Source organism: Aotus nancymaae, unplaced genomic scaffold, assembly GCF_030222135.1.
Source record: "Aotus nancymaae isolate 86718 unplaced genomic scaffold, 86718_ANA_hifiasm-v0.15.2.pri h1tg000004l, whole genome shotgun sequence".
Taxonomy (NCBI): domain Eukaryota; kingdom Metazoa; phylum Chordata; class Mammalia; order Primates; family Aotidae; genus Aotus; species Aotus nancymaae.
The window spans coordinates 63,591,021-63,879,378 of NW_026988415.1; the positions used below are offsets into that span (position 1 = coordinate 63,591,021).

Genomic DNA, 288,358 nt, shown 5'->3' on the forward strand with positions numbered 1-288,358 from the left:
TTTGTATAGTTTTGAGGATTCCTTTTGGAGTTAATTTCCAATTTTATTCCACTGTGGTCTGAGAGGATATTTGATATAATTTCAGTTTTCTAGCAGAGCATGGTGGCTTACACCTGCAATCTAAGCACTTTGGGAGGTCGAGGCAGGTGGATCACTTGAGTTAACAAATTTGAGACCAGCCTGGCCAATGTGGTGAATCCCCATCTCTACTATTAGATGGGTGTGGTGGTATGCACCTGTAATCCCAGCTACACAGGAGGTTGAGCAGGAAAATTGCTTGAACCCAGGAGGTGGAGGTTGTGGTGAGCTGAGATTGCACCACTGCACTCCAGCCTGGGCAACACAGAGAGACTTTGTCTCAATAAAAAGAAATAAAACACAATAAAATAAATAATTTAGATTTTCTTAAATGTACTGTCTTTTTCAGTGGCTTACAATATATGGTCTATCTTGGAGAAAGTTTCATGTGCTGTTGAAAAGAGTGTATACTTTTCAGTTGTTGGGTAGAATGTTTTGTAAATATTTGTTAAGTTAATTGGTTTAGGGTATTGTTTAAGTTTGTTGTTTCATTGTTCACTTTCTGTCTTGACCTGTCTAGCACTTTCAGTGGAAAAGTCCTCCACTATTTTTGTGTTGCTGTTTATCTCATTTCTTTTGTCTACTAGTAATTCTTATACAAATTTGGGAGCTCCCATGTTAGGTGCATAGATATTCAGGATTGTGATATTTTCCAGTTGTATGGATCCTTTTAACATTATATGGTGACCCTCATTGTATTTGTTGTTGCTTTAAACTCTGTTTTTTCTAATATAAGAATAGTTACTCCTTTATGATTTTTTTTCATTTGCATGGAATGTCATTTTCCACCCCTTTACCTTAAGTTCATGTGAGTCCTTATGTGTCAGGTAAGTCTCTTAAAGATAACAGATACTTGGTTGGTGAATTTTTATTCATTCTGCCATTCTGTATCTTTTAAGTGGAGCATTTAGGTAATTTATATTCAACATTAGTGTTGAGATATAAGATACTGCTTAATTCATCATGCTAGTTGTTGCCTGAATGTCTTTTTTTTTTTTTCACCGTGTTATTTTTTTATATATCTTGTGAGATTTATGCTTTAAGGGGGTTCTATTTTGGTGGAGTTTGAGGTTTTGCTTCAAGATTTAGGACTCCTTTTAGCATTTCTTGTAGTCCTGGCCAATTTTCTCAGCATTTGTTTGTCTGAAAAAGACTTCATCTCACCTTCATTTATAAAGCTTAGTTTTGCTGGATACAAAACTCAAGGCTGATTATTATTTTAAGGAGGTTAAAGATAGGACCCCAATCTTTTCTGGCTTACAGTTTCTGCTGAGAAAATCTGCTCCTAATCTGATAGGTTTTCCTTCGTAAGTTACCTAATGCTATTGCATCACAGCTCTTAAGATTCTTTCCTTCATCTTAACTTTAGATAGCCTGATGACTATGTGCATAGGTGATGATCTTTTGCAATGAATTTCCCAAGTGTTCTTTGCGCTTCTTGCATTTGGATGTCTAGATTTCTAGCAACACTAAAGAAGTTTTCCTCAATTATTTCCTCAAATATGTCTTCCTAACTTTTAGATTTATCTTCCTCAGGAACACCGATTATTCTTATGTTTGATCATTTAACATAATATCAAATATTTTGGAGCCTTTGCTAATTTTTTTAATCTTTTTTGTGTTGTGTTTTTTTTTTTTTTTTTTTTTTTTTTTGGTTTGGGTTAATTCAAGAGCCTCATCCTTGAGCTCTGAAGTTCTTTTTATCTACTTGTTTGATTCTATTGTTGACATTTTCCAATGTATTTTGCATTTTTCTGAGTGTGTCTTTTATTTCCAGAGATTGTGATTGTTTTTTCTTTATGATATCTATTTCTCTGGAGACTTTTTCATCTATATCCTGTGTAATTTTAAAAATTTCTTTAAATTGGTTTTCATCCTTCTCTGGTGCCTCCTTGAGTAGCTTGATAATCTTCTGAATTCTTTATCTGGCAATTTAGAGATTTCTTCTTGATTTGAATCCATTGCAGGAAAGCTAATGTGATTTTGGGGGGGATTTTGCAGAAACTTGCTTGGTCATATTACCAGAATTACTTTTCTGGTTCCTTCTCATTTGGGTAGCCTGTTTTGGTGGAAATATTTGGAACTCAAGGGCTGCTGGTCAGATTAGTTTGTCCCATGAGGTGATCCCTGGACGTAATACTTCCCCCATTCCTTAATGGATAGGGCTTCCTGAGAGCCAGACTGCAGTGATTGTTTTGCTCTTCTGGGTCTAGCCACCTAGCTGGGCTACCAGTCTCCAGACTCTTGTTGGGGAATGTTTGCTAAGAGACCTGTGATGTGATCTATCTTCAGGTCTCCTAGTCATGGATACCAGCACCTGTTCCAGTGAAGGTGGCAGTAGAGTGAAGTCAACTCTGTAGGAGTACTTGGTTGTAGTTTTGTTTAGTGTGCTGGTTTTCTCAAATGCTGGTTATGCTAGCAGTGAAGTTGTCATGTGTAACACTCTGTTTGCCCAGGGTGTTGCAGGTGGTGGAATTAGTTGTTGTCTTATCCTTCTTTGGAGCAGGTGTGATCTTTTATGAGTTGCTGTAATGGCTTGAGTTGGTTGCCCTTTAGCCAGGAGGTGGTGCTTTCAAGGGAGTACCAGCTACAGGAGTGGAGAGGGATATGATCATGTCCTATGTCGACCTGGATAAATACTTGGGTTTCAGGTGATGAGCAGGACTATAGAGCTCCAAAGAGAGCATATCTTTTGTCTTTGGGGGTTTTTTCTGTCTTGCAACATTTGCAGTGGCAAGCCACTTCTTTAAAAGGGTCTATTAAGTTTTTTGGTTTCCTTGTTACACTCCTAAAGTTGTTCTTAGAGCAAAAGTTCACAAAATGAGTCTCCAGATGCTGTTCTGTCCATCTAAGCAGCAGCTGAATGTTAGCTCTGTCTCCTATCCACCATTGTTTTCTCCTCTCTTCAATTACTTGTATCAGTGTGTTATATAGTTTTCAGCATAGAGATATTTTACTCCTTGGTTAAATTTATTCCTAGAGATTTTTATGTAGCTATATATATATATATATATATATATATTTTTTTTTTTTTTCATTGAGATGGATTCTTAGTCTGCCATCCGGGATGGAGTGCAGTGGCATGATCTTGGCTCACTACAAACTTTACCTCCTGGGTTCAAGCAATTCTCCTGTCTCAGCCTCCTGAGTAGCTGGGATTAAAGGTGTGCACAATCACACCTGGCTAATTTTTGTATTTTTAGTGGAGACTGGGTTTCACCATTTTGACCAAGCTGGTATCAAATTTCTTACCTCAAGTGAGGTCAGTGAAAATGCTGGGATTACAGGTGTGAGCCACCATGCTTGGCCAAGATACATATTTTCTATACCTAATTAGTTGAGAGTTTTTCTCAAGAAAAGATGTTGAATTTTTTTCAAATGCTTTTTCCCCTCTTAGGATCTGTATTTGTTGCATGTATTTATTAATTTGTTTATTCTTATTATTATACTTTAAATTCTGGGGTACATATGAAGAACATGCAGGTTTGTTACATAGTTATATACATGCCATGGTGGTTTGTTGCATCCATCTCCCCATCATCTACATTAGGTCTTTCTCCTAATGCTATCCATCCTTTAGCCCTCCACATCCTGACCTCCCTGTGTCCATGTGTTCTCATTGTTCAACTCCTACTTATGAATGAGAACATGTAGTGTTTGGTTTTCCGTTCTTGTGTTAGTTTGCTGAAAATGATGTTTTCCAGCTTCATCCATGTCCCTGCAAAGGACATAAACTCATCCTTTTTTATAGCTGCACAGTATTCCACGTTGTATATGTGCCACATTTTCTTTATCCAGTCTATCATTGATGGGCATTTGGGTTGGTTCCAATTATTTGCTATTGCAAACAGTGCCACAATAAACATATGTGTGCCTATGTCTTTATAATAGAATGATATATACCCAGTAATGGGATTGCTAGGTCAAATAAGATTTCTATTTCTAGATCCTTGAGGAATCGCCACACTGTCCTCCACAATGGTTGAACTAATTTACACTCCCACCAACTGTGTAAGAGTGTTCCCATTTCTCCACATCCTCTCCAGCATCTATTGTCTCCTAATATTTTAATGATTGCCATTTTAACTGGCATGAGATGGTATCTCATTGTGGTTTTAATTTGCATTTCTTTAATGATCAGTGATGATGAGCTTTTTTTCATGTTTGTTGGCTACATAAATGTCTTCTTTTGAGAAGTGTCTGTTCATATCCTTCACCCACTTTTTGAAGAGGTTTTTTTTTTTCTTGTAAATAGGAGTTCTTTGTAGATTCTGGATATTAGCCCTTTGTCAGATGGGTAGATTGCAAAAATTTTTTCCCATTCTGTTGGTGGCTAGTTCATGCTTTTGCTAGTTTCTTCTGCTGTGCAGAAGCTCTTAAGTTTAATTATATCCCATTTGTCTATTTTGGCTTTTGTTGTCATTACTTTTGGTGTGTTAGTCATGAAGTCTTTGCCATTTCTTCTAGATTTACTGGTTTATTTGCATAGAGGTGTTTGTAGTAATTTCTGATGTTTTGTATTTCTGTGGAATCAGTGGTGATATCCTCTTTTTCTGTTGTTTGGAATAGTTTCAGAAGGAATGGTATCAGCTCCTCTCTGTATCTCTGATAAAATTAGGCTGCGAACCCGTCTGTTCCTGTACTTGTTTTGGTTGGTAGGCTATTAATTGCTGCCTCAATTTCAGGCCTTGTTATTGGTCTATTCAGGGATTCGACTTCTTCCTGGTTTAGTCTTGGGAGGGTGTAAGTGTCCAGGAATTTATCCATTTCTTCTAGATTTTCTGGTTTATTTGTATAGAGGTGTTTATAGCATTCTCTCATGGTGGTTTGTATTTCTGTAGGATTGATGGTGATATCCCCTTTGCCATTATTTATTGCATCTATTTGATTCTTTTCTCTTTTCTATTTTATTAATCTGGCTAGTGGTCTATCTATTTTGTTAATCTTTTCAAAAAAAAAAAAAAACAGCTCCTGGATTCATTGATTTTTTTGAAGAGTTTTTCCTTTCTCTATCTCCTTCAATTCTGCTCTGGTTTTAGTTATGTCTTGTCTCCTGCCAGCTTTTGAATTTGTTTGGTCTTGCTTCTCTAGTTCCCTTAATTGTGATGTTAGGATGCCAGTTTCAGGTATTTCCCCCTTTCTCTTATGGGCATTTAGTACTTTAAATTTCCCCCTACACACTGCTTTAAATGTGTCCAAGAGACTCTGGTACATTGTGTCTTCATTCTCATTGATTTCAAAGAACATCTTTATTTCTGCCTTTATTTCATTATTTATTCAGTAGTCATTTAGGAGCAGGTTGCTTAGTTTTCATGTAGTTGTGCAGTTTTGAGTGAGTTTCTTAATCCTGAGTTCTAATTTGATTGCTCTGTATTCTGAGAGACTGTTTGTTATGATTTCCATTATTTTGTATTTGCTGAGGAGTGTTTGACTTCCAATTATGTGGTATATTTTAGAATAATTGTGACGTGGTGCTGAAAAGAATGTATATTCTGTTTATTTGGGGTGGAGAGCTCTGTCGATGTCTATTAGGTCCACTTGGTCTAGATCTGAGTTCAAGTCCTGAGTATCATTGTTAATTTTCTGCCTCGTTGATCTGTCTAATATTGGAAGTGGGGTGTTAAAGTCTCCCACTATTATTGTGTGGGAGTCTAAGTCTCTTTGTAGGTCTCTAAGAACTTGCTTTATGAATCTGTGTGCTCCTGTATTGTGTGCATATATGTTTAGGAGAGTTAGCTCTTCTTATTGCATTGATCCCTTTACCATTTATATAATGCACGTCTTTGTCTCTTTTGATGTTTATTGGTTTAAAGTCTGTTTTATCAGAGACTAGGATTGCAACCCATGCATTTTTTTTTTTTCTTTTTTGCTTTCCATTAGCTTGGTAAATATTCCTCCATCCCTTTATTTTGAGCCTATGTGTGTCTTTTCATGTGATACAGGTCTCCTGAATACAGCACCCTGATGGGTCTTGACTCTTTTTTACGCTCTTGTTGCCCAGGCTGGAGTGCAATGGTGCAATCTCAGCTCACCACAACCTTTGCCTCCCGAGTTCAAGTGATTCTCCTGCCTCAGCCTCCTGAGTAGCTGGAATTGCAGACATGCAGCACCATGCCTTGCTAATTTTGTATTTTTAGTATAGATGGGGTTTCTCTACATTGATCAGGCTGGTTTCAAACTCCCGACCTCAGATGATCTGCCCATCTTGGCCTCCCAAAGTTCTGGGACTACACATGTGAGCCACTGCACCCAACCTGGCTCCTGACTCTTTATCCAATTTGTGGGTCCGTGTCTTTTAATTGGGGCATTTAGCTAATTTACATTTAAGGCTAATATTGTTATGTGTGAATTTGATCCTGCCATGATGATGTTAGCTGGTTATTTTGCTCATTAGTTGATACAATTTCTTCACAGCATCCATTGTCTTTACAATTTGGTATGTTTCTGCTGTGGCTGGTACAGGTTGTTCCTTTCCAAAAGCTTTCTTTCAGGAGCTCCTGTAAGGCAGGCCTGGTGGTGACAAAATTTCTCAGCATTTGCTTGTCCATAAAGGATTTTATTTCTCCTTCATTTATAAAACTTAGTTTGACTGGATATGAAATTCTGGGTTAAAAATTTATTTAAGAAGGTTGAATACTGGCCCCCACTCTCTTCTGGCTTCTACAGAGAGATCCACTGTTATTCTGATGGGCCCCTCCCCAACTGAGCCCGATTGTCCCAAGTGGAGCTCACACTGATGTGCTGGCTGCAAGAATTTCAAGCCATTCAACTTAGTTCACTGGTCTTAGTGGGGGTGGGACCCATTGAGCCAGATCACTTGGCTCCCTGGCTTTGGCCCACTTTCCAGGGGAGTGAACAGTTCTGTCTCACAGGCATTCCAGGTGCCACTGGGGTATGACAAAAAAAAAAAAACAAAACCCTGCTGCGGCTAGCTCACTGTCTTCCCAAAGGCTACCCAGTTTTGTGCTGGAAACCTAGGGCTGTGATGTTGTAGGCATTGGAGGGAATCTCGTGGTCTGTGGGTCGTGAAGACTGTGGGAAAAGCACAGTATCTGGGCTGGAGTGATGGGGACAGTCCCTAATGGCTTTCCTTGGCTAGAGAGGGAGTTCCCCAGCTTCTTGCACTTCCTGAGTGCGGCAACACCGCACCCTGCTTTGGCTCACCCTTTTTAGGCTGCACCCACTGCCCAATCAGTCTCAATGAGATGACCCAGGCACCTCAGTTGGAAATGCAGAAATCACCTGCCTTCTGCATCGATCTCGCTGGGAGCTGCACGCTGGAGCTGTTCCTATTTGGCCATCTTGCCAGCAATTTCAAATGCTTTTTTTTTTTTTTTGCATGTATTGAGATGATCATATACTTTTTATACTTTATTCCGTTACAGTGATATAATATATATATTGATTTGTATATGTTGACCCCACCTTGCATCCCTAGGATAAAATCTTACTTGATCATGATGAATGATCTTTGTAATATGTTATTAATTCAGTTTGCTCATTTTTGAGAATTTCTGTATCTACATTCACCAGTGATATTGGCCTACAGTTTTCCTTTTTGTCCTGTTTTGATATTACAACAATGCTGACTTCATAGAATGAGTTTGGAAGTATTTCCTCCTCTTTAATTTTTTTTGGAAGAGCTTGAGAAGAATTGGTGTTAGTTCTTTAAATTTTTGGTAGAAATCAACAATGAAGCAATCGGCCCTGTGTTTTTCCTTAATGGAAGACTTTTCATTACTGACTCAATCTTCTTACGTATTATTGGTCTGTTTAGGTTTTCTATTTTTCATAAATCAACATTGGTAGTGTATGTGCCCAAGAAATTACTCATTTATTCTAGGTTATCCAACTTGTTGGCATGTAATTATGCATAATAGTCTCTTATGATCCTTTGTATTTCTGTGATATCAGCTCTAATCTCTCTTTGTTCATATTTTATCTATTTGCACCTCCTCTCTTTTTTCTTAGTCTAGTTAAAGTTTCGTTGATTTTGTCTATCTTTTCAAAAAAACCAACTCTTCATTTTATTGATCTTTCATACTGTTTTTACAGATTCTATTTTATTTATATCTGCTGCAATCTTTATTAATTTTTCTACTAATTTTAAGTTGAATTTGTTCTTGTTTTTCTTATTCCCTGTGATGCAAAATTCGGTTGTTTATTTGAGATTCTTCTTCTTCTTTAATATAGGTGTTTTCTGCTATTAACATCCCTCTGAGAATTGCTTTTGTTATATCTCATAGGTTTTAGTACATTGTGTTTCCATTTTCATGGATTACTGACCTTAAGGGGTAATGCAGGTAATATCTGAAAAATAATTTTTATTTCCTTTTAACTTCTTTATTGACCCATTGGTTATTAAGGAGCATGTTGTTTAATATACATGTATATATGTATTTTCTGCAGTTCCTTCTGTTATTGAATCTAGTTTTATACTATTTTGATCAAAAACTATATTTGAAACCAGGCACTGTAGCTCATCCCTGTAATGCCAGCACTTTGGGAAGCTGAGGTGAGATGACTGCTTTAGCTCAGGAGGTCAAGATCAGCCTGGGACAACATAGTGAGATCTTGTCTTCACAAAAAAAAAAAAAAAAAATTAAAAATTAAAAAGTTAGGTAGGCATGGTGGTATACACCTCTAGTCCCTGCAGAGGTGGGAGGATCACTTGAGCCTAGGAAGTGGAGTGCACTGTAAGACATAATCACAACACTGCACTCCAGCCTTGGCAACAGAGTGAGACCCTGTCTCAAAAAAATAAAATAAATGCATGATATGGTTTCAATTTTCTCAAATTTGTTAAGATTTGTTTTGCAGACTAAAATACATTTTTTTCCCAGAGTTTTCCATGTGCAGTTGAGAAGAATGTGTTTTCTACAGCTGTTGGATGCAATATTCTATAAATGTCTGTTAGGTACATTTGTTCTAGAGTGCAGTTTAAATTTGATGTTTCTTTGTTGATTTTCTGTCTGGATGATCTGTCCACTATTGAAAGTGAAGAGTTGCAGTCCCATAATATTATTATAATGCAGTCTATCTCTCCCTTCAGATCAATAAATATTTGCACATGTATGTAGGTGATTCAATGTTGAGTGCATATATATTTACAATAGTTATATCGTCTTGCTAAACTGATTATTTTATCATTATATAATACTTTTTTTGTCTCTTTTTACAGTTGCAGTAGATCATAAGTGATGCAGGTTAAACATTGAGTTCTGCCAGGCACGGTGGCTCACGCCTGTAATCCCAGCACTTTGGGAGGCCGAGGAGGGTGGATCACGAGGTCAAGAGATCGAGACCATACTGGCCAACATGGTGAAACCCCGTCTCTACTAAAAATACAAAAAATAGCCAGACATGGTGGCACGTGCCTGTGGTCCCAGCTATTCGGGAGGCTGAGGTGGAAGAATTGCTTGAATCCAGGAGGCGGAAGTTGCAGTGAGCCGAGATTGCGCCACTGCACTCCAGCCTGGTGATAGAGCAAGACTCCGTCTGAAAAAAAAAAAAAAAAAATTGAGTTCTTTTTTCAGGGGCTAATTGTTTCCCGCTGGCATCAAGGCAGGTCCAACGGACCAGTCTGGAGTCAGGTACCATGGGGTGTGCCCAGTACTGGGGTCTAAGGCAAAGTTTCTCTCTTTTCCTCAAGAGGATATTATGTATCTCCACTCTGTGTTGCAAGAGGTTGTGGGAGGGTAATGTAGGTAATTTAACACTGTTATTGCTACCCTCTCCAATGTGTCTTTTTTATTATGCTATAACCAGGTACTGTGATCTTTCATCTGGTTCTCTTAGATTTTGTGAAAATATTTTCATGTGTGGACAGTTGTTAAAATTGTTGTTTCTGCTGGAAGATGATTGCTGCGGAGTCCTATCACACCATCTTGCTCCAGTTTCTCTGTCTTACCACAATCAATTTTACATTTCATCTCTTCCCCCAAAAAACCCACATCCATTGGCAATCACTCCCATTTTTCCCCAAGTCTTTCAGTTATAGGCAACCAATAATCTACTTTTTATCTTAATAATTACTCTAATCTGAACATGTAATGTGTGGTGTCTTGTGATGAATTCTTTTACTTAGTATCATGTTTTCAAAGGTTATTCATCTTTGTACCATGTATCAGTACTTCTTCCCTTTAAATTCTGGAACAATATTTTATTGTGTGAATATGCTATATTTTGTTTATTCATCAGTCAATGGATATTTAAGTTGCTTCCACTTTTTTGCTATTATAAAAATTCATGTACAATTTTTGTGAGGGACATATGTTTTCAATTCTCTTGAGTATATATCCAGAAGTGGAATTGTTGAGTAATTCTGTTTAGATAACTGAGGAACTGCCAAACAGTTTTCCAAAGAAGCATGTAAAGTTTCCAGATTACATTCATATTAGCAGCATATGAAGGTTCTGATTTTGCCACATCCCCAACAACACTCGTTATCTATTTGATAACAGCAATTATACTGGATATGATATATGGTGTGAAGTAGAGCTCCAAATTCACACTTTTTCATGTGGATATCCAGTTGTTTTAGCACCATTTGTTGAAAAGACTGTACCTTATTCCTTCCCCCATTAAATTCTTTCGACATTCATCATGCTACTCAGAATAAAAAAGAAAAAAATTCTTTTGACACTCTTGTCAAAAGTCAATTTACTGGAAATGTGAGGGTGTACTTCTACACCCTCAATTCTTTTCTATTGATCTATGTCTATCCTTATGTCAGTACTTCACTGTCTTAAATACTAAAACTTTATAGTAAGTTTTGATATCAAAAAGTGAGTCCCCCAACTTTGTTCTTTTTCAAGTCTATTTTGACTATTCTGGTACTTTTTATTTCCAAAATAGTTTTATGATCAGTTTGCCAGTTTCTGGGGGAAAAAAATTCACGTGGGATTTTTCCAAGCATTTTATCATTAATACATCTGTAAATTAATGCAATGCCTATAAAAGTATTGCAGTATTAACAATAGTGAGCCTTCTGATACATAAACATAGGCTCTCTTTCCATTTGTTTAGGTCTTCTTTAATTGCTTTTAACAATGTTTTTGTGGTTTTTAGTATAGAAGCCTTGAATGGCCTTGGTTAAAGTTATTCTCAACTCTTTGATTCTGTTTGGTCCTACTGTGAATTGCTTTCTTAATTTTAGTTTCAGATTGTTCATTGAAAGCATATAAAAATACAACTGATTTTTGTACGTTGATTTTTCTTATCCTGCAGATTTACATAACTTGTTTATTCGTTATAATAGATTTTAATAGTATCATTTAGGATGTTCTACATAAAAAATCATGGCATCTATAATAGAGCTTTTATTTTCCCTTTCTAAATAGGATGTCTTTTATTTCATTTTCTTGCCTAATTGCCCTAGCTAGAACCTGTATAAATCGTTGAGCAGAAGTGATGATAAAAGATATCATTTTTGGTCTTAATCCCTAAGATCAGTTCAGAATAAGCTCAGTCTTTACCCCATGAAGTATTGTTAGCTGTGAGGTATTTTATAGATACCTTTTGTCAAGTTGAAGCAGTTTCATTTTATTCCTAGTTGATTCAGTGTTTTTTGTTTGTTTGTTTTGCATGTTTGTGTGTGTGTGTGTGTGATCATGAAGGAGTATTGAGTTTTGTCAGATGCTTTCTCTGCAACTATTAAGATGGTCGCTATACTGGCGGGACTTGATGGTGTAATATCTCACAGAAGATTCTCTGCTCCCAGACATGGGTCCCTCAGCTTCTTGCCTTGGAAGCACAACAGCAGGCATCATGGGAAGGTGAAGAGCTCCCCTAAAGATGACCCCTCCAAGCCGGTCCAATTCATAGCCTTCCTGTAATACAAGGCTGGCATGACCCATATCGTGCAGGAAGTCGACAGGCCAGGATACAAGGTAAGGTGAAAAAGAAGGAAGTAGCAGAGAGTGTGACCATTGTGGAGAAACCACCCATGGTAATTGTAGGCATTGTGGGCTATGTGGAAACCCCTTGAGGCCTCCAGACCTTCAAGATCATCTTCAATGAGCACATCAGCGATGAGTGCAAGAGGGGTTTCTATAAGAACTGGCATGAATCTAAGAGGAAGGCCTTTACCAAGTACTGCAAGAAATGGCAGGATAAGAGTAGCAAGAAGCAGCTGGAGAAGGACTTCAGCAGCATGAAGAAGTACTGCCAAGTCATCAGTGTCATTGCCCACAGCCAGATGCACCTGCTTCCTCTGGGCCAGAAGAATGCCCACCTGATGGAGATCCAGGTGAATGGAGGAACCATGGCTCAGAAGCTGGACTGGGTCTGTGAGAGGCTGGAGGAGCAGGTACCTGTGAACCAAGTGTTTGAACAGGATGAGATGATTGATGTCATCGGAGTGAACAAAGGCAAAGGCTACAAAGAGTTCACCAGTCATTGGCACACCAAGAAGCTGCCCTGCAAGACCCACCAAGGTCTGCACAAGGTGGCCTGTATTGGGGAATGGCATCCTGCCCATATGGCCTTCTCTGTGGCATGTGCTGGGCAGAAAGGCTACCATCACTACACTGAGATCAACAAGAAGATCTATAAGATTGGCCAAAGCTACCTTATCAAGGATGGCAAACTAATCAAAAACAATGCCTCCACTGACTATGATCTGTCTGACAAGAGAAACAATTTTCTGGGTGGATTTGTCCACTATGGTAAAGTAACCAATGACTTTGTGATGCTGAAAGGCTGTGGGGTGGGAACCAAGAAGCGAGTACTTAACCTCCGCAAGTCCTTGCTGATGCAGACCAAACAGCGGGCTTTGGAGAAGATTGACCTTAAGTTCATTGATACCACCTCCAAGTTTGGCCATGGCCATTTCTAGACCATGGAAGAAAAGAAAGCATTCATGGGACCACCCAAGAAAGACCAAATTGCAAAGGAAGAAGGAGTTTAATGCCAGGAAAAAATTTTACAGTTGGTGGGGCCTCAATAAAAGTTATTTTCCATTGGACAATAACATACTGCCAAGATCATACTGGATGGGCAAAAACTGGAAGCATTCCCTTTGAAATCTGGCACTAGACAAGGATGACCTGGCTCACCACTCCTATTCAACATAGTATTGGAAGTTCTGGCCAGGGCATTCAGGCAAGAAAAAGAAATAAAGGGTATTCAGTCATGAAAAGAGGAAGTCAAACTGTCTCTATTTGCAGAAGGCATGATTGTATATTTAGAAGACCCCATCGTCTCAGCTCCAAATCTCCTGAAACTGACCAGCAACTTCAGCAAAGTCTCAGGATACAAAATCAATGTGCAAAAATCACAAGCATTCCTATACACCAATAACAGACAATGGAGAGCCAAATCAAGAGTGAACTCCCATTCACAATTGCTACAAAGAGAATAAAATACCTAGGAATACAACTAACAAGGTATGTGAAGGACCTCTTCAAGGAGAACCACAAACCACTGCTCAACGAAATAAGAGAGGACACAAACAGATGGAGAAACATTCCATGTTCATGGTTAGGAAGAATCAATATCATGAAAATGGCCATACTGCCCAAAGTAATTTATGGATTCAGTGCTAACCCCATCAAGCTACCAATGACTTTCTTCACAGAATTGGAAAAAAAAAACACCTTAAACTTCATATGGAACCAAAAAAGAGCCCACATAGCCAAGACAATCCTAAGCAAAAAAACAAAACAAAACAAAACAAAGAGGGAGGAATCATGCTACCTAACTTCAAACTATACTGCAAGGGTACAGTAATCAAAAAAGCATGGTGTTGCCAAAACAGAGATATAGACTAATGGAACAGAACAGAGGCCTCAGAAATAATGCCACACAACTACAACCATCTGATCTTTAACAAACCTGACAGAAATAAGCAATGGGGAAAGGATTCCCTATTTAATAAATGGTGTTGGGAAAACTGGCTAGTCATATGCAGAAAGCTGAAACTGGATTCCTTACACCTTATACAAAAATTAACTCTAGATGGATTAAAGATTTAAACATGAGGCCTAACACCATAAAAACTCTAGAAAAAAACCTAGGCAATACCATTCAGGACATAGGCATGGGCAAGGACTTCATGATTAAAACACCAAAAGCAATGACAACAAATCCCAAAATAGACAAATGGGATATAATTAAACTTAAGAGCTTTTGCACAGCAAAAGAATTTATAAATAGAGTGAACCAGCAACCAACTGAATGGGAAAAAATTTTTGCAATCTACCCATCTGACAAAGGGCTAATATCCAGAATCTATGGAGAACTTAAACAAATTTACAAGAAAAAAAAAATCAAAAAGTGGGCAAAGGATATGAAGAGACATTTTTCAAAAGAAGACATTTATGCAGCCAACAAACATATTTGAAAAAGCTCATCATCACTGGTCATTAGAGAAATGCAAATCAAAACCACATTGAGATACCATCTCATGCCAGTTAGAATGGCAATCATTAAAAAATCAGTAGACAACAGATACTGGAGAGGATGTGGAGAAATAGGAATGCTTGTACACTATTGGTGGGAGTGTAAATTAATTCAAACATTATGGAAGACAGTGTGGTGATTCCTTAAGGACCTAGAAATGGAAATACCATTTGACCCAGCAATCCCATTACTGGGTATGTACCCAAAAGATTATAAATCATTCTATTATAAAGATACATGGGGGTTGGGGTTGGGATTAAAAAAATAGAAAGAAAAAAATTTAATTAAAAAAAGATAGAAAAGAAGTTTTTTAATTAAAAAAAAAGACACATACCCACATATGTTTATTGCACCACTATTCACAATAGCAAAGACTTGGAACCAACCCAAATGCCCATCAATGATAGACTGGATAAAGAAAATGTGGCACATATACATCATGGAATATTGTGCAGCCATAAAAAAGAATGAGTTCATGTCCTTTGCAGGGATATGGATGAAACTGGAAACCATCATTCTCAGCAAACTGACACAAGAACAGAAAACCAATGTTCTCACTCATAAGTGGGTGTTGAACAATGAGAATACATGAACACAGGGAGGGGAACATCACATACCAGGGCCTGGGGGTGCGAGGCTAGGGGAGGAAGAGCAGGGTGTGGAGGGATTGGAGAGGGATAACATTAGGAGAAATACCTAATGTAGATGACGATGATGGATGCAGCAAACCACCACCATGGCTCATGTATACCTATGTAACAACCCTGCATGATCTACACATGTACCCCAGAACTTAAAGTATAATAAATAAAAGATAAAAATAAAAATGATGGTCAAAGGGCCAAGATGGCCATATAGGAACAGCTCCAGTCTGCAGCTCCCAGTGAGACCAACACAGAAGGTGGATGATTTCTGCATTTCTAAGTGAGGTACCCAGTTCATCTCATTGGGACTGGTTAGGCAGTGGGTCCAACTCACGGAGGGCAGGCAGAAACAGGATGGGACATCACTTTACCTGGGAAGTGCAAGGAGCCGGGGAACTCCCTCCCCCAACCTGAGGGAAGCCATCAGGATCTGTGCTACCTAGCTGGATTACTATGCTTTTCCCACAGTTTTTGCAATCTGCAATCAGGAGATTCCCTCATGGGCCTATACCATCAGGTCCCTGGTATTCAAGCAAAAAACTGGGCAGCTATTTGGATAGACACTGAGCTAGCTGCCAGAGTTTTTTGTTTTTTTTTTTTTTTTTGTTGTTGTTGTTGTTGTTGTTTTGTACACCAGTGGTGCCTGGAGCCCCAGTGACACAGAACTGGTGACTCCCCTGGAAATGAGGCTGAAGCCAGGGAGCCAAGTGGTCTTACTCAGTGGGTCCTACTCCCACAGAGCCCAGCACAATAAGAACCACTGGCTTGAAATTCTCACTGCCAGCACAACAGTCCAAAGTTGACCTGAGATGATCGAGCTTGGTGGGGGAAGACATGTCCATCATGACTGAGGCTTTAGTAGGTGGTTTTGCCCTGACAGTGCTAAAGAGTCTGGGAGGTCTGGGCTGGGTGCAGAAAGTGGCTGTGGCCAGACTGCTTCTCTAGATTCCTCCCCACTGGACAGGGCATCTTTGAAAGAAAGGTAACAGCCCCAGTCAGGGGCTTACAAACAAAACCTCTGTCTCCCTGGGACAGAGTACCTGTGAGAAGGGGTGGCTGTGGGTGCAGCTTCAGCAGATTTAATTGTTCCTGCCTGCTGACTCTGAAGAGAGCAGCTGATCCTGACAAGATTCTTCCAGCACAGTGCACCTACTCTGCTAAAGGACATATTGCCTCCTCAAGTGGGGCTCTGACCCCTGAGCCTTCTGATTGGGTGAAACTTCCCAATAGGGGTTGACAGACACCTCGTGCAGGAGACCTCTGGCTGGCATCAAGCCAGTACCCCTCTGGAACAAAGCTTCCAGAGGAAGGAGCAAGCAGCAATCTTTGCTGCTCTGTAGCCTCCACTGGTATTACCCAGGTGAACAGAGTCTGCAGTGGACCATCAGCAAACAGCTGCAGACCTGCAGAAGAGAGGACTGACTGTGAGAAGAGAAACTAACAAACAGAAAGCAACAACATCAACATAAAGGACACCCCCCGCCAATAAAAACCCCATCTAAAGGTCATCAGCCTTAAAGATCAAAGGTAGATACATCCACAAAAATGAAGAAAAACCAGCACAAAAATGATGAAAATTCCAAAAACCGGAATGGCTCTTCTCCAGATTATCATACTCCTCTCCATCAAGAGGACAAAGTGGATGGAGAATGAGATTGATGAATTGACAGAGGTAGGCTTCAGAAGATGAGTAATAACAAACTCCTCTGAGCTAAAGAAACATGTTCTAACTCAATGCAAGGCAGCTAAGAACCTTGATAAAAGGTTACAGGAACTGCTGACTACAATAACCACTTTAGAGAGGAACACAAATGACCTGATAGAGCTGAAAAACACAGCATGAGAACTTCATGAAGCATACACAAGAATCAATAGCTGAATTGATCAAGTGGAAGAAAAAATATCAGAGATTGAAGATCAACTTACTGAAATATGGTGTGAAGACAAGATTAAAGAAAAAGGAGCCAGGCGTGGTGGCTCACGCCTGTAATCCCAGCACTTTGGGAGGCCAAGGTGGGTGGATCACGAGGTCAGGAGTTCGAGACCAGCCTAACCAACATGGTGAAATCCTGTCTTAAAAAAAAAAAAAAAGAAAGAAAGAAAGAAAGAAAGAAAGAAAGAAAGAAAGAAAAAGGAATAATAAGAAACAAACAAAGCCTCCAAGAAATAGGGAACTATGTGAAAAGACCAAACCTACGATTGATTGGGATCCCTGAAAGTGACAGGGAGAATGAAACCAAGTTGGAACACACACTTCAGGATATTATCCAGGAGAACTTTGCCAACCTAGCAAGACAAGCCAGCATTCAAATTCAAAAAATACAGAGAACATCACTAAGATACTCCTCAAGAAGAGCAACCCCGACATATAATTGTCAGATTCTCCAATATTAAAATGAAGGAAAAAATGTTAAGAGCAGTCAGAAAGAAAGGTCAGGTTTACCTACAAAGGGAAGCCCATCAGACTAAAAGCGGATCTCTCTGCAGAAAACCTACAGGCTATAAGGGAGTGGGGGCCAATATTCAACATTCTCAAAGAGAAGAATTTTCAACCCAGAATTCCATATCCAGCCAAATTAAGCTTCGTAAATGAAGGAGAAATAAATTCCTTTACAGACAAGCAAATGCTGAGGGATTTTATCATCACCAGGTATGCCTTACCAAGAGCTCCTGAAGGAAGCACTAAATATGGAAAGGAAAAACCAGTACCAGCCACAGCAGAAACATACAGACACTATGAAGAAACCACATCAACTAATGTGCAAAATAACCAGCTAGCATCATGATGACAGCATCAAATTTACACATAACAATATTAACCTTAAATGTAAATGGCTAAATGCCCGAATTAAAAGACACAGACTGGCAAATTGCATAAAGAGTCAAGACCCATCAGTGTGCTGTATTCAGGAGACCCATATCACATGAAAAGACACACATAAGCTCAAAATAAATGGATGGAGGAAGATTTACCAAGCAGATGGATAGCAAAAAAAAGCATGGGTTGCAATCCTAGTCTCTGATACAACAGACTTCAAACCAAAAAAGATCAAGAAAGACAAAGAAGGGCATTATAATGGTAAAAGAATCAATGCAACAAGAAGAGTTAACTATCCTAAATATATATGCACACAATACAGGAGCACCCAGATTCATAAAGCAAGTTCTTATAGGCCTACAAATAGACTTAGACACTAACACAATAACAATGGGAGACTTTAACACCCCACTGTCATTATTAGACAGATAAACAAGACAAAATTAATAGGGATATTAAGGACTTGAACTCAGCTCTAGACCAAGTGGACCTAACAGACATCTACAGAACTCTCAACCCCAAATCAACAAAAAATACATTCTTCTCAGTGCCACATAGCATTTATTCTAAAACTGACCACATAATTAAATGTGTAACACTCCTCAGCACATGCAAAAGAACAGAAATCATAACAAACATTCTCTCAGACCACAGTGCAATCAAATTAGACTCAGGATTAAGAAACTTACTCAAAACCACACAACTATACAGAGATTGAACATCCTACTCCTGAGTGATTACTGGGTAAATAACAAAATTAACACAGAAATAAGGAAGTTCTTGGAAACCAATGAGAACAAAGAGACCACGTACCAGTATCTCTGGGACACAGCTAAAGCAGTGTTAAAAGGGAAATTTATAGCACTGAATGTCCACAATGGAAAGCTAGAAAGATCTAAAATTGACACCCTAACAGCACAATTAAAAGAACTAGAGAAGCAAGAGCAAACAAATTCAAAAACTAGCAGAAGACAAGAAATAACTATGATGAGATTAGAAATAACCAAGATTAGAGCAGAACTGAAGGAGATAGAGACAAAGAAACCTTCCAGTCAGGTGCAGTGGCTCACGCCTATAATCCCAGCACTTTGGGAGGCCAAGGCAGGTGGATCACGAGGTCAAGAGCTCGAGACCATCCTGGTCAACAAGGTGAAACCCCGTCTCTACTAAAAAATACAAAAATTAGCTAGGCATGGTGGTGCACGCCTGTAGTCCCAGCTACTCGGGAGGCTGAGGCAGGAGAATTGCTTGAACCCAGGAGGCAGAGGTTGCAGTGAGCCGAGATCGTGTCATTGCACTCCAGCCTGGGTAACAACAGTGAAACTCCGTCTCAAAAAAAAAAAAGAAGAAGAAGAAGAAGAAAAAAAGCCCTTCAAATAATCAATGAATCCAGGAGGTGGTTTTTTGAAAAGATTAACAAAATAGATGGACCACTAGCTAGACAAATAAGAAAGAAAAGAGAGAAGAATCAAATAAACACAATAATCAGGCAAGAGAAAGAAATAAAGGGTATTTAAACAGGAAGAGAGGAAGTCAAATTGTCTTTGCTGGCGGATGAGATGACTCCATACTTAGAAAAGCCCATTGTCTCAGCCCACAAACTCCTTAAGCTGATTAGCTACTTCAGCACTACAGTCTCAGGATATAAAATAAATGTGCAAAAATCACAAGCATTTCTATAAACCAACAACAGACAAGCAGAGAGCCAAATCATAAGTGAACTCCCATTCACAATTGCTACAAAGAGAATAAAATACCTAGGAATACAATTTACAAGGGATGTGAAGGACCTTTTCAAGGAGAACTATAAACCACTGCTCAAGGAAATAAGAGAGGACGCTAACAAATGGAAAAACATTCCATACTCGTGGATAGGAAGAATCAATATCGTGAAAATGACCATTCTGCCCAAAGCAATTTACAGGTTCAATGCTATCCCCATCAAGTTACCATTGACTTTCTTCACAGAAGTAGAAACAAGTGCTTTAAATTTCATATGGAACCAAAACAGAGCCCATAATGCGAAGACAATCCTAAGCAAAAAGAACAAAGCTGGAGGCATCATTCTAACTGACTTCAAACTATACTACAAATCTACAGTAACCAAAACAGCATGGTACGGGTACCAAAACAGATATATAGACCAATGTAACAGAACAGAGGCCTCAGAAATGACAGCACACAACTACAACCACCTGATCTTTGACAAACCTGTTAAAAACAAGCAATGGGGAAAGGACTCCTTATTCAGTAAGTAGTGCTGAGAAAACTGGCTAGCCAAATGCAGAAAACTGAATCTGGACCCCTTTCTTACATCTTATGCAAACATTAACTCAAGATGGATCAATACTTAAATGTAAAACTCAAAACCATAAAAACTCTAGAAGAAAACCTAGGCAATATCATTCAGAACATAGGCATGGGCAAAGACTTCATGACTAAAACACCAAAAGCAATTGCAACAAAAGCCTAAATTGACAAATGTGATCTAACCAAACTAAAGAGCTTCTGCACATCAAAAGAAACTCTCATCAGAGTGAACAGACAACCTACAGAAAGGGAGAAAATTTTTGCAAGCTACCCATCTGACAATGGACTAAAATGCAGAATCTACAAGGAACATAAACAAATTTATGAGAAAAAAACAACCCATCAAAAAGTGGGTGAAGGATATGAACAGACACTTCTCAAAAGAAGACATTTAGGTAGCTGACAAACATATGAAAAAAAGCTCATCATCACTGGCCATTAGAGAAATGCAAATCAAAACCACAATAAGATACCATCTCATACCAGTTAGAATGATGATTATTAAAAAGTCAGGAAACAACGGATGCTGGTGAGGCTGTGGAGAAACAGGAAGGCTTTTATGTTGTTGGTGGGAGTGTAAATTAGTTCAATCATTGCGGAAGACAGTGTGGCGATTCCTCAAGGACCTAGAAATAGAAATTCCATTTGACCCAGCAATCCCGTTACTGGGTATATACTCAAAGGACTATAAATTATTCTACTATAAAGACACATGCACACGTATGTTTATTGCAGCACTATTTACAATAGGAAAAACCTGGAACCAACCCAAATGCCCATCAATAATAGACTGAATAATGTAAATGTGGCACATATTCACTATGGAATACTATGCAGCCATTAAAAAGAGTGAGTTTATATCCTTTCCAGGGATATGGATGAAGCTGGAAGCTATCATTTGCAGCTAACATAGGAACAAAAAACCAAACACTGCATCTTCTCACTCATAAGTGGGAGTTAAACAGTGAGAACACATGGACATAGGGAGGGGAACATCACACACTGGGGCCTGTCAGGGGGTGGAGGGCAAGGGGAGAGAGAGCATTAGGACAAATACTTAATGCATACAGGTCTTAAAACCTAGATAATGGGTTGATAGGTGCAGCAAACCACCATGGCACCTGTATACCTATGTAACAATCCTGCATGTTCTGCACATGTATCCCAGAACTTAAAGTAAAATTAGGAAAAAAAAAAAATGGTCATGTGGGTTTTGTCTTGTATTCTATCAATATTGTGTATTACACTGTTTTCCACATGTTGTACTTACCTTGCATTCCTTAGATAAATCCCATTGATAATAGTTTATAATCCTTTCTATATGTTTGAATGTAGACTACTGGTATTTTGTCAGACTTTTGCATCTATATTTATAAGAGATACAATCTACAGGGTTTTTCTTTTTTTATATATTTTTTTTCTGCTTTCAATATCAGGGTAATACTGGCATTATAAAATGAGTTGGAAAATGTCCCCTCCTCTTTCATGTTCTTGAAGAATTTGTAAAGAATGGCCATTAATTCTTATTTATTTATTTGTTTGTTTATTTCAAGACAGAATCTCACTTTGTCACTCAGGCTGGAGTGCAGTGGTGTGATAATGGCTCACTGTAGCCTTGATCTCTTGGGCTCCAGGGCTCCTCCTACCTCAGCCTCCCTAGTAGCTGGGACTACAGGCATGCACCACCACACCTAGTTTATATATATATATATAGTGTGTGTGTGTTTGTGTGAAGATGAGGTTTAACTATGTTGCCCAGGCTGGTCTCGAACTCCTGGGATAAAGCAATATGCCCGTGTTGGCCTCTCAAAGTGCTGGGATTACAGGCGAGAGCCACTATGCCCAGCCTATTAATTCTCCATTAAATGTTTGCTATAATTCACCAGTGAAGCCATATACGTCTAAACTTTATTTGTTGAAAGTTTTTTTTAATTATTAGCTCAATTTTTTTATTATAAATTTATTTAGAATTTCTATGTTTTTCTTGAGTCCATTTTGATAGATTATGTATTTCCAGAAATTTGTCCATTTAATTTATCTAATTGGTTGGCATATAGTTCTTCTCAATATTATGTTATAACTCTTTCTCGTTTCTGTGAGTTTAGTAGTATCATCTCTTTTATTCCTGATTTCAGTAATTTGGGCCTTCTATCCTTTTTTTTCCTTGGTCAGCCTTTATTGTCTTCATCTCAAAGTAATTTTCTAATTTCTCTTTTGATTTCTTTTTGACTCATTATTTAGGAATGTGCTATTTAATTTTCATACATTTGTGAGTTTATTTGTTTTCTGTTGTTTTTAATTTCTTTCCATTATAGACAGAAAACATATTTTGGATTATTATTTTTTCTTTTTTTTGAGACAGAGTCTCGCACTGCCACCAGGTGGAGTGCAGTGGCGCGATCTCAGCTCACTGCAGCCTCCGCCTCCGGGGTTCTCGCAATTCTCCTGCCTCAGCTTTCCGACTAGCTGGGACTACAGGTGCGCATCACCACGCCCAGCTAAGTTTTGTATATTTAGTAGAGATGGGATTTCACCATGTTGGTCAGGATGGTCTCACTAAGTGCAGTGGCATGATCATAGCTCACTCTAGCATCAAACTTCTGAGCGTGAGTGATTCTTCAGCCTCAAAAGTAGCTAGAATTTAAGGCATGCACCACCACAAACAAGTTGTATTATTTCTTTTGCATTTATTTATTTATTTATTTATTTATTTATTTATTTATTTATTTATTTATTTATTTAAATACTATTGCTTCTGGTCGCGGTGGCTAACGTCTGTAATCCTAGCACTTTGGGAGGCCGAGGTGAGTGGACCACCTGAGGTCAAGAGTTCAAGACAAGGCCGGGCGCGGTGGCTCACACCTGTAGTCTCAGCACTTTGGGAGGCCGAGGTGGACAGATCACCTGAGGTCAGGAGTTCAAGACCAGTCTGGCCGAGATGGTGAAACCCCGTCTTTAAAAAATAAATAAATAAGAGTTCAAGACCAGCCTGGCCATCATGGTGAAACCCCATCTTAAAAAAAAAAAAAAAAAAAGTAAATACTGTTTTGTTTTACTAGAGATGAAATCTTGCTATGTTGTCCATTGCCCAGGCTGGTCTTGACCTCCTGGACTCAAGTGATTCTCCCACTTCAGCCTCCTTGACTTAATAATTTTTTGTATTACTTTTATTGTTTAAAAATTATTAAGGTTTGTATTATGGCCCAGCATATGGTATATCCTGGAGAATGTTCCATATGCACTTGAGAAGAATGTATACTCTGTTCTCATTGGGTGGAGTGTCTCTTGATGTCTATTAGGTTTAGTTGGCTTACAGTATGTTCAGGTATTCTATTTCCTTGTTGATGTTTTGCCTAATTGTTCCATTTATTATTGAAAATAAAGTATTAAAGCCCTCAAATATTACTGCTCATTTGTCTGTTTATATCTTCCTTTCCGACATTTTTGGTTTATGTATTTTGGTACTGTGCTGTTAGGTACATGTACGTTTATAATCATTATATTGTCCTGGTGTATTGATCCTTCTATCATAATAAAATGTCCTTCTTTATTTTTAATAACTTATTTTAAATTTTATTTTTCCTGATACCAGTATAGCCACTCCAGCTTTTGTCTGCTTGTTGTTTGCATGGTATTCGTTTTTCCATCATTTTAATTTTAACCTATTTGTATCTTTGAATGAAGTGTTTCTTTAGGGTCAGGCATGGTGGCTTACACCTGTAATCCTGGCAATTTGGGAGGCCAAGATGGGAGGATCCCTTGAGACCAGGAGTTTGAGACTTGCCTGGTCAACATAGCAAGACCCCATCTCTATTAAAAAATAAAGTGTCTTTTCTGTAGGTTGCATATAGTTGAATTATATTTTTCTTAACTCAGACTGACAATCTACTTTTGATTGGATTGTGTAATTAATTCATTTTTTTTTCTAGAAACAGAGTTTCACTCTGTTGCCTAGGTTGGAATGGACTGTGGCACACTATGATAGTGCATTGTAACCTCAAATTCCTGGGCTCAAGCTATTCTCCCAGTGTAGCCTCCCTAAGTGTTGGGATTACAGACATGAACCACCACACCCAGCATAATTCATTGATGCTGAATGATATTATTAATATATTTGAATTTATATCTGCCATGTCACTTTTTGTTTTCTATATGTGTGATGCTTTTTGTTTCTCTGTTCCTTTTTACCACCTTCTTTTGCATTAAGTGAATCTTTTCTAATGCAGCATTTTAATTTCTTTAATGATTTTTTTTTCTTTTTTTTTTTTGAGACGGAGTTTCGCTCTTGTTACCCAGGCTGGAGTGCAATGGCGTGATCTCGGCTCACCGCAATCTCCGCCTCCTGGGTTCAAGCAATTCTCCTGCCTCAGCCTCCTGAGTAGCTGGGGCTACAGGCGTGCGCCACCACGCCCAGCTAATTTTTTTGTATTTTTTTTTTAGTAGAGACGGGGTTTCACCATGTTGACCAGTATGGTCTCGATCTCTTGACCTCGTGATCCGCCCGCCTCGGCCTCCCAAAGTGCTGGGATTACAGGCTTGAGCCACCGCGCCCGGCCTTTCCTTTAATGATTTTTTACAATATATTTTTTAGTTATCTCCTTAGCTATTGCTCTAGGACTTACCATATACATCAGAATCAACTTCCAATTTGTAATAATGTAATTCTGGTGGGAGACAAAAATGTTATTTCTGTATCGCTTTACTCCACTTCCTTTTTGCTTTGTTATTATTATACAGGTTACATCTATACATGTTACAAACCAAACAATATATTGTTATACTCATTTATATGTGTGTGTGTGTGTACTTTTTTTTTTTTTTTTTTGGAAATGGAGTTTCGCTCTTGTTACCCAGGCTAGAGTGCAATGGTGCGATCTCGGCTCACCGCAACCTCCGCCTCCTGGGTTCAGGCGATTCTCCTGCCTCAGCCTCCTGAGTAGCTGGGATTACAGGCATGCGCCACCATGCCCAGCTAATTTTTTGTATTTTTAGTAGAGACGGGGTTTCACCATGTTGACCAGGATGGTCTCGATCTCTATGTGTGCGTACTTTTTAAAGAAGCTAAGAAAATCTAGTATATGTCTACAGTGTTTGTTATATTATTCATCTTTTTTTTTTTTTAGACAGACTCTTGCTCTGTTGCCCAGGCTGGAGTACAGTGGTGCAATCATGGCTCACTTCAACCTCTGCCTTCTGGGTTCAAGCAATTCTCCTGCATCAGCCTCCCGAGTAGCTGGGACTATAGGCACATGCCACCATGCCTGGCTAATTTTTTTTTTTTTTTAATTTTTAGTAGAGATGGGGTTTCACCATGTTGGCCAGGCTGTTCTCAAACTCTTGACCTTAAATGATCCACCCACCTTGGCCTCCCAAAGTGCTGGGATTACAGGTGTGAGCCACCACACCCACCCTTGTTATATTAATCTTATTCATCATTTCTGGTTATCTGCATCTGTTCCTGTGGATTTAAGGTGCCATCTGGAATTACTTTCATATCCTAATATGGCTTTGTTCCAATCCATCTTCTTTTTGCTGTCGTTGGCAGGTATATTTCTATATTTTATAGGGTGAACCACACATTACATACACATTGTTTCATAAAATTGTTTTCTAAATAATTTAAGAAAGGAGAAGAAATATGAATTTATATTGTCTTTTATAATAACATAACTATCTTTACCATTGCTCTTTGTTTATTGTGTGGATTTGAATTACTATCTGGATTTAGTTGCTTTCAGCTTAAATAACCCTCTTTGATATTTCTTGTAATGTAGGTCTGCTAGAAACAAATGTTCTCACTTTATCTGGAAAAGTTTATTTTACCTTCAATTTTAGAGTTAGCTTTGCTGAATATATGATTTCTGTTTAATGAATTATTTCATTGGGTACATTTAATATGTTAATCCCACTGCCTTCTGGCCTCCATTGTTTCTGGTAAGAAGTCAGCTTTTAATCTTCCTTTGTAAATTCGTAAGTTATGAGTCATTTTTCTCTTGATGCTTTTGAGATTTTTTCTTTGTCTTCTAGCATTTTTATTATGTCAGCTTGTGGATCTCTGCATTTATCTTACTTGCAGTTCATTGAGATTTCTGTATCTGTTGATTAATGTTTTTCAACAAATTGGGAAGTTTTAGTCATTATTCCTTTATTTTTAATTTTTTTTTTATTGTATTTTAGGTTCTGGGGTACATGTGCAGATCATGCAGGATTGTTGCATAGGTACATACATGGCAATGTGGTTTGCTGCCTCCATCCCCCTGTCACCTATATCTGGCATTTCTCCCCTATTCCTTTATTTTTTTTCGCCTTCCTTCTCATTCTTTCCTTCTAATATTCCCCTTAAACATATATTGGTGTATATAATGTTGTCTCATAATTTTCTGAGGCCCTCTTTCATTTTAATCGGTTGTCAAGTTTGTTAATTCTTTATTCTCCCAGTTCAAATGGACTCTTGTTCCCTCTAGTGAGTTTTTCATTTCAATTGTTGTTCTTTTGAACCCCAGAATCTATTTTGTTTTTAAAAATTCTTTTTATTTATATTCTATTTGATTTGATATTGACATCATACCTTCTTTCATTTCTTTAATAATAGTTTTCTTTAGTTCTTCAAGTATATTTATCATGGTTACTTTGAAGACTTTGTCTACTAAATTTGACATCTGGTAATTGTTACAGGCAGTTTCTGTTGCCCACTCTTTTGGTACTGTACATTTATACTTTCCTATTTATTTGCATGCCTCATAATTTTTGTTAGAAACTAGACATTTCAGATAATATATTGTACCAATGCTGGGTACTTGTTCTTCCCACTCCATGTCTTATTTTTTTGTGTCTGCTTGTTTACTTCATTGTGTGAAACTCCTGGCAGGGCGTGGTGGCTTACGCCTGTAATCCAAGCACTCTGAAGGCCAAGGTGGGTGGATCACCTGAGGTCGGGAGTTCAAGACCAGCCTTACCAACATGGTGAAACACCGCCTTAAAAAAAAAAAGGAAACTTCTTGTAAGGTTTGTTCTTGCCAAGCTTAAAACGGAAGAAACTGAGGCCAGCACAAGAAGATCCAATGTGAAGGGTTTTATTCAGGCTCCTGGACGAGGTTCTGCAGCCCAACAGGAGGGGCCGGAGAAGTCGCACGGACTCCTCTCAGGCACGGGGTTTTATAGGGAGTGGAGGAGCTCGATTGGTTGTGGGAGAGCAAGACTGTCACTGGGTAGAATTACAAGCCTTCAGCTAGGACTTGGCTTGCCGTTGGTTAGAATTACTTGGCTGCCATTGGCTAGAAAGGCTCGGCTGCTATTGGCCAGAAAGACTTGGCTGCTATTGGTTAGAAAGTCTTGACTGCTATTGGCTAGAAAGAGGCTAGGGTTGCAGCACCTTGTTTGCATACTGGGCTTTTTAAGGGAAGGTCAGGCTGTGCGAGCATGGGAGAAGGGAACATGCCTGAGCATATCTGAGCTTGCCCGAGCTCGTCCGGGCTTTGGATAAAAGGGGGAGGTCTGCGTCCATGCTCCCAGCGAGGCTACTGGCCTTACACTTCTGATTTTGTTCCTCAGGGGTACAGGCTTGAGTAGGCACAGAATCACCCTGGGATAACACTGATTTTGGCCAGACTCTCTTTAACTGCCTCTTTCCCTGAGCACATCCAGCTCTTATATCCTGCTAATTACCTGCTGATTGCTCTTTTGTTTTCGACAACACCTTATGTCATAAATTGCTTCACAGACAGATCCAATCAAATTTGGGAACTTAGTAAGAATATTTTCTTTTTCTTTTTCTTTTTTTTTATGAGACAGAGTTTCGCTCTTGTTACCCAGGCTGGAGTGCAATGGCACGATCTTGGCTCACCACAACCTCTGCCTCCTGGGTTCAAGCAATTCTCCTGCCTCAGCCTCCTGAGTAGCTGGGATTACAGGCATGCGCCACCATGCCCAGCTAATTTTTTCTATTTTTAGTAGAGACGGGGTTTCACCCTGTTGACCAGGATGGTCTCGATCTCTTGACCTTGTGATCCACCCGCCTTGGCCTCCCAAAGTGCGGGGATTACAGGCGTGAGCCACTGCGCCCGGCAAGAATATTTTCTTAGGGTAGTGTTTAAGACTTGCTCTGACTCTTGGTGGGCTCTTTTTTTTGCAGCCTTTTCCCTCTGTTTTCTCTCCAGCAAATGGGCTGGCCTACTGTTTAGCCTATAATTTAAATAAATTTACCAATTTTCCACCAATTTTCTTTTACCATAACCTTCTTTGTTCTTGAGAGCACTCTTAGGTTTGAATTTTTCCACACTCAGTTGTAAATAAAGTCAGTTATTTTAGGGAGAAATTCAGAGCTCTTTCTTCTAAGGCTTACCTTTCCCTTACGGCAGAATCTCTAAGCCACAATTCTGGTGCTGGAGACTGGAACAATGAAGCAATTCTCTCTGCTATTTCTGCTTGAGAACATGAGTGCTTGGTGGAGAAAGGGGACAATAGCTCTAGGTCTCTTTAGCTTGCCTCTCTTAGAATGCATTTACTGCTCCTCAATCCAGGGCCAGGGTGATAGATGTCCCAATATACACCATGCCCAAGATCTACCTTTGTTCTATGGTTAGGGGCTGGGTAAAAGGGCCACCACCTCTTGGCCACACTAAACCAGAGCTTAGCCTCAGCAACAGGTAATTGGAGGAATCATGAGAAATGGTGATGTGCTGCTCCTCTTAGGAAGATAGCCCTCTAACTGAAATCTAGGAGGAAAGAGTCTTGTATTTTTGGATATTTCAGTCTAGAGTAGAGCTCCCCACTTCACTGGGCTGGGAGGCAGGGTTGGAAGAGTGGGTTTTGGTTCATTTACTACAAACTTTCACTGTTCTTAGAATTTTAGTAGCTTTTCTTGAATAAATGATTTTTCATTTGTTTTATGTCATTAGAAACATTTCTAGGGACATTAGATGGTTGTTTGTATTTTACAATTTTCACTAGTTTCACAGTGAGCTGGTTCACAAAGTTCTTCATGCTATCATGACAGAAGTGGCATGTATTCATTTACATATAATATTATTGATGTGGTGGAATTATATCTATTTTAATTTGGTTTTGATACCTCATGTATTTTTTGTTCTATTCCTCCTTTCCTGCTTTCTTTTGTACTAAGTAAATAGTTCCTAGTAAAATTTTTGATGTTTTTTTCACTATTTTTTTAAATTTTCTTAGTGGTTGCTCTATGGTTTACCATATACTTCTTAGCTTATCAGAGTATACTTCATTTTTTAAAAAAATTAATTTCTTTATAGAGACAAGGTCTTGCTCTTTTTCCCAAAGTTGGAGTGCAGTGGTGCAATCACAGCTCACTGCAACCTCAAACTCCTGGGCTCAAGTGATCTTCCCACCTTAGCCTCCTGAGTAGCTAGGCCTATAGGCATGTGCCACCACACATGACTACTTTTTAAAAATTTTTGTTTGCAGAGACAGGTTTCTCACTATGTTGCTTAGGCTGCTCACACTCTTAGCCTCAAGCAATCCTCCCACCTTGGCCTCCCAAAGCACTGGGACTACAGGTATGAGCCACCATGCCCAGCTATATACTTCATGTTTATATTAATTTATCTCTTTTGAGGTATACAAATGCTACTCTTTCATAGCTCTATTCCCGCTTGTCTCTTTTTTCCCATTATTATTTATATTACATTCATGCAATATGTTAAAATATGTTAATATATCATGATGTATATAATGAATTAAACACAAGAATACATTATTTTAATTATTACTCTATATAATGTTTTAAAGAAGCTGAAAGAATAAAAGGAAGCAACTATTTACTTACAGTTTGTTGTGTCAATCTTATTGATTTAATACTTCTGTTCTTCCATCTCAGTATTTCCTACCATTTTTCTTTTCTTCTGCCTTCCTAGGGAGAATCATTAAGTTTTTCACATTTTTTTTTTTTTGAGACGGAGTTTAGCTCTTATTGCCCAGGCTGGAGTGCAATGGTGCGATTTTGGCTCACCGCAACCTCTGCCTCCTGGGTTTAAGCGATTCTCCTGCTTCAGCCTCCTGAGTAGCTGGGATTACAGGCATACGCCACCACACCCAGCTAATTTTGTATTTTTAGTACAGACGGGGTTTCTCCATGTTGGTCAGGCTGGTCTCAAACTCCCAACCTCAGGTGATCTGCCCACCTCGGCCTCCCAAAGTGCTGGGATTATAGGAGTGGGTTTGGTTTTGTTTTGTTTGTTTTTTGAGACGGAGTTTCGCTCTTGTTACCCAGGCTGGAGTGCAATGGCACGATCTTGGCTCACTGCAACCTCCGCCTCCTGGGTTCAAGCAATTCTCCTGCCTCAGCCTCCCGAGTAGCTGGGACTGCAGGGTTTTTTTTTCTTTTCTTTCTTTCTTTTTTTTTTTTTTAAAGATGGGGTTTCACCATGATGGCCAGGCTGGTCTTGAACTCCTGACCTCAGGTGATCCACCCACCTCGGCCTCCCAAAGTGCTAGGATTACAGGCGTGAGCCACCGCGCCTGGCCTAGAATGTGATTTTTTTAAAAATTTGAGACAGAGTCTCACTTAGTCGCCTAGGCTGGAGTATAGTGGCATGACCTTGGCTCACTGCAATCTCTACCTCCTGGGTTTAGGCAATTCTTGATTTTCATACCTCAGCCTCCTGAGTAGCTGTGATTACAGGAGTCCACTACCATGTCTGGCTAATTTTTGTATTTTTAGTAGAGATGAGTTTTTGCTATGTTGACCAGGCTGGTCGTGAACCCTGGCCTCAAGTGATTTGCTCGCCTTGGCTTCCCAATGTGCTGGGATTACAGGCATAAGCCACTGCACCAGGCCTAAAATCTGATTTTTAAAGAACAGAGTAAAATAAAGAATGTGTTGGTGTACTGAATTGTGTCATCCCAAAAGATGTTCATGTCCTAATCCCAGTTCTTGTAAACATGATCTTACTTAGAAATAGGGTCTTTGTGGATGTAATTAAGTTAGGGTTCTAGAGATGAGATCATCCTGGATTTATGGTGGGCCTGAAATCCAGTGACTGGTGTCCTTATAAGAAAAAGGAGGCCAGACATGGTGGCTCACGCCTGTAATCTCAGCACTTTGGGAGGCCGAGGTGGGAGGATCATGAGGTCAGGAGTTTGAGACCAGCCTGGCCAACATGGAGAAACCCTGTCTCTATTAAAAATACAAAAAATTAGCCAGGCATGGTGGCACACTCCTGTAACCCCAGCTACTTGGGAGGTTGAGGCAGGAGAATCACTTGAACCCAGGAGGCGGAACTTGCAGTGAGCTGAGATCACACGACTGCATTCCAGCCTGGGTGACAGAGCAAGACTCTGTTTTGAGGGAAAAAAAAAGAAAAAGGAGAGGAAGATTTGACATGTCATAAGAAAGGCCACATGAAGGTGGAGGCAGACATTAGAATTATGCTCTCACAAACCAAGGAATGCCAGGAGCCACCAGAAGCTGGAAAAAACAAAGAAGGATTCTCCCTTAGATCATGGCCTTGGCAAACACCTTGATTTTGAACTTCTGGCCTCCAGAACTGTGAGAGAACAAATTTCTGTTGTTTTAAGTTACCCAGTTTGTAATAACTTGTTATGGCAGTCCTAGGAATCTAGTATACCTACCAAGTAATCTAGGATACCTACCAATAAACATTCCAGATTTATTTTCTATGTAAATCAATTTTTGCTTCAATTTATAAAAATTTTCCTCCCTGTCCAATTAAGACTTTGGCCACAGGGTTAAGAGTGGTGATTCTAATTGTTACAGAATACTTCAAAGCATTAGTCTTCATTTATTAATATTGATCTTGAACAACAAATAGACACATTTCATGGGAACATACACATTTCAGTAACTTTTCTATTCCCTGTCTAGGCATTACAATCAAGAAAGCAGCAGGGAAGTTGTGCCAGTTCATCAATTTGTTGCTTATTATCTCCAAATTCACCATTGTTGACTGCTCTGTGAAAATGGATCTGAGCCATTTAAGTACTTTTCCTTTTGTCAGCTGGCACTGAAGCTTTTCCAGAAGAGGGCATTGGAAAGACGGTACAGAAAGAGAAGGTTTTGCTCCCTGCTTCTGGCCAGCTTACTGGGTCGGGTGTTCCTGCAGCTTGTGCAGCTCTCTCCAGCAGCTGGCTTCTGTGTTGCAGTTTCAGTAGCATCAGGCAGCTTCCCCTGGCACCTTCCCTCTTGTGGTTTTTGTGGTAAAGTTCCTCTGCTGAAACATTTCCCCATGAACATCCTTCTCAGGCATCCTAGCAGGCCAATTCCAGAGGGTGGGTTTCCAGCAAGTCCTAGAATGCAGAGTTCCAGTAATTTCAAGAAGTTGGAGTTTCAGCAAGTTTTGCCTCTAAGGCACTACAGCATCTTTCTTGCCATAGAGTGAGTCTCCACTTGTTATGTTCTCTCCAAGAAGGTCTGTATCTCAGCTAAGGGCAGAGAGTAAGGGGGTAGTGGCTATCATATATACTATTATATACCTGCTATATCTATAGCATTTTAAAAAAATTTTTAAACAGAGTTTATTGTATTTATTTATTTATTTATTTATTTTTGAGACGGAGTTTCACTCTTGTTACCCAGGCTGGAGTGCAATGGCGCGATCTTGGCCCACCACCATCTCCGCCTCCTGGGTTCAGGCAATTCTCCTGCCTCAGCCTCCTGAGTAGCTGGGATTACAGGCATGCACCACCATGCCCAGCTAATTTTTTGTATTTTTAGTAGAGACGGGGTTTCACCATGTTGACCAGGACGGTCTCGATCTCTTGACCTCGTGATCCACCCGCCTCGGCCTCCCAAAGTGCTGGGATTACAGGTGTGAGCCACCGCGCCCAGCCCTAAATGACAGCGTCTTAATTGGTTTTTAAGAGAAACTAGTTTGCTGGAAGTTGATTTATAACTTGAGAAAGTCAAACAACTATGCTCATTATGTTGCCACTATCTGACAAAGGCTGAGATAGCTCTCACAGAACGTAATAATTCATAATTAAAGTACAAGTACTTCCCGTAGTTTCCGTATATTAAGAAATGGTTTACAAAGATGCAGTTGATACCTTAACACCCATCAGTCTCTTCAATATAATACAGATTTTTTTTTTTTGAGACGGAGTTTTGCTGTTGTTACCCAGACTGGAGTGCAATGGCACGATCTTGGCTCACCACAACCTCTGCCTCCTGGGTTCAAGCAATTCTCCTGCCTCAGCCTCCCGAGTAGCTGGGACTACAGGCGTGCACCACCATGCCCAGCTAATTTTTGTATTTTTAGTAGAGACAGGGTTTCACCTTGTTGACCAGGATGGTCTCGATCTCTTGACCTTGTGATCCACCCGCCTCGGCCTCCCAAAGTGCTGGGATTATAGGCGTGAGCCACTGCGCCCAGCGACATATATATATATTTACATATTCTTTTACACCTCGAGGATATCACTATTCCAGTTGTTCCCATATGAATACAGGTGTGGTCTCTATTGGATATAAATGCGTCTTTTATTCAATTTTAGGTCCAGGACTTGGTTTGCTGTCCCAACTGCACATATATGTCCCTTTGTTTTTGTTTGAGTTATCAGTTGTGTGTGTTTTCCTTTTTGCATAAGAAATAAGTCCGTTTAGTCCAGAGGCTCTTGCTTTATCTGGATGACGGTGGGTACACGGGGCGTCCGCCTCAGTTGCCGCCGAAGGACGTATTCGCTGTACTGGGATGAGTCCACGCCACCTCCACAGGAGCCCACAATTTCAAATCCTCTTTGCTGCAACGTCTCGAGGACCTGGACTGAGTTGAGGTGACAGTAGCCATTTAGTGGAAACCTGATGACATGCGTCGAGTCGTGATTCCAGCCTGCATTGACAGAGTTACACATCACGTCGCCGATCTCTGGAAATACTTCTTCTATCAAGGATTTGTCACCGCTTAGCGTGATCCTTTCTCCAAGGTCTGAGGCCACACGCACAACGAGACATTCACAGGGCCTTGAAAAGCGACCAGTTTCTCTGTCCTGCTTCCATCTTTCCATCTCCAACAACATGGGCTGAAGCTGAAAATATTTTGCCTCTTCATATAACAAAGTGTAGTCCTTGAAATCATCAGGAATGAGGAGTTTGGATGTTCGTAGAAAATTCAAGATATATCTGAACATCTGTCCATCTCTGTCAATGAAATAGTGCTGTTTGAGACTGTCTAAAACAATGGGCTCCATATCATCAAAAAGTCTTCCGATTCTGGATTCAGGGTATTTGGTGAGAGTGGCCAGGCTGCTGGAGATGCAGGGGATCTAGTGATGAGAGGTCTTGACATATTGGGCCGACTGTCCCTCTGGCGGAGAATTGCGCGGGCCCAGGCGGGAGAGAGGGAGGGCCAGCGGGAGGGCGGGACGGTCTCGAGTCTCTAAGTAATGCCGGAGGAGCAGTGCCCCTTCCCCCGCCCCCTCATTGCCCCCCGGAGCCGGGGGATCCCGGCGGCGGCTGCGCCGGGCTGGCCACGGGTGCTGCCACGGGAAGGCCGTGTCTGGGGCCGCCCGGAGCGGAGCAGGCAGGTTCTCTATAGTATTTAGAGTTCTCTTTACTCCTTGCTAGCTAAGCCCTCATTATTCAATCTCCTGTTATCATTAATAATTATTTATCCTAAACTTCCCTTATTCAAATAATCATGTGCTTTTTTACTCCTGATTGAACTCAGACTGATACAGAGGTGATCATAGAATAACTGCCACATAAATTTTGAAAGAGTACACAAATACATTTTCACATGACTTTTATTATAATTCCTTGAAGTAGACATGGCAAGTACTATTTATTATTTACATTTTACAGGTGAGGAATGAGGTAAACAATCGAACTTAACGCCTAGGGTCATGGTAAAGATTAAATGAGGTAAGCATGTAAAAGTGCTGGGTACACAATAATGACTTGTTAAGTGTTAACTGTTATATATAGGTCAAACGCCCCTAATCTAAAAATTCAAAATTCAAAATGCTACACAATCCAAAATTTTTGAGTGCCAACATGATGCCACAAATGGAAAATTCCACGTCTGACCTCAAGTGGAGCGCCACAGTCAAAATGCAGTCGAGACTTTGTTTCATGCAGTTATTGAAAATACTATATAAAATTATCTTCAGTCTATTTGTATAAGGTATAAATGAAACGAATGAAATTCACATTTAGACTTGGTTCCTATAGCTGAAATATCTCATTATTTATACACAAATATTCCAAAATCCGAAAAAGTCCAAAATCCAAAACATTTCTGGTCCCAAGCACTTTGGATAAGGAATACTCAATCTGTACATTATACTTTATAAAAATTATTCAGTCTGGTATTTTGCTCAACTACTTGCAATGAGTTGCCTCCTAGGTCTCATGTATCTTTTCTTTTCTTTTTTTTTTTTTTTTAATATGGAACGCTTCACGAATTTGTGGGTCATCCTTGCGCAGGGGCCATGCTAATCTCTGTATCGTTCCGATTTTAGATATGTGCTGCCGAGGCGAGCACTCTCATGTATCTTTTCATAGCATTTTATCAATTATTCGTATTTGTTTTGTCAAGTTCCAAAGCAGTAACAACCAAAGATAAGCCTATCACTTCACAATTTCCTCCTGTGGTTACTGCTTTCCGAGGGGAAAAAAAAAAAAAATCACAAGAGATAGCTAATCAACCTAGGCTAAATTTATGTCAGCTTAGAAATTCAAGGCCCACTGTGGTCAATGGCAGAGCTCTGAGTGAGGAAACCCAATTTTCAAGAATATAGTCCTAAATTTAGATGAGCCTTCAAATTTAAATATTACAATTTAAATAATACATGCAACTTAAACAGCATTTCTAGTCTCACCAGGTGTAGGTGAGGGAGTGGGGTGGGGGCAGAATGTTAAGGGAAAGTAGGGAAGAAAAGGACCCAGTTTACTAATCTGTGCCAATTATCATACCAACCCTTTGATCACTGAAGACTGAAGGTCGGTACAGTACCAAGGGTTGAGGTTATATATTAAACAGTGTAGTCCCAAACCTGTAGAAAACTATTAATACCTTGCATAGAGATATGCGATAATAAAGATTATTGAAAACTCTTGCCTAAAGTACTTTAGTAGTATTTGAAAACACAGTAGAAAATTACCCTGTAGGAATGGGATAGCTACGGCACGTGTTAAACTTTCAGAAGGAGGAACATGCTTCACAGCTAATTGCAGATTTCTCACGCAGTATTTGTCAGAATCCGGGGGCATTTTAAGTAATTTTCTAACAATATAAGCCCCGCACTTTGGACTGGTAAGTACAGCATTTTCATTTGGTAAATAACAATAATAATAATAATTTGAAACAGAAACAAGTCACGACCAAATAGGGACTCCTATCCTCCCTCAGGCATAAAACCCTATAGCCAGCTAGCCGGCTTTCCGTGGGGTAGAGGATAAACAAACAAACAAAACCGTTTTAGTGCCCAGAGGAAAAAGAGGAAAGCAGCTGGGTCAAAACACCCTCTCTCAAGTTCTTCAAGATCAACTCGGGGGACCGGTCCTCCACCGGAAAGGGCCGTATTGCCTTCACAGGAAGGGCAAGTCACTCCAGAGCTCGCAGACGCGAATGCCACCACAGAGTTCCAAGGCGGCTGCCAGAGCGTCGGCCGTCGGTTAGCACCTCCCCCTCCTTCCCAGAGCTGTAGCTAAGCAACCACCGGGTTCTGGGAGAGTCTAAGCTCGGCTGCTGCCTTAGTGCCTCTAGTGGCGAGCTGTGAGCGCTGCCGAACCCTATCACCACTTTAACCCTCCCCTCTCTCCACCCCCTTTTCCCCCGCCCACTTCTTCGCCACTTCAGCTCCTCCCTCTGCTTCTCTCTCCGTCTATTTCTCTCTCTCCGCCCCCCCAACCCCCCGCGTCTCTCTCTCTCTCTTTCTCTCTCTCTCCTCTCTCTCTCTCTGTCTCTCTCACACTCACTCACTCACTCACTCACTCTCTCTCTCTCTCTCTCTCTCTCTTCCCCCACCCCCCCACACTCCTCTCCTTCCTCCTCCGCCTCCTCAGCTCTTGGGCTAGAATATCTATGGGTCGAAACGTGATGCGATGAATTCGAGAGAGAGCGAAACTAGGACGAGGAGTGCGGCGGAAGCGGCGGGACTCCCGGGCATGGGGGCTTCACCACAATAGAGGCAGCGCCCCCACCCGCCCCCGCCAGCCCCTCCAGAGCGAAGCCCCCAAACCCCCTCGGGAAAAGGATGGCGGCGGCACCTACCCAGATCGAAGCCGGTGGGTAGCTGTGTCCGGGGGGTGGGGGGGCGGCTAAGGGAATGGGGGCTTAGCTTGAAGGCTGTCAGTTTCTTTTGAAAAAGCTTCTATTTCTCTTCTTTACCTCCCTCTCAACCTCTTTTCCCCCCGTCTTCCCCAGAGCTGTATTACCTGATCGCTAGGTTCTTGCAGTCTGGACCCTGCAACAAATCCGCTCAGGTAAGGGGAAGAAAGAGACCTGGGAGTCGTGGTGAATGGTCCCAGTAGGGAAATTGAGGCAGCGGGGCTAGCAGTTCCGCTGAGGGTGACGGAAAGGCCGGCCTTGACTATTCAAACAGCGGCTGGGCTTTAAGTGTGGTGGGAGGAATGGGTTGATGGACCGAGCTGCTTCTCATATCTGTGTTTCCCTTTTGCTCAGGTGCTAGTGCAGGAGCTCGAGGAGCATCAGGTACGGAGCCCCTTTGGGAAGGGTGGGGAGGGTTGAGGTAAGACTGGAGGAAGAGGAGGGCAAGTCAGGGGCGGAAGACGGGCTGGGATAGAGGCTTCGATCTGGGTACTCGTAGCTGTTGTCACCGGGGTGAATTGGCTTCTTTACTCAAAAGGGGCAGACAACGCTGGGGTCTTAACTCATCCCCGCTTTATGCTTGTGGGAGGCGGTTTTTCAGGATTTCCTTCTCTGCGGCCCCCCTTCCCCCCATACACTCGTGTAGCTCTGAGCCAATAGCTATCAGGCCGAGAGAAATAAAGACGCTAAAGGGTCGAGGACTGGGACACAGGTTGGGTCCAGTTGATGGGGAGCGGAGGCTTTTCCTTCATCATTTGCCACCCCTTCCCCCTTTCTTTTCGTCCGGCCCCCAGCTGATTCCGCGCCGCTTAGATTGGGAGGGGAAAGAACACCGAAGAAGCTTTGAGGATCTGGTGAGTAAAGTTTTCATTTCAACTTAACCTAACTCTTTCTCCACTCCCTCCCCACCTTGTACCCCCAACCCGCCCCCCCCACCTCTTAGCCGACAAGGTTCTAGAGCTCGGTGCGGAGCCAGAGAACGACTGCCCCTTCCCCCATCCCTGCTAGTCGGAAAAAGGGTACCTTGCCCTCCCCTTGGCCTTGCTTGTTTGCACCCGAAAACTTTGAAGAATATGAGTTGATTATCAGAGGTGCCGTGTTGTGGATTATGAATATGGTACAAACATTGGGGAAGGCCTATTGTAGGAGGAAAAGGGAGAGAAACCAAGGGGTTATCTTGGGGCACGTACTAAGGTCTGACGCTGGCCAATGACAGCGTTGGTAACAGCCTGAAGTTCCGGATTAGTGGAAGAAAACTGGTTTCTGGTTGGTCCTGGCCTGAAATACGGGAACTAAGGCCAGGCTTGGTGTTTTTTTAGGGGGGGGGGGCGAGGAGGGAGGCGTGGGAGGAAGGGGCTCAGGAGGGGAATTGACGGACCCGGGATTGGGAAAAACGACATAATTAAGAATAATAAGGAGCATCAGGCCAGTTTCAAATTTTGCCGGTTAGGTAATGGTCTACTGAGTAAAAGCATAATCGTTATGTATCTCCGATGTTATACGCTCATTCAATCATCTGTTAAGTCGCATTTGCATAGATCCGTTTTCATTAGATACAAACTGAGTTATGACTTTTTTGAGGATTGGTGAAACACGATTTTGGGGTTACAAGGAGACAACAATGGGCATATTTAAAAATGGAATATACTTTAGTAAAGGACCAAAGGCATTGGATTGTCTGTGTTGTTTCTCCTGCAAATATAATTCATAGTATAAATGTACCTTCTGTTTAGCGTTGACACACAAAAACAGGTGATCCTTATTTTGTGAGGGGTTCCCTTGTGTTAGCTGCTGCCGCAGTGCATTGGAGGGTAATGAAAGGAGAAAGGAATGATGTTATTAAAATCTAAATTCAGCTATCTTTCCTTCAAATAAGATCCAAGTGGAGGAAAATCGGACAAAGTTAAAGAAAGTTGGAGGTGTATGTTGGACTCTAAATATAAATGATATAAAATTTGCTTGCAATAAGACTATTTAAATTGCTTTAATGTTCATTTTGTTATTTTTGTTTGTATTATATTACAGCAGTGAGGCCACATTATTATTACCAAGTCTACTGACTGTATTGTTTTCTTATATTTTGCAAGTCACAGAAAATGGTATAATTGTGATAAGGGTAAACTCGACCATCTGTACTGTTAATAGTAACAATTTCTCAGATGGAGAAAATTATTTTTGAAAAACTTCATGTATTGCCAGGTTAATTTGTAGTCAGTCTTTTTGTTGAATTTAAGTCTTTCCCTCCCCCTAAAAGAGTTAAAAACAACAGTGCCTATTAATATGCTTTAACACTTAATAACTGATACGGGTTTTTATATATAGTTTTAATACTGAGGTGTATTGAAAATGTTTTCCTTTACATTTGCCCCTTTCACAGCCTATATGTGTTTTTTTAAGCAAGTAGCAAAGTAGATTAAAAGGAAAAAGCTTTTATGAAATTAACTTTACAGTGATAAAAAGGAAATGAAAATAAAAGTAATTAAAAAAAGTCACCGCACCAAAAAAAAAACCCAACAACCCAGTTTACCAGACTTTTCCTCATATTGTAAAGGCATATTTTTACATAATTGTGATCAGTGTCCATTTTATGCTTCATTTATTTTAACATTTAAAAATGTACTTGTGTATTTGAATAGTCATCATTATTTTAATGGTAAGAAAAGATTCAGTTGTATTTAAGGTGCTGTGTTATTTGAACGAGACTTCCAGTTGAGCATTTGAGTTGCTTCCAGATTTTTACTAATATCTTTGCATAATTAGGTGATCTTTTTCTGCTTTTTACTTTCTCCCCTATCCTTTCTGCCCCCAGTTACTTTCCTGGACTTTATTCCCTAAATTGGAGTTATCAGGTCAAAGGGTCTCATGAGTCTTATAGCTCATGTCATATATCGTTTGCCCCCCAGAAGATTGTACTGATTTATAATGTCATCATCTAGGCATTTAGAGTGAGTTTTTTATGATTTTAAATCATTTGGTTTCTTTAATAGTTAATAGATGTCAATAGCTCCTGGTTGACTTAAGTACCCCCTTTTTTTTTGCATTACTAGTGAGGCTTTTTTTTTTTTTTTTTTTTGAGACGGAGTTTCGCTCTTGTTACCCAGGTTGGAGTGCAATGACGCGATCTCGGCTCACCGCAACCTCCTCCTCCTGGGTTCGGGCAATTCTCCTGCCTCAGCCTCCTGAGTAGCTGGGATTACAGGCACGCGCCACCGTGCCCAGCTTTTTTTGTATTTTTAGTAGAGACGGGGTTTCACCATGTTGATCAGGATGGTCTCGATCTCTTGACCTCGTGATCCACCTGCCTCAGCCTCCCAAAGTGCTGAGATTACAGGCGTGAGCCACCGCTCCTGGCCGAGGCTTTTTTTTTTTGAGACAGAGTCTCACTCTGTCGCCAAGTGCCAGGCTGAAGTGCAGTGGCACAATCTTGGCTCACTGCAATCTCTGCCTCCTGGGTTCAAGCAGTTCTCCTGCCTCAGCCTCCCGAGTAGCTGGGATTACAGGCGTGCGCCACCACGCCCAGCTAATTTTTGCATTTTTTAGTAGAGACAGGGTTTCACCATGTTGGTCAGGCTGGTCTCGATCTCTTGACCTTGTGATCTACCCACCTCGGCCTCCCAAAGTGCTGGGATTACAGGCGTGAGCCACCGTGCCCGGCCATTAGTGAGGCTTAACCTTTAAGGAATTAAAAAAAAAAAACTGTTAATCCTTACATATACTCAATTTTAACCTATCTTTTAAATTTACTTTTCTGTTTTTATATTTTATTTTTTTTCTTATGTACACAGTTTCTTCTGTTGTTTGAACATTATCTACAGATACTATGGTTTTCTTTTAAATGTCTGTTCTCAGTACCTATGGGCTTCTTTGTAAGAGAAGATGGGGCTGGGTTGAGTGAGAATTTGAACAGAAGTGCAGTGGCTGAGAACTGAATGTGCAGTGTTGGTTTGATTGCTAGATTTGTCAGTAATATTGTTGATTAAAACTATTTCACATATGACCTGATTTTGAGTGGTGGCTTCATTGTAGAAGAGATGGTATCCTTTTTTTTTTTTTTTTTTTTTTTTTGAGACGGAGTCTTGCTCTGTCACGAGGCTGGAGTATGGTGGCAGGATCTTGGCTCACTGCAACTGCTGCCTCGCAGGTTCAAGCGGTTCTCCTGTCTCAGCCTTCTGAGTAGTTGGGACTACAGGTGCACGCCACCACACCCAGCTAATTTTTGTATTTTCGAGACGGAGTTTCTCTCCTGTTACCAGGCTGGAGTGCAATGGCGCGATCTCGGCTCACCGCAACCTCCGCCTCCTGGGTTCAGGCAATTCTCCTGCCTCAGCCTCCCGAGTAGCTGGGATTACAGGCACGCGCCACTATGCTCAGCTAATTTTTTGTATTTTTTAGTAGAGACGGGGTTTCACCCTGTTGACCAGGATGGTCTCGATCTCTTGACCTCGTGATCCACCCACCTCAGCCTCCCAAAGTGCTGGGATTACAGGCTTGAGCCATCGCGCCCGGCCTAATTTTTGTATTTCTTAGTAGAGATGAGATTTCATCCTGTTGGCCATGATGGTCTCGATCTCTTGACCTTGTGATTCACCTGCTTTGGCCTCCCAAAGTGCTGGGATTACTGCCATGAGCTACTGCGCCCAGCCTGGGGTAGATATTTTTTAAAGTGCCATTAGAATGATGGATTGATAAAGTGTAGTCCTTGATTTAGCTGCATGTTTTGGATTGAAATTTAGGTCAAAGTATTAATAAATAGTATCATCTTGATTTACCTGGAATATTACATTTTATAGCAGTACTACAAACTTAAGGTGTATTGGGGTATACAAAGGAAGTTAACTAGGATATCAACATAGTACATTGGGGGTGCATGGCTATGTATACTGCATATTTGAAACAAAAATCCTGCCTTTTATTCATATGTATACTTTCATTTGAACAATTGTCACTAATGCTTAATTTATTCAGAATAATATTAAGGTAATGATAAATTGGATTTCTTCAACATTTCATTACTACTGTTAGTAGTAGTAATGAAATCCTTACCTTCTGTTTTCTGAAACAATCATCTGATTCAGTGTTTACACCAAATTACATATTCTAGAAATCCTTGCCTTCTGTTTTCTGAAATGGTCATCTGATCTAGTGTTTAGTGTTTTACTTGTAATTTCGAACACAAGGGAAACTGTTTTTTCCTAAAGCTACTGGCAGTTAAGTATTGACGAATCTGGTTCTGAAATGTCATTAAAAAAAAAAAAAAGAATCTGTACATGAAGCTTCTTGCTCAGTTTATGTTGAATTGTAAGGTTTTTGAATATGGAATTTAAAATATAGCACTCAATTTTCCAGGATTTTAAGTAATGATAGAGGAAACATTTTGAAGTTGTGAGTGTTTCTGAAGTTTGATCTGGGCACTTTATTTTCTTCTTCCTAGTTGGATGTTACCACATAATAGAATTAGATTTGCTTTTTGCAATTCATCTTAAGGTAGATAATTTAAGTAATACAGACATCCTTTCATTTGTGGTGACCCTATTGAATTGTTGGCTAATTTATTGCTTCCTCCTTGGAGCTTTATTGGAGACAACAGAGTCTATGTTGTGTGTGTTTAAATGTTGTTAATTTATAAGTTTTATGTATTGAAATGGTGATTTGGAAACTTTTTAAAAAGCCACATTTTAAGATTTTTAAATCATTTTAAGGAGACTCCTATCGTAAGACTGAACCAGGGCCTGGTGTGGTGTCTCATTGCCTGTAATCCCAGCACTTTGGGAGGCTGAGGCAGGCAGATCACTTGAAGTCAGGAGTTCAAGACCAGCCTGGCCAATATGGTGAAACCCCGTTTCTACTAAAAATACAAACATTAGCTGGGTGTGGTAGCTGATACCTGTAATTCCATCTACTCAGGAGGCTGAGGCATGAGAATCGCTTAAGTCCTGGAAACAGAGGTTGCAGTCAGCTGGAATTGCACCGCTGCACTCCAGCCTGAGTGACTGAGACTATGTCTCAAAAAAGACTGAACCGAAGATATAAATATGTTTAGGTGTGGTATATACGGGTTTTACATTTATTTCGCATTTCTTTCCTTCTTTCTTTCTTTTTTTTTTGTAGAGACGGGGTTTCACCATGTTGGCTAGGATAGTCTTGATCTCTTGACCTTGTGATCTGCCTGCCTCAGCCTCCCAAAGTGCTGGGATTACAGGCGTGAGCCACCGTGCCTGGCCCACATTTTCATCTATAAAACCGAAAGCACCAGTTAGTGTTTACATTTGGAATGGCGTAGATTGTATTACCCTCATTTTATATGCAAAATACTAGAAGGAATTTTATGCTTTTTATGAAAAACATTTATAAAGATTATGTTTGTTACTGTCCTTAAAAAAAATACATACATCCATGATTATATGTTGTTAGAAGAACTTGAATCTGCATATAACACATTCAAGTGTTTTCACATTATCTCATTTGATCCTCACCAACTACTCTAAAACACTGTATTTAAATTCCAGACATACCTGTATTCTTTTCTTAACCAGCTGTTCTCCAACTACTAATAATAGCTTAAATTGTCAATTGAAACAGCAGAATGATCTTTGAGTGTTGGTAGCATAGTTATTGCATCTCTAAGTGTGGAAGCAGTTTAAGCCTGTATGATTTATTAACTGCTATGTGGACACAGCCATAGTTAGGAAGAACAGGATGCATCATGGGATATCAAAAAGCATGCTCTGCACACCTCCAGTGCAGTGTATTGTGCGTATAATGCTAACTGATAGGTATTATGACAGAGGTAAATATCTGGAAATCAGTATTCCTGACTACTACTGACTACTGACTTGCTTGAGACAATGAATATGTTGGCTTTAGCTATTTGTCTAGATTGATCCTTGGCACTATTTTTTCCCCACATGTAGGCTCTAAGGAACGTACTTTCAAGGATTTAAAGTCCTTATGGAGATTTATCATTAATCTTAGGAAAACTGGTATCTCAGTACAAATGAGATATTGTGAAAGTGAAGAGAGCTGGTGTTAGGGACTAATAATTTGGATTTAGTGAATTTGCCTTAAAATTTTGTCCTGAGCATCTTTGTCACATTTGAATATTAGTTTTAGTTCCTGTGTTTTGGTTTTTGTTTTACTACTGATGTTGATTACTCATTGATTAATAAACACTTTCCTTTTGGTAGGCGGCAAAATAGTATTCTAAAAAGGCAGTTTACAGTGGCTGACGCCTGTAATCGCAGCACTTTGGGAAACCGAGACCGGCGGATCACGAGGTCAAGAGATCGAGACCATCATGGCCAACATGGTGAAACCCCGTCTCTACTAAAAAAAAAAAAAAAATACAAAAATTAGCTGGGCGTGGTGGCGTGCGCCTGTAGTCCCAGCTACTTGGGAGGCTGAGGCAGGAGAATTGCTTGAATCCAGGAGGCGGAGGTTGCGGTGAGCCGAGATCGCGCCATTGCACTCCAGCCTGGCGCCTGGTGACCAAGTGAGACTCTGTCTCAAACAAAAACAAAACAAAACAAAAAAGAGAGTTTAGTGTTTGTCTCTCATAATTTAGAGATGCCCTTGCTTGACATTATTTGCATGAGATTTTGTTGTTAGTAGAAAAGACCCTAATATTTAGTATGGAACATAGCCTTTACTTGAGTGACGCGAGCCAAATTATTTAAGCCCTCAGAGGTCGAGTTTCTTTAATTATAAAATGAAAATTTTCCATTTGTTGTGGTGAACAAGTCAGTTAAATGTGAAAGAATGAATTTTGTTAATTGTAAAATGCTGTGCAACTGAATTGTTCACTGCATTTTAAAATTAGGACAGAGAGACTGAACAGCCAGTATGAAAATCTGGAGAACTATGACCCCGGAAGTTATATTTTCTTTTCTTTTTTTTTTTTTTTTTTTTTTTTTGAGGAAGAGTTTCGCTCTTGTTACCCAGGCTGGAGTGCAATGGCGCAATCTCGGCTCACTGCAACCTCCGCCTCCTGGGTTCAGGCAATTCTCCTGCCTCAGCCTCCTGAGTAGCTGGGATTACAGGCACGCGCCACCGTGCCCAGCTTTTTTTGTATTTTTAGTAGAGATGGGGTTTCACCATGTTGACCAGGATCGTCTCGATCTCTTGACCTCGTGATCCACCCGCCTCAGCCTCCCAAAGTGCTGGGATTACAGGCGTGAGCCACCGCACCCGGCTGTATTTTCTTAATCAGCGAAATATCACCTCCTAATTTTTTTTAAATTTATTTTAATTTTTTTGCGATGAAATCTCGCTCTGTCGCCTAGGCTGGAGTACAGTGGCATAATCTTGGCTCACTGCAGCCTCTGCCTCCTAGGTTCAAGCAATTCTCCTGCCTCAGCCTCCTGAGTAGCTGGGATTACAGGCACGTGCCACCACACCTGGCTAATTTTTGTATTTTCAGTAGAGACCAAGTTTCACCATGTTTGCCAAGGCTGGTCTTGAACTCCTGACCTCCAGTGATCCGCTCCCCTCGACTTCCTAAAGCACTGGGATTGAAGGTGTGAGGCACGTGCCTGGCCCTTAATATTTTTTATAACGTAAGGGGCATATAAAAGAGTACTATGAAAAAAGAATATTTAAAATGTCAGTGTCAGAATTGAACCCAGAATGAGTGAGCTGTGTCTGTTAATTAACACAAAATTTAATGTATGTCAAAAGATATTTAGTGTGATTTGCATTTTTTATGATGCCAGTATTAATATTGGTGTAGTATTCACTTTTTTTAAACAAATGGGAGGTTTATCGTGAGTCTTTCAGATATCTTATTGCAAGGATTCTCAACGCTTGTGATTGACCATATCCTGAATTTATTTTCTCTATATTATCGAGATTTATATATTTAGTTTTTTGAGACAGAGTTTCACTCTGTGGCCCGGCTGCAGTGCAGTGGCCCTCACTGCAAACTCCACCTCCTGGGCTCAAGCCATTATCCTACCCTAGCCTCCAGAGTAACTGGGATTACAGGTGTGCACCACCACACCCATGTAATTTTTTGTATTTTTAATAGGCATGGGGTTTCACCATGTTGGCCAGTCTGGTCTTGAACTCCTTACCTCAAGTTATCAACCTGCCTTGGCCTTCCAAAGTGCTGGGATTACAGGCATGAGCCACCATGCCTGGCCTGTTTTTTGTATTTTAAGTTACCCTGTTTAAGATGTTTTCTCATGCCCTTTAGTATCTGCCGTTGTGCCTTATAGTTAGCTTGTTCTCAATTATTTGTTCAGTTTTCTTAACTTTTGTTAGAAGCATGATATATATATTTTTGGTTTATTTTATCTGCTAGCTGGTACTGAGTTCTTTTGCTGGACATTTTCTCTACAGAGCACCTTCTAGAATGTGGGTGGGTCCCCTGTCCTTGTCTTAATTTCATCTGCCCTCAGGTTATAGTGCTTTTTGTGCTTTCTTTAGGCAGTATAACCCAAGGAATACTTGACCCTAGGAGGGTCACTTCTGGTTGTCTCTTTCTTGAGGAAATTGTAAAACTAGTAAAAAGAAAAAGAAATGCTATGCATAATGATTAGCATTTTCAAAGGAGAGTGATAGAAAGTTTTAACGTTTTGTAGGTGCAAGTTGAGAAAGGCCTGCCTGCTGTCTTTTTTTATTCCCTGCCCGGTTTTTCACTTCTCTTTCAAATACAGCAACCATTAAAACACAGCATTTGATTCAGGTTATTGTTGATTCAGGTTATTGTAGACATCAATAAGAAAAAACCCAGTTAATTTTTTATGTTTTCTTTTATGTTCAAAGAGAAAAACCAGTTAATATTTTATGTTTTCTTCCAGTCTTTTTTTTTTTTTTTTTGAGGCAGAGTCTCGCTTTCTCACTCAGGCTGGAGTGCGGTGGCTCGATCTTGGCTCACTACAACCTCTGTCTCCTGGGTTCAAGTAATTCTCCTGCCTCAGCCCCCTGAGTAGCTGGGACTACAGGCACCCGCCACCACACCCAGCTAATTTTTGTATTTTTAGTAGAGACAGGGTTTCACCATGTTGACCATGCTGGTCTAGAACTCTTGACCTTGTGATCTGCCCACCTTGGCCTCCCAAAGTGCTGGGATTACAGGCTTGAGCCACTGCCCAGTCTTTCTTTTTTTTTTTTTTTTTTGGTACAAGTATTTGTATTTTTTCGTTTGTTTGTTTGTTTTATTTTTTGAGACAGGGTCTCTGTCACCCAGGCTGGAATGTAGTGGCTCCATCATGACTCACTGCAGCCTCCACCTCCTGGGCTCAATTGATCCTCCCACCTCAGCCTCTGAGTAGCTGGGACTGCAGGCATGCACCATCATGCCTCCCTATTAATTTTATTTTTTGTAGAGACCAGGGTCTCACTTTTTAGCCCAGACTGATCTTGATCTCTTGGGCTGAGTCGATCCTCCTGGGATTACAGACCTCAGCCACTGTACCCTGGGGGTGTTTCATTTTAAAAAAAAACCCAAAACCCTTTTTTTTTTTTAAAAAAAAGGTGGGGTTTCACCATGATGGCCAGGCTGGTCTTGAACTCCTGACCTCAGGTGATCCACTCACCTGGGCCTCCCAAAGTGCTAGGATTACAGGTGTGAGCCACCCCGCCCAGCAAAAAAAAAAAACAAAACCCTTCTTAATGAGGAGATATTATGCGCTAGTCACCATGCAAAGTGTTTTATTGTGTTGGGATGCCTTTCTCTTTACTTGGAATGCCCTCCTTTCCCTTTCAGTCTTGTGAACTTTTGATATATTTTTCAAGGGTAAAAATGGACAGGAACTCTTAAACCTCTAGGCAAAATTAGGTGTACCGTACTTCTTTGCTTCCTTCTGTACTGACCTCTGGGCACTTGCAGCTTTAATTCGTTTCTATTTACTATTTTGTTTGCTCCTCTGAGACTATGAGTTACCTTAGGGCAGCAATGTAATCTTTCCCTTGCTTCCCTATACTTTAAATGGCTGAATGGATGCAAGAGTGAATGATTGTCTTTGTCATAAATTAATCTTCGGAGATAGGTATCCTTACTCTTTTACAGATGAGGAAGTTCAGGCTCAAAGAGGCTAAGTAACTTTGCCTAAGATCACATAAGTAGTAACTGGGGATGCTGCAAAGATTCAAATCAATCTCTCTACTGGATCATACTACCAAAAAAGAGTAACAGTTAGTACATTTTAGAGCCTGAATAATCCCGGCTCTCATACTTCAAAGTACCCTGCTTATCTCTGTAGTACACTTACATTGATATAAGGCTTTGCTGTATTTTTCAAAATCCATTTTGTTTTCTGGCCCTAAAGAGCAAAAGATTACATGACTAACTTTTGTATCTGCCTATTCCATCCTCTGCTCAAAAAAAAAAAAAAAAAACCAGGCAAAATATTACATTTTACTTTTTGAGCATGTAATCCCAGTTTGCTTCTTCATTTAACTTCTGTAGCCATGGTCTTGCAAAACAAGTAGAGTATTCTCTGTGTATTTGTTTTTTAGTTACTTGTCTGATGCTATTATTTTTAAAAGCCAGGGTAAACAAATGTTTTTGGAGTCTGAAAATTAGTATTTTGAATGTAGCTCCTGGTGCAGTCCTGGCCTCTTGAGATTTGCTGTCTTTTACATTTCATTCTGTGCCCAGCTGGATTTCTTTTAACTAATTACGATGAATAGTATCATCTCAGTGAGTTCTCTGGTCTTCTCCATTGTCATAATGATTCTGAAATGTGAAAATTCAGTTATGAAATTTGCTCTTTAGGTCAGCCAATCTAACTGTCAAGAAGGTTTATGATTTAGGGTTAATTTAATGTTTTTTTTTTTTTTTTGAGACGGAGTTTCGCTCTTGTTACCCAGGCTGGAGTGCAATGGCGTGATCTCGGCTCACCGCAACCTCCGCCTTCTGGGTTCAGGCAATTCTCCTGCCTCAGCCTCCTGAGTAACTGGGATTACAGGCACACGCCACCATGCCCAGCTAATTTTTTGTATTTTTAGTAGAGACGGGGTTTCACCATGTTGACCAGGATGGTCTGGATCTCTTGACCTCGTGATCCACCCACCTGAGCCTCCGCCTCCAAAAGTGCTGGGATTACAGGCGTGAGCCACCACGCCCGGCCTAATTTAATGTCTTTCAGTTTATTCAGATTTACAGTTTTCATTGCTTTGTAGCTTTGTGTTAATGATCTCTATCCTTAAAATGTTTCAACTGCCTTAAGAGGACAGTAGTAGAAAGAGCAGTGGGCAGAGAAATCCAGATTCCTGTCTGTTTCATTTTAGCACTTCTGAATCTGTTTTCCCTTCTTTAAGATGTGAGGTTGGGTTGATTATACATAGGAATCTTTCCATTTCAGACACTCTATAATTTAACTTTTAGAGCTGTTTTATAGAATAATACAGAAGTTTGAATTATGCCCTTTAAAAAAAAACCTTTTTGGTAGAGATGGAGGTCTCACAATGTTGCCTAGGCTGGTCTCAAACTCCTGGCCTTAAGCAATCCTCCCACCTCTGTCTCCCAAGTGCTGAGATAATAGGCGTGAGCCACCACACCTGACCTCGTATTACACTCTTTTTTTCTGGTATTACATACTTAAACTTTGTTTATAAATAATGCTTTTCTTCTGCATATCTCAGAGTACTAGAGTTGGCCATTACATTCCAGAGAGATAAATGTAGTTAAAAGACTGAAATTAGAATGTTTGAACTTTAAACAAAAAGAGTGGTTTATAATATTAAGACATGAATTTTGTAGACTATTATATAACAATATAGATTTATTTTAAAATGTAAAAAAAAATATTCAGGGTAGGTAAGAGTTCTTATGTCTGAAAAGATCACCTTTAAAAAGTTCCAGCTTCAATCAAAAGCAAATAGATTCAAGTAAGCAGTTAACTACCCTTATAAGACCTGAAGTTTGATTTAGAAGAAACTTTTTTTTATTTTTGAGACGGCGTTTTGCTCTAGTTGCCTAGGCTGGAGTTCAGTGGCGTGATCTCTGCTCACTGCAACCTCCGCCCCCCAGGTTTAAGTGATTCTCCTGCTTCTCAGCCTCCCAAGTAGCTGGGATTACAGGCATGCACCACCAGGCCCAGAAAATTTTGTATTTTTAATAGAGATAGAGTTTCGGCCAGGCGTGGTGGCTCACACCTGTAACCCAAGCACTTTGGAGACCAAGGCGGGCGGATCACCTGAGGTCAGGAGCTCAAGACCGGCCCGACCAACATGGTGAAACCCCGTCTTTAAAATAAAAAAAATTAAAAAAAAGTAGAGGTGGGGTTTCTCCATGTTGGTCAGGCTGGTATTGAACTCCCGACCTCAAAGTGCTGGGATTACGGGTGTGAGTCACCATGCTCTGCCAGAAACTTTATTTTAAGAACTACACCGATACAATTTGGAAGCTTGATAATGTTGTTTGAAGGAGAAGCTAACATGTTGCAACTCAAGATCGTTATTGTCATTATTTTGACAGACTCTGTTTCTCTGGTACTGTGTTGTAATCAAATTTGTATTGATTTTATGAAAAAAGAACTTTTTCAATGTGACTGCTTAGAAATCGAGCAATTTTCTATTGTATAGAGTGAAAATCAAACTCGTTTATTGTACAAGTCTTTAAAAGGGGGATGTTACGAGTAAATTGTATTTTCTGAATATATAGACTTCATTTATAACCCTAAATGATTCTGTATTTTTGAATTATTACTGAGTAATTGATAAAACTTTTAATATAATTAGCTGATAAGCAGACATCATTGTTTATATAAAATGAAATAGCCGGGGAGCTTAAGATGTCAGTTTAAGATGTAACTCCAACAAATTTTCTTTCTATAGGAGGGTAACTCTAAAAATTCTAATTATAGAACTCCCATTTTCTGGATTGTATATGCTAAATATGTTGTATTTCTAGGGTAGTTATTAAAGTTTTTATGTAACAACTGAATAAATCTTGAGTTGATCCAGAGGATGAAGAAAAGAATTACCAGTAAAGATGTAAACTGCCGGCCGGGCGGTGCGGCTCGCTCCCGTAATCCCAGCACTTTGGGAGGCCCAGGTGGGAGGGTCATGAGGTCAAGAGATCGAGACCATCCTGGCCAACATGGTGAAACCCCGTCTCTGCTAAAAATACAAAAATTAGCTGGGCATGGTGGCGCGCACCTGTAGTCCCAGCTACTCGGGAGGCTGAGGCAGGACAATTGCTTGAACCCGGGAGGCGGAGGTTGCAGTAAGCCGAGATCGTGCCACTGCACTCCAGCCTGGCGCCTGGCGACAGAGTAAGACTCTGTCTCAAAAAAAAAAAAAAGAAAAAAAAAGATGTAAACTGCTACTCTGTGTGAATCCCGTCTTACAGCATTTACTTGATAAAAAAATAATGGCTGATAACAGAAGCCCAGTTTATCCAAGACAGTTTTGGGAAAAAAGGCATAAGCTGTACCTTAAGACTTTTTTTTTTTTTTAATTTTATTATTTATTTATTTATTTATTTATTTATTTGAGACAGAGTCTCGCTCTTTCGCCAGGTGCCAGGCTGGAGTGCAGTGGCGCGGTCTCGGCTTACTGCAACCACTGCCTCCTGGCTTCAAGCAATTCTTCGCCTCAGCCTCCCAAGTAGCTGGGACTACAGCCATGCGCCACCACTGCCAGCTAATTTTTGTATTTTAGTAGAGAGGGGGTTTCACTATGTTGGCCAGGATGGTCTTCATTTCTTGACCTTGTGATCCGCCCGCCTCGGCCTCCCAAAGTGCTGGGATTACAGGCGTGAGCCACCGCGCCCGATCTCTTAACAGTTTTTTTTCTAGATACATATATATATATATTTTTTTGAGATGGAGTCTCATTCTGTTGCCCAGGCCGGAGTGCAGTGGCACGATTTCGGCTCACCACAACCTCCGCCTCTTGTGTTCAAGCAATTCTCTGCCTCAGTCTTCCGAGCAGCTGGGATTGCAGGCGCCCGCCACCACGCCCGGCTGATTTTTCTATTTTTAGTAGAGACGGGGTTTCACCATCTTGGCCAGGCTGGTCTTGAACTCCTGACCTCATGATCCACCCGCCTCTGCCTCCCAAAGGGCTGGGATTACAGGCATGAGCCACCTTGCCCGGCCTCCTAGATACATATTTTTAAGGCTACTAATTATATTTGCATGTAGTCATATTTAGGAAATGCCTAGATGTGAGGAATATGAATTAGGATATCACTGTATAGATGATAGGAAATGATTTATTCTTATTTTAATTTTTTTTTTTTTTTTGTAGAGATGAGAGTCCTGCTGTGTTTACCAGGCTAGTCTTGAACTCCTAGCCTTAAGCAATCCTCCTTCCTCGGCCTTCCAAAGTGCTGAGATTACAGGCGTGAGCCACTGTGCCCAGCCACAAAGTATTTTTTTAGATTGAATCATCAGTTGCTTTGACTTTAATATTACCTCCATATTTTACTGAAACATAGCTCTGTATAGTTATTTGCTTGGAAGAATAAAGATGTGAGAAATAATGTAAAGAATTTACTTAATCCTCTGTCCTGATCAGTAAACTAAACCCTGGAGATGCAAATCTGAAATAATCTGATTACCATTCTTCTGAGCATCATGACAGTTGTGCAGACTTCTGTTATTTTATTTCAGTTAGATTCAAATTGTTTTTTGAAGGAACATACCAAAGATATATAGCAGGATATAATTTAAAACAAAAATTAGTTATAGGTGCTTCACTCATATTCCCAGAATTCTGAATATATGTTGGACTGTGGTTCTTTGACCTGTGTTTCCTAGGAAAACAAAAAGGCACCTTGATATGAGAATTTGAGATTTTTCCTCCAGGAATTCTTACAATAACATTGATTATAGTTAGACTTTACTTTGGTTTTTATTCACTTATTCAACAAATATTTATTTATTCCTGCTTTATGCCCAGCACTTTCTCGGGTGATAAGAATACAGCAGTGAAGAAAGCACAGAATATATATTCTCTCATGGTGATCACTGGAGATGATTTACAGAATTATTCTTTTGTGTTTTATTGTTGTTCTTTTTTTTTTTTTTTTGAGATAGGGTCACCCAGGAGCTGGAGTGCAGTGACAGGAACATAGCTCACTGCAGCCTTGACCTGTTGGGCTCGAGCAGTCCTCCCACTGCAGCCTCCTGAGTAGCTGGGTCTACAGACGTACCACAATGCCCGGCTCATTTTCTATTTTTTGTTCTTTTTTTTTTTTTTTTTTTTTTTTGAGACGGAGTCTCGCTCTTGTTACCCAGTCTGGAGTGCAATGGCGCGATCTCGGCTCACCGCAACCTCCGCCTCCTGGGTTCAAGCAATTCTCTTGCCTCAGCCTCCTGAGTAGCTGGGATTACAGGCATGCGCCACCATGCCCAACTAATTTTTTGTATTTTTAGTAGAGACGGGGTTTCACCATGTTGACCAGGATAGTCTCGATCTCTTGACCTCGTGATCCACCCTCCTCGGCCTCCCAAAGTGCTGGGATTACAGGCGTGAGCCACCGCGCCCGGCCCTCTTTTTTTTTTTTTCTTACTTGTTTTTATTCAGAGCCGTATTTTTTAAATTTTTGTAGGGATGAGATCTCACTATGTTGCCCAGGCTAATCTCGAACTGCAGGGCTCAAGTGATCCTCCTACCTTTGCCTTCCAAAGTGCTGGGATTATAGGCATGAGTCACCTTGCTGAGCCTGTTGTTGTTCTTGATTGACCTGGTGATAATAGTATTGATGTGTGTCCTATTTAATGGCGCATATATATATATATATTTGTGGCACTTATAAAACTTGACATTGTAGCCAGAAGAAGATTTTCAGACCTATTTCCAGATGAGGATGTAGATGTTCACTTCATCTAAAGATTTTTAATATTCTGGTTTTCTGTTTATTGTTTTAATAATTGGGTATTTATGAACCACCTCAGAGATGTGTACATTAGCTTAGATTAAAAATGCAACATAATTTTTGTTTTATGATTTCATTCTTATCTATATATGGTATCTAATGTACAGAATTTTACTTGTTTTTTTAAAAACAAGTTTTGTTTCAAGGAATTTTGGCTACATAGCTGACTTATTTAAAGCATAGTATTTATAAAATCGTTAATTTTATACCCTTTTGTAAACAAGTTAACTTTTATAGGAAAGAAACAGTTTTGCTTTACTGGTTGTGGGTTTAGTGCAAGTAATACCTTTCACTCTTTCACTCGTGTTCTTTTTGCTTTTTTTTAATTGCATTTTAGGTTTTGGGGTACATGTGAAAAACATGCAAGATTGTTGCATAGGTGCATATGTGGCAGTGTGATTTGCTGCCTTACTCCCCTTCACCTATATGTGGCATTTCTCCCCATGCTATCTCTCCCCAACTCCCCACCCCCCACTGTCCCCCACCTAGGTCTTCCGATTTTGAATCAGTTCATCATCACTACTGAATGAATCAAGTAATAGAGAGTTTACTCATCACCTGTATGCTTTTTTGATTTTGGCATGTTTAGTTTAACAGCTAAGCAAATGACTTGATCAAGACATTTAAATATACATTAGCGTTCTATGCCACGTAAATGTTGTCATATCATTTAAATGTGCTTATTTTCTGACTGTCTCTTAAATTTGGTCAAGTATTAAATATTTAACATTTTCTTTTTCTGATTACACACACACACACACACACACACACACACACACACACACACACACACACATTTATTTTTTGAGTCGAGGTCTCTGTCGCCCAGGCTGGAGTATGGTGGTGCAGTCTTGGCTCACTGCAACCTCTGCTTCTTGGGCTCAAGTGACCTCTTACCTCAGTCTCCTGAATAGCTGGGACTACAGGCGCAGCCACCACATCCAGCTACTTTTTGTGCTTTTTGTAGAGACGGGGTTTCGTTGTGTTATCCAGGCTAGTCTCAAACTCCTGGGCTCAAGCCATCTGCCTGCCTCGGCCTCTAAAAGTGCTGGGATTATCTACTTGAGCTATTGCACCTGGTCCTGATTCCATATTTTATATATTTTTATTTTTATTTTATTTCTTTTTTTGACTCAGTGTCTCGCCCTGTGGCCCAGACAAGAGTGCAGTGGCACAATCTTGGCTCACTACAACCTCCATCTCCCGGGTTCAAGTGATCCTCCTGCCTCAGCCTCCCAAGTAACTGGTATTACAGGAGCGCAGCACCACACCTGGCTAATTTTTTATTTTTAGTAGAGACAGCTTTTCACCATGGTGGCCAGCCTGGTCTTGAACTCCTGACCTCAATTGATCCACCTGTCTTGGCCTCCCAAAATGCTGGGATTACAGGTGTGAGCCACCGCGCCTGGCCCTGATTCCATATTTTAAAACTCTATAATGGAACAGTTTAGTAGTGAAATAGATTGATATTTTTAAACCAAATAAATGTGTTTTTTCCTGTGTTTTATTTATACTTTTTTAGGTGGCAGCCAATGCACACATTCCTCCAGACTACCTCCTTAAAATTTGTGAGAGGATTGGTCCTTTACTAGATAAAGAGATCCCTCAGAGTGTTCCTGGGGTACAGACATTATTAGGTGTCGGTCGGCAGTCTCTGCTACGGGATGCCAAAGGTGAGATTTTCAGAATTTAGAACTGTGATACCAGAGGAAGGAGTGGAGAGTAGCTTATTTTTAGGTTGAGTAAATGTTCCCATGCTTTTCTAAATACTCGTCTTCTGGTTTCTCTTATCTTGCCAATGTTTTTGTTGTTTTAGTGTACACGTAAATTTTTAGAGACCTAAAAAGGAGACTTTTTGTGTAAAAGTGAATATATAGAGGTAACGGATATAAAATACCTTTGTAATCATGGAATAGAGATCTCAAAGATTGCTGCTTTGATTAGTACAGTATAAATACTTAAAATACTCCTTCATTATAATGTTCTTACTCTTTATTAGTTTTGATATCATCCTAATGATATTGTGCATTTTGTAACACATAAATGAAAATTATATGTACAGTTTTTTTCTTTCTTTTTTGTTTTTTTTTCTTTTTAGTTGTGTGGTTTTATATATGTACAGTTTTTATATTTGACATATTTAAACAAAAATAACCCATCAGTAATTGTTAAATAAGTTTTTCTACTGTACTGATTTTCAGTGTTTTACAGATTTTTCCCAAGTTTTACATGGAACCTCAATATGTCAAACATATAAAGTGGTATTTGATAAACATAAAAATGTAAAATTAGGCATTAAAGATGTAAAATTAGGCATTAAAGATGCTTCTCAGAGTAATAAATAGTTAATATCTAGCAGCCCATTTATTTCTATGTTTTGTTTTATTAGCATACTATTTTTAAATATCCTAATTCGGCCAGGTGTGGTGGCTCACTCCTGTAGTCTCAGCACTTTGAGAGGCCAAGACGGGCAGATCATGAGGTCAGGAGTTTGAGACCACCCTGGTCAATATGGTGAAACCCCGTCTCTACTAAAAACACAACAATTAGCCGGGTGTGGTGGCGCACGCCTTTAATTCCTGCTACTCGGGAGGCTGAGGCAGAAGAATCGCTTGAACCTAGGAGGGAGAGGTTGTAGTGAGCTGAGATCACACCACTGCACTCCAGCCTGGGCCACAGAGTGAGACTCTATCTCAAAAATAAATACATAAATAAACACAAAAATAACTAACCTAATTCTCCAAGATAAATAATTGGGTAATGATACCAGATTTTAAGCATCTCATTTTATAACTTACTACTTGAGTTTATTTGGAAGTTTTGAGGAGAGTTTTTGGCTTTTTGTTTTAAAACCAAGTTATTAGTAATATTTAATATTTCTTTACATTTTTTGACTTATGAAAGTCAGAGAAAAAGACACAGCTATTTATAATCAGTTACCATCTGATATGCAGTGCTGTTATCTGTTACGACACAGCTGGCAAGTATTTCATAATATGAGCATGTACCCAATATGCCTGAATTTTCCCTGGCATACTTGGGCTATAGTTATATCCTGGCTTATGCAATTTTATATGAGTAGATGTGTAAGCTTAAAAATCAAGAAAAACTGATGTAAACTTAAAAGCTTATTAATCTGTGACATATTTACATAAAATTCAAATATGTGCATAATAAAAGCTTTAGTTCAAGACTAGCTTAGAAATAAAATATCCAGATGATATGTTAAGGTGTTGGTGTTTACCAGTTATAAATTTCATTTATAACATGTTCAAATATATGCCTATTATTTTCATTTTGGTTTAACAGTTAAAAATGTATTCCAACAAATGAAATTAAAATCAGGCATTTACTTCTGAGACATGGTTAACAAAAAAGCTGCTCTATTTGTTAGCTAACATTTGGTCTTTTTATATAGACTGTAAGAGTACACTATGGAATGGGTCTGCTTTTGCGGCTCTACATAGAGGCAGACCTCCAGAACTACCTGTAAATTATGTGAAACCTCCAAATGTGGGTGAGTAATAGACATGTGTGTTATAAACAGATTGTTTATTATATTTTTATTATACTTTTAAGTTCTGGGGTACATGTGCAGAATGTGCAGGTTTGTTACATAGGTATACACGTGCCATGGTGGTTTGCTGCACCCATCAACCTGTCATCTGCATTAGGTATTTCTCCTAATGCTATCCCTCCCCTATCCCCCTACCCACCAACAGACCCCTGTGTGTGATGTTCCCCTCCCTGTGCCCATGTGTTTTCATTGTTCATTTAATAAACGGTGTTGGAAACTGACTAGTCATATGCAGAAAACTGAAACTGGACTCCTTCCTTATACAAAAATTAACTCTAGATGGATTAAAGACTTAAACATAAGACCTAAAACTATAAAAAAATACCCTAGAAGAAAACCTAGGCAATACCATTCAGGACATAGGCGTGGGCAAAGAATTCATGACTAGTCCAGATTTTTAAAACAGTTTTACTTAAAGCAAATATAATGTTTTATAAAAGGTGATCTTTGTGTTCTTTATTTCATTTTACTTCTTTCTTAGCAGAAACATTTTTTAATATAGTACAGACGTTTTTAGCCATATGGTTGTCTATTTACATGTCTATGTGCTGAGTTTCCCAAACAAAAGTACATTCTGCTTATGTGTTGTTTTCCAAAATTATAATGATATTATACATTTTTATGTCTGTATTAAGATAAAAAGTCACCTTTCTTGGTTCCAATTTAATGAAATTCACATCTCATTCAAATTATTCTTGGGACATGTCTGGCCAGACCATTAAGAAAAAATACTAGTAGTGGTTCTCAAAGAGATCTAGATATGAAACTATTTATATTAAAGTTAGCTCTCACAAAATATGTGCAAAACCAAGGTGCTGCTGGGTGAGTAATTGCTCCTCTGCTCCCTTACTTTCTCACTCTTCTAAAATCTTTTATATACTATATAGTGCCTGCAGAATATGCCTAAAATTTGAAAGGGATGAATTTCAGATAGAAAAATATGAATACGACCGGGTGCGGTGGCTCACGCCTGTAATCCCAGCAGTTTGGATGGCCGAGACAGGTGGATCACCTAAGGTCAGGAGTTCCAGACCAGCGTGGCCAACATGGTGAAACACTGTCTCTATTTAAAAAAAAAAAAAAGAAAAAAAGAAAAATATGAATACTTTTTTAAAAGAAATACTTTTTTTTTTTTTTTTAGAATAACAAAAAATATTTTACTAAAACGTAAGATTTACAGAAGTTTCCAGACAAGCCATACAAAATGGTCACAAGCTTTTTTTGAAGGGGGGAATCTACACTTGACAGCAAAGTCACAATGTTATTAGTGAGGGCTGTGATGTTTGTTTAATGTTCCCATTTTGGTTCAAACAATCAAGCTTGTCCGTCTACGGCATCTAAATAAAGTTAGCCTTGACTAGAGAGCATATTCTAAATAACTGGTTAGCTGCTTTTAACCAATGCAATTAGATCACCATAAAAGGGGGAAGGGAGCCCATAAAATTAAAATAAAACTACCTCCCCCCTCAAAAAAATAAAGAAAAACACCCACACTCCTGCAGCTAACCTGACAACTAGCTTCATTCACAGTGCTTTATACTTAAACCAGGATGGGAGAAATGAATAAAAGCAGGAAGGGGCCGGGCCGCTGCTTTTAAACCTTTCACAACAATACAGATGATACTTCTAGCCTCTGCTCATGCTTTACGACAGTGAATCAGGACAAGAAATAGATTTGCTAATGTGCATTTAATCACCAAAGGACTGAAGATGTCTGAACTTTTTTATTCTGTAATGTTTCTAAGACTGTGTCCATGAAATGCAAACAAAAAGGAAGAAGTCTTGGCAGAACAGGAGAAGTGATGCACACTTGATGATCGGATCAATTTAAATATTATTCATGGCATATAGCCTAGTCCATGCTCTAGCTGTTTCTATGGCTTGGGCTTCGTTGGTCTTCCACTGCTCCGCTACATCATTTGCTAATGGATCATCTGGATTAGGAGTACTTAACAAGGCCTGGATCGATAGCAGAACTGTGCAGATCTGCAGTGCTGGGGACCACTTATCTTTCAAAATATCTAAACATATTCTTCCCAACTTGTCTACATTAGGATGATAAATTTTGGTCATGAAATGTACTTTAAGGGCTGCCATTGAGTATTCTTCTGGAAGGAATAGTTCAAGTTTAAAAGTCCCTCCCTCAAAGGGAGAATCCTGAGGGCCAGCAGTGACTACATGAAGATAACGGGCGTTGCTCTCATCTGGTTCTGCTTTGAAGCCAGGAACTGGTTCTGCCAGCAAACGCTGGGTTTCCTTGATGATCCTGCGGGGCAGCCTGGCCATCTTGTCAGAACCCGAGTTCGGCCTCTGGTCTCGTCTTAAAATAAATACTTTTTATGCAATAAGCTTATATAGTTTATTTACCTTCAGAGGTTAAGTAAATTGAAGCTAGAAACAATTCTAGACATTCATAGGACTTATTAAGGGAAATTGGATGCTCTGAAGTATATTGCTAAAAGTACTCTTCGATAGCCTGGATGTTACTTGGGAAAGTTGAGTCTCATTGAACACGGTATTGCTAACTTTTTTTTTTACTTTCAAGCGTAGTTTGTTTATCCACTGGAATTTTCCAGTGTTCACTTTCCCTTAAAGCTTTAGTCAGAATTAATATATTGAATTGAGGTAACTTTTGTTATTCATGCATTTATTTATTTTCAAAGATACAGTATTTTTAGCTATGCTGTCAATATTATTTTTTAGTCTTTATACTTCAGTGGTCACATGTGAAATGCTGAAGAGCAACCATTAGAGTATTAGGTTTATAGGCTTTCTTTATCCCTTCTTCTCTTCTCACTTTTTTTTCTTTTAACTAAGCATTTGCTTTCAAACTTCTGCTTGTTTTGTGAAATAAACTCTCTACACTGATTTGAATCAGTTCGTTATTCTTTTAGTAATTGCTTAGGAATCGTCATGTCCCTGGCATTTATGCTTTTAAATTCATTTTAAATCTGCCATGTAATTTGGGGAGGAGCTTTTAGAATAGAGGCAATTCAATCATGATGTGTTTTCACGTAATACCTGGCACTCAAGATGCTTATTAAGTTTAAGTTATTTAGAATTCAAAGCCTGATAAAAGCTCAATAAGATGGATATGAAATCCAGTTTGTGATTTGAGGTAGTTTTCTCTTCCTGGGTCATAGTTTTCCATAGCTACTTTGAAATATTTTGCCAATCTAAGCAAAAGTTAATCATGAAGGTATATCTTTTTTTTTTTTTTTTTTTTTTTGAGACGGAGTCTCACTCTGTTGCCCAGTTTGGAGTGCAATAGTGTGATCTTGCCTCACTGCAACCTCTGCCTCCCAGGTTCAAGCAATTCTCCTGCCTCATCCTCCTGAGTAGCTGGGATTACAGGTGCGTGCCAGCACACCCAGCTAATTTTTTTTTTAATTTTTAGTAGAGACGGGGTTTCACCATGTTGTTCAGGCTGGTCTCAAACTCCTGACCTTGTGATCTGCCAGCCTTGGCCTCCCAAAGTGCTGGGATTACAGGCATGAGCCACTGCACCCACCTTTTTCTTTTTCTTTTTCTTTTTTTTTTTTTTTGAGACAGAGTCTCACTCTTGTCTTTTGTCATTCAGGCTAGAGTGCGATGGCACAATCTCGGCTCACTGCAACCTCCCCCTCCTGGGTTCAAGCGGTTCTTCTGCCTCAGCCTCCTGAGTAGCTGGGATTACAGGCATGCACCACCATACCTGACTAATTTTTGTATTTTGTATTTTTAGTAGAGATGGGGCTTCTTCATGATGGCCAGGCTGGTCTTGGACTCCTGGCCTCAAATGATCCACCCGCCTTGGTCTCCCAAAGTGCTGGGATTAGCGTGAGCCACTGCCCCTGTCTGGTTCTGTTGACTCTTAGAACTATAAAAAACTTACACTGTTTTTTGGGAAAAAAAATAGACTATTTATCTTATCATATTCATGGTCAGATGTCACCATATTTTCTTGGTATGACAGATTTACACTTAGAAAGCTCCAAAATAGAGTATTAGCCGTGGTACTTTTTTTTTTAAGTCAACTATTTTAGGATATTATTGACATAAAAGGCTGTTTTCTTAAGTTTGCAGTTCAGTAACTTTTGACAAATTGTATACATTTTTGTGTAACCACCACCACAATAAAAAATATGGAACATTTCTGTCAGCTTCAGTATCACTTGTTCAACCCCTGGAAACCACTAATCTTTCTGTGACTGACCATACTTTACATTGTTTAAAATGTCATCTAAGCCGGGTGCAGTGGCTCACACCTGTAGTCCCAGCACTTAGGGAGGCTGAGGCAGGTAGATTGCCTGAGGTCAGGAGTTCGAGACCTGGCCAACATAGTAAAATCCCGTCTCTACTAAAAACACAAAAAATTAGCTGGGCGTGGTGGCAGGTGCCTGTAATCCCAGCTACTAGGGAGGCTGAGTAATCCCAGCTACTAGGGAGGCTGAAACAGGAGAATCGCTAAAACCTGGGAGGCAGAGGTTGCAGTAAACCAAGATCACACCATCGTACTCCAGCTTAGGTACAAGAGCGAAGCTCCGTCTCAAAAAAAAAAAAAAAAGTCATCTGAATTAAATCATGTAGTAGGTAGCCTTTTGTGTCTGTCTGATTTCACGTAGACCAATGCTTTTGAAATTCATGCATATCATTTCATGTGTCAGAAGTTTATTTCTTTTTATTACCAAGTAGTATTCCATTCTATGAATTTACCATAATCTGTTAAATCATTTTGCCTATTATAGATAAAGCTATTATAAATATTCGTGTAAAAGTCTTTGCATGAACATCTTTCTTCATTTCTTTTGGGTAAATAAATACCTAGGTAGTGCAGTTTGGATCATATGTTAAGTACGGATTTAACTTTATAAGAAACTGCCAAACTGTTGTGAAAATAGCTATTACGTTTTGTACTCCCACCAACAATATATGAGATTTCTAGTTGTCCCACATTCTCACCAGCTTCTGATACCGTCAGTTGATACCTTTTCATGTGCATATTTGCCAGTCTATAGATCTTTAGTGAAGTATTCACCCATTTTTTAAATTGATTTGTTTGGATTTTTTTTAATTATTGAGTTTTGAGAGAGTTCTTTATATATTTTGGGTACAAATCCTTTGTATTTTGCAAATATACAAAGTGTATATTTTGCATCTACTCCCCCTCCCCTCCCCTCCCCTCCTCTGTACCCTCCCCTCCCCTCCCCCTCCTCTTCACTCCTCTCCCCCTCCCTCCCCTTTCTCCCCTCCTCTTCCCCCTCCCCTTCCCCTCCCCCCCCTTCCCCCTCCCCTTCCCTCCCTTCCCCTCCCTTCCTCTCTCTTTTTTAATTGAGATAGGGTCTAGCTTTGTTGCCCAGGCTGATCTAGATCTCCTGAGCTGAAGCAATCCACCCTCTTCTGCCTCCCAAAGTGCTAGGATCACAGGCGTGAGCCACTGGCCCTGTCCCTATTTTATTAACAGTGTCTTTCAAAGAACAGAAATTTTTGCTGAAGTCTGATTTATCAGTTTTGTCTTTAAAATTGTTCTTTTTGTGTTTTGTTTTTGTTTTTTTTTTTTGAGATGGAGTTTCACTCTTGTTACCCAGGCTGGAGTGCAATGGCGCAATCTCGGCTCACCGCAATCTCCGCCTCCTGGGTTCAGGCAATTCTCCTGCCTCAGCCTCCTGAGTAGCTGGGATTACAGGCACGCGCCACCATGCCCAGCTAATTTTTTGTATTTTTAGTAGAGACGGGGTTTCACCATGTTGACCAGGATGGTCTCGATCTCTTGACCTCGTGATCCACCCGCCTAGGCCTCCCAAACTGCTGGGATTACAGGCTTGAGCCACCGCGCCCGGCTCTTTTTGTGTTCTAAGAAATCTTTGCCTAACTCATGATCACAAAGATTTTCTCTCATATTCTAGAAGTTTTATAATTTTGTTGTGTATTTCGATTTTTGATCATTTTGAGTTAATTTTTATATCAGGTGTGTGGTTTAGATTGAATTCCTTTTTTTTCTTTTTGCATATGGATGTCTAATTCCAGTATCATTGGTTGAAAAGGCCATCTTTTGCACTACTGGATTATTGTGGCACATTTGTTGAAAGTCATTTGACCGTATGTGTATACGTCTTTGTGGACTCTCTGCTATCTGAGTCTTCCAACTTTGCTCTCATTTTCAAAAAATTGTTTTGACTTTTCTGTTCCTTAGCATTTCTACATAAATTTTAAAATCAGCTTCTCAATTTCTCCAAAAAGAAGATACTGGGTTTTTGTTTGGGATTGCACTGAATCTATAGGTACGTTTTAGAAGAACTGACATCTTGACAGCATTGAACCTTCTAATCCAGGAACATAGTATATCTCTCTATTTATTTAGATATTTAATTTCTCATATCAGCAGTTTGTAGTTTTCAGTGTTCCAGTTTTAACACATCTATTGTGAATATTTTCCCTAAGGATTTTATGGGTTTTATACTGTTTTAAATTGTATTTTTTGATTTCCAGTTGTTTGTTGCTAGTAGATGGAGATGGGTTTTTTTTTCCCTTTGTTTTTGTTTTGTTTTGTTTTTCTGTATATTGACCCCAGTAAATTTACTTACCAGATTTAATGACTTTTTTTCCTTGAGATTTTTTGGGATTCTTTGCATAGATAACCCGGTTGTCTTCAAATAAAGACAGATTTACTATTTCCTTTCTGATTTTGTATGCCTTCTATTTCTTTTTCTTACATTATTGAACTCCTAATGCCTCTACTACAATGGCAAATTAGGCCAGGCACGGTGGTTTACACCTGTAATTCCAGCACTTTGGGAGGCCAAGACAGGCAGATCTTTTGAGGTCAGGAGTTCAAGACCACGTTTGTAGGGGTGAAGGCCCCACAGGGTCGTGGGGTGTCCCTTATGCTGTGCTGAGGTGCAGGATCCGAGAAATAAAGAGACAGGACACAGAAGTACAAGGAAAACGCAACTGGGCTCGAGGGGCCATGCCACCTATGAGTGGAATCAGGTGAGGCCCCAAATGTCCAGAAGCGTGAGTATTTATTGTGTATAGGTTAGGGGGCAGGGCAGTGAGTGATATAATCTCTAAGGATAGTGATAGGGTCGTGAGCAATAAAACAAGGGGTCCAACCCCATCAGGTCACCTAGGCTAGGAGGTGGACAGTGAGCAATAAAACAAGGGGTCCATTCCCATTAGGTCATTGAGGCAAGGGCCGTGTGCTGTAAGGGGCCCACCCCCATTAGGTCACCGAAGCTTGAAGGTGGGTCGTGCACAGTGAAGAGGGTGCAGTGTGCAATACCTTCTTTCTATAGGCAAACTACTTCTAAGAAGATTTATGGGGGGATGCTTTAAGTCACACAGTAGTGACAGAGCTGTCAGGATTACTGCCACCTGTTGGCAACTTCCAATGAGTTCTGTGGGAAGATGCTTTTCGAGCTCTTTAACAAGAGCTGATAAAGTTCACAGTCACCAAGGTGCAATTGCCGGTCTGAGGGCAGCCTTCCACAAGAACTGGAGCAAGGTCCTACAACTCCTTTATTAGGAGGAGTGGCTCTTGCCCCAAGCCTGCCATACAGTGGGTATCTTTACAATACTGAACGCTGCTGCCTGGGCTATCAGTTCTTGTCCTGGTATAACTGTTTTTCCCTTAAATCATGCTCTGCACTGTGTCTGCTCTAGGCATTCCTCCGATTATAAGCTGCTTCTTTCTTTTTTTTTTTTTTTTTTTTTTTTGAGATGGAGTTTCGCTCTTGTTACGCAGGCTGGAGTGCAATGGCATGATCTCAGCTCACCGCAACCTCCGCCTCCTGGGTTCAGGCAATTCTCCTGCCTCAGCCTCCTGAGTAGCTGGGATTACAGGCACGCACCACCGTGCCCAGCTAATTTTTTGTATTTTTAGTAGAGATGGGGTTTCACCATGTTGACCAGGATTGTCTCGATCTCTTGACCTCGTGATCCACCTGCCTTGGCCTCCCAAAGTGCTGGGATTACAGGCTTGAGCCACCGCGCCCGGCTGCTGCTTATTTCTTAATTCATGCTCTGTACTGTGTCTACTCTAGGCGTTCCTCCGATTATGAACTAAGATATATATATATATATGTAGGGAAATATTCTTTAGGCACTCATACTATGAACTATTATATGATTATATAGAGAGGATTATATAAAGGGAAATAACTGAGTAGTAACACTATAAACTGAGATATTCTTCAGGCCTTAATTGTGCCAGGGTTCTGCTTAGCTCTCCTTCCTCAGTGCCTATGTAGGGGGTTACCCACACTTTGGGAGGCCAAGATAGGCAGATCTTTTGAGGTCAGGAGTTCAAGACCAGGTTGGCTAACATAGTGAAAGCCCATCTCTACTAAAAATATAAAAATTGGCCTGGCGTGGTGGCTCACATCTGTAATCCCAGCACTTTGGGAGGCTGAGGGGGTTGGATCATGAGGTCAGGAGTTAGAGACTGACCTGACCCACCAAATCCCATCTCTACTAAAACTACAAAAATTAGTTGGGGCATGGTGGCACGTGCCTGTAATTCCAGCTACTCAGGAGGCTTTGGCAGGAGAATTGCTTGAACCCAGGAGGCGGAGGTTGCAGTGAGGAGAGATCAGGCCATTGTACTCCAGCCTGGGCTACAGAGCAAGGCACCCGTCTCAAAAAAAAAAAAAATTAGCCAGGCTTGTTGGTGCATGCTTGTAATCCTAGTTACTTGGGAGGCTGAGGCAGGAGAATTGCTTGAACCTGAGAGCTGGAGGTTGCAGTGAGCCAAAATTGCGTGACTGCAGTCCAGCCTGGGTAACAGAGCAAGACTCTCTCTCTCTCTCTCTCTCTCTCTCTCTCTCTCTCTCTCTCTCTCTATATATATATATATATATATATATGGCAAATTAAATTGGTGAGAGTGTATAGGCTTGCCTTGTTCCTGATCATAGGGTGAAAGTAGATAATCTTTCACCGTTAGGTATGATAATAGGTGCCTTTTCTCAGTTTGAGGATGTTCCCTTCTCTTCTTCTTATGCATAGAATTTGTATCATAAATGGACATGTCCCTCTTTATTCTGCCCATTATATTTGGAATTGCATCAGTAATTTCGGGGGGCATATTTTAACTGGCATTTTATGTAAACCAGTGCTACCCAATAGAACCTTCTGTGACACTGGAGATTACTGCAACTAAGGAATTAAATATTTAATTTTATTTAATTTTAAGTAGTTTTTACATTTAGCAACCACATGTGTGTAGTGGCCACTATATTGGATAGGGTAGATCTGGAATAATATGGAAATGGGATAGGTGCATAATTTGATAATTAATTTTCTTATTTTGCAAATTTGATTTTCTCTCTCTTTTTTTTTTTTTTTTTTTTTGAGACAGAGTCTTGCTCTGTCGCTCAGGTTGGAGTGCAGTGGGGCCATCTCAGCTTACTGCAGCGCCCACTTCCGGGGCAGGGAGTGAATCAAGTGATTCTCCTGTTTCAGCCTCCCAAGTAACTGGGATTACAGGCACCTGCCACCATGCCTGGCTAACTTTTTTATATTTTTAGTAGAGATGGGGTTCTGCCATGTTGGCCAGGCTGATCTCCAGACCTCAGGTGATCTGCCTGCCTTGGCCTCCCAAAAGTGCTGGGATTATAGGTGTGAACCACTGTGCCCAGCCTGATTTTTAAGTTTCCTATTTTTATCCTGAGAAACTACTTTTATCTGTTCATACTTTGATTTTAGTGACTCACTTTAAAGATCGAATTGAGCCAGTTCTTTTGTATGAAAGTTTTACAACAGACTTTGACCAAAACCAATAAAATTCTGACCTTATCTGGACTTTCCACTATGTTGGAGTATTTATTCAAATGTTCCCGTCATTTGTATAGTTAATCAACAAAGTTATTTAGTAATTTAATGAAATGAAGGTAAGGGAGCATAAGGAAGGAATTTGAGAGTTAATTCTCAGATTCTATTGTCTACACTAACTGCTATAACAATTTAAAATACAGTTGTACTTACATTTACCAAGGGTGAATTTCTAAATTTCTCTATGGCAAGAGCAAAAATATCTGTGATATTTATATTATTATAGGTCTAAAGTGCCAATCATGCCATTTCATTAGCTGTGTGCCTGACTAATCAAATTGGTTTTGTATTGTACCAAAATTAAATCAGAAGAAGAAAATTGGGCTAGGAGCGGTGGCTCATGCCTGTAATCCCAGCACTTTGGGAGGCCGAGGTGGGCGGATCGCCTGAAGTCAGAAGTTCAAGACTAGCCTGACCAACATGGTGAAACCCTGTCTCTATTAAAAAAATAAAATAAAATAAAATAAAGAAAAGAAAAGAAAATTGAGCTAAGTTTAAAATAGTATTAATACTTAATACCACTCAAGGAAATTCTGAGGCGTATGCAATAAAACTGTATTTTTAAACTTTTTCTTTTTTTTATCTTTAGTACAATTGGCATATAGGAATATCCTGTAATTTACATAATAAGCCTGTAGTTTACACTGCATACAGCTCAGGACCCTTGCATTAATTCTAAAGCCAAATTGATATTTACATGTTGCTCTAAGCTTTCGTTTAGCATTGATTGACTCTTGACTTAATGGCCATTGTATGGTTATACGTCACATTTTATGTCAGAATTCACTTTGTGGTGAATCTATCTCTTGTTAATATGTAAATGTAAATGGAAAGAAAGTAGTCTAATTTAAACTTTATCTGGCTGAGGTGACTGGGTTTCTGCCAGGAATATTTGTCACCCTCTCTAATTTTATGTAGTTCCTGTATCTTGCCTATGTATCATACTTTTGCTAGGTTTTGCATTTTGTGGTCTGCCTCCCACTACTTACCACCTTTCTCCTCTTTGTACTCTTATAATTGTACATGAAGTGAGTTGCTTCTGAAGCCATTAGTTTTTTTATGTACCTGGAGAAGAGCAAGAGATTCTTTCACACCTGCAAGTAATTAAATGGAATATAAACTCAGTCTTTTGTATTTTCCACATTGTAAATGCTCACTAAATATTAAATAGATGGAAGTGCTATGATTGTTGCCACATGGACACTGAAGTATCCTTTTAAGATGTGTTTATGGTTTTATATAGCTCATATGTGTTTCTAGCCCCTTATATCCATTTCTGAAATCAGTATTGTAATATTAGGATTAATAATTTTAGTATCTTTATTTAAAACAGATGTTATTATATGAGGGCTTATATTATTATATAAAATATAATGAAAAAAGTATTTTTTCTGTTTAATCCTAGTATGAGCATGTTTTTTCTTTCCTCATTATTATTACTCCTTTAGATTTTTCTTTCAATATATACCAAAGTATTGTAAAATAATCTTTTGATATTTGTTCTATATATTTAACTCAGTACTTTATAGAAATAGAACTTTATGCTTCACAAAGAGAAGTGGTAAAACTGTCAGGTTTGTTTAGTTGGAGGAAAAGGCAGTCTAAAACTTCTGTGTATATTAACCAAATCAAGGTAAAAAGTTTAGAAGAGGATTTAAAAAAATAAACATTTGGGGTGTTTATTATTCCAAATTATATGTGAACTTTGCAGAAAGTCTGAAAGAAACTGGAAATAACGTTTCTTTGCCATACTTCACCTAATATTACCCTAGCAAAAAGATATTCAATGGCCATGAATATCAATAGCCTGTAGAACTTATTAGTGTTATTTAAGTTGTACTGTGGATTGGTGTTATGAGATGTGATTGGCATCAATTTTGAAGACTGTATACTTTTACTATTGTTAAGGTTTTAGAGACATAATTTGATCTGTAGCATCAAATCCATGAAAGAAGTAGTTCTATACTTTTGTAATTTTACTAGAATTATCACATTTTATTCATATTCATTATTGTATCTTTTGTGGCTTCTTTCAAGATTTTAGTCTATATTAATCTGTTTCATTGTTGGAGCTTTTTTGGGAAACCCTCAATGAAGCTTCACAGAAAACTAGCTGGGACTACAGGCATGCACCGCCATACCTCGCTAATTTTTTGTATTTTTTGTAGTGACGGGCTTTTGCCATGTTGCCCGGACTGCTCTTGAACTTCTGGCCTCAAGAGATCTGCCTGCCTTTGCTTCCCAAAGTGCTGAGATTACAGGCATGAACCATTGTACCTGGCCACTTTCCAGTGTTTTTGACAGTATTTTCTTACTCTGTTATTGTCCTCTCTACTTAATAGAAACTAATATGCTTACTACATTTTAACCAATCAGAGGGTTGCATACATTCTATTTTTTTTTTTCTTTTTTTTTTTTTTTGAGACAGAGTTTTGCTCTTGTTACCCAGGCTGGAGTGCAGTGGTGCAATCTTGGCTCACTGCAACCTCTGCCTTGTGGGTTCAAGCGATTCTCCTGCCTCAGCCTCCTGAGTAGCTGGGATTACAGGCGCCCTCGACCATGTCTGGCTAATTTTTTTTGTATTTTTAGTAGAGACGGGATTTCACCATGTTGGTCAGGCTAGGTTCGAACTCCTGACCTCAAGCAATCCACCCACCTCGGCCTCCCAAAGTGCTGGGATTATAGACGTGAGCCACCATGCTATTTTCTAATTAATTTTTTGTTTATTTGTTTTTGAGACAGAGTCTTGCTCTGTTACCCAGGCTGGAGTGCAATGGCATCATCTTGGCTCACTGCAAACTCTACTTCCCAGATTCAAGCAATTCTCATGCCTCAGCCTCCCATGTAGCTGGGATTACAGGTGTGCACTAGCAAGCCCGGCTAATTTTTGTATAATTTAGTAGAGATGGAGTTTCACCATGTTAGTCAGGCTGGTCTCAAACTCCTGACCTCAAATGATCCACCCGCCTCGGCCTCCCAAAGTGCTGGAATTAAGGGCGTGAGCCACCGTGCCTGGCCAAATTTTTAAAAAGTAAAACTAACGTTGACCAGGTTATTTATTTGTAAAAGAAAAAATGCAAATCCAATGTTATTTTAGCTCTGCTTAATTATGTACAGCTTGTTTTCTGAAAAACTCTTTGTATTTGAAGATGAAGATATTGGTCATGATAGGTATGGTACAAGAAGCCTGATCCATGAACGGTAGTCCTTTCTGCCCATCTATACAGCTTTAAGACTCTATTTGGTCAGGAGTTATTGGCTGAGCCTTGTACTATTTTTGATTCAGTCTTAAGCTTTTGCTGAAAGCATTCCTCTCCTTGCTTCATCTCCAACTGGGCCTCCGTATTCCTGACTTAAAATTGAGGTAGATGGTGCAGCTACTGTTTCTTAGAAGTTTAAAACTTCATTTTGAAGTTGGTTTACAGGATTTTCTTAATCCTGAAAGCATCATATTTGAACATTATTTTGGTATTAATGTTTTTGTTCTATCCTCCATCAGACTGGCCTAGTAAATTTGGATTGAGATTATTGTTCTTTCAAATAGCTAGATTTTCTGTTTTCCAATGACTTATTGGTAACAAGACACTTTTTGTTTTTTAAAGCTTAAAACACAATAGAATCTTATTTTTTACATTGAATAAATGAAATATGGCTTCTGCTTGTGAAGTTAGCTTGACCTATGGCCAAAATAATTTGGTTTCGCTTTCAATCCCATTTATTGAAAAATTGGAAACAATCTATTTTCATATAATTTACATTAAAATTTAATAATTAGGCTGACGATTCAGCCTAATTATTAAGTTTTAATGTCTTCTAGTGCTTTGGGAGCCATAGGATGGAGGGTCCATTTAGCCCAGGAATTTAAGACCAGCCTGGGCAACAGAGAGATCCCACCTCTAACCAAAAAATAAACAATTAAAAAATTAGAAAATTGCATAAGGATTTCATATACACTATGTATGACTTTAGTGATTGCAGGTGGCAGATAAAATTGCCCAAGAGTTACGTGATTCATTTGTATTAAAAAAAATCAGAGGCTGGCATGGTGGCTTGTTCCTGTAATCCCAACAGTTTGAGAGGCCAATGCTGGAGGATCACTTGAGTTCAGGAGTTCGAGACTAGCCTGGGCAGCATGGTGAGACCCCCCCCCCACCGCCATCTCTATAAAAATTAAAAAATAAAGAATTAGCCAGGTGTGGTGGTATGTGCCTATAGTCCCAGCTACTCAGGAATCTGAGGCAGCAGGATCACTTGAGCCCAGGAGGTTGAGGCTGCAGTGAGCTGTGTTCATGCCACTGCCCTATAGTCAAGGTAACAGAGTGAGACCCTGTCTCAAAAAAAAAGGTCGGATAATATCACCAATTTATACCCTTCAGGTTTTATTTGGAGCTTGGTGCCAATTTGATGATAAACTCTCTGTCCCAGAAGATATGGTAGATACCTGGCTTTGGTTAAGTCCTATATCTTTTAGCATTATTGACCAGAATATTTCCTGTTATATATAATAAACAGAATTCAGTGAGTTACTCATCTTTCGTGGCAGTAAAAGTCTATTGTGGTTAGTGATTTTTTTGGTTTAGGCTCTGGAGGTTTTTTGGGGGGGTCTTAAGAGGGCTTTTGTTGATAAGAAACTGCTGAATCTGTAGGATAATTCAAAATACATTTTCTTGTTTAACCATAATCAACCAAGGACCACTGAGAATTAGCCTGTAGTCTGAGAAAATCAGATGTATTGATGTATAGTGAGGGAGTAAACTCCCAATGACAGGCCTCTGGATAAGAGGGATGAGGCAAGTATTTTTTGTGAAGTTTGGTTTACATTAAAGGATGCTGAGGAGGGTCTGATGGAAGCCAGGATCAGTTCTAGATTGGTGACTGTTACTGAGGCAAACTGGAACAAGTGGGGATTAACTAGGGATCAGGTACTGTAATGAAGCAAGGACACTTTAGGAACTGGATATCTCCCTCTGGTAATAAGTGAAAATAGCAAAGTGGGTCTGGGGACATTGTTGGTAAGAAAGCAGTAATCACTCGAGAGGGAGTCTTCATGATATTTTACAACTGCTGCATGACCTTGGGAAAAACTGTTTCCTGTTAATTTTGCTGCTGGTTTTATCTATGTCTGTCCTCCTAAGCCTGATTAATTGCAGGGTTGTTTTTTTATTTTTTTCAGTCCTAGCTGATACTTACTCTTTCAGTCCCAGATAGATTTTGACTGTTTTAACATGTAGTCTTATAAATATTTTTAAAGCAGTGGTCAACATATAACAATTTGTTACTAATTTTATTTAAGGACTTTCCTGAATGTTCTTAGTCTGTTGATTTGAAAATCCTTTATTTTAGCCTAGAAACGTTTTTCTGACACCAGTTTGAAGTTTCATGCCTGTGTTAAATAGTTGTAGTACAAACAGATTTTTTTTTTCTAATGTAAACAATGACTGGACTAGCTAGTGGTCTAACAACTCTGATGTGGTCATCTTGGAATACTCTTTGGATCTTGATGAGCTTTTCAGTGGAACCCAATTTAGTCGAAGCCAGAGCCTTTGCTGATGGTCGTGTCTTGCAACTGGAGGTAAGATAAAGGGATATTATGTAGAATTTTTGCTGGTAAAGTTATTTGCTATTGCAGGCTCACAGCAGATTACATTTGTAAAACGTCATTAAATAGACAACGTTAAAAAGTGGGAAGACTATTAAACTAGAATCAGAAGAACTGGCTTGAGCCTCTGCTATTTTTTCACTCTGTGATGGTAGGCAATACACTTAGTTTCTTTGGGCCTCAATTTCCTTATTTACAAAGTGAAGAAACTTACCTTCAAATCTCACAAGATTACTGTGAACTCAAATGAGCTGTCTGTGAATACTTTATAAGCTTTAAAATGTTATGAAAATACAATTTGTAATTATGCTATTGGATTACAGATGCTGATAATATTGGTAATGATAACTCAGATTAAAAACTCAATGTTTGTTATCTTGATGAAAAGACTATGTAATTCATATGCAACTATACTGGGACTCTAATTTCCAAACTTAAGTATTAGACCTAAGTGCTTTGACTTCAAATCTAGTGCTCTTTGCACAAAAGTACCTTGGTGAAGTAAATAATAAGTGTTTTTTAGTTGCCATGATAGAACCTCTTGTCAGCTATTTTAAGTGCTCTGCAATTTTTATAATATACATATTTCCTGTCACTTTCCCAAGTAGTTTCCAGTCTCTGATTTCTGTTTAGAATCATAGTTTTGTATGTGTTTTAAATAAGACATGAGATGATATGGTAGGAATTGGTAAAAAGCCATCATTTTATTCAGTATACTCTGGGCCCCAATTGTATCAAGTAAAGCCCCTTGAAAAATAAGTGGTGGTTTTATTAAGAATAGAATGGCCTTTTTGACATAGTAAAGGTCGAGAGTTTGTGATAGGAGTTGAGACTGGAAAGGGAGGTAGGGGCCCAATTATTCTACATCCTCCATGGCAGGAGTCTGCAAACTTTTTGTGTAAAGGGCCAGATGATAAATGTTTTTGGCCTTCTGGAACATTTGGTCTCTGCTGCAACTACTCAATTCTGTTTCTGTGAAAACAGCCATAGTTAACATGTATATGAACGAGCATGACTGTTTTCCAATAAAATTGCATGTACAAAATTTGGTGGGTTACATTTGGCCCATGGACCTTAGTTTGCCAACCCCTGCTCTACACAAATAATGAGTTTAGATTTTATCCTATAGGTATTGAGGGATCATTGGATGTTTTTGAATAGGAAAATCATATGCTCAGAATTTTATTTTGAAAAGGTAACACAGGGAAATAGAGTATAGGATAAACTGGAGAAGAGAAAAACTGGAGAAGGCAGGTAGGGAAACCAGAGGAGAGATTGTTACTATAGATATAGACAGAAAATGAATGTGGAGATGGTAGTAATAGAAATGGAGATAATTGGATTGATTCAAGCAAGATTTTGGAGATGGGATTAATCATACAGTTTGGTTGGATACAGGACATAAAAGTGGAAGAGTAAAAAATAATCTGTTAGTTCCAAAGTTGAGGAAAGCGAGATTATAGAAAACTTGTGATTGAAGGCCAATGAACTTTATTTGGGAAATTTTTATTTATGATACATCCAGGTAAGACAGGATGGTTGTCCATTAGGTAGTTGAATATGTAGGCCTGGAGCTAAGGTGAAAGATAAAGGTTAAAGATAAAGATTTGGCAGTAATTAGTATGTGAGTAGGTAAGATCACTCAGGGACTGTGTGAGGATGGAGAAGAGAGACCTGGATAGAATCTGAAGGAACCTGAATTGGACATGGTGGCTCACATCTGTAATCCCAGTACTTTGAGTGGCCAACATGGGAGGATCGCTTGAGCCTAGGAGTTCAAGAGCGGCCTGGGTAACATAGGGAGACACCATCTCTACACAAAAATAAGAAAATTAGCTGGGCATGGTGGCACACAGCTGTAGTCCCAGCTACTTGGGAGGCTGAGGTAAGATCTCTTGAGCCCAATATGTTGAGGCTGCAGTGAGCCGACATCGTGCCATTGCACTGCAGCCTGGGTGACAAAGCAAGGCCCTGTCTCAAAAAAAAAAATTAAATAAAATCTGAAGGAACCATCAGCATTTCAATAAAGGTTGGTCAGAATAGAAAAAATATATATATGAGAAACTAAGAAGGCAAGATATAGAGAGGCAGGGGGAATCAGAAATGATATCTTGTAAGTCAGAAGAGAATTGTAGAGTTGATTAACATTCCCTATAAAACTTATTCTATGAAATTTATATTTATCAATGGTGTTAGAAGATTGAATAATAATCAATATTACTTAACTTTCTGGAAATAAGTTTTATTCGATTCAGCAAATACGTGAACACCAAATATATGTAAAGCATTTTCCAAAGTGTTCAGGGCAGTTGTTGCCGTCAAGGAATTTACTTTTAGGAAAAGATTAGGCAGATGCCAGAATGTGATTGTAGTACAGAACTTAGACTAAGTGATTTAAGGGAAGTACAAAGTGTAATGGGCATTACAAGAAGGAGAGACGAAAATGGATTAAGAAAAACATGGGAAGACTTCAAGGAATAAATGACCTTTGAGATAACTTTGAAAGATTCATTGTAACTTGGGAAATGGAACATTCCACGTGAAAGATACCTACATAGGACAGAGGAAGAGACTGATCTGATTTCAAGTGGAGAATTTATGCCCTGGAGGAGTAGGAATTATGGTTGGATATTTTGGGAAGGGTGGGACCAGATTAATTAAAATACCTGAGTGCCTTTACAAGGGACTGAGCTAGCTTAGTGCTGATAGGTTACACATTAATCCTTATTCTTAATGCTAAAAATCTTAAATCAGAAATATGTGACTAGTATAAGATACACCATAGTAAGGGCCAGAACGGAAGCAGGAGAGTTCACATTTAGCTGACGTGATTGAGAACGATTTCATGAAAAAAGATGCAATTTTAGTCTGCCTCCAAGAAAAAGAAGGATATTGACAGGTTGAAATGACAGAGGTGGGCATAAGGCTGAAGGAATAGCACAACAAAGGTGCTGGGATGGTATACTGGGAGATGTTTGGCTTAAGACTCAGGAAGTTGCCTATGTTCATGTCAAATGTCGTCAGTTTTACTTGTACTCATTTATGTATGTATCTATGTTGCATGCTAAGTTCTGTACAGTTTTAATACTTGTGTATCCACTACCATAGTCAAGATAAAGAAATTTTATATCCACAAGGATTCATCATGTTGTCCTTTTAAAAACCACATCTGCTTCCCTCCTGCCTGACCTCCCCACCCCATCATGTCAGTCACTTATCTGTATTACATTTCTATAGTTCCATCATTTCAAGAACGTTCTATCAATGGAATCATATGCTGTGTAACTTTCTTTTGCTCAGCATAGTTTCTTGGCCATTCATCCTAATTGTTGCATGTGTCAGTATTCATTTATTTTTATTGTTGAGTGATATTCCATGATACAGATATCCCACAATTTGGCCATTCACCAATTGAAGGACATCTGGGATGATTCCAGCTTTTAGCTATTACAAATAAAACTGCTGTGAACATTTATGTAAGGGTTATTTATGAATACAAACTTTCATTTTTCTGAGATAAATGCCCAAGTTTGTAATTGGGGATCATATGGTAATCGAATGTTTTGTGTTTTAAGAGTGGCTGTAGCATTTGATGTTCCCACTAGCAATGCATGAGTGATCTATTTTCTCTACATCCTTGTCAGCATTTGGTGTTGTCAAAGTTTTTTATTTTAGCTTTTCTTGTGCATATGTAAGGAAATATCTCATTATGGTTTTGATTTGTATTTCCTTGTTGGCTCATATATAGTCAGGGTTCTTCAGAGAAACAGAATCAGTAGGATTGATAGATACATTTATTATAAGGAATTAGTTTATGTGGTTATGGAGGCTGAGAAGTCCCATAGTCTTCCCTCTGCAAGATGAAGACCCAGGAGGGCTAGTGGTATAAGATCCTGTCTAAGTCCAAAAGCCTGAGAACCAGGAAAGCTGATGGTGTAAGTTCCAGTCCAAGTAAGTACAGAAGAGACAGATGTCTCAGCTTGTAAACAGAGAGAGGGAATCCTCCCTTAACCTGCCTTTTTGTTCCATTCAGACCTCTAAGGCATTGAATGAAGGCCACCTCATTCATTGGGGAGGGCAATCTGCTTTACTCAGTATACCAATTCAAATGATAATCACATCCAAACACCCAGAATAATGTTTAAAAGCCAAATGTCTGGGTGTCCTGTGACCCAGTCTAGTTGACACATAAAACTATTGCAAATTCATCCTTTGTCAACTTGGCAACTATTCACATTTCCTTTTTTTTTAAATTATTATTATTATTATTATTTTAATTTCCCCACCCTTCCCTCACATTTCCTTAAATCATACTTAATCCTCCAAATAAAGACAATAACAAGGTCATAATTTCACTTACCATGTTATACCTGTTTGCATACAACTGAAATACATTAGACCTCTTCTCCAGGAAAGGAAAGAAAGTCCTTGAGTGGTGTTTACATTTCTCTGTAGCTTGTAACGTAAATATGATGATTTGGGGAGGGATAGTAGTGGGGTGGGGGACTGGGGAGAGATAGCATTAGGAGAAATACCTAATGTAGATGACAGGGTAATGGATGCAGTAAACCACCATGGCACATGTATACCTATGTAACAAACCTGCATATTCTGCACATGTACCCCAGAACTTAAAGCATAATAATAATAATTTTTTAAAAAAGTTTGCACACTAAAAAAATAAATATGAGGTAAAATTAACATCAGTTCATATTGTTACATAATATTTTATTAACATTAAATATAAATTAGTACATCTTATATTACATGATAGAGGAAAGCGAAGAAACATATACACACAGACACATCATTACAAAATAAGGAGGAATAGTTCATAACAATTATAGTACTCAGTTCTATAACTGGTCACATGATTGTAGTTGGTATTTATAACTACCCTCATTTACTACTCACAATAGTAAAGTTAGGTAAAGTGACCAAAACCTTCATTCCTGAAATGTCTGGGCCATTAGTAGTTCTGCCTGAATTGGATTGTTGTAATTTTCCATTGACCTTAATCACAGGGTATGGTAATACTAAGAGATGCTATAAAGGATCTCTTGTGTTTCAAGCATTCTCTTTCTTATCTCTATTGTGGAGTGACAGTCCCATTTCCTCTCAGTAGTCAGTGTCAATCAATATAGTAACTGCCTTCTTTGCCTGTTGACTCAGAGACATTGGATACTTGCTTAAAGTGGTTGGCTGGGCAGTAGTCTTAACTTCCAGTTTAGTAGAATTACTGTTGCATCTCCTGGTGGAAGCATTCCTTTTTTTGGAACTAAGACCTCTAGGCCAGCAGAGCAGAAGGTTATAGGAAAAGGACACAAAAATTTTGCTAGTGGGTCAACTAAATAATGGTGGGTGGTAACACTCCTGTTTTTACTACTTAATTCCTATACCCATGAATCCTGGCTATGGGGAAAATAGCACCATATATTGTATGCTGATGGCCCAATCAAATTGATATGTAAAATTAGTTATCACAGCTACTAATGTTGAACATCTTTTCGTATGCTTATTTACCATATTATATCCTTTTTGGTGAAGTGCCTATGTCTTTTTCCCATTTTCTAATTAGATTTATTGTTGAACTTTAAGAGTTTTCATGTATTCTAGATACCATTCAGCTTTTTTTGTAAGATATATTCTCTGCAAATATTTTCTCTTAGTGTGTCTTTTTATTCTTTTCACATAGGCTTTCAAAATCTAAAATTAAAAAAAAATTTGATGACGTCCAATTTACCTATTTTCCCTTTTATGGATCTTGCTTTCATTGTCAAGTATAAGAATTCCTTGCCTAGCCCCATATTCTGAAGATTTTCTCCTGTGTCTTTTTTCTAAATGTTTGATAGTTTAATGCCTTAATTTAATTCTATGATTAATTTTGAGTTTAATTCTGTAAGGTGTGAGGTTTAGGTCAGGGCTCATTAATTTTTAAAATTCTGGATGTCAGATTGCTTCAGCACTATTTGTTGAAGAGGCTATTCTTCCTCCATTGAATTTGAACTGCACCTTTGTTAAAAATCAGTTAAGAAAATGTATGTGAATATATTTTGCATAAAATATATTCACCCTTTATTCTGTTTCATTGATTTGTGTGTTTATCTCCTCACCAATAGCACACTGTTTTGATTACTATAGCTATGTAGTAAGCCTTAATATTGGGAAGAAGAATTCCTCTCAGTTTATTTTTGTAAAGATTGTTTTCTATATTCTAGGGCCTTTCCCTGTGAATTTTAGAATAAGCTCCTTGATGTCTACAGAAGTCTTTTGATAGGAATTGTGTGTTAAACCTATGAATCATTTGGGGAGAATTGATATGTTACTCTGTCAAACCTTCCAATCCATGAACATAGTATAATATGTCTTTCCATTTCTTGAGGTCTTTGATTTTTTTTTTTCACCATTTTGTAATTTCCAGGATACAGATACTCTGCATATTCTGTTAAATGTATATTTATCATTTTATTTTGTGTGATTGTAAATGGTATTTTGTTTTTAATTTTGATTTCTAAATGTTCCTTTTAGTGTATACAAATGCAATTGAGTTTTGTGTGTTGCTCTTGTTTCTTGTGACCTTGCTGGAACTAATCTCTTATTTCTAGTAGTTTTTAAATGCCTTTTTAGGGCCTATTCTATCCTACTTTTGTTGCTTTGGCAGGTTTATGTTCTAGGTAGGTTTGAGCTAGAATTTAAGATATGGGGTAAAATCTGTTGTAGTCGTTGGAACATAGTTAGGTACTGGGGTATATGATGGTTTTTTTTAAAATTTTTCTCTCATTGTATGAAAAGCAGCTATAAAAACAGCCATAGCAAAGAGATCAGCCTTTGAAGCCAGATTGACTGGGTTTAAATCTTGACTACTACTTAATAGCTAGGGATTTTGGTAAAGTGAGTTAACTTTTCTATGCCTCAATTTCCACATATTTAAAAAGGAGATAATAATAGTACTCACTTCATGGAGTTAAATAAGTTAAACATGTAAAGTGCTTAGAATAATGCCTGGCATATAAAAATCATTAAATATTAACTTCTATAATCTAAAAGGAGATTTTAAAAATATATCATAGACTCTGGTCAGCAAAGTATAGGTAAAATTTTTGCATTTATTTTATTTTCTTTATAGTAGCGATCACTAATCATTAGAGTCACCAGGCTAAAAGCAAACTTTTGCCTGGTATTCTTCCTACCCTATGCCATTCCGAAATGTGAGACTTCTGAGACCTCAGAGAAGAAAGGAAAGGGGAAAGGAACTAAGCTTTAATGAATAAATGCCTACTGTGCTAGACATTCTACAAAATTCACCTCATTTAATTCTTAGACAGGGAATATAACCTATTTTGTAGATTTTATGGATAAGGAAGAAACTTAGGCCACTTTTTCTTTTTTCAATACTATATGGCCTTTTTAGTACATCATTTTTCCAAGGTAGTGAGAATTATTAAAGCCAAAGGCGATCCTGCCAGCACTTAATTGAGCTCTTCATCTGGCCTTTTGATTTTCCCACAGGATTGCTATGTATTATGGCCTTTATCCTTCTCCTCCCCTCACTCCCTAACACATGTCTTTTTGCTTTATCTCCTGCTATTGAGTAGGCACTTGGCACCCAGAAAAATGAGGAGGAGTTCACTGCTTTAGATCCATTAATACCTTTTATTTCGTGGGAGATAAACATGCTGATATATTTAAACATGAAACATTTAGCAGCAGCTGTGGTATATGAAAAAGAGCATTTGACCCAAGTTCATGGCCCTTCTCTATCACTTATCACTTTTAGGACTTAGGAAAACTTCCTTCATCAATATGGTCCTTAGTTTTGTTATATGTAAAATGAGAGGTTGCATTAAGAATTTATCTTTAAAGTACCTTCAAGTTTTAACACAATTCTGTAAGAGATTCTAGTTCAAAAAGAGAAAGGCAAAACATATTTGCTTGTAAACTACTTCCTAGAGCCTTAGAAATGATGATTAACGCCTCAATCTTTACTAGAGTTGGTTTGTGTCTTTGAGGTTTGCATCTTTTTATTGCCAAAGTCAGCTGTACTTTTCTGTCTCTTGCATTTTTTTATCTCTAGAATTAAAGAACACAAAGTTCAGTTACATTTTAAATGTAAATCCCAATGAAAATTTCATAAGGACATAGAAAATGAGTAGAAATATTGTTTCTGAGTTTACCTTTGGGCAAAATGTTTCTTCGTGTGGTTGAGTCAAAAGCTTATTTGAACCTATGATTTCTACAAAAGTGGACCTTTCTAATGCACTTTAAATTTGGATTCTGCTATTGGTATCTCTGTCCCAATAAGAAATTATGTGATATGCAATATACATTTTATAAAAAATACTAATTTTATCTCTAGGATGGGACCATTTTCAGATAGACTGACAAATAGACAAGGAAAACTCTTAAATACCTAAGAAATCTAATTCAAATGTATTCTTATTAAATATGTAAAATATTGAACCTTAAGTTTAGTATAAAATGACAATTGCTTTACACCTGATTACCATTTTTGACTTTCCTCAGTACTTAACAATTTTTGACCTCTTTGCCTGTTGTATAATTGCTTCACTGTGTTTCAGCATAGGCTTCCTGAGTTGTTTTTTTTTTTTTTTTTTTTTTTTTTTGGTTTAACAATATTCTATCTTTCATGTGTGAAGATAATAGAAGGAAATGTACTTTGAGGTGTTTTATGCGGACGTTATGCATTTCCAGTGATCCTTTTATTTCTTCTTATTACTAACCTAGATAACTTGATATGATTGACTGGATATAGGAGAACAAACTGGTCTTGAACTGTTACAGGAAGGAATAAGTTGATGTACTGATAAATTGTTAGTATAACAACTCTGTAATAATTTCTTAAATGTGATTCGTTGTTATTAAGCATCTTTGTTATTGAGTCTTTTTTTCTTTGGTTTATCACCAGTTAATTGAAGGTTTAATACTAAGCTAACCAATAGGTTTTAAGAGACCTGGTCTCACGCTGTCACCCAAGCTGGAGTGCAGCGGCAAGATCATAGTTCACTGTAACCTTCAACTGCTTGCCTCAAGGGATCCTCCCACCTCAGCCTCCCTAGTAACTGGGATTGTAGGTGGGAATTACCACACTCTGGTACTAAGCTTTTAAGTCAGGATAGTGCCGGGCCCGGTGGCTCAAGCCTGTAATCCCAGCACTTTGGGAGGCCGAGGCAGGTGGATCACGAGGTCAAGAGATCAAGACCATCCTGGTCAACACGGTGAAACCCCGTCTCTACTAAAAATACAAAAATTAGCTGGGCACGGTGGCGTGTGCCTGTAATCCCAGCTACTCAGGAGGCTGAGGCAGGAGAATTGCCTGAACCCAGGAGGCGGAGGTTGTGGTGAGCCGAGATCGTGCCATTGCACTCCAGCCTGGGTAACAAGAGCGAAACTCCGTCTCAAAAAAAAAAAAAAAAAAAAAAGTCAGGATAGTAAATTAGTACATCTTGTACTACACTGACTAAAACACCTTTTTCCTAACACTAATATTTTAACAGATTATTGGTAATTTTGTTTATTCTAAAATAATAGGTTGGATTGCTAATGGGTAGGACAATGAAGAAAGAAATAAGGTAAGAAAAGAATCACATCCTTATAATAGATTCAAGATGTCACAGAGTAAGGAAAGCAAATCTATTATTGAAGACTATATGAAGAAAACCACAGTTTGGTTTGCACTTTGTTAATTTGGGTTACAATATTTCATATTATAATTTTGAAACAAAGCAATTTGAATATGTGAAATGTGTTAATATCCAGTGTACATTAGTCTATCATACACTTCAAATGGCATTTTTCTGTGCCTTTTCTCAAAGCCCATTTAGTGTTCTTAATTTCAAAAGGTCATTCATTAGCATTTAAAGATATTAGTAAAAAAAAAAAAAAAAAAATTGACCAATTTCAGGAGAACTTTTATTTGAATTGTATTCAGTTTTTTTTTTTTTTTTTTTTTTTTCTGAGACGGAGTTTCGCTCTTGTTACCCAGGCTGGAGTGCAATGGCGCGATCTCGGCTCACCACAACCTCTGCCTCCTGGGTTCAGGCAATTCTCCTGCCTCAGCCTCCTGAGTAGCTGGGATTACAGGCACGCGCCACCATGCCCAGCTAATTTTTTGTATTTTTAGTAGAGACGGGGTTTCACCATGTTGACCAGGATGGTCTCGATCTCTTGACCTCGTGATCCACCCTCCTCGGCCTCCCAAAGTGCTGGGATTACAGGCGTGAGCCACCGCGCCCGGCCCTGTATTCAGTTTTAATTAATTCTTTAATATGTTCTTGATATAATTGCAGGCTTTTATGGGATAACTTTATCCCTGTTACTGTTCATTAGCACTTATAATTGACGTTGAGAAAACACAGAAATTTAAGCCTAGATAAGTTTATTTTGCTGTTAGCGTCAGTGGTAAAAATAGCCAGTTTTTAAAAAATACAATGGATAGCAGGTGTAATAGGAAAGAAATCCACAAAGGAGGAGGTGATCAGTAATTCACAAGAGAAAACATTAAGGGTTAGGCAGAGTAATTACAAATATTAGGTATAAAGTAACAAGGTAAACTAGAAGCTTTAACATGAAGAGTTATAGAAACTTGACATGGGATTAGTGTTTTACAGTAAGGGTGGCTATTCCTGGACTTAAACAAATAGATTTAATTGGAAGATGAGGAGTAGCAGTGTATGTTAAGTGTATTTTGGAATTTGTAGATTAAAACGTTGGTGTAGTGTACTGTGAAAAACACTGGACAGGGATAAAAGGAGTGAGAAATCTATATGGGATTATACTACAGACTAGACAGTATGGATGATGATTTCCTAATAGGTAAAAAAGCAGGATACCCAGATCAAACTAATGGTGAAATGCCGTCTTTACTAAAAATACAAAAAAAAAAAAAAAAAAAAAAATTAGCCGGGCATGGTGGCATGTGCCTGTAATTCCAGCTACTCAAGAGCTTGAGGCGGGAGAATCACTCGAATCCAGGAGGCAGAGGTTGCAGTGAGCTGAGATCAAGCTACTGCACTCGCACTCCAGCCTGGACAACAGAGGGAGACTCCGTCTAAAAAAAGAAAAAAAAAAAAAAGAAAAAAAGAAATCACTGCTTTTATATGTAGAAAATAATTATTAGCCATTTCATATTGTTTTAGCCATATAGAAACACCCAAAAGGACCTTTAAAGTTCTAATTAGCATATGGGGAAGGCACCCATAGATTTTATTATATGGGAATAGATGGTATAACATTCATAGCTAAGAGCTGGAGAGAATAATATTTTGATTTAATTTTCTCTATCAAAGATTACTGATCTATAAACTGCAGAAGGTAGAGCAAGCATAGTTAGAGGAAAGAAAATGCAAGATAGATTAATACCTACCTGCTTTAAGAGGCTCAAATTAATTAAAGCCTGCTATGCTGAAATAATTTTAACTGGAAGATATTATTTATGAAATCAAAGTGGACAGGAAAAATGGAAATGGCCCAGTGGGCAAGTATGCAAACTCAGCTTTAACCCCAGACAAAATTTTAGACAGGTTTATTCAACAGGTGTTTGTGAACTTTCAGAAGACAGTTAAACTAACTTTGTTTTCTCTTTCATCTGAGCACTAGATAATGTAAGGCAGAATTTTAAGAAACCTAATGTAGTCTTTGAAATTTTTTTTATTTAATAGAGATGGGGTTTCTCCATGTTGGTCTGGCTGGTCTCAAACTCCCAACCTCAGGTGGTCTTCCCGCCTCGGCCTCCCAGTGTTGAGATTACAGGCGTGAGCCGCCACACTTGGCCTAATCTTTGCAATCTTAAGCTTCATTCATGGAAGTATAGTTTCCTGATGAAGGAAAATGCTATGTTGTATTCTATGCTAATAAGACCACTGGAGCATTGTGCTCTTACTGTTTTAAAAGGCTCAGACATTGATAAACTAGAGACTTCCCAGAAGAAAGTAACCACAATAATATTTATGATGAAGGAGTGTTTTTCTTGAGGGAATGTTAGGAAAGAGAAATATCTGTAAATTACATCTGTGTGTAATATAGAGGGGACTTAACATGTTGAAAGAAAACTTAAGGTACAAATGATAGCTATCTTTATTTCATGGATTACCGTGTAACAAAGGAAATTGACTTTTTTCTTTTTAGTTTGTGTTTTAAAGATGGGATCTCTCTCTATTCCCCAGGCTGGAGTGCAGTGGCTGTTCCCACACAGATCATAGGGTGTCCTTCTGCCTCAATCTCTGAGTAGCTGAGACTACAGGCACCACTATATTCTTTTCTTTTTTAATGTAGCTCCCAAGGGTAGAACCTGGACAACTCTCTGGAAATTACAGGGAGAGAGATTAAGTTTAATTAAAGATAGAGTCTCCCCAAAATTAGAGCAGCTCCACATATGAATTGGCCATTCTTGGAAAAGAATAACATTCTCTTTACTAGTGTTTAGGTATAGGTCGAATGGCCATCTGGCATTTAGGGTATAGAAAGGATAATTTTGTGAGGAGGTAGTTTGGACTAGAATTGATGATTTCCAAACTTGGCAGAGTATCAACATCACTGAAGAGCTTGTTGAAAAGCATTTTAAGAGTTGTATATACTTTTGTACATCACTTTTTCTCCAATGAAGTATCTTACTCATTCCTGAAATTGGATAAGTGATACAAGCTTTGCAGAGTAGAATGTAAATTCCATGAAGACAGAGACCTTGTTTGACTTGTCTATTTATTTTTTATTATCTTTTATTTTCTTGAGACAAAGTTTTGCTCTTGTTGCCCAGGCTGGAGTGCAATGGCACGATCTTGGCTTACTGCAATCTCTGCCTCCTGGATTCAAGCGATTCTCCTGCCTCAGTCTCCCGAGTAGCTGGGATTACAGGCATGCACCACCACGCCCAGCTAATTTTGTATTTATAGTAGAGACGGGGTTTCTCCATGTTGGTCAGGCTGGTCTCAAACTCCCCACCTCAGGTGATCTGCCCGCCTTGGCCTCCCAAAGTGCTGGCATTACAGGCATGAGCCACCGCTCCTGGCCTGTTGACTTGTTTATAAGCAATATCTCCAGGAGCTATCATGGTGCTTTGGCTCCTAGTAAGAGGTAAACCAATGTTATGTTTTAAAGAAAGCAGCTAAGTCCATTGATGGCTGTTTATTGATCTTATGACTTTATAAATTTGTAAAATATATACAGTAATTCTATTATCCTATCGTTATTTAAATATTTAAAAAGTATGGTCTATCATTGAGTTAGTTCATTTTGTATTTTGTTAGAGAACACTTTAGAAGCTTATAGTATAAAATTTTAAATACAAATATTTACATAATGGATTCTGAATAGAATATTTTGTATTTAAATACATTGTATTCAAATCTATGTTTGACTAATTTATCTACTAGTGTATTATTCAACATTGCTAAATTAAATAAAATAAAAAATGATTTTCCCAAAAGGAAAGTTCTTCAAATATTTTAAGGCAAAATTTACATGTTTACATTGCCATTAAAAAAAAAACTCTATAGTTAGTTGATGGATGGAAACTGACTGTAACCATCTCAGCTTTCCAGATATAAAGGAGTCATAAGTACTGTGTATTGTTTTTTATAGGTTGCAAATTCTTAACAGCAGTGGGTGAGGAAGGACACTATATTTTCCTGACTAAAATTATGTTGATTTATTGCCCTGCTTTCATAAGTTTTTAGACTTGTATTGCCATTTTACTTTCGTGACATAGTGGAGTTAAATTTTTTAGTAAGTAAAGCCTGGGATTACTATAGGTTTTAAAGGTTTAACAGTGGGAATGTGATGATGCCGTTATAGTGAATACATCAGGCTAGGATTATGGGTTTTTTCGGTCATTTATTTGTAGTCGTTTCTTACATTTAATACTTCATTCTACTTACAGTGGAAGTTAAATTGTTCATCTCTAAACTTGCATTATGCTTATAATAAAACTAAAAAGAAATAATTCACAATAGCATTTGATAGAGATATTTAGGTAGAACATAGTGATAGCTTTGTGCATGTATGCGTGTGTATGTATGCAAGTGTGTATCTGTGTTCATTTTTTAAACTATTACTTTAGAGAAAAGGAAAAATGGTTTGGAGCATTCTCCTCCCCCAAAGAAAGTGTGTAATATTCATGCTAGAAGAATGAGATCCAGTTCTTCCTAGTAAAATACTCAAGAATTGGTCAAAAGTGAATGCTTTCAATTGTATTTGTAAGGTCAAAAGTGAATGCTTTTCAATTGTATTTGTATAGTCATTTATCAACCATTAACATTTGGGGAGCATGTTCCTAATAAAGAGTTCTGTAGCTATGTAAGTAAAGCGAGAATCAGTACTGAAAAATAATGGCTAAATGAAGAATACATGCATTATTTATTAATATATAGAGGCTAAGTCCTGTTTATATTACCAATGACTGAGTGAAGAATACGTACATTATTTCTTAATGTATAGAGACTAAGTCCTGTTTATATTACCAATGGCTCAGAAAAAATATGTAGATATCATTTCCAGTGCCAGCTTAATACATTTAAAAAACTGCTGAGCTGGGAGAAGGAACATTTAACAATATACGTTATACCTTAGGTTAGATTTTTCTTACATAGCTGTTACTGTTGGGAAGAGCCTAACAGAAAGTGTATGTTTAAGATAAAAATGTATTTTTAAGAGTATTAAATGAAATTTTAAAAATTTCTCATTCTTTTAACACAAAGCAGTTGGTTTCATTTCTCTTGTGTCTTTATAGTCTTTATTTATACATTTATGCATATATTTACATAATTTAAATTATAATATACACATAATTTTGTTTTATATTTTTGCTGTGTAATCCCTAATTTTAACACTGCTTTTTATATTTTAATTATTGATTCCTATGTAATAGTCTATCAAATATTCTATAATTTAATAATTAACCATTCCCTTGATACTGGACTTGTAGGTTGTTTTTAATTCCTTGACATTATAAATAGTACTGCTTTAAATATTTTATATATGTAACTGTTTTTGCTAATCAATTATTTCCCCAGAATAGATGCCCAGAGGTGGAGTGATGGATGTACATGTTTTCATGACTCTTGAAATATATTGCCAAATTACCTTTCAAAGGGATAATGTCACTGTATGGTGCTTTTAGAAATGGAGGTGTATATTAGTTTTAAGTAGTAATTGGTAGTATTAGGTTTTTGAATTTTTTTAATGCTCATTTATTAGGTATAAAGTTATGCCTCATTTTCATTTAAATTTCTTTGATAACTGGCAAAATAGTTGTATCTTTTCTGTGATTCAGCATATTATTTCTATTTCCTATATTGTACCTTATCGGTTAATTTTCTTTACCAAATCATCTTTTGTGTGTTGATGGTGTTCTTATAGCTGACCACTTTTATAATCCACCTGATAGGGGGCTAATAACCAAAATATACAAGGAACACAAACAACTCAACAACAGCAAAACTCAGAAATAATCCCATTAACAAGTGGCTAAAGACAGAAGTAGACATTTTTGAAAAGAAGATATGCAAATGGCCAACAGGTATATGAAAAAATGCTTGGCCAGGCACGGTGGCTCATGCCTATAATCCCAGCACTTTGGGAAGCTGAGGCTGGTAGATCACCTGAGGTCAGGAGTTCGAGACCAGCCTGGCCAATATGGCGAAACCCCATTTCTACTAAAAATACAAAAATTAGCGGGGCATGGTGGCAGTAACCTGTAATCCCAGCTACTCAAGAGGCTGAGACATAATTGCTTGAATCCAGGAGGCGGAAGTTGCAGTGAGCTGAGATTGTGCCACCGCACTCCAGCCCTGGGTGGCAGAGCAAGACTTCGTCTCAAAAAAAAAAAAAATGCTCAACATCATTAATCAGAGAAATGTAAATTAAAACCACAGTGAAATATTATCATACCTCAGTCAAATTGGCTATTAATAAAAATATGTATTTAAAAAGAAAACATGTTGGTGAGGATGTACAAAAAAGAACTCTTACACTATGTTGGTAGGATTATAAATAAGTACAGCCTCTGTGGTAAATAATATGGAGATTTCTCAAAGAACTAAAAATAGAATGACCATACAATCTAGCAGACCCATTACTGGCTATATACTCCAGAGGTAAATAAATCATTTTATCAAAAAGTTGCTTGCACTAGTATGTTTATAATGGCACTATTCTCAATAGCAAAGATCAACTTAAGTGTCCATCAGTGGGTAAATGGATAAAGAAAATGCTTTGGAAGGCCAACGTGAGAGGATCACTTGAGCCCAGAAATTCAAGACTAGCCTCGCGACATAAAGAGACCCAATCTCTAAAACAACAGCAAAAAATTTAGCTGGGCATGGTGGCACACACCTGTGGTCCCAGCAACTTGAGAGGCTGAGGTGGGAGGATCAACTCAACCCAAGAGGTCTAGGCTGCAGTGAGCTGTGATATCACCACTTCATTCGAGCTTGGGCAACAAAGCAAGATCATATCTCAAAAATAATAATAATAATACTGAAATAAAAATGAACAAATTTAAAAAACATAAAGGAAAATATGCTATCTATCTATCTATATATATAAATATATATAAAATCAAGTACTATTCAGCCATAAAAAGAAATGAAGTCATGTTATTTGCAGCAATATGGATGGAACTGGAGAACATTACCTTAAGTGAAACAAGCCAGGTCTAGAAAGTCAAATATCACATGTTCTCATAAACTCATAAGTGGGTGCTACAAAATGTGTGCACATGGTTATAGAGAGTAGAATGATAGACAATGGAGACTCAGAAGGGTGAGGCTGTGGGAGGGGGATGATGTTGAGAAATTACTTAATGAGTACAATGTATGTTATTTGAGTGTTATATACCCTAAAAACCCTGCCTTGACCACTATGCAATCGTTGCATGTAACAAAATCACACACATACCCCGTGAATTTGTATGAATAACGAAATAGTTTTTTAAAAAAGTATTTTGCTTATGTACTTAGCTGTTATTCTTTGGCCATTAAGGAACTCAAATATTTGTTAGATGAATGAATGGATTTTCTTTCTTATAGTTATTCACTTGAGGTTAGGAGTTTGAGACGAGCCCAGCCAACATGGTGAAACCCAGTCTCTACTAAAAATACAAATAATTAACTGGATGTGGTGATGCATGCCTGGAATCCCAGCCACTTGGGAGGCTGAGGCAGGAGAATCGCTTGAACCCAGGAGGTGGTGGTTGCTGTGAACTGAGATCATGCCATTGCACCTCAGTCTAGGTGGCAGAGTGAGACTTCTTCTCAAAAAAAAAAAAAAAAAAAAGGCTGAAAAAATGCTTAACAAAATACTAGCAAACTGAATTCAGCAGCACATTAAAAAGATCAATCACTGTGATCAAGTGGGATTCATCCCTGGGATTCAAGGTTGACTCAGCATATGTAATTCAATAAATGTGATGCACGATATTAGCAAAATGAAGGACAAAATCTGAATGATTATTTCAATAGATGCAGAAATAGTATTTGACAAAATTCAAGATGTAGTCATGATAAAGTCTCTCAACATAAGAGGTATAGAAGGAATTTATCTCTGCCTGATGGGGTGGCTCACTCCCGTAATCCCAGCACTTTGCAAGGCCGAGGCAGGCAGATCATCTGAGGTCAAGAGTTTAAGACCAACCTGACCAACATGGTGAAACCCCATCTCTACTAAAAATACAAAATATTAGCCAGGTTTGGTGGCAGGCACCTGTAATTCCAGCTACTCTGGAAGCTGAGCCTGGATAATCTCTTGAACCTGGGAGGTGGAGGTTGCAGTGAGCTGAGATCTCGCCATTGCACTCAGTCACGACAAAACATTGAAAGGTTTTTCTTTAATATTAGGAACAAGACAAAAATGCCCATTTTTGCCATTTATATTCAACATAGTACAGGAAGTCTGAGCCATTGCAATTAGACCAGAAAAAGAATCAGAATGCATCCATATAGTAAAAGGAGTGAAAATTTCTGTTTTCTGATGACATTATCTTTTATGTAGAAAACTCTAAAAATCCACTGAAAGAACCCTCTTAGAACTGATACACAAATTGAATAATGGTACAGATTACAAAATAAACTTGACAATCTGCAGTATTTCTATACTCTAACAATGAAATCAAGAAAACAATTCCATTTATAATAGGACCTAAGAAAGTACTTTGGAGTAAATTTAAGGATAGGTGAAAAATTTGTATGGTGAAAACTATAAAACATTGATGAAAATAGTTGAAGACACAAGTAAATGGAAAGATATCCCATGTTCATGGATTTGCTCTTTCTATCTCCTTCAGCTCCCCTTCTCAAAATTGCTTTTCTGTTTTTGTTTTGATTTTCTTCTATTGGTAATGATTTTTTTTTATACTACAAGAAATGATTTTAATCTGGGGCAGTTTCTTACCCTAGACAACATCTGGAGATATTTTTGTTTGTCACAACTTACTGTGGGGGAATTCTGCTAGCATCTAGTGGGGACAGGCCAGGGATGCTGCAGAAACACCCTACAATGGAAAGTCTCCACAGCAAAGAATCATTCAACCCAGAGTATCAATAGTTTCAAGATTGAGAAGCCCTGCCTTAAAGTAACCTTTCTTCCCTGCATCTACCTGCAAAGTATGAACAGACAAAAGCCAAGCAGAAGTAATTGTTGATTGTTTTAAAGAACTCTGAACAGTAAGAAATGTTTCATTGGAAAAGGAAGATTTCTGAAGTCCCAAATTAGAGTACCAGCCCTTCCTATCTTGGAGTCATGGAGTTTTTTTGTGGATGAGATGGGGACACCTGCCAAAAAGAAATCCTCTTGCCTGATAACTGATGCTTATGCAGTTCCTCTCATTATTTACTCAGCATCTTGCAGTATTACATAACTACTCAGGTCTCTTATGTGTTCTCATTGTTTATATTCAACATGTCACTGATTTTGCTATTCATTATTCATTTTTTGTCATTTTGTCAGTTAAAATGGCCAGTGGATCTGCCTTTGCCTGAAAGAAAGACTTCATTGCTCTTAAATTGTGAGATGTTGAAAGATTTCATATTTTTGATAGTGGCATGGTTCTAATCATACTAATCTAGCTAGAACTCAGTTCTTGCTTTAATCTTGCCCTGCTTGAACATGAAGCTATTTTTATTTTGTACTATATTATTTATGCAGTGTGGTAAAATGTCATTTTGCCTCAAGGTGACCTTTGAAGTTATCGGGAGCCTATGTTTTGATTAAAATATATTGTGTTGAGTGTTAAGCATTTTTAGTGTATAAGGGAAGATGAAGGAGTTCAAAGGGCAAGTGGGTGGCTGTAAATTTTTACATAGAGATCAAGATTAGTTTTTTTAGATATGAGCAGAATCCATGAGGTATTTGGAGGACAATTATATAGACTTATGCTATATTATGACATTTTTTTAAGAAAATGGAGAACTAGGCAAAGCGACCAAGAAAAAAAAAATAGGACCTAAAATGACTTCATAGGGGATGAAACCTGAAAAGTTCCTTGTTAACTAGAGGGAGAGCCTCTAAATTCAGAAACCAAAAGGAAAGAACCCATAGACAAACCTAGGTTGTTTGCAACATAAAATCTTTGTAGCATGATAGCTTCCTTATCTTTTCACTGTATAGGTTTTTTTATTTGCATTACTCTTGAATTTTTAGGGGCAGTCATACATATGGTGGATAAGGTGTGAGGAGGTAAGACAGGAATTTATGAAATTCCTGTATAATTTTTTAGAGGCATATACTTAACCAAGTACAGTTTAAAGATTTACCTATATATTTAAAATGACAGTCTCTCTGACTGTAGCGTACCAAGAAAGGCAAGATGAGAATGTGCTTGAGAAACCACAGTAAACCAAGCAGAACATCAGACCCTTAAGATTTAATGAGAGTATTTTTGGTGCTTTCTTATAGCAAAGTGGAGTTAATAAAATCATGAGCTATGTAAGGGAATTTAGAATCTTCACAGGGCAGAATTGCTATAATACATGTACTCTGTTTTGCCTCATCTTAATATTTATGACTTAATTTCATGAAATTAGTTTCACTTTTAAGTTTTAAATTAATTTCTTATTTTTTTCAGTGAATATCACCTCTGCCAGGCAATTAACCGGATGTAGTCGCTTTGGTCATATTTTCCCTTCATCTGCTTACCAGCACATTAAGATGCATAAGAGAATTCTGGGGCACTTGTCATCTGTCTATTGTGTAGCATTTGACCGAAGTGGGAGAAGAATTTTTACAGTGAGTTTAAAATTTATGATATGGTAACATATATAGAATTACAACAGTTGAAGCCAGACTACATGGCATTGCATTGTGCTTTGTAGGCAGGTCACTTTTTTGGGTATATGGGTGCAGAAAAAGATGAGTGGAAATTGAAAATTTTTTCTCTTTTTATATAAGTAAACATGTTAACACAAATGTTTACTATCTTCTTGGAAGTTTAATTTTAAGAAGTTAAATCTTCAGAAGACCTTATATTCTAGAAGTGATTAATTTATGTGAAACAAGTATAATCAAAAGTTTCATTTCATTTAATTTTAGCAAACATTTATTAAAATGCACTTCCATGTGTCACTTAGTGTAATTGCTGCCAGTTTTGCCTAAATAATGATTTCATCACATTTTTTTGATTGCATAGTAGAACTACACCATAATGAAAATTATAGCTATTTTTTATATCTTTTTTTAGTTTTAGTACTGGTCATTTTTTTTAAAACTGAATTTTTATTAAGCAGATTATACTGTATGCTTTTGAGTACAAAATTGTAGTGCACCAGTATTTCCAAGAAAAAGCTTAGTCTCATTACTTTAGTATTAATATGGAAGTGTGGGTAATAGCTTAATTTTATTTTTATATTTGTATGCTACAATGAATGAAGTAGTTTGTACTTCGGGAAGTTAGTACACCTTAGAGTTTAGTATGGACTCTTCCATTGATGACTTAATGACTAAATGCATCACATAAGTATTTGGATGTTAGTGATCATGATGAGGATGATGAATGCTATCTTTTAATAAACAGATAATTATTAAATATCTACCATATTAGAGTAGAATTGCTTTTTACTGTTCATTCTTCTGAAATTCTCAAAAGGAAGTTTAATATCATATTTTTACCAGAAATTATTCTTAATGGCTAGCCTCATGTTTACTGAGAAATGCTTGTAGACTTTAGGTTAAATTCTGAATAATTTGTGGAAAAAATATTTAAAGAATTTAGAAAAAAGGCTGTCAGCCCTAAAGAAAAAAAATAATGTTAGATACACTTAATGCCAAATCACTAAAATGTGAGTTTAAAATATTTTGATGAATTGTCAGGATTGGTGGTAATTTTGAAATGTTCTTCATAAATGCTATTGTCACTTTGGACAATGCTTTGTTAATGCTTTCATTTGGATATCATTTATACTTGCTACTGGATCCCTATCATATATAGAGAGGAGACAAAGTAAAGTCTTAGAAGTAATTTAAGAAAATCTTCTTTTTGGCTATTTTTGTGGTGGTGGTGGGGATTGCAGTGAATTTCTGCTTCATTATAAATCTGTTGTCCTTCTGTTACTATAGGGTTCAGATGACTGTTTAGTAAAAATTTGGGCTACAGATGATGGACGCCTTCTTGCTACACTTCGTGGACACTCTGCTGAAATTTCTGATATGGCTGTTAACTATGAAAACACTCTTATTGCCGCAGGCAGCTGTGATAAGGTGGTAAGAGTATGGTGTCTTCGAACTTGTGCACCGGTTGCAGTCCTTCAGGGACATTCAGCTTCTATTACTTCCATACAGGTAAGAAAAGTAATAAAATTTAGCTCAAACATACATAATAAAGGTGAGAATTCTCTCATTTCATATTACATTATATAGATATTAGCTCAAAGAATAGCAAGAGAAGAATGCTTTCTTCTGGACTTTGCTCCTACCCTGCAGAAAGTTATTATTTTTAAGTTCCTTTTTCATATAATTTTCTTTTTTAATAAAATAAATAAAAAGATGATTCTATAAATAGAGTGAGACATCTTATTTGTATTTGTTAAGTAGAGAGAAAACCTGTAAATGCCTTAAGAGCACACTATTTCCTGTTAGAATATAAACAGATTCTAACTTGAATATTGGCATACCTTGTATTAATATTTAATGCAAGATGTTTGCCAGTCAGATTTAGTATGTGTCTGTGTTTAGGTTAATGTGAGAGAAATTTTTATTCTTAGTTTCAATTTGATGTTGTTTTTGTTTTGTTTTGTTTTGTTTTGTTGTTACCCGTGCTGGAGTGCAGTGGCATGATCTCAGCTTACTGCAACCTTCACCTCCCAGGTTCAAGTGATCTTCCCACCTCTGCCTCCTGAGTAGCTGGGACTACAGGCATGTGCCACTACATCCAGCTAAATTTTGTAATTTTTGTAGAGACAGAGTTTCTTCATGTTGCCCAGGCTGGTCTCAAACTCCTGGACTCAGGCGCAATCCTCTGGCTTTGGATTCCCAAACTGCTGGGATTACAGGTGCATGAGCCACTGTGCTCAGCCTCAATTTGATTTTTAACATAGAATACATTGGCATCTTTTAATCCTTGTCCACATAGTGGTTTTACCAGATGTTGGTAGTGAAAGTCATGGATACCTTCAAATATTTTTTATTTAATAAAACTAACGAAGCTGAACTTTTGTCTTCTTCTTTGTGTTGAGAGCCAAACAGAGGAATCTTAAAACTTTTACACTTTGGAAAAAGAGACCACTTTTGGAGGAGATAATTACTCCCAGTTACTTTTGTTTATTCTTTAAATAATAAAAAGTATGCCATTTTTTGTGTTATTTAAATAATACATCATATTTTTTATGGGGAGCTAGCAAGAATTGGGTTTAATGTGTGTTGAATTTGAAAAAAAATTATGTCAAAATTTTGATAATTTGAAATTATTTCATGGATTTTGATTTGGGAGATTGTCAGTTACTTGTGTTCTCACTATAATATCTGACTGATTATTTCTGGAATTCAGACATACTGTCATATGCCATTAAAAAAAATGATCATTTGATTATAGTAGTATCCCTTATCTGCAGTTTGGCTTTCCAAGGTTTCAATTACCTACGGTCAGCCATGGTTTGAAAATAAGTGAGTGCAGTGCGATGACATATTTTGTGAAAGAGACCACATTCACATAACTTTTATTATAGTATATAATTATAATTGTTCTGTTTTATTATTAGGTATTATTTGTTAATTTCTTACTGTGTGTAATTTATAAATTAAGCTTTATTATACATATATAAGTGTAGAAAAAAATTTAGGGCTTGGTACTATCCAAGGTTTCAGGCATCCACTGGAGATCTTGACATATGTCCGCTGTGGATAAGGAGGGATTACTGAATAATGAAAAATGTGTATGATACTGTTTTTTTTTCATAGTTTCGTTTGCTAATTTATTTTCTCATTTCTTTTACATGTTGTAGTGCCTTAGATATCTGTAGACCTCCTCTGTAACATAGTCTTTCTCTTAGTCATCTCATGGTTTTGAATTTCATCTGTAGACTGATTCTCAATCTTTCATCTCCATCTAGGAACTATCTTTTAGCTCCATATGTGTTTACTCAGCTATCTTCTTGGCATCATCGCATGGATGCCTACTAGGTATTTCAAATTAATTATATTCAAAGTTGGACTAATTTTTCTTCCTTAGATCTCCCCAAGCCTTTTTATGCAAACAAATGGAAATACCATGCTTTCAACTGAGTAGTCAACCCTTTTATCTTTCTCTTATACTTTATATCTAGCTTGTTAGCAAATCATGTTCGTTCTTCCATCAAACTACATCTAGAATCTGGCAAATTCTCATGATCTCTATTATTGCTATCCTGTTTTAAGTCACTATCATCTGTGGCCTAGATTATTGAAATAGACTTCTAACTGATCTGCCTGCATCTTCCATTCCCTTTCCCCTGACCCAGTTTAGCCTCTCAGTTTAACAGCCAGAGTTATTTTAAAATTGAAGTTAAATTATGTCGCTGGTGCTCAGGACCGTCAATAGCTTCCAATCTCAGAGTTAAAGCTGAAGTCTTTACAATGACCCACAATGCCCTATATTCTCAGCCTCCTTGGCGCTCTTCAATCTCGTCTACTGTGTATTTGCCTTTCTCGCTGTGCTTTAGCTGCTGGCTTCTTTGCTTTTCTTAAACATTCTAGGTACGTGCCTGCCTTTGCTGTTACTGTTTCCAGTCTCTGGAGTGGTCTTCCTTGGATATTCACAGTTTGTTTTCTACTTCCTATGTGCTTTGTGCACATGTCACCTTCTCAGGGAGACCTTCTCTGACCACCTTATCACTCTGCTTAAAATTATAAACCACCGCACCCTCTACCACCACCACTGTGTGCACAGCAACTCTGTATTTTCCCTTCATTTTTTATTTTTTTTTTAATAGAGATGGGATTTCACCATGTTGGCCAGGCTGGTCTCAAACTCCTGACCTCAAGTGATCCACCCACCTCAGCCTCCCAAAGTGCTGGGATTATAGGCGTGAGCCACCGTGCCTGGCCTGTATCTTCCCTTCTGTTTCATTTTTGTCTATAGTAATAAGCACCATTTGGTATTTTTTATATGTTCTTTATTATTTGTGTGTTGACTGTAATATCAGTGATATATTACCCTCCCATGTTTTGTATCTTGTTTAACAAAATTTAGTTGAAATGGTATGATGCTAACAGTGGTTACCACTGAATGGTAGAATTATATGTTACTTTTTTTCTGTTTTTCCATATTTCCTAAATTTTTGCCAATAGCTATGTATTAATTTGTTAGGAATAAAAAAAAAATGTTTTATTAAATAATCCGTAACATGATTCCTCATTTTAAAACAGTTCAATTAAGCCACATTAATGGGCCAGATCCCTTTTTGTGATTGATGAAGCAATTTAAATGCAATGGAGATAAAGGTTTCAATGTTTTTCACTTTATAAAATTATACTATTTCATATTTAATTGTCTCATTCCTGTAGATCTGAGATCAGCAAAAATACAGGCCGGATAGTAAATATTTGGACTTTGCATGTCATACAAAATCTGTCACAACTGCTCAGCTCTGTTCTCATAGTGCAAAAGCAGCCATAGACAGTGTAAGGTGACTGTGTTCCAATAAAACTATATTTACAGAAACAGGCAACAAGCTGAATTTGATGTGTGGGACATAATTTGTGGACTACTGCTATAGAATTTAGATTAAGTGTTTTTTTTTGTTGTTTTTGTTGAGACAGAGTCTTGCTGTGTAGCCCAGGCTGGAGTGTGGAGGTATGATCTCAGCTCACTGCAACCTCTGCCTCCTGGCTTCAAGTGATTCTCATGTCTTGGCCTCTTGAGTAGCTGGGATTACAGGCATGTACCACCATGCTCAGCTAATTTTTCTTTATTTTTAATAGAGATGGGGTTTTACCATATCTACCCGGCTAGTCTCGAACTCCTGACCTTAGGTGATCCGCCTGCCTCGACCTCTGAAAGTACTGGGATTACAGGCGTGAGCCACCGAGCCCGGCCAGATTAAGCTTTTTAATGCAGATTTATTGATCTCAGAAATGAAAATATAGTTGACCCCTTGTATCCGTAGATTCTGAATCTATGGCTTCAACCAGCTGAGGAATAAAGGTCATTTGAAAAAAAAATAACATTGGTAATGAACAGGGACACATTTTTCCTTTCTTGTCATTATGCCTTAAATAATATATAACAACTAATTACCCCAGCATTTACATTGTATTAGTTATTTCAGTAATCTAGAGATGATTTAAAAAGATGATTTAAAGTATACGGGAGGATGTACATAGGTTATCTGTAAATACCATACCATTTTATATCAGAGACTTGAGCATCTGCTGATTTTAGTATCCATGGGAGGTCCTGGAAACAATGTCTCAATGATACCAACAGAGGACTATATAGACATGAGTCCTGATTTCTTTACTGCACATCAGTTATTAATGGATAATATTAATGAGTAATTTTTGTTTAAATTCAGCTCTATTGTCTTTAGAAGTTCTGTGCCTTCAAACAAGGAAGCTAAGTAAATTACTTCTAATATCTATAATGATCATTTTCTTTTGATTTGCATTCAAAATGTATTTAAATCCTGTACATCTTAATCCTTAATCATCATCTCAATGGAAATGTTTCATTATCTTCATTTGGGATTTTAAAAACTCACTGACATGCAGGAAACTCTTGTCTAATTTTCAGGTTTTTCCTGTGTCAGTTACTCTTTTCCCTTTTCTGTGATTCTTTTCTGAGAATATGTAAAATACTGAGAGTAAGCTTGAGAAGCCCACATGATAAAGGCCATGATTCTTCTGACATAGCAGTCGTCCTCTGTATTGACAATTTGAGTATTTTTTTAACTTGATCTACATTTTTCCACAATGATATGATATGAATAAAGATTTGACCTATTTTACATTACTTATGAAAACAAATGGCTCATATTTAAAAAGGACAAAATTATATATTTCATTGAATGAAACTGGATTTTAAAGTGAAATAAATAATAAAACCCAAATACTTCGATATTACCTTCCCAAGTGTTGTCTTTAGATTTACTTCTAATCCTCTGTGAATCTGAACTATAAAAATTCCACAGTTGTGGCCAGGCACGGTGGCTCAAACCTGTAATCCCAGCACTTTGGGAGGCTGAGGTGGGCAGATCACCTGAGGTCGGGAGTTCAAGACCAGCCTGGCCAACATGGTGAAACCCCGTCTCTACTAAAAATACAAAAAATTATCTGGGCATGGTGGCGGGCGCCTGTAATCCCAGTTTCTAGGGAGGCTGAGTCAGGAGAATTGCTTGAATCCGAGATGCGGAGCTTTCGGTGAGCCCAGAACGTCCCATTGTACTCCAGCCTGGATGACAAAAGTGAAACTCTGTCTCAAAAAAAAAAAAAAAATTCACAGTTGTTTCTATAAGTGTATATATAGCACAGCACATTTGCAATGTTTTAACTAGTAATGCGCTTGTGAGTTTGTTCTTTACTGAAAGCGATTAAAAAAATCTTAAAGTGTAATGTTAAATTTAAAAATAATTATTTTTTATAACAAAAACATTTTATCCTAAATTCAGTTACTTTTTCTATAGTTTTTTTGACATTTTAAATTTTTATAAGGTATTTATGAATCCAGGAAAGTTAAGTAGTCCCTTGAAACAAAAATTTTTAAGTGAATTTATTAAAATTATATTTGTTAAATGATTATAATTTTAAAAGAGCCTGCGTTTGACGATAGGCTGAACATGAAAACTTTTTGTTTGAATCAGAATTTTTTTTCTTTAAGTTTTGTCCATCAACTAAAGGCACAAACAGATACCTCACTTCTACTGGTGCTGATGGAACAATCTGTTTCTGGCAATGGCATGTAAAAACAATGAAATTTAGGTAAGTTGAGAAATTTTGTGAAAAATTAAGCGTGTTAATTTTTGTCTATTCCCTTGATGCTTAATCGTTCATGTATTTAAATATGTATATATATTTGTATGTATATGTATATTTGTGTATATGTATCCATACCTGCTTCAATAGGTTGTTAAGAGATCTTGGGATAAAATTTTTATGATATTAATGTTGAAGAGATAATTTATATAGAAAATGTTGGTAGATTTTTATTTGTTTTATTTCTTTGTTAAGAAGATTTCTCATAATGGTAGTAGCAAGTAATATGGCTTATAAAACTATAGTAATAATACTGATATCATAAAATATATTTGCAAGGTTAAATGCATTTTTCACGTGATTGATGGGAATAGTACGTACTGACCACATTCCATTTGTTTTTTCTATAATATTGATGCTAAATCAATCAGTTTCCAATAGTGTGCTAACATTCTGGCCCATTAGATAAACATGACGAAAAATAAAAACATCTTATTTTTCTCTTTAGAGATCGCCCAGTGAAATTTACTGAGAGATCCAGACCTGGAGTCCAGATATCTTGTTCATCTTTCAGTTCTGGTATGTGTAAAACTAGAATGTTTTGAGCGTCTCGAATATTAAAATGATCCAGTTGTAAAAATAGATTATGTGATTTATGAAGAAAAAAGATACACATTTGAGTGTTAATTGAAGGATACCAAAAGTGTGAACCATGTGTTATGATAGATAAACTTTTTTGGACTCTTAAGCATTGTGTAAGGTTGATTTTTTTTTCTTTTCTTTTCTTATTCATAATTTAACACATTTTTATATAATGGTGATTTTGCTTGGTAAAAATCAGACCCCAACTCTAAATACTCACCAACCAAAAAGTTTAGTGCTCCCCCTTGGTCAACACAAAAATTCTGCTGAGTTTATTTTTAAAAAATGTACTATTGCTCCATATTGAAAATACTTCTGCAGTGCTTTTTCTACTGCTAAGAACCCTATGTTAGTTAACCTTTTTTATTTCTTTTTTTGATTGTGGTAAAATATACGGAACTTAAAATTTTATCATTTTAGCCATTTTTAAATGTATACTTCTGTGCCTGTAAGTGTATTCACATTGTCCTGCATCTGTCACACCATCCATCTCTAGAACTTTTTCATCATCCCAAAAGCAGCTGAATTTTTACACTGTTCCTGTTCACATCTTTGATGTACCCTGTTCCTGTTCACATCTCATCCATTCCTTTGCTTAAAGCCACAGTAAAGAGAATTGTAGATAAGTCGTCTTATAAATAACTGGAAGATTACGTTTCTAAGTAAAATCTAAAGAAGTGAATTCCTCAAGGATGTGTTCTTTAATGTTTATGATTGTAGGCCTGTATTCAGTGTATAGTTTGTAGATTTTGTTGGATGAATGATACAGTTTTAAATTTTCTCTGAATCATTAGCATGAGCATGTCTCCAATAATTAGAAGACAACCTTGTGTTTCTTGAACCCTTTTTACTAATGAAAGGTAGCATACAGCTAAGGAAGTAGTGAGAGGGTTTTTAAGGTTGCTTGGTACTATGTTTTTTGTTTTTGTTTGTTTGTTTTTTTAATCTTCCAGGTGGTATGTTCATTACAACTGGTAGTACTGATCATGTGATTAGAATATATTATTTGGGTTCTGAGGTCCCTGAGAAAATTGCTGAATTAGAGTCACATACGGTAAGAGAAAATCAGAAATGATTGCTTTATTTTTGAACACCCTTGGAAAGTTGATATTATTTCTTCTTTTCTGATGTGTACGATAGTTTAATATATACAAATCTCAAATTTTGGCTTACTCTTTACTCTTGTCATCACTACTATACATACTATATTTGTAAAAGTATGGGTTAATTATTCCAAAAGAAGATTTAAAAAGCAGTGTCTAAACTATGGTACCTATAAGTTGTCAGATGATTCCATTGTAAAATAATTAAATAAATGATGTGGGAAACAGGAAGTGATTGATTTATTTTCAAAAATTAATAAAATCAAGTGGAAAATTTAATGCAACTACTATTAAATTAACTATTTTAAGGTGTTCTCTTACATTAAAGTGCTGTCATATTACGGAGGACATAATAAACAAATATCTATTCAGAAATATTTGTCTCTTGAGATATGGTTTATAAGGTTTCCTTATGTGTGGTTTGTTTCCTATTATTGCCAGTAAGTATTCCTCATTAGTTAGTACATCGTTTGGGGCCTCATTGTTTTTTTTTTTTTTTTTTTTTTTTTTAAGAAAATTAGAGGTTTTCTAACCTCTAATTTATTAAACAAAAAACTACTTCGGTGATGTTTTTGCCTATGAATTTGAGAGAAAGAGCACTTAGTTCATTTTACAAATGAGTCCATTTTAACTGAAAATCTGTTGTTTTATGTCTTAGGATAAAGTTGTTGCTGTTCAGTTCTGTAACAATGGAGACAGGTAATTATGTAATACATATTTGTGTAAACAGATGTTTGATATATTTTGCTACCATTTTTCTCAGATGCAGCTACCTCTATGATAGGTACCTTAATTCTTTCCAGTGATTTAGGTTCAAAGCTTTTACTTGTCTTTGATGACAACCTTAGCTATCACTTCCACAATTTCATCCAAGAAGTAACCATAGCCTATCAGTTCTTCCTTTCTGGGTGCTTCCTTTTTTCTTTATTTTGCTCTATTTCTGTTAGCACCCACGTTAGTCAAGTGTTCCATTATTTGACCTGTCCATCTCTGCCAGATTAACATTTTTTGTTTTTTTGAGATGGAATCTCGCTCTGTCGCCCATGCTGGAGTGCAGTGGGGCGATCTCGGCTCACTGCAACCTCCACCTTTCGGGTTCAAGTGATTCTCCCGCCTCAGCTTCCCAAGTAGCTGGGATTACAGGCACGTGCCATCACACTGGGCTAATTTTTTGTATTTTTAGTAGAGACAGGGTTTCACCGTGTTAGCCAGGATGATCTGGATCTCCTGACCTCATGATCTGCCTGCCTCAGCCTCCCAAAGTGCTGGGATTACAGGCGTAAGCCACCATGCCCAGCCAACATTGTTCTTTATAGAAATCTTTAGTGTTTCCTCTTCTATATTTACAGAATAAAATTCAAATGTCTTAGCCTGGCATTCAGAACTCTCTACCACATGACTTAGAGCTACGTTCTTTTATGTTATTCTCCATATGAATCCTTAAATCCAGCCTGATTGATGTACCCTGTTCCTGGACACATCTCATCCATTCCTTTGCTTATACTTTTCATCACATCATTTCTACAAAGAAATGGCACTCCCTACCTTCCCCTAACCTCTTTCTCTCTCCTACTTTCTACCTCTCTCCTTTCCTCTCTTCTCTCCCTCCTTCCTTCCCCCGCTCACTTCTTAACTAGGTCTTATCTTCCTTTTACGGTTCATGCCCTACCTGAAACATTTCCTGACTGTTCCAGCTTTTAGTTGTCTTGGCTTTGTCTGAACATCTGTATCACTCATTATCCCTATATCCCCAAAGTCAGAAATTATATGCAGATATCCTTGCACTCTCTAAAATGTCTAATCCCAAAAAGATAATGGCCAATAAAGGCTCTAGCCTAAAAGTTTACTTTTAAATTTTAAAATTGTAAGTACCTAGCATAAATTTGTTTCTAATACAGGTTATTTCCCATCTAAAATGCTTGGTACCAGAATTGGATATTTTTTCAGATTTTGGAATATTTGCATATACATAATGAGAGATCCTGGGAGATGGAACCCAGTTCTAAACACAATTCATTTATGTTTCATGTGCACCTTATACACACAGCCTGAAAGTAATTTTATACAATATTTTAAATAATTTTGTGTATGAAACAAAGTTTTGACTGTTGGTGACCCATCACAAGAGGCCAGATGTGGAATTTTTGACTTGTGATATCATGCTGACACTAAAAAACTTTCAGATTTTAGATTTTTGGATTTGGCTACCTCAACTTATATGTTGATATGGACTTTATATGGATGATCATGTTTTATTTTTAAATAATTTTTTGACAGCAAATAATTACAATGATGGAGTTGTTCATTTTTGTCAAATTTGAGAGTAGTCAAATTTGGTCTACAAAGAGTGATGTCTATTAGGAATGAGAAAACCACCAAATAAATTTTAAGGTTGACTTGACTGCATTATACTGAGTTAGATGCTTCAACATTAGTATAGCTACTATTCTTTCATGCTAGAATTTAACTCCATCTTTTTCCATTAAGGAAAAAATACGTTATTGTGTCTTAATTAATCGTGTGACCAATAAACACATGAGGAGATATCCAATTTTACTAATAATCAAAGAAATATAAATAAAAATAACAGTCACTTTTTTTTCTTTCAGAATGACAAGATAATGAAAAATGATAATCCCAATATTGCCAAGGGTTTTGGGAAAATGGACACTTCTACAACTTGTGATGAGATTGTAAATTGTTAAAAAAAACTTTTCAGGGAAACAATTTGGCAGTATGTATCAAAAACTTTAAAAATATGCCTACTCTGACTCAGCAAAGATATGTATAAGGTTGTACAAAGATTATATAGAGATGTTCATCACAGCATTATTTATAATGGTGAAGATTGGAAACAACAATTGATTATTAAGGGATTAATTAAATAAATTTTGATACATTCATATAGTTGAACACTTACTAAAAGTGATAGTAGTTTTGTACTTGTAAGCATAGAAATAGATCTACAAAATACAGTTAAGCTAGGGAAAAACGTGTTTTTCCTGGTTTTATTTTTTGTAGTGGAGAATATTGAAGTGTTTATGTCTGTATTTTATAAATTCTGAAAATAGAAACCGAAGTGTTAACAATGACAGAAGTATGAGTGAATATGTATTCTTTTCTAATGACATCTTTATTGAAATAATAATTTACATAACATAAAATTCGCTGTTTTTTAGTATATTCATAGAGTTGTGCAACCATCACCACAGTCAATTTTAGAACATTTTCATTGCCCCTGAGAGAAAGCTCATACCCTATAGCTGTCAACCTCCAATTCTCCTATCCCTTAACTCCCAGCTCTGGGTAACCATTAATCTACTTTTTGTCTTTATAGATTTGTCTATTCAACATTCATCTGTGTTACCATGTCTGTCATTCTTTCTTTATTGTTTTTTCTGAATAATATTTCATTGTATGAATATGCTACATTTTATTTATCCATTGATGGGCATTTGGGTTGTTTCCACTTTTTGGCTTATTATGAATAATGCTGCCATGAATACTCACGTACACATTTTTATGTGGACTTATGTTTTCATTACTCTTGGATATATACCTGGGAGTAGAATTTCTGGGTCATATGATAATTCTACATTTAACATTTTGAAGAACTGCCAAGCTGTTTTCCAAAGTGACTGTACCATTTTACATTCCCCTCAGTAGTGTGTGAGGGCTAATGTGTTACTTACGTTATCAAAAAACAGTGATTTACATTTTTGAGAAAATTAATAAACCTATTTTAACTCTTTCTAGTTTAAGATTTGTTAGTGGAAGTCGAGATGGAACAGCAAGAATTTGGCAGTATCAGCAACAAGAATGGAAGAGTATAGTGCTGGACATGGCTACTAAAATGACTGGGTAAGAATGTATGTTAGATGTTTATGTGGTTCTCATGATGTATTTTAATTGAGTTATATTTAATAATGAATATAAAATATCTTTTTACATTAATAAATAATTTTAAGTTAATTGTAGACAGGAAGTTTGCATCTATAAAGCCTCTAAGCAAATAATCTTTTGCTGTTAATTGACAGACTGGATGACAGGAACATTACTGATTCATTTGATATTCTGGTCTGTTGTAACTCAAAGATGTCTGTGCTCTACTGATGCCCAAAGAGCCATTCTCTGCCTTAGTTTCCTAGAGGTCATGAAAAAATGTATCTATATTACTTTCTACTTTGAGAGTTGTCCCTATTAAATGTCAGCACATGTTTAACTTTTTCTCTAATTTTCTAAGGATACTTTTATAATATATTATATTGTTACCATTCTTAGTAATAGTTATCCACTTATTCAGCATTCGGTTTTATCATCTTCACTGTTGATTAGAGGATACATAATTACCTCTTTGGGACACTACAGTTTCTTTAGGGTGTGGCCCTGAAATCAGTTACCTTTCCATTAGTTGAAATATAGAAATGACTTTTTCATCATAGCCACCTATTGATAATGCCATATTCAATTACATAAAAATGTTACTAAATTTTCTAAATTTTCTGTTTTTTTATAAGATCTTATTCGTTTTTTAAAAAAAATCATAATTAAGGGAATAAAGTGGCAATTATGTTTTCATATTTTCTGTTAACCAACATAACTTTGAATTTTATTTTACAAGGTATTTATAGATTTCTTAGTAGCTTCATAATTTTTGGTTCTCAAGGAACTATTTACAAAATTTTTGTCATCTTAGGGTCTTTTTTTCCTCCCTGAGATAAGCTAATGGGTATTGCCTATGCAGATACATGTAATTTTTCTTTCATGAATACTTAACAATGTAGTTTAGGGTTTTAAAATCTAGACAATTGTATAATCCTGGAGAAATCTTGTCATAATTTGCTATTTAACATGCACCTTTGTCAAAAATTTGTAAGATATGAATACTGCAAATTGTTTTGTTTAGCAATAATTTGCCATCTGGAGAAGACAAGATCACTAAACTTAAGGTGACTATGGTGGCCTGGGATCGCTATGATACCACAGTTATTACTGCAGTGAACAATTTTCTTTTGAAAGTGTGGAATTCTATCACAGGACAGCTTCTTCATACATTATCTGTAAGTATTTTATTTTTAGAGTGATTAAAATGGTCAAAAAACTCATTATTTTAAGACACAGGAAATTTAAGTTCCAGTTTCTTTTCTATGATATAGTAGACCTTGGAAAAATGATTTTCTGAGAGGCCTCTGTCGATATATCTGTAAAATAGGGGTGACACATGCTATACCTGCTAAAAGCAAATATGAAATCTTTCCAAGATACTTTCTAAGTCTAGTAGGTATTCATCTACTATGTTATAGTATATAATGAGGACATATAAGTTATTTTATTTTTAGCAGGGGTTGACATTTTGTCATTGTTACCATTATAGGGATAGAGCTTAACTTATTTTGACAAGGATATTCTACATAGTCTACCTTTAGTGATGACTTTATGCAAGGAATAGGGGTAAGAAGAAATGGGAAAGAAAAAAGGTTTTTTTTCTTTTTCAGAAAGTGTATTTGTTATTGTAAGAGGTTTCGGTATTCATGATGTAAAAAGTTGAAAGGATTAATAGCAGAAATCACATGGGTGGTATTGATGTTTTTTAGTTTATCATAATACTGGTTGACTTCAGATTTAAGTTTAAGTTTGAAACCTTATTTTTTGTCTGCTTCAACTATTGATTCATAAGCATTTTAAGGCGATAATGCCAATGATTGCCCTGTGATTACATAGTAGTAAGTGATAAGGTTCAGATTAGAAACCAATTCTTGTGACTCAACTCAGTTGTTTTTGTAGTATATATCATGGTGTTTATGTATCAGAGGGATGTAAAGTTCTTTTATTTTGGAAATGCTGTTTGAGCATCAGCTGTGTGCCAAAAGTGGGTTAAGTGTTAGGTATAAATGGTAAATTAGACAGTCATGTCATGCCAGAATTTATAGCCTATTAAGAGAAATACTTTAAATCAGATAAGTGTTAAGAAAGAAAAATGCAAGATAGAATGCAAACTTCTAACAGGGTGACCAAATTTGATATGGAAGGCTCAGAGAAAACTTCCTGAAGAAGTGTAGTTTGGGTTAAGTTTTGAAAGATAAGTAGAAATTTCCGAAATCTCAACAAGTGTTACCTCCTTGATTAGGCGTTCCCTGATCAAACAGTCCAAGGTAGCCTCCTAGTCTTTGTCTTATTATGTCACCTTGCTTTACTTCTATTAATGTTTATCACTATTTGGTATTTTATTATTAAGTTTTCTTCTTTATTTGCTGCCTCTACATGGTAGGGAATCAATAAATATTTGTTAAATATGTGAGGAGGCTGGGAGGTGCCTCTAGGAAGAGGGAATGGCATGTGCAAAGGTCCTGAGGTAGAAGGGAGCTGAAAGAAAGCCACAGAGAGCAGAAACAGAGTCTCCCCAGATACAACTGGAAAAGTGGACAGGGGCCAGACTATTTAGGATTTTGTAGGCTCTATTGTAAGACCAATAGGAAATCATTAAAGGGTTTAAAGCAAAGGAATGAAATGTGAGTTTTGCGTTTGAAAAATATGTTTTAATTCTGGGCACAGAAGAGGGAATAGATTGGAATGAGCTAAGAGTGACTGCAGGTAGATTGTAGGAGTCTGATAGTAGCCAGGATGAGCCAGGATGATAATTTAGATTTGTGTAATGGTGGTGGAAATAAAAGTGTGCTTACTAAATACAAATATGGCAGATGATAAATTTTAAGACATTACTGATTTTGGCTAGATCTTTTTCCCCACGATCTACTATGCCCTATCTTAAGGCATGTGACCAAAAAAAATTAAAATCCCCAGCTTCCGCATTTTTGTTTTTGTTTTTCCCTAACCTACGTTGAAGTATTCATGTCATTATCATTTGAGTTTAACAAGCTAACTATATTTTTTTGCTGGTTAGGAACCTAAGAAAATATTGGCTATCTCAAATTGATTATTTTAGCAAGGGATTTTGTTATAGCAAAGAAATAACTTTTTCAGTAGTCACTGGGAAGAGTTTTGTAAACTTTTGAGTTGTGATGGTATTTATTGTAAGGGTATTTTTCCTACTAATCTTCACACTGTGTTTTGAACCAGTTTAAAGTTATTTTTTTTAATAAGCTGTACTTTTGTTCATAATTGTAATATGGTAGGATACTCTATTTATTCCATTTATTTAAATAGGCTGATTTGGGATAAAATGCACTTTTGAGGTTTGCAGGATATTATCATTTTTTTTAGACACTCCTGATATATAATGTGATGGTGTGCTCCTAAGATAAGTGCAGTTTCAGGTTGTTCTCTATGCTTTTCTAAGACTTGGAGCCTGTTCCTAATCATATACTCTCTAGACAGGAATTAAGTCCAAGGAAAATCAACAATGATCTTAAAGCAAATGTCTGTAAACTTTTCCTTTATGAGGAATATAAACATATAACATGTGTAAACATGTTCTGTGTTATATAAACTATAACATAAAGCATTGGTTTTCAAGCTTCTTTTTAGCAGCAAATGTATCTTTCAGATAACATCTTAAATGGTACTCCCAAATATGAAGTAGATATAGAGCAGAGCCACTGTGCTTTATCTTTTGAGTGTATCACGGGGCCTACTAAAATACAATTTGCATACCAGTAATAGAGAATAGAGTCCTGGATGAAGAACAATGAAAGTTTGTATTTATCACTGTGTCACAATTGGGTGTTAATGAAAGATTCAGTTTGTCATATTTTCTATGACCTTTTAATTAGGCTAGTCCTAAATTCCACTTCAGAGGCCTGATTAATGAGCTGTAATAGTTTAGACTATCTTTATTTTAAAAATAGTTCTGGGTCTTCTGTTTATTGAATTCTTGATAAATGCAGTTTATAAGGAACTCTAACTGAACTATATTGTTCTTGTAGTATCCGTATAGTAAATGCTGTTAAATTTTTCTGTGTGAATTCATTTGAACCAGACTGATAGCACAATGAAGACCTTTTTACCAGATGAACCAGACATTTGTTGTTGCTTTTCATTTTTAATACTGATTTTTATTGTAGGGACATGATGATGAAGTATTCGTTCTGGAAGCACATCCATTTGATCAAAGGATCATACTTTCAGCAGGTCATGATGGGAACATTTTTATTTGGGACCTTGACCGGGGGACCAAAATTCGGAATTATTTTAACATGGTAAGAGAAACCTGTATCTAGTTCACATTAAAACCAACTTCTCTTATATAATAACTTGGTAATTAAAGTATACCTAGTGCAGAGGAACCTCTTGTCATCTGTGTTTAAATTGGTAAAATAATTCAGAGAATAACTCAAGAACTGAGTAAGGCCAGTGGAGCTTTTCAGGATGACTGTTGTTAGGTGTTAGCATTTTCCAAATTCTGTTCCCCAGCTCTAAACTACAGATACTCAAATGTATTAAGCTTTAGAGTTAACACCTAGCCAAAATCACAAAGAGATTGATGTTTAAAATGTAATTCTGATTTAAGAATTATAGCAGTGACTGTAATACTTCTATCTGCCTCTGGTAAACCTCATGCAATTTAGTAATCAGAAAGTTGTTTGGCAAGCATGGACTTGGAGATATGGATACTCTTAAGATACATTTAATACAAGCCATGAAAAAATCTGATGAGCTATCTCTTCTCTCAGAGCACCTTTCTATGGTGATGGGAATACTCATATCCTCTTAAGAATAATTCTGACTAAACATTTCTAAATTGTTGGTTGGCCTTGGAGCTTACTTTTATAGGCTTTATATAGACCGAAAGCAAAGACAGGTCCTCTCTCTTTTGTTAGTAAAATTGATTGTGTGCTTTAATTTTAGGATGGTTATTTTAAGGCTTTATTGCATTATAACTTAAGATTTGAAGATAACATCTCGAGTTTGCTGAGGTAGTACCTTTGTCATTTTGGTTGCATTTAGTTCTTTTTTAATCTTTACAGTCACTCATTTAGTATTTCAAGAGGTATGTCATTGCTAGCAATGATTGATTTCATCCATTGCGATTTGACTCTCCCTAATTTCTTTCAGAGATTTACTGTTTCAGTAGGGTTCTGGCTACAGAAGCCAGAGAGTACTTTGGAATGTTGATGCATCACAGAATGAATCCATGGTATTAGCAAGGAGAAGTTATCACCTATTGATTATTTGAAAATTGCTCTTAAGATTACTTGAGACTCCTCTGAATTTCAGATTGAAGGCCAAGGCCATGGTGCGGTGTTTGATTGTAAGTTTTCACCAGATGGAAACCATTTTGCCTGCACAGATTCTCATGGGCATTTGCTGCTTTTTGGTTTTGGATGCAGTAAATACTATGAAAAGGTTAGCATATTTAAATTTTGCTGTAGAGTGTAATTTAGGAATGTATCATTCACAAACTTTGTTTAAAGCCTTCCAGTTAATAAGGGTTGTTATGTGTTAATAGATATGAAATAAAAGAAAATTGTCTTTCTTAGTAAAGGTTCTCAGTTGTGATCTGCACTGCCGGAACATTAGGCTTATACCTGCCTTCCAGGTATAATAGGAGAGTAATTCTAATACATTGCATTTTCTACTTCTCATGAATTGGGAATAAACCTCTGGTGACTGAATATGTTTATATTCTTAGGTGACTATTTTACTATTTTGCTTATTACTGATCCTGTTAAAATGCTTTGGGAGCTAACTTAATAGGTTCTTTATATTTTATTAGCTGTGAATTTGAGAAACATTATAGAATCTTAGAGTTGGAAGAGAACTCAAGCATTGAGGCAGCTCGATAATTATATTAATATCAGTTTTGAGTGTCTTTGATGTGATTGATATTTACCTGTTTTACCATGTATATTATACTTCATCTATCTTCATTTGAATAAAAATAAGAAAAACATAATTATGTAGGTTTGTATAATTTTTACAACTTAAATAAAAATGCCCAATTATATCTACTTGGTTGTTGCTTTTGTTCTTCTTATCATAATAGGAGAAATATGATATATGTCTAAAAATTAATACATATTATAGGATTTTGTGCCGAAAAGAGAGTTACCATCTAGGTAATTCCGTTCTATTCTACCTAAAGGGAATATATGGCAGCAAAGACTACAAGAGTATGCAATAATTGTCTGATTTTAAAAATGAATGTGCTCTAGGAATAAAAACAAGTATTTACTTATAAATTCCTTGTGGCTGTTGACCCACTAAAAATCTGTCATAAAGATTCCAGATCAGATGTTCTTCCACACGGACTATCGTCCTCTTATTCGTGATGCCAATAACTATGTATTGGATGAACAAACCCAACAAGCTCCTCACCTCATGCCTCCTCCATTTTTGGTGGATGTTGATGGAAATCCTCATCCTACAAAATTCCAACGGCTGGTACCAGGACGGGAAAATTGTAAAGATGAACAACTTATACCACAGCTGGGATATGTGGCTAATGGTATGTTTTCTCTAAAAGCAAATTTAAAACATTTTTCACAATATTGTACATTACTACTGTTCTCTATGATGTATGCTTCCTGCTAAACTCTGAAGTAGGTTATTAATATGTTTCATCTTCTATTGCTGTTAATTTTCAGTTGCATAAAACATTTTACCTTAGTAGAGTACTTTTTCATTGTTTATCTCACCTGGACACAAATAAGTGTGTTAGGACAAACACAAGCATATATAAGCCCAAGCAGAGAATGTATTAACCTATTTCTTTAGAAAACTTTAGGGAGAGAGATCCAAGATGGCCGATTACTAGCAGCTCAGGATTGTAGCTCCCAGTGAAAGGGCAGAGAACGAGAGGACGCCACACTTTTAGATGAATATTTGTTGCTCACGGACCAGGAGATTCCCAGCAGAGGAGCCCCACGGGTCACCAGCGCGACTCTTGTGGCCAGCACGGTGGTTTTGCTGGCGCCCTGGCGCGATGGTTCTTGGTGCAGAGCAAACGGGACTGGGTCCCCTTTTGGTCGACGTTTGGAGCTCCGGGAAGGCAGAGTCGCCTATTCAGCTGATTGAAAAAGGGACTCAAGAAGGAAGCCAGACCAGAGATTCCCGGGCAGAAAAGCACCATCAATCTTAACACCACTGTTTTAGCCGGTGCAGTGGGTTGCTCAGATTCCGGCACTGGGAATCAACAACTTGGACGTCCACTCAGAGACCTAATTTGAAAGTTGGTAACTACAAAGATGACAGGTGGATAAATTCACAATGATGGGAAGAAACCAGCGTAAAAAGGCTGAGAATACCCAAAATCAGAATGCCTCTCCCTCTACAGGGGATCATAGTTCTTCATCAACAAGGGATCAAGACCTGATGAAGAACCAGTGCGTTCCAATAACAGAATTAGGCTTCAGAAAGTGGATAATAAGAAACTTCTGTGAGTTAAAAGAACATGTCCTAGCCCAATGTAAAGAAACTAAGAACCTTGAAAAAAGGTTTGACGAAATCCTAATGAGAATAGACAATTTAGAGAGGAATATAAGTGAATTAATGGAACTGAAGAATACAATACAAGAACTCCGCAAAGTATGCACAGGTTTTAACAGTCGAATTGATAAAGCAGAAGAAAGGCTATCAGAGGTCGAAGACCAACTTAATGAAATGAAACAAGAAGACAAGATTAGAGAAGAAAGAGTAAAAAGGAATGAACAAAGTCTCCAAGAAATATGGGACTATGTGAAAAGACCTAATTTACGTTTGATAGGTGTACCTGAATGTCATGAAGAGAATGAATCCAAGCTGGAAAATATTTTTCAGGATATTATTCAGGAAAAGCTTTCCTAACCTAGTAAGGCAGGACAATACTCAACTCCAGGTAATACAGAGAACACCACAAAGATATTCCTCAAGTAGAGCAACCCCAAGACACATAATCATGATTCACTAGGGTTGAAATAAAAGAGAAAATTCTAAGGGCAGCTAGAGAGAAAGGTCAGGGAACCCATAAAGGGAAGCCTATCAGACTCACAGCAGATCTCTCAGCAGAAACCCTACAAACTAGAAGAGAGTGGGGGTCAATATTCAATATCCTCAAAGAAAAGAATTTTCAACCCAGAATCTCATATCCAGCCAAACTAAGCTTCATAAATGAAGGAAAAATAAAATTTTTCGTGAACAAGCAAGCACTCAGAGATTTCATTACCACCAGGCCTGCTTTACAAGGGCTTCTGAAAGAAGCACTATACACAGAAAGGAACAACCAGTATCAGTCATCCCAAAAACTTACCAAAACGTAAAGAGTATCTCCATAATGAAGAATCTACATCAACTAATGGGCAAAATAGCCAGCTAGCATTAAACGACAATATTAAACTCACAAATATCAATATTAATCCTAAATTTAAATGGATTAAATGCCCCAATCAAAGACACAGACAGGCAAAATGAATAAAAAGTCAAAACCCATCAGTACGCTGTATCCAGATCCATCTCATAAGCAAGGACACACAAAGACTCAAAACAAAGGGTTGGTGGAAGACTTACCAATCAAATGGAGAGCAAAATTAAAAAAAAAACAGGAGTCGTAACTTTCATCTCTGACAAAATAGACTTTAACAGTAACAGACTAAAAGAAACAAAGAAGGACATTACATAATGGTAAAAGGATCAATGCAACAACAGGAGTCAGTGATCATAAATATATATGCACCCAATACAGGAGCACCCAGATACATAAGACAAGTTCTTAATGACTTATAAAGAGACTTGGACTCCCGCACAATAATAGCGGGAGACTTTGACACCATATTGTTAATATTCGATGGATCAACGAGATAGAAAATTAACAGAGACATCTATGATTTGAACTCAGACCTGGAACAAGTAAACTCAGTGAATATTTATAGAATTCTTCACCCCAGGTCCACAGAACATATATTTTTCTCAGTATCGCATTACACCTATTTTGAAAGTGACCACATAATTGGAAGTAAATCACTCTTCAGCACTTATATAGCATTTCACAGACTTTTTTTTTTTTTTTTTTTTTTTAGAGAAAGAGAGAGAGAGAATAGGAAGGAGGAAAAAGGAAGAGAAAGAGAGAGAGAGAATGGGGAGGAGGGAGAAGGAAAAGAAAGAGGGAGAGAGAATGGAAGTATTGCTTTCTTGCCCAGGCTAGAATGCAATTTAGTAATGGGTATTGAAAACCTCTTTTATACTGATAATTATACTTAATGATGTAGTCAGGAAGGAATAAGGGAAGAAGATAACAAACAAACAGCCAACCAATATTTAATTTAAACCTATGAAATGCTATGCGATTACTGAGGAGTGATTTACTTCCAATTATATAGTCACCTTTGGAATAGGTGTGAGGTGGTAATGTATGTTTTGTGTATTTGAAGTGGAGAGTTCTATAAATGTTTATTAAGTTTACTTGTTCCGGGTCTGAGTTCAAGTTCTGAATATCCTTGTTAATTTTCTATCTCGTTCATCTATAGAATCATTAGCTCTTCTTGTTGCATTGATCCTTTTGCCATTATGTAATGTCATTCCTCGCCTCTTTTGATCTTTGTTGCTTTAAAGTCTACTTTATCAGAGGCGAGAATTGCATCTCCTGCTTTTTGTTTATTAGTTTATTTTTACTCTCTGTTTGATTGGTAAATCTTCCTCCTTCTCTCTGAGTCTTTGTGTATTGTTGCATGTAAGATGGGCCCGGATGCAGCATACCGATGGGTTTTGGCTTTTTATCCAATTAAAATATATGTAAGTTTAATACCGGCGTTTGATGCTAGCTGGCTGTTTTGCTCATTAGTTGATGTAAATTTTTTATTGTGTTAAAGTTCTTTGCTTTTTGATATATTTTTGGAAAGGCTAATATTGGTTGTTCCTTTATATGTATAGTGCTTCTTTCAGAAGCTCTTGTAAAGTAGGCCTGGTGGTGGTGAACTCTCTAAGTACTTGTTTGTTCGCAAAAGATTTAATTTTTCCTTCGCTCATAAAGCTTAGTTTGGCTGGATAGGAAATTCTGGGTTGAAAGTTCTTTTCTTTAAGGATGTTAAATATTGGTCCCCACTCTTTTCTGGCTTGTAGGGTTTCTGCTGAGAGATCTGCTGTAAGTCTGATAGGTTTCCCTTTATGGGTAACCTGACCTTTCTCTCTGGCTGCCCTTAGTATTTTCTCCTTCATTTCAACCCTAATAAATCTGGCGATTATGTGCCTTGGGGTTGGTCTTCTTGAAGAATATCTTTGTGGTGTTCTCTGTATTACCTGGAGTTGAATATTACCCTGCCTTGCCAGGTTGGGGAAATTTTCCTGAATGATATCCTGAAGAGTATTTTCCAACTTGGATTCATTCTCTTCATCACATTCAGGTACACCTATCAAACGTAAATTAGGTCTTTTCACATAGTCCCATATTTCCTGGAGACTTTGCTCATTCCTTTTCATCCTTTTTTCTGCATTCTTGTCTTCTCGTTTCATTTCACTGAGCTGGTCCTCGACTTCTGATATCCTTCCTTCTGCTTGATCAATTCGACTGTTTAAACTTGTGCATGCTTCGCGAAGTTCTTGCGTTGTGTTTTTCAGCTCCATCAATTCACTTATATTCCTCTCTAAATTGTCCATTCTCGTTAGCATTTCATCAAACCTTTTTTCAAGGTTCTTAGTTTCTTTGCATTGGGTTAGAACAAGTTCTTTTAATTCACAGAACTTTCTTATCACCCACGTTTTGAAACCTGCTTCTGTTATTGGAACACACGTGTAATCTATTAAGCCTTGTTCCGTTACTGATGAGGAATTGCAATCCCCTGTAGAGGGAGAGGCATTCTGATTTTGAGTATTCTCTACCTTTTTACGCTGGTTTCTTCCCTTCATTATATATTTGTCCGTCTGTCGTCTTTATAATTACCGACTTTCTAACTGGGTCTCTGACGTCCAACTTGTTGATTCCCTGCGCCGAAATCTGAGCAATCCACTGAGCCGGCCAAAACAGCGGTGTTAAGATTGATGGTGCTTTTCTGCCCGGAATCTCCGGACTCTGCACCCACCAAGAACTGGCGTGCTAAGGCACCAGCAAAACCGCCACGCCGGCCACAAGAGTCGCCCTGGCGACCCGTGGAGCTCCTCCACTGGGAATCTCCTGGTCCGTGAGCAACTAATATTCGTCTGAAAGTGTGGCGTCCTCTCGTTCTTTGCGCTTTCACTGGGAGGTACGTGCCCGAGCTGCTAATCATCAGCCATCTTGGATCTCTCTCCGCATTTCACAGACTTAAATGAAATATTGGTTGGCTGTTTGTTTATTTTCTTCTCTTAATTCCTTCCTGTCTCTGCTGTTAAGCACAATTATCGGAAAAAAGAGGTTTTTAACACTTATTTTTAGATTGCATTCCAGCCTGGGCAATAGAACAAGACTCCTGTTCTCTCTCCCTCTTTCTCTTTCTCCTTATTTCTTTCAAAAAAAAAAAAAAAACTTTATGTATGTATGAACCTGTTGGTTTCTATAATATTGAGTTGTAGTAAAAGCTTTTATAACTGGTGGAATTCCATTGCTTATAGTATTGGTATTTTAGTTTGAGAGTCCATAGTTAATTGAACTAAGAAGAGGAACTTTGAAAAACCACAGATTATCCAGGCACAATGGCTCATGCACTTTTGGAGGCCGAGGCGGGTGGATTACTTGATTGAGGTCAGGCGTTCAAGACCAGCCTGGCCAACATGGTGAAACCCCATCTCTACTAAAGGTACAGGCCGCCCGGCTCACGCCTATAATCCCAGCACTTTGGGAGGCCGAGGCGGGTGGATCACGAGGTCAAGAGATCGAGACCATCCTGGTCAACATGGTGAAAACCCGTCTCTACTAAAAATACAAAAAATTAGCTGGGCATGGTGGCACGTGCCTATAGTCCCAGCTACTTGGGAGGCTGAGGCAGGATAATTGCTTGAACCCAGGAGGCGGAGGTTGCGGTGAGCCGAGATCGCGCCATTGCACTCCAGCCTGGGTAACAAGAGGGAAACTCCATCTCAAAAAAAAAAAATGCAAAAATTAGCTGGGCGTGGTGGTACACACCTGTAATCCCAGCTACTTAGGTGGCTGAGGCACGAGAACCGCTTAAACCTGGCAGGCAGAGGTTGTGGTGAGCTGAGATCACGTCACCGAACTTCAGACTGGGCAACAGAGTGAGACTGTCTCAATAAAAACCACCCACACCCCCACCCCCGCCAAACTGGAGGTAGCTATTTAGCTGTCGTGTTTGAACTGCAAAGAGTTATTGGGTGGGTAAGAGAATGTGACTATTTAAATAGCACTCAGTCTTGGGAGATACTGGAAAAGCAGATATGAATGTGATACATGATGGGAAGATAGTAGAATAAAACATTAGAATAGTCTATTTTCTATCAAAGCAACTTGTTCTCTTCTGGTTCTCATATTAACGTTATTTATACTGCCCTGTACCCCCACATAAAATGCCTTCATATTTTACTTTGGTACTTGTAGGTTGTCTTCAGGTATAAGCTAGTAAGTTACTGACTTGCAAGTAGAATTTCATCTTTGCTTAGGGAATTAAGGTTTTAGCTGATCCTTATAGAATGAAATGCAGTAAATCTTTTTGTGTTCTTGCTCATAAAAGTTGTAGAGTAGATAAATGATATTATACATGTACCAGTAATTGCTGTGATGATGTCCTATTTATTAGCCAAGGAGTAAAGGTATGACTATTAATTAAATGGGAGATAAACTTGAAAACATATGAATAAGAAAGTTTAATTTATCAGACTGCATTTCTTGTAAGATCTGATAACTTGGTTACTCCGTAATCTGACTAGGGGACAAGATGAAAACCAGGGCTATGATATACTTAGAAAAAGATTTAACATTTTCATTCAGAAATAATCATTAAGTTTCAGTGTATATAAAAAATAACTTTGTATTCATTAAAACACTAAAATGTTATCAAAGACAGTATTTGAAAGATCATCATTTTGACTTCTTTCAAAAAGGAAATTTTCACAAAAGAGGGACGTAAAGCATTTTAGGTATCTGTGGTTGAACTTGTTTAAACCTTACTCAGAACTCTTATATGGCATAGCTAGTTGCTCTTAGGTAACAACCTTGTACAGCCTGTAACTGCACTGAGTACCATAGACAATCATAATACCTTGGTACATATTTTTATAGGTAAGCATATCAAGACAGAAAAGGTACAGTAAAAATATGGTATAAAAGATAAAGAATGGTATACCTGTATAAAGCACTTATCATGGAATGGAGCTTACAGGACTGGAAATTGCTGTGGGTGATTCAGTGAGTAAGTAAAGGCCTAGAACATTAATGCACACTACTGTACACTTTATCAACACTGTACACTTAGGCTATGCTAAATGTATATAAACAATGTTTTTCTTTCTTTAGTAACAAATTAACCTTAGCTTACTTGAAACACTTTTTTTATTTTATTTTTTTTTTTGAGATGGAGTTTCGCTCTTGTTACCCAGGCTGGGGTGCAATGGCGCGATCTCGGCTCACTGCAACCTCCGCCTCCTGGGTTCAGGCAATTCTCCTGCCTCAGCCTCCTGAGTAGCTGGGATTACAGGCATGCGCCACCATGCCCAGCTAATTTTTTGTATTTTTAGTAGAGACGGGGTTTCACCATGTTGACCAGGATGGTCTCGATCTCTTGACCTCGTGATCCACCCGCCTCGACCTCCCAATTGAAACGCTTTTTAGGTTTTTTTTGTTATTTACCTTTTTGACTCTTGTAATAATACTTAGCTTAAAACACAAATATATTTTACAGCTGTATAAAAATATTTTTATATCCTTATTCTATAAGCTTTTTCTATTTTTAAAATTTTTATTGTTTTGCATTTTAAACTTTTTAATTAAAAGTTAAGGCACAAACACATTAACCTAGGTCTACGCAGAGTCAGGATCATCAATATCTCTGTCTTCTACCTCCACATCTTGCTTGTCCCACTGGAAGGTCTTCAGGGACGATAACACATGGAGCTTTCATCCCTTATAACAATGCCTTTTTCTGGACTACCTCCTGGAGGACCTTCTTGAGGCTGTTTTACAGTGCAATTTTTTTTTTTAGTAATTAGAAGGAGTACATTTCAGAATGATACAAAGTATAGTATAGTGCATACATAAAACAGTAATATAGTCATTTATTGCCAAGTATTATGTACTGTGCATAATTGTATGTGCTATGCATTTATATAACTGGCAGTGCAGTAGGTTTGTTTATCCCAACATCACCACAAACATGTGAGGACTGCATTGCACTATGAAGGCTATGATGTCACTGGGAAATAAGAATTTTTCAGCTTCATTATGATCTTATGAGCCTACTGTTGTATATGTGGTTTATCTTTGACTAAGGTGTCATTATGCAGCACATGATTGTATTTTTATAGATGAAAAGGTCCTCATAATAATGTCTAATTTGGGAACATTGGTTAAGTCAGACACATAAGCTAGTACATCAAAAATATTTCAAGTTTTTAATAATATGTTTCATTTGATATATACTTTATTTCCAGTTTAATCCTGTTCTTAGTCATTGTGTAGAAATTGATAGGTTGTTTTACTGTGTTTAAGGTATACTAAAATGTGAGTAATTTTGTGGCTTTGTATCTGGTCTCATTAAGGTGATGGTGAGGTGGTAGAACAGGTAATTGGGCAGCAAACCAATGACCAAGATGAGAGCATTCTTGATGGAATAATCAGGGAGCTACAGAGAGAACAAGACCTGAGACTAATTAATGAAGGAGATGTTCCACATTTTCCAGTTAATAGAGCATACTCTGTTAATGGTGGTAAGTATTTTTATACTTGTAAAGGGGGTAGTGTATGTACTGTAATTATATTACTTTTACCAAATAATTACATGGAAAATATTTTATGTTTATAAATAACATTTTTATTAATTTACAACTGTGATATCAGATACATTGAAGTCTTATAATCTCGTCATTTGTGGATAAAATGACTTAAGGTCTCCTGAGAAATACAGGTGATGTAGTTTAATACACTGTGTAATCTTTACATTTGTTTTAAGAAGAGAAGTGCTACAGTAAATGTAGCCCTTTTGTAGGGGAACCAACCTATACAGTTTTCAAAATTAAAACTAGTTTAAGTTTAGAAATTACTACCAATTCCTCTTTTGTAGATAGGAAAGCAGAATGCCAAGTTCTTCTCTTGAATTTTAAAAAAAATATGCTGGAAAATAAGAAATCCTCTGAAGACAAGAAGCCCTCTTAGGGAATACAGATGCAGCTTCTGAATTGACTTTTATAACAGTTTGATCTTAATACCAGTACAAGTTATTGTATATTTAATTACTCTATCTTAAAATGAATATTATATCCTATCGTATCTCCTCCTTTTTAAAAAAATTTTATTTATTTATTTTTAATATTTTCTTATTTTTATTTTTTTAGAGACAAGGTTTCACCATGTTGGCTGGGCTGGTCTCAAACTCCTGACCTCAGGTGATCCACCTGCCTCAGCCTCCCAAAGTGCTGGGATTACAGGTGTGAGCCACCGTGCTGAGCCTGTATCTCCTCCTTTACATTAAACGTGCCAGGGCATCTGAGTTTTATATAAGTCTTAGCTTGTATCAAGAGCTATTAGTTTTATTTTTAAATGTAGTCATCTTATGAGATTTTTTTTCAGATTTGTTTCTTTTTATATATTTGTAACTAGAGTCATTTATTTCTGTAGCATTGCATTTTAGATTCCATGGAAATGAATAAGGTGATTTAAATTTGTGGTGATTCACAGGGTATTTTACTCATTTCCTGATTTCTTCAATATCTCGTAAAATTAAAATTAAAGCAGTTCATTTGGGTCACTTGAACACCTAACTCAGACAAGCTTTTCTGAACCTGGAACAAGATGACAAATGGGCTGATAATCATCTACATATAGGCCCTTTATTCCTGAGACGTAAAACTTTCTTAGAGCCCTGATTTAAACATCCGTTAATGAAATCAGTATTCTGTTGTACCTTCAATACTAGGTTTTTGTGGACAGATTAGAAAGGATATTAACCAAGAGACCCTACTGACTTCTATTTGTAATGTTCATTTGTTTTGAAATTTTTCTGATGTTTTAACAGTTGGATGTTTCAGTTTCCATTTGTGTTTTATTTGTAAATAAAAGAAAAATAAACTAACATGAACCTTTCTGGACTATTAAAAAGAAAAAGAAAAATTCCGTTACTTTGTTTTCTTTTTTCTTTGCTCATCAATCTTAAAAATGAAATTTTGATGTTAAAAAATATTTACTTACACTTTGAATCTTAACATTTTTGAAAGTTTTATTGATGCTTTATCCAGAAACATTGTAATGGAGCGAACAAAGATAGAATTTAGATCAAAAAGCTGCTTCCTGAACTAGTACTAATAAACATTTGTGAATTTGCAAATCATGTTGAATACATTTTTTAATATTCAGTGAGCATTTGGTAGATGTCAGATGTGAAACTACTTTGAAAAAAATTAAAAGAACTATAGGCCGGGCACAGTGGCTCACGCCTGTAATCCCAGCACTTTGGGAGGCCGAGTCGGGCGGATCACAAGGTCAGGAGATGGAGACCATCCTGGCCAACATGGTGAAACCCCATCTCTACTAAAAAATACAAAAATTTGCTGGGCGTGGTGGCACACGCTTGTAGTCCCAGCTACTTGGGAGGCTGAGGCAGAAGAATTGCTTGAACCCGGGAGGCAGAGGTTACAGTGAGCTGAGATCGCGCCACTGCACTCCAGCCTGGCACCTGGCAACAGAGTGAGACTCTGTCTCAAAAAAAAAAAAAAAAAAAAGAACTATAGAAGTTTTAAACATTTATTGAGTGCCTGCTTTATTTATAACAATATCAGAAACACAAAGGAGGTACAGAAAATGTAGAACAAAGGGATAGCAATTCTTAAGGCATTGCTATCTTTGAATCTACTGTTTTATTTAGAGCTCTGATCTGGAAAACTATGGTGCCTTTACTCAGAAAGTGGTACTTTTCCTTGTTTTTGTTTTAGCTCTAAGAAGTCCAAACATGGACATATCGTCTTCCCCAAACATCGCGCTTCGCAGGCATAGTAGTCAAATTGAAGGTGTTAGACAAATGCATAACAATGCTCCTCGGAGCCAGATGGCCACTGAAAGAGATCTCATGGCATGGAGCAGAAGAGTGGTGGTCAATGAACTAAATAATGGGGTTAGTAGGTGAGTCAATAAGGTAACATTTAGAAGAAAATTTAAAGCTTTAGTCTTAGGAAGTAAATTGAAATGTACTATGTTAGCCTAGTAAATGAGGCATTTTTAAATATAGTTTAATCATGCATTAGTTTTTCCATATTATTCCAATGAGTTCATTCCATAACAAATAATGATTATCTTCAATTTGCTCAGCTTTGTGCTGAATGCTTTGGGGAATACTGAAAATGCAAAACATTATCTCCATTCGGAGTTTATAGCCTAGATTAGAAGAAAAGAATACAAATAGTATTAAGGAAGAACTCATGAGGTCTTATGCAATTAAATATGTGAGTGATATATGGACACACATTGGAGCAGTCTGGGAGTACAATTATTTGCTAGATGCTAGTGTTCAGAGTATCTTTAGAAATGTCATTTAGGTAGACTTCATTGGATAAAAGGATTTCATTAGGATTAATTTCAAACTTAGCATCCCTATTCATATTTGTAAACCCTAACATTTACTGTAGTAACAACTTTCAGATACTCCACAGCAACTGGAAAGAAATTTAGAAAAGACATTTATGGAGAATACAATTCATTTTAATCAAGTATCTTCCTAACCAAGCCTTTTACCAGATCAACCAAGTAGCGAAATCAATTTGGTTTCTCCTTTTCTTCTGCTTTCTGCTATAAGAAGGCAGCAGTAATAAGACAAAAAAAGCCATAATTAATTTATGTCTTTGTAATAAATAATTATTTACTCAAAATATTAGAAGCAGAATTGGAAGCAGGGACTTGAAGATATGTGTATGCCAGTGTTCAATGTGGCATTATTCACAATAACCAAATGGTAGAAACAACTCAATTATCCACCAATGGATGAATAGATAAACAAATTGTAGTATATGTACAAAATGGCATATCATTCAGCTACAGAGAAGAATGATGTTCTGATACCTGCTACAACATGGATAAACATGCTAAGTGAAAGAAGCCAGAGACAAAAGGACAAATAGTGTATGATTCCACTTAAATGAAATATTGGGACTAGGCAAATTCATAGAGACATACAATAGATTAGAGGTTATCAGGGGCTAGGAAGAAGTAGAAAATTGGGAATTACTGCATAATGGTCACAGAGTTTATCTTGGAAATGATGAAAAAGTTTGGAAATGCCGGTAATGGTTGCACAACTTTCTGAATGTAATTAATGCCACTGAATTATACACCTAAAAGTTCAAGTGGCAAATTATATGTTTAAAAGTATTTTTATCTGATTCTTAGATGATTGGTTTTCTTTTTGATGATTTTCTGTTACTTTGACCTTTAACTTGTAATTAGGGTACAAGAGGAATGTCGAACTACAAAAGGTGACATAGAAATCTGTCTTTATACAGTTGAAAAGAAGAAAAAGCCATCTTATACTACTCAAAGGGTAAGTATAGTTTTACAGTACTTTGGGATACACTATTTGCAAATATTTGCAGATAATAGGTTTTTTAGAGACAGCAGTTATGTATTAGGAGACTATTTTAATAGGGTCTGCATATAGGGAACCTACTTTTTGAGCCACAAATTGAGATATATGATTATTACTAATAAGAATAAAGTTACAAGTCAAGCGTGTCCCCCAAAATCTAGGACATGTGGTTATTTTAGGTATATTTGTATTAAAATACCATTTTTATATGGTCAAGGTAGAACCTTAAGTATATTACTAGATCACTCATTAGAATGTAAAACAAATGATCAGATACCCTAGGCCAGAGGTTGGCAAACTATAGCCCATGGGCCAAACCGGTTCTGCTACCTATTTCTGTTATTTTTTATTAGAACACAGCCACATTTACTTATTTATGTCTTGTACATGGTTGCTTTCAGGCTGTAAGACAGAACTGAATAGTTGTAACAGAGATTGTATGACTTGCAAAGCCAAAAAAATGTTTACACTCTGGTCCTTTGCAGAAAAAGTTTGCTGATCCCTACCCTAGGCTCATTCCTGGCTTACTTAATCATTTAGGAGCAAAATATGATCTGTACATTGCAACGTACTAGCTAAAGAAACTGCTAAGCAGAAGGCAGGATTGCCAATATCTTAGGTACATCAAATATATGGTTTTGTTCCCAAATTTAACCATAATTTCCATAGAGTGTGGTAATTTGAAGAGTCTAGGAAGATTTTGATGTTGTTAAACAAATCTGGGTAATGGACCCTGAATTTTAATTTTTTTTTCCAGAATTGATAAACAGAAATTTAGATAAATATGAAATGGATATCTGCAAATATTAGATCATTTTGATGTTTGCTTTCTTAACTTTTATTGTTAAGAAATTAACTTTATTGTTTTGTTAGTTTATTTGCTGTTCTTTGATTAGCTTTTTTTTTTTTTTTTTTAGAGATTTTGTATGACTTAGAACAATGACTTTTTGTTCTTTTTTCCTACTAAGCTGATGTTTGCAAACATCAGACTTGGCTGAGACTAATGGACAGGGTACTTAGGTCTATAGATATTTTTACTTATGTCGAAAATGTGAAACATTTACATATACTTTTAAACTTGTTGGCTCCTAATTACATTCTAGGGTTGCAGCTTAGCTAAATGGAATATCCATAGTAATGTTTTATATTTGCAAAGTTTAGAATAAAATAATTTTCACTTAAAATATTAGTCATTAAAAATTAAATCTCTATTTTGACCTGTTAACCAAATGAGCATACTGCCAATTCTTATTATAACCACAAGTAAATTATCCATAGTAACTCAATTTCTTTTCTTCTATTATTGTCCACAAATAGTAGAACTAATCCTTAATGGGATATAAGGAATTAAACATGGGATGAATTTGTGTGTGTGTGGGTGCCTTCGACGAAGATTCAAACTCTAAAATATTTGAAGAGATTTATTCTGAGCCAAAAATGAGTGACCAGTGGTCCGGGACACAGCCCTTAGGAGATCTGAGAATTTGTGCCCAAGATAGTTGGGCTACAACTTGGTTTTATGCATTTTAGGGAGACATAAGACATCAATCGATACATATAAAATGTACATTGTTTTGGTGCAGAAAAGCAGGACAACTGGAAGTGAGGTGGGGGGCTTCCAGGTCAATTTCCAATCAAAGATTTTCTGACTGGAATTTGGCTGAAAGTGTTTTTATCTAAAGACCTGGGATGAATACAAAGGAATGTATGGATTGAGATAAGGGTTTGTGAAGACCATGGTTCTTATTATGCAGATGAAGCCTCCAGGTAGCAAACTTCAGAGAAAACAGGTTGTAAATGTTTGTTATTAGACTTAAAATGGTGCCAGACTCTTAGTTGATTTTCTCTTGAAGGAGATTCTCTGCAGAATGTAGGTTTTCTCCCACAAGAGACAATTTTGCAGGGCTATTTCAAGATATGGCAAGGAACATTTGGGGTTAAATTATTTTGATTATCCTTTTCTTCTGTCATGTGATGTTATGCCAAATTCAGGTTGGAAAAGTAAAGCCACATTATATAGAGTTAAATAAAACCGCTCTGATGAGACTATGGTTTCTAAGGCATGACTCTCCAGACCCTTTAGATGGGAATTTGAGCAGGAGAAGAAAAAAAGAGCAGAGTTTAGATTTAAGTTCCAAAAATTAAATTGTTACTTTTTGTATGAAGATTGTTTTGAGTCCTTTCCCTTCTGTTGTTAGAAGTAATCTAAAATTTATTATTTCATTTTTATTTTATACAACTCTCTCCTGGACCTAGTTTTGTATTTCAGAGGTGATGGGGTGGAGAGTGGACTAAATTTATTCTAAAGATCCTTTTCAGCTCTTAAGAATCTTAAGAATGCTGTTGACAAAAGAATCAAACTCTATAAAATATTTGAAGAGATTTATTCTGAGCCATATATGAGTGACCAGTGACTGGACACACAGTCTCAAGAAGTGGTCCTGAGAACATAAGCCTAAGATGGTCAGGCTACAGCTTGGATTTATACAATTTAGGGAGACAAGACATCAATCAGTACATGTAAGACAGTACATTGGTTCAGTCCAGAAAGGCAGGGGGTGTGTGACGGAGGAGGTTCCAAGTCATAAGCGGATTCAAAAATTTTCTAAATAGCATTTAGTTGAAAGAGTTAAGTATTGTCTGAAGACCTAGAATCAATAGAAGGAAATGTCTGGATTAAAGAGTTTTAGAGACCGAGATTCTCATTATGCAGAAGAAGCCTGTAGGTAGCTTTTTTCACTGAAAGTAGATTGCAAATGTTTCTTATCCGACTTAACTAAAAGTGCCAGACTCTTGGTTGATTCTCTCCTGTATCAGGAAAAAGGCCTGGAAAGAGAAAGGGGTCTACAGAATGTTGCTTTTCCCAACAAAGACAGCTTTACAGGGCTATTTCAAGATATGGCAAAGAAACATATTTGTGGTTAAAATACTTTGATTTCCTTCTTTATCTGTTGTACGATATTATGCCAGAGTCAGATTGGAAAGTTAAAACACGTTATATAGTGTTAAGTAAAATCCCTCTGATGAGACTTGGTTTGTAAGGCATGGAACATCCCCCCATTCCCCACCCCTGCAAAAGACCTCTTAGATAGAAATTTGGGGAAGAGAAGTAAAAGATCAGAGTTTAGCCCTCAATGTTAATCTAGAATGAACAAAAGTATAGATGATTAAATTCACTTATATATCTTAGCACTTTAACAAACTTTTTCTAGATTTTTGAACAGAACTAAATAAATACACATTATATATACATAAATATGACTGAAATGTCTTGCTTATGTAAATTACAAATGGGCAAATTCTTGCAACCCAGACTTTTTTTTTTCCAGGAGGTGAAACAATTTTATTTTAGTTGTCTTTAAAATCACAAAGACACTTACTTTCTTCATATAAAAACATTAGTGCAGATACATATACTTTCTAGAAAGTAACTATATAGACATCTCAGGGAAAAACATACCCCATTATATGATTTTAGTGAGATTGCTTAGAAAAAACTCACATCTGGACTGATTCCTAAAACATACCATTCCACCACCATTCTACTGATAATTAGTATCATCAGTGTGTCTTCCAGTGTTATTACTTACTTGATAATACATACATAGTCAGGCTTATCATTTAATGCTCCATTGGTTCATCATCCTTTTCTCCTGGTTCATCAGCAGGTTGAGCAGGTTGTGCCTTTCTCTGTGGCCTTTTCTCAAGACCTTCCAGGAATAGATACATTATCACCATCATCATCATAGATTGTAATCTCAATTTTTACCAGCCAATTCCAATGGAAACATTTTTGTAGTTATATCCTGTTCTGCGGGAATTGTCTCTCTTAAGGCACCCAGACCGTGTTTAACCAGTTCATTTAAATTATATTCTATAAATTTGGACATAATGTGTCTCCAAGTAAGTACGAGCTGATTGAGAACGGGCCCCAATGGACATAGCTCTATAGTCAAAATCATCAGCAGATGGCCAGGTTTGGAAAATGTGAGGGCCGATAACATCATAACCAGCAATAAGTAGCCCAATATGGTCTCCAGCCATATTGTTGTGTTGGTATCTGGGTCTTGCTTCCAATTAGAGATAAAAGAGAAGACACAGGAAGAGGTCTATCAGATACAAATCTGGAATCAAAACATTCCCGGCACATAAAATTACCTAACGGTCTAGCATCATCAGTAAGCCCTGCAGGTGAGATACCAATACGGTTGTCAACATGGAAAATTTTTTTCTGATGAACTGCAAGCTCCAGTGGTGCCTTTTTCAATGCAGCCAATACTGCATGGGTTTTTAATTTCAGACCAACTGTGGCTGAACCTTGTTTATCAGCTTCCATTGCATATTCAGTTTGATGACTCCTGCTCCAAACAATGATGTCATCGTCATACTGGTTTCCAAACGTGGTTTCGGCACAGCCCTGGTTGCAGCCTCTAGCAAAACTCAGGATCAAGGAGTCTCTGCCTAAACTATCACCCTGCATTGTACAGAGAAGTCTATGGGACTTTGCAACCCAGAATTTTTAGGAGTGATCAATATTAGTGGAAAGTGGGTTAAATATTATAAGTATAGTTATATGTTAGCTTTCTTTTGGGGAATTTATTCTCATCTCCTATTCACCTCTACTCTCCACTTAATTTGCTTTATTGTGTGTTTACTGAGCTTTTCCTTTTTTAAAGTTAATTATTCGTCTCTTTTACAGAATGATTATGAGCCTAGCTGTGGGCGTTCTTTACGAAGGACACAGCGCAAACGTCAGCATACTTACCAAACACGGTCCAACATAGAGCATAATTCACAAGCATCATGTCAAAATTCAGGTGTACAGGAAGACTCAGACAGCTCCTCAGAGGTTAGATATATACTATTATTTATTTGATGTAGTCATCTTTTTCCCAGTTTGTATCATCCATTTGGGTTTAAGGGTCACTTCTTTAATAGAAAATTATTTTAATGATACTCTTCTAAGAGGTTTGTTCATTAATAATATATTTAGTAGGTATATTTGGACATATTTAATTCCTTTAAGTGTCTTCTTGGATTTGCACCTCAGATGCTGTCTTGGTGAGGGTATCAAATATGCCAGCAAGAGTTTAACTTTGAGACAGTGAAAAAAAGAGTAGGAGGAAATCAGCCTAGAAATGGAAAGAGATGGAATATAAACAGCTTTAATAAGTTACACATTTTCAGAACTAGTTGGCTGTCTGATCGACATAATATACACATTTTTCGTTATTGACTTCACCATACACGGAGATCATTGAGTGTTGATTTTACACAGACCTACCTTTTTCATGGTAATGAATAAAGAGTATAGCAATTCTTTTCATCCTGTTCTTCTGTTCTCCAGTCCTTTTGTTCTCTTAACAGCTTTCATTGTTAAATGCATAATGAAGGTTTAATCATGCATTGACAATATATGGTATGGTACTCTCATTCTCTTGCCATTCCCAATTCTTTTTTTTTTTTTTTTTTGAGACAGAGTCTGGCTCTGTCGCCCAGGCTGGAGAGCAGTGTGGCTCATACTCGGCTCACCGCAACCCCTGCCTTGCAGGTTCAAGAGATTCTCCTGCCGCCGCCTCCCCAGTATCTGGGATTACAGGCATGTGCCACCATACCTGGCTAATTTTTGTATCTTTAGTAGAGCCAGGGTTTCACCATGTTGGCAAGGCTGGTCTCAAACTCCTGACCTCAGGTGATCTGCCCACCTCAGCCTCCTAAAATGTTAGGATTACAGGTGTGAGCCACTGTGCTGTGCCTGGCCCCATTCACAATTCTTAAACTAACTCTTATAAAAGATGTCCTCCATTCATGCCCCACTCCCACCCATATGAAAATCATGATATTAAAAGAATGATCACTATTAAGGAACTGCTGCTTCCCCCACCCTTTTTTTTTTCTTAAGACAGTCTTGCTCTGTTGCCTAGGCTGGAGTGCAGTAGCGCAATCTCAGCTGACTGCAGCCTCCGCCTCCCAGGTTCAAAGAATTCTCCTGTCTCGTCCTCCCAAGTAGCTGGGACTACAGGTGCATGCCACCATGCCCAGGTAATTTTTGTATTTTTGGTAGAGACGGGTTTCACCATGTTGGTCAGACTGGTCTCAAACTCCTGACCTCAAGTGATCTATCCTCTTTGGCCTGATCTGTCTGCGCCTGGCCCGATGTTCCCTTTAAAATGTAATGTAGTAACGGCATCGTGGTTGTGCTTTTAAAACAAATCCTAATCTCAGTAAATATTCATGGTTAAAATGATTTTTTTTGGTCATGATGTGGATCAAACTAATGCTAGAGTATAAGACAGTCGGTGAGGGTATAGATAAAATAAGATAGGAAGTGAATTATTATCTAAACTGGAGATTGTGTACATGGGTTATCTATTCTCTCTACTGTATTTAAAATTTTACATAAAAAAGATGAAATTTTTTAATGGGGAGTAATTCTATTAACTTGGTAGAGACATATTAGGTATTTTAAAAATAATGTTTCTGATATTGTATTTAAGAGGGTTTTATTTGGACTTAAGAAATCTATTGAGTCTTTGAAATCTTAAAAAGATGTTTTATATCAATGATAATGAAGCCAGAAATTTAGAAATGCCTAGTAGACTTAGTTGTGAGTTACAGATATACTTAGAATAATAATTATGTGCATTTTAAGGAGAACATTTTTTGAGGGCAGAATTTAAAAAATGCTATAAAACAGTAGTGGTTTTTTAATGAGAAATACATTAGCTGGTAATAACCCTATATCTTAATTGCTGGCTTTTTGTTGTAGGAAGATGAAACTGTTGGCACAAGTGATGCTTCGGTAGAGGATCCTGTTGTTGAATGGCAAAGCGAAAGTTCTTCCAGGTAGTTTTAATTTGGCCAAAATTATTGAATAGTTTTATGTTCTTGTAGTAATTTGGCAATACTAGAATTAAAATGGTGTTTTATAGTAGAAAAGATACTGGCTGTAAACCTAAAGACCTGATGCGATCCTGGCTCTCCCAATATCTTTCTGATGTCATTGTGAGCCTTTTAGTTTCTTCATCTATAAAATAAACTTATTTTTAAATCCAAGATTCTACATCTTGGCAATTATACTCACCCTCTGCATGATGTTTCAGTCAATGACGGAGTGCATTATGACGGTGGTCTCACAAGATTGTAATGAAACTGAAAAATTTCTGTCACCTAGTGACATCATAGCCATTGTAATACTGTAGCACAAAGCATTATTCATGTGTTTGTAGGGATGCTGGTGTAAATCAACCTGCTGCACTGCCAGTCATATAAAAGTTTTGCATATACATTTATGTACAGTATATAGTACTTAATAATCAACAACTATGTTACTAGTTTTTCCATTTACTATGCTGTACTTTTATATTATATTTTTCTTCATTTCATTTATTCTTTTAGAGATGGTGTCTGGCTATGTTGCCCAGGCATGCCTTAAACTCCTGGGCTCAAGCAGTCCTCCCACCTCAGCCTCCTGAGTAGCAGGGTGTACAGGTACACACCAGTATGCTGTTTTTGCTATACTTTTTATTGTTATTTTAGAGTGTACTCGTCCTATTTGTAAAAAATTATTAATGTAAAATAGCCTCAGACAGGTCCTCCAGGAGATATTGCAAAAGGAGGCATTATTATCATCAGAGATAAAAGCTCCATGTGTTATTGTCTCCAAATACCTTCCAGTGGAAGACGAAACTTATGTGGAGGTAGAAGACAGTGATACTGATGATCTCAACTCTCTGTAGGCTCAGGCTAATGTTTGTGTCTTAGTTTTTAAACAAAGTTTTAACATGTGAAAAAATGTTTAAACTTTGAAAATAGAAAATACCTTACAGAGTAAGGATATAAAGAAAAAAAAAATTGCCCAGCGCCGTGGCTCATGTCTGTAATCCCAGCACTTTGGGAGGCTGAGGCGGGCAGATCACCTGAGATCAGGAGTTCGAGACCAGCCTGGCCGACATGGTAAAACCCCATCTCTACAAAAAATACAAGAATTAGCCTAGTGTGGTAGCGGACACCTGTAATGCCAGCTACTCGGGAGGCTAAGGCAGGAGAATTGCTTGAACCCAGGAGGTGGAGGTTGCAGTGAGCCAAGATTGTGCCATTGAACTCCAGCCTGGGTGACGAGAGCAAAATTCTGTCTCAAGAAAAAAAATTATACAGCTGTACAGTGTGTTTGTGTTTTAAGTGTTATAAAAGTCTCAAAAAAAGCTAAAAGGTATAAAATAAAAATGTTACAGTAAGCTAAGATTAATTTCTTGTTGAAGAAAGAAAAACACTTTTAAAAAATTTCATTTAACCTAAGTGTAGTGTTTGTAAAGTCTTCAGTAGTATACAGTAATGTTCTAGGTCTTCACATTCACTCACTATCACTCACTGTGATTCACCCACAGCAGCATTCAGTCCTATGAACTCCATTCATGTTAAGTGCCCTATGTAGGTATACATTTTTTGAAATCTTTTACACCATATTTTTACTATACCTTTTCTATGTGTAGATATGTTGAGATCCACACGTTTAGCATTGTGTTAAAATTGCTGACAGTATTCAGTACAGTCACATGCTGTACAAATTTGTAGCCTCAGAGCAATAGGCTCTACTATATAGACTAGCTGTGTAGTAGGCTACACTGTCTAGGTTTGTGTAATTACACTCTATATGATGTTCACATAGTGACAGAATTACCTAATGATGCATTTCTCTGAAAGTATCTCCTTTGTTAAGTGACCCATGACTGTATATGTATTTATTTCAGTTTTAAAACAATTCCATTTCAGCATTTCTAAGAATAAGATACTTCTTTATTAAGAAGATTTGGGATTTTGGACGGGATTTTAATTCCTGTTATAGGAAACTAAGCATTATAATTATAATATAGTTATGACCCTTTGATAAATTATACTTTATCCAAGAAGCATTTCATTAAAATTACATAATTATCAAAATTCTATATAGTTTTTTTTTTTTTTTTGAGACGGAGTCTCACTCTCACCCATGCTGGAGTGCAATGGTGCCATCTCGGCTCACTGCAACCTCCGCCTCCCAGGTTCAAGCGATTCTCCCACCTCAGATTCCCAAGTAGTTTGGGACTACAGGCATGTGCCACCACACCCAGCTAATTTTTGTATTTTTAGTAGAGACGGGGTTTCACCACGTTGACCAGACTGGTCTCTGGTCTTGAACCCCTGACCTTGTGATCTGCCCGCCTTGGCCTTCCAAAGTGCTGGGATTGCAGGTGTGAGCCTCCACATCCGGCCGATATTTTTTTTCTCTTAAGTTAGAACAAAATCTAGCCATGTCATTTATAATGCTTTTTGATTACAGAATGATCTTTCAATTATTAAGTAAAACTACTCTTTTTCTATACTTAGGTATTCATAATTTTGATTTATTTACAGTGATTCATCAAGTGAATATTCTGATTGGACAGCAGATGCTGGAATAAATTTACAACCCCCAAAAAGACAAACCAGACAAACAACACGAAAAATATGCAGCAGCTCTGATGAAGAAAATTTGAAGTCCTTAGAGGAAAGACAGAAGAAACCTAAGCAGACTAGAAAGAAGGTTTGTAACTTTATAGGTTATTTTGTTTTTGTTTTTTTTTTATTTGATACTTAAACATTTAATAGTAACATTGACTTTTCTCTAGAAATAATATTTAATCTGAGAAAGTAAGTAAAAGTAGTTTGACTTCAAAATATAAAGAATTTTTGAAATTTTTCTGTTATCAAAGGTAGAGGCTAGAATGTTTCATTATAATTTGTTATTCAAACATATTCACAATCATGTTAAAATGTAGCAAAGTCCTAAAATAAACTACTGTCTTAAAAAATTATTATTATTGTCACCTTTATCAGACAACATTATTATTCTTGTCGTGATATTTTGAGTCCTCATTTTTACCATTTTTAACTTATAACATGGAAGAGTATTATAAATTGTATAGGACTGTCCTTCAATTCCCTATATTTTTTGGTGTTTTTATTAAAGATATGGGGTCTTGTTATGTTGCCCAGAGTGGAGTGCAGTGGCTATTCACAGTCATCATTACAGCACACTGCAGACTCAAACTGAGGCTCAAGCAATCCTCCCACCTCAGCCTCCTGGTTAGCTGGGAGTGCTGGTGTGTACCACTGTGCCTGGCTTACGGTTATGTTTTTATTTCATCCCAATGACAGTTTCTTTTCCTCACTGTAAATTCATTCAGGTGATTTAAAGACTTGATTTATGTAGTTGTTTTAATTTTAATTTCAAAATTAATTATAGACACATTCTGTAGTCTTTTGCCTTAGTAGACATAATTATTTTCTTGATTATCACTATTTTATTGGCAAAAACTTACTCTTATTGCATTTGAATTTATGTGGTAGTCAAGAGACATATGTAAAAGTTACGGTTTTTAGGTCGTATACAGTGTCACTTTATTACCTGTCAGTTAAAATTTTGCAACCTAATTTTTTTAATTGGCACAAAGTTGTATGTAACAAAGCAAAATTGTTCTAATTTATATACTTTAGGTTTCATTGTAACCTGAAATTTTTAATCTTCTCCACCTACTATTTTTCATACTATTGTTCATATGTTTTATGTATTGGAGAGCTGTGTTTTATACATAAACTGTTCATGTATTTATGTTTTAGAAAGGAGGGCTCGTTTCTATGGCAGGTGAGCCTAATGAAGAATGGTTTGCCCCTCAGTGGATCTTGGATACTATACCCCGACGTTCCCCATTTGTCCCACAAATGGGAGATGAGGTAATTGTTACCTGTTATAACATTTTTCTGTGGAGCCTCAAGAGCACTAACTTTAATCAGTCTTAGGATATTTATATTCCTAATTCTATTATAATAATACATACAGTGTCTTAGCTTCTCTGCTCGATTATATATTTCTTGTGGAAGGTGACTGAATCGTATTAATCTTTGTATCCTTTGTAGGGCCTGGCACAGTAGCTTCAGTGTATTAGATGCTCATTGAATATTGAGATAAATTGATCACCTTGTGAAGTCATGAAAATAATTGGCTTTATTTTAATCTGAAATACCACTTAGTAGAATTGAGTGGTATTTTGAGTCCTCATTCATGTCCAGTATTGTTTTTTAAAATAAAGTTCAACCTGATAGAAAGTATGCAAGAAGGCCGGGCACGGTGGCTCACGCTTGTAATCCCAGCACTTTGGGAGGCCGAGGCGGGTGGATCACGAGGTCAAGAGATCGAGACCATCCCGGTCAACATGGTGAAACCCCGTCTCTACTAAAGATACAAAAAATTAGCTGGACACAGTGGCGCGTGCCTGTGATCCCAGCTACTCAGGAGGCTGAGGCAGGAGAATTGCCTGAACCCAGGAGGCGGAGGTTGCAGTGAGCCGAGATCGCGCCATTGCACTCCAGCCTGGGTAACAAGAGTGAAACTCCATCTTAAAAAAAAAAAAAAAAGAAAAAAAGAAAGTATGCAAGAAGTTATTTACTCCTTTAAATGAGTAGGAGAATGTAATTTTGCAAACAGGGCTTTCTTTCTGAGTCTATGATTGACTAGTATAGCCATATTTATTTTTGGCCGGTCAAAAATTAATCAAAATCCTACCTAGTAAAAAATTTTATTATGAATGTTATGCTAACATAGGAACATTAGAACTCTTTTTGGCTTTTATAGTTTCTGATATACTAATTAATTGGTTATTGATTCAATGTTTTTACACAGTTACTAAGACTGATAGTAGAAATGTAATACTGTCATTGCAACAGAAGGAGCAAAACCTTGCAAGTAGACTCTAAACATTTTGGGAACAATGAAAATTTCACCAAACTTTTCTGTAATTGCCTGTTATAGAGATCTTATATCAGAGTAACTATCCAATAGACTAACGAATAAGCTATTACTTGCTGATTATCTTTAGATATTTTTAAATGTTTCTTTTGATGTTTTCTTTTAGGTTTTGAACTTTTGAGTAATACTTGTTTGCCTAGTTATGTTATTAGTAAATATTTTCCGATGAATCCTGTACTTAAAAACAGAGAACTTGTAAAATTTTACTGGCATATCTTAAATCACAATTTCTTATATTATTGCCTATTTTATTTTCTGGAGGCAGAAGAGGAGTAATGTTGAGTTATCTTAGAAAACTATAGAACTAAATAGGGATCTGTACACTCTAAGATCTGATGAAACTCCTTTCTGTAGGAATACTTTCCTCCATTCTTTGGTGGAATTCCTTTTCCTCTATGTTGTTAAACTTACTACATCCTTATATGCTTCAAGACTAATAAGTATGAGGTGAAGACAGTTCTTCAGGTAATGAGGAAGATGTATATAAATCAAACAGTGAATATACAGAGAGTGTTTTTAAAGAAATTATAAAGGCAAACATACACTTTTTATATAATTGATTTCTTAATGGCAACATTACTTTTTACTTCATCTTAATATTAAACCTTCATTGTCTTGCCTAGATATCCCTACCCACAGATCATTGCTTCTTAAAATTATAATTTTGAAGGTCTAATTCAAATACCAACTTTTCCAGGATGTTATTCTTGTTTTTCATTGGCCAGCTCCTCTATCCTCATAAGCTTTTCTACCTAAATTACTTTTATCTTCTGATGTATAATATATTCTACCTTGCATTATAGTTACATGTCTACATGTGTGTCCATATCCTAGAGGGAAATATTTTTATGCCTTATCACAGCATCTAGTGCCTATGCATAGATGTTCAATGATCAGTATTTGTTGAGTTCAGGAATGAATATATAATAAAGGATATCTTAATGACATGTGTATTATTGGTTTTTAACCCTTACAATTATTTGATTTACTAAGTTTAAACCTTTTTCATTTTCTGCTCAAAGTTTTAGCTGTTAGAAATTCTGACTTAGCATTGATTGGTAGAGTATGCTAATGTATTTTGAAATCTCATAATACGGTATTTTTGTTACTTTCTTCTATTTACTTATCTCTATCACTACTTTTTTTTTGATGTAGTCTCACTCTGTCGCCCAGACTGGAGTGCAGTGGCACTATCTCGGCTCACCACAACCTCTGCCTCCTGAGTTCAAGCGATTCTCCTGCCTCAGCTTCCTGAGTAGCTGAGATTACAGGCGTGTGCCATCACACCTGACTAATTTTTCTATTTTTAGTAGAGACAGGGTTTCACCATGTTGGCCAGTCTGATCTCAGGTCATCTGCCCGCCTCAGCCTCCCAAAGTGCTAGGATTACAGGTGTGAGCCACCGCACCTGGCCTCTATCACTACTTTTAAACTTCAGGAAAAGAAACTTTTTGTAATAAATGCAGAAAATGATAATAAATGGTGGCTTAAAGAGCTGAAGAATTAAGTAATTGAATTCATTTTTCTTCTATAATATGACAGTTATGACATGAACTCTTGTAACAGGCAGCTTTTAATTTGTCTTGAAATTACTCCATTTAGTAACCTGTGATTTGTAGTGTTTATATGAAATGTGTAGGCTGAATATTAAAATGTTGATAGTTAGAATACCAGTTATAGTTTGAAGTATGGTATAGTTGTCCTTCGGTATCCACACAGAGTTGGCTCCAGGAACCCTTGCAAATAACAGAATCTACAAGGACATTATATAAAAGGCATAGTATTTGCATATAACCTATGTACATCATCCTGTATACTTTAAATTATCTTTAGATTACTTATGATACCAAATTACAATATAAATGCTATATTAATTGTTGTTATACTATATTGTTTTTTTATTTGTATTATCATTATTGTTATTATTTAATTTTTTTTTATTTTTTGAGATGGAATTTTGCTCTTGTTGCTCAGGCTGGAGTGCAATGGTGCAATCTTGGCTCACTGCAACCTCTGCCTCCCAGGTTCAAGTTATTCTCCTGTCTCAGCCTCCGAGTAGCTGGGATTACAGGCATATGCTACCATGCCTGGCTAGTTTTTGTATTTTTATTAGAGACAGGGTTTCGCCGTGCTGATCAGACTAGTCTCAAACCCCTGGCCTCAGGTGATCCATCCACCTTGACCTCTCAAAGTGCTAGGATTAAAGGCGTGGGCCACCATGCCTGGTCTAATTGTATTATTTTTACTACTTTATATATACATATATATATATATATATATATATATATGATATATGCAATATATCATATCTATAAATTATATATAATATATAATAATTCCAATTTTGCTACTTTATATATATAATTATATATTTTTACTACTTTACAAAGTAAAGTAAAAATTTTTTTTTACTTTACTTTGTAAAGTAGTAAAAATGATATATTTTAATTATATATATAAAGTAGTAAAATTGGAATTATGTTGCTTACTCATGGTTTTTTTCCTCAGTTTCATGCATATTTCACAGTTGATTATGTATCCAAGATAAAATGATATACTATACTCTTGTAGAACTGAATATTATGGGTCACATTATATATATGTATATGTATATTTCCGAATATTTTCAATCTGTATTTGATTAGATTTGTTAATGCAGAACCTGTGGATGTGGAGGGCCACTTATACTTTAAAACATGACCAGTTTTGTATACATTTTCCATGAATCTGCTTCTTCAGCACACTCATAAAACTGATTGAAGGGACAGACTGTTTGCTGTGCTTATATGATGTAGTACTGAGCACAGGGCTACATAGGCATGAGTACTGAATTAACATCATTTGAAACCTTTATTGTATAAAGTCTTTCAATGTTACAATTATTTTTTCTGCAAACAGAAGAGGATGTTTGTAGGAATGTATATTGGACATACAGAGTTATAGATGCTGCTGTTTAATACCTTATGTTTTCTGTTTTAGCTTATCTATTTTAGGCAAGGACACGAAGCTTATGTTCGGGCTGTAAGGAAATCAAAAATATACAGTGTTAATTTACAAAAACAGCCATGGAACAAAATGGATCTCAGGGTAAGTTTGCCAAATTCATAAGCTATACAATTGAAGTAGCTTTGGAATTACCTTGCTTACCCATGACTTTTTTGTCAGTTTCATGCATATTTCACTGTTGATTGTGTATCTAAGATAAAATGATGTACCATACTCTTGTAGAACTGAATATTATGGTCACATTTTATATGTTTCTCAAAATTTGTATGCTATTTTCTATTGTCTAGTCTATACAAGTCCATAATTAGAGCAAAGCAGGAGTTCCCCTGTGTGGATATTTTCTCTAATCAGCAATTTTGTACATTCTGGTGGCTCTATAAACTGAGTGTGTAGACTGTAAACACTCTCAAGATTCTTATAGCTTTGGTATATATTAAATACAATAAATCACAAGAAGCCCAGAAACTTCTGTTTTGTAAAATAGCTGTTTCAATATCATACCCATGTAGCTACATATATAATATCCATGTGGCTCCATTTTTTATAGAGAATGATTTTCTGTTAATAAATATATCATTTCATTCATTTCTACATATATATGTGTGTGTATATATATATATGCACACACACACATATGCAGACAGTCATAGGTATACATACACCATCGTTTCTACCTAGGTTTATGTATATTTTATTTTGTTTTTCTGAAAAAGGGAGTAAAGGGCCATTTTACAATGGTTTTCCAGGTAAGTGAAAGGTTGTGTGATGATTCCTTTTTTTTTTTTTTTTTTTTTTCCTGAGACTGAGTCTTGCTCTATTTCCCAGGCTGAAGTGCAGTAGACCAATCTCAGCTCACTGCAACCTCCATCTCCTGGGTTCAAGTGATTCCCTTGCTTCAGCCTCCTGAATAGCTGGGATTAAAGGTGCACACCACTATGTCCGGCTAGTTTTTGTATTTTTATTAGAGTTGGGGATTTGCCATGCTGGCCAGGCAAGTCTCGAACTCCTGACCTCAGAATAGTCCACCAGACTCGGTCTCCCAAAGTGCTGGGATTACAGGCGTGAGCCAATGTGCCTGGCCGAGTTTTTACTTTTTATCCTAACCTTGTGGTTCCAGGAAATTGTAGGAATAGCTTATACGTGGTCTAAGAGTTTGGGCTTTGGAATAATACCTGGGTTTCAATTCCAGCTCTGCTGTATCCTAGTATATAACTTTAAGCAGGACCCTATACCCATGAAGATCAGTTTTGCCATCTGTTAAATGTGACTAACAATCAGTAAATGTGTACGATTGTTGTAAGATCATATCCAGAATCTACAAGGAACTTAAGCAAAAAAAACAATCTTACTAAAAAAATGAGTAAAGGACATGAGCAGACACTTCTTAAAAGAAAACGCATAAGCGGCCAACAAACGTGAAAGAATGCTAAAACATCACTAATCATTAGGGAAATGCAAATCAAAACCATGATGAGATACAATCTCACACCAGTAAGAATGGCCATTATTAAAAAGTCAAAACAAATAGATGCTTGTGAGATTGTGGAGAAAGGAGAATGCTTATATGCTACTGATGGGAATGTAAATTAGTTCAGCCACTGTGGAAAGCAGTCTGGAAATTTCTCAGAAACTTAATAGAACTACCCAAATTCCAATACTGGTTATTTACCCAAAGGAATATAAATTGTTCTACCATGAAGACACATGCACACGTATGTTCATTACAGCACTATTCATAATAGCAAAGACATGGAATCAACCTAGATGCCTGTCAGTAGTGGACTGGATAAAGAAAATATACATATATATCATGAAATACTACATAGGTATAAAAAATGAGATCATGGCCTTTGCAGCAACATAGATGGAGCTGGAGGCCATTATCGTAAGTAAAATGACACAAAAACAGAAAATCAAATACCACATGCCCTCTCTTACAAATGGATGCTAAACAGTTGGTATGAATGGACATTAAGATGGAAATGATAGACACTGGGGACTCCAAAGGAAGGGAGGTTAAGAGGGGGATAGGGGTTTAAAAATTATCTATTTGCTATAATGGTTACTATTTGGAGGATGGGTATACTAGAAGCTCACACCCCCCACCATTATGCAATATATCCATGTAACAAACCTGCCCATGTACCCCATGAATCTAAAGTAAAACAAAAATAACTAAAAATATAATGTTGTAGACATTTGAAAACGCTCCACCCCAAACATGTACATGTACATATACTCCTGCATGCTTACATACTGTATTTTTGCTAGGGGAGTGATTTTTAACCAGACAGAGCATCATACTGCACTAGGGAGTTTTTTCCAAAACAGATACATTACTGAGCTATACCCCAAACATAGAACTCGATTCTATATAGGATTTCAGAACATTAAATTTGAAACATTTCCCCAGGTGATATGGCTGCTCATCCTTGGTTTAGAGCCTTGTACTAAACTACAACCTGCTATTAAGAATTAAGACCCATGTCTTATTACCTTTAACATTTAGTGTAGTGCCTGGCATTTAGAGAGCATTCAGATATTATTGAATTGTTCAAGTAATAATGAAATATTATGCAAATGTTAAGTGATTATTTATATTGAAAGTAATAATTTATTGGTATTCTCATGAATAGGAGCAAGAGTTTGTTAAGATTGTAGGAATCAAATATGAAGTTGGCCCACCCACACTATGCTGCTTGAAGCTTGCATTTCTGGACCCAATTTCAGGCAAAATGACTGGAGAATCTTTTTCCATTAAGTGAGTAGTTCTATCTCTGGGTCTGTATGTTTGAGTGTGTATATTTTAATACCTATTGTATATTCTACAGAGTACAGGGCTCAGTGGTAGAGAAAACACGCTAGCATTCTTTACTACAGAGTTTAAATTAAAAAGACCAGAGTTCTTAGTTTCTCCATTTTATTTATGTGTGTGTGCATGTGCATGTGTGTGTATGTATGATTTATGTTATAGATAGTTAGATAGATTCAAAAGCAAGTTACTTAACCTCTCTGAATTTATTTCTTCATTTGTGAAATTGAAATGCTAATCTCTTCCTAAAGATTGTTGGGAGGAATCAAAGACAAACTTTTATAATTCCCTAATAGAATATTTGAAACATGGCAGTTGCTTTTATTTCTGTTAATAAGATTAATAAGTCAATGGCTTTTTACATGCAGGTGAGTTTTAAATGTAAGGAGATTAAAGAACATTCATACTTCTTAATATAAAATACCTCATATTAAGCTTTATTAACCTGTATTGGCATCTTTTTATTTTTAAAGTAATGTGACAGTAGGCAGGGCACTCCCAAACAGATCAGAGAAGATGGTGTTTAAGTAAAGGCATTTCTAGGGACTGTGAGGTTTGGAAAATTTTCTTAATGGGTCTACATTAAACATATATTCTTGGGCATTTAGTAACATATATTGTTATATCTCTATATTGATTCATATGTGCTTTATTTTCTGTATAGGTATCATGACATGCCAGATGTCATTGACTTTCTTGTGCTACATCAGTTTTATAATGAAGCCAAAGAAAGGAACTGGCAGATTGGTAAGTATAGAATTGTTGTTTTATTAACCATTAAGCTTAAGTACAGTAAGTAACTTTTTAACTGTGATTTAACAGAAAAAAACTAGCATACATTTAGCTGAAAAAAGCTGTGAGAGAAACTAGAAAAATTAAGTTAAAATTTCCTTTTATTTTTTATGCACATTGTGTGTGGCATATAGTCTCTAAACCTTCTGTAAATACCTACTCTATTAATATACAAAAAGGAATATAGACAAAATTCTCACCAGTTGCCCTAAAATAGAGCACTTTACACTTGGCTTCTAAAACAGATCATTACTGATTGTGATTTGTTTCCTTTTTTTCTTACTCCATCCTTGTTTCCCTCCCTGTCACCCTCCCACCCTCTTTTGTTCTTTTACCCTTCTTTCATTTTTTATTATAAAAAGCAGTATAACAATAATGTAAAGGAAAAAAATTTAAGAGTTAAAGAAATTTGCTTATAGCTCTATTGTATAACAATGCAATACAGAACATAAGGATTTTTAAACTGTTGACTTTTGTGCACACTTAATTACTTGTGCTTGAATTTCAAAAATCTAATTGTAGCCATGTACATTAGTCCATTTTCACACTTCTATAAAGATACTACCTCAGACTGGGTAATTTATAAAGAAAAAACCATTTAATTGATTTCACAGTTCCACATGGCTCGGGATACCTCAGGAAACTAACAGTCATGGCAGACGGCAAAGGGGAAGCAAGGATCTTCTTCATATGGCTGTAGGAGATAGAGAGTTAGAAGGGGAAGTGCCACACTTTTAAACCATCAGATCTTGTGAAAACTCACTACGGTCGCAAGAACAGCATGAGGGAAACTGCCCCCATAATCCGATCCACTCCCACCAGGTCCCTCCCTCAGTGTGAGGGAATTAGAATTTGAGTTGAGGTTTTGGTGGGGACACAGAGCCTAGCCATTTCGTTATGCCCCTGACCCCACCCAAATCTCATGTCCTCACATTTCAAAACCAATCATGCCTTCCCAACAGACCCTCAACGTCTTAACTCATTCCAGCATTAACTCAAAAGTTCGTGTCCAAAGTATCATCTGAGATGAGACAAATCACTTCTGCCTATGAGTCTGTAAAATCCAAAGTTTGTCACTTGCTAGATACAATGAGGGGTACAGGTATTGGATAAATACATCCATTCCAAATGGGAGAAATTGTCCAAAACTAAGGGCTTGAAGGCTCCACACAAGTCCAAAATCCAGCAGGGCAGTCAAATTTTAAAGCTCCCAAATGATCTCCTTTGACTCCATGTCTCACATCCAGGTCACACTGATGCAAGAGGTGGGTTCCCATGGTCTTGAGCAGCTCCACCCCTGTAACTTTGCAGGGTATATCCCCTTTCCCAGCTGCTTTCACAGGCTGGTGTTGAGTGTCTGCAGCTTTTCCAGGCTCACAATGTATGCTGTCTGTGGATCTGCCATTCTGGGGTGTGGAGGATGGTTACCTCTTCTCACAGTTCCACTAGGCAGTGCCCCAGTGGGGATTCTGACTCTGTATGGGGGCTCCAGCCCAACATTTCCCTTCCCCACTGCCCTAGCAGAGATTCTCCATGAGGGCACTACCCCAGCAGCAGACTTCCAAAATCTAGGTGGAGGTTCTCAAACCTCAATTCTTGACTTCTGTGGACCTGCGGTTCCAACACCACATGTAAGCCACCAAAGTTGAGTGCTTGCTCCCTTTGAAACAATGGCCTGAGCTGTACCTTGGCCCCTTTTAGTCACGACTGGAGCTGGAGCAGCTGGCAAACAGGGCACCAAGTTCCAAGTGTGCACAGAGTAGCCAGGCAACCCCAAGAAACCATTTTTTCCCTTTTAGACCCCGGGACTTGTGATGGGAGGGACTGCCTCAAAGATCTCTGACATGCCCTGGATACATTTTCTCCATTTTCTTGGCAGTTAACATTTGGCTCCTAGTTATGCAAATTTCTGCAGGTGACTTGAATTTCTTCTCAGAAAATGGGTTTTTCTTTTCTGTCGTGTCCATCATCAAGCTGCAAATTTTCTGAACTTTAATGCTCTGCTTCCCTTTTAAAGATAAGTTCTAATTCAAAATCATATCTTTGTGAATACATAAAACTGCATACTTTTTACAGCAGCCAAGTCACCCCTTGAGTGCTTTGCTGCTTATAAGTTCCTGATCTCCATCTGAGACCACTTCAGCCTGGACTTCATTGTCCATATGACTATTAGCATTTTGGTCAAAACCATTCAACAAATCTCTAAGAAGTTCCAAACTTTCCTACATCTTCCTTGGTTTAGAGGAAGATCTGTAGTATAAAAACTAGTATGAAGAGATTTTTAAAGAAAGCTGAAAGCAAGACAAAAGAATCAACTGCATTTATGTACATATGTAATACAGTAAGGAGTATGCCTAATGATGATGCTAAGTAATTGAAAAAAGTCAAATTATGCTTGGTAGCATTTATTTAAGAAGATGTTGTCATATGTAATTTATTTCAGAAAGATTTCTACCACTTGGAAATCAAAATACATGAAGAAGTTGAAATGTAAAATAATCATTTATCTCAGAAACCTAGATGGAAACTTCTGATAATGCTACATGTAATGCTACTTCTGTAGTCAAGAAAGAGTAGTAATTTAGAGTGGTAATAGAGCTAATATTCTCAAGAGCATCTTTTTAAGAATTTTAAAACATTATAGGTGATAGATTCCGCAGTATAATAGATGACGCCTGGTGGTTTGGGACTGTGGAGAGTCAGCAGCCTTTTCAACCAGAGTATCCTGATAGTTCTTTCCAGTGTTACAGTGTCCAGTAAGTATGTTTATGATCTTTTGTGCCTAACATAATACTGTAATAGTATGTGGCATTTTAATAACCTCCACTAGGAGTAATACCTTTTATCTGACTTATCTAGTCTCACAATACCTATACTTGAAAAGAAGAAATTTTATGATAAAATGCTCAGTTCTTTCTTTGTTTTAGTCAAAGCAAAGTTCTTTGTTTTCTTTGACTAAAACAAAGGAAGAACTGAGCACTTTATTTCTACCTCTTTTGATGTCTGTATTTTCTGTTAACTATTTCTACTTTGGACAAGAATTGCAACTATTTTAATGGAAAATATGAAAACTAATTTACTAACTAAAGTAATTGTTGCTGGAGTATAGCAATGAATATTAGTACTTAGTCTTTTGTTTAGTCGTATGAATTCTAGGCAGAAGTGGTTGCATCATGTTTGGAAGTACTATTTGTTGGCAATATTTACTTCTTGAAATTCCAGAGTTGTAAGATTGCTAATGAATGAATCCTCTCAAGAGTGATAGAAGAAATGTTTATTCTATGAGGATTGACTTTTAAGTCTCCATATTGACTAAGAGTAGGCTTTCTGCCCTCTATGTTTCATAGTGATAGACCATGTTTTCTCTATTAGAGGTTTATTATTATCTTTATGTAACCAGAGTTGTACTTTCAAGACAACTGTATTGCCCTTTTTCAGATTTCACCTCCAGGAATTCATGTAAAATTATGGTAGTATATGAAAGGAAGTGCTATATGATTAATTTGATTTGCATCTTGTGATTTTTTAATAGCTGGGACAATAATGAGAGAGAAAAGATGAGCCCCTGGGATATGGAGCCAATTCCAGAAGGAAGTAAGTACCCTTTTAAAAATGAATTATAATTCTTTAAAAGTAAAATGGCAGTCACATGATATTGGAAACTAATTTTTTCTGATTTTCTTAAAATACTATATCTAGCTGCCTTTCCAGATGAAGTTGGTGCTGGCGTTCCTGTCTCCCAGGAAGAATTAACTGCTTTGCTATACAAACCCCAGGAAGGAGAGTGGGGAGCTCATTCCAGAGATGAAGAATGTGAACGGGTTATTCAGGGCATCAACCACCTTCTTTCCCTGGGTATGATGAATGTCAAAAAATTTTAGGAGCATGCAAGGGAGCTAGGAAAATCAGCAGAATTTTTAAGTTCTACAAAAGGATATGCAGTTTCTCACTGTACACTTCACTTTTAACTCAAGAAGCTCAGTGATTCTAGTTTTAATATTAACAGTTTTATATGCTTGGCCAAAGTAATAACTGATCATTTTTTCAGCAAAGGAGAAGAGTGAAGGTAGTCATGTAACTGTCTTTTTCCTTTTTGAATCACTTTGATTCTCTAGCTATTTCCTGAGGCTTACTTTGGATGGGTTTCTTGGTAAGGACAGTGGATAAGTAATGTATTTTACCAGCATAGTTAAATTTTCTAAAATATGTCACTTGAGAAGTTTGGCATTTATCTAGGAAAGACAGAAATCTGAAGTTAATCCCAGTGCTCCTCTAATTTTGTTTTACCTGATTTGAACCAGTGTATCATGCATGATTCATAGATATGATGTCCAAATATAAAGAATAACATTCTGTTTGTGTAATGGAATCCTCATGGTTTTAGAAATGTAGTATATCACCCTCCCTTCTTGTTTATATATGAATAAGTGTTTGTTACCTTCAGATGTTAATGTCCTTTATAGCCACCGTATTTGATTTTGATAATTTTGTAGATTTTGCCAGCCCTTTTGCTGTTCCAGTGGATCTCAGTGCCTACCCCTTGTATTGTACTGTAGTTGCTTATCCAACTGACCTCAATACCATCAGGCGGAGACTTGAAAATCGCTTTTACAGGTCTGTTTGTTTTTATCACTTGGCTTTTGCTTTCCTTTTTGAGATCTGCATTTTCATATGATTCTGCAAAAGACCCACACCAAAATTTCCTTTAAAAATTTAGAACACTAATTTCCCTTTATTTAGTAGATTCTCACTCTTGCAGAGTAGAAAGGGGATAGAGAAGAAAGGCTGAGAGGAAAATATAGGTAGCACAAATGGTGTGCAAAACAAATCTACATTTAACTTCAGTTTATTAAAGACAATTTAAGTGGTTTGTGGATTCATCATGATTAACGTGCTACAGATTTTGAGCATGTTTAAATCCTCTGTTGGAGAATTTGGTTGCAGTTAATTAAATTTAGTTACCAGTCCTGAAATACATACAGGAAAGGAGCCAAGTAATTTTTTCCCTTTGTTTTGGTTGGGATGGGAGATGATTATGGGAAGGCTGTAGAGGGCACCTCTTGGTCCCTCTTTCATCCAAGTCTCCTACTGACCACAATATTCCATGACTGGTTAATCTGCCTTTGCAACTGAGAACTGGTTGTATTTTTATAATATATATTATTTTGATTTGATACTAAATATTATAAAAGTAATTAGATAAAAATCTTTCATTTTTTAGAATCTGTTTTGTTTTTCTTGCTCTTCTTGGCTCTTCCTCTGAAAACTAAACATTCTTTTGACCTTATCAAATGACTCTTTACCCATAACGTCCTAGGTTAGCTCTATTTGAAGTTTTGTATATACGTTCCAGTGGTTCAAAATCCCTGCTTGTGCTTTAAATACTATAACTATATCATGTCTTTTTAGTGCTCACCAGTCAAATATATTGCGTTATTTACATATTGGAACACTTTGGACACACTCTGATTAAGTACATATTTGTTCTATATTGTATATTCCTAAAATATATTTTAAATATATCAGCCAAGGCTAACAGAGTATTTTTTTTCTTTCACAGGAGAATATCAGCATTAATGTGGGAGGTACGCTACATTGAGCATAATGCCAGGACTTTCAATGAGCCAGACAGTCCTATAGTTAAAGCAGCTAAAATTGTAACTGATGTCTTACTTCGATTTATTGGGTAAGAAGCAGTTTAAGCTTCCAGAGAATCTAACTTAAGGTTTTTAAAAAATTATTTTTTAAAAATTAATTGTAAAAATTGCTGAAGTTATTGAAATGGCTTATCTTGGTTCTTAGGGATCAGAGCTGTACTGATATATTGGATACTTATAATAAAGTTAAAGCAGAAGAACGAAACAGTACTGATGCAGAGGAGGTAAGAATCACAGCATGATTAGTAGGAATGAATTACTTTTCTCTTATTTGAAGTACAGAATTATGTCTAAATGTTGTAATTGACCATGAACAGCAAAACAGAGTTTTGAAAGCTGGCTGAATACTGGCATCTTTTAATATTAAACTATTTAAAGTGTACTTAGATGGCATATAACAAAAATAAAATAATACTACAGGGTTTAGTCAGAGACAGGCGGCCAGTCATCATATTTGACATAGTGGGTTTAAGTGATGAGAAATCAATACTTTATTTTCCATCATGCTAGAAATAAGACAGGTGCTCAGTATTTTAAAGGAATGTTTAGTTGATGGAAATTTCAATAAGGATTTTATTTTCTATATGGTGTATAGAAAATATTAAAGCATTTTAAAGTTTCTGGTTTAAAAGTCTAAATTTTTGGTAGTTTCATGAAATTATTACTTGATTTCCTTTCTAAAAATTTATAAAGATAAACCAGTCTTTTCTGAATGAAATGAAAGTAGTGCTTAGCAGACCTTTGTGTTCTTGATTTCTCTACTCATCTATGTTTCTAATTTACACAAAGCCATATTTGGCTGGAGGTTATGATAGAAACAAAAACCAAAATAGAGGTTGGAACAATATTAGAAAGTGATAATTCACAAATCTTTACTAGAAAACAATTCATCCCAGGGATGAGTGACTCACATGTGCTAGATTGTGTTGCAGTGGCATGAGATGTTTTGCATTTTTATATTATTTATACTGTTAATCTCCAGAATGGTAAAACTCTATTGCTGTTTTTTTAAATTTTTTCATGAAAATGTATCTGACTATGAAATATATTATTGCAGTTAAATGTTATTTACATAATAAAGGAAAACATGATATACCAATAAGATATAGTTTCTTAAAACCTAAGAAAAATGTATCACTAATATTTTTTGTATTTTCTTATATCTTCCTTATATTTTCTCTGACCTTTCATATAAATGTATTCTAGCTAGGGAATTTGATGTAGCAAGAATTTTACCTCAGAGTAGCACTATTAGGGTTAAAATAGAAAACTTAAGTAAAAATGTAACTCAACAGTTTTATTTTGTTAGAAAGGAGTACCAGTGTCTCATGACTACTTTTTATTTTCTACTATGTATTACCCAGTGTTTCACTATCACTAGTGGTGCTTGGGTCTTGACTCTTCATATTAAAAAATTATCCCTTAGAGAGATACTTAACTGAAATAGATCACTTTCCTGTAGGAAAACGTAAATGCATATTTTATGTGATCTATTTCTTGAAATGACAATGGATTAATCATGAATAATTAATAATTGTATATTAAATGAGCATATCATGTAGAATAAGATTTTTAAAAAATACTAACACTTACTTTGGTGCAATTTTAGCAAACACCAACCACTACACTGTTTGCCTCCTTTCCCGATTCTTATTTAAAGAGAAACCTTGTTTAATTCTTCTTCTTCCAGTATATTTTCCAGCTTGTACACTGTATATTGGGACTGTTTCACATGAGTCTTCCTCCAGCTTTTGTTCTACTTGATCAAATGGGGAAAAGTTAACTGTGATTACATTTCCCACTTATTTGTTAATGTCCATCTAATTTATATGACTTTGAACTTTTTCCACTCTTCCCTTTTAATTTAGGATACAGAAATGGTTGATTTAGATTCAGATGGTCCTGGTACTTCATCTGGAAGAAGGGTGAGTAAATAAATGAACTGCTGAGGAGATACGTTTTCAGGTTTCCTATGTCAGTGATCCCTAAGACCAACCCCATATTTGGAGAATTGCTAGAAAGATTCTTGTAAGTAAGTATATTAGGTATGCTCATTGATAAGATTTATTACAGTGATACAGTAAGGGTACCCAGTTGAGTCATGGAGAAAAAGACACAGGCAGAGTCTGGAGAAATTTATGTACAGGCTTCCTTATGCTATTAATATCTTTCCCCTGTGAGGGGTCACATATCACACTCTTTCCAGCATGTGTGTGATTAGAGATTCAGTTCCCAAAGATTTTATTGGGGGCTGGTTATGTAGGTACCCTCTGACTAGTGCACGCTAAGATTCCAGATTCCCAGAAGGAAATTACATATTCAGCACAAATCACATTGTTTTATACTGTGTAGGTGCAGCAAATTGTCTAAATAATTTAGGAAGCCATTCAAATGCCAAGTTCCCAATTGCCAGCCAAGGGCCAACCTTGCAAGCAAGCCCTGGCCTGCTATGTTAACTCTTTTGTGCAGATTTCCCCTCTATAATAATTAGACTTAGAGTTATTTTATATAAGGAACAATATATTTTGTTAATACCGAAAGAGATCATAACAAAAGACATCCAATGGTACAGAACAGAGTTTATCATGACCACAAAGGATTTCCAGGGAAAAAAAAAATTAAAGTGTTGTTTTGAGAAAAATATGATGCCATTGTCAAGTATACTTAACCAGCAAGTAGTAAGGCACTATAGCTTGGTCTTGTAGAGGAAAGAAGCCTTGTTCCTCTGTACTTTATCTGAAGTTCAGATTTGAGTACTAGAAGTCTTGCCATTTCCATGAATATAGTGTCTAGTTTTTTTAGCTCGTTATTTTTGCCAGGGAAGTCTAATCTAAACTAAGAAACTAAAATAGCAGCTGCCTTATTTTATACAGATACATATGTTAATATTAGGGATTCTTGAGAAAAATCAATAGAGTTAAGGAAAGATCTTTCAGATATAATTCTATTAAAATCTATAGGTCAAATGCCGAGGCAGAAGACAGTCTTTAAAGTGTAATCCTGATGCTTGGAAAAAACAATGCAAAGAACTGTTGAGCCTCATTTATGAACGTGAAGACTCAGAGCCATTTCGACAGCCAGCCGATCCGCTTTCTTACCCAGTAAGCATACAGTTGTTTAAATAATTGCCAGTATGATAATTTCCCATAAATGTCCATGCTAAAATCGAATTAAGAGCAATTTTCTTGCTCCCTGCTTTCCTTTCTTTTTTCTAATCTTTTGGTTGTGAAAGTAGTAGTGTGATTGGTGTGATCTTTTAAAAAATGCCGTTATGTCTTTAGTGTGTAAATTATACATTTGTTTGCTTGTAGGGAGTTTGGGTAAAATAAATTAGTCTTGTGTTTTTCATAGCAAAGGAGAATGGTGAATGTACAATTTCTTCACCTTAAAGTACAGCCAATAAAAACATAATTCCAGTGTATGGATCTTTGAGACTTAAGTCATAATTGTATTACATGTCTTGATATTTTGTTATAGTTGTCTGGAAACCAGTATATGCTCTTTATCCTAATAGGGTCATCAAGAGCAAGAGGGAGAATCCTCAGAGTCTGTTGTTCCAGAAAGACAACAAGATTCATCTCTTTCTGAGGTAGGCCTGGTAGTCTCTTAAAAGACATACTGATTGTTTTTACTTTCTAAACTCTCCATACTGTACATCAACCTTTTATAATTTGTTAAAACTCCTTTCTAACTTAGTTCCCTTTTTACTTTTGTTCGATTTTTTTAGTAATTTCTTTTTTTTGTTGTTCCTCTTTTTGAATCAACATGTGTTCTCAAGATTGTTCTTTGTATCCTCCTTGTAAATGTTTACTTTTCTATGTAGATTCAAAGCTACTGCAACAGAGTAGAAAACATCAATTATACAATATAATTGTGTCTGTATTGCAGCTGGTTATTCCCACTGAGACTTCATTCAGCAAGTAGGCTGAGTCTTTTAAATTTTGGTCATCATACTACTACACAAGTTCTAACATAAGCCTTACTGTGTTAGAATACACTTCTGTATTTTTAGGATTTGAGAAAATAAGAAGATATATTTAGAACATTTGTGATTTCTCATACTTTGAAAAATATTTTCTGTCTTTTTATAATACCCTTTTTCTGCCCTTTCTGGCTTTTTGGCTTTTTCCTTGGAGGGGAATGTGGAGATTTTACTTCTCGATGATTCTAAATGCATTAAGGGATCTAATACTGAGTATGGTTTTCACTCTGAACCTTGGCATATATAGGAATAAATCTTAGATGTAACTTTATCTGATAACCCTTCCGGAATCTGCCCTCTCCCCTAATCAAAATCAAATGAAGTATGGACCTAAAAGATGGAAGACCTTCGATGAAGCAAAGGTATCACATTGATTAAAAATCAAAAAGGAAAGACACAAACATGACCAATGTGACTTTGACCCTCAACTAATGACACTTAAGTAGAATGTTCTCATAGCAAGAATTGTGGAAATATGTAGCTAATCTGTAGACTGGAACAATTTAATTACATGTGAATAATCCCATCTTTTATCATTCAACAGTTTGCTGGGGTTTTGGAGTTTGTATCAGCCTTTAAGCAAGAAATAGAATTCCATATTATGGATGCTGTAGAGATGAAGCCAACAATTATGGATTTTCCATTCTGTCCCTTCAGAGTTATTTATGGTTATTACTGTGGTGTGAGGGCTAAGGCTTTCCCACAGACTTCTGCTGTTTTTATGAGCCAACAAAAGATGTTTTGGGGTTGTGGGGAAGTAGTTGGCACATTGAAAAGCAATGTGTTTATTTCGTGGTGGATTGTAGTAGGTGATGCCAATTTTAGTTCCATTGTATTTCTTAATATTGTTATGCAGTTTGAGTATTTAATAACATATTCTTCTTTGTAGGATTATCAAGATGTTATAGATACTCCTGTGGACTTCAGCACTGTGAAAGAAACCTTGGAAGCAGGAAACTATGGTAGTCCTCTGGAATTTTATAAGGATGTTCGCCAAATATTCAACAAGTCCAAAGCTTATACCTCTAATAAAAAGTCAAGGGTATGATTTTATTAGTTGGGTTAATTATCAGGCAGTTTTCATTAACCAGTTACTGAAGTTTAATCTGCAGTATCTTTTTTGAAATATGGATTGCTTGTTAGGCATGCATAAAGATACATTTAGCAGTCATTCTGAAATTAACCACTTTTTCCTTTCTCTTACTTGTCTCTTTACTCTTTAGCAGTATTTATAGCTACCAGAGAAAAAAACAAGGAAAGGAGATATAGTAATTTGAGTACACTTTAATATGTCTAATAAGTGACTTAATAAATAGAAAAGTGATTGACAGTGTTAATTTATGTGAAATAGTTTTATTAGCTCTGAATATGTATGTTCCATTTCTTCTAACAAATAATGAGCCATCTTGGGAAGTTATAAGTGCTTATTTATACTCACATTTAATATTTTCCCTGTATTTTGTTAGAATTTAAAGTATATTGAGAATAGCAAAATAATAATTATTATTTTTTTTTAATAACTGGTATCTGATTAACTTTTCATCAGTAGATATATACTTGCCTACTTCCCCTTTATGGAAAATACATTTCCACTAATTTCTGCAAGCATAATTTGTTTACACTTGCTTTCCCCCGCTTGAGCCTGATTGCTAGAGTGACATTTTCTATAGAAAGTTTGGGAAACACAGAGAAGTATAAAGAAGAAAACAAAAATCATCTGTGAAGGCTATCACCTATTTTTACTTACAGTGACTGTTTATCTACTTCCAGGATTTTCTACATGAACGTATATATCTACATATGTTTGTATATTCTTTAAAATAGTAGATTTCATATTTTGAAGCATTTTTTGTTACTTAAGTATTATGAACATTTTCCTATATCATCATTACTCTTTGAAAACAAGGTTTTTAATTGGTATTCTGTTGTGTGGTTGTTTTATGTTGCATTAACCAGTGTCCTTTGGTTAGAGATTTAGGTTGTTTCCAGTTATTCATTTTACATGAATAATGCTATAAGTAATATCTTTAGCATTCTTGAATATAATTCTCTTTATGTATATAATTCTGTGATATTTCCTTGGGACAAATTCCCAGAAGTAAAATTATCAGCAAAAGGATATGTGTATCTTTAAGGTTTTTTGTACATACTGCATATTGTCCTTTAGAATGCTGTTTCAGATTACATTCCCTCTTGCATTGTATAAGATTCTTTTTTTTTTTACCCTTTAGAACATTGAACTCTACATTTGAAAAATATTTATTTTTAGATGAAAGTGGTATCTTTAAAGATATTTGAAAAGAATTTTTCAAGTGAATAAATATTTTGTCTGGAATGATGAGGCTTTATTGGTTTAGGCATGTTTATACCTTTTTTAAAAATATAAAACTATTTAGTTAAGACAGTGTAATTTCTGCCTTCTCAGATCTATAGCATGATGCTGCGATTATCTGCCTTATTTGAAAGTCATATCAAAAATATCATCTCTGAATATAAGTCAGCAATCCAGAATCAGAAGAGGAGAAGGCCACGGTACAGAAAACGTCTAAGAAGCAGCAGCAGTTCGTTGTCTAGTAGTGGAGCACCTAGGTATTACTGATGCAGCATTTTTTGTTCTTAAAGCATTTTGTATGTATTACCTAATTTGTGAAAGCTTATGAATAGTTTGAGGAGATCCCAAGAGGTCTTTTTTTGTTGTTTAGTAACCAAAAGCACTATTTATGTGGGTTTTACCATCCTAGAAACTTTATTTTATTTTAATGATTGAGGTTTCACTGTCAAATTATCTGTTTCAAGCATTTTACATGAATTTTAAGGCATTTCCTCTTCAATCAGGTAATACTTGACCTTGATGCCTCTTGATACCTCTTTGTGTCATACTGTCTATCATAATATGTTGCTAACAGAAAAAAAAAATGCTCATCGTACATATTTTTACTTCTAGTCCAAAAGGGAAGCAGAAACAACTGAAGCTGCAGCCTAAAAATGACCAGAATACCTCAGTATCTTATGCCAGAACTAGCTCTCCTTTCTCATCTCCTGGTAAATATGTGTTTTGTTTTTTGGTGTTCTGTATCTCAGTTTAATTCTGATGTTAAGGATATAGAAGAGACAGCATGGTTTATAGTGCAAAGAACAATGGATTTAGATTCTTTTTAAAGTTGTGTTTTATTCCCAATTCTACTTGCTAATTGTGTGTCCCTGAGTATGACATTAGGCCATATGACTCAGTTTCTTTATTTGACTACGTGAATTTTAAAGTCTCTTAGTTTTAAAATTTTATGATTAAATGATTTTAATGTCTATGATATTTCAGAGCACTCATCTTCAATATATTTACCAACATAATATTTGAAAATTTATGATGTGCAATTGGACAAGTTTTTCTGTCATTCAAGCATTTGTTCTCAAAATATTCTTATCATTTTCTTAGAGAAACTTATGATTTTGATGTTGGAATAAAATAACAGAGATATGGTTTTAAAAAGTAACCTGTTTAACTTTCCTGAAAGCATAATTATGTTAGTATTAAAATCTTTTAAAATGCAAGTTTCAGATGCTGCTGAAGGGCTTTCACTGTATCTACTTGATGATGAGCCAGATGGACCATTTTCTTCATCGAGCTTTGGTGGATATAGCCGAAGTGGAAATAGCCATGACCCAGGGAAAGCCAAATCATTTCGGAATAGAGTTTTGCCAGTTAAACAAGGTAGGAAATAAATATGGGACAGGGCTCTTTATGACAGAAGATGAATCATTTAAAAGCTGATATTTTGGCATAGCAAAAACTAGTATATTCTTAGTTAATGAGAATTTTGTGAAGTATGAGTCAGATAGCATTTCATATTCGTAACTGGGAACAGGCCATTAGCAGATTTCCAATAGCTATTTTCAAATGTATTTTAGTCTTAAAATAAAATGTAAGATGGGGGCAGGCATGGTGGCTCACGCCTGTAATCCCCACACTTTTGGAAGCCAAGGGAGGAGGATCACTTTAGGCCAGGAGATTGAGACCAGCCTGACAAGAAAGCAAGACCTCGTCTCTGCATAAAAAATAACCACGTGTGATGGCACAGAGCTCCCAGCTACTTGGGAGGCTGAGATGGGAGGATCACTTGAGCCAGGAGTACGTGACTACAGTGAACTGATTGTGCCATTGCACTCCAGCCTGTGTGACAGAGTGAGATACTATCTCAAAAATAATAAATAAGTAAAATAAAATGAATTAGGAGAAAAAACTAAATATTCTTTCCCCAAACACATTTTAGACACCTTTAGCATTTTTCATATATTAAACCATATTAATGAGAAACGAAAGAGTTTCCAAAGTCATCTTTAAATAAGTCTCATATTTTTGTGGCCCACTCCAGTAAAAATAGGGGTCTGGGCTAAGAAATGAGCCTTCTTTCAGTCAACAACCACTTCTACCACCTTCCTTAAGGTTTTCAAGTTATATAACTTGGATATTCTCTTCCCTAGGGGCATGCTATACCACAAAGTCAGTGGCTTTCAGACTGTACCCTGCCCATTTCTGAGGCATCCACAAAAGTACTTCAGACATTCTCAGAAGAACCTTCTGCATTTAATCTGATAGTTCTATTTGTTATTTCATATAAGGAGCTGCTATTTTACTTTTTATTAGGAGAAAAATGTTCACTGTTTAAAAAGAAATCACTGACCTAATTCATTATGTGCGTCTATCTTGGACCATACAAGGGATATCAATTATCATAAATATTTGAAGGTTATTGTTACTCAAGTTTTCTTCTTTTACTTAGTCCTATATTAGGGACCTTGAACATACTCAAAGAAAGTTCTAACATGTTTAGCTATTTGAAATTTCTGAAGAAAAGTTAATATGCTTTTACAAATAATTTTATTGGAATATAGATTTTATTTTATATACATTTTAATGCAAGATTAAGTAGCTTACCCCCCTTTTTTTTTTCTTGGAGATGGAGCCTCACTTTGTTGCCCAGGCTGGAGTGAAGTGGGGCAGACTCGGCTCACTGCAACCTCCGCCTCCCAGGTTCTTGCAATTCTCCCGCCTCAGCCTCCTGAGTAGCTGCCACAAGTGGCGCACACCACCACGCCTGGCTAATTTTTTGTATTTTAGTAGAGACGAGGTTTCACTGTGTTGCCCAGGGTGGTCTCAAACTCCTGAGCTCAGGCAATCCACCCGCCTCGGTCTCCCAAAGTGCTGGGATTACAGGTGTGAACCACCACACCACCTCCATTGTTATTTAACTATCAAATAAGTTAAAAATAGGCTTTTGCAAATATACTTTATAGCGGTTATATAAGAAATATTGAAACATGGCCGGGGGTTGTGGCTCACGCCTGTAATCCAAGCACTTTGGAGGCCAAGGCGGGTGGATCACCTGAGGTCGGGAGTTCAAGACCAGCCTGACCAACATGGTGAAACTCTGTCTTTATTTGAAAAAATTAAATTAAAAAAAATATTGAAACCTATTTGATTACTTTAAAATAATTAGTGTCTTTATTTTCCCCAAATTATATCTTTAGTGTCTCCTCTGATCTTGCATACTTATACCATTGCCTTTTTGCATTTTACCTTTTCCTCCACTGTCAAGTTTAACCCATGCCTCCTGTGTCTATTTTGTTTTTCCCATCCACAGAGTCGTTTATCCTTTGCAGTATGGTGTCTGACCTGACCACTCTTCAAAAGCTGTTCTCACACTCATGAGTACTCTTCAGTGGCCAGCTATTGTCTTTTTTTAGTTTTTAACTTCTCGGTCTCTGTATCATTGCATGTTGTTGACTACCTCTTCTATGAAGTCTACTCGTAAACTTCTATATGCTATTGATTATCTTATATCTCTTGTTTCTGTTTCTTCTCTTTGACTCTACTGCTATTTGCAGAGTTTGTCACTGTTATTTGCTTGTTTTTGTCTTCCACAAATAAGGAGTCTAATGACTGCATCAGCCATCTTGATGTGATCACTCTCCAAATACATATACACAGCTCAGATATCTCCATTAGAATAATTTCCAAGTGCTTCCTTATAAAATAAAAAAATAAAAATCCTCGGTTGCTTATCTTTGCGTCTCAAACTTGCTTATTTTTCTGTACTCACTATTTTAGTTAATGGTATCATCATCTTTCTTGCTACCTAACTTAAAATCTCGCAGTGCTTTTTGACTCTTCATTTATACCTAGTCAGTTGCCAAGTTTTGTGAATTCTACAACTCTTTAATACCACTTAAATATCTTATGTAGTTTCCACTTCTATCACCTTAGTCTCCAGGCTAGGGTATTAGTCAGCTTGGGTTTCCATAACAAGGTACCACAGACTTGAGTGACTTAAACAGGAGGCATTCATTTTTCTCACAGAGCTAGAGGCTCAATCCAATGTTAAGGTGCCATATGGGTGGCTATCTGATAAGGGATTTTTCCCTGGTTTCTCTGTGTCCACCTTCTTGCTTTGTCCTCACGTGCCCTTGCCTCTTCAGAGAGACAGAGGGAAATACCCCTAGTATCTCTTCCTCTTCCTGTAAGAACATCAGTCCTTTTGAGTTATAGTCCCACCCATATAACCCCATTTAACCTTAATTACCTCCTTATATGCCCTAATCTCTAAATGCAGTCACTGTGGGGGTTAGGGCTTCCACATATGAATTTTGAAGGGACACAGTTCAGTCCATAACACCCAGACTTATTAATCTTGTAATTATCCACAACCCTAGTCTTACGTATTTTCAATTCTTCCAGGCTGCTCTCTTATTTCCCTCCTACCTCACTGGCTCGTCCTTCTCCATTTTCTTTGTTGCTTCTTCTTTATCTTCAAACATTTGAATATCTCAGGTCTCTTCGGCCACCTCGTCTCTCTTTACTTATTCTCTCAGTGAGCTCTCCCAGTTCTCATTACCCTAACTATTATCTCTTTACTGAAAATTTTCACAATTATATCTCTAGCTCCACCTTCTCCCCTGAGCTCCAGAGTGGTATATCTACCTGCTGTTTAAATTTTATTTTTTTAACAAAATGTCTTTCCTTGGATCTCTATTAACATCTAAAATGGAATCTTGATTTTTCTAGTGCCCTGCTCAAACCTGTTGCTCCTTCAGGGTTCTCTACATTAGCAAAATATCTCTGCTATTTACCCAGTTGCTTAGGCCATAAAACCTAGGAGTCATCCTTTATTCTGTGCTTGACACTTGATATATAGTCTGTCCCCAAGTCCCGTCAGTTCAATCTTTGAAATTAAAGGTTTCTCTAGAAGGAAATATTCCAAATATAACCACTTATCACATCTATTGAAATATCTCTCATCCTGTCTTACCTAGAATACTGCAGTAGATGCCCAACTGGTCTCTCCTTTCACTTTCTGTCTTGCCTCCTCTATATTCTTTTTTATACACAGCAACCATATGATTTTTAAAATGTAAATCAGATTCTATCTTTCTCCAGCTTAAAACTCTCCACTGGCACTCATCTCCTCCACTCACTGTTTTTCTATTCCACTCTGGTTATACTGGCTTACTTTCTGTTTACTCTTCTGGAATGTTCTTTCCCTATAATGACTTCATTCAATTATTTCTTCAAATACTACCTCTGTAGAGAAGTCTTCCCTATCTAAAATATACTCCCTTTTACGCATACATTTTTTTTTTTTTTGGTTTGTTTTTTGAGACGGAGTTTCACTCTTGTTACCCAGGCTGGGGTGCAATAGCGCGATGTCGGCTCACCACAACGTCCGCCTCCTGGGTTCAAGCAATTCTCCTGCCTCAGCCTCCCGAGTAGCTGGGACTATAGGCGCGTGCCACCATGCCCAGCTAATTTTTGTATTTTTAGTAGAGACAGGGTTTCACCATGTTGACCAGGATGGTCTCGATCTATTGACGTCGTGATCCACCAGCCTCAGCCTCCCAAAGTGCTGGGATTATAGGCGTGAGCCACAGCTCCCGGTCCTACACATACTTTTTAAAAAACATTTTTTTTATAGCATGTCTATGTGAAATTTTATTATTTATCACTTTGTTATCTTTCAAGGTATTCTCACTAAGAGCAAGGACTTTGTCTCTTTCATTACCATATTCAAAGCTTCTAGCAATGCCTTGCCAGTAGTAGGTAATGAATAAAAATCTATTGACTGAATGAATAAAACTTGCTAATTCATGTTCTCAGATAATTCTTCCTGAAGCAAGCCCTTAAAGTTTCTGCCTAAGCCTCATTATCATCATTCCACCCCCATATTCTCCTCCCCTCCCAAAAAAAGCAGACAAAAATAAAAACTTCAATATCTTCTTTTTTGAAGAAATTTAAGTTCTTACTCTGGCACCCTCCATGATTTAGTCCATGTTTTTTGTTTTTGTTTTTGTTTTTTTTTTTGGAAATTATAGACTGTTTAAGAGCCTAAATAATCGTTTTGTCAATGTCAAAGCTTAACTATTAAAAATCATTCATTTTAATTTAGATCACTCCCTTGATGGACCCCTTACAAATGGTGATGGCAGAGAGCCCCGGACAGGAATCAAGAGAAAACTACTTAGTGCATCAGAAGAAGATGAAAACATGGGAGGAGAAGATAAAGAGAAAAAAGAAACAAAAGAGAAATCTCATTTATCCACCTCAGAGAGCGGAGAGTTAGGATCCAGTTTAAGTTCTGAAAGTACCTGTGGTTCTGACTCTGACTCTGAATCAACTTCCAGAACAGATCAAGATTATGTAGATGGAGACCATGATTATAGCAAATTCATACAAACCAGGCCTAAAAGAAAACTCAGAAAGCAACATGGCAATGGAAAAAGAAATTGGAAGACCAGAGGCACAGGCGGAAGAGGCAGATGGGGAAGATGGGGTAGATGGAGTAGAGGAGGCAGAGGAAGAGGAGGCAGGGGACGAGGGAGTCGAGGAAGAGGTGGAGGTGGCACTAGGGGTCGGGGAAGAGGGAGAGGAGGAAGAGGTGCTTCTAGAGGAGCTACCAGAGCCAAAAGAGCACGTATTGCAGATGATGAATTTGATACCATGTTTTCAGGACGTTTCAGTAGACTGCCTCGAATTAAAACAAGAAACCAAGGCAGGAGGACTGTTTTATATAATGATGATTCTGATAATGACAATTTTGTGTCCACTGAGGATCCTCTGAATCTTGGTACATCCAGATCAGGCAGAGTGCGTAAAATGACAGAAAAAGCCAGGGTTAGCCATCTCATGGGATGGAATTATTAACAGTTAATAAATTTAGAATAACTTAAAAAATTCAATGGCCTTCTACTGCAGGGAATTTACCAGGAAATCTACAAAGCAAGTTGTGTGGGGACTTCTGCTTCCTTTCACATTGGTGCTTTTCCATTTATGCCAGTATACATTTGTTTCAAGACTTTTGATCTCCACACTTCATTTGTTCAAATAAGCCTTACTCATTAGGCCTTAAATTAAAAGAAATTCTGCCCACACATACACACACAAACACACACACACACACACACACACACACTCGAAACACAACACAGAAACACTACAGATTTACTGCATTAAAGGAGCATTCAGCTTCTTAAGAGTAGCATGACATTTTTATCTCAATAGAATAGCCCTCTTTTGCTTTTGTATCACAGAAGTATAGCACCTTCTTACAGAGTTTTATATAGTTTGTTTTTGCCATTTTGATTCCTATACCCAGTAATAATAACTTTTGCACAATACACCAATCCTAAAGGCAGCTATTAAATGTTTACAGTTTCTATATTGTAAGAGCGATCTGGATTATTTTACTCTTCCCAGGCCAAACTTTCATGAATTGTACTGAACTGAAGTATATATTTATACTACAGTTTTTTGGGGGGTGGGGGGAATCTTGATATGCTTTTCATTGATTTGCATAATTCACATTAAAGGTGAGAAAGGGTTGGTGCCTTGTAAATATGTAGCAGATCTTCGTGGTGTGTTCTGATGTGTGCATTAACTTTATTAAAAAAGAATACTTGAGGTATCAATCTAGACAAGGTGCCAAATGCAAAAGTTTCCTGCATCCATTTTTTTCCTATCATATTTTATTGCATTAATAGAACTTGTGTAGCTTAAATAATAACGTAAACATTTGAAAAATCCTCATCCACAAAGAACAACTTTGAACAGTAGCTCAGCTACCTCTTATCTACAACTACTGGAAACATTAAGGAAAATAGATGCTGTTCTTCCTTACTGACTAAGGAGAAATAGAACAAGCTTAGTAGGAATGAATACCCATAAGTTATAAGCTGAGAGGTTGTTAATAATTTTATTGGCTCTCAAATTAGTAATTGTAATTAACAAACTTTCATAAGTATAGTATGCTCTACCTTAGGCTTTTGTAGAACATATTTGTGTAAGTGGACTTGGGCTACTGCTTATATATTTCTGTTCTACATACCATTTAACAGCTGTGAGTTACTGGTTTTCATTTGAATCTTAAAATTTAACAAAGCACCTAATTTGAGTTGGAATGTTTTGGCTAGCTAGTATTATGAATCAACTTAGAGATTTTGCTCATACCATTCCAAAGGGTTCTTCTGTTCTAGTCTTTAAGAAAAGAACCTTATTGCACTGCACACTGATATTGTGAATTATTATTTTATAGATAAAAAAAACCTTTAAAAACCCATATTGTCTTGTTTACAGCAGTAGAGTGCATATGGTTCCATAGGTGAGCTTGAGTTCCAAGATCAATTTTGCTCCCCAAATTTAATATTACAGATTTGTTAATTTGTTGGCTACTTACATTTTTGAGGTAAGAGGGATAATATCAATCTCCGTTTCTGTAACGGCAAATTTGTTGCACTTAGATCAGACTCATGGGATAAAACAGACTTCTTAGTGTATACCTAGTTATCCCAGGATATTTCTTAAGCTAATGTGTTTGTCTCATGCTTTCAATCATTTCATGCATCTGAAAACCCTTAAGTGCAGAGGAAGGCGTACACACATAAAACTTTGCTTTTTTGAAAGGGTTGACAGTAGGGTAATTCTTGAATTAACATCTTTAAGCCGTTTTCACTTGCAGTAGAAATGATGTTCAGGCTTTAAGAGAAAGTACTGTTGTTAATTGTTAATGGCACTAACCTCTGTTACTAGACAGCAGACCAACTATTTTTTTTTTGTTGTAGTCGTTTTTTCACTAAACCAAAACTACTTCTGGTTGTAACTCAGCTGCCACTTTTAACCATAGTAGAGATTCAAAATGTTGCTATTTGAAACTACATTTGATTTTTGCTAAAATGTACTGTTTCAGTTATTTATCTCTTGGGCATTTAGACTAAATCGTGCCTGTATTCCTGAAATCAATAATACTTTGGCCTATCCTGATCTGAGTAACATAGTTACTTAAATTCCTGGATATACCCAAATATGGATCACATGTATCATTTTAGTGTGAAATTTTTTGTTGACATTCTTCTATGAAGAGCTGACCTCTTGAATTGTAGAAGAATTGATATTTGTGTGATTTTGGCTATCTGGAGCTTTATTTATAATTTATTTTGAAAAATAAAAATGCCACATTTATTTCCCAAATGTCAAGATTTTCTAGGAGATTAGATAATTAGAATAATAAGGCTGAAGACATTTTAAAGCATATTTTATATGTAGTGAAATACTGTGAAAATATTAGTGAACAGCATTTTGCTGTAATGTTTATTTCAGTTATTAAGATTTAAAGAGTTAGTCATCAGGGTATGATAGATAAACATAGTTATCATTTATCAAACAAACAGATAATTTTCTGTTTGCATGCAAATTATTTTAATAAGTGTGAAAATAAAAGTTTGGAAGATAGTATTTTTACTTTTATATCTGGACTTTTTTCCCCCCAATTTACACTTTGCTTTTTTGTAATACCACCTCCTGTGAATGTGTTGTAATTACTATCACATTGATTACTTTATCATTTTAATTTCTTTGAGGCCATTTAAACCTACATAAAATCTGGGTTCAGCCATAGCAAAGCAAGTAGGAAATGAACAAAGAATTTTGGAGAAAAGCCTAAATCTTAAATTGCTAAGAAAAACCACTGTTACGTTTAGGCCCATGAGAGCATATACATGTATATGTATAACCTAATCCTATGCTAGATATGAATAGTCAGTGAGCTGTAATATTTCTTATAAATGCCAATAATGTTTAAATTCCCAGCTTTAAGATCTTAGTATGTGTATATATTTATAAAACCTGAATTTTGTGTTTCTTCTATGGCTTACTGTGTGTTTCTCTTTCAGCAATAGGATGCTCTCCAAAACATTCACTAGCCAACTAGCCTAATTACTAAATTTGTTTTTGTATATGTGTGTTTGTACACTTGTGTGTGTGTAGAGTTTTTATCCCCAACTTGACACACCTTATCTCAGACATTAAAAAAAGGAGAACATTTTGTATGGAGGACAGTCTACCAACTTTTTGCCTCTGTACAGCTCTTAGCCTGTATATTTACTGCTTGATCATCCATTTCATTATGCCTTCTAGAATACCAATCCATGTTTTGTTTTATACCTGTGTCCCTCTATTCTTTTAATTTCCCTTTTTAAAAATGTGTTTCTTTTTTGTTTCCCTCCCCGGATATCAGGCTTGTGTTGGAATTCTTCCCTACAGCACTTTGTTTCACCCAGATGCAAAGTAACTGAGTAAAATTACAAATCTCATTCTGCACAACTGTGTGCTCAAATATTTAACTCAGCCTTCTAATACTTTGAAGTACATTTCAATTATTTATCTTTTTGTTGTTTTAGTTTTAATCCCAAGATTGTCATCAGACAATAATACAGTGATTGAAAGAGAAAGATGTGAATGCTACTTCTAACTTTCTGATAAAACTTTTTTGAGCATTTTTCCAAAATTTGTATGTTTGTGGTAATGGTGAATTAAACACCTTTTACTTGCTTATATATGTTGGGAATCATTTTATGTACATTTACCAACTGGTACTTATCTTCAAGTTGGAATTTTCACATCCATAAAAGAGAGACTTGGATCATGTGTAATTTTCAATATACTTCGCTGTCTAGCCTTTTAAATAATTACAGTAACATTTTGAGTTCTGAGATGAATAGTTCTAGGGGAACTATCGACATGTAAAGTCCATTGTTTTAAATTCTAACCCTATCTCCAATATTTCTGTGGAACGTGAGGCTTTATGAAATGTTTATCAGGAATAGAGTATTCTAAAGTCACTTTTAAGGTTTATTTCAAAAATTAGTTGAAAGGATTTTCATGCTTTTTTGCTTCTTATCTCTTAGCAAAGCTTCTTCACCAAGTTTTGATTAAATTCCAGTATGAAATTAAGTTTTTTTTATGGTGCTATATTTTGTGGAATATGGGTAGCACTCAGGATTCTTTCTTTTATCTTTTCTTTTCTCCTTCCTTCCTTCCTTCCTCCTTCCCTCCCTTCTTTCCTTCCTCCCTCAGTCCCTCCCTTCCTCCCTCCCTCCCTCCCTCCCTCCCTCCCATCATCCTCCCCTTCTGCCTCCCAAAGTGTTGGGATTACAGGCGTGAGCCACCGCACCCAGCCTATATACCCTTATTCTTGATTATTTCTTTTTTTATCTTTTCAATCCTGCTTACTTTTATCCTCATTTTCCTTTCTGCCATGAAAACTGCACTTCATTTAGCACACTTAAGAAGATTGGCAATTTTTGATTCATTGATGGGAGAAGTAAAGTAGAAAGACCCTGCAGTTTAGAATTAAGGTGTGTTTGTTTATTTACATGTATGCCCATTTCTTCTAAATTAAATCTAGAATATAAAACTTTGGCATATAAAAGCATGATAAGTATCTTCTTAAAAAGTTGTTGATACATAATGAAACCACCTTGGTAATTGAATTTTAAAATAATAATCAAAAAAAATTTAGAAATCCAGTTGGGAAATGTGTTTTTGCATATGTCACCAGATACACATTAGGCAATACTACAAATGTTAATTCTTAAACAATACTGTGGTGATGGCAATCAGTAATTTATTTCTTTGTCCTGTAACTTATCATTCTTGTCTTTTGTAATCTCTTACACAGTATTAACACAACTGTACCTATTTTTTTGTTCTTGGTATCCATATATTTTAAGATGGAAAATCAGTTCATAGTTGATATGATATTGTATATGGGCAAAGTGTCCGTTAAACTAAAATTCAGTAAAAAAGGTAAACTAAACTGGCTTGATTTATAAAAGATGTTTTCTTTGGCAGTTATCAGTCATCAAAGACAAAAAAACTGGACTAATTTGTTGCCATTCTTTATGGGATGTTTACAATAAAATTCCAAGTTGTTTGGAATCAATTGCACTCTTGCTGCTTTATGCCTTAATTTATGTGCCAGAGAAAAATTAACCAGAAGAAAGAAATGTGGAGTTACCTATTCAGCTTTAGAGATTGTAACATGTAACTCTTAGGTCTTTCTTGTTTCTTTGTCATAGAATATTTTATTACAATTATTTTTTAATCTGAGAAACTAGGATGCTTCTTCCTATCAAAGAAAAGGTTTTATTTTTTTGTTTTTGTTTTCACCTTAGACATTGCAGATATTCTTTGGGTCACTTTTAGGATAATAAATGTGATGTTTACACTTTAAATGTGGGCTGCTTGATGCATTCAATAACAGCCTGCAAAGCATTTGTCAACATTTTGTTTTGCAAACCTTTTCAAAATGAATAGATCTCTAATATATTTATGACTTTTAACAGCTGAGCTATAAATTATTGACATTTTTAAATATGTAATCAGATTACCTATACAGTAAATGGTGCTTTAATTCAACGTGAGTGTAGGAGAGAGAGAAGTGAGGTGAGAGGATCTGAATGCTCTAACAGGAACATTCGTTCATTTTAGGTATGAACCTATATAGTTATCCAGAATTTGTCTCCCAATGACAAAAATTTCACTAGGTTCAAGATAAATAAGCTGGCCAAAGAATAGACTGTATCTTTAATATATACACTGTCTAATTTATGTGTTTAGAATTAAAACAAAAGGCATTTAGGAAAAAAGTAGCCTGATTTTTTACAATATTCAAAGATTGAAGTAGAGATAAGTTGTTTGGTATTTTTGTTTAGTTGCTTAATTGGTTAGAGATAGCCCTCTTTAAGGATATAAAAATCTTACATTAAAAATTTTTGGTTAAGGCCAGGCACAGTGACTGATGCTTAAAATCTTGGCATTTTGGGAGGCCAAGGTGGGAGTATTGTTTGAGCCCAGAAGTTCAAGACCAGCCTGGGCAGCGTAGTGAGACTCTGTATCTACAAAACAACAACAACAAAAATTTAATCAGCTGAGAGTGGTTATGTGTACCTGTAGTCCCAGGTACTTGGCAGACAGGTGGGAGGATCACAGTTATTTGAGATAATTCACTTGAGCCTGGGAGGTCAAGGCTGCAGTGAGCTGTGATCATGCCACTGCACTCCAGCCTAGGGATCCATTTTTTTTTTTCCAAGTTGAGAAGGTCAAGAAAAAGATGCTCTCCATCCTCTCTCAAGTATATGTTCTTGACAATTTAAAGCTACTTTACAAAACGTGCAAAATAAAACCAATATATTGAGCTTGTGAGTTGATCTTTTAAGTGGGATTTTTGGTGGGATATTTAAGCCTATATACTTACAGTTGCTTTCTCAGGTCTTTTATGTAAATACTTAAGGGCTTTTTAATGCTACAAAATGCAGGTAGATCAAACAATACTGTTAAATGAAGTAAAGTTTTCATGGTATCAATTTTTTCCCAAAAATTTTAGGGAAACATTTTTCTTTCCTTTTTATGTAACTTTAATAGATTTTCCTTTGCCAGCTGTGACAATTGCCTTAATGGAGTTACTTCTTATCTACAGATTATAAACATCTAATTATAAATTATGATTTTAATTATAAATTATAATTATAAACACCTAATTTTAATAGTTATTAACAAATTAATATTTGATATTGGAGACTTCAAAGTCTCTGATTCTAGTATTAATTTTGAATTGCCAGCTTGCCTGGTCAGCAACTTTGCAGTTCTCTTCAATTTCATAAGTTTTGTAAGTAAATATATGAAGAAATAAAAATATTTTAAATAATTTAGGTTACTAATATTAATTGATGGGGCTTATTCATTTTTAAGGATTTTTGTGGTTGATTTTTGTCATGTTGCAATTCTAGTTAGAATTTGTATAACAACATGTTAATTTGTATTGGCAATTTTTTATAGTCTGTTAAGTAATTTAAGTCAGGGAAACTGCTAACATGTTCCCTCCTCCCTTGGCTTTTTAAAAAAGCTTGAAATATGTTTAAATGAAATTTGCATATGAAATTGTATAATAGATCATTTGAAAAGGACTATGTTGTTACTCTTGAGTATTATTCATCTACAATATTAATAATGGAGTGCTGGTAATTCTGAATTATTTCCATATGTTACATTTTAATTCATAAATTAGATTCAGTATTGTTTATAAAAACAAGTGTTTTTGTCCAGTCTGACCCTGTAAAGCAAAAAATATGCCCATGATATCCTCATATTCACGAAATTACCAAGTAATCCTTTTACTTTTGTAGATTTGTGTTCATTTTTGTTCTAAATGTGGTTAGTCATTTTCATGATAAGAAAAAGAAGTTATTAAAGCAGTAGTTGAAAGTTGTGGTAGATACCTTTTTGCTTTCCAGTTTCCTCAACAGATTAAGACTGGTGAATACGACAACAAGTTTTTAACACTAAATATACCTTTTTTGAACTTGACAGCATGGTAGAATATGGCAGAAAACAAACATAAAAACAAAAAAAATACTTTTTATAACTTTGCTTATAATTATTCAAGCAGAAATTCTCAGAGAATTATCTGAGATAATGAGTCACATTCTTCCTCTAAACATGTGTTGGCATCTCCTTCAAAAAAGATATTTACCAGCAGGAAGTTGTAGCCTGTTCTCTTCATATTAGTGATAAGAAATCGCTAAAAAAAAAAAAGACTAGACCATTGCTACCTAGATTTGTTCATTTTTATTCATTCATTCAGCATTTACTGAGTGTTTTCTATGTGCCAAGCACTGTAGTTTTATAAAGAGCTTTACAGTTCACAAAGTCCATTATCTCAATCATCAGAATGATACTATCAGTTAATTTCATTTTTCAGATAAGAAAGATGAATTTTAGTGAAATCAAGTAATTTGCCTAAACCCATGTGGTTAGTAACTAGAAAAGCCTTGATTCATCCAGCATATCTGCTTCCAGGTTTCTAGTCTTAGCCTTTATCTTATTAATGAGATGTTTTGTTCTATTTTCTTTCTTCCCAATCTCTGAAATGGAAACTTCTAAGTCATGCGTGTGTGTCTTGAAGATAACATTTCTTTTTACTTCTGGCTCAGATCATTTAATAAAGAGGACCTTGAGATATGGATCTTCAAACTTCTTAGGGCTTTGGAGTTTTTCAAACTACTAGGTTTGGAAGTAGAAAAATGATTGAAGCTCAAATGACTGAATTGTACATCTTTCACACTCTTACGAAAAGGTAAATGCCCAAGAAAAGTGTAGAGAATTTATTATCTTATTTTGAAGATTAATTGTGCTAATATACACAACTGTGCTTTGAAGTTTATGACTTTAAAAAATGATCTGTTATTGCAGTCTTCCCTACTCCATGCTTCCTTGCCAGTGCAAAACCTTGAACTTTGAGTTCAAACGGGTTACAAGTATGGTTCTCAGAGAATGCAACACGGTTCCTGACTTAATCCCTGGGTTTAATTTAGGGTTTTTGTTTCGGGGTGTGTTTTTACTTTACATCCTTTGAACTATCTTTCAGTTTTACTCAAATTTAATATGTCACTCTTTTTTTTTTTTTTTTTTTTTGAGACAGAGTTTCGCCCTTGTCATCCAGGATGGCGCAATCTCAGCTCACTGCAACCTATGCCTCCAGTGTTCAAGTGATTCTCCTGCCTCAGCCTCCCGAATAGCTGAGATTACAGACATGTACCACCATTCCTGGCTAATTTTTGCGTTTTTAGTAGAGATGGGATTTCACCACATTGGCCAGGCTGGTCTCAAACTCCTGACCTCAGGTGATCCACCCACCTCAACTTCCCAAAATGCTGGAATTACAGGCGTGAGCCACCGCGCCCTGACAGATGTCATTCTTTCTTTACACCAATCCATATACCAGTCCTTTGGAATAATTTAAAGGTTATGTGTTTTTATTTTTTCTAATTAAGACTTTGAGGCAGGAGTAGTGGTTGGTAAAGGTTGAATGTCCCTATAAATACAGTAAAGTCAACTTGAACCACTACTGATTTAATTTTTTTTTTTACTTTTTTGTCACAGTATATGGTTATTAGGGGGAAACGTTTCAAGTCATTTAACTCAAGGCTCGTGCGTTTGCTCTCTTTATTCTCAGGAAATGGGATTTTGCAATGGTCCTTGAGAAGACATTAGGCCTGTTCAAGTTGCATTTGGTTCATAGCATTTATGTTAGTCTCATTCATATTTCACAATGCCATCTTTTCTCCTAAACAACTTTCACTTGGTCTAATCATCCAAGGAACAAAAGTGTTGGCTTTAACAGATAGACTATTGAAGTCTGTCAACAAAGATCTCTGTAAAAATCAAACAGGGAATAGGAAATAAAGTATATTAATTGGATTTATTTTTCTAGCTAGATAAAGCACAGCAAGTTTAACTAGCTGATTATACCTACACTAATCTTTGCTTGTATTAGAAGAACATAAGCTAGAAATCAAGGTCAGAGCTTTGTTTGTGGTTAGATACTATCTTGCAGCCTTGCTTATATTCCTGACAATGTGTATTTAGGTGGAAGTAGCCTGACCTGGAGTCAGGTACTGTAGTTATTATGAGGGTTAAGGGGATAAGGGAAGCCTTTGAGATCTTTCTAAAATCCATGTTAACTAGAGGAGAGAAGATAATGGAGTTTGAAGGATTAATAAGGAATGAAATTCCATAGTGTTTAGGGTTTGGATGCCAATGCCTTCAAGCACAGCAGTCTCATCACTGGAAACAGGTTTGGGGAAATCCCCACATGAGTTTTGGGGTTTTTTGTTGTTTTGTTTTGTCTTTTGGTAGAGGGTTAGGTGCGTGAATGAGGAGTTTGCAGAAGGATTCTTGGTGGGGATAGGGACATTTTAGTGTCATAATTATTGCATTAATAATAATTATGTTTCTTGAGGTCTCAAACCTATTAGGTATTATTGTTAACACTAGTTTACAGATGAGGAAACTGAGGTTTAGAAAGGTAAAGGAATTTGCCAGAGATCACATTGCTGTGAAATGGCAGGATTTATACTCAGATACATATTTCCAAAACCTGTTTGCTTAACCATTATGCATGCCACTTCTCACTGGGCTCATTGTAGTGCTAGCTGTTGGAGATTTGCTGAGTGGGTTTACCCAAGTTCCTGTTCTCCTTGGTTTCAGTTATCTTTAGTGGTATAAGACTAAAGTTGATCACTAAATGATTTCCAAGGTCTTTATGTTTCTATTCTTTAAAATTTCTAGCTTATCCTTTCTTTATACACCTTCCTAGTCCAACATACTTCCATTGGAGGTTCGATTTTCTTAGAATCTTTATAAGCTCTGTATCCTACTTGTTGAAGTTATTTATTTGAAGGCAGATATTCAATCTGAACTGCTTATGGTTCTGTTTCCATAAGAAAGCCTCATCAAATTCAATTTAGGAAGTGTAAAAGTCATTGGAAAGATTGACTTCTGTCATGACCATGAAGAACTCCAATAACTCACTCCTCACTGAAACTTGTGGAAACTATGTTTTAAAAAACACAAGCCTCTAGAGATGGTCCACAGGGCAAGCAACAAGAGAATCTATGAAAATTTAGTAAGAAAGGTGAGAATCTGTGGTATTTGAACCAGGACTACTCTCTTTATTTTCATCGCATCCCAGGCTTCAGCCAAGAATACGAAGCACACTCTGTCCCCAGAAGCTTGCCATTGTCCCAGTAACCAGGTCCAGAATGATTTTGCCTGGGGGAAGAACCAGACCATAAAACAGATAGCTTCTAATCTCTTTCCAAAGGAATTGACTTTAGTTACAACAAGCCTTAAGAGTTCCCTTTAAGCACAAGGGATATTGTAGGGAAAGGTGAGTGAGGAGATTCAACCTACCAGGTAAACTGTAGGCAAGCTAGTTTGCCTGAAAGAACCAAGAAATAAGACAGTGGGGAGGAGCCCTCCTAAGATCAGTGCAAATATCAAACACTGACCGAAAACTATTCCTTCAAAAGAACAAGCATTTAATTGGGTTTGTTTAGAGCAATTTATGCCACAGGACATTATTGAAAACAATTGAGTAATCAGTTTTTAACTAGTAGATTCTAACAGCTGGGTGTGGGCATGGACAGAGACCCCTACCCAAGCCATTGTCATCCCGGGTGGGCATACCAGATGAGCCTCCCTGAGGAGCGACATTAGACACTCTTATGACCTCATTTAACCTTAATTACCTCATAAAAGGCCTTATCTTCAAACACAGTCACATTGGGGGTTAGGATTTCAACATGTGAATTTAGGGTAGAACATAATGCAGTCTATAACAGCATGCCAACAAATTAGATAACCTACAAAAACGTGGATAAATTCCTAGAAAGACACAAACTATTAAAACTGACTAAAAATAAAATAGAAAATCTGAATAAACCTATAACAAGAGATTGAATTAATCATTTTAAGACTCCTACAAAAACCCCAGTCCTAGATGACTTTATTGGTGAATTCTACCAATTTTTTTTCTTTTTCAAACACACCAATTCTTCAAAAACTATTGCAGAAATATAAGTGAAAGGAATATTTTCCAACTAATTACATGACCCCAGTATTATGCTGATACCAAATCTGACAGACATCACAAGAAAACTACAGACCAGTATTCTTTGAGTACAGACACAAAAGTCATCAAAAATACTAGCAAACCAAATCTAGTAACATGATCAAGTGGGATTATCCTAGAAAAACAGGTTAGTATAAAATATGAAAATCAATGAATGTAATATACCAAACTAAAATAATAAAATCAAAATCACATAATCATGTCATTAGAATAAAAAAAAGCATTTGATAAAATTCAACACTGTTCATGATAAAAACTTGCAGCAAGCTGGAATAGAAAGAAACTTTCTCAAAAGATAAAGAGCGCCTATGAAAAATTAATAGTTAGTAACATACTAATAGTGAAATACTGAATACTTTCCTTTTAAGATCAGGGGATCTCCTTAGGACAGGACTTCTGGTCTCACTACTTCTATTCAATAGTGCCTGAGGTCCTAACATTAGCAATGAAAAAAAAAAAAAAAAAAGAATAAGCAGAATGTAAAGGAAGTAAAACTATTTGCAGGTGACATGATCTTATATAGTGAAAATCTTAAGGAGTGCATCAAAAAAGTATTAGAACAAGTTAACAAGTATGGCAAGCTTGCATGATACATGAGCAAAACAGAAAAATCAGTTATTTTTACCTTAGCAGTGAAGAATCCAAAAATGAAATCAAGAAAGCCATTCCACTTACAATAACATCAAAAACAGTACAATACTTAGAAATAAGTTTAGCAAAATAAGTGCAAGACCTGTAGACTGAGAACTACAAAACATTGTTGAATGAAATTAAAGAGTACCTAAATAAATGGAAAGTTATACCATGTTCATGGTTTGGAAAACATGATATTGTTAAGATGGTAATATGCCCCATATTGACCTACAGATTCAACACAACATCTAGCCAAATTCTAGCTGGCTGTTTTTGCAAAATCTGCAGAAATTGACATGGAAATGCAAGGAACTCAGAATAGGCAAAACAATCCTGAAAAAAAAAAGTTGGAAGATTCACACTCCCCAAGTTCAATCCTTAGTAAAAGCCACTGTAAGGATCATGATGTAGTAGTGAAATAAAGATGGACATATATATCAATGGGACAAAACTGAGAATCCAGAAAATAGTCCATACATCTATGATTAATTGATTTTTGACAGTGGCACTGACAATTCAATGGAGAAAATGAATAGTCCTTTTAACAGATGTTGTTTTGACAACTGGATAACCAGATGCAAAAAAATTAAGTTGGACCACTACATCACACCACATATAAAAATTAACTCAAAATAGATCAAAGACCTAAAGGTAAGAGCTAAAACTATAAAACTCTTTGAAGAAAACCCAGGCATAAATATTTGTTGTCTTAGATTAGGCAATGGTTTCATAGATATGACACCTAAGGCGCAAACAGCCAAAGAAAAAAAAAGATAAATTGGACTCCATCAAAATTAACCACTTTTGTGCACCAAAGAACATTATCAGGAAAGTGAAAACATAACCCAAAAATGGGAGAAAATGTTTGCAAATTATATATCTGATAAGGGTCTAGTTTCCAGACTATATGTGAATAACTTAAATCTCGACTACAAAAAGATAACCTAATTTACAAATGGGCAAATAATTTGAATCAACATTTTTCCAAAGAACATAAACAAATGGCCAATAGTTACATGAAAAGTTGCTTAGCATTATTAATCATTAGGAAAATGCAAATCAAAACCACAATGAGATAACAGTTTTCATCCAGTAGGATGGCTATAATAAAAAAGACAATGACAAATATTGATGAGGATATTGAGTAATTGGAACCCTCATACCTTGCTGATGAGAAGGTAAAATTGTGCAGCCACTTTGGAAAATAGTTTGGCAGCTTCTCAAAAAGTTAAACAGAGTTACCATATACCCACGAGAACCAGAAACATAAGTCCACACCAAAAACTGTACACAAGATGGACATTGTGGTGCATGCTTGTAGTCCCAGTTTCTCGGGAGGCTGAGGTGGAAGGATCGCTTAAGCCCAGGATATTGAGGCTGCAGTAAGCCATAATCATGCCACTGCATTCCAGCCTGGGCAACAGAGCAAGACCCTGTCTGTCTCACACACTCTCTCTCTCACACACACACAAACACACACATAGCTGTATACAAAAGTTGATAGACATATTATTCATAATAACCAAAAAGTACAAACAACTCAATGCCCATCAACTGGTGCGTGAATAAACAAAATGTGATATGCTCATACAAGAGAATATTGTTTATCCTAAAAAAGAATGGCATACTGATACATGCTACAACATGGATGAACCTTGAAAATACTATGCTAAGTAAAATAAGTCAGTCACAAAAGGCCACATATTGTATGATTTCACTTACAGTTGTCCCTTAGTATACATGGGTTCCAGAACTCCCTGAGTATACCCAAATCCACACATAATCTAGTCTCATAGTTGGCCCTCAGTAATCTGCATATATGAAAAGTTTGCCTTTCATATATATGGGTTTTGCATCCTGTGAATACTGCATTTTTGATCCTTGTTTGGTTGAAAATAATTCACATATAAGTGGAACCAAGCAATTCAAACCTGTGTTGTTCAAGGGTCAACTGCATATTAAATGTACAGAATAGACAGATCTATAGAGACAGAAAGTAGATTAGTGGTTGCCTAGAGCTAGGGTAGAGGGGTGGGTGTGTGCTAATAGGCTTTGTCTTTCTTTTGGGGGTCATTAAAATGTTCTATAATTAGACCATGGTAATGGTTGTATAACCCTGTAAATATAATGAAAACCACTGAATTATACATATTAAAACAGTTAACTTTATGTTATATAAATTATATCTCAATAAAGATGTTAAAAATGTAAAGAGCCTTGAATAATAGCAGACTAATCAGATTTTCTTTAAAATTAAATAAAAAGATTTTTGATTAAGTTTAAATCATGATTCTGGCATCTTTTAAAATATTTTTCCTCTCCCACATGTAATTGAAATACTCAAAAGTGATAGCTTAGAGGATTACCCTTTTCTGCTAATAATTTGTCATCATTACTCCTCTTCTACACCTTCCACCTGATGTGAGTCAACCACCAGTAATAGTGAGAAAGAAATATGAATGGTATTCTGAAATGGGTGTGTGGAAAATAGTAGTACGTATCTGGCTACTGCAAATAATTTACCGAAATATACTTACCCCTGCATATTCCAATTATTTAGTTGCAAGATTGAGGCTATTCTAGTCTGTTTTCTGTTGCTCTTAACAGAATACCTGAAGCTAAGTGATTTATAAAGAAAAGGAATTTATTGCCGGGCGCGGTGGCTCACGCCTATAATCCCAGCACTTTGGGAGGCCGAGGCGGGTGGATCACGAGGTCAAGAGATCGAGACCATCCTGGTCAACATGGTGAAACCCCGTCTCTACTAAATATACAAAAACATTAGCTGGGCATGATTGCGCACGCCTGTAGTCCCAGCTACTCAGGAGGCTGAGGCAGGAGAATTGCCTGAACCGAGGAGGCGGAGGTTGCGGTGAGCCGAGATCACGCCATTGCACTCCAGCCTGGGTAACAAGAGCGAAACTCTGTCTCAAAAATAAAATAAAATAAGATAAAAAAAAGAAAAGGAATTTATTTTTCACACCCAAGAGGCTGAGAAATCTAAAGTCAAGGAGTTACATCTGATGAGAGCCTCCTTGCTGATAGGGACTCTGAAGAGTCCCATGATGGCATAGAATATCACTTGGTGAGGGAGCTGCTAATATGCTACCTAAGGTTTCTCTTCCTCTTCTTAAAAAGCCAAAAGTTCCCCTCCCATGATAACCCATTAAGTCATTAACTTATTAATCCATGAATAGAGCCCTAATGACCCAATCACCTCTTAAAGGCCCTACCTCTCAATACTGCTGTATGGTGGATTCAGTTTCAACATGAGTTTTGGAGCCGACAATAAAACCATAGATAACAGAGGTCTAGTCCCATGACTGGAAGGCTATCCAGAGCTGTGGCAAGAACTGAGCAATTTTCATCTCTAGCTTCCTGGCCAAGTACAGCAGAGTAGTCACCAGCAGCAACACCAAAGCCCTTTTAGATGAGTTACTCCCACAGCCCAAACTTTGAAAATATTGGGGAAGAGGGTGTTCCTTATTCATTATGTAATATGGCGATGTGAGATTGTTAATGAGCCTTATCAAACAGATGAAATGGCAGTTTTTCAAGGTCTGTACACCTCCATTATTCCTCTATTAGATATTAGAATCTAGCCCTTTTCTAAAGTCATGTTCCACTCTCACAACACTCATTGTTCCTTCCTCCTAAAGCAGAACAGAAAGGAGACTCGGGTAGAGGAGTAAGGAAGTGGCCATACAAACGGTGAGACCCCAGTGGCTATACAAATTCCTTTCTCTGACTCCAATTTTTATTTGTTTCAAAGAATTAGGATCAACTGCAAGATGGTGAGGCCTTTAGGCCTTGTATTGCAATTCATAAATGGTTCACTACCTCTGTCTGGCTCAAAGTTTCTAAGGCTTGACCACTAAATCCGTAAAACTATGTGGTTTTAATTTTTTTAATCAAATTCCCTATTTTCTCCTATTGTAATACACTTCATTTGGAAGGATTAGAAGCCAGTTTCTTTCCTTTGCATCAATAGTGTCTGAGGTTATTATTCCAACCACATGTTTGTAGAAAAACAGATGCAGAGAAATGATCACTTACTTGGCTATAATTACATTCCCTTCTAATAGCTTGTTCTCCATCACAGGGGTGAGGAAATTGTCACTTAATCCTGTAAACTTCTGAACTGAAATGTAGAATCATTCATAGTTTAACTCTATTGATACAGTGAACTAAGGATAAAAATCTAAACTCCTTACCATGACTCACAAGACCTTAAATATTTTGGGATCTCCCTGCCTTTACTGTTTTGCTTCATTGCCTTTGGACTTGCTGTTCCTCTGTCTGGATTATATTTTGCATGGCTGCTTCCTACTTCTTATTTATGTGTCAGCTCAAGTATCATATCTTTAGAAAGGTCTTCTCTGGCAATCCTATCTAATAAAACAGCCCTCCTCACCTAGTACTCATCAGTATTTGAAACTATCTTTGCTTATTTGTATATTGTCTGTCTCCCTGTATTAGACTTGAAGCTCCATTAAGACCTTGTTTCTCTTACTAATCTAAGAGATTAGCTGACATAAAGTAGGTTTGCAAAAGAAAATTGGTTAATGAATTTCTTGAAGTTGTCAGTATGTTGGTAAGATTGTCTTTTAGTAACCAGTACATCTAAGGATACTTTTTTCAAGCAAATTTATTTTTGTCATACTCACTGATACCAGCAACAATAATAGAAGAATTGCAGAAATGTCTTGATATATTATGCATCTGCTTGATGGATTCTTTTCATATTCTGTGCTTGAGGTGAAAATAAAGGGAACATTTCATCTGTACCACAGAGGCACATCAGATAAAAGACACAATGTGATATGATAGGCTTCAGGGAACTTGAGAACTTAATACTAAGGAGGGGCCTTTAATTTTTCAAAAGTAACTCCAAGAAAATAGTGTGATAAACAAATTTTATTCTTTTACTTTTTGGAAGCAAATACGCTTAAATAAATGCCAGGAGTGCTATTAGATTAAAGCTTTGTCTGAATAAGTTGCAGAAGGTAGACAAAAAGAAAACGATTCCCAAGAAGAATGCCTTCATAGTCCAAACGGGACTTCTAATCTCAGCATCAACTGTCTCCAAGAACTTCAACACCTTGTAACTTTATATGAAGAGCAAAATAATCTTCAATATAAGCAGGAATAAAACATCATAAGGTGTTCTTGATTGAAGACAACAGAGTTATGTGAAAAAACATTTTAATGTAGATGGAAAATATTTTTGGTAGTGGCAAATGCATTATATGCTAATATATTGTACAAATTTATAATATCTTTTTCAAAAGACTTCTTCATCCTAGAAAGCAGTTTGGTATTTTCTCAAAAAGTTAAATATCAAAGTATCATATGATCCAGCAATTCCATTCTGAGGTATAAAAGAATTGACAGCAGGGACTCAAATGAATATTTGCACACCAATTTTCATAGCAGAATTATTCACGATAAGGAAAAGCTGTAACAACCTAAATGTCCACGAATGGATAAACAATACATGGTATATGTTCCATACAACGGAATATTATTCAACCTTAAAAGGAAAGGAAATTCTGATGCATGTTACAATATGGATGAACCTCAAAGACATTATTTTAGTGAAATAAACCAGTCACAAAAGGCCAAATATTTTATGATTCCACTTATATGAGGTAACTATTCAAATTCATAGACAGTATTTCGTGGTTGTCAGAGCATAGTAGAAAGGAGAATAGGGAATTATTATTTTTAATTATTATTTTTATATTTCAATAGTTTTTGGTGGTACAGGTTGTTTTTGGTTACATAGATGAGTTATTTAGCAGTGAATTCTGAGATTTTAATGTGCCCATCACCTGAGCAGTGTGCATTGTACATATAATAGTCTTTTATCCCTCACTTACCTTCCAACCTTTCCCCCACATAAATTCCCAAAGTCCATTTTATCACTGTATGTGTCTTGTGTCTCCATAGTTTAGCCCCCACTTATAAGTGAAAATATACAATATTTGGTTTTCCATTCCTGAGTTACTTCACTTGGAACAATGGCCTACAACTCCATCCAAGTTGCTGCCAAAGACATGATTTTGTTCATTTTTATGACTGTGTAGTACTCCATGGTGTATACATACCACATTTTGTTTATCCACTCATTGGCTGATGGGCACTTAGGTTTGTTTCATATCTTTGCAGTTGCAAATCGTGCTCCCATAAATACGTGTGTGCATGTGTCTTTTGCATATAATGACTTCGTTTCCTCTGAGTAGACACCTAGAAGTGTAGTTGCTGGATTAAAGGGCAAATTTACTTTTAGCTCTGTAAGATATCTCCATATTGTTTCCATAGTGGTTGTACTAATTTACATTCTCTCTAGCAGTATAGAAGTGTTCCCTTTTAGCCACATTCTCACCAACATCTATTGTTTTTTGACTTTTGTATTATGGCCAAAAAGAATTATTATTTAATGGGTATGTAATTTCTGTTGGTGATAATGAAAAAGTTCTGGAAATAGGTAGTGGTGATGGTTACACAACATTGTAAATGTACTTAATGACACTAAGTTGTATACTTTAATTGGTTAAAATTGTAAATTTAATGTTATGTCTATTTCACCACAATTTTTAGAAAGAACTTTTTTTCTTATTTATTTGTTTTAACTATTTGTATTTGATTTCATTTTTTTTTTTTTTTTTTTTGAGATGGAGTTTCGCTCTTGTTACCCAGGCTGGAGTGCAATGGCGTGATCTTGGTTCACTGCAACCTCCGCCTCCTGGGTTCAGGCAATTCTCCTGCCTCAGCCTCCTGAGTAGCTGGGATTACAGGCGTGCGCCACCATGCCCAGCTAATTTTTTGTATCTTTAGTAGAGACGGGGTTTCACCATGTTGACCAGGATGGTCTTGATCTCTTGATCTAGTGATCCACCTACCTCGGCCTCCCAAAGTGCTGGGATTACAGGCGTGAGCCACCGCGCCCGGCCTAATTTCTTTCATTATAACTAACTCCATTGTCTGAGAAGCTAGCTTGAACCTTGGAATTTGGCAGACCTGTGTTCCAGTCCTTGCTCTGCTACTTAATAACTGTGTGACCTTTTACTCATGACATAACCTTTCTGAACTTCAATTTTCTCTGCTGTAAAATGAATTTTCAACTTTTAAGGAAAATCTTTGCTCTGGACAAAACTTTATGCAGAAGAAAATTATATAGAGGCCGGGCGTGGTGGCCCACACTTGTAATCCAAGCACTTTGGAGGCCAAGGCGGGCGGATCACCTGAGGTCGGGAGTTCAAGACCAGCCTGACCAACATGGTGAAACCCCATCTTAAAAAAAAAAAGAAAGAAAAGAAAAGAAAATTATATAGAACCCAAAAAGATGGAACATATAAAAGCAATAAAACAATGCTCTTAGATATAGGAGATGTATGTCTATTCTGAGGTGGCAACAGGGGTGCTGCTGAAGAAATATTATTACCACTATCCCTCCCCACAAGTCACCTCCCTAGAATCCTCCAGGACAGAAAACAGCATTGTTTAAAGATGATTTCTCATCTAAGTCTACTTGCTAGGAAGGCAATGAACATTTCTGAAATACTGATACATTTATTTAAATATTTTCAAAGATTGCTGACATGTATACTTGAGACCAAGATTGAACAAAAACTTATTGACAAAGCAGAGTATTTATAAAAGGAAAACGTTTTTATTGACAAAATTTTAATTCATGCTTAACATATGGGATTAATTTACCCAACAACTTTAATAGTTATTAGCTATATACATACACACACGCTAAATAAAAAAATAAAAACCATTTGGCTATCTGTGTTCTAATAGCTTTTCCACCTTTGACATGCTATGATTATTTTTCTTAGAGAATTTGTAGTTGTCGGATCATTGAAAAGCCACTGTTAGGAACAATCTTCTGGGATCACAAGACTGTAAAAGTACTTGGTAAACTGCAAAAGACCTCCACAACTGGGAGCTACAGTTGTTAATATTATGGGATATTTGATCCTCAATGTCATGAAACAGAAGGAACATTGATCAGAAAAATCAGAATATCTAGATCCGTTCCTGCAGTGGCATTTAGGAATACAGAGAGATACCAGTTAATGCTAAAAAGCAAATGCAGACAGTACAGGCAGAACACTAGATGGCAGCAGCAGAAATAGGTTAAAAAGTAGAAACAAGAAAGTTGGATTCTTCGGCCCACCCTTCCTCACTCCTTCGTTAAGACACAAATTCTCGTCTTTTTCATAAAAAAAAAATTCATTATTGAAAATTCGTTAACTTTTAGATCTAAAAATGTTAATATATAAGCAACGCTAATCTAATAACCCCTCTTCATTTTGTAATCAGAAGAAACAAAAGTAAAAACTTAAAGATAGGTCCAGAACTCCTTAAGTAACTCCATATCAGATATGGACCGATTAGTACTGATAAAGGCTTCATAAAGGTATGGTCCATACCACTATACCTTTAGTATTCTCGGCACTAGAGTATGAAGTTAACCGAACACCCTGTAACTAATTGAAGAGCAGCAATGGGCTGAGATGAGCATATACTACACTCATACATGCATTAAGGTTAGATGTGGAATTGATAGTTGGCCAGAGGCCTTAATGCACTTGCACATTCATTTTGCCCTTTCTCAGTACAGTTTGCAACAGTATGTTACAGATAAAGCTAAGGTAGCAGGCTGGTTTTATTTCATTTTCTTGCCGCAAACATTTGTTGAATGTCTCGTATGTTTAGGTGCTGTGATAAATTAGGCATAGACCATCCTTAAGCCTCTCACAGTCTAATGAAGAAGGCAGAAGGTATTTACAGGGCAATAAAACATACACAAATTAAAGGTAAATGCAAGATATTATGGGAGCACCTCATCCAAGTATGAAAGACAATAAGTAAGGGGATTAGAGAGAGAGGGAAGAGTAAGTACGGAGGCACTTCTGTTTGAGAAAGCATATTTGGGAAACAAGAAGTAACTCAATATTCCTTCAAGTATTGTGACAGCCATAGAAGGGAAATGTAGTATGACAGAGGGATGAGGCTGGATTATAGACAGAGGCCAGATCGCAAAGGATCTTGGGAAAAGAATTTAAATTTTATCCTGTAATCAATCACTCTTTTTTTAAGCAAAATATTAACACGATTATATTTTAGAAAAATTATTTCACTATAGTATGGAGGCAGGATTGGGTGATGGGAAGGAGAAAGTTTAAGAGGACAGGCAGAGAAACCAGTTAAGAGGCTGTCACTATACTCTAAGCTAGAGATGAAATTGACTTATCTTTACTAGGGCAATGTCAGTGAAGCTGGAGAAAACTAGATGACTCCAGAGATTTAGAATAGTCAGACTTGGTGGTTTATTGAATGTGAAAACCTTAAGAGAAGAAAACGTTATGAATGATGGCCCGGTTTCTGGCTTGTGCAGCATGAATAGAGAACTCAGGAAAAGGAAGGAGTTGGGAATATGACGGCAAGATGATAAATTTAGTTTTGAACATGTCGAATATAAAGGAACTACGGAACATTCGAGTACAGCAGGCAGATGAATAGAAAAGTTTGTTTGAGGTGAAGACAGTGTTGGGAGTTACCAATACATAGTTGGTAGCCAGAACCAGAAGAATAAATCAGATTGATCATAGAAAGTGTGTGGGTTTAAAAGGAAAGGGTTAAGATTAAATTGACTAATGGGCATTTCACTAATGGGCATTTGAGCTGGTCCCATATTTATGCATTTGCAAATCGTGTTACTGTAAACATGTGTATGCAAGTATCTTTTTCATATAATGACTTATTTTCTTCTGGGTAGATACCTAGTAGTGGGATTGCTGGATTAAATGGTAGATCTACTTTTAGTTCTTAAAGGAATTTCCACATTGTTTTCCGCAGTGGTTGTATTAGTTTACATTCCCACCAACAGTGTAAGTGTTCCCTTTTCACTGCATCCACACCAACATTGATTATTTTTTGATTTCTGATTATGACTATACTTGCAGGAGTGAGGTGGTATTGCATTTTGATTTTGATTTTCATTTCCCTGATATTTAGTGATGTTTAGCATTTTTACAGATGCTTGTTGGCCATTTGTATATCTTATTTTGAGAATTGTCTATTCATGTCCTTATCCCCCTTTTTGATGAGATTGTTTGTTCTCTTCTTGCTTATTTGTTTGGGTTCTTTGTAGATTTTAGATAGTAGGCCTTTGTTGGATGTAGAGATTATGAAGATTTTCTCCTCCTCTGTGGGTTTTCTGATAATTCTGCGGATTATTTCTTTTGCTGTGCAGAAGCTTTTTCGTTTAATTAAGTCCCATTTATTTATCTTTGTTCTATTATTATTATTATTATTAGTCATTTGCTTTTGGGTTCCTTGTCATAAAATCTTAGCCTAAGTCAATGACTAGAAGTATTTTTTCCAATGTTATTTTCTAGAATCTTTATGGTTTCAGGTCTTAGATTTAAGTCTGATTAATCTTGAGATGATTTTTGCATAAGGAGATGAGAATTGTTTCATTCTCCTACATGTGGCTTGCCAATTATTTCAGCACCATTTGTTGAATAGGGTGTCCTTTCCCCACTTCCTGTTTTTTTTAATTGCATTTTAGGTTTTGGGGTACATGTGAAGAACATGCAAGATTGTTGCATAGGTGCATACGTGGCAGTGTGATTTGCTGCCTTCCTCCCCTTCACCTATATCTGGCATTTCTCCCCATGCTATCTCTCCCCAACTCCCCCCCCCACTTCCTGTTTTTATTTGCATTGTCAAAGATCAGTTGTCTCTAAGTATTTGGCTTTGTTTCTGGGTTCTTCATTCTGTTTCATTGGTCTACATGCCTGTTTTTATAGCAGTACCATGCTGTTTTGGTGACTATGGCCTTATAGTATAATGTGAAGTTGGGTAATGTAATACCACCAGATTTGTTTTTATTGCTTAGACTTGCTTTGGCTCTATCTAGGCTCCTTTTTGGTTCCATATAAATTTTAGGATAATTTTTTCTAGTTCTGTGATGATGGTGGTATTTTGATGGGAATTGCATTGAATTTATAGATTGCTTTTGGCAGTATGGCTATTTTTATAATACTGATTCTACCCATCCATGAGCATTAGGTTTCTTTCAATTTGTTCGTGTTATCTATTATTTCTTTCAGTAGTGTTTTGTCATTTTCCTTGTAGAGGTCTTTCATATCCTTGGTTAGGTATATTCCTAAGTATTTTGTTTTTTGCAGCTCTTGTGAAAGAAGTTGAGTTCTTGATTTGATTCTCAGCTTGGTTGCTGATAGTGGCTAGCAGAGCTACTGATTTGTGTACATTAATTTTGTATCGTGAAAGTTTGCTGAATTCATTTACCAGTTCTAGGAGCTTTTTGGATGAGTCTTGGGGTTTTCTAGGTATACAATCAAATCATCAGTGAACGTGATATTTTTACTTCCTCTTTATCTATTAGGATGTGCTTCACTTTTTTCTCTTGTCTGATTGCTCTGGCTAGGACTTCCATTACAATATTGAATAGAAGTGGTGAAAGTGGACATCCTTGTCTTGTTCCAGTTCTCAGCAGGAATACTTTCAACGTTTCCCTGTTCAGTATAATGTTGGCTGTGGGTTTGTCATAGATGGCTTTTATTACCTTAAGGTATATCCCTTCTATGCCAATTTTGCTGAAGGTTTTAATTATAAAGAGATGCTGGATTTTGACAAATGCTTTTTCTGAGTCTATTGAGATGATCACATGATTTTTGTTTTAAATTTCATTGAAGATTTTTGCATCTATGTTCATCAGGGATATTGGTCTGTAGTTTTTTTTGTTTTTGCTGTTGTTGTTATGTCCTTCGCTGGTTTTGATATTAGGGTGATACTGGCTTCATATAATGATTTAAGAAGGAATCCCTTTTTCTCTATCTTTTGGAATTGTGTCAATAGGATTGGTACCAATTCTTCTTTAAATGTCTGATAGACTTGAGCTGTGAATCAGTTTGGTCCTGAACATTTTTTGTTGGCAATTTTTATATTACTATTTTAGTCTCACTGATTGTTATTGGTCTATTCAGAGATTCTATATCTTTCTGGTTTAATCTAGAAGGGTTGTATATTTCCAGGAATTTATCCCTTCTGTGGTATAGTTGTAATATCTCTTGTTTCATTTCTAATTGAGTTTATTTGAATCTTCTTTTCTTGGTTAATCTCACTAATGATTTATCAATTTTATTTATTTGTTTCAAGAACCAGCTTTTTGATTTATTTGTCCTTTGTATTGTTTTTGTTTGTGTCTTTCAATTTCATTTAGTTCTTCTCTGATCTTTGTTTCTTTTCTTCTGCTGGGTTTGGGTTTAGATTGTTCTTGTTTATTTCAGTTTTGTGAGGTGCAACCTTAAATTGTCAATTTGTGCTCTTTCATACTTTTTGATGTGGACATTTAATGCTATGAACCTTCTTAGCACTTTGCTATATCCTAGAGGTTTTGATAGGTTGCATCACTATTATTGTTCAGTTTAAATACTTTTTAAATTTCCATCTTGTTTTCATTGTTGACCCAAATGATCATACAGGAGCAGGTTATTTAGTTTTTACGTATTTGCATGGTTTTCAGGGGTCCTTTTGGAGCTGATTTCCAATTTTATTTCACAGTAGTCTGAAAGAGTACTTGATATAATTTTTATTTCCACAAATTTACTGAGGCTTTTTAGTGGCCTTTTATATGGTTTATCTTGGAGAATGTTTCATATGCTGATGAACAGAATGTATATTCTGCAGTTGTTGGGCACAGTGTTCTATAAATATATGTTAAGTCCATTTGTTGCAAGGTATAGTTAAATTCCATTTTTTTATGTTGTTGTTGACTTCTTGTCTTGATGACCTGTTTAGTGTTTTCAGTGGAGTATTGAAGTGCCCCATTATTACTGTTGCCATTTATCTCATTTCTTAGGTCTAGTAGTAATTGTTTTATAAACTTGTGAGTGCCAGTATTAGGTGCATATAATTTATAACTGATATTTATCTGTTTGACTAGTCCTCTTCTCATTATATGATGTCCCTCTTTGTCTTTTTTAACTGCTGTTGTTCTAAAGTTTGTTTTGTCTAAGAATAGCTATTCCTGCTTGCTTTTGGTGTCCATTTGCATGGAATATCTTCTTCCACCACTTTACCTTAAGTTTGTGTACGTCCTTATGCATTAGGTGAGTCTCCTTAAAACAGCAGAAACTTGGTTGGTGAATACTTATCCATTCTGCCATTCTGTATCTTTTAAGTTGAATATTTAGGCCATTTACATTCAACGTTAGTATTGAGATGTGAGATACTATTCTACTCATTATGCTATTTGTTGCCTGAATACCTCATTGTTGTTGTTTTACATTGTGTTATTGTTATATAGATCCTGTGAGATTTATGCTTTAAAGAGGTGCTATTTTGGTGTATTTTGAGGATTTTTTCAAGACTTGGAGCTCCTTTTAATAGTTATTGTAGTGCTGGCTGGGTAGTGACAAGTTCTCTCTGCATTTGTTTGTCTGGAAAGGACTGTATCTTTCCTTCATTTATGAAGCTTAGTTTGGCTGGACACACAATTCTTGGATGATGATTGCTTTGTTTAAGAGGCTAAAAATAGGACTCCAGTCCTTTCCAGCTTGTAGGGTTTCTGCTGAGAAATCTACTGTTAATCTGGTAAGTTTTCCTTTATAGGTTACATGATCCTTTTGCCTCACAGGTCTTAAGATTCTTTTCTTCTACACCTGTAATCCAAGCACTTTGGAGGCCAAGGTGGGCAGATCACCTGAGGTTGGCAGTTCAAGACCAGCCTGACCAACATGGTGAAACCCCATCTTTAAAAAAAAAAAAGATTCTTTTCTTCTGAGCACAATGGATTATGCCTGTAATTCCAGCACTTTGGGAGGCCGAGGTGGGTGGATCACTTTAGGTTATGAATTTGAGATCAGCCTGACCAACATGATGAAACCCTCTCTCTACTAAAAACACAAAAATTAGCTGGGTGTGGTGGCATGAACTTGTAATTTCAGCTACTTGAGAGGCTGAAACATAAGAATTGCTTGAACTCTGGTGGTGAAGATTGCAGTGAGCCTAAATTGCATACTGCACTCCAGTCTGGTTGATGAAGTGCGACTCTGTCCAAAAGAAAAAAAAAAGCAAAGATACTTTTCTTTTCTTTGTCTTAACTTTAGATAACCTGATGACTATGTGCCTAGGCAATGACCTTTTTGTGATGAACTTCCTTTCAAAGGTGTCATCCACCTTTCAAAGGTGTTGTTTTGTTTTGTTTTTTGTTTTTTTGAGACAGAGTCTCACTCTGTTGCCCACACTGGAGTGCAGTGGTGTGATCTCGGCTCACCGCAACCTCTGCCTCCCCAAGTTCAAGCAATTCTGCCTCAGCCTCCTGAGTAGCTGGAATGTATTTTTAGTAGAGACAGGGTTTCACCATGTTGGTCAGGCTTGTCTCAAACTCCTGACCTCATAATTTGCCTTTGAAATTTTTATATTTGGATGTCTAAATCTCTAGCAAGCCCGGGGAATTTTTCCTTGATTATTTCCTCAAAAATGTTTTCCAAACTTTTGGATTGTTCTTTTTCCCTGGGGACAGCAATTATTCTTAGGTTTTGACATTTGACATAGTGCAAAGCTTCTTAGAGGCTTTGTTCATTTTTTAAAAATTCTTTCTTTATCTTTGACATACAGGGTTAATTTGAAAGCCTTGATTGTGAGCTCCAAAGTTCTTTCTTCTGCTTGTTCTCTTCTATTGCCGAGACTTTTCAGTGCATTTTGTATTTCTCTAAGTGTGTCCTTGATTTCTAGAAGTTGCTATTGTTTTGTATTTCTATTATCTGTTTCACGGAATAATTTTCCTTTCATATTCTGTATCATGTTTTTTATTTTTTTAAGTTGGACTTCACCTTTCTCTGGTGCCTCCTTGGCTAGCTTAATAATTGACCTTCTGAATTGTTTTTCTGGCATTTCAGAGATTTTTATCTCGGTTTGGATCCACTGTTAATGAGCTAGTATGTTCTTTGGGGGGTGTTAAATAACCTAGTTTGTTGTATTATCAGAATTGTTTCTCTAGTTCCTTCTTATTTGGGTACACTATGTCAGAGCAAAGATCTGGGATTCAAGGGCTTCTGTTCAGATTATTTTGTCCCACGGTGTGCTCCCTCAGTGTGGTGTTCTCCCACTTTCCCTAGGAATGGGACTCCCTGAGAGCCAAACTGTAGTGATTGTTATTTTTCTTTTGGATCTAGCTACCCAGCAGAGCTATTGGGCTCTGGGCTGGTACTGGGGAGTGTCTGCAAAGAGTCCTGTGATGTGATACGCCTTCAGGTTGTGCAGTTGTGAATACCAGCACCTGCTCTTGTGGAGGTAGCAGGAGAGTGAAGTGGATTTTTTGATGGTCCTTGGTTGTGTTTTTGTTTAGTGCACTGGTTTTGTGTTGGTTGGCCTCCAGCCAGGAGGTGGCACTTTCAAGAGTGCGTCAGCTGTGGTCAGTTTTGAGGGGTCTCTGATAGCCTGCAGCAGTGATCCAGTTCCAGCGAAGGATCTGTGGATTCTCTCAACTTTTCTGGTATTTTCTTGCAGTAGTTCTTGAAGCAAAAGCTCATGATGTGAATCTCTACATGCTGCTCTGTGCATTCGAGTGGGAGCTGCAAGCTAGGCCTAGCTCCTGTTCACCACCTTCCACCATAAAGAGGACTTCGTCTTGCGACTTGCATACCAGCTCAGCCACAGTAGGATAAGGTACCAGGCAGATCCCTGAGATTCACATTCTAGGCTGTAGCTCCCAGATGACATTTACTGACATGCCCTGGGCCAGAAGAAAACCTGCTGCCTTGAAAGAATTACTCACTCCTGGCATGACTGATCACCTGCTGACTAAAAAGGCCTTGGGCCTTAAATAATTAGCAGTGGTACCCAGACAGTACTTGCTGTAGGCTTTGAGTGAGACTCAGAGACATGCTGGCCCCAGATGTGACCTAGCACATTCCCAGTGCTAGTGGCTATGGAAGCAGGGTTGACTTCTGCTTGAGAAAAGGACAAGGATGAGTAAAAGCAGAATTTGTCTTGTAGCTTAGGTACTAGTTCAACCACAGTGGGGAAGAGTACCAAGCAGCCATTTGGAGTCCCCAATTCCAGGTGTTGGCCCTTGGACAACATTTCTCAGCTTCCCTGGGCCAGAAGGGAGCCCACTGCCCTGAAGGTAGAGTCACAGGCCTGGCAGCATTCACCATAAGCTGTCTGAAGAGACCTTGGTCCTTGAATGAACATCAGCGGTACCCAGGCAGTATTTGCCATGGGCCTGGGTTGGTGGTGGGCATGGTGAGAGACTCTTCTGCTTGTGGAAAGGACCAGAAAGAGTGTGAAGGTCCTTGTCTTGTGGCTTGGGTGCCAGCTCAGCTACAGTAGAATGCAACACCAGGTAGATTTAAAAAGTTTTAAACTCTAGGCCTTAGGTATCTCTGGAGTCACCTTAGACCAGTGGGGACTCACCACCATGAAGGGAAGGACACAAGCCTGGTTGGCTTTGCTGCTTGCTAAATGTAGAGCCCTAGGGCCTAGAGCAAACATTTTCTGTAGCCAGGCAGGGATTACCACAGAACTTGGATAAGACACAGTCCTCTGCTAGCTTCATGTCTGACTCAGCACAGTCCCAGTGGTGGTGTCCACAAGAGGGCTTGTGTCACTTCTCTCCCAGCTCTGGGCAGATTAGCACAGAAAGAGGGACTCCGATCATTTGAAAGAAACTAAAGGAAGAGAACAAGAGTCTCTTTCTGGTAATGCAGAAAATTCTTCTGGATCTTATTCAAGATCACCAATGTGGTACCTCTATAAGCCTGTAAGAGCCACAGAATTACTGAGCTGGGGGGGTTCCTCTTAATGGAGATATGGCTGCAGTGACCAAAAACTTAGATCACAACACTCAATCCTCAACCTCTTTTTTGAAACAAGGTCTCCCTCTGTCACCCATGTTGGAGTGCAGTGGTGTGATCTCAGTTTACTGTAACCTCCACCTCCTGGGCTCAAGCAATCCTCCCAACTCAGCCTCCCAAGTAGCTGGGGCTATAGGCATGCACCACTATGCCTGGTTACTTGTTTTGTTTTTGTTTTTGTAGAGATGGGGTTTCATCATGTTTCCTATGCTAGATTTGAACTACTGGATTCAAGCAATCCACTCACCTCTGCCTCCTAAAGTGCTGGGATTATACGTATGAGCCACCACTCATGGCCTTAAGGCCCTCTGCATCAAGACCATTCAGGAAAACATACCCTCACTAAATGAACTAAATAAGACATCAGGAACAAATCTTGGGAAGACAAAGATTTGTGACCTTTCAGACAGATAATTCAAAATAGCTATATTGAGAACATGCAAATAAATTCAAGATAACACAGAGGAGGAATTCTGAATTCTATCTGATACATTTAGAAAAATTATAATAATTAAAAAGAATCAAGAATAAATTATGGAGCTGAAAAATGTAATTGCCATACTGAAGAATGCATCAGCATCTTTTAATAGCAGACTGGATCAAGCAGAAGAAAGAATTTGTGAGCTTAAAGACAGACTATTTGAAAATACACAGAGAAGACAAGAGAAAAATAATAAAAACAATGAAACACACCTACCGGATCTAGAAAACAGCTTCAAAAAGTCAAATCTCTCAAGCCTGTAATCCCAGCACTTTGGGAGGCCGAGGCGGGTGGATCACGAGGTCAAGAGATCGAGACCATCCTGGTCAACATGGTGAAACCCCGTCTCTACTAATACAAAAAATTAGCTGGGCACGGTGGCACGTGCCTGTAATCCCAGCTACTCAGGAGGCTGAGGCAGGAGAATTGCCTGAACCCAGGAGGCGGAGGTTGCGGTGAGCCGAGATCGCGCCATTGCACTCCAGCCTGGGTAACAAGAGCGAAACTCTGTCTCAAAAAAAAAAAAAAAAAAAAAGTCAAATCTAAGAATTATCGGCTTTAAAGAGAAGGTAGAGAAAGGGATAGGGGTAGCAAGTTTATTTGAAGGGATAGTAACAGATAACTTCTTAAATCTAGAGGAATATATCAACATCCAAGTACAAGAAAGCTATAGAACACCAAGCAGATTTAACATTAAGAAGACTAACTCAAGGCATTTAATAATCAAACTTCCAAAGGTAAAAGATAAAGAAGGAATCTTAAAAGCAAGATTAAAGAAACAACATGCAAATAAACTTCAATAAGTCTGGCATTAGACTTCTTAGTGCAAACTTTACAGGCCAAAAAAGAGGGACATGACTTTTTTTTTTTTAATGATACTAACGAATTTATTTTACATATTGCAATCATAAATTTTTTCCACCTTACCTTATTATAGCTTCCCATGATCTTAAACCACCTTACAAATATAATTTTCTTACATTTCCTCTACTATTTAGATAATTTTAGGACATGACATTATTTAAGTGCTGAAAGAAAAAAAAACTGTTAGTCTAGAATAGTAAATCCAACAAAATTATTCTTCAGACATAAACAAGAAATATTTTCCCAGACAAAAGCTGAGGAATTTCATCAACACCAGACCTGTGCCACAAGCAATGCTAAAGAAAGGAAATAATGTTAATGAGCAAAAAGAAATCACCTGAAATTACAAAATTCACTGTTAATAGTAAATACACAGAAAAACACAGAGTATTATAACACTGTAATTGTGTTGTATGAACTAATCATATGTCGAGTAGAAAGACTAAAAGATAAACTTACTAAATATATAAACTACAATATCATTTAAAGTCCTAGACAGTACAATAAGATATAAACAGAAACAACAAAATTTGTGGGTACTAAGATAAAGTGTAGAGTTTTTATTAGTTTTCTCTTTGCTTGTTTGTTTATGCAGTCTTTGTTAATTTGTCATCAGCTTAACTTAATCACTTATAAGGTATTTGCAAGACTCATGGTAACCTCAAATCAAAAACATACAACAGATACACAAAAAATAAAAAGTAAGAAATTTAAAGTATACCATCAGAGAAAATTACTTCCACTAAAAGTAAGTCAAGAAGGAAAAGAAGAAAGAGAAGACCACAAAACAACCATGAAACAAATAACAAAATGGCAGGAGTAAGTCCTTACTTATTAATAATAACATTGAATGTAAATGGACTACATTTTCCAGTCAAAAGATATATCATGGCTGAATAAATTTTTTAAAAAAGGCCCAATGATCTTATGCCTACAAGAAACATACGTCACCTATAAAGAAACACAGGCTGGAAAGAAGAGATGGAAAAAGACATTTTATGCAAAGGGAAACCAAAAACAAGCAGATGTTAGTATACTTATATCAGACAAAATAGATTTTGAAACTAAAACTATAAAAAGAGACAAAAGAGGTCATTATATCATAAGGTGGTCAATCCAGCAACAGGATATCATAACTGAAAATATATATGCAGCCAACATTGGAGACCCCAAATACATAAAGCAGATGTTATTTGACCTAAGGAGAGAAACAGGTTCTAATACAATAATAGCTGGAGACTTTAACACCCCACTTTCAGCATTAGACAGATCAACTAGATAGAAAGTCAACAAAGAATCATCAGACTTAATCTGCATTATAGACTAAAGGGACCTAATAAATATTTAAGTAATATTTTATCCAATGGCTGCAAAATACACATTATTCTCCTCAGCACATGGATTATTCTCAAAGATATAGCACATTTTAGGCCACAAAACAAATGTTAAAATATTCAAGGGAATTAAAATTATATCAGTCTTCTTTTCTGACCACAATGAAATACAACTAAAAAACAATAATAAGAAGAATATTGGAAACTATACAGATACATGCAAATTAAACAATATGCTATGAATGGCTAGTGAGTCAATGAAGTAATTAAGAATGAAATCAAAACATTTCTTAAAACAAATGATAATAGAAACACAACATACCAAAGGCTATGGAATACAGCAAAAGCAGTACTAAGACGAAAGTGTATAGCTATAAGTGCCTCCAAAAATAAATAGAAAAACTTAAAATAAATATAATGATCTACTTTAAAAAACTAGGAAAGCAAGAACAAAACAAACCTGGCGGAGGATCCAAGATGGCCAAATAGGAACAGCTCCAGAGTGCAGTTCCCAGCAAGAACAACACAAAGCATGAGTGCTTACTGCATTTCCAAACAAGTTTTCATTGTCCACAGACCAGGAGATTCCCAGGCTGAAAAGTGTCATGAGTTTTCAGCACGGCTGGTGCTGCTGGTTGGCACACAGAAACTCACACAAATCTGGGTGGCCGTTTCAACTGGTGCCTGGAATGCCTTGGAGACAGAGCCGCCTATTTAACTGAAAGGGAGGGGGCTGAGACAGGGAGCCAGGCGATTTGGCTCGGTGGGTACCACCCCCGCAAATCAAGCAATCTGAAATGCTCTGGAGTGAGAATTCTACAGCAAGCACAGATGGACCTAGGATGGTCCAGCTCAGTGTGGGGAAGGGCATCTGCTGCTACCGAGGCAGTCTGCCAATACCGAGGCAGTTCACACAGCAGCTGGGCAGAGCCTGCGGCAGCTCAGCAACACCTCTGCTGGCAGACTGTGACTAGACTACTCTGTGTGGGGCAGGGAGTCTCTGAAAAAAGGCAGCAGCATGTCACAAACTTATAAATAAAGCCGACCTTCCTAGGTCAGAGCACCTGGGAAAAGAGGCAGTTATGAATTCCACTGCAGCAGACTTAAACGTACCTGCCCAGCAACTCTGCATGTAGCAACGGAGCTCTCAGCACAGTACTTGAGCTCCTGTAAGGGACAGACTATCTCTTCAAGCAGCTCCCAACCCCCCTACACCCAAAGAGACACCTCAAAAAGGAGAACTCAGGCTGACTTCTGGCAGGTATCCTTCAGGGACAAAGATAACAGAAGAAGAAACCGGCAGCAACACTTACTGTTCTGCAGCCCCCACGGGTGATCCCCAGGCAAGCAGGGTCAGGAGTGGACCCAGCAGTCCTGCAGCAGAGGGGCCTGACTGTTAGAAGGAAAACTAAGAAACAGAAAGAAATAGTTTCAACATCAACAAAAAGGACGTCCACTCAGAGACCCATCCGAAAGTCACCAACTACAAAGACCACAGGTAGATAAAGCCACTAAGATGGGAAGAAACCAGAGCAAAAAGGATGAAAACACCAAAAACAAAAATACCTCTCCTCCTCCAATGCCACACAACTCCTCAAAAGCAAGGGATCAAAGATGGATGGAGAATGAATCTGACAAATTGACAGAAACAGGCTTCAGAAGGTAGGTAATAACAAACTTCTCAGAGCTAAAAGAACATGTGCTAACCCAATGCAAAGAAACTAAGAACCTAGAAAAAAGGTTAGATGAGATGTTAACTAGAATAAACAGCTTAGAGAATAATATAAATGACTTGATGGAGCTGAAAACATAGCAGAAGAACTTCATGAAGCATACACAAGTTTCAACAGCCAAATTGACCAAGCAGAATAAAGGATATTGGAGATTGAAGATCAACTCAATGAAATAAAATGAGAAGGCAAGAATAGAGAAAAAAGAGTGAGAAGACATGAACAAAGCCTCCAAGAAATATGGATAAAAAAAACCAAAAACATATCTTTTAATACTTCCATATATATTTTCTAGGAACAAAAAATTCATGTAACGTAACCATAATACAGTTATCAAATTCAGAACTTTAATATTAAAATAATAGTTTTACAAAATACATTGTCTATATTATAACATTGACAACTTTCTCATAATATCTCATATAACATTTTTCCTTCCAGTACAAAGTAAGTCTTCAATCGTGTCTTGCAAGAACATGTCATGTCTCTGTATTTTCCTATCATCCGGAGCAGTTTCTTGGCCAATGACATATATATATATGTGGCATATATATGTCATGACATATATATGTATTACATATGTCATGACATATATATATGTGTCATGTGGCCAATATATATATTTATATATATATATACACACACATATTATAGGTATATGAAACTTGCTTTCCAGCTTTTATTTTATGTTCAAGAGATACATGTGCAGTTTTGTTATATGAATAAATGGCATTTTGTGGGGGGTTGGTATATAGATTATTTTGTCACTCATGTAATGAGCATAGTGCCTAATAGGTAGATTTTTGTTCTACATCTTCCTCCCAACCTCACCCTCAAGTGGATCCCAGTGTCTATAGTTCTCTCTTTTGTGTCCTTGTGTACTCAATGTTTAGCTACCACTTATAAGTGAGAACATGCAATATTTGGTTTGCTGTTCATGCATTAGCTCACTTGGGATAATGGCCTCCAGCTCCAAAACGTTGCTGCAAATGACATAATTTAATTTTTGTTATGACTGCATAGTATTTCATGTTGTATATGTGCCACATTGTATTTACCTAGTTCACCACTGATGCATACCTGGGATGATCCTATGTCTTTGCTATTGTGAATAGCATGGCAGTGAATATGCCTGTGCATGTGTCTTTATGGTAGAATGATTTCTATTTCTTTAGGTTTATAACCAGTAATGGGATTGCTGGGTTGGGTGGTAGTTGTAAGTTCTTTGAAAGATCTCCAAACTGCATTCCACAGTGTTTGTTCATGTCCTCTGCTCATTTTTTAATGGGGTTGTTTGTTTTTGCTTTCTGATTTGTTTAAATTTTTTACAGATTTGGGATATTATTGGATACATAGTTTGCAAATATTTTTTCTCATTCTGGAGGTTGTCTCTTTACTCTGTTGATAGTTTCTTTTGCTGTTCAGATGCTTTTTAGTTTAATTAGGTCCCACTTTTTTATTTTTGTTTTTGTTGCAATTGATTTTGGGTTCTTTGTCATAAAATCTTTGCCAGGGCTGATGTTCAGAATGGTATTTCCTAGGTCTTTGCCTAGGGTACTTATAGTTTTAAGTTTTATATTTATACTAAATTTAGTTAATTGTTGTATGTAGTAAAAGGAAGAGTCCAGTTTCAATCTTCTGCATATAGGTAGCCAGTTACCCCCACACCATTTATGGAAGGGGAAGTCCTTTTCCCATTGCTAGTCATTATTGACTTTGTTGAAGATTAGATGGTTGTAGTTGAGTGAATTTATTTCTGGGTTTGTAACACGCTCCGTTGGTATATATTTCTATTTCCCTACTGAAATTATACTGTTTTGGTTACTGTAGCCTTGTAGTATAGCTTTAAGTAAGGTAGTGTAATGCCTCCAGCTTTGTTGTTTTTGCTTAGGATCATTTTGGCTATCAGTCTCTGTTTTGATCTATATAAATTTTAGGATAATTTCTTCTAATTCTGTGAAAAATGTCATTGACAGTTTGAAAAGAATAGCATTGAATCTGTACTTTGCTTTGAGCAGTATGGCCATTTTAACAATATTGATTCTATCCATGAGCATGGAATGCCTTTCCATTTGTGTGTGTTGTTTCTGGTTTCTTTCTTCAATATTTTGTAATTCTCATTGTTAGGGTCTTTCACTTCCGTGGTTAACTGTATTCCTAAGTATTTTACTCTTTCTGTGGTTATTGTTAATTGGATTATGTTCTTGACTTGGCTTTCAGCTTGGATATCACTGGTATACATAAGTGTTTTTGTACATTAATTTTGTATCCTGAAACTTTACTAAAGTTGTTTATCAGGATCTAGGAATCTTTGGACAGAGACTATAGAGTTTTCTAGGTATAAAATTATATAATCTGTAAAGAGAGAGAGAGTTGGACTTTCTCTCATCCTATTTAGTTGCTTTTCGTTTCTTTCTATTGCCTGATTGCTCTGGCTAGGACTTCCAGTCCTATTGAATGACAGTGGTGAGTTTGAGCACTGTTGTTTTGTTTTGGTTATCAAGAGGAATGCTTCCAGCATTTGCCCACTGGTATAATGTTGGCTGATGGTTTATCATAGATTCATTATATTATTTTGTGATAAGTTCCTTTGATGCCTAGTTTACTGAAGGATTTTAACATAAAGTAATGCTACATTTTATTGAAAGCCTTTTGGCATCTATTGAGATGATCATATGGTTTTGTTTTTAGTTCTTTTTATGTGATGAATCACATATATTGATTTGTGTGTGTTGAACCAACTTTGCATCCCAAGAATAAAGCCTATTTGATTGTGTTGTATTAGCTTTTCAATGTGCTGCTAGACTGGTTTGCTAGTAGTTTGTTAAATATTTTTGCATTTATTTTTATGAAGTACATTGTGTTATTCACATCCAACAGTACCGAATATTAAATACATTTAATAAAGAGATCTTTCAAACAGGATTTGTGTAGGCAGCAAGGCTTTTTATTCCTTGCTTGGGTGCAAGCGGGCCAAATCTGAGAAAGGACAGGCAAAGGGGGTAAGATGGGAATTGTCTTTATAGGTTGAGGTAGTTTTTTGGGGGGTGGGAGTGTTGCAGAGTAAGATCAGTTACATTGGTCGGGGGTAGGGGCAAGGAGTATACATGATCGCAAATTCAGTTACAATGGTGAGGGCGGGTGAAGCAGAAGAGCAGTTAAGATGGCAGGATGGGTGAGAGGTATTCACATTATTATAAGAACACTTAAGATGGCAGGGTTGGGTGAGGGTCTTGTCCAGGGAAGCTCCACTGGGCGATCAGGGACAACGGTGAACGCAGGTGGGGGGTGGGAGATGATCAGCCGAGGCAAGCAGGACTTCAGACTTTCAGTCTCCAGGCTCGCATATGGAGACCTGGCACACTGGCCTAGAGTTTTCTTTTTTGTTGTTTCTGCCAGGTTTTGATGTCAGAATGAGTTAGAGAGGAGTCCCTCCTTTTCAAATTTTTTGAATAGTTTCAGTAAGATTGGCACATACTGTTTTTTATTTTTTATTTTTTAAGACAGGACCTTGCTTTGTTTCCCAGGCTGAAGTGTGGTGGCATGAACACGGCTCATCGCAGCATCGACCTCCTGGCCTCAAGCAATCCTTCTGCCTCAGCCCTGCAGGTAGCTGGAACTACAGGCACATGACATCACACCTAGCTAATTTTTGTATTTTTTGTAGAGATGGGGTTTCACCATGTTATTTGAGCTGGTCCCAGACAACTGAACTCAAGTGATCTACCTGCCTTGCCCTCCCAAAATCCAACTTTTCTTTATACATCTTGGCTGTCAATCTATCTGTGCAAGGATTTTTTGTTTGTTTTTGTTTTTGGAAAGTTTTTTTACTATTGATTCAATTTTAGAACTTGTTTTGTTAAAGGTTTCAATTTCTTTCTGGTTCAGTCTTGAGAGTTTGTATGTTTCTAGGAATTTTTCCACTTCTTGTAGATTTTACCATTTGTGTGAATAGAGGTGTTTATAATTGTCTCTGGCATTATTTTGTATTTCTGTTGGGTTAGCAGTAATGTCTCCTTTGTCATTTATGATCATGTTTATTTTGATCTTCTTTCTTTTTTTCTTTATTACTTTAGATAGTGGTATATTGGCCTTATTTATTCTTTCAAAGAACCAGCTTGGCTGGGCACAATGACTCATGCCTGTAATCCCAGCACTTTGGGAGGCCAAGGTGGGCAGATCATGAGGTCAATATATCGAGACCATCCTGGCCAACATGGTGAAACCATGTCTCAACAAAAATACAAAAATTAGCTGGGTGTGGTGGCGCGTGCCTGTAGTCCCAGCTACTCAGAAGGCTGAGGCAGGAGAATGGCTTGAGCCTGAGAGGCAGAGGTTGCAGTGAGCTCAGATCTTGCCACTGCATTCCAGCTTGGTGACAGAGCAAGACTCCATCTAAAAAAAAAGAAAAGAAAAGAAAAAAAACAGCTTTCAGTTTGTTTATCTTCTGTATAGGTTTTCTCATCTCCATTTTAATTATTTCAGCTCAGATTTTTGTTATTTTCATCTTCTAGCTTTCTAGTTGATTTGTTCTTGTTTTTCCAGTTCCTCTAGGTGTGATGTCAGGTTAATTTGAGAACATTATTACTTTTTTTTGATGTGGGAATTTAGTGCTATGTACTTTCCTCTTAACACTGCTGTAGCAGTGTCCCAGAGATGGTACATTGTATCTTTGTTTTTATTAGTTTCAAAGAATTTTTTTATTTCTGCCTTAATTTTGTTTTTTTACCCAAATTTTGTTTTTTACCCAGTTATTCAGTAGCAGATTGTTTAATATTCATGTAATCATGTATGGTTTTGAGAGATCTTCTTGGTATTGATTTCTATTTTTATTGCACTGTGGTTGAGAGTGTAGTTTGTATAATTTTGTTTTTTAAAAAAATGTTGAAAATTGAGTTGAGGCAGGGTGTGTTGCTGATTTTAGACTATGTGTTATGTGGGATGAGAAGAATGTGTATTTTGTTTTTGCCAGGTGGAGTATTCTGTAGATGTCTCTTACGTCTGTTTAGTCAAATGTAGAGTTTAGTTCCCATTATTTTTATTAGGTTTCTGCCTCAATAATCTGTCTAATACTGTCAGAGAAATATTGAAGTTTGTCACTGTTATTGTGTCATTACTTAAGTCTCTCAAAGATCTCTAAAAACTTGTTCTGTGATTCTGGGTGCTCCAGTGTTGGTTGCATATATATTTAGGATAATTAAGTCTTCTTGTTGCATTTAACCCTTTATCATAACATAATGTTCTTTTTTCGCCCTATCCATTCATTGTTGATGTAAAGTCTGTTTCATATAAAATAAGAATAGCATCCCTTGCTTTTATTTTTTGTTTTCCATTTGCTTGATAGCAAATTCCTATACTTTGAGTCCACGGGTGTCCTTGCAGGTGAGATTGGTTTCCTGAAGACACCATACAATTGAGTCTTTATTCTTCATCCAACTACCCATTGTGTGTCTTTTAAGTGGGGCATTTAACCTATATATGTTCAATGTTATGATGATGTGTTTAGATTTGATCCTATTATTGTGTTGTTAATTGGTTGTTACATAGACTTGACTGTGTAGTTGTGTGGGTTTTTTTTTTTTTTTGTGACCAGTAATAATTTTTTGTTTTCATGTTTAGCACTCCCTTAAGAACCTCTTGTAAGGGTGAAGAAGGTTGGTGGTAATACATTCCCTTAACATTTGCTTGTCTGAAAAGAATTTTATTTCCTCTTTGCTTATGAAGCTTAATTTGCCTGGATACAAAATTTTAGGCTGAAATTTCTTTTATTTAAGAATGCTGAATATAGGCCCTAAATATTTTCTGACTTGCAAGGTTTATGCTGTTAACCTGATGGGGTTCCCTTTGCCTGTGACCTTCCCCTTTTCTCTAGCTGCCTTTATTGATTGATTGATTGACTGATTGATTGATTTTCATACTGACTTTGGAGAATCTGATGAATATGTGTCTTGCGGATGGTCATCTTCTATAGTATCTTGCAGGAGTTCTCTGAATTTCCTGAATTTGCATGTGAACCTTTCTAGTGAGGTTGTGAAAATTTTCATTGATAATATCCCCAAACATGTTTTCTAAGTTGCTTGCTTTTCCTCTCTCTCTTTTAGGAACATGGATGAGTCATAGGATTGATCTCTTTACACAATCTCATATTTCTTGAAGGTTTTGTTTATTTAAAATTTTTATTTTTTAATTTTTTTCTGATCTAGTTTACTTGAAGAACTGATCTTCAAGCTCTGAGATTCTTTCCTCAGCCTGGTCTATTCTGTTGTAAACAGTTGCAATTCTATTATGAAATTCTATTTTGAAATTCCTGTAGCGAGTTTTTCAAGTCTATAAGATCAGTGTGTTTCTTAAAATGTATATTTTATCTTTCATCTATTCAACTATTTTACTGTATTCCTTATATTTTTTGAATTGGGTTTCAACTTTCCCCTTAATTGTAATGATGTTTGTTGCCATCTGGATTCTGAATTCTATATCTGTAATTTCAGCCATTGTATTCTAGTTAAAAACCATTACTGGGGAACTAGTGTGATTCTTTAGAGAGAAGAAGACATCCTAGCTTTGAGAGTTATGAGAGTTCTTGCACTGCTTCTTTCTCACCTGTGTGGGTTCATGTTCCTTTAACTCTGGCGTCATTTGAGTATCATCAGTTTGCTTAATTTTGGGATGTTTTCAGAGGGCTTAGTCTCTGTTTAGGTTCTTTTTGGATAAATTCTTGCCCTTGGTTTCACAGTGGGGTATATTAGCAAAGTAAAATTGGCCTTTTAGTTTGGGCTGTAATCCAGTAGATGGTGCTAAAGTGTAATGGCTGATAGATAAGCTCTTAGCTGCTCAGCATCTGTATTTTCTTGAGTTTGCAGTCATGCTCCCTCTCACTGCTCTGAAAGTGTAGACCCCTTTCCCATTCAAATGCTGTCTACAGATTTTGGCTTGGCAATCCCAGACAAATTCGGGCTTTTGGTTTTCTCCCTAGGTTGGGGGAAGCATGGGTGGAAACCTTGGCAGTAGCAATGGAAGAGAGTGCATCACTTTTCTCTGGGAACTCTATCCTTTCTCCTCTTCTCTATAGGGCACCTGTGGTGCTCTAGATATGCAAGTAACACACTCAGCCTGTTTTTTCTTCCCCAGCTTGATGTCAGCAAGGGCAGGTACCCCTTAAGTGGCAGTGGCGGAGGGACTGTCAGTTGCCTCTGTGAAGTTCATGTCAGAGAAACACAAAGCTGCTGCCAATAGGAATGTTTAGCTGGAGGAGGAGTGTCTCCACTGCTGGCCCAAGCTGGCAGCCTTGCCTGGTGAAAATCAGGGGTAAGAGGCTCACAAGGAAGAGAGACTGATCTCTTTGCATGCTGACTGTGATGTGCTGAAGTTGTGGGCAAAGTAATCAGGGTCTTTGTTCATTCTCCAGTTCAAAGGCAGCAAGGGCAAGTACTACTTCAAGTACCACTTAACAGAGAGCCTGTTGGTTGTCTCTGAGAATTTCACCCCATATAAATACAGTGCTGCCACTGACTGAAGTGTTCAGGCATGGGTAGTGTGGCTCCCCTGGGAGTTCAGGTCAGGAGGACTTGCTCAGTGAAGAGTAGAAGGGGCAGAGTCCCACATGGAAAACAGCCTAGTTGATTTTCTGTATGGAAGCTTCAGTGTGCTGGAGGCCATGACAGTTCTTGGGCTCTTTGCTCCCTCCCCAAAGTTTGCATACATTAAAACATCAGGAAAGTAAGATGCACAGCCAGCCATATGGACAATCTGTGGTTGCTGGCATTACCATTATTCCTGACTTTGAATATATATGCTGCCAATACGTAGTCATTTTCTTACAATTATTCACAAATAAGTACTCAACAATAAAAAATATGACTGTGGTCTCTCACATGAGGTCAGGTGTGGAATTTTCCACTTTTGGCCTTGTATTCATACTCAAAAGTTTTCACATTTTGGAACATTTAAAATTTTGAATTTTTGGATTAGGGCTGTTCAGCTTGTGCATTTTTAGACCCAGAGTGCCAAGATTTAAATCCTAGATGTTTTACTTTTCAGCTGTGTACTCTTTGGCAAGTGACTCTTTGTGTTTTGATTTCTTCATCAATAGAATAGAGAATAGAATAAACCTAGTTCAACGTTGTGATATTAAAATTAAATAAAACAATATCTATAAATTACTTTTAGAATTATGTGCCTGGCACATAGTACATGCTTAAAAATGTAAACTATTTTATTATTCATATCTACTTCCTACTTAATACTTTCAGATATGGAATAAACTTTATGCTCTAAAGATGGTTTTAAAATAAAATAAGATAAATAGATAACATTTGTGACTTGAACTCTTTAGAGTATTCTGAATACACTATTTTGACTTAGGGAGCATAGAAGATGAGGAAATGGAAGTCAGAAGGAATTTGAGCCAAGTTTCAATATTGGTAGGGTTGGTGTTTCTGAGTGAAAGTTGAAGAATGGAAGTTTTTAGGCTCATACAACCTTCATAAAAATTTGGTTTTAGGTTAAAATTCTAAAGATGACAAGTAATTGTTTGTTATTGGTCTTCTTCTGTCTATTTCCAAACACTTGTTTCTAAATTGTTGGCTTTTTCTCTCAACAGACATTCATTAAACTCTGGTTAAATTGTTTACATTGTAGCTGATATTTGACATTTTATCAGCATTGCAAGTTTGGTTGCTGTGAACAACAGGTACACAGGGGAACTGAGCTGAATTTAATTTTCACTAATTTAGAATATACTGGAAAAAACCAGTGCCACTTCATAGCTAAGAACTTACTCATTTGGCATCCTTAGAAGTTGGGAAAGGACATTCTCTTGCTTGCAGAAGATAAAATAGTTGAATGCTGGGTGCTCTTGTTCAATCAGCCTAAGACTACTGGGGACAAGCTTGTAATCTGACAAAATCAGGTTTATTGACCCATTGCAATGAGGGAAATCCTTACACCAGAAGAATCATGGGACATTTCATAAAACAAAGGAAAAAAATAAAATTACTATAGGATTTGAGAGAAGGGTGGAGTTTATGTGAAATTTAAATGAAGCAGTGTTTTCATAGACAAAGCAGGGCTATTTGTAAAGGGATCAACATCTGGTCTGAACTTCAAAGTGAACTCATAATCCCTTTTTTAAAAATAATTTTAATGTAGATGTGGAATATTATATCCAGAAATGCCTTATCTGAGTCTCTTGTACCTTTGTTGAAACTCAAGGCTGCCTCTCTGGGTCAAAGTGATTTAGGTATCCAGGCAGAATAGGGATATTGTATTCTTTCAGATAGAGTTTCAAACACAATGTTTGTGATAGTCTATGATTTTAGAGAAAGCAGTAGTCACTCAAAACAAGGGATTGTTATGACACTTTACAGCTACAATGTGTCTTTGGAAAATACATTGCTTTCTGTTAACATTTAAATGGCTTTATCTTTGTCTATTATTTTAGTCAGATGAATAGCAACTGAAGACTTTTATAGTTCAAACTAAATTTTACTTTCTTTTTTTTTCCTTTTTTTTTTAAAAAAAAGTTATACTTTAAGTTCTGGGGTACATGTGCAGAACGTGCAGGTTTTTTATATAGGTATACATGTGCCATGGTGGTTTGCTGCATCCATCACCCCATCATGTACATTAGGTACTTCTCCTATGCAATCCCTCCCCTAGCCCCCCACCCCTTGCTATCCCTCCTGTAGCCTCCCACCTTCTGACAGGCCCCGGTGTGTCATGTTTCCCTCCCTGTGTCCATGTGTTCTCATTGTTAAACACCCACTTATGAGTGAGAAAATGCAGTGTTTGGTTTTCTGTTCTTGTGTCAGTTTGCTGAGAGTGATGGTTTCCAGCTTCATCCATGTCCCTGAAAAGAATATGAACTTATCCTTTTTAATGGCTGCATAGTATTTCATTGTGTATATGTGCCACATTTTCTTTACCAGTCTATCATTGATGGACATTTGGGTTGGTTCCAAGTCTTTGCTATTGTGAACAGTGCCACAATAACATATGTGTGTATGTTTCTTTATAATAGAATGATTTATATTCCTTTGGGTATATACCCAGTAGTGAGATTGCTGGGTCAAATGGTATTTCTACTTTTAGATCCTTGAGGAATCACAACACTGTCTTCCACAATGTTTGAACTAATTTACACTCCCACCAACAGTGTACAAGTGTTCCTATTTCTCCACAACCTCTCTAGCATCTGTTGTCTCCTGATTTTTTATTGATCACCATTCTAAGTGGCATGAGTTGGTATCTCAATGTGGATTTGATTTGCATTTCTCTAAAAACCAGTGATGATGAGCTTTTTTTCGTATGTTTGTTGGCTACATAAATGTCTTCTTTAGAGAAGTGTCTATTCATATCCTTTGCCCACTTTTTGATGAGGTTTTTTTTTCTTCTTGTAAATCTGTTTAAGTTCTTTGTAGATTCTGGATATTAGCCCTTTGTCAGATGGGTAGATTGCAAAAATTTTTCTGTTGGTTGTCAGCTCACTCTAATGATAGTTTCTTTTGTTGTTCAGAAGCTATTTAGTTTAATTAGATCCCATTTGTCTATTTTGGCTTTTGTTACCATTGCTTTTGGTGTTTTAGTCATGAAGTCCTTGCCCATGCCTATGTCCTTAATGGTATTGCCTAGGTTATCGTCTAGGGCTTTTATGGTGTTAGGTCTTACGTTTAAATCTTTAATCCATCTTGAGTTATTTTTTGCATCAAGTGTAAGGAAGGGATCCAGTTTCAGCTTTCTACATATGGCTAGCCAGTTTTCCTAACACCAGTTATTAAATAGGGAATCCTTTCCCCATTGCTTGTATTTGTCAGGTTTGTCAAAGATCAGGTGGTTGTGGATGTGTGGCATTATTTCTGAAACCTCTGTTCTGAACCAGTGATCGATATCTTGGTTTTGATATCAGTACCATGCTGTTTTGATTACTGTAGCCTTGTAGTATAGTTTGAAGTAAGGTAGTGTGATGCCTCCAGATTTTTTTTTTTTTTCTTAGGATTATCTTGGCTATGTGGGCTCTTTTGGCTCCATATGAAATTTAAGTTGCTTTTTTTTTTTTCAATTTTGTGATGAAAGTCAATGGTAGCTTGGTGGGGAGAGCATTGAATCTATAAATTACTTTGGGCAGTATGGCCATTTTCACTATATTGATTCTTCCTAACCATGAACATGAAATGTTTTTTCATCTGTTTGTGTACTCTTTTATTTCCTTGAGCAGCAGTTTGTAGTTCTTGAAGAGGTCCTTCACATCTCTTATTAGTTGTATTCCTGGGTATTTTATTCTCTTTATAGCAATTGTGAGTGACAGTTCACTCATGATTTGGCTCTTTGTTTGTCTATTATTGGTGTATAGGAATGCTTGTAATTTTTGCTCATTGATTTTGTATCCTGAGACTTTGCTGAAGTTGCTTATCAGTTAAGGAGATTTTGGGCTGAGATGATGGGGTCTTCTAAATATACAATGATGTTGTCTGCAAATAGAGACAATTTGACTTCCTTTTTTCCTAATTGAATATGTTTTTTTTTTTTTTCTTGCCTGATTGCCCGGGCCATAACTTCCAATACTATGTTGAATAGGAGTGGTGAGAGAGGGCATCTTCATCTTGTGCTGGTTTTCAAAGGGAATGCTTCCAGTTTTTGCCTATTCAGTATGATATTGGCTGTGGGTTTGTCTTAAATAGCTCTTATTATTTTGAGATACATTCTATCAATACCTAGCTTATTGAGAGTTTTTAGCATAAAAGGCTGTGGAATTTTGTCAAAGGCCTTCACTGCATCTACTGAGATAATCTTGTAGTTTTCGTCATTGGTTCTGTTTATGTGATGGATTACATTTCTTGATTTGTGTATGTTGAACCAGCCTTGAATCCCAGAGATGAAGCCAACTTTATTGTGGTGGATAAGCTTTTTGATTTGCTGTTGGATTAGGTTTGACAGTCCTTTATTGAGAATTTTTGCATTGATATGCATAATAGATGTTGGTCTGAAATTTTCTTTTTTAGTTGTGTCTCTGCCAGGTTTAGATATCAGGATGATCTTGGTGTCATAAAGTGAGTTAGGGAGGATTCCCTCTTTTTCTGTTGTTTGGAATAATTTCAGAAGGAACGGTACAAGCTCCTCTTTGTACCTCTGGTAGAATTCGGCTGTGAACCCGTCTGGTCCTGGACTTTTTTTAGTTGGTAGGCTTTTAATTGCTGCCTCTATTTCAGACCTTATTATTGGTCTATTTAGGGATTCAACTTCTTCCTGGTTTAGTCTTGGGAGGGTGTAAGTGTCCAGGAATTTATCCATTTCTTCTAGGTTCTCTGGTTTATTTATATAGAGGTGTTTATAGTATTCTCTGATGGTAGTTTGTATTTCTGTGGGATCAGTGTTGATATCCCCTTTATCAATTTTTATTGCATCTATTTGATTCTTCTGTCTTTTCTTCTTTATTATTCTGGCTAGTGGTCTATATATTTTGTTAATCTTAAAAAAAAAAACAGCTCCTGTATTCACTGATTTTTTGAAGGGGTTTTCTTTTCTCTATCTCCTTCAATTCTGCTCTGATCTTAGTTATTTCTTGTCTTCTGCTAGCTTTTGGATTTGTTTGGTCTTGCTTCTCTAGTTCTTTTAATGTGACGTTAGAGTGTCAATATTAGATTTTTCCTGCTTTCTCTTGTGGGCATTTAGTGCTATAAATTTTTCTCTACTCATTGCTTTAAATGCGTCCCAGTGATTCTGGTACAATCTGTCTTCATTCTCATTGGTTTCAAAGAACATCTTTATTTCTGCCTTTATTTCATTATTTATCCAATAATCGTTCAGGAGCAGGTTATTCAGTTTCCATGTAGTTGTGCAGTTTTGAGTCAGTTTCTTAATCCTAAGTTCTAATTTGATTGCACTGTGGTCTGAGAGACTGTTTGTTGTGATTTCTGTTCTTCTGCATTTGCTGAGGAGTGTTTTACTTCCAATTATGTGGTCAATTTTAGAATAGGTGTGATGTGGTGCTGAGAAAAATGTATATTCTGCAGATGTGGTATGGAGAGTTCTATAGATGTCTATTAGGTCCATTTGGTCCAGATCTGAGTTCAAGTCCTGGATATCCCTGTTAATTTTCTGTTTCATTGATCTGTCTAATATTGACCGTTGGATGTTATAAAGCCTCCTACTATTATTGTGTGGGAGTTGAAGGCTCTTTGTAGCTCACTGAGAACTTGCTTTATGTATCTGGGTGCTCTTGTATTGGGTGCATATATATTTAGCATAGTTAGCTATTCTTGTTGCATTAATCCCTTTGCCATTACATAATGTCCTTCTTTGTCTCTTTTGATCTTCGTTGGTTTAAAGTCTGTTTTACCAGAGACTAGGATTGCAACCTCTGCTGCTTTTTCTTTTTCTTTTTGCTTTTCATTTGCTTAAAAAATCTTCCTCCATCCCTTTATTTTGAGCCTATGTGTGTCTTTGCACATAAGATGGGTCGCCTGAGTACAGCACACTGATGGGTCTTGATTCTTTATCCAATTTGTTTGTCTGTGTCTTTTAATTGGGGTATTTAGCCCATTCATATTAAGGTTAATATTGTTATGTGTGAATTCTATCCTGCTATTATGATGCTAGCTGGTTGTTTTGCCCATTAGTTAATGCTGTTTTTTCATAAGATGGTCTTTACAATTTGGTATGTTTTTACAGTGGTTGGTACTGGTTGTTCTTTCCAAGTTTAGTGGTTCTTTCAGGAGCCGTTGTAAGGCAGGCCTGGGGATGACAAAATCTTTCAGCATTGGCTTGTCTGTAAAGGATTTTATTTCCCCTTTGCTTATGAAGCTTAGTTTGGCTGGATATGAAATTCTGTGTTGAAAATTATTTTTTTAAAGATATTGAATATTGGCCCCCACTCTCTTCTGGGTTGTAGGGTTTCTGCAGAGAGATCTGCTGTTAATCTAATGGGCTTTTCTTTGTGGGTAACCTGATCTTTCTCTCTGGCTGCCCTTAGCATTTTTTTTTTCTTCATTTCAACCCTGGTGAATCTGAAATTATGTGTCTTGGGGTGCTTTCCTTGAGGAGTATCTTTGTGGTGTTCTCTGTATTTCCTGAATTTGAATAGTGGCCTGCCTTGCTCAGTTGGGAAATTCTCCTGGATAATATCCTGAAGAGTGTTTTCCAACTTGATTTCATTCTCCCAGTCACTTTCAGGAACACCGATCAAAGGTAGATTTGGTCTTTTCACATAATCCCATATTTTTTGGAGGTTTTGTTCATTTCTTTTCATTATTTTTTCTCTGATCTTGTCTTTTCACTTTATTTCTTTGAGTTGATCTTCAATCTCTGTTATCCCTTCTTCTGCTTGATTGATTTGACTATTGAAGCTTGTGTATGCTTCATGAAGCTCTTGTGCTGTGTTTTTCAGCTACATCAGGTTGTTTATGTTCTTCTGTACACTGGTTATTCTAATTAGTATTTTGTCTAACCTTTGTTCAACGTTCTTAGTTTCCTTGCATTGGGTTAGAACATGCTCCTTTAGCTCAGAGAAGTTTGGTATTACCTACCTTCTGAAGCCTGCTTCTGTCAATTTGTCAAACTCATTCTCCATCCAGTTTTGTTCCCTTGCTGGTGAGAAGTTGTGTTTGTTTTCCTTCTAACAGGCTCCTCTGCTGCAGGTCTGCTGGAGTTAGCTGGAGGTCCACTCCAGACCTTGTTTGCCTGGGAATCACCAGCAGGGACTGCAGAACAGTGAAGATTGCTGCCTGTTTTTTCTTCTGGTAGCTTTGTCCCAGAAGGGTACCTGCCAGATGCCAGTCAGAATTGTCCTGTATGAGGTGTCTGTCAGCCTCTGCTGGGAGATGTTTCCCAGTCAGGATGCATGGGGGTCAGGGAGCCACTTGAGGAGGCAGTCTGTCCCTTATCAAAGCTCAAGCACTATGCTGGGAGATCTGATGCTCCCTTCAGAGCTGCCGGGCAGGGATGTTTAAGTCTGCTGAAGCTGTACCCACAACCACCCCTTTTCCCAGATGCTCTGTCCCAGGAAGGTGGGGGCTTTATTTATAAGTCCCTGATGAGCTGCTGCCTTTTTTAGAGATGCTCTGCCCAGTGAGGAGGGAGTATAGAGACACAGTCTGCCTGCAGTGTCCTTGTTGAACTTCTGTGTGCTCTACTCAGTAGCTGTGTAAACTTCCCAGTGACTTTGCTTACACAGGTGAGGTTAAAACCACCTACCTGAGCCTCAGCAATGGCAGACACCCCTCCCCCCACTAAGTTCAACTGTCCTAGGTTAAGCTCAGACTGCTGTGCTGGCTGGGAGAATTTCAAGCCAGTGGATCTTAACTTGCTGCTCTTTGTCTGGGTGGGACCTGCTGAAGCAGATCACTTGGCTGCCTGGCTTCAGCTCAGTTTCCAGCAGAGTGAACAGTTCTGTCTCACTGGTGTTCCAGGTACCCCTGGGGTATAAAAAAAAACTGCTGCAGCTAGCTTGGTGTCTTCCCAAAGGCAATCCAGTTTTGTGCTGAAAACCTAGGGCCTTGGTGTTATAGGCGTCGGAGGGAATTCTTGGTCTGTGGGTTGTGAAGACTGTGGGAAAAGCTCTGTACCTGGGCCAGAGTGCTGGGAACAGTCCCTAATGACTTTCCTTGGCTCGCAGAGGGAGTTCCCCATCCCTTGTGCTTCCCAGGTGAGGCGACATCCCACATGCTTTGGCTCACCCTCCTTGGGCTGCACCCACTGTCTAACCAGTCCCAATTAGAGGAATCAGGTACCTCAGTTGGAAATGCAGAGATCATTCATCTTCTGCATCATTCTCACTGGGAACTGTGCACTGGAGCTGTTCTTATTCAGCCATCTTGCCAGAAATCCACTATTTTTTTACTTTCTTAAAAACCATTTGGACAGTTCCATTCCACAGGTTGGATATTTAATGTTCAAGGAGTGCTTGATTTTCTAAGGTTCCTTTAGTCAACTGAATTTTCCAATTTTTATTGTAGTCTCTATCCCTTTCCCCTCTCTCCATAATAATAAACTCTTGTAATTTTGTCTGGATTGGTATCTAGAATATAGGGCTCTCAAAAATATACATACATGCATGACTTTTAAGAGGAGACCAATATGCTGAGGAATAACAAGAATGGGTCAGACTTGTTTATGAGGTAAGTGGGGCCCAAAGTAGTAACTAGGAATAGATGTGGTAAGTAAAAGGAAGGGAGAGATTGTACTTACATATCTTCCCTGAGGTTTGCAATAGATAAGGTTGTTCACTAGGAAACTGCTTTTGGGGGTCATGGCTGTGTACACTCTGAGAGATGATGCAAATTTATAGCAGAAAACAAATATTTACAACAGTAATTAGTAGAGGAACAGTGCATCAGAATCACCTGGAGAACTTTTTTTTACCTACCTACAACTGCCCATTTCTCATATATCTTGTCTGCCTCTGGTTGAGAAAAGCAGATTGAGAGAAAATAATGAATAACTTCACATTTGCAAATGTGACTAAAATAGTTTCATTTTCTGTGTCCTTGATTATAAATTTTAGAATGCTGTAATATTGAATTTATAAACCCATTGTACATTCCAAAATGTTAGTTTCAATTAACGTTTTAAAAATGTTTGGAATGCATTTTTATAGAAATGGTTTTCTAAGTGATAGTGAGGGTTTTCTTTTTTCTGTTAGCACATGAAGCTGATTTATCACATAAAGTACCTGAAATAATGTGCATTTACGATGAAAAATAATATAAATCAAAATTTCAAAACTGTGCACATGAAATAAAAGACACCCCCTCGAGATCCAAGATGGCCGCTTAGGAGGAACTCGGGAATGCAGCTCCGAGAGAAAGCACAGAGGGTGAGTGGACGCCGTATTTCCAGACTGATTTTTACTGCCCACAGACCAGGAGATTCACACGCAGAGAAGCCACACGGGTCGCCAGCGCCGCTGGCGCCGCTGGCTTGAACGGCGCAGCCGCTGGGCCGGCACCCTGAAGCAACGGCTCACTGTATAAAGTGAGAGAGTCTGAGTCCCCTATAAGCCAGCAAGGGGAGCTGAAACGGGGAGCCAGGCCAGCGCCACGAATCTCAGAGCCGCGGCTTTAGCCAACGCAGCGGCTCCGGAGGCAGATCAGATGAGACGGTGTCCCCTCTTACCCAGCAAGAAGACCTGAAACACAACTGAAACCGGGACGGTCCAGCTCTGTGGAGGAGGGGCGTTCTCCATAGGCACCCTGCTGTTCTGTACCAAGGCAATCCGCCACTACAGAGACTCCGTCACTACAGGGGCGGGCCAACATAGCGGAAGCAGTTCTAACTACACCCAGAAGTTCACACGGAAGCTGGGTGGAGCCCACAGCAGCTTAGCGAAGCCTCTGCAACCTGAGTGTGACTAGGCTGCCACCTTGTGGGCAGGGAAAACAGCAACCGCACAGGGGAACATCATAAAACAGTAACTCCCTGGGACAGAACACCTCAGGGGAAGAGCAGGGGGTTTATGAGTTCTGCCACAGCAGACTTAAAATTACCAAAATCAGAAAGACAACAACTACAAAGTCAGCAGGTGGAAAAATCCACAAAGATGGGAAGAAACCAGCGCAAAAAGGATGAAAACACCCAAAACCAGAACACTTCTCCTCCTACAAGGGATCACAACTCCCCACCAGCAAGGGAACAAGACTGGACGGAGAATGAGTGTGATGAAATGACAGAATCAGCTTTCAGAAAGTGGATAATAAGAAACTTCCGTGAGCTAAAAGAACATGTTCTAACCCAATGCAAAGAAACTAAGAACCTTGAAAAAAGACTTGATGAAATGCTAACAAGAATGGACAACTTAGAGAGGAATATGAGCGAATTGATGGAGCTGAAAAACACAACACGAGAACTTCGTGAAGCATGCACAAGTTTCAACAGCCGAATTGACCAAGCAGAAGAAAGGATATCAGAGGTCGAAGATCAACTCAATGAAATAAAACGAGAAGGCAAGATTAGAGAAAACAGGGTAAAAAGGAATGAACAAAGTCAACAAGAAATATGGGACTATGTGAAAAGACCTAATCTACGTTTGATAGGTGTACCTGAATGTGACAAAGAGAATGCATCCAAGCTGGAAAATACTCTTCAGGATATTATCCAGGAAAACTTCCCCAACCTAACAAGGCAGGCCGAGATTCAAGTCCAGGAAATACAGAGAACACCACAAAGATACTCCTCTAGAAGAGCAACCCCAAGACACATAATCATCAGATTCACCAGGGTTGAAATGAAGGAGAAAATACTAAGGGCAGCCAGAGAGAAAGGTCGGGTTACCCACAAAGGGAAGCCCATCAGACTCACTGCAGATCTCTCAGCAGAAACCCTACAGGCCAGAAGAGAGTGGGGGCCGATATTCAACATCCTTAAGGAAAAGAACTTTCAACCCAGAATTTCGTATCCAGCCAAACTAAGCTTCATAAGTGAAGGAAAAATAAAATCCTTTGTGAACAAGCAAGAACTCAGAGAGTTCATCACCACCAGACCAGCTCTACAAGAGCTCCTGAAGGAGGCACTACACATAGAAAAGAACAACCAGTACCAGCCACTCCAAAAACACACGAAAAGGTAAAGAGCATCAACACAATGAAGAATCTGCATCAACCAAAGGGCAAAACAGCCACCTAGCACCAAAATGACAGGATTGAATTCACACATAACAATATTAACCCTAAATGTAAACGGACTAAATGCCCCAATCAAAAGACACAGACTGGCAAATTGGATAAAAAGCCAAAACCCATCAGTGTGCTGTATCCAGGAAACCCATCTCGCATGCAAGGATACACAAAGGCTTAAAATAAAGGGATGGAGGAAGATTTACCAAGCAAATGGAGAGCAAAAAAAAGCAGGAGTTGCAATTCTCATCTCTGATAAAATAGACTTTAAAGCAACAAAGATCAAAAGAGACAAAGAAGGACATTACATAATGGTAAAAGGATCAATGCAGCAAGAAGAGCTAACGATCCTAAATATATATGCACCTAATACAGGAGCACCCAGATACATAAGGCAAGTTCTTAAAGACTTACAAAGAGACTTAGACTCCCACTCAATAATAGTGGGAGACTTAAACACACCACTGTCAATATTAGACAGATCAACGAGACAGAAAATTAACAAGGATATCCAGGACTTGAACTCAGACCTGGAACAAGCAAACCTAATAGACATTTACAGAACTCACCACCCCAAATTCACAGAATATACATTCTTCTCAGCACCACATCACACCTATTCTAAAATTGACCACATAATTGGGAGTAAATCACTCCTCAGCAAATGCAAAAGAACGGAAACCATAACAAACAGTCTCTCAGACCACAGTGCAATCAAGTTAGAACTCAGAATTCAGAAACCAACCCAGAACCGCACAGCCTCATGGAAAATGAACAACTTTCTCCTGAATGTTGACTGGATAAACAATGAAATGAAGGCAGAAATAAAGACGTTCTTCGAAACCAACGAGAATGAAGACACCACATACCAGAATCTCTGGGACACATTTAAAGCAGTCTCTAGAGGAAAATATATAGCAATAAGTGCCCACATGAGAAGAAAGGAGAGATCTAAAATTGACACCCTATCGTCAAAATTGAAAGAGCTAGAGGAGCAAGATCAAAAAAACTCAAAACCTAGCAGAAGACAAGAAATAACTAAGATCAAAGCAGAATTGAAGGAGATAGAGACACGAAAAACCCTTCAAAAAATCAATAAATCCAGGAGCTGGTTTTTTGAAAAGATCAACAAAATAGACAGACCACTAGCCAGACTAATAAAAAAGAAAAGAGAGAATAACCAAATAGATGCAACAAAAAATGACAAAGGGGATATCACCACAGATTCCACAGAAATTCAAACCATCATCAGAGATTATTACAAACAACTCTATGCACATAAATTAGAAAACCTGGAGGAAATGGATAAATTCCTGGACAGCTGCCTCCTGCCAAGCCTAAACCAGGAAGAAGTCGAAACCCTGAATAGACCAATAACAAGGTCTGAAGTCGAGGCAGCAATTAAGAGCCTACCACCCAAAAAAAGCCCAGGCCCAGATGGGTTCACAGCCGAATTCTACCAGACATACAAAGAGGAACTGATACCATTCCTACTGAAACTATTCCAAATAATCCAAAAAGAGGGAATCCTTCCCAAATCATTTTATGAGACCAACATCATCCTAATACCAAAACCTGGCAGAGACTCAACAAGAAAAGAAAACTACAGGCCAATATCCATGATGAACATAGATGCAAAAATCTTCAATAAAATAATGGCAAGCCGATTACAACAGCACATCAAAAAGCTTATCCACCATGATCAAGTAGGATTCATCCCGGGGATGCAAGGCTGGTTCAATATACGCAAGTCTATAAATGTAATTCACCACATAAACAGAACCAAAGACAAAAACCACATGATTATCTCAATTGATGCAGAGAAGGCCTTCGACAAAATTCAACAGCCCTTTATGCTAAAAACCCTCAATAAACTAGGTATCGATGGAACGTATCTCAAAATAATAAAAGCTATTTACGACAAACCGACAGCCAATATCATACTGAATGGGCAAAAACTGGAAGCATTCCCTTTGAAATCTGGCACTAGACAAGGATGCCCTCTCTCACCACTCCTATTCAATATAGTACTGGAAGTTCTAGCCAGAGCAATCAGGCAAGAAAAAGAAATAAAGGGTATTCAATTAGGAAAGGAGGAAGTCAAATTGTCTCTATTTGCAGACGACATGATTGTATATCTAGAAGACCCCCTCATCTCAGCCCAAAAGCTCCTGAAACTGATAAGCAACTTCAGCAAAGTCTCAGGATACAAAATCAATGTGCAAAAATCACAAGCGTTCCTATACACCAATAACAGACTTAAAGAGAGCCAAATCAAGAACGAACTGCCATTCACAATCGCTACAAAGAGAATAAAATACCTAGGAATACAACTAACAAGAAATGTAAAGGACCTCTTCAAGGAGAACTACAAATCACTGCTCAACGAAATAAGAGAGGACACAAACAGATGGAGAAACATTCCATGTTCATGGTTAGGAAGAATTAATATCGTGAAAATGGCCATACTGCCCAAAGTAATATACAGATTCAATGCTATCCCCATCAAGCTACCAATGACCTTCTTCACAGAACTGGAAAAAACCACCTTAAACTTCATATGGAACCAAAAGAGAGCCCGCATAGCCAAGTCAATTCTAAGCAAAAAGAACAAAGCAGGAGGCATCACACTACCAGACATCAAACTCTACTACAAGGCTACAGTAATCAAAACAGCATGGTACTGGTACCAAAACAGAGATATAGACCAATGGAACAGAACAGAGGCATCGGAGGCAACACAACACATCTACAACCACCCGATCTTTGACAAACCTGATAAAAACAAGCAATGGGGAAAGGATTCCCTGTTCAATAAGTGGTGTTGGGAAAACTGGCTAGCCATATGCAGAAAGCAGAAACTGGACCCCTTCCTGACACCTTACACTAAAATTGACTCCAGATGGATTAAAGACTTAAACATAAGACCTAACACCATAAAAACACTAGAAGGAAACCTAGGCAAAACCATTCAGGACATAGGCGTAGGCAAGGACTTCATGACCAAAACACCAAAAGCATTGGCAACAAAAGCCAAAATAGACAAATGGGACCTAATCAAACTCCACAGCTTCTGCACAGCAAAAGAAACAGTCAATAGAGTGAATCGGCAACCAACAGAATGGGAAAAAATTTTTGCAGCCTACCCATCTGACAAAGGGCTGATATCCAGAATTTACAACGAGCTAAAAAAGATTTACAAGAAAAAAACAAACAAGCCCATTCAAAAGTGGGCGAAGGACATGAACAGATACTTTACAAAAGAAGACATACATGAGGCCAACAAGCATATGAAAAAATGCTCATCATCACTGGCCATTAGAGAAATGCAAATCAAAACTACATTGAGATACCATCTCACACCAGTTAGAATGGCAATCATTAAAAAATCTGGAGACAACAGATGCTGGAGAGGATGTGGAGAAATAGGAACACTTTTACACTGTTGGTGGGAGTGTAAATTAGTTCAACCATTGTGGAAAACAGTGTGGCGATTCCTCAAGGACCTAGAAATAGAAATTCCATTTGACCCAGCAATCCCATTACTGGGCATATATCCAAAGGATTATAAATCGTTCTACTATAAGGACACATGCACACGAATGTTCATTGCAGCACAGTTTACAATAGCAAAGACCTGGAACCAACCCAAATGCCCATCGATGATAGACTGGACAGGAAAAATGTGGCACATATACACCATGGAATATTATGCAGCCATTAAAAACGAGGAGTTCGCGTCCTTTGTAGGGACATGGATGAACCTGGAAACCATCATTCTCAGCAAACTGACACAAGAACACAAAATCAAACACCACATGTTCTCACTCATAGGCGGGTGTTGAACAAGGAGAACACATGGACACAGGGAGGGGAGCACTATACATGGGGGTCTGTTGTGGGGGAGTGGGGGGGACAGCGGGGGGGTGGGGAATTGGGGAGGGATAGCATGGGGAGAAATGCCAGATATGGGTGAAGGGGAGGAAGGCAGCAAATCACACTGCCACGTATGCACCTAAGCAACAACCTTGCATGTTTTTCACATGTACCCCAAAACCTAAAATGCAATAAAAAAAAAAAAAAAAAAAAAAAAAAAAAAAAAAAAAAAAAGACACCCCCTCCACAGAAAAATTCAAGTTCTTTATTTTGAGCTCTGGTGCCTGAGGAAAAACAGATTTAATTAAAGAAGCACAAATAAGGCCTGAAATACTATTGTAGAGGATTTGTAGGGGTTCCTTTGTTATCTGTGGAGGGTGTTCAGGTTCTTGGCATCTCGAACAAAGAATTATTCAAGACATGCCAACAAAGCAAGGAAAGAATAAAGCAACAAAACCAGATATTTATTGAAAACAAAAGTACACTCCACAATGTGGAAGGAGAACCAAGCATAGGGGTTCAAGAGACCCATTACAGAATGTGTTTTGAGTTTAAATACTCTCTAGATATTTCCATTGGTAACTTGGTATACACACTATGTGAATAAAGAAGATGAAATAAAGTTACAAATTCATTTACTTGGGGTATGCCCTATGTAAATGGGGAGGATATTTCCTGTCATAGTTAAAGTGTCTTCATTTGGTTTAGTTCTAGGCAGTTCTTAGGTTCCCTGCCTTCAGATCATATTGTTTTGCCTCATTTCTTCCCTGAGAGATGTGATCCCCATAAATTTTTATGGAAGGTGGAAGGACAGATGGTATTTCTTCTGTAACTGCTTCACACTGGCTTGGGGCACAGTTCCTACCTATTGGGGACAACAGAACTCTCACCCTGCTCCATCTAGTGGTGGCAGGGTAGCTCCTTAATGGTCAGGGGTGGTGTCTTTACCTGGAAATGGCTGGAACCTTTGTTGCATAATCATCTGAAACTTGATGGTCTCTAAGAGAGAGGAAATAAGTTTGGTTAAAAGATTTAATGGAAAGTGTATGGAGTGAATACCTATGCTGTCAGGAATGTTTGTTATAGACATTTCTAGGAGAAAAACAAAACCTGGTTTGTGGTCTGTTCTAGGACCTATGTGTTTCCTTAAAGTCTTAACATGAGCAACTCCATTTTGGTTTGATTTGGTCTGTTGGGGCCTAGCACATGGGCTCAGTCCAAAACAATGGTCACCCATAATTTTGTTTAAAAACATTCCCCCCCGCCTTTTTTTTTTTTTTTTGTCAGGTTCTCACTTATATGAGAGTTTGGCCAAAACTTAGGGCCTTAGTGCCACTCTCAGTTACCATTATTTTGGGTTTCTGGTCTCAGCACATCATGCATAGGTTACAGTGTCCTCATGGTTGCATATTACTTTCAACTCTTGTCATTCCAGTTGAAGAGAGACCATTTGATATTCTAGACATAGCTATATGCAAATATTTAAAACATTTGAGACAATACAGTGCACCAAGGAGACTATTATGACTATCAGGAGGATAATACCAACAGTTTGGAGTATGATCTTTACCCAGGGTTCTCATAAACTAAACTTTCTAAAATCAAATAGATCAGATAATGAGCTAGATAAAGAGTCTACTCATTTAATCAATATCTTTGTTAATCTACCATGAATATAATACCCGATGTTTTTTCCATAGGCCATGAGTGCTATCAGCTGCACAGATACTTCTCTGTTCAGTCAATACTTTTTTTTTTTTTTTTTTTTGACAGAGTCTTGCTCTGTTGCTCAGGCTGGAGTGCAGTGGCATAATCTAGGCTCACTGCAACTTCCACCTCCTGGGTTCAAGCAATTCTCCTGCCTCAGCCTCCCAAATAACTAGAATTATAGGTGCATGCCACTATGCCCAGCTAATTTTGCATTTTTAGTAGAGACAGAATTTCACCATGTTGACCAGGCTGGTCTTGAACTCCTGACCTCAAGTGATCCACTCACCTCAGTCTCCCAAAGTTCTAGGATTACAGACATGAGCCACTGCACCTGGCCTGTTCAGCCAATGCTATTATGACCTTTACAAGATAATTTAAGGTTTGTTGTGTAACTGTACCCTTAACAGTAGAATTTGCTATAGAACCTATCATGATGGATACATTCTTTAATCATTGCTTCGTTTACTCCAAAACATGGAAAAAGGACCTAACAAGTGATGCCTTTCTAGGAGAGTAAAGGCCTCCTGGCAATCTTCTCTTTAACCCATGATGTGGATTAAGAGAAGTTAACCAATGTTCTGTCTCTGACTGATAATGGGGAAATGTATGTATCAGTAAAGTTTCTCACCTACATTGTACCTTAATATTTTATCTATCAAAGTGTAAAGTTATCCATGTATAAGGCTGGCTGCAAAATTTTTCACAAATAAAAATATAACCCATAAGTACAAATAACAGACCCCCTTTTCATTTCTATTGTATATAGAGGCCTAACCAAGAAAAAATATTTAAAGACAGGACTCTGATGATAGTAGAATTTTTAACCTGTGATCTTGGGAAAAGCTGTTCACATCAAGAATGCTATCTTCTTCTGGGAAGAAATTTTCTTGCTTAGCTTTACCTTAAGGGTTCCAATAAGTGAACAGTTCCAAGAGTGTGAAGGGCCTTCCCCTAAAAACTAAAAAAATTCATGGTTTTATATATATGCATACACAAGCAAGACCCAGAGGAGGATACACAGCAAATAAAAATTAGAAGCAAAAACAAACAGAAAACCAACCCTAAATTTTCCTATGCAATCTACCCTGGAGGCTAGAGTGCTACCCAGAGCCTCCCCAAACCCACATAATTAATATTTTATTCCTGATACACAGTTCAATATCCTTAAGTCCACCAATATTGCTATACGTTCTGTGCAATCAAGAAATTCACTGTAGGCACAGGACGAATAAGTACTTTAAAGCCAGCACTATCCGTGCAAAACAGTAAACATAGTGTCAAGCAATGCAAGCATGTGTGTGATATTTAGCTCCACACTAAATCTGGCTTCATGCTTAACTATATTAAAAATAATAACTGCCAAACTGCCAATGCATTTCATTACAATATTTCTTATTCAATTTTAATCAAGATTAAGAGCTTTAACTATGAAAATGTTAATTAGCCAAATGTCTCCAATTCTCTATCAGGTCATAAAGCATATTTTATTATGTAAACTTTTTTCACATCTTTCTCCCCTACTTATTGGTCCTCACTACATTGTTTCATAAACAACCTTTTCAAATCTGTATTTTCAACTAACTTTTAGATAACTTCGAAATTAGATGAGATTATTCTTTTCCTCACTAATAACACAACCCTTTCTAGCACATTTTGTCTACAGAATTAGGTGTTAACTAGAATTCTTATCCTTAGCAACCTAAAACTTTAGCGAAATCCTAAAAAGCAAGAAATCCTGAACCATCAGATATAGGTATTTTTAGATAAATATAATTCTACAATTTTTAGAGACATATTTACCCACATCACAACTATTTTTAATTGGAAATGACCCAGATATTCAATGAACATCAAAAATAATTTTAAGATTTTGATTTGCACAAAAAGTTTACCTAAAACATTTATCCCATTCACTGTACTCAAATCTTTCACTTTTTTTTCGTTTTCTTGAGATGAAGTTTTACTTTGTCATTCAAGCTGGAGTGCAGTGGTGTGATATCGGCTCACTGCAGCATCCATCTCCAAGGTTCAAGCAATTCTTTTTCCTGATCCTCCAGAGTAGCTGGGATTACAGGCACACACCACTATGCCTGGCTAATTTTTGTCTTTTTAGTAGAGATGGGGTTTCACCATGTTGGTCAGGCTGGTCTCCATATGCTGACCTCAAGTAATCTTCCCACCTCAGCATCCCATAGTGCTGAGATTACAGGCATTAGCCACCACAATCGACCAATTCTTTCACTTTTAAGAGTTTATCTAGATTACTTTTGTAAATAAATATTACAGATTATCATTTAAAGTTAGTTATTTCCTTGTTAACCATGTTTTTAATAACCACTGAACATCAGGTGTTCACCTAAACCTAAGTAAAAGCCTCAAATTTAAATACGTAGGGATTTTTGTCAATAACTCAGAAAATTTAGCTTACATTAAATTACTCTCATTTGTCATGAAAAAAATGCACACAAACCAAGATTATTTTGCTTTCTCCATGTTCAACATTTCTATGCCAAACACTGACACGTCAAAATATCTAGCAAAGATAAACATAAAAGCCAAATACATGCTGACAATTCTGAAGGCATTTCTACTTTTATTTTACCAACAATTTTAAAGTCAATACCTAAGTCACATGAACTAGAAAATTGCCTAGACTTATTTGCTTAATTTATGAGCCCTCTTTTACTTATGAAAATATGCACAGAGTTTGGAGGTATGACTGAAAGTTTACCAAGTGAAAATGTCTTCAGTTTTTTTGGGAGTGAATCACATTTTTAAGATGTTAAGAGGTATTGGCTGTTTGACAGAACATAGTTTAATAGTTTTAATTGACAGAAATAGAATGATAGATTTCATGTGCTTGCTTGGAGGACACAGAGTTACCAGTGAATTCCCTAGAATATGAGGAAGCAGTAGTGAATAAATAACTGTCAAGTTTCATTTTGATTATGTTTACATTTACTCCAGGTTATTCAGTAATTCTGGAAGTTTCTGGATAAAGAACTACTAATAACACATTTTGAACAATTGGACTAGTTCTATTTCTTTCTCTGATACTGCTGGGTGTCTAAGAAATTCGTCTTTGCATCTCCTTTTTTTTTAATGCCCTGTTAAATTGAGCTTTCTTCCCCACCCCCCTACCCCCGCCAACCTGAAAAGGAGAAAGATAATGTGTCATGTGACAATTTAGAACTTTATTTGAGCCCTGTGCTCCTGGAAAGCAGGGACAGTTGAGAATCCCTCACCCCCAAACACCTTTTTGTGTTCTAAACAGCTAACCACAAAGGACCATCTTGCCATGGTGTATTCTGAGAACTAACTGCCTCTGCCCTTCAGATAAGACTGACGGTGCACATTTTCTCACTGCAGGTGAATGGATAAACAAACTGTGGTATACATACAATGGATTATTATTCAGAATTAAGAAGGAATAAAATTCTGATACATACTACAACAAGGATAAACCTCAAAAAAATTATGCTAATTGAAGTCTTACAAAAAAAGATAAATATGGTGTGGTTCCACTTGTATAAAATACCTAGGATAAGCTAATTCTTAGAGACAAAAAGAATAGTGGTTACCAGGGGCTGAAGGGGATGGAATGGGGAGTTCTTGTTTAATAGGTACAGAGATTCTATTTGGGATGATGAAAATGGATAGTGGTAATGGTTAGACAATGTGAATGTCACTTAATTATATGCTTAATATTATTAAAATTGTAGATTTCATGTTACATATATTTTACCCCAATAAAAATTAAAAGTTTAAGATGAAATTATTTATAAACATTTCCAGCAAAGCAAACATTTAAAAAGCCTATATGGTAAATTATCATTCTTTTTGCATCTATCTAAATACTCAGTTCAAATTTAATGATACCAGGCTTATTTCATGATCAAGAATAATTTTTCTTTGAGATTCACAAAAGATCAAAAATGGGGTGACTACAGATAAAAATGTTGTGTCTCAATAGAAAACTAACCATAATCTTTAGCACACCATTTGGGGTTATCAGATTCTAGTGTTGTTATTTTATCTTTGAGTTATTTGCACAGTTTTACAATTGAGGGTTACTAATGGATATGTAAACTCTGACTTGCCTGGTAAAGATTTAATTGACTTCCTAAAACCTCCCTGTTAGCCTGCCCCCCAAAAATACTTTTGGCACCTAACAGTAAATTAGACTAGATTTTAGGTGTTCCTTTTTTAAAGATACCTAGGCTTTGGGACCATAAAACAACTGACCTTTGCTACCTTCTTTCAATAGATGATTCAACCGGTTTTACAGGAAAAATGCCAACAAAAGTCATTGAGAGACTATTTCATGAACCCTGGTAAAGCAGGCTTTAAATTACTTCTGACTTGTTCAGTCACAAATTTAATTTGTCTCAAACAAAAGGGGAATTGACAATGTTAAATTTTATCTGAGCCCTGTGCTCTGGGAAATCAACTCAAAACTTTTCTCAAACTTTTTTTTTCCTTTGCCTTGTATATTTTGAGAACTTACTGAGGAAGAAGAATGTGGAGAATGAGGCAGGAGAATAGCAAGGGAATTAAAATTTGGATACAGGGTGGAATGAGTGAAAGCATTAAGTAGAAGCCAGGTAAAGGGGCAGGTAATCAAGAAGCAAGACAGGAGAGAGAAATTAAATTATTCAAAACAAAAAGTAAGATGAAAAAGCAAGCAAGGACCCCATAGCCGGCAGGATCCAGACCAAACTAGTAAGGGGCAACTCTTCAGGAATAGGCATGCACATTAAAGAGAAGAAGTATCCTTAACATGAGCCTGTATGATAATCAGCTCATTAAAACTCATGCATATGGACTGCATATCTTTCATGTAGTTAAAATTATGGGATAGAGGTAGCATAAAAGTGCACAGGGGCCAAAGTAACTAAGCAACACATCTATCAGTCAAAAAGGGAGACACCAGCTAGAGATTAAGCAGCCTTGGGAAGAGAATTAAAAAAACACATAAAAAGACACAAAGTACATCAAAGCAATGCTGATTACATTGCAGAGGTCAGTTCGCTCTCCTTCTCTGAGAGTGCAATACTGTGCTTAATAAACTTTGGCTGCTTGCTTTGCTATCTGTGTGTGTCTCATTCAATTCTTTGTTTGGGACATCAAGAGCCTAGAACTGCATGGCGCCATCCAGTAACAACCACCTCCACCCTTTAAATAAGACTTTTCTACCCTTCCTCAAGACTCCTCTGTCTAATCATCTGTTTTTTTTCTTTTTTCTTCTTTCAGAGATGGAGTCTTGCTCTGTCACCCAGAATGGAGTGCAGTGGCGAGATCTCAGCTCACTGCAACCTCCATCTCCCAGGTTCTAGCAATTATCCTGCCTCAGCCTCCCAAGTAGCTGGGACAACAGGTGCATGCAGCCACATCTGGCTAATATATATATATATATATATGTATGTATGTGTATATATATATATATGTATGTATGTATACACACACACACACATATATATTTTTAATTGCATTTTAGGTTTTGGGGTACATGTGAAGAGCATGCAAGATTGTTGCATAGGTGCACACGTGGCAGTGTGATTTGCTGCCTTCCTCCCCTACACCTATATGTGGCATTTCTCCCCATGCTATCCCTCCCCAAACTCCCATCCCCCGCTGTCCCTCCCCTATTTCCCCCCAACAGACCCCAGTGTGTAGTGCTCCCCTCCCTGTGTCCATGCGTTCCCATTGTTCTGCACCTGCCTATGAGTGAGAACATGCGACGTTTGATTTTGTGTTCTTGTGTCAGTTTGCTGAGAATGATGGCTTCCAGGTTCATCCATGTCCTTACACAGGACACAAACTCATCGTTTTTGATGGCTGCATAATATTCCATGGTGTATATGTGCCACATTTTCCCTGTCCAGTCTATCATCGATGGGCATTTGGGTTGGTTCCAGGTCTTTGCTATTGTAAACTGTGCTGCAATGAACATTCGTGTGCATGTGTCTTTATACTAGAAAGATTTATAATCCTTTGGATATATACCCAGTAATGGGATTGCTGGGTCAAATGGAATTTCTATTTCTAGGTCCTTGAGGAATCGCCACACTGTCTTCCACAATGGTTGAACTAATTTACACTCCCACCAACAGTGTAAGAGTGTTCCTATTTCTCCACATCCTCTCCAGCATCTGTTGTCTCCAGATTTTTTAATGATCGCCATTCTAACTGGCGTGAGATGGTATCTCAATGTAGTTTTGATTTGCATTTCTGTAATGACCAGTGATGATGAGCATTTGTTCATATGTTTGTTGGCCTCATGTATGTCTTCTTTTGTAAAGCATCTGTTCATATCCTTCGCCCACTTTTGAATGGGTTTTTTTGTTTTTTTTTCTTGTAAATCAGTTTTAGTTCTTTGTAAATTCTGGATATCAGCCCTTTGTCAGATGGGTAAGCTGCAAAATTTTTTTCCCATTCTGTTGGTTGCCGATTCACTCTAATGACTGTTTCTTTTGCCATGCAGAAGCTGTGGAGTTTGATTAGGTCCCATTTGTCTATTTTGGCTTTTGTTGCCAATGCTTTCGCTGTTTTGGTCATGAAGTCCTTGCCTACGCCTATGTCCTAAATGGTTTTGCCTAGATTTTCTTCTAGGGTTTTTATGGTGTTAGGTCTTATGTTTAAGTCTTTAATCCATCTGGAGTTAATTTTAGTGTAAGATGTCAGGAAGGGTTCCAGTTTCTGCTTTCTGCATATGGCTAGCCAGTTTTCCCAACACCACTTATTAAACAGGGAATCATTTCCCCATTGCTTGTTTTTGTCAGGTTTGTCAAAGATCGGATGGTTGTAGCTATGTTGTGTTGCCTCCGAGGCCTCTGTTCTGTTCCATTGGTCTATATCTCTGTTTTGGTACCAGTACCATGCTGTTTTGATTACTGTAGCCTTGTAGTATAGTTTGAAGTCCGGTAGTGTGATGCCTCCCGCATTGTTCTTTTTGCTTAGAATTGACTCGGCTATGCGGGCTCTCTTTTGGTTCCATATGAAGTTTAAGGTGGATTTTCCAGTTCTGTGAAGGTCATTGGTAGCTTGATGGGGATAGCTCTGAATCTGTAAATTACTTTGGGCAGTATGGCCATTTTCATGATATTGATTCTTCCTAACCATGAACATGGAATGTTTCTCCATCTGTTTGTGTCCTCTCTTATTTCCTTGAGCAGTGGTTTGTAGTTCTCCCTGAAGAGATCCTTTACGTTCCTTGTTAGTTGTATTCCTAGGTATTTTATTCTCTTTGTAGCAATTGTGAATAGCAGTTCGTTCTTGATTTGGCTCTCTTTAAGTCTGCTATTGGTGTATAGGAATGCTTGTGATTTTTGCACATTGATTTTGTATCCTGAGACTTTACTGAAGTTGCTTATCAGTTTCAGGAGATTTTGGGCTGACATGATGGTGTCTTCTAGATATACAATCATGTCATCTGCAAATAGAGACAATTTGACTTCCTCCTTTCCTAATTGAATACCCTTTATTTCTTTTCTTTGCCTGATTGCTCTGGCTAGAACTTCCAGTACTATATTGAATAGGAGTGGTGAGAGAGGGCATCCTTGTCTAGTGCCAGATTTCAAAGGGAATGCTTCCAGTTTTTGCCAATTCAGTATGATATTGTCTGTTGGTTTGTCATAAATAGCATTTATTATTTTGAGATATGTTCTGTCAATACCTGGTTTATAGGGTTTTTAGCATAAAGAGCTGTTGAATTTTGTCGAAGGCCTTCTCTGCGTCAATTGAGATAATCATGTGGTTTTTGTCTTTGGTTCTGTTTATGTGGTGAATTACATTTATAGACTTGCGTATATTGAACCAGCCTTGCATCCCTGGGATGAATCCTACTTGATCATGGTGGATAAGCTTTTTGATGTGCTGTTGCAATCGGCTTGCCAGTATTTTATTGAAGATTTTTGCATCCATGTTCATCATGGATATTGGCCTGTAGTTTTCTTTTCTTGTTGAGTCTCTGCCGGGTTTTGGTATCAGGATGATGTTGGTCTCATAAAAAAAGGATTTGGGAAGGATTCCCTCTTTTTGGATTATTTGGAATAGTTTCAGAAGGAGTGGTACCAGTTCCTCTTTGTATGTCTGGTAGGATTTGGCTGTGAACCCATCTGGACCTGGGCTTTTTTTGGGTGGTAGGCTCTTAATTGCTGCCTCGACTTCAGACCTTGTTATTGGTCTATTCAAGGTTTCGACTTCTTCCTGGTTTAGGCTTGGGAGGAGGCAAGTTTCCATGAATTTATCCATTTCTTCCAGGTTTTCTAGTTTACACACACACATATATTTTTAGTAGAGACGGGGTTTCCCGTTATTGCCCAGGGTGGTCTCAAACTCCTGAGCTCAGGCAATCCACCTGCTTTGGCCTCCCAAAGTGTTAGGATTACAGGCATGAGCCACCATGCCCAGCCTGTCTAACCATCTATATAAAACTTCAGGCCTCTTTTTCTTAATTAATATGTTCATTCTTTGTTAATAAACTTTGTATGTTAGCATATCACTCTAATACCAAAACCCAGAAAAGGACATAATAAAATAAAACCACAGATCAACATCCCTAATGAACATAGATGCAAAAATCCTCAATAAAATATTAGCTAACTGAATCCAACAGTATAGCAAAAAAATAATTTACCATGATCATGTCAGTTTTAAAACGGGGATGCAGGGATAGTTTAACATAGACACAGCACACAAACAGAATTAAAAACAAAAATCATATGATTACCTCTATAGATGCAGAAAAAGCATTAGACAAAATTCATCATTTTTTATGATTAAAACCCTCAGCAAAATTGACATGGAACCGACATAACTTTCCTGTTTTTTTTCTTTTCTTTTCTTTTCATTTTTTTTTTTTTTTTTTTTTTTGAGACAGTTTCACTCTTGTTGCCCAGGCTGGAGTGCAATGGCATGATCTTGGCTAAACACAACCTCTGCCTTCTGGGTTCAAGTGATTCTCCTGCCTCAGTCTCCCAAGTAGCTGGGATTATAGGCATGCACCACCTCACCCAGCTAATTTTGTATTTTTATTAGAGTCAGGGTTTCTCCATGTTGGTCAGGCTGGTCTCAAACTCCTGACTTCAGGTGATCTGCCTGCCTCGGCCTCCCAAAGTGCTGGAATTACAAGCACAAGCTGCTGTGCCTGGCCAGAAGGGACATATCTTACGGTAATAAAAGCCATCTATGACAAAACCACAGACAACATTATACCAAATGAGGAAAAGTTAAAAGCATTCCCCCTGAGATCTGCAAGAAGACAAAGATGCCTACTTTCACCATTTCTATTCAACATAGTACTAGAAGTCCTGGCCAGAGCAATCAGACATGAGAAAGAAATGAAGGGCACCGAAATCAGTAAAGAGGAGGTCAACTGTTGCTGTTCACTGATTATATAAGTCTATACCTAGAAAACCGTAAAGACTCATCCAAAGAGGTCCTAAATTTAATAAATAAATTCAGTAAAGATTCAGGATACAAAATCAATGCATGCAAAGCAGTAGCACTGCTATAAACCAACAGTGACCAAGCCAAGAAACAAATAAAAAATTCAACTCTTTTTATAATAGTTACAATTAGGAATATACCTAACCAACTATGTAAAAAACCTCTACAACAAAAACAAAACACTGCTGAATGAAATAATAGATGACACAAACAAATGGAAAAACATCCCATGCTCAGGGACGTGTAGAATTAATTTTGTGAAAACAATCATATTGCCAAAAGCAATCTACAAATTAAATGCAATCTTGATCAAAATACCATTATCATTCTTCACAGAACTAGAAAGAAACATTCCTAAAATTCATATAGAACCAAAAAAGATCCTATATATACAAAGCAAGACTAGAAAAAAAAAGAAAGAAGGAAAAAAAAAATTCTGGAGGCATTACATTACCTGACTTTATGCTATACCACAAACTATAGTCACCAAAACAGCATGGTACTGGTATAAAAACAGGCACATAGACCAATGGAATAGAAAAGAGAACCCAGAAATAAAGCCAAATACTTACAATCAACTGATCTTCGACAAAGTAAACAAAAACATAAAGTGGGGGAAATGAGACCCTATTAAACAAATGTTGCCGAGATAATTGACAAGTCACATCTAGAAGAATTAAAATGGATTCTCATCTCTCACGTTATACAAAAATCAATGCAAGGTGGATCAAAGACTTAAATCTAAGATCTGAAACCATAACAATTATATAACATAAAAAAATCGGTTTTAGACATTGGCCTAGGCAAAGAGTTAATGACCAAGAACCCAAAAGCAAATGCAATACAAAGATAAATAGATGGGACTCAATTAAGCTAAAAAGTTTCTGCACAGCATAAGAAATAATCAGCAGAGTAAACAGATGACGCACAGAATGGGAGAAAATATTTGCAAACTATACATCTGACAAAGGACTAGTATCCTGTGTACAAGGAACTGAAAAAATCAGCAAGGGAAAAACCCAAACCATCGTATCAAAAGTACGCTAAGGACATGCATAGAAAGTTATCAAAAGAAGATATACAAATGGCCAACAAACACATGAAAAAATGCTCAACATCATTGTCGGGGAAATGCAAATCAAAACCACAATGCAATACCACCTCACTCCTGCAAGAATGGACATAATCTAAAAATCAACAAATAATAGATGTTGACATGAATGTGGTGAAAATGGAACAGTTTTACACTTTTGGTGGGAATGTAAACTAGTACAACCACTATGGAAAACAATATGAAGATTCTTTAAAGAATTAAAAGTAGATCTCCCATTTGATCTGCCAATCTCACTATTGGGTATCTGCCCAGACAAAAAGAAATCATTGTATGAAAAAGACAGTTGCACATGCATGTTTATAGCAGCATAATTCACAATTGCAAATACATGGAACCAGATGAAATGCCCATCAATCAAGTGGATAAAGGAAATGTGATATACATATATATACCAGGAAATACTACTCAGCCATAAAAAATGAAATGATAGCATTCACAGCAATCTGCATGGAGTTGGAGACCATTATTCTAAGTGAAGTAACTCAGGAATGGAAAACCAAACATTATTTGTTCTCACTTATGAGTGAGAGCTAAGCTAAGAGGACTCAAAGGCATGTGAATAATACGATGGACTTTGGGGACTTAGGGAGGAATGGTGGGGGTAGGGTGACGATAAAATACTACACATTGGGTACAGTGTACACTGCCTGGGTGATGGGTGCACCAAAATCTCAGAAATTACCAGTAAAGTAGTTATTCATGTAACCAAACACCACCTATTCCCCCAAAACTGTTGAAATAATAACTAGAAAACAATGACTTCAGTGGAGGACGTTACTGCAGATGTGGTGAAAGTAGCAAGAGAACTAGAATTAGAATTGGAACCTGAAGATATGATTGAATTTCTGCAATCTCATGATCAAACTCTAGAAGATGAGGAATTGCTTCTTATATATGAGAAAAGAAGTGTTATGTGAATAGAATATATTCCTGGTGAAAATGCCAGGGAAATTGTTGAAATGAAAACAAAGTATTTAGAATATTACATAAGCTTAATTGATAAAGCAACAGAAGGGTTGGAGAAAATTAACTCCCAATTTTGAGAGAATTTCACTATGGGGACAATGCTATCAAACAGCATAACATGCTACACAGAAATTTTTATGAAAGGAAGAGTCAATGTATATGGCAAACTTCATTGTTATCTTAAGAAATTTTCACAGTGACTCCAATTCTTACAGTGACTCCAATCTTCAGCAGTCACCACCCTGATCACTCAGCAGCAGCCATTAACATCAAGGCAAGATTCTCCACCAACAAAAAGATTACAACTTGCTGAAGGCTCAGATAATTATTAGTATTTTTAACAATAAAATAATAATTTTGAATTAGGGTATTGTTTTTTAAGACATAATGCTATTGCACACTTCATAGACTACAGAATAGTATAAACATAGTTTTTATATGCAGTGGGAAAAAAGTGTGTGTGACTTAACTTATTGTGATATTCATTTTATTCTGGTGGTCTGGACGTGTAATCACAATGTCTCTGAGGTATGCCTGTGTATGCCTGACCTAATGTTGAAGAAGATGAATTCCTCATGGAGCTTATAGCCCTAGAGGAAGACAATCACTAAACCATGTAATTAAGATTGGCATGAATATTCTAAAATAGTTAGTATAGGGTGGTGTGAGGCATCTAACAAGCACAAGTCAGTAAATCCATACATGCAAACAGGAGCAGAAGGCATCCCAGGTTATATGCATGGCATGGGTAAAGTTTCAGGAAGGCACTTGAAAGTATACGGATAAAAGCAATAAATAGCCACCAGGACAGTTAGGCTGGACCAACAAATGAATGGGGGTGGCCATAGCCTAAACTATCAGTTGAGGCTAGGTGGTAAAGGGTCTACAATACTAGGCTAAGAGTTTGGACTTTATCTTTCAAACAATGGGAAGATTTTGAAAGTTTTAAAGCAGGTATTAGGGCATGGTCAGATCTGTATTTTATAGAGATTCCTCTAGTATAAGCTACACTAGGACAGGGGCCAAATTTGTTTGTGCTCACCAGTATAGTCATCTGTATCAACCAGAAGAGACTAGGTTATGCTGTGGTAACCAACAACCCCTAAAGTCTCAGTGCTTCAAAACAAAGAAGTGTATCTCTTTCTCATGGTATATATTCCTCATGGGTCAATACACTGGCTCTTCTCATCCCAGCCATTCAGGGATGCAGGATGATGAGGCTTATCATCATTTCAAAGGTTTCCTACTGCCCGGCAAGACAAAAAGAAAAGAGAGCTCTGGAGTTCTTCAAAATGGCAACTAAATTCTGTGTCTGAAAGTAAGAGTTAGGTCGGTAGGGGTGGGTCACCTCCACTCAAACACCACAATGCTCAGGGGCCAGGAAGTATACTCCCATGTGTCCTGGAAAGGGGTAAAATTGAAAATATTTGGTGAAGTAAATGATTATTATTAGTGCTTACTAATAAATATTTATTAATTGAGCAGTAGGCAAAAATAATGTAAAATAGCTAACAGATATATAAAAAGATGTTCAACATAATTAATTATCAAGGAAATATAAACAATAACCATTAGGTATCATCTCACATTCTTTAGGATAACTATTATCAAGAAGACAAACGATAACTAGTATTGGTGAGTGTGTGGGAAAAAGAAAATCTATATGAACTGTTGGTATAAATGTAGATTAGTGTAGCCATCGTAAGAAACAGTACAAAGTTTCCTAAAGAAGTGAATAAATACAACTACCATATGACCCAGCAATCCTTCTTCTGAGTATATTCCAAAAAAAAAAAGAAATAATCACCTCACAAAGATTATCTGCACTTTCATGTTTATTGCAGCCTTATTCATGATACCCAAGAAATGAAAACAATGTAAGCAACTCTCAATGGACAAATGAATAAACTGTGGGAGATTATGAATATAAGAATATGTTTTGTATCTGTTGAAATGCTATTCAGTCTTTAAAAAGTAGGACATGCTGGCATTTGCCACAACATGAATGTATCTGGAGAATATTATACTATGTGAAATTAATCAGATACAAAAATAAAATTATTGAATAATTTCACATATATGAGGAATCTGAAAAATAAATAAACATACCAGAGAGAGAATTAAATGTAAGTCACCATAGGTCTGAGGAGAGGAGATAGAGAAATGCAGATAAAATGATAGAAAGTAGCAGATATGTAGAATTAAAGTGTCTAGAGATCTAATATGCAACATGAGAATTACTTAATAAAATTGTACAATGTTCACAACTTTTGCTAAATAAGAAGACTTTAGCTGCCTTTACCACAAAAATATAGGTAATATGTGAGATAATGGACATGTTAATTTGTTTTACTATATTAACCTTTTTTACTATCTGTATGTGTCTAATAACTTCATGTTGTATACCATAAGTATATGCAATAAAGTTTTCTTAAAATAACTATAGCTACTATAATGGTTAATAAATACACAATTTAAGTGATTTAAATTGTGACATCAAGGACATCAAATGTAAGGGGGAAAAGTGTAGTTTTGATATGCTATCAGTGCTAAGTTGTTATCAGCTTAAAATAATCTAATATCACTGCAAATTTTTATATGTAAGCATCATCATACCAACAAATGAAAAAAAAAAAAAAACCAATAGTAGATACATAAAAGATTCAGGGAAAAGTATTAAAGCATGCCACTCCAGCAAATCATTAAATCTCAATGAAGACATCAGGAGAGAAAAGGACCAAAGTAGCGAAGGATCTGCAAAACAGCCAGAAAATAATCAACAAAATTGTATTAGTAACACCTACCTACAATACTCACCTTATATGTAAATGAATTAAATTATCCAACCAGAAAACAGACTATCTAAATAATTTTCAAAAACAAGACCAAACTATGTACTGCCCAGAAGAGACTTATTTCAGCTTAAGGATATATCTAGACTAAATGTGAGGGAATGGAAAAAGACATGACGTGCAAATTGAAACTATCAGAGAAAAGGTATAGCTATACCTAGACAAAACAAACTTTAAATCAAAATTTTTTTTAAAAATGGAGTTTAAACTATGAGAGATTTAGTTCATCAAAAAGATATAGTGATTATAAATATATATTAAGTCAATGACTGAGCACCTAAATATATACAGTAAATATTAATAGATCTGAAGGGAGAAATAGATAGCAATAAAATAATTGTAAGAGATTTCAGTACTCTGTTTTCTTAAAATGGATAGATCATTGAGACAGAATATCAATAAGTAAGCATTAGTCTTAAATTACACTATATACTAAATGAACCTAACCAATGTATACAGAACATTCTATCTAACAGTGGAGGAATACATATTCATCTCAAATGCATACAGAACATTATCCAGAATAAAGCATAGATTAGGCCACAAAGCAAGTCTTAAAAAAATAAGAAAAAAAAATAATATCAAGTATCTTTTCAGAATGCAATGTTATAAAACTAGCAATTAACAACAGGAGAAATTTTGGAAAATTCATGAATATGTAGAAATGAGACAGCATGCTTCTGAACAATCAATAGGTCCAAAAAATCAAAAGTGATATTAAAAAATACTTTAGACAGAGAAAATAAAAACATGACATATCAAAACTTAGGGAATAGAGCAAAGTTTGTATCAATAAGTGTTTAAATACAAAAAGAAGAAATATCAATTGAACAACCTAACATTACAGCTAAAGAAATTAGAAAATAACAAACTAAGCCCAAATTAAGTAGAAGAAAGGGAATAAATAAATAAATGGACTTGAAATTTAAAAAATAAAAGAAAACATCAAAAAACTGAGTTGCTTTTTTCTGAAGATAAATGAAATTGACAAATCATTATTTAAACTAAAAAATGATAGAAGACACAAGTAAATAAAAAATGAAAGAGGAGACATTACAACTATGACACAGAAAAAGAAATGATTAAAAGATACTGCAATGAACAATTATACACCAACAAAATAGATAACATAGATGAACAACTTCCTAAAAAACATACAATCTATAAAGACTGAATCATAAATAAATAGAAAATCTGAACAGAATAGAAACAAGTAGAAGACTGAATCTGCAATAAAGCAATTAAAAATCTTCCATCAAAGAATGTCCAGGACTTAATGGCTTCATGGTTTAATTCTACCAAACATGTAAAGAACTAATACCAAATTCATCTCAAACTCTTCTTTAAAAAAAGAAAGAGAAGGAAATGCTTCCAAATTCATTTTATAAGGGCAGCATTATCCTGATAAATGAAGCCAGACATGACATTAAAGAATAAAAAGAAGGGCCAATATTCCCAATGAATTGTGAAGGCTTAGTTAAGGTAGTAGGAAGAGTTGTAAGAGAAATTATAAAAGAAGTTATAGAAAATAGTCACAGACCTTGTTGGAAAGCCAGAAGGTTTAGTAACTGCCTCAGAATAGAATCATGGCTGAAGGCAGCCTAATCTTCTTTGAGCTAATAGCAAGAATAAATAACAAAGGAATGTAATGGAGTTTATTTAACTAAGTTGCTTACTCATGTGGTCTTAAGGCTAACTTTTGACTATTCGCAGGTACATGACTGCTTTCTACTTTGAAGGAAGGTGACCAGATTTTTCACTCACAAATGGTGTTGGCTTTAGGCTTCCAGACTTGGGCTTTAATCTTTACTGTGTAATGGTGTTGACTCAAAGCCTTTGTCATTTAATCTGTGCCGAAAAAAGGCCAGGAAAGCCAGCGAGTTGAGGCCAGCAGGCAATAACTTCTTCAGGTGAATGGCCTGGACACCCCAGCCTGCTCTTTCACTAAAAATCTGTGTCTGATCGAATTTATTCATCTGTTGTTTGATCAGGGTAAAATACTAGCAAACCAATTCGGCAACACATTAAAGGTTCATTCAGCATGATCAGATGGAATTAAGCCCTGAGATGCAAGGATGGTTGAACATACACAAATCAGTAAATGTGATAACTGTACTAACAGAACAAGGAATGAAAGCCACGTGATAATCTCAATAGATACAGAAAAATCATTGGCCAAAATTTAAGATCACTTCATGGCAAAAATTCTTATCCAATTAGGTATAGAAGAAATATGCCTCAACACAATATAGGCCATAAAAGAGAAGCTTGCAACTACTTAGTGGTAAAAAATTTAAAGATTTTCTCTAAGTTTGGGAACAAGATATGAATACACATTCTCACTCCTTTTATTCAAAATAGTACTGGAAGTCCTTGCCAGAATAATCAGGCAAGATAAGAAAAAGGCATTCAACCCAGAAAGCAAGAAATACAATTATCTCTATTTGCAGATGGTATAATTTTATATTTGAAAAAAACCTTAAGTACTCCAGAAAAATTTTTTAGAACTAATCAGTGTATTCAGTAAGGTTATAGGATACAAAATCAGCACACAAAAATCAGTAGTGTTTTTATACACTAACAATAAACTATCTGAAGTAAAGAAAATAATTTCATTTATGTCATCAAAAAATGTAATACTTAGGAATAATTTTAACCAAGGAGGTAAATGATCTGTACACTAAATTAATTTATAAAGCATTGATAAAGAAACTGAAGAAGACATAAATAAATGGAAAGATGTCTTGTGTTCCTTTTTTTTTTTTTTTTTTTTTTTTTTAAACTTCCAGGAGTCCTTGCATCGGGCGGCACAAAGTAACTTAGGTTCCTGCGGCCCACCTCTGACGCGCACTCCTAGGACCCGGGGGCTCTCGGCGGCGCAGCGGAGCGCCGAGTGGGGTTGGGGGGTGGCCTGAGACCCAGCGGTCCCCTCCCGGCAGCATCAGCCGGTCCCAGGAGGGAGTCAGGTGAGAAGCCAGCGCGCCTCACCGCTTCCGTCCCCGCGGTACAGTAGGGGGCGCCCCTCGGCCCAGCCGACACCTGCCGGTGCGCACCTGGAGCTGGGCCCGGCGCCGGAGTCCGCACCCTCCGGCCAGAGCCTTCCGCACCGCGGCTCCGCTTTCACGCCGGCTCGCCGGCCTAACCCTGGGCAAGGCTGGCCGCACCTCCCCGTTAGCGTTCTTTCTGTACCTTTGCCCTGAGCTCAGCACCTAGGTGAAGGAACTCCTAAGCAGGAGAAGAAATGCTTTTAATACCCAATGGTTCACGGCAAGACCTAGAGGTTCCCAAACTTTGCTTAGAATCACCTGGGAATCTTTCCTGATGTCCAGGTCTCATCCCATACCAGTTAACCAGAGTGCCTGGAGACGGCGTTTTAAAGATCTCAGGGGATTTTAATGGGCACCAACGCCTGGGAACCACAGGCCCAGACTTAGGTGCCAGATTGCCTTGGTACTCATCCTGACTCTACTAAACAAACGTACTCAATATACATATATATATATATATATATATATATATACACACACACACACACACACACACACACACACACACACACACATATTGCTAAAAAGATTACACTATCCAAAGTGTATTTTGGCTATTTTCAACAGAAAGAGTAAAAACAATCCTAAAATTTGTACAGAACCACAAAAGACCATGAAAAGCTAAAGCAATTCTAAAAAATAAGAACAAAGCTAGAGTCATCACACTATCTGATCTCAAAATCTACTACAAGGTTATTGTAATAAAAAACATCAAAAAAATCATGTTACTGACAGAAAAAGAGACATATAAACCAGTGGAACAGAATAGAGAGCCTAGAAATAAGTTCATACACTTGTGGTCAGGTTATCTTTGAAAACAAATGCCAACAACACACATTTGTGAAATGGCAGTCTCTTCAATGAATGGCGTTTATGACTCCAAAATTTAATACAAAGATACAGTAATAAACCAGGACAGTGTAGTATTGGTATAAGAATATACATGTAGACTATTATAATAGAATTGTGGCTCCTGACATAATCCCTTGTATTTATGGTAGCTTAATTTTTCACAAAAATACCAAGACAATTCAATAGGAAATGAAGAATCTTCTACATATGGTCCTATGACAACTGGAACTCCACCCTCAAAAAAATGTAGTTGAACTCCTACCTTATACCATAATAAAAATAATTTAAAATAGATCACAGTCCTAAATGTTAGAGCAAAATCTATAAAACTCTTACAAGAAAATATTGGAGTCAATCTTTGTGACTTTAGATTAGCCAAAGTCTTTTTAGATACGTCACCAATAACACAAGTGTAAAAAAGAAAAACAAATAAATTGGACATAAAAAAATTAAAATATTTTGTGCATCTAGAAACTATTGTTGCAAAACATACCATGCAGAAAATAAGACAATTTATAAAATCAGAAAAATATTTGCAAATCATATATCTGTCATTGTACATGTATCCACAATATATAAAATCTCATAACTCAATAATATATGTTACCCAACTAAAGAAAGGGTAAGAAGTCTGAACAAACATTTATTTGAAGAAGCTATATGAGGGGCTAACAAGCACATTAAAATATGCCCAATATCATTAGTCGCTAGAGAAACATAAATTTAAACAACATCTAAATGGCTATAATCATAAAGGGAAACAATTACATGTGTTTGCAATGATATGAAGAAATTGCAACCCTTATACACTGCTTGTAAGAATGTAAAATGGTGCTATCACTTTTGAAAACAGTCTAAATACCTTCAAAGTTAAACATGAAGTTACCATATGGCCCAGCCTATGCTGGATATATGTCTAGACAAAAATGGAAACCAACGTTAATTTCAGCATCATTTATAGTAGTCAAACTGAATTTCAGTCAAGTGAAGATCGGTTAAGCACATTGTAGTATATGCATATGATGAAATATTACTGAGTCCTGAAAAGCAATGAATTAGTGATAAGAGATACAATATGGATGAACCTCAAAAATTTCTAAGTGAAATAAGACAGTCACAAAAGGTGACTTATTACCTGATTCCATTTAGATGACATGTCCAGAATAGGAAAATCTATGAAGAAAAAAGATTAGTCATTGACTGGGTCTAGCCAGCAGATGGTGAGGTAGGGTAATGAAGAAAAAGGAAGAACTGTTACTGAGTATATGATTCTTACTGTGATGATACACATGTCCTAAAATTGATTGTGGTGATGATTGCTCAATTCTTTGTTTCTAAACTCATTGAATTCTTTACTTAAGTAAATTATACAGCATGCAAACTATATCTTAGTGAAGTTGTTACAAATTAAGTATGTTTAGGTAAAATGGCACATCATATAAAAGGCACAATTACTTGTGAGATTGCCTTTTATTGACATTACAAAGTGTCTAGAAATTTGAAATAATTTATTGCTCTGCCTAGAATGTTACAGATTTCCCCTTTTCACGTCAATGCTCTTATTGTTATTCACTTTCATTTAATGAGCACCTCACATTACATATTTCATCACTAATCATAGAGCAATGCTTAATAATTTATAATGTATGTATAAGCTTATTTTTCAAATGACAATACTAGTGTTCAGAGAAGTTAAATAATTTAACCCACGGTCACACTTTCAGAAAACAGTAAAGCTGTCATTCAAATCCAGATATTTGAAATTCTAGGACATTTGCGTTTAAAATCTGAGAAATCTGGTATGTAACTTTTCTGGTTCATAAATGAAAAAACTGAAGGCTTCAAGGAGTAAATTTGGCTAAAGATTAGCCAGGCATGGTGGCTTTTACCTGTAATTTCAGCACTTTGGGACCTGAGGCAGGTGAATCACCTGAGGTCAGGCGTTCAAGACCAGCCTGGCCAACATGGTGAAACCCTATCTTGACTAAAAATACAGAAAATTAGCTGAGTGTGGTGGCACAGGCCTGTAATGCCAGCTACTCCAGAGGCTAAGGCACAAAAATTGCCTGAACTCAGGAGACAGAGGTTGCAGTGAGCCGAGATCATGACACTGCACTCCAGCCAGGGGGGACAGACAGACTTTGTCTAAAAGAAAAAATACAAATTCGACTAAAGATTATGAAGCGAATTTGTGGCAGAGATTGGTTAGAACCAAGGCCTGCTGACTATGTGAGCTCTGTTAAATTTTTCCAAATTTTTACACTATCTAAAATGTTATAGGGAATTGAATGCTCATTTTTCTTTTTTTCTCTCTCTATATAGAAAATTATATATATATAATTGCACTTTAGATTCTGGGGTACATGTACAGAACATGCAGGATTATTGCATAGGTACATACATGACAGTGTGGTTTGCTGCCTCAATTCCCCTGTCATCTGTATCTGGCATTTCTCACCATGTTATCCCTCCCGAACCTCCCTATCCCCTGCTGTCCCTCCACTATTACCCGCCAACAGACCCCGGGGTGTGATGCTTCCCTCCCTGTGTCCATGTGTTTTCATTGTTCATCACCCACCTATGAGTGAGAACATGTGGTGGTTGATTTTCTGTTCTTGTGTCAGTTTGCTGAGAATGATGGTTTCCAGGTTCATCCATGTCCCTACAAAGGACACAAACTCATCATTTTTCTTATGGCTGCATAGTATTCCATGGTGTATATGTGCCACATTTTCCCTGTCCAGTCTATCATTGATGGGTATTTGGGTTGGTTCCAGGTCTTTGCTATGGTAAACAGTGCTGCAATGAACATTCGTGTGCATGTGTCCTTATAGTAGAACGATTTATAATCCTTTGGATATATACTCAGTAATGGGATTGCTGGGTCAAATGGAATTTCTATTTCTAGGTCCTTGAGGAATCGCCACACTGTCTTCCACAATGGTTAAACTAATTTACACTCCCACCAATAGTGGAAAAGTGTTCCTATTTCTCCACATCCTCTCCAGCATCTGTTGTCTCCAGATTTTTTTAATGATCGCCATTCTAACTGGCGTGAGGTGGCATCTGAATGTGGGTTTGATTTGTATTTCTCTAATGACCAGTGATGATGAGCATTTTTTCGTATGTTTGTTGGCTTCATATATGTATTCTTTTGAAAAGTGTCTGTTCAGTCCTTCGACAACGTTTGAATGGTTTTTTTTTTCTTGTAAATCTGTTTTAGATCTTTGTAGATTCTGGATATTAGCCCTTTGTCAGATGGGTAGATTGCAAAATTTTTTTCCCATTCCGTTAGTTGCTGATTCACTCTAATGATTGTTTCTTTTGATGTGCAGAAGCTCTGGAGTCGAATTAGATCCCATTTGTCTATTTTGGCTTTTGTTGCCAATACTTTTGGTGTTTTAGTCATGAAGTCCTTGCCTATGCCTATGTCCTGAATGGTTTTGCTAGGTTTTCTTATGGGGATTTTGTAGTGTTAGGTCTTATGTTTAAGTTTTTAATACATCTGGAGTTAATTTTAGTGTATAGTGTCAGGAAGGGGTCCAGTTTCTGCTTTTTGCAAATGGCTAGCTAGTTTTACCAACACCATTTATTAAACAGGGAATCCTTTCCCCACTGGTTGTTTTTGTGAGGATTGTCAAAGATCAGATAATTGTAGATGTGTGGCATTGCCTCCGAGGCCTCACTTCAGTTCCATTGGTCTATATCTCTGTTTTGGTACCAGTACCATGCTGTTTTGATTACTGTAGGCTTGTAGTATAGTTTGAAGTCAGGTAGCACGATGCCTCCAGCTTTGTTATTTTTGCTTAGGATTGTCTTTGCTATGCGGGCTCTCTTTTGGTTCCATATGAAGTTTAAGGTGTTTTTTTTCCAGTTCTGTGAAGAGGGTCATAGGTAGCTTGAATGGGATAGTGTTGAATGTATAAATTACTTTGGGCAGTATGGCCATTTTCACGATATTGATTCATCCTAATCATGAACGTGGAATGTTTCTCCATCTGTTTGTGTCCTCTCTTATTTCCTTGAGCAGTGGTTTGTAGTTCTCCTTGAAGAGGTCCTTTACATCCTTTGTTAGTTGTATTCCTAGGTATTTAATTACCTTTATGGCAATTGTGAATGGCAGTTCATTCTTGATTTGCTCTCTTTAAGCCTGTTATTGGTGTATAGGAATGCTTGTGATTTCTGCACATTGGTTTTGTATCCTGAGACTTTGCTGAAGTTGCTTGTCCATTTAAGGAGATTTTGGGCTGAGGTGATGGAGTCTTCTAAATACACAATCATGCCATCTGCAAATAGAGACAATTTTACTTCCTCCTTTCCTAATTGAATACCCTTTATTTCTTTTTCTTGCCTGATTGCTATGGCTAGAACTTCCAAAACTAAGTTGAATAGGAGTGGTGAGAGAGGGCATCGTTGTCTAGTGCCAGATTTCAAAGGGAATGCTTCCAATTTTTGCCCATTCAGTATGATATTGACTGTGGATTTGTCGCAAATAGCTTTTGTTATTTTGAGATACATTCCATCAATACCTAGTTTATTGAGTTTTTAGCATAAAGTGCTATTGAATTTTGTTGAAGGCCTTCTCTGCATCTATTGAGATGATCATGTGGTTTTTGTCTTTGGTTCTGTTTATGTGATGGATTATGTTTATAGACTTGCATATGTTGAACAAGTCTTGCATCCCTGGGATGAAGCCAACTTGACCGTGATGGATAAGATTTTTGATATGCTGTTGCAATCAGTTTGCCAGTATTTTATTGAAGATTTTTGCCTCTATGTTCATCATGGATATTGGCCTGAAGTTTTCTTTTTTTGTTGAGTTTCTGCTGTATTTTGGTATCAGAATGATGTTGGTCTCATAAAATGAGTTGAGAAGGATTCCCTCTTTTTGAATTGTTTGGAATAGTTTCAGAAGGAATGGTACCAGCTCCTCTTTGTATGTCTAGCAGAATTCGGCTGTGAACCCATCTGGACCAGGGCTTTTTTTGGTTGGTAGGCTATAAATTGCTGCCTCGACTTCAGCCCTTGTTATTGGTCTATTTGGGGTTTCAACTTCTTCCTGGTTTATGCAGAAACTTCAGCCCTTGTTATTGGTCTATTTGGGGTTTCAACTTCTTCCTGGTTTATGCTTGGGATGGTGAAGGTGTCCAGAAATTTATCCATTTCTTTTACTGGTTTATGCGCATAGAGTTGTTTGCAGTAATCTCTGATGGTAGTTTGTATTTCTGTGGAACCTGTGTTGATACCTCTTTATCATTTTTTATTGCATCTATTTGACTCTTCTCTGTTTTCTATTTTATTAATCTGGCTAGTGGCCTATTTTGTTGAACTTTTCAAAAAAAAAAAAAAAGCTCCTGGATTTATTGAGTTTTTCGAAGCATTTTTTGTGTCTCTATCTCCTTTAGTTTTGCTCTGATCTTAGTTATTTCTTGTCTTCTGCTAGCTTTTGAGTTTTTTGATCTTGCTTCTCTAGCTCTTTCAATGTTGATGATAGGGTGTTGATTTTAGATCTTTCCTTGCTTCTCATGTGGGCATTTATTGCTATAAATTTATCTCTAGACACTGCTTTAAATGTGTCCCAGAGATTCTGGTAAGTTGTGTCTTCATTCTTATTGGTTTCAAAGAACATCTTTATTTCTGCTTTCATTTCATTGTTTATCTAGTCAACATTCAAGAGCCAGTTGTTCAGTTTCAATGAAGTTGTGCACTTCTGAATTACTTCCTTAATCCTGAGTTCTAATTTGACTGCATTGTAGTCTGAGAGACTGTTTGTTATGATTTCCCTTCATTTGTATTTGCTGAGGAGTGATTTACCTCCAATTATGTGGTCAATTTTAGAGTAGGTGTGATGTGGTGCTGAGAAGAATGTATATTCTGTGGATTTGGGGTGTAGAGTTCTGTAGATGTCTATTAGGCTTGCTTGGTCCAGATCTGAATTCAAGTCCTGGATATCCTTCTTAATTTTCTGTCTCGTTGATCTGTCTAATATTGACAGTGGAGTATTAAAGTCTCCCACTATTATTGTGTGGGAGTCTAAGTCTCTTTGTGGTTGACAAGAACTTGCTTTATGTGTCTGGGTGCTCCTGTATTGGGTCCTTGTATATTTAGGATCATTAGCTCTTCTTGTTGCATTGATCCTTCTACCATTATGTAATGCCCTTCTTTGTCTCTTTTGATCTTTGTTGGTTTAAAGTCTATTTTATCAAAGACTAGGATTGCAACTCCTGCTTTTTTTTTTTTTTTTTTTTGCTCTCCATTTGCTTGGTAAATCTTCCTCCATCCCTTTATTTTTAGCCTATGTGTGTCCCTGCAATTGAGGTGGGTTTCCTGGATACAGCACACTGATGGGTTTTGACTTTTTATGCAATTTGCCAGCCCATGTCTTTTGATTGGGGCATTTAGTCCATTTACATTTAAGGTTATTATTGCTATGTGTAAATTTGATTCTGCCATTTTGATGCTAGCTGGTTGTTTTGCCCATTAGTTCACGCAGTTTCTTCATTGTGTCGATGCTGTTTAGCATTTGGTACATTTTTGGAGTGGCTGGTACTGTTTGTTCCTGCCTATGTTCAGTGCTTCTTTCAGAAGCTTTTGTAAGGCAGGCCTGGTGGTAATGAAATCTCTCAGCAATTGCTTGTTCATAAAGGATCTTATTTCTCTATCTCTTATGAAGCTTGGTTTGGCTGGATTTGAAATTCTAGGTTGAAAGTTCTTTTCTTTAAGGATGTTGAATATTGGCCCCCACTCTCTTCTGGCTTGTAGGGTTTCTGCTGAGAGATCTGCTGTGAGTCTGATGGGCTTCCCTTTGTGGGTAACCCGACCTTTCTCTCTGGTTACCCTTAGCATTTTTTCCTTCACTTCAACCCTGGTGAATCTGATGATTATGTGCCTTGGGGTTGCTCTTCTTGAGGAATATCTTTGTGGTGTTCTCTGTATTTCCTGGACTTGAATATTGGTCTGCCTTGCTAGGTTGGGGATGTTCTGGATAATGTCCTGAACAGTGTTTTCCAGCTTGGATTCATTCTCTCCATCACGTTCATGTACATGTATCAAATGTATATTAGGTCTTTTCACATAATCCCATATTTCTTGGAGGCTTTGTTAATTTCAGTTCACTCTTTTTTTCTCTAATCTTGCCTTCTTGTTTTGAATGCTCATTATTATGATCTGAGAGCAATGAGATTTTTTTGAAGTCATGATTTGGTCAAATGGTATGTATTGGAATGGAGATATGCACATTTTAGACTGATTGCCATGTGTTTTACTAACCAAAAGATGACAGAGACCCTACTCTTGTGAAGGTTGTCATATATAAAGGAAGATATGATGTGAGATAAATGAATGCTCAAAAAGTAGATAGATTTAAAATAGCATAAGTGAAACAAAAGTGTTATGTAATCCTCAGAAGAGATATAAAAAGCTTCCTAACAGAACCTCTATTTAATATGACATCTTGAATGTTGAATAGAATTTGAATTTGCAGATACAGTAAAGAGTATAATTTATTTATCAATAATAAATATATAAAAATTCAAAATAAAAATGTGCCCTAGCCTGTGCTCGGTACTGAGAAAGACTGCAAAGAAACATTAAATCTAACTTTAAGGATCTTTCATTCTGGCTTATGTAATAAGATATACATATACGCTTTGTAAGTTAGAGACTACTTCTTGATTATAATGTATTTGGACCTAATACGTGTTTTGTTTTGCAGTACACATAATTAGAATATTAGTGTTTGATAAGATAATAATAATATAGTCTAGGAAGTGAGTGCAACAGAGGTGAATAAAGGGAGTCTAGTGTATGGGCTGCAGTCAGGAAGGAGAAAGGAATTATGCTAGAAATGGATGATAGAGGAATACATGAACAAGTGGACAGCGGGTGGAGATATAGGCTGTCAGTTGAGGAATGCATCATATCAAGCATGAGTGAATGTACTTGAAGAATGGATAACTGGAAGATTATCCCGACCAAGGGAGGAAATACTAATATTTCCACTAAAAAGTCTGAATTAATATGGGGGACAAATAACTTTGCTTCTATAATGAGAGAGGATGAATTCTGTCACTCCATAGAAGCTTTCCAAGGGAAGCATTTACACTCCTAGATAAGTTCTGATTCAGTGTTTGAGGTAGACTTACCATGTATATTTATTTTCCTAGTGGAAAATATTTTTTTAATGCAAATGTTATCTTATTTCATTATGTATATACATTGAAATAAAGTTTGCTCAAAAGATAATAGCAATATAGGAGAACTAAAGGAATCTGCAACTCATAAACATATTTAATTTAGTATTTATAGCTTAAAGATAAAATTACTTTCTTTAATAACTTTAAAGAGGTAATTTTAAGGTTAGACATGCATCAATTTGCAAATTGAGTATTATTTTCCTTTTGATTTCCATATCTTATTGCTTAGAATCTTTTGAAGATAATTATTGCTTTCAAGTTTGTAGCACAACACTGACTGCATTTGTCTTCTGATAAGATGGTATACAGGTATTTCAGCTTTGGTCTGGGCTGTGTCCCCCTTTATGTGGATTTAGGTTATGAACAAAACTTATCTGAAAAAAAAATTGGAGAAAATAGTCTTTAATACTATGTACAGTTTGCAAATTAGGGAGAAACAGTCTTCAGTGTAAAGCAAAGGTGTATTCTAGAGAACAAAGGGAGAGTTCAGGTTTTAAAGAAGCACAAGTTTCTGCCCAGGTTCCCAATTAGGTTTATGCAAATAAATAATTCAAACTTGCTTATTGTTGATTGGTTAACACAACTGAGTGTTGATTGGTTTATATAGCTAATTCTTGATTGGCCAAGGCAGGTGAGCTCTGATTGGTTGGTTCAGCTGAGCTCTGAAAGTCCCAAAATTAAAGAGGTGTTAGTTTTTAGGGAACGTATAGAAGTGTATAACCTCTAGTCAGAAAATAGTCACTTTGATCTATTTAAAGTTTAGGCCCAGTTAGCCATTTAGGATCTATCTTGAATGAAGCTCTTTCAGGTTCACATTTGTTCACAAGGTACATCTGTCCATTTGTTGTGACCTGGTGGGATTGACACAACTGAAATCAATTTTCACAGGATCTGAAGACATTATGTTAAGTAAATGAAGTTGCTAGGAATTAGGCATTATTAGTAATATCTGGAGTAGCCAGAGAACCATCAATATTTAATGGATCCAAGTGGTACCATGAGAAGAATTTATCCTAAGACAAAAAGAAATTAGTGATAACATTCTTGTCCTAGTAACAAAGCTTTGGTTCTTTGTAGAAGAATGGTTTGTGTACCCATTACTGGATTCTAACTTTGGCTAAGCCCTCTGGGTATTATAGAAAGAAAGGGCTATGAGTGAAACCTAGAATCGAGGTTTCATTTTTTAAATAAGCACAAAAAAGCTACCTTCTGTAACCTGCTGTGACATAAACAAGACTTTTGTCTTGTTTGGAGCACTTTGTCCACTCAGATAACTGTGACTCAAAAGGGAGACAGCCATTCTTCATCATCTCACTATATGCTACTCTTCAACCTTGACACTGTGCACACAGTATTTTATAGCCCACCAAGCATTTGTTCTCATCTCATTTCATCTGGGATTTACAGCAGTCCTGTGAATCTGGCAGGGCAAGTATTGTTACATCATCTTACAGATGAAGAGTGTGTAAAACAATCAGAGAATAAAAAATGAGATAGTTTTCTTAAAACTATACAGCTAGTCAGTAGATAAATTGATATTGTGATCCAGATCTGCTTGGTTCCTTGGGCAGAACTCTTTTTGGCTAGTTGCCCATCAAGAGTTCCAAATGTACAACAAGCATTTTGTATCCATTGTGCTTTACATTTATTTAATCAACACAAAGTTTCTGTTATATGCCAAGCATCAGATTTAGCAAGAGAAAGTTGTACTGCAGAAGCTACTAACAGAACTGTTATAATAAAATGTGATTTCTACTCCAGTTTCCTTCTAAAATCTCAGAACACAGGTATCTTTTACTTTCCTGCTGTGGTAAGCACCATCCTAGAAGTAGTAGTATGAATCAGTTCTTGTGTCAGCTATCTTAAGAGCTTATAGTTCAGGAAAAGATAAATTACACAGACCTGAATTGAAGTGTTTCAATTCAGGTCCATATACAACTGAATTGAAGTGTTTTAATTCAAGTCTGTATGGAATTTTGGGGGGTACAAAAAAAAGAAAGGAATCCATTTTACTGAAGAGAAGGGATGGTTCAAATGACATTTACCTCATCATCTCACTGTACACTATTCTGTAGCCTTACCATAGGAAGGCCATCAGAGAGAAAGATATTTTTCCAGAAGAGTACCAGAGGAGACTACAACTTCTGGTAGAGCACTCTAGAGTAATAGCTGTAAATGCTGTTGCAGAAATAGGACCATCAGAATAATGACAAGAGCTGCCACGCTCAATAATCAAAATTGAGAAATAATACCCCATTTTAACAATTGTATATATTAATAAACTTGATCCCCGCAACAAATGTATGAAATATATAAATTTTCAAAACCCATAACTCCATAAAATCTACGTTTTACAGTTGAGGCCATGAGGCATAAAGACTAAACAACCTGCCTGATGTCACACAGCTATTGGATAGTGAAGCTGAGCTGTCAGTCTAAGCTATCTCACTCCAGAGCCCTATTCCATAAACATTACATGATATTGTTTCTCAGTGTCAAATGAAATAACCTCAGAGACTCCCGCATATGTCAACCAATATGCATTGGAACCTAGATATGCACATTAGACTGTCATATGGTTTAGACATGCACAGGAGGGTCTTCATAAGAAAATACGGTAAAGGAGCAACAAAACTGAAAGGTATTAATGTGCTACTGTTTGTACCTACACTTTGAAAAGGCTAGGAAAATTCTCCTGATAATGTCATCTAACCAATTGTTGCAGATCCATGATGTCAGGTTTCTTCTCTATTCCTCTCAAACCTCTATCACAAAGCGTTCATTTGTCAATTTTAAGCTTTTTCTTTTGTGAAAATGTAGATTTTCAGAGTTTCTACGTTCTGCACACGTACCCCAGAACTTAAAGTATAATAATTAAAAAAATGAAAAAAACAGATGGTACATATACATGATAGAATATCACACAGCCATATAAAAAGAATGAAATCATGTTTTTCGTGACAACATGGATGAAGCTGGAGGTTTTAATGTTAGGGACAGAAAACCGAATACTGTATGTTTTCACTTATAAGTGGAAGCTGAACATTGAGTACACATGGACATAAAGAAGGAAACAAGAGACACCAGGGCCTACCTGAGGGTGGAAAGTGAGAGGAGGGTGAATATCAGAAAAGTACATGTTGGGTGCTCTGCTTGTTACCTAAGTGACAAAATAATTTGTGCACCAAACCCCGTGATACACAATTTATTTATGTAACACACCTGCACATGTACCCAACTGAACCTAAAATAAAAGTTAGAAAAAAAAAAAGAAAAACTTCATTCTTGTATGTCTGTTCCTCTAGAACCACTCTTGGTACCAAAATCTGTGTGAGAGTTTTCCAGATAAAGAAAACCAGTAGAACATAAAAATATATGTAAGGAGATTTATTATGAGAATTAGCCCATGTATTTCTGGAGGCCCATAAGATTCATTGGTGATTCTAGTAAAAGTTAAAGATTGTGAGAGAGAGATCCAAGATAGCTGATCACTAGCAGCTCGGGCTCATAGCTCCCAGTGAAAGTGCAGAGAACAAGAGGATGCCACACTTTCAGACGAATATTTGTTGCTCACAGACCAGGATATTCCCAGCGGAGGAGCCCCACGGGTCACCAGGGCGACTCTTGTGGCCAGCGCGGCGGTTTTGCTGGTGCCTTAGCACGGCAGTTCTTGGTGCAGAGTCCGGAGATTCCCGGGCAGAAAAGCACCATCAATCTTAACACCACTGTTTTGGCCGGTGCAGTGGATTGCTCAGATTTCGGTGCTGGGAATCAACAAGTTGGATGTCCGCTCAGAGACCTAGTTAGAAAGTAGGTAATTACAAAGATAACAGAGGGATAAATATATAATGAAGGGAAGAAACCAGCCTAAAAAGGCAGAGAATACTCAAAATCAGAATGCCTCTCCCTCTACAGGGGATCGCAATTCCTCATCAGTAATGGAACAAGGCTTAATGGAGAACGAGTGTGTTCCAATAACAGAAGCATGTTTCAAAAGGTGGGTGATAAGAAACTTCTGTGAATTAAAAGAACTTGTTCTAACCCAATGCAAAGAAACTAAGAACCTTGAAAAAATGTTTGACGAAATGTTAACGAGAATGGACAATTTAGAGAGGAATATGAGTGAATTGATGGAGCTGAAAACCACAACACGAGAACTTTGCGAGGTATGGACAAGTTTAAATAGTCGAATTGATCAAGCAGAAGAAAGGATATCAGAAGTCGAGGACCAGCTCAGTGAAATGAAACGAGAAGACAAGATTGGAGAAAAAAGGATAAAAAGGAATGAGCAAAGTCTCCAGGAAATATGGGACTACGTGAAAAGACCTAATTTACGTTTGATAGGTGTATCTGAATGTGACGAAGAGAATGAATCCAAGTTGGAAAATACTCTTCAGGATATCATTCAGGAAAACTTTCCCAACCTAGCAAGGCAGGGTAATATTCAACTCCAGGTAATACAGAGACCACCACAAATATATTCTTCAAGAAGACCAACCCCAAGGCACATAATCACCAGATTTATTAGGGTTTAAAGCACATCGCTTTCCCCAATGTGGATGAGCATTATCCAATCCCCTGAAAACCTAAACACAGGAAAAGGTGGGTGAAGTGAGAGTCTCTATCTCTCTCTTACTCCTTCTTTGCATAGGTCTTCTCCTGCATTCTGACTTGGGCTGGAACTTACACCAATGTCTCCCCTACCTCTCAGACTTTTATATTGCAAATGTTGGGACTTCTCAGCCTCAATAATCACCTAAACCAATTTCATGTATATATATTTCTCAGTCTCAATAATCACATGAACCAATCTATCTATCTATCTATCTATCTATCTATCTATCTATCTATCTAGAGTCTGTAAAATCATTATGATTTTTTTTCTGGAGAGTCCTAAATAATACAATTAGAATACTCAGCAAAGATTTTTGGTTGAATACAGAGGCTACATCACTACTACCTTCATAGACAATGTTGCTGGAAGTGGAGTTGACATTACTGAAAAATAAAATGAAAACTTGTTCTATCTTTGAAGTTAACTAAGTGATTATCTTACATAAATGGTCAAAATTCTGCTTTGAAAATTGTTTTGAATTCGATCCAATGAACACATAATTGACCTGTCATTGTACTGGCTCTAACATGATCAATTTATCTCAGAAGTCACATTTATTTTTGGTTTACTTATTACTCTTTTAGTCAGCACTACATCCAAAGCAGAATGTCTGGTAGTTTTTCGAAATTTTGTAATACATTTTTTTTTTTTAAAGTCTCCTAAGTATGATACACTGGTTTTAAAAAACATGCTTAGAGAACACTTGAAATGGATTGGGTGTCAACCCAGTGAACACAATATTTTGATTTATTTTTTGAAGCTTACATGGTGATGGTGTGGCTTTTGGAAATGGGCACATATTCAAGTCAAAAGATGTTTTCTTTTTTCCTCTGCCAGGAATGGGGGATGGGGAGTGGGAGTACAATCTAAAAAAGGACATGTGTGCTATTCTCAGCATCCCCATCAAGTTTCTGGGAAAGAATGGGCAAGAGTGAGTGGACTTGCTGGGCATTATCTTGTGCTGCTTAAGAGGACCTGGGATGTGCAAGGGAAATGTAGATGGCATCAGGATGCCAGGCCACAGCCCTCTTTACAGTTGTACTGGGTTCCTGCAGCCTGCTATATTTCCCTTGGAGATGTAAATGAAAAAGGAGTGGTCATTTCATAATTTACTGCTGCTGAGAATAAATAATAACACAGATGAAAATAGTTACTCTTTGGTGCCATGGATCAATGTCAGGGTAGTTAGTTCTGAACTAAGCCATTCACCTCCAATCTGTACTACGGTATTGACATATAACGTTACACTCATTGTGTTCTATGTCAAAAATTGTGTTTAATTTCTAAGGATTAAAAAAGGTAAATCAAATCAGTGATAACATTTTGCTCCTGAACATACTCAGTGAGACTGGTCATGTAAGCATTTATACTCTCGTGTTCCTCAAGCCTATTTTTACTTGTAGAAGTATTCCTCTATTTGTCTTTCCCAAAGTATAGTATTTTTAAAATTTTATTTTGTTGAGGGTGGGGTAGAATACCTACCACTTAAGAAAATGTGTAGAAAATTAAAAAAAACCCAAGAAATAGGGAAAAATCAGTGCACAATAATTGGACTGGTTAGACCCAGTACCACACCGAAGTGGGCTCAGTGATTTTTGGAATGAAGAAGCCCAAAAGTCCTTCATGCTCCCACAAAAATCCAGCAATGGAAATGCTCGAGTTCTTCTTGCCTGATCAAGAAGACTCAGGAGTCAAACAAGGAAAACTGTTGGGACCCATGAGTAATGAGCACTGTTGGTATCCGTCCTGAAGGGGGCGCAGTGAGGAAGTGGTCTGGAAGTGTATGGTCATTATCACCTCATGAAAATATGCGGCAGGTGGCTCTCAGGAAAAATACCAAGTCTGAATTATCCATGTGGTAGCTTTGCATAGGAAGATGAATGCTTCAAACTGGAAATGAGCTGCCTTCCACACACTTCACACAAGCAATGATGAGGGTGACCAGTACATGCAGTGTGAGTGGCAGGCTTAAAGAAAAGAAAATATTTTCTGCTGAGTGTTTCCTTTGTCCCTGGGCTGTAATTTAATACAATAAAAAATATCACTACACACTTACTAGGATGGCAAAAATCCAAAATACCCAATTTCAGGTGAGGCTGTGTAGTAACAGTAACTCTCATTCATTGCTAATGGGAATGCAAAATGGTACTGCCAAGCCACTTTGGAAGACAGTCTGACAGTTTCTTAAAAATTTAAAAATATTCTTATCATAGGACCCAGGAATCATCCTCAGTATTTACTCAAATGAGTTGAAAACTTATGGCGACATTGAAACATGCACACAGATGTTTACAGCAGCTTTACTCATAGCTGCCAAATCTTGGAAGCAATCGATAGGGCCTTCAGTAAGTGAATGGGTAAATAAACTGTGGTACATCTAGACATATGATTCTTCACTAAAAAGGAGCTCTAAATTCATGAAAAGACATGGAGAAAACATAAATACATGATTATTAGTGAAATAAACCAATCTGAAAAGGCCATATACTGTATTATTTCAACTATATGAAATTCTTGAAGGCAAAACTATGGTTACAGTAAGATCAGTGGTTGCCAGGGGTTAGGGAGCAGGTAGGGATGAATAGGCAGAACATACAGATGTTACAATACTTGATAAAATATACCACATAAATAAATGGTGGTTAAAAAATATCACTCATGATTTCACTGGCATATTACAAACAAAACACCATTGCAGAAACACAGGAATATTTTTGGCTTGAATTTGTTATTTACTACAATTTATTACTAAATTTTGTTGGTTATTTTTAAGTAAATGTGGACAGTATCTATGCTTTCTGGTACAGTTTGAAGTGCCAGACAAGGCACAATTTATCTTTGCATATTAAAGAATAAATAAACCATCTTGATAGTGTTGGTGGATCACCTGGCTTTATATTGTAATCATATCTTTTACTTCAAGCCTCAGTCATCTGGTAATTTACATTATGTAGAGAAAATGCACCATCTTCAGTGTAAGGTTATTTACACTAAAGACCAGGGTCTGTGGGAGGGTAGGGCGCAAGGGGAGGGCGAGCATTAGGACACATACTTAATGCATGCCAGGCTTAAAACCTAGATAATGGGTTGATAGGTGCAGCAAACCACCATGGCACATGTATACCTATGTAACAAACCTGCACATGCTGCACATGAATCCTAGAACATAAAGTTAAAAAAAAAAGATACATTGCTCCATATTTCACATAAGATAATCTTCTGCAGAGATGCTAGGCTATTGCTAAAGCTGTTTAAATTTCAAGCAAACTATGTTGAATGTTGTGCTATCTTCACAATTTCTTTTACCATAGTTCTTTATTCTTCTAATAAACCTTCTATTCAAAACTATTTTTTTCACTAGAGTCATCACTTATGATAACTGCTTGGATATGTGCTCAGCACATGTAGATCTAACTAGATACACTATCTAGCTCTGCTACATGTGTGATGCTAATGTGTGTAGGTGGTGGATTCAATGCTAAGTCATAACATTTTGACAGATTTCCCTGAAGTATGTTGTTATTTTATTTATTTCATCACCAATTATGTTCTTATTCAATGTACTGTAGGCAACATTTATTTGAGAGGGAGAAAACTTTAAGTAAACTTTACTAAGGTAAAATCAAATGAAGTTTGGGAAATGAATGAATAGAAACCATTTGTATGATTAAGCTATCAGTGAAGACAATTACGTCTTCAGGGATAGTGGTTACTGAGTGAGTTTAGAAAAAAAGCATTTTTTTTTTTTTTTTTTTTTTTTCCCAGAGGCAAGGGTTGTTCACGTGAGGGGAACTAAAGGAGTTTGGGTCTTTTTTAGAATCTACTCAGGCATTAGAAACCTACAAGAATATGATAATTATCTTAAGCTATGTGGATGGTGTTATCTTTTGGTACCTGGTAAAAGTCAATTATATAAAGCCATAATATACTAAAGATCAGTCTCTTTGCATGCTCCATGTTTACAACCTCTAATGAAATCACTGGGGATTCTATAAAAATTCCAGGGTAAATTTTCTTCCTAAGTACTATTCTGAACACACTGTAAGCAATCTGATGATGTTTGAAATAATAGGCATTTACTCATTTTGGAGATGGCACATTGCTCTATGTTTCACAGTAATTTTATTTCAAAACTTGTTTTAATCTAATAACAGAGTTTCTACGGTGTTTTTCCTTCCAAGGTACAAAAGCACAAGACAAAACAAACAAAACAGGTATAAAAACTATTAGATAAATAATAAAAAGTACAGTTATAATTATAATCCTTTTAAAAATAATTTTCACCAAAAAGATTCACACTGCTTATATAACATTAATTTTTTTAGCAGTAAAATACATTTTCCAAAATAGTAGCTACATGTCTCAGAACTATATAATGAATAATAACATGGTAAGAAACCATTCTGCTTTGAGAAACATATAGTCAACAGGAAAGCAAAGACTGAAATTTAACGCAACCTTGGAAATTTCAGTTATCTCTTAGATGCCTCACTGCTGAAACAGTGCTCAAAATTTTCATTTGCAGAAACACAGTAAGTTCTTTAGAACACTTAAATACTTTTGCACTATAAAACGAGAACTGGTGATGTAAACTAGAAGGCTAAAAAGGTACCTAAAATTTTTATAAATCTATACACTATTTTCCTAAAAAGTTGAATTGCTTAATGTTAAATAGTTCTTAATGTAATAGTGTAGGAAATCGTGTCAGCAGTTTCACTGGGTTCTGGGCAAACATATTTAGATGTTTCTGTTTCATTTTCCATTCAGTGACTATAATTCCTTTCACTAATATTTTCTTTAATTCTATACAATTGAATTTGAATTAATTGAAACTTCAAACACATCTTTAAGATAAATACCTATGGATCCCATTTATGTGCTTAGATTTGAAGTCAGACTTTCTTCTCACTTTATTCCTTAACAGATGAATTGTTTTACACATGGTGAAATAGTATTGTAAAACTTGTGCTATATGTATCAGTTATTTTTGGTCTGCTTTATATAAGAAAACACAGTTATTCAATGTGTTTTGATCACATCGTGTTTTGGATCAATGTGTTTGGATCGCAAATAACGTAGGTATATATGTTTCATTGTTTATTACACATCAACATGTTACTGATGTGAATTATCTGGATAAGTGCCTTAATTCTTCTTAATCATCTGTTTTGTAGATTGAGACATTAACTCTATGCCCAGAAGAACCTTAAAAAATATTGTATTGGGGGCACCAAGAGGATGCAAAAAGATTCAGAACTGGTGAATTCCAGTCACGTCTCAAAACAAATGACACAACAGAAATGGGGGAGGTAGGGGCAATGGAACTACTGACAAGATTGAAAGAAGCTTGAGAGACAAATAAACCAAAAGCAATGTGTGGACCTTGCTGGATACTGATTTGTACAAAACTCAATAGTAAAATGACATTTCTGAGACCTTCTGGGGAAAATCTGAACATTGATTGAGGTATAAGGTGATATAAAGGCATTAATAATTTTCTTTGGTATGATAATGGTAAAGTGCTTATTTTTTTTTTAAACTTTACCAGTTGGAGATACATGGCTGAAAAATTTACAGTGAAATTATATGTCTGTAATTTACCTTAAAATACTTCAGAGGGGAAAAAAAGCATGTGTATGAGTGTGTGTGTAAGAGCTGAGTTAGGTCAAACAGAACTGGCAAATGTCGACAACCTGAGTTGAGGCATGGGTACAGGAGAGGGCTCATTCTATTTTTGTGAATGTATAAACATATCCACAATAAAAATTTCCTAAGAGAAAATGTTGTAGTTGCTTATAATTTTCAAACTAGAAGGAAAAATTACTAACACTGATTTCACTCAATCTAAACAGAGACTATGTGAGATTAAACAGCCAAGAGCTACCAAAGAGAATGCTACTTTTCAATTTAATATAGTGGCAGTGTATTGATATGAAGTGGATGTAGTTTCCAGATATATATGGGATTTGTTTTAAAAATACTGAAATGTTTTTATTTAAAGATCAAGTAAGAGTTTTCCGTGTCACCTTATAGTTTAGCATCCGTCTTCTATAAATTGAACAACTAAACTGTGTCAAAGAACTTAAAGGCAAATTGAAAACATATTCATATAACATCATCATCCAATTACAATGAATTGAGATTTGGAAAATTCCAATAATCCGCTGGGTTATTTCTAATCTTTATTGAAAAATATTTAAGGTTTTTGAATAAAATACATAAAATATACTGAACTTTATTCAGTAAATATGACATTGCATTATACTTTATGAAGATGAATCATCTAGAAAAAAATTTACATTGTAATGTACTATTAAGTCTAGGAATTTTAAATGTGTAAATTTGTATTATTTGACATAATTTTACATATGAAATCTAAACTGATATGTGGCTTTCATTTCTTAAAAGTTTAAATGTTTTTACTTATAATTTTTATATACTCAAACTGAAATGCAACTTACCTTTTAAAAATTCCCAATTATACAATATCATGTAACAATGCTTAAAATAATTTTGACCACTTCTTACTATATAATTTATACCAGTCAGAGCTCTAAATGATACAGTAAGCCAATTAAGTCATTTCTTCACATGTAGTTGCATAGAATTCCTGGGTTCTGCAAGAACTGAAAAGTGAATTTTTATCTCTAGAATCATGGCTCCTGAATTAAAGTGTTGTTAGTGTATGTAGTTAAGGGAAATCTTGAAATATTGGAGCTCCTAAAATTGTACTGTCTACAATGCACACACGGAAGCTTTCTTTTCTAGAAGGGGACCATCCACAAACACAATTCTACCTAATAATCATGGCATTTCCAGACTCTCCCTCAGTAATAAATAAACTTGGCAAAATGTCATTTTGTCTTTTGGTAATAGAAAGAGTAATAAATTGCCCCCAGATGTCATTTTTTTGCATCTTATCATTGTGAGCACAAAGTGGTATCATTTCACTAAATGAAGAAAATGAGGAAGCAAAATGGGAGGAATTAAAAACTTTGTCCTCAGGAAAACGAATTATATGCTCCCTTTTTGGAAACTGTCAGCATTACTAGAATTTATATATCTCTTCTATAGAGGTACTTTCTCTAACTTAGTAAATAGTTGATGAAATTCATACAAATCTATTTACAGCATGTTGAATGCAGTCCTCTATATTTCTAAATCAGATAACTTCCCAGGCATGGTTTCTGTTTTGGTATATATATTATTTTCCTAGAAGAATATAATGCCTTTCACTTGAAATATGTATTTAGGTGCTTTTAAGGGAAGTCAATTTTTAACCTTAAAACTGCTAAAATTTATACTTTTTGCTTGCTGACATTATTAAATGCATTTTACCTGATAGCAACTCTTGCAATAAGACAATAGATATTTGAAGTTCACTGCCTTAACAACCATTGGTTTTGGAAGGCATTTAATTCTCAATGCCCAAAGCTATCTTACAAAACTCCCAAAACCATAAAGAAAATAATTTATGTAGAAATATTTTGTCTTCAAAAAGGTTACATGTGAAACTTAGAGAAAATTATTTACAATTCTGTTTGTTCAAATATCTGTAAACATATGTTTCTGTTGAATCTTTAATTTTACTGGGGAGAAGTGAACATTTGTAATACCTTTTAAAATAAAAATACATAAATGCAATGGCTATCTAATATCAATTTTTATTTTAAAAATATTGGAAGTGTCTTCTACATATAATAGAAGAATGTCCTTTTTAACTCTGATTTTACAAGTTAAAAATATGACAATACCTGTATTATTATTTTTTTGAGATTAAAGTACCTGTTATATAGACAAGTTCTATTTATGTGGTCCTCCTATAATAAAAGTGAAATTACTGAATAGAATATTAGTGTGAACACTCATACGACTCTCTACTGTCATTTTCATGGAGTCTAACCTCCCCTACTGATATTTCCAGGGCTATACAAATACTAAAAAAAGAATTAGGCTGGGCACGGTGGCTCACGCCTATAATCCCAGCACTTTGGGAGGCCGAGTCGGGTGGATCCCGAGGTCAAGAGATCGAGACCATCCTGGTCAACATGGTGAAACCGCGTCTCTACTAAAAAATACAAAACTTAGCTGGGCATGGTGGCGCATGCCTGTAGTCCCAGCTACATGGGAGGCTGAGGCAGGAGAATTGCTTGAACCTGGGAGGTGGAAGTTACAGTGAGCCGAGATTGCACCACTGCACTGTAGCCTGGCGACACAGCGAGACTCCATCTCAAAAAATGAAAAAAAAAAAAAGAATTCAATCCCGTTTCTGGGTTCTCTAGTTGAGCCAAAGGACAAGGTATGACTGAACCATGTCTATTCATAACATAAGGTGGACTACTTATTAGCATTTTAGAGAATGGTTCAAATTCTATCATACACAATTTATAACAAGTGAATTGTCATAAATTGTCATGATATTACTTGGGTTGGGTTATTCAACTCATCAAGTTTAATTTGGAAATGAAGAAAATATTTTTCAAAGAGAGTCCACCGAAAGCCTTTCTTAGAAAGGTAATTTTATGCATTTACAGGGAACAGTTATTTTGCTCTTAGTTACTAATATGTATATCTGTATAATACTATTTTTCTAGGACAGGGAGGTTTGGTTGCTTTGAAGAGTCATAAAAATATACACACATAAAATTGTTCTGCTCATCTATTGTCTATCTGTTGCTCTTTCAAGAGTTACATATAGACAAAAAGTGTTTTTGTTGTTGTTTAAAACAAATACATCAATGTAGCACTGCCTTAAATAGGAAAATTTAAAAAAAAATCACCTTACATTCTCCCATCAAAAAACAAAAGAAAGTATAATGTGTTATGCTCAAAGATCACCAGTTACATGCTAAACTGGTTTCAAATTAGCATATATTCTGAATACTATGTTTTTTGCTAAAACTCACAAAATTCAAGAAAAACTGTTTCCTTAATGAAGCACTTAAGAGCAAAACACTGAAATTCGAACAGATTTGCTACTTCCAGTTATATGTGCTGAAGAAATATTAATTAAATGGAACAGTGGATCAGCAACAAAATTTCCAAATGCGTATTACATAAATTTTAACATTATAACTTATAGAATATAATATAACCACAAAATGGACAGCACAACTAAAAAAACATTAAGTGCATTTTGTTTTATAATAGTATAGCAAATAAATCCCAGATTAGGTTAAAATGTTGGGTTTGAAGTTTTATCAAAATGGTCTTCATGAAAATGTTTACCAAATCGTAGTTCCACATATCTCTCAAGCTTGTTTTACTGTTAATTTACAATGTAAATTACATTTTTGAAAATATTCAATGAGTGAGATGGATGCACTCTTAAATCAATGTAATTTTGAAAACTGTTAAAAATGTTAAAACTTCAACAATTTTCTCAATTACATAATTTAATTTCCCATATTTTTAAAGTTGAATGACTACTTCCAGGTAATAGATGCACTGAATGAAAAGGATTTTTAATTGTATCTGAGGCATGTTGCATATTATCTTTATCAATGCATAAATAAACTGTGATTTCAAAGACAAATTTTAAACTCTTTAATTTGAATGTATTTTTATAGATCTTTGCTGGTTGGGTGGGAGCAAAGGAAGTACTAGCTTGGTAATGGTATATATAGAAAGAAAGCCATGAGAAATAAAGCTACAGCTTTTTCTTCAGTAATCCCCATTCAAGAGGTTTAAATTCTCTCTGTTGAGAAAGTCATAGATAGCACTTCTTAGAGTTGTTGTTGTTGTTGTTTTTAAACAAGGCAAATACATGCTTAAATTGTTGGGGGAACAGACGTAGCTTTCAGGCCATTCTTCCATCAGGACTTAAAGCTTCAGGAGAATGCCATAGAGAATTTGCTTTTTAGAAAAGAAAGAGTTTGAATTCTCAATGGGATCAAAGAAAGCTATGGGAGCACAGAGGGTATGAGATATTTCCAAATGTTTTCAGAATTCTGCTACTCAGTGTCAAATGCTACTCTGGAAAATAGTGAACCTATAAAGGCAACCATCTTTAGCCAATACAATGAGTAAATAGGTTGCTGAAATTTCTTTTTAATATTGTATTTATAAATTCTTTAATTGTCAAGAAAGTGGTAAGTCTACGGTGTTTTAAAGCTTCAGGATTCTGTGATATATAATTCTTTAAAAATATACTGATGGCCACTTGTGCTGTGGTATAAAATACCTCAGAAATACTGGTTATTTGAAAATGCCATATTTGATGTACTTTTTGTGTTCAATATTGTAATACAGTGAAGATAGGTTAAGCAAGTCTATAATTGACAAGTTATCAGGATACAACTGTTGGGTCATGTTGTGATAGAAAACATGTGATGGCCAATATAAACTGAAATGGAAACTCACAAAAAAATCATAAGCAAGTGAAAATAATGAAGTTTTCCAGTGGTCTGCTCCATACTAATTCAAGACAGCTCCCCTTCTAACACTTCAGATAACATCAGTCATGGATTATTTTCATTATGGAAAGAAAATACATTTGAATCCCACTGGTAGATTTTCTAGCAGCATACTTGATATAGTAAGTATATATTTAGAGAGATTGTAAATGTACACAGTTGTTGAATAAATTATTGTGTTATGCAAAAAGTCACATGAGCAGGCACTTGAGTGGCATGTTAGAAAATGATCTTTGGTAAAGGCAAATTGGAAAATCTGCTTCATTTAGTTATAATGAAAATATTTTAACTTACTGACAGGTTATATTTCTCACCATAAAAATATTTTTCAAATACGCTATAAAATGGTAAATGCTATGGCTATAAACCTCTGCCTGTTTTTTTCTGTTTGACATTTAGAATCTCTTTGTAGTAGATGATAATAGAAAGCTTTCACATTCAGAGTTGGTCATTTTCATTCGTTTTAACTTATTTTAAGGGGCAGAAGACCCTGTATCTGATCATAGTAGCAGCTGCACAGCAGTATAATATTATTATTCAAATTCACAAATTAACTAAATGCTTTATCATATAGATGACAAATTACTAATGTCCAGTGCTTTCCAGAATCATTTTTTCCCAGCATTCCTTTAAACTATAGTAGGATTTTTGTATCCAACCTAATTGACAAAAAAAATAATCTTGAAAAGTCCAGGGTTTTAATGTCTTCTGAATCTGCTGTTTTTGAAATTAGGCATTTCCGTTAAGTACTGAAAATTTCAACGATGGCATATTCGATATAAAAAAAAGAACTAAATGTAACAAAGGAACTGATTAAATATAAAAAACTTGGTACTTCACTGTACATCTGAATTTTAAAACATGAATCTGTTTTTCATATTTTAGTCAAAGATGCAGGCATGTCTAATGTATTTGTTACAGTAAATTTGAAAGTCATAAGTAGTCAGAAAATTTAAAAATAATTTCAAGAGGAAAACAATATTTGAAAGTTATTACAGTGAATAACATTTGAAAACCATTTAAAGTGGCTGGTTTACAGATACTGTATTTATTATGATGGCTTAATTGATCAAAAATAGTTGGTAACTGCTATTCTATCTAATTAACTGAAAATAATTGGCAACTGTACAAAAATAAGAATAGACTGCAATTTTACATAAATTTGGAAACTTGCTTTTAAGAAGTGTTTAATTAAAGCAAATTTCTGTTGTTGCATGTATGTTTTTTAAGCCATACCATTTGACCCATGAAAGTTCAGTGGGTGGTATGGCTGGAAGAAAATGAGTGGTGGCCCAGATGTTACATAAATAGGGTATACTGCCTCAGCTGCAAAGTATGGAATAGGCTGATAAAAGCAAGTTACTTTTTCTGTACTGGGTAGAAAATTCTGTTCACCAAGTACTTTTAAAGCCATCATAGTAATCAGGTTAAGAGTCCGTCTTTTTTCATTACCCATGAGGCAAACAGTGCTTTCATTCACAACTCCATGCAAGGTCATAAGGTAGTCATACTTGCTCTTTTCTTCACCTATAAAATGGTTGTGAAGATATGATTCAATTTTCTTTTGCTGTTCTAATTCATCAGGAAAATCAATAAAGAATCTAGAGCACATGTAACGCTCCAGGTTTTTCATTTCAATTATACAAACTGGCTTAAAATCATGAACCAACAAGTTGCAGTACTTCAAAAGGCCACCACCTCTAATTTCTTCAGGTTTTCTGGTAGATATAAGCTTGTATTGCAAATGTCTCATTGCTTCCTGGAAATCTCCATACATGCTTTCAGTTGTCACAGCAGGACAGCACTCTTTGGTTAGCTTGGCATTTTTGTCACTGTAGAAGTCTAACATGGGATCCAAAAGAATTTGAAAGGAATCTACACTAAATTCAAATTGGCGTTTGAGTGAACTCACAAATTTCAGTTCTAAATTCTTCCCAGTGTTATTTGAAAGGGAAATAAGACTCCAACGATCATGCTCATTGCAGACCTTGACCAACTTCTGTACATAAGCCTCTTGCATGATATATGAGGTTATCTTTTCTTTTTGTACACCTTTTGGTAAAAAGTCCAGTAGACAACCTAGAACTGCATCCTTAACAATGTGAAATTCTTGGTAACTGGAAAGCTCAACACGAAAAATAAAGTCCAGATCCTTATACCTGATTCCATTATGGCGTGCAAGTATGTAACTTGCTATGGAACCATTCAATCTGGTATCTTTAACAATAATTCCTTGCTCTATGAGTTGATCTTTCACAACATGAATGATATCTTTTGGTTTTACCTCCAATGTGGGGAAATTCCCCCTTCCATGAATTGGAATTACTTCATCTAACACTTGATCCAGTGTTATAACTTGATCCCAAGTTAGATTGCTGAATCTAATTTCAGACATTGTGAAGATAGTCGATCACCTAGACTGTAAGCAAAACATTAGGAGGAAATATGTTAGTACCTTAAAACCAATGCTAAAGCATATGAAAAAGTTAAAAATAGACTTACCCTCGACATAAATCATGATAATACTAGGAAGGAAATTACCAATGTATTTAATCATGTTTAAATCTAAAAGTGAAATAAAAGCCACAATTATTATGTCAAAGATGTTAGATACATTGATGAATGCAAACAGATTTCTCAGGAATTTGCTGGAGTTGTAATTACTGTTGATATAAATTGTGGCCCTTTTCAATCTTTTTTCATTTAGCTATTATCATGATGGTATTTATTTGGTGATATAAATTTTATTCATAGGATAACCATAATCTGTCATTGAGATTAATTATCATGAATTTAAAGTGAGACCAGATAGCATGTCTCTGTGTTAGAACCAATGAACTTAATAGCATAGTGTTTACAAACAATGTATATAATCTTGAATCCATAAGCATCAGATCACTCTCTCATATACTTTTCAGTTTCATATATATAACTGCTCTTACTTTAAAGAATATTACTGATCCCAGCTACTCAGGAGGCTGAGGCAGGAGAATTGCCTGAACCCAGGAGGCAGAGGTTGCGGTGAGCCAAGATTGCGTCATTGCACTCCAGCCTGGGTAACAAGAGCGAAACTCCGTCTCAAAAAAAAAAAAAAAGAATATTACTGAAGTCCTCTATTAGAGTATAAGCTCCTTTAATTCCTTAAGAATAAGGAAAGTACCTAATTTATCACCTCTTCTATATGTCCAGCAGCCCTTTAAAAAATGTTAGTTGAAGGAATGTCAATTTAAAATGAAAAACAGATGAGACTACTAAATTTGTACCTGAAATGAGAATAAGAATATATAAACCCACAAGATTCCTGAGCTTTAAAAAATGTTCATTGCAGATGTGCAATATAATAATATGCTCAGATAATTTTATAGTTTAGGGAATGTTAGGAAGTTAACATTTAATAATGTGTATAAACACTATAAATGCAAGTAGATATAATTATGTACAATCTGAGTGATTACATGGATCTTCAAGTATGCTAATAAGCTATCTAAACAAATAAATCTAGGAAAGTAAAGAACATTCAACATGGACATAGTTTTGGGTTAGGCATTTGTTCTTGACTTCCAGAAATAAAACACAATATGAAGCTTAAGACAGATTTGTGTAGACAGTGTTCATATTTTGCCTGTCAAAGGAGCTATCAAAACAGTATATAAGTATTTGAAATTTAGTATTATATATTTCCCTAATAGAGCTAGAGCAAAGAGAATCATCTTATTTGACATCTACATGGACTACTTTGATAATTCATGCATTTTGCAAAAGGTCAATTAAGCAACAGCATATCTGTGTTAGTAAGAAGCAAAAACTAAAGCTATTCTGTTTCTCTGTATGTAATCCCTACAAATATGAATTACAGACTGAATATTTCCTTTTATTATATGATGAAATGACCCATGAAATTGGATGCTTGTTTTAAACCACTTTAATGACTAATGTTTGTACAGTTTGATCAGCTATGTGAATATCCATATCAATCCTTAAAGATAGATGGACCAAATTGACAACATATCAGGGTTTCAGAATTTGGTAATTCATCCATCGAATGAAATTATTTATATAGCATCTTTAGGGCACTGGAAAGAGCAAGATGCTACATGAGGTGATACAACATGCAATGAGAACTGGCAATCTTATTTTCTAACTCCTTCTCCTGAAATTATCACTGAATTATTAGAAGTTAACAGTTTCTTATGCTCAAATTCTCAATCTAGAAAAGGAATAGTTCATAACACTGGCTGGCTTCATGTAAAGGTTTTAGGAAGAAAAACAATTTATCTCATAAATATTTTTTAAATATCACATACAAGCTGTAAGATTTTAATTGATATAGCAAAAGTTCTAAAATTCCTTCTTCATATGCAAATTTGTTTTGCAAATATAAATTTTCCTTTCCTTAATGGCAAATTTTCATTGTCGATATGAGTAAAAATTTAAAAAAATTCAATGGTCTAATCCTAGACCTACAATCTCCAAGTAAATCATTTTTGATCTGAATATAACGGAAAACATTTGTGTTGGTATATTCACATTACTGAAATTAACAAATTCTTCCCCCCAAAAAAGTTGACAGGACCTTTATATACAAATAAAACCATTCAGAGACATAACTATAATAAATAATTGCCAAAATGCAGAAGTCCTTGATAAAAAAGTTATCCTTCAAACCAAGAAATAGGAAGCCCTACTTAACATCTTGGATCTGTTCCTAGATAACAGAGAAGGGAGAAGACAGGATTTTGTTTCCCAAACAGAATCATAGTAAGATCTTGTAAAGATAAGAAAGAGGCCCAAAATTTAACTTCACTTTACACCAGGAAAATGGTGTAGAAAAACTGTACATCAGTGTGCAACTTTCCAATTGCCACTTAATTATCTATGCTAGTGATTTCCAGACATTCTAGTCTTTTCAATTATCTACGAGCTTTAGAGACACACATACAAAATAGTTTAGGCCTAGTATTTCTTAATAATTACAGAAACAGTGAAGACAACTTGCTAGGATGTGGGGAAATGGTGTCCTTGCGTGAGCAACATATTGTTCAATTGTCAAAATCAGGGCTTTAATAACCAGTTAAGAGTTTTTTTTAACCTTTCTCTAGCCATAACTATGTAAGCTTGTTTTTAAAATCAAGTGTATTTTATTCGCATATCATTACTAACTGACAAATTCTGAGTTATATCACTAAAATTAGCCCTAGAGAAAAGCATAATTACGATTTGTGATACACATACATTCAAACATATATACACACATAGATATATATAAGCACAAAATACAATACAATATATGTCACAGTGGAGTAAATATAAGTGATTTGTACTGATCTGGAATCTATATATACCTCCAACAATGCTGATCTCTACTAACATGAATAATCAAGATTTGACAATAATGTTATGCTTCTTTTGGAACAGCTACTGCTCATTTTCACATAATGTACAGTATCAATGTAATGTTATTAGTACAATTTTCAATTAGGGCATTAAATAACAGGACTTATCTTAATATGTAGATTATGGCTTAATATTTAACTACATATAGTAGAGTCAATCACCCATATATCAAAAACAGCACATTAGAAGACTTGTCGGGAAACTTAATTTGAATTTTCTGAACCACAAAATATGGCTAAATAGAAACTTTGGATGAATGTCATGGTAAAGGTGGAAAAACTGCAAGAAAGCCACCCACATTGCTTTTAATACTATCTTGGATACAATCCAGCTCTTAGTTACTGAAAGTGTGTTTATTGAGTATGAACAAGAAAGCTGCATTTTCATGAGTTGAAAGTCAAAATTCAAGGCAGAAACTCTTCAATAATTTTACACATAAACCTCAACAGGAGCACAGAACATGAAATTTCTAATTATTGTTTTCAAAATGTGGAGATGAGCAGTAGTTCACATTGGACAATATTTAAATCTTGCTTTGGCTCCTTGTCTTCTCCCAATTGACTTATTCTTTAAACTAACACTTTTCCCGTCTAGCTTAACCTATTAGTATGCCTGTAATGTATCTGACTATAGTAAACACCAAAATAAAAAAAAAAGTGGTTGCTAATATTCAACTGGTTAAATTTATTTAGAAATGCAAAGCAAAGCAAGCAATTTGCCAAGATTTCAAAAAGGAATATGAATGGATGTTTATATAATAAAAAATGTAGTTGCTCTGTCTATCAAAACCCTATGGTCCATCTGACTATGGGAAAAATGGGAAGTCAGCCACTCTTTACCTGTCTATATTAATATTAGAACTATATTTTCAAAGAGAATGAGAAAAGACATCATACTTACCTTAAAAGGATTGCTTTCAATAATGTGATATAGTTGAGTTAAAATGATTATTCAGTAGATCCTTCAGTGACGATAAAAAGTTTTATATTATCACTGATTTAAAGTCATCAACCAATGAGAAAAACTGTAAGGATAATAAAAGCAAGAATAATGTTCTTTAATAGGTATTATATGCAAATAAAATAATGATGCTCCATGGACAACAGTCCTACAAATTATATACATACATATATACATACATGCATACACAGATACATAAATATACACAGAAGAAATGATAAAATGATTGCTCTAAAATAGTGATTCCCAAATTTTAACATGCATTAGAGTTACACAGATGGTTTGCAACTCTAATGCATGTTGAAATTTGACAACCACTATTTTAGAGCAATCATTTTATCTGTGTGTAAACACACAGATTTCTGGGTCCCATCTCCAGAGTTTCTATTTCAGTAGGTCAGACGTGGGGCCAGAATATCTGTATTTCTAATAACTTCCAAGATGATGCTGAGGGGAACCACAGTTTAAGAACTGCTACACTAAAGAAAAGTGAGAAAAAATGGTAAAGGAAAAGTAGTCTCAATAGCAGTACTTTGTCCCTCATATTTTGGCTATTTCCACTAAATTTAAAACATTACATTAAATAATACAGAAAATTCTAATCAAAGTGAATGCTCTTTTAAACCATAAACTTTCAAAACATTTTAACAGTGCAATATTGTTTTCTCAGCTGGACATTAAGGCTACTAGAAAGTCTTTCTAAAGTTTGTATTGTGGTCCTAAATCTAATTAGTTCCATTATCTGTAATAAATGATTGTATATAACCCCACTGTCAATATTAGACAGATCAAGAAGACAGAAAATTAACAAGCATATCCAGGACTTGAACTCAGATCGGAACCAAGTGGACCTAATAGACATCTACAGAACTCTCCATCCCAAATCCACAGAATATACATTTTTCTCAGCACCACATCGCGCTTATTCTAAAATTGACCACATAATTGAAAGTAAAACACTCCTCAGCAAATGAAAAAGAATGGAAATCACAACGAATAGTCTCTCAGACCACAGTGTAATCAAATTAGAACTCAGGATTAAGAAACACACTCAAAACCGCACAACCACAAGGAAACTGAACAACCTGCTCCTGAATGACTACTGGATAAAAAATGAAATGAAGGTAGAAATAAAGGCGTTCTGCAAAACCAAAGAGAATGGACACAATGTACCAGAATCTCTGGGACACATTTAAAGCAGTGTTTAGATGGTAATTTATAGCACTAAATGCCCACAAGAGAAATGGGGAAAGATCTAAAATCGACACTCTAACGTCATGATTAAAAGAACTAGAGGAGCAAGATCAAACAAATTCAAAAGCTAGCAGAAGACAAGAAATAACTAAGATCAGAGCAGAACTGAAGGACATAGAGACTCAAAAATCCCTTCAAAAAATCAATAAATCCAGGAGCTGGTGTTTTGAAAAGATCAACAAAATAGACTGCTAGCCAGACTAATAAAAAAGAAAAGTGAGAAGAATCAAATAGATGCAATAAAAAATAATAAAGGGGATATCACCACCGATCCCACAGAAATACACACTACCATCAGAGATTATTACAAACACCTCTATGCAAATAAACCAATAAATCTAGAAGAAAAGCGTAAATTCCTGGACACTTACACCCTTCCAAGATTAAACAGGGAAGAAGTTGAATCCCTCAATAATAGGCCTGAAATTGAGGCAGCAATGAATAGCCTACCAAACAAAAAAAATTCCGGGACCAGACGAGTTCACAGCTGAATTCTACCAAAGGTACAAAGAGGAGCTGATACCATTCCTTCCAAAAGTATTCCAAACAATACAAAAAGTGGGAATCCTCCCTAACTCATTTTATGAGACCAACATTATCCTTATACCAAAACCTGGCGAGACACAACTAAAAAAGAAAACTTCAGGTCAATATCCAGGATGAACATAGATGCAATAATCTTCAATAAAATACTGGCAAACCTATTGCAACAGCACATCAAGAGGCTTATCCATCACGATCAAGTAGGCTTCATCCCGGGGATGCAAGGCTGGTTCAACATACGCAGGTCCATAAACGTAATCCACCACATAAAGAGAACCAAAGACAAAAACCACATGATTATCTCAATAGATGCAGAGAAGGCCTTTGACAAAATTCAACCGTGCTTTATGCTAAAAACTGTCAATAAAATAGGTATTGATGGAACATACCTCAGAATAGTAAGAGCTATTTATGACAAACTCATAGCCAATGTCATATTGAATGGGCAAAACTGAAAGCATTCCCATCAAAAACTGGCACAAGACAAGAATGCCCTCACTCAACACTCCTATTCGACATGCAGAAATTCCTATTGGAATTTCTGGCCAGGGCATTCAAGCAAGAAAAAAAAAATAAAGGGTATTTGATTAGGAAAACAGGAAGTCAAGCTGTCTCTATTTGCAGATGACATGATTGTATATTTAGAAGACCCCATCATCTCAGGCCAAAAACTCCTTAAGCTGATATGCAAATTCAGCAAAGTCTCAGTATACAAAATCAATATGCAAAAATCACAAGCATTCCTATACAACAATAACAGACAAACAGGGAACCAAATCATGAGTGAACTCTCATTCACAATTGCTACAAAGAGAATAAAATACCTAGGAATACAACTAACAAGGGATGTGAAGGACCTCTTCAAGAAGAACTGCAAACCACTGCTCAAGGAAATAAGAGAGGACACAAACATGGAAAAACATTCCATGCTCATGGTTAGAAAGAATCAATATTGTGAAAATGGCCATACTGCCCAAAGTAATTTATACATTCAATGCTATCCCCATCAAGCTACCATTGACTTTCTTCACAGAATTGGAAAAAAAACAAAAACACTTTATACTTCATATGGAACCAAAAAGGAGCCCACATAGCCAACACGATCTTAAGCAAAACAAATAAACAAAAACAAAGCTGGAGGCATCATGCTACTTGACTTCAAACTATACTACGGGCTAGAATAATCAAAACAGCATGGTGCTGGTACCAAAACAAAGATATAGACCAATGGAACAGAACAGAGACCTCAGAAATAATGCCACACATCTACAACTATCTGATCTTTGACAAATCTGACAAAAATAAGCAATGGGGAAAGGATTCCCTATTTAGTAAATGGTGTTGGGAAAACTGACTAGTCATATGCAGAAAGCTGACACTGGATCCCTTCCTTACACCTTAAACAAAAATTAATTCTAGGTGGATTAAAGATTTAAACATAAGACCTAACACCATAAATACCCTGGAAGAAAACCTAGGCAATACCATTCAGGACATAGGCATGGGCAAGGACTTCAGGACTAAAACACCAAAAGCAATGGCAACAAAAGCCAAAATAGACAAATGGGATCTAATTAAACTTAAGAGCTTCTACACAGCAAAAAAAACTATCATTACAGTGAACCCGCAACCAACATAATGGGAAAAAAAATTTGCAATCTACCCATCTGACTAAGGGCTAATATCGAGAATCTATAAAGAACTTTAACAAATTTACAAGACAAAAACAAACAACCTCATCAAAAAGTGGGCAAAGGATATGAACAAACACTTCTCCAAAGAAGACATTTATGCAGCCAACAAACATATGAAAAAAAGCCATCATCACTGGTCATTAGAGAAATGCAAATAAAAACCACATTGAGATACCATCTCACTCCAGTTAGAATGGTGATCATTAAAAAATCATGAGACAACAGATGCTGGAGAGGATGTGGAGAAATAGGAACACTTTTACACTGTTGGTGGGAGTGTAAATCAGTTGAACCCTTGTGGAAGATAGTGTGACAATTCCTCAAGGATCTAGAAATAGAAACACCATTTAACCCAACAATCACATTACTGGGTATATACCCAAAGGATTATAAATTATTATATTATAAAGACACATGCACATGTATGTTTATTGTGGCACTGATCACAATAGCAAAGACTTGGAACCAACCCAAATATCCATCAATGATAGACTGGATAAAGAAAATGTGGCACATATACCCTATGGAATACTATTCAGCCACAAAAATCAATGAGTTCATGTCCTTTGCAGGGACATGGATGAATCTGGAAACCATCATTCTCAGCAAACTGACACAAGAACAGAAAACCAAATATTGCATGTTCTTACTTAAGTGGGTGTTGAACAATGAGAATACATGGACACAGGGAGGGGAACATCACACACTGGGGTCTGTCTGGGAGTGGAATGCTAGGGGAGGGATAACAGGGGATGGGTGGATTGGGGAGGGATAGCATTAGGAGAAATATCTAATGTAGATGATGGGGTGATGGATGCAGCAAACCACCATGGCACATGTATACCTATGTAACAATCCTGCATGTTCTGCACATGTACTCCAGAACTTAAAGTATCATATATATATATATATATATATGAAGTATTTCTAAAGTTTGTATTCTGGTTCTAAATATAATTAGTTCCTTTGTCTATAATAAATGATTGTATATAAAAATGAATTCCTGTACTTTAGAAACTTACAAGATATATACGCATATATACCTACCTATAGACAAAGAAACAACAAGATTTTGGTAAGAATATATTACATTTTACCAGTATAAGAAGTATTAAATATAATTTGACTGTTAGAAAGAGTTATTAGATATTTTATTTAATATACTGCATTTGTTTCCAAGAGAAAATATTAATGTTTGTGAAAAATGGTGAGAAATAACAGTTCAATATTTAATTAAACAATGATTTACTCATAACCAACCATTATCCCTTTAAAATACAGATACTTATTTCAGAAAAAAGTATTTTGTTATATCAAAAAGAAAAGATTATGCTTATCAAATAATATCAATTTGATGTTTCCATGCTGTGATCAGTAAGATTGTAGAATACAGTGAAGAGAAGTTACAAAGAGCCAGTTTTTACTTTCAATTAGATTCATTAGTTTTTTGTTCCACTATCATCTGGATAAGTCTTGCTTTCAAAAGAAAGAACCAAATCTGTGTTTTAGAGTCCAAATTGTAGATGCAAAATATTTAAAGGAACTTTGTTCTCAATAAAAACTAGTATTAACATTAAGCTTGGTAGACAACCTATGAAGATTCTTTTACAAATACCATAATCAGAATGTGTTTATCAGTTGTTCTAAATAGGCAGCTATTTTATAATATGTTCAAATAGATAAATTGAGTAAAATTTGTTGATTGATTTTAATAATATTCTAATGAATACGTTCATTTTCAAAATTTACAGCTACTCACAAATGTACCTCAGATAATTGTGAAGCTTGAAAAAGAGATGTATATTTTTAATTTTTCTTAACTAAAAAGTCTTTATATTTAAAATGAAGTTATTTCACACATACTTTTAACTATTATATATGGGGTAATGCTCAGAGATATAAGTAGGCAACTCTTATCACAATTGACCCATGCTGGGAGGAGGAGAACATCAATTTATCTTGTACCAAAAAATGATGGGAATGTTAAAGGTTTTAAGGAGTTTCTATTCAGACCTACGAGGAGGCAGGCATATACTTTCCATGTTAGTGTTATTTATATTCTGGTCTGTCATTCTTTTTACTTTATGATCATCTCTTTTAAAATACTGTGCTTAGCTCCATTTCCCTTTTTTTTTTTTCTTTTTTGAGACAGAGTCTCATTCTGTCACCCAGGCTGGAGTGCAGTGGAACCATCTCGGCCCACTGCAATCTCTGCTTCCCAGGTTCAAATGATTATCCTTCCTCAGCCTCCCAGGTAGCTGGGATTATAGACACCTGCCACCACGCCCAATTAATCTTTTTATTTTTAGCAAAAATGGGGTTCTATCATGTTGGCCAGGCTGATCTCGAACTCCTGACCTCAAGTGATCCATCTGCCTCTTCCTCCCAAAGTGCTGGGATTAGAGGCGTGAGCCACCATGCCCGGCCTCCATTTCCCACTTTAAGAGTCAAAGTCTTCTTACTGACTAAGATTTACACAAATTCCCAATTTCCTGTTATGTGTTATATAGGGAAACAACTTCTTTAAATTCTTGTATTTCGGTGGAACCATATTAAAAGGTCCTTGACTTAAGGGGTTTAGGTGAAAGATTAATTGGAACAATTACGATAAACATGCCAGTCACCTAAACATCTACAGAAAATAGCATACAGGTCCCAAAAAGGAAAAGTTCTCAAATTAAAAGTTTTGTTCTCAGAAGCTTTCTGTCGGCTAAACTTCTGCCCCTAATCCCAGAGAAATCTTACCACATTCTTCTCACTCTGCCGTAAACCAGATAAATACACTTCTTGCTGTGTTCATTTTGTTTGTATTGCTATGGCTGTTGTCTATTGGTTCTAAGGATAAAAATGTACACTGTTCTAAGTAAATCATCACCTGATTCTTTTCAGGTTTAGCACCAATCTCTCAGTGTGGCAATAAGAGAGAAAAGTTAGGCAGTGAGGGTGGGTCCTTGGTAAAACTCCTTTAAACAGATACAGCCTGAAACATCATGCTGCAGGCACAGATAAGAAAACTTGCACAAACCTCTGCTCCACACAGATAAAGGAACAAGGCCCAACATAGAAATGCCTTTGTTCTTTGTGCCTATGATATTCCCACAGACACTGTAATAAGGGAACAAGGCTTAACATAGAAATGCTTTTGTCCTTTGTATAACCAGCAGGCTTACAGGAAATTGTCTCTTCTCCTTTTGTGGGCATGTACATGGTGGGTTCTGGTGGGCTCTGGTGGGCACTTACCTTTCCTTTTTCGGACACACTTTGGTCTGTGAGCCAAGCCTCTATGAATCATTACTTTAGCTCCTAATTGGTCCGAGGGATAGGTCCAGGCCTAGCTAAGTAGTCCCTATGAATCATCACTTCAGCTCCTGATTGGTCCCAAACCAAGGTCCCAAGTCAAACTAAATCATACTTTGTGCAAGAAAGCCTACAGACTAAGCATATTCCTTTCCTTCTCAGTCCATAAAAGCCCCAGACCCTAACCTCATGGTGAGCAACCAATTTGGGCCCCCCTCTCCGGTGCAGAAAGCTTTCTTATTTCACTTATTAAACTTTTGCTCCAATCTCACCCTTGTTTCTGCCCTCCTTAATTCTCCTGGATGTGAGAAAAAGAACTCCAGGTACTATCTCAGACAATGTGATACTGCTACATATTTTGGTGCATTGGCAGAAATACAACATATTTTGTTGCATTAGCTGGGAAGAAAGAGATTCATCTAAAGAGTGAGTAAGAGCAGACCATTAACTCTTTATTTTCATTTCTAAGGTTTCTTGTCTTCAGTTTTTTTCTCTCAGGAGCAAACAAAAACAGTGGACCCCTTTTAGCCAGTTAAAAACTAAGAGTGTGGCTGCCAGCCTTAGGACTCAGGGTACAGGCTTGCTGGAGAGAACATTTTGAATCCCCCTTTGTCCTCATGTATTGAAAAATTTAACTCTGTTCCAATCCAGTTTCCTTTCACAAAGGACCTAGCTGTCACACGAGGCTGGAAGGAGATCCTGGGGCAACTGAAGGTGTCTGGCTGAGGCTATACTTCAGCATTATCTGAAGGCCCTTGGACTAATGCCAGTCCCTAACATCCCATCAGGGAATCGCCACAAGGACTTAGCCTTTTTCTGTCACATTTTCCCTCTTTCTTTTTGCAACTATCATGTTTCCTATCTTTTCTTTGTATGCAATGTTGTGGGTGTTTTTACAACCTGGGGATACAGTCTTACTGGGCAAAGCCAGCCAGAGCCTTAGGAATGTAATTCAATGAATTATTGTCTCTGTGGTTTCCTTAAAATGGGGGATTCCAAGAACTGGATCTGAAAACCTATTTCTCTCCCAAAGATAGCATACAATGGAGTTAAACAGGGAGTTATTTCTCCTCAAGCAACTATCCCCTCTTTCATTTAAGCTGTTCCTTTTTCCATGTGAGCAGCCAGGACTGCCCAGCAGAACTAAAACACTTTTCTATGAAACAAGTTGATATGGTTTGGCTACATTCCCACCCAAATCCCATCTTGAGTTCCCACGTGTTGTGGGAGGGATCAGGCAGGAGGCAATTGATTCATGGGGGAAGTCTTTCCTGTGCTGTTCTCATGATAGTGAGTCTCATGAGATCTGATAGTTTTAAATAGAGTGTTTCCTTGCACAAGTTCTCTCTCTTTGTCTGCCGCCATCCATGTAAAACATGACTTGCCTCCTCCTTGCCTTCCAACATGATTGTCCGGCTTCCCCAGTCATGTGAAACTGTGGGTCCAATTAAACCTCTTTCTGTTATAAATTGCCCAGTCTCAGGTATGTCTTTATTAGCAGCATGAAAATGGACTAATACACAAGTTAATTTTCTTTCTAATTTTGTAACACAGCCTAACAAGCACTAACCCTCTCTTTCCAACTTTTGTCTAAGAATTTGGAGTCAAGGTTTTTTTCCTATTTCAGACTTTACAGCGCCATCTAGTGGGATGGAATTTTTCTCCATGGGGAGCCTTGTCAGCTCTTTGTCTCTAATTTCTAGTTCCCCAATTCTTTTCCCTCTTACATGCCTCTATCAGTCATCAGGTCCAGTAACCTATTTGTAGTCAGAAAAACTCCACTTTCAATAGCCAGAAAGAAGCCATCCTGGCAAGATAGACACCAGCCTTGGTACTGTCCCCATCAAAAGAAAAACAGTCATTCAATCCTTGTGTTCTTTTAAGGCACATGTTCTGCATCCAACTACATTGGCATTTAAACAAAAATGGGATTTTATGTTTGGAAATCAATTTGTTCCATTCTCTGGAATTCCAATGTTTCACTGGGACCATAGCAAGGGAAGCCAGAGATAGTATTAAATACTCCCTCAGATGATTGCTGGCAAGATGGCTGAATAGGAACAGCTCTGGTATGCAGCTCTCAGTGAGATCAATGCAGAAATCGGGTGATGTCTGCATTTCCAACTAAGGTACCTGAATCATCTCATTGGGACTGGCTGGACAGTAGGTGCAGCCCACAGAGGGCAAGCTGAAGGAGGGTGGGGTGTCGCCTCACCTGGGAAGCACAAGAGATCGGGGAATTCCCTCTCCTAGCCAAGGGAAACCATTAGGGACTGTGCTGTGAAAAATGATACACTCTGGCACAGATACTGTGCTTTTCCCATGGTCTTTGCAATGTGCAGAAGAGGAGATTCCCTTTGGTGCCTACACAACCAGGGCCCTGGGTTTCAAGCATAAAACTGTGCAGCTGTTTGGGCAGACACTGAGCTAGCTGCAGGAGTTTTTTTTTTTTTTTTTTTTTTTTTTCATATCCCAGTGGTGCCTGGAATGCCAGTGAGACAGAACTGCTTACTGGAAAGGGGGCTGAAGCCAAGGAGCAAAGTGGTCTGGCTCAGCAGGTCTTACACCATGGAACCCAGCAAGCTAAGATCCACTGGCTTGAAATTCTCACTGCCAGCACAGCAGTCTGAGTTCAACCTGGGATGCTAGAACTTGGTAGGGGGAGGGATGTCCACCATTGCCAAGGCTTGAATAGGCAGTTTTACCCTCACAGGGTAAGCAAAGCCACTTTGCAGACCAAACTGGGTGGAGCCCACTGCAGCTTAGCAAAGCTGCTATGGCCACACTACCTCTCTAGTTTCCTCCTCTTTGGGCAGGCCATCTCTGAAAATAAGGCAGCAGCCCCAGTCAGGGGCTTATAGATAAATCCCTCATCTCTCTGGGACAGAGCACCTGAGGGAAGGGACAGCTGTGAGCACAGTTCAGCAGACTTAAATGTTCCTGCCTGATGGCTCTAAAGATAAGTGAATCTTCCAGCACAGTGTTCAAGCTCTACTAAGGTTCAGACTGCCGACTCAAGTTGGGCCCCTGACCCCCATGTCTCCTGATTGGGAGATACCTCTGAGTAGGGGCCAACAGAAACCTTATACAGGAGAGCTCTGACTAGCATCTGGCAGGTGCCCCTATGGAGTGAAGGTTCCAGAGAAAAAACAGGCAATAATCTTTGCTGTTCTGCAGCATCTGCTGGTGATACCCAGGAAAACAGGGTCTGGAGTGGACCTCCAGCAAACTTCAGCAGACCTGCTGCAGAGGGTCCTGACTGTGAGAAGGAAAACTAGCAAACAGAAAGAAATAGAAAATCAACAGAAAGGACGTCCACTCAGAGGCCCCATCGAAAGTCACCTACATCAAAGACCAAAGGTAGATAAATCCACGAAGATAGGGAGAAAGCAGTGAAAAAAGGCTGAAAATTCCAAAAACCAGAACACCTCTTTTCCTCCAAAGGATCACAACTCCTTGCCAGCAAGGGAACAAAACTGGATGGAGAATGAGTTTGACAAACTGACAGAAGTAGGCTTCAGAAGGTGGGTAAATAACAAACTCCTCCAAGCTAAAAGAGCATGTTATAACCCAATGGAAAGAAGCTAACAACCTTGGAAAAAGGTTAGATGAATTGCTAACTAGAATAACCAGTTTAGAGAAGAACATAAATGACCTGATGGAGCTGAAAAACACAGCATGAATACTTCGTGAAGCACACACAAGTATCAATAGCTGAATCAATCAAGCAGAAGAAAGGATATCAGAAATTGAAGATATCAAGATCAACTTGAAATAAAAAGAAGACAAGATTAAAGAGAAAAGAATAAAAAGAAATGAACAAAACCTCCATGAAATAAGGGACTATGAAACGATCAAACCTATGTTTGATTGGTGTACCTGAAAGTGATGGGGAGAATGGAACCAAGTTGGAAACACTCTTCAGGATATTATCCAGGAGAAATTCCCCAACCTAGCAAGATAAATCAACATTCAAATTCAGGAAATACAGAGAACACCATGAATATATTCCTCGAGAAGCGCAACCCCAAGACATAATTGTTAGATTCACCAAGGTTGAAATGAAAAAAAGAAAAAAATGTTAAGGGCAGCCAGAGAGAAAGGTTCAGTTACCCAAAAAGGGAATCCCATCAGACTAAGAGCTGATGTCTCTGCAGAAACCCTACAAGCTAGAAGAGAGTGGAGGGCAACATTCAACATTCTTAAAGAAAATAATTTTCAACCCAGAGTTTCATATCCAGCCCAACTAAGCTTCATAAGCCAAGGAGAAATAAAATCCTTTTCAGACAAGCAAATGCTGATTCTGTACCACCAGGCCTGCCTGACTAAAGCTCCTTAAGGAAGCACTACACATGGAAAGGAACAATCGGTACAAGCCACTGCAAAAACATTCCAAATTGTAAAGACCATCAACACTATGAAGAAACTGCATCAACTAATGGGCAGATATCTAGCTAGAATCATAATGACAGGATCATATTCACACATAACAATATTATCATTAAATGTAAATGGGCTAAATGACTCACTTAAAAGACACAGATTGGCAAACTGGATAGTCAAGATCCATCAGTGTGCTATATTCCGCAGACCCATTTCATGTGCAAAGACACACATAGGCTCAAAATAAAGGGATGGAGGAATATTTACCAAGTAAATGAAAAACCAAAAAGGACAGATCCAAGATGGCTGGTTAGGAGCAGCTCAGGATTGCAGCTCCCAGTGAAAGTGCAGAGGGTGAGTGGATGTCGCATTTCCAGATGGATTTTTATTGCCCACAGACCAGGAGATTCCCAGGCGGAGGAGCCCCATGGGTCGCCAGCGTGGCTGTTTTGGCCGGTGCAGCGGTTCCCGGTGCAGAGTAAAAGGGACTGGGTCCCCTCTTAGCCAGCAAGGGGAGGTCTGGGAAGCTCCAGGAAGGCAGAGTCGCTCATTCATCTGATTAAAAAAATAAAATAAAAAAGGAGGGGACTGAAACAGGGAGCCAGGCCAGGAGACTCCCGGGCAAAAAGGTGTCACGAATCTCAGAGCCGCTGTTTCAGCCGGTGCAGTGGGTTGCCACAAGGAAAATCACACAGATCCTGGTGCCTTTTCAACAGGCGACCAGAACACCTGGGAGAGAGCCGACTGTTCAACTAAAAAACAAAAGGCTCTGGGGCAGGGAGCCAGGTGATCAGGCCCGGCTGGTCCCACCCCCACAAAAACAAAAAGAAAAACAAAAAAACAGCAATTGGAAATGCTCTGGGTTGAGCGTTTCACAGCAAGCACAGCTGAACCCGGGACGATCCAGCTCTGTGGGGGAGGGGTGTCCGCCATTACCGAGGCACTCCACCACTACGGAGGCAGTCTGCCATTGCTGAGGCAGCCTGCCGTTGCCAAGGCAACCCACCATTACAGAGAGAGTCCCTCATTACAGAGGAGGGCCACCATTGCCGAGGCAGTTCTAACTACACCCATATAAACAGGACTGCAGGGAAGTTCACATGGCAGCTGGGCGGAGCCCACAGCAGCTCAGTGAAGCCTCTGCAGGCAGACAGTGACTAGGCTGCCTCCTTGCCCGGCAGGGCAGCCCTGAAAAAAAAGAGGCAGCTGCACAGTGGAAACTCATAAATAAAGCCCTAACTCCCCGGGACAGAACACCTGGGAAAAAAAAGGGGTTTATGAGTTCTGCTGAAGCAGACTTAAATGTACCTGCCCAGCAGCTCTGAATGAACAACAGAGCTCACAGCTCAGCACTTGAGCTACTATAAAGGACAGACTATCTCCTCAAGCAGCTCCCTGACCCCCGTATATCGAAAGATTCACCTCATAAAGGAGAGCTCAGACTGACAATTGGCAGGTATCCTTCTGGGAAAAAGCAGAAGAAGAAACTGGTGGCAACACTTGCTGTTCTGCAGTTGTTACAGGTGATCCCCAGGCAAACAGGGCCTGGAGTGGACCTCAGCAGTCCTACAGCAGAGGGGCCAGACTGTTAGAAGGAAAAACTAAGAAACAGAAATAACTTCATCATCAACAAACAGGAAAATGTGGCACATATATACCATGGAATACTATGCAGCCATAAAAAACGATGAGTTCGTGTCCTTTGTAGGGACATGGATGAACCTGGAAATCATCATTCTCAGCAAACTGACACAAGAACAGAAAATCAAACACCACATGTTCTCACTTATAGGAGGGTGTTGAACAGTGAGAACACATGGACAGAGGGAGGAGAGCATCATACACTGGGGTTTGTTGGGGGGGACTAGGGGAGGGACAGCAGGGGTTAGGGAGGTTGGGGAAGGATAACATGAGGAGAAATGCCAGATATAGGTGATAGAGTGATGGAGGCAGCAAACCATATTGCCATGTATGTACCTATGCAAGAATCCTGCATGTTCTGCATATGTACCCCAGAACATCAATTTTGATGTTTGTTTAAAGTGAAAACTAAAAGGAAAAGTAAAACTCACTTTCAAGAAGGTTTCTTACTGTGTCTTCTGACAGTAGACTTCGTTGAATTTAGCAGAAGTCCTACTCTGAAGACTAATGTCTTTCTCTAGCATTCCTCATCAGCTGATCTCCCCATATTCTCCATACCTCACTTGTTGCAATACCAGGGGTTCCATTGCTAGCAGACAAGGAATGTTACTATTGCATCATTAATGGTGTCATAGATGGGGGCATTTTAAAAAAGTAAATTTAAATAGGGCAATTTTGATTCCCAAATCTCAAAAAAGACAATGTTATACTGGACATACTACAGATTAAAAACAGGTTCCTCAAGATACTGGAACTTAAGTTAAAAAATAGTGAAGAGGGAGGAGGAAAAAAAAGTAATGAAGATAATCAGATAAACCATGCAGACTCACATAGATAGGCAAATATTTTTGTTTTGTAATTATTATAACTGCCTACATGTGACTTCAAAATTAAGTTGTTATTTTGAAATATAGTCTTTGGGGAAATATTCTCTATTTAATTTTTTCCCCCAAATGAACATGCTTTAAAAAAAAAATCCTTAAACTATTAAAAAAGAGGCTGATTGTGGTGACTCCTGTCTGCAATCCCAGCACTTTGGAACTTTGGAAGGCTAAGGCTGGAGAATTACTTGAGCCCAGGAGTTCAAGACCAGCCTGGGCAATACAGAGAGACCTCGACTCTACAAAAAAATTAAAAAGAAATTAGCTCAGTGTGGGAGTGCAGATCTTTCATCTCAGCTACTCAGGAGGGTGAGGTAGGAGAACTGCTTGAGCCCAGAAGGTCAAGGCTGCAGTAAGCCATGGTCATATCACTGCCCAGCCTGAGAAACAGAGCAAGACCTTGTCTCAAAAGAAACAGTTAAAAAATCATTATGGTTGATAAGTATAACTGTTTTAAGTGCCAACAATAATTTTAAAAAGAACATTTAAAAGACAGAGTCTTCCCAACATAATGTTTTGTTACAATATGTCCAATTTATAGAAACTATCCCATAACTGTTTTAATAAGAATATCAAGATTATGAAGGTAGGCAAGTAAGTAGATATAGGAAGCAAATTATTTTTACTATTAGTGCTTTGCAGAATTATTTATTGCTGTTTAATGAAACTGGCTGACATTTTTAATTTTTACCCCCAAATGAACATGTTTTTTTTTTTTTTTTTAATCACCCAAAAAAACAAGTCTGCATAATTAGTAGCTTCCAATATGACAGAATAAATTTTGCACATATCAATATTAACCTTGAACATAAAGGCTTAAATGCCTTAATTAAAATGTACAGATTGGAAAGTAGGATAAAGAAACTAGACCCAATGGTATGCTGTCCTCAAGAGACCAATCTCACATATAATGACACACATAGGCCCAGCATATTCACCTTATGTTCTCACTCATAAGTAGGTGAACAATTAGAACACATGGACATAGGGAGGGGAGCATCATACACCGGGGCCTGTTGGGGGGTGGGGGAGCTAGGAAAGGGATAGCAGGGAGTGGGGAGATTGGGGAGAGAGAACATTAAGAGAAATACCTAATGTAGATGACAGGGGGATGGATGTAGCAAACCATCATGGCATATATATACTTATGTAACAATTCTGCATGATCTGCACAAGTACAACTTAAAGTGTGTGTGTGTGTGTATATATACATATGTGTGTGTGTGTATATATATATCTACATGAACTCAACACAGGAGCACCCAGATTCATAAGGCAAGTTCTTAAAAACCCATAAAGAGACTTAAATAACCACACAATAATAGGAGACTTCAACACCCCACTGATAGTGTAAGAAAAATCATTGAGGCAGAAAACTAACAAAGGTATTCAGGACCTGAACTCAACACCTGACCAAATAGACCTAATAGACATCTACAAAACTCTCCACTGAAAAGCAACAGAATATAAATTCACAGCTGCACATAGCACATACTCTAAAATTGACCACATAATCAGCATAAAACAATCTTCAGCAAATTCCAGAAAGACAGAAATAAAGAAAGAAAGAAAGAAAAAAAGAATGAAAGAAAGAAAAACAAAATCATACCAACCACATGTTCAGACCACCGGTCCCCCAAAATAGACATCAATACTAAGAAATTGCTCAAAATCATATAGTTACATGAAACTCAACAACCTGTGCCTGGAAGACTCTGGGGTAAACAAGAAAATTAAGGCAGAAATCAAGATATTCTTTGAAACTAATAAGAAAAAAGGGACAACACACCAGAATCCCTGGGAAACACCTATAGCAGTGTTAAAAGGGAAGTTTATAGCACTAAACAATGACATCAAAATATTAGAAAGATCTCAAATTAACAAACTAACATAACATATAGTGAAAAAGTAAAAACAATAGCAAATCAACCTTCAAAACAGGAGAAGATAATACCATAATCAGAGCTGAACTGAACGATATTCAGATGCAAAAAAAAAAAAAAAAAAAAAAAAAAAATTCAAAGATCAATGAGGCCAGGAGTTGGTTCTTTGAAAGAGTAAATAATATAGACAACTACCTAGATTAGTAAAGAAAAAAGAGAGAAAATCCAAATAAACAAAATAAAAAATGACTATGGGGACATTACCACTGACCCCACAGAAACGCAAAAAAAAAACAAGCAACAACAACAAAAAAACCTGAGTAGCTCTATGCACACAAACAAGAAAACCTAGAATAAATGGATAAATTCTTATAAACATACAAACAACCAGGATTGAACCAGGAATAAACTAAATCCCTGAAGAAACCAATAATGAGTTCTAAAATTAAATCAGTAATAAAAAGCCTAAAAATCAGAAAATAGCAAGACCACACAAATTCACAGCTGGATTTTATCAAATGTATAAATAAGAGTTGGTATCATTCCTATTGAAACCAGTCCCAAAAACTGAGGAGGAGAGACTCTTCCCTAACTCATTCTATGAGGCTAGCAACATGTTGATAAGCACAAAATGGCAGAGTCAAAACAAAAAATAAAACTTCAGGCTAATATCCTTAATAGATATGGATCCAAAAAAATCCTCATGAAAACATCAGCAAAGCATATCAAGCAATAGATTAAAAAGCTAATCCATCATGATCAAGTAGGCTTTATTCCTGGGATGCAAGGTTGGTTCAACATATGCAAATCAATAAATGTGATGCATCACACAAACAGAACTAAAAACAACAACAACATGATCACAATAGTTGCAGAAAAGGCTTTTGATAAAATAACATCCATTTATGTTAAAAATCTTAAATTAGCTATTGAAGGGACAAATCTCAAAATAATAGCAGTCATATATGACAAACCCAAAGCCAAACATGACACTTAATGGGCAAATGCTGGAAGCATTTCCCTTGAAAACCAGAAGACAGATATGCCCATTCTCAAGATTCCTATTCAACATGGAACTAACAGTACTAGCTAGAAAAATCAGTAAAGACAAAAAAAAATTGAGTATCCAAATAGAAAGAGAGGATTTCAAACTATCACTGACTGTAGATTATGTTATTCTATACCTAGAAAACTCCATAGGCTCTGCCCAAAAGATTCTTGATCTGATAAAAAAAAAACCAAAAACCAAAAAAAAAAACCCACTTTGTCAAAGCTTCAGGATACAGAACTAATGTATAAAAATCAGTAGCATTTCTATACAGCAACAACATCCAAGCTGAGAGTCAAATGAAGAATGCAAAACCATTCAAAATAGCCACAAAAGGAATAAAGTACCTGGGCATAAATGTAAGCAGGGAGGTAAAAGATAGCTACAATAAGAATTACAAAACACTGAGAAAAATATCAGAGATAATACAAAAAAAAAAGGAAAATCATTTCATGTTCATAAATAGGAAAAGTCAATATTGTGAGAAAGAAAAATAAATGTGGGACCCCAAAATCACTAAGTTAAATGGAAAAGTCAAGCTGGGAACTGCTTAAGGCAAACCTGCTTTCTATTCTATTCAACGTCATCCCTCTGAGGCTCACTCGAGACAAATCCATATCTCATTGCTTCCTCTCCCCTATTTTTTATGTACAAATGCAGACTCACTAAGCCAGACTAAATTACGTATTCAGTGAAAGGTTGATCAAGGACTCAAAATAATGCAACCTTTTGTCTCTTATCTATTTCTAACCTGGAAACACCTACTTTGAGTTGTCCCACCTTACAAGACTGAAACAATGTAAGTCTTATACATAATGACTGTAAGACCTGTCTTATGTCTCTCTAAAATTTATAAAAACAGACTGTAAGACCTGTCTTATGTCACCCTAAAATTTATAAAAACAAACTGTAACCCTGACCACCTGGGGCAGATGTCTCAGGACTTCCTGAGGTTGTCATGGGCACGTCCTTAACCTTGGCAAATAAACCTAAAATGACTGAGACCTGTTGCAGGTATTTGGGGTTCACATTTTGGTGGCTGCAAAGGGATTCTGAGTGGAGGTGCCCCTGATTTCTGACAAATCTCTTATCGGTACCAGCTTGAGCCATCTTTATAGTTCAAACAAATAGGACAATTTTCTGAGGCCTGGAACCTTCTCCTCCAAAGAATCCCTGACCTCCCAAACTTTAGTCAAGATCTAAAGTTTATCTTGCTGTACAACTCCTTTTTTAGAGTTTTACTTGCTTCCAACAACAAAGGCAAGTCTTCTTGCTTTCATAATAATGGAAGTTAGGTAACTCCTTTCTGGAGTTTGAGTTTGCTTCCAACAGGGAAGGAGAGTTTGAGTTTTTTCCTGCTTCTAGGAGGATAGAGAACAGCCTGAGACTCATCCTTAGGTAAATACCTGAATTGGGATTTTGTTTTCACTCAAGTTAAGATTAACAACCAGCTGGTTTTAATTTCTCCTTACCACTGGAGTGCTCAGTAATCATATAAATTGTGCAATTGTTTGCTTTGCTTCACTATTTTTGTTGTTTGCTTGTTTCTGATTTTGTTGTTGTTGTTGTTTGTCTTTTTCCCATTGGGTTTGACCAACTCTATCTGACTTGATCAAATTCAAAGAAAAGCTTCAAATTATGGGTGTATTAGTTCATTTTAATGCTGCTGATAAAAACATACCCAAAACGGAACAAGAAGAGGTTTAATTGGACTTACAGTTCCACATGGCTGAGGAGGCCTCAGAATCATGGTGGGGGTAAAAGGCACTTCTGATGTGGTGGTGGCAAGAGAAAAATGAAGAAGCAGCAAAAGCAGAAAACCCTGATAAACCCATCAGATCTTGTGAGACTTATTCATTATCAGGAAAATAGCACAGGAAAGACCAGCCCTCATGATTCAATTACCTCCTCCAGGTCCCTCCCTCAACACATGGGAATTCTGGGAGATACAATTCAAGTTGAGATTTGGGTGGGGACAAAGTCAAACTATATCATTACACCCCTGTCCTCTCCAAATCTCATGTCCTCACATTTCAAAACCAATCATGTCAAGGAAGTTCCAAGATGGCCGGTTAGGTGCAGCTCAGGATTGCAGCTCCGAGTGAAAGTGCAGAGAGTGAGTGGATGCCGTATTTCCAGACGGATTTTTATTGCTCACAGATCAGGAGATTCCCAGGCTGAGGAGCCCCACGGGTTGCCAGGGTGGCTGTTTTGGCTGGCGCAGCTGTTTTGCCTGTGCCCCGGCGCAGCAGCTCCCAGTGCAGAGTAAACAGGACTGTGTCCCCACTTAGCCAGCAAGGGGAGCTGAAACAGGGAGCCAGGCCAGGAGATTCCCAGGCAAAAAAGCGCCACGAATCTCAGAGCCGCAGTTTCAGCCGGCACAGTGGGTCCCCGCATGGGAAATCACACAGATCCTGGCACCTATTCAACAGGCGACCAGGACACCTGGGAGAGAGCTGACCGTTCAACTAAAAAACAAAAGGCTCTGAGGCAGTGAGCCAGGAGATCCGGCCCGGCTGGTCCCACCCCCACAAAATCAAAAACAAAAACAAAAAAACAGCAATTGGAAATGCTCTGGGTTGAGAGTTTCAGAGCAAGCACAGCTGAACCCGGGATGGTCCAGCTCTGTGGGGGAGGGGCGTCTGCTATTACGGAGGCAGCCTGCCATTGCTGAGGCAACCCGCCATTACAGAGAAAGTCCATCATTACAGAGGCGGGCCAACATTGTGGAGGCAGTACTAACTATACCCATATAAACAGGACTGCAGGGAAGTTCACACGGCCGCTGGGCAGAATCCACAGCAGCTCAGCGAAGCCTCTGCAGGCTGAGAGTGACTAGGCTGCCTCCGTGTGGGCAGGGCATCCCTGAATTAAAAAAAAAAGGCAGCAGCACAGCAGAAACTCATAAAGCCCTAACTCCCTGGGACAGAACACCTGGGGAAAAAAAGGGGGTTTATGAGTGATGCTGCTGCAGACTTAAATTTACTGGGCCAGCAGCTCTGAATGAACAACGGGGCTCACAGCTCAGCACTTGAGCTAATATAAAGGACAGACTGTTTCCTTAAGCAGCTCCCTGACCCCCATATATCCAAACAGTCACCTCATAAAGGAGAGCTCAGACTGACATTTGGCAGGTATCCTTCTGGGACAAAGCAGAAGAAGAAACTGGTAGCAACCTTTACTGTTCGGCAGCTGCTGCAAGTGATCCCCAGGCAAGCAGGGCCTGGAGTGGACCTCAGCAGTCCTACAGCAGAGGGGCCAGACTGTTAGAAGGAAAACTAAGAAACAGAAATAACTTCATCAACAACAAACAGGACGTCCACTCAGAGACCCAATCAGAAAGTCAACAACTACAAAGCCGGCAGGTGGATAAATCCACAAAGATGGGAAGAAACCAGTGCAAAAAGGATGAAAACACCCAAAACCAGAACACCTCTCCTCCTACAAGGGATCACAACTCCTCATCAGCAAGGGAACAAGACTGGATGAAGAATGAGTTTGATAAAATGACAGAATCAGCCTTCAGAAAGTGGGTAATAAGAAACTTCCATGAGCTAAAAGAATGTGTTCTATCCCAATGCAAAGAAACTAAGAACCTTGAAAAAAGATTTGACGAAATGCTAACGAGAATGGACAACTTAGAGAGGAATATAAGTGAATTGATGGAGCTGAAAAACACAACACGAGAACTTCGTGAAGCATGCACAAGTTTCAACAGCGGAATTGACCAAGCAGAAGAAAGGATATCAGAGGTCGAAGATCAACTCAATGAAATAAAACGAGAAGGCAAGATTAGAGAAAACAGGGTAAAAAGGAATGAACAAAGTCAACAAGAAAT

At 37.0% G+C, this 288,358-nt stretch overlaps 5 protein-coding genes, 1 non-coding gene and 1 pseudogene across 8 annotated transcripts; 2 read left to right on the forward strand and 5 right to left on the reverse strand.

The window, feature by feature from the left end:
• Positions 1 to 12,232: 12,232 nt before the first annotated feature.
• Positions 12,233 to 12,916, forward strand: LOC105719573 (large ribosomal subunit protein uL3-like). Its single transcript, XM_021676193.2, has one exon. It carries the CDS (start codon positions 12,233 to 12,235, stop codon positions 12,914 to 12,916), a length of 684 nt encoding a protein of 227 aa, XP_021531868.2.
• A 20,781-nt stretch (positions 12,917 to 33,697) lies between these two features.
• On the reverse strand, positions 33,698 to 36,448 carry LOC105719574 (BTB/POZ domain-containing protein KCTD1-like). Its single transcript, XM_064384092.1, has 3 exons — positions 36,340 to 36,448; positions 34,535 to 34,766; positions 33,698 to 34,483 (listed from the first exon to the last, which is right to left on the reverse strand). The coding sequence occupies exons 1-3, from the start codon at positions 36,446 to 36,448 to the stop codon at positions 33,838 to 33,840; spliced, it is 987 nt and encodes a 328-aa protein (XP_064240162.1). The 3' UTR covers positions 33,698 to 33,837.
• LOC135269259 (U6 spliceosomal RNA) lies at positions 35,618 to 35,720 on the reverse strand. The gene has a single exon (XR_010337588.1). It is a non-coding gene; the product is annotated as a U6 spliceosomal RNA (small nuclear RNA).
• A 582-nt stretch (positions 36,449 to 37,030) lies between the features above and the next one.
• On the forward strand, positions 37,031 to 163,711 carry BRWD3 (bromodomain and WD repeat domain containing 3). 3 transcript variants are annotated; one of them, XM_012455736.2, is made up of 41 exons: positions 37,031 to 37,465; positions 37,605 to 37,663; positions 37,863 to 37,892; positions 38,303 to 38,362; positions 55,862 to 56,012; positions 57,758 to 57,856; positions 93,400 to 93,560; positions 94,887 to 95,108; positions 100,618 to 100,718; positions 101,221 to 101,291; positions 102,308 to 102,408; positions 103,116 to 103,156; positions 106,214 to 106,318; positions 107,364 to 107,517; positions 110,479 to 110,613; positions 111,632 to 111,760; positions 112,637 to 112,862; positions 121,007 to 121,174; positions 123,392 to 123,578; positions 124,896 to 124,989; positions 129,734 to 129,883; positions 131,804 to 131,880; positions 134,428 to 134,596; positions 135,673 to 135,786; positions 139,838 to 139,945; positions 142,501 to 142,625; positions 143,341 to 143,423; positions 146,113 to 146,224; positions 147,001 to 147,062; positions 147,168 to 147,323; positions 147,962 to 148,082; positions 149,029 to 149,154; positions 149,271 to 149,349; positions 150,994 to 151,050; positions 152,086 to 152,226; positions 152,640 to 152,714; positions 153,997 to 154,149; positions 155,533 to 155,696; positions 156,052 to 156,149; positions 156,658 to 156,816; positions 161,546 to 163,711. In XM_012455736.2, exons 1-41 carry the CDS (start codon positions 37,435 to 37,437, stop codon positions 162,298 to 162,300), a joined length of 5,409 nt encoding a protein of 1,802 aa, XP_012311159.1. In that variant the 5' UTR covers positions 37,031 to 37,434; the 3' UTR covers positions 162,301 to 163,711. The 3 variants fall into 3 exon arrangements, with proteins under 3 accessions (XP_012311159.1, XP_012311160.1, XP_064218902.1); XM_012455737.3 differs by having other exon boundaries at positions 37,075 to 37,465; positions 156,664 to 156,816; XM_064362832.1 differs by lacking the exons at positions 37,031 to 37,465; positions 37,605 to 37,663; positions 37,863 to 37,892; positions 55,862 to 56,012; positions 57,758 to 57,856 and having other exon boundaries at positions 38,344 to 38,362.
• Positions 59,637 to 60,202, reverse strand: LOC105723630 (ubiquitin-conjugating enzyme E2 N-like). The gene has a single exon (XM_012461800.2). It carries the CDS (start codon positions 60,200 to 60,202, stop codon positions 59,744 to 59,746), a length of 459 nt encoding a protein of 152 aa, XP_012317223.2. The 3' UTR covers positions 59,637 to 59,743.
• On the reverse strand, positions 128,656 to 129,514 carry LOC105719571 (proteasome subunit alpha type-1-like; annotated as a pseudogene).
• A 99,056-nt stretch (positions 163,712 to 262,767) lies between the features above and the next one.
• Positions 262,768 to 263,937, reverse strand: TENT5D (terminal nucleotidyltransferase 5D). Its single transcript, XM_012455724.1, has one exon. It carries the CDS (start codon positions 263,935 to 263,937, stop codon positions 262,768 to 262,770), a length of 1,170 nt encoding a protein of 389 aa, XP_012311147.1.
• Positions 263,938 to 288,358: the final 24,421 nt, after the last annotated feature.

Coding starts and splice junctions, on each gene's coding strand:
- LOC105719574 (XM_064384092.1), bottom strand. CDS start 36,448: ATGCCCCCGGATTCTGACAAATACTGCGTGAGAAATCTGCAATTAGCT. Junction 34,767..36,339: donor AGCTATCCCATTCCTACAGG/GTAATTTTCTAC, acceptor TAAATACTATAG/AGAACCTGCCTGCTCCGCTC. Junction 34,484..34,534: donor AATTCTCCGCCAGAGGGACA/GTCGGCCCAATA, acceptor CTGCATCTCCAG/CAGCCTGGCCACTCTCACCA.
- LOC105719573 (XM_021676193.2), top strand. CDS start 12,233: ATGAAGAAGTACTGCCAAGTCATCAGTGTCATTGCCCACAGCCAGATG.
- TENT5D (XM_012455724.1), bottom strand. CDS start 263,937: ATGTCTGAAATTAGATTCAGCAATCTAACTTGGGATCAAGTTATAACA.
- BRWD3 (XM_012455736.2), top strand. CDS start 37,435: ATGGCGGCGGCACCTACCCAGATCGAAGCCG. Junction 106,319..107,363: donor ATGGCTACTAAAATGACTGG/GTAAGAATGTAT, acceptor TGTTTTGTTTAG/CAATAATTTGCCATCTGGAG. Junction 142,626..143,340: donor GGAGAATCTTTTTCCATTAA/GTGAGTAGTTCT, acceptor TTTTCTGTATAG/GTATCATGACATGCCAGATG.
- LOC105723630 (XM_012461800.2), bottom strand. CDS start 60,202: ATGGCCAGGCTGCCCCGCAGGATCATCAAGGAAACCCAGCGTTTGCTG.